Source organism: Emydura macquarii, unplaced genomic scaffold (genome assembly GCF_026122565.2).
Source record: "Emydura macquarii macquarii isolate MOO-44397 ecotype Brisbane River unplaced genomic scaffold, CSIRO-AGI_Emac_v2 contig_2768, whole genome shotgun sequence".
Classification (NCBI taxonomy): domain Eukaryota; kingdom Metazoa; phylum Chordata; order Testudines; family Chelidae; genus Emydura; species Emydura macquarii.
The window spans coordinates 31,020,054-31,300,526 of NW_027132905.1; the positions used below are offsets into that span (position 1 = coordinate 31,020,054).

At 42.2% G+C, this 280,473-nt stretch overlaps 6 protein-coding genes, 1 long non-coding RNA gene and 2 pseudogenes across 10 annotated transcripts in view; 8 read left to right on the top strand and 1 right to left on the bottom strand.

Annotated features, from left to right (window-relative positions):
- Window positions 1–5,180: 5,180 nt before the first annotated feature.
- On the top strand, window positions 5,181–14,803 carry LOC137165297 (protocadherin alpha-8-like). Its single transcript, XM_067566510.1, is given in 3 exon segments — window positions 5,181–6,270; window positions 6,273–7,534; window positions 14,608–14,803. Coding segments are annotated over 3 exon segments (2,418 nt in total). The 3' UTR covers window positions 14,674–14,803.
- A 1,306-nt stretch (window positions 14,804–16,109) lies between these two features.
- Window positions 16,110–18,536, top strand: LOC137165199 (protocadherin alpha-8-like). Its single transcript, XM_067566366.1, has one exon. It carries the CDS (start codon window positions 16,110–16,112, stop codon window positions 18,534–18,536), a length of 2,427 nt encoding a protein of 808 aa, XP_067422467.1.
- An 8,900-nt stretch (window positions 18,537–27,436) lies between these two features.
- On the top strand, window positions 27,437–29,839 carry LOC137165200 (protocadherin alpha-8 pseudogene; annotated as a pseudogene).
- A 5,775-nt stretch (window positions 29,840–35,614) lies between these two features.
- LOC137165602 (protocadherin alpha-6 pseudogene) lies at window positions 35,615–38,280 on the top strand (annotated as a pseudogene).
- On the top strand, window positions 35,798–57,722 carry LOC137165601 (protocadherin alpha-8-like). Of its 3 annotated transcripts, XM_067566914.1 has the most exons (3): window positions 48,101–48,195; window positions 49,049–51,656; window positions 57,604–57,722. In XM_067566914.1, exons 2-3 carry the CDS (start codon window positions 49,281–49,283, stop codon window positions 57,613–57,615), a joined length of 2,388 nt encoding a protein of 795 aa, XP_067423015.1. In that variant the 5' UTR covers window positions 48,101–48,195; window positions 49,049–49,280; the 3' UTR covers window positions 57,616–57,722. The 3 variants fall into 3 exon arrangements, with proteins under 3 accessions (XP_067423014.1, XP_067423015.1, XP_067423013.1); XM_067566913.1 differs by lacking the exons at window positions 48,101–48,195; window positions 57,604–57,722 and adding an exon at window positions 35,798–35,891 and having other exon boundaries at window positions 49,049–51,823; XM_067566912.1 differs by lacking the exon at window positions 57,604–57,722 and having other exon boundaries at window positions 49,049–51,823.
- Window positions 57,723–58,835: 1,113 nt separating this feature from the next.
- On the top strand, window positions 58,836–229,550 carry LOC137165603 (protocadherin alpha-2-like). 2 transcript variants are annotated; one of them, XM_067566916.1, is made up of 5 exons: window positions 58,836–61,211; window positions 165,743–165,801; window positions 168,212–168,300; window positions 227,621–227,722; window positions 228,161–229,550. In XM_067566916.1, the coding sequence occupies exons 1-5, from the start codon at window positions 58,836–58,838 to the stop codon at window positions 228,229–228,231; spliced, it is 2,697 nt and encodes an 898-aa protein (XP_067423017.1). In that variant the 3' UTR covers window positions 228,232–229,550. The 2 variants fall into 2 exon arrangements, with proteins under 2 accessions (XP_067423017.1, XP_067423016.1); XM_067566915.1 differs by having other exon boundaries at window positions 227,621–229,550.
- LOC137165841 (protocadherin alpha-C1-like) lies at window positions 104,026–150,217 on the top strand. Its single transcript, XM_067567343.1, has 2 exons — window positions 104,026–106,452; window positions 150,059–150,217. Exons 1-2 carry the CDS (start codon window positions 104,026–104,028, stop codon window positions 150,215–150,217), a joined length of 2,586 nt encoding a protein of 861 aa, XP_067423444.1.
- On the top strand, window positions 153,206–155,745 carry PCDHAC2 (protocadherin alpha subfamily C, 2). The gene has a single exon (XM_067567344.1). It carries the CDS (start codon window positions 153,206–153,208, stop codon window positions 155,699–155,701), a length of 2,496 nt encoding a protein of 831 aa, XP_067423445.1. The 3' UTR covers window positions 155,702–155,745.
- A 44,516-nt stretch (window positions 229,551–274,066) lies between the features above and the next one.
- The window catches only part of LOC137165302 (uncharacterized), a 14,681-nt gene continuing 8,274 nt past the window's right edge, over window positions 274,067–280,473 (bottom strand). Inside the window, exons 2-3 of the long non-coding RNA XR_010923324.1 lie at window positions 279,241–279,378; window positions 274,067–275,302 (exon numbers count right to left, since the gene is read on the bottom strand). This is a non-coding gene — a long non-coding RNA (uncharacterized lncRNA). The remainder of the gene's footprint in view (window positions 275,303–279,240; window positions 279,379–280,473) is intronic.

The window sequence follows — 280,473 nt, forward strand, 5'->3', positions numbered from 1 at the left end:
GCAATAGCAGCATATATTTAAATTCCTTTAAAATTAGCTGTGATTGTGAATTGTTAGATCTGCTACATTTTGTTTGTTTGTTTGTTGTGACTCGGACTTTCACTTTCGCGGAGTATTCCGATTCGATTTTTGTTATCAACCTGAAAATAGACCCTTGCCTTTCCATCCTTTAATGAAAATATTGTAGTTTTCCTTCAATCCTTAATGGGATTTCAGTCTTAGTTAAAACGAATAAATGGAAAGACTGATCCAGGATGATAGGAAAGATGAAGGCTCTTGTTAGGAATACAAATTCACATTTTTTTCAGTGTCCTACAGTCCCTTGGAGGGAAAAATAATATGTTGCTGTCTCCTATTTTCCCAATTTTGTAGCGAAATTCTCACAATGAGGAAAGTATTCCTGTTAGTTATCGGAGTTTGCAATCAATGGTGGATGGTGTTTCTATTTCTCAGCACTGAGGCCCTAGTGACAAACCTATTCATATAATATTGTATGGTGAAAAGCAGTTTCAAGGTTAGACTGAAGCACTGAATTTCAACTGTCCTCCTTGAATATAAACACGAAATATACATTCACTGTAGATGGTAGGATCTGACAAATGGACACTAAGAATGCCTATAAATTTCTGGGATTTAGATTTCAGATATTTCAGCTGTTGGTGTAGTGGGAAGAAGTGGTTGGGAAGAGAAAGAGAGGCTTTTATCTTAATGACACTAGTGTAAATCCAGTGTATTAGCCGTTCCAATGACCCCATCCTCTCCTGGGAGGAGATAATGAACTTGGCTTCAGTAGGAATAACTCATATGCTGGGAAGTACAATTTCCAAGTAGTCATTGATAAAGATAATATTATGATGATTTTTCACTTTATTCTTTAGAAGCATAGGAACTGCCTTACCGGATCACACCAATAACTGTAGCATACTAGTAGATGTGTCGAGGAAGGTGTAAAATTACAAATGATGAACACTAGGATGCATGTGGGAAGCTTCTTCTTAACCCAGGGCAGTTACTGGTTGCTTAGTTCTTGAAGTAAGAGGGTTATACACTTAATAACTTTTTTTTCTGTATAGTGCAAGAGAAGATATTCAGAAATGCAGAACTGGTGATGAAGATAACAGTAGTGGTTGTTAATTGTAGCGTAATCATAGAATCATATATGTGTAGGGCTGGAAGGATCTCCAGAAGTCATCAAGTCCAGTCCTCCTGTGCTGTTGTGGGCCAGGTAAACCTAGAACACATCCTTAACAGGTGTTTTGTCCAACCTGTTTTTAAAACTTCCAATGATGGGGATTCCACAACCTCTCTTGGAATCCTGTTCCAGAGCTTGACTACACTTATAGTTAGAAAGTTTTTCCTAATATCTAACTTGCTTCTTTCTCTCAATCCACTAGACCAGCAAACCTGTCAAAGAAGGCAATTAGATTGGTCTGGCATGATTTGTTCTTTACAAATCAATGCTGGCTATTCCTTATAACCCTATTATCCTCCAGGTGATTACAAATTAACTGTTTAAAAATTTGTTCCAGTATCTTTCCAGGTATTGAAGTTTGGCTGACTGGTCTATAATTCCCTGGTCCTCTTTTGTTCCCCCTTTTAATGAAAGGTACTATGTTTGTCCTCCAGCAATCTTCTGGGACCTCAATCGTCCTCCAAATATCTCAAAGATAGTTGCTAATGGTTCCAAGATTGCTTCAGCTGGTTCCTTAAATATCCTAGAATGAATTTCATCAGGCCCTGCCGACTTGAATTACATCCAAGCTATCTAAATATTCTTTAACTTGTTCTTTCCCTATTTTGGCTTGTATTCCTCCAATTATTTTCTGCTGGTCAGTCTTATTTTAAACACTCGATTTTAGGAATTGATCTTTGTACATTGGTCATTGATATCATGCTTGCCACCAAGAAGGAAATTGCAAGTAAGTGGAAGTTTAAATTTAACTATAGAGTCCATGGATTACAGGAGTGATCACTTTATTCTACTTTATAGTAAACAAGAAATAAAATCTGATCATAGGAATGAACAGATATTAATCTGAATGTTCTTTTCCCCCTTTATTATTTTATTTTATTTTATTTTTATTCAGCAGTTTTCCCCATCACTGTAACATGTAGGTTATTTAGAAAATATGCAGTAATTACTGAGAACCAGAATAATGTTTGTGTATACAGAAAAATCTGATATTAAAAGAAACAAAATAAATATCGTCAGTGCAAATACGTATATCAAAGAATCTATGACATATAGATTGCATTGTTTATTACTCTGCTAATGCTGCAATGGTGTAGGAAAGTTCCATAGAGAAATTCTGTTTTACAGAAATAAATAAAAGCTAATAGAAATTAGCTCTAAATGAAACTGCGGGGTTGTAAATACATTGCAACAGAAGAGTCACAACTTCTAAGAGGAGCTTGATTGAGAACACCGAAGCTTCTAGTGGAAGGAACACGCCTCAGGGAGAAATACTACAAATTTAGTTCTAGACTAATACTGGTTTCTGGGTTTTAACCACAACACAAAAACAATAGCAGAGTTAAGCCGTGATTTACTTTTAGAATATGTGCTAACTCAAAGCTAAACCAGAGAATAATGATTTCCCACGCCCGCCCTCAAATTGAGGTCTTCTGTACATGACAGCTTCTTCGACACAGTAGAATTCTTTGTATACTATGGAAGATACTTTCCCTCTCATCTTGACATGCACAATCAGCTGTCAGTTAAACAATAGTTTGAACAAACCCTTGCCCAAATGTAACGTGTTTAAGACATCCACAGCAGCAATATTAGAGAGAAATGATAATTTTAATGGTCGAGGGAATAGGAATAACCAATGCAAGAGACTGAATGAGTATTGTCCCAAAGTTACCTCCTCAGAATCTGTGTCCTGCACAAGGGCGCTGATACACAATAATAACATCACAGAAGTAATATTGAGGAACTAGAAATCAGATCAGAGCTCCAGCTGTAAGAGAAATTGGGATTCCCACAGCTAAGGACACCCCTGGCACTCTGACTGTAGCGAGCAATTCCTAAAGGATAAAAGGGTTGAGGGAAAAGGGTACTTATGCTGAACAGAGTTCTGTGTGTCAGAAAATGGGCAGAGGGACTTGGAAGGGATTCTCATTGGAGCCTTTACTGATTCCAAGAATCACGAAGGAGAATTGCAGGAAATAGTTAACTGCAAAAATAAGCACTGGTGCGCTCTGATTTGGAGTGGCAGAGGGAAGGAGATTCCGATCTTTCCAGACTCTAGGACTAGGACACAAACAGAATGGAAAGAATTAAGAAATATTTTTAAAAATAAAACTGTTTCCGGTTTAAATACTACGAGTCATTTAGAGAGAGAAAAACAAAATGAAACCATTTTTATACTTCATTTCATTAGCACACGTTTGGAAAGGGTAAAAACAAAAAGCTAATTAAGTTAATGGCCGGAGAACTTTGGAGACTGAATTCTGGTAATACACAAGCCACAGATATTATGTTGATATATATGCTATAAAATGCAGAACTATGTGATAAATAAATTTCTCTGTGAGCACTTCAGATGCTTTCTGCCCAGTAGGTCATCGCTGATGAAATTATTTTGTAACTGGGGAGTAATGAGACCATCACAAATTCTTGATGATAAAAAACCCTATACTACATCACACTATCACATACACACGTCATATGTTGAGGGAGAGGACTGACTCATTATAGAATCTGAATTTAGGTATCCGAATGTGAAAATAACCTTTCTTAATTGTACTATATGTGGGACGAATGTGTGTGTTTTTCTGTATAATTAATTTCCGGTTTGTATGCACGTCACATCTCTTGATCCGATCACTTACAGAAAATTAGAAATGGAAATGGTGCCTAAACAGTTTGCAGAGCAACTTTTAAAAACAGAGAGTAACAGAAAACAGATAAACCAGCCAGAGGAGAAAACAAAAGAAAAACAATATATGAGATATCAAAGCTGGCAGCTATAGTTCAAACTGCTTCTTCCCCCTCTACTATGTCATCCTGCTGTTCATCTCATATTATTTATGTTGTGTTTTTTCTCTTTGTACAACAAAAATAATAAAGCTAAACCACAAGGACACAGTTAAATCCCAAATAAAAGTGTGTACTAAATGCATACACATGCAGCTACTACCTACTACATAAATACTGCTTTTCTGGTTGGTTTCTAGTAGCTTGTCAAAATATAGAACAAAGTGAGGGATCACAAACTATTTAAAGTGATACTACACTATCCACGTACATGATAACGTATAAATGAAGGGATATTCTATCATTCAGAGCCACAGTGAAACACTTGACCTGCCTTCGGAGCTCCATAATATTGCCTTCCTTAGAGAAACTCTCAGGCCATTTTTTCCTGTCCCTTTCGTTGACGCATTACTAAAAAATTTCTCTTACACCTTTACATATGTTAGATGATTACACATAGCTATATATTATCTTTACATATGTCTAGTGAGCGCACTGTATCCTGATAATGAGAAGATTTTATTTTCTACGTTTTCTGAAAATTAAAGTTTTAGAAAATGGAAAACATATTCCAATAAAAATTGGTTAATTTCCTAGATGCAGTTATTAAGAAATAGCAACTTCTAATTACCACATCCTCACATTATCACCTAAAACATCAATCAATCAATGAATCAATCAATCAGTCAATCAATCAATCAATGAATCAATCAATCAATCAAACAAAGCCCAGCTATTTCTATACAGCCTTATTTTAAATAGTTATATAATATGTCTTCACATATAATTCTTCTACTTCGATATAATTTTACATAATATACGAAAAGATCACCTTATTCAAGAACCGCATTTGAAGACTGAGGCACAACTGTAACCAATACCTATGGAGAGAGAATAAAAATAACGAACAATAATGACAAGTGTCAGAGGGGTAAAGTGTGGTATTGCATTTATAACTTCAGTCACAAGGTGTCGCTGTCTACTTAAAAAAGTCTTTCCGTAAACTGAAAAAACAGAGCGCAAGCCTGATTTAGAGCAGTCTGCGTCAAGCTCAAGAAGATGGCGGAGTAATACTGGAGGAAAGCGGTTTGGATTTAAAGCATTAAATTATGATATTTTGGCCCATACTTAAAATAATGTTCTATGTTTCCGCGATATAACGCAGTAACATTTTAAAAAGACTCATCCTTCGTTAGCTATGGCTCTTTTCCGGCGAGACTCCCTGGTAACCAGGCAGCTGCTGCGTTTGGTTCTGTTACACGCGGCCTGGGAGGTGGGGAGCGGCCAGGTCCGTTATTCCGTGCCGGAGGAATCCAAACACGGCACCTTTGTGGGCCGCCTGGCCCAGGACCTGGAGCTGGAGGTCGCGGAGCTGGTGTCTCGGCTGTTCCGGATGGTCTCCGAAGGCAGGAGAGACTATTTTGAGGTAAATTTGCAGACCGGCGTTTTGTTTGTTAATTCGCGGATAGACAGGGAAGAGCTGTGCGGCCAGAGCCCCCTGTGCGCCATTGACCTAGAGGTAATCGTGGACAAACCGCTGAGGGTGTTTCATGTGGAAGTGGAGATAAAGGACATAAATGACAATGCTCCTGTGTTCTCGGTAAAGGAAGATAATTTCTTTATTGCAGAATCGAGATTTCCAGGCTCGCGTTTCCCACTAGAGGGCGCTTCTGACACAGATATTGGTACAAACTCTCTGCTAACCTACACACTCAGCTCAAGCGAACATTTCACGCTAGGTGTGCAAACGAATGACGATCAAAGTAAATCTTTAGCACTTGTATTAAAGAAACCTCTAGACAGAGAGGAAATCCCTGTGCATCGTTTATTACTCACGGCCACTGATGGGGGCAAAGCGAAACTCACCGGAACAGTTCAGCTGGTGATCACTGTGCTTGATTCGAATGATAACGCTCCTGTATTTAATCAGTCAGTTTATGAGGTGAGTTTATATGAAAATGCTGCCAATGGGACAATAGTTATCAAACTCAACGCCACAGATTTAGATGAGGGAATTAATAAGGACATTTTGTATTCATTTAATAACCGCGTACCTACCAAAATAAAAGACATTTTTAGCTTAGATATTGACACTGGAGAAATAAGAGTGAAAGGAAATATAGATTTTGAAACTCATACAATATATGAAATTCAAGTCGAGGCTACTGATAAAGGACACGCACCGTTGGCGGGACATTGCAAAGTTTCTGTGAAAATTTTAGACGTGAACGATAACGCCCCGGTGCTGGCTGTGACTTCCCTTTCTCTGCCGGTTCCGGAGGACGCTCCCCGGGGACAGTGGTGGCTCTTCTCAGCGTCTCTGACAGGGACTCGGGGGACAATGGCAAAGTCACCTGCTCCATCTCCCCGAACGTGCCCTTTAAACTCGTCTCCACCTTTAAGAATTATCACTCGCTGGTGCTGGCGGAAGCTGTGGACCGGGAGCGCGTGTCTGAATATAACATCGTGGTGACAGCCAGAGACGAAGGGGCCCCGTCTCTCTCGGCTACCAGCAGCATTTTGGTGCCGATCGCGGATGTGAACGATAACGCCCCTGCTTTCCCTCAGCCCCTTTACACGGTGTTTGTGAAGGAAAACAACCCGCCCGGGGCCCATCTCTTCACCGTGTCCGCCTCGGACCCCGACCTGAAGGAAAACGCCTTTGTGAGCTACTCGGTGCTGGAGAGCAGTGTCCGAGACAAGCCCCTTTCCAGCTACATCTCGGTGCACTCGGAGAGCGGGCACATCTATGCCCTGCAGCCCTTTGACTACGAGGAGCTACAAGTGCTCCAGTTCCAGGTGAGCGCGAGGGACGCCGGGTTTCCCTCCTTGTGCGGGAACGTGACTCTGCAGCTCTTCATCCTGGATGAAAACGACAACGCGCCCGCGGTGTCCCCGCCCCCCTCCGGCCGCGGCTCTCCCGTGACCGAGCTGGTTCCACTGTCGGCCGGCGCAGGGCACGTGGTGGGCAAGATCCGAGCCGTGGATGCGGATTCTGGCTACAACGCGTGGCTTTGCTACGAGGTGCAGGAGCCCAGGACCGCGGGGCCTTTCCGGGTGGGTCTGTACAGCGGGGAGATCAGCACCACGCGGGCCTTGGAGGAGGCGGACGGCCCCAGCCAGACACTCGTGATCGTGGTGAAGGACCATGGGGAGCCGGCGATGTCAGCGACAGCCACTGTCAGCGTGTCCCTGGTGGAGAGTCCCCGGGCTGTGAAATGGGACTCGAGGCAGACGGGCGGGAGTGAAGGGCCCTTGGTTGACATGAACGTGTCTTTAATCATCGCCATTTGCTCGGTGTCCAGTCTGTTTGTGCTGGTGATTATCGTGTATGTTGGTCTGAGATGCAATCCGGGTCCGGATGTGATGTACGGTTCTGGGAAACCCGCCGTGGTGTGCTCGAGCGAAGTGGGGAGTTGGTCCTATTGCCAACGCCAGAGCCGGAACTTGTGTTTAGGGGAAGGCACCGCCAGGAATGACCTGATGGTTTTCAGCCCCAACTTTACTTATTCTTCGAAGAAAGGAGAGCACGAGGAACTACAGGGAGCACAGGTGAGTCCGATGTAACTGGATGTGGAATTTTTCCTGCGATATAGCTTAAATAATTGTTCTTGGATTTCCATATGAATTTTTTTTGGTCTGTAGAGTAATATACATAATCTACAATCTAATGAATCATAAGAATAATTTCCTCATGTAGTGGTGGTTCATATATGTTACACTCAAGACAGGTGTATAAATGAAAACACCTCCGACTTTTTTTCCCCATATAGTCTGGCATCCAGTTGCTATGCCTCAAAATATTTAGTTATGTGGATCTCTTGGTAAAACGCCAACAGTTTACGAGCTACTGTTTGAATGCACATAGTATATAGTTTTGTAAAGTTCAAATCAGTAGGATTGAAAATTTAATTGAAATAAATACTGAGCATGGAGATCATTTATTCGAATAAATTTTTTCAGGTAAAGATATCCACTTTTTCATATTGTACTCCAATTTTCAGAGAACATGCAGGCGATCTAATATTTCGAGTGCTATGAAATAATGGGAGTAAATAAACGTTTTGTTTCTGTCACGCTCTACTCTGCTTGGAAAGAAGTAATTTAGTGCTGTTGAGTCAGCATCGTGGCATGAAGTTCCCTACATTGAAACCTGTTCAAGATGGAAATATTTGATTCCAAGGGAGAGAAATTTCATGTTTAAGTGTGCGGCAGACATTACTACAGTGATATTATAATGTGGCGTTATTTGTGTATATACTTTCAAGATTGTCTAGAATGACTGTAACTAAACGGTATTTATAGTTATAAAAGGATAAATCACGTGCAGTTAATCTTCTTTGACCAATTGATACTTTAATAATAATTTGGTGGAGCCCTCTTCTCTTAACAAAATGCTTTATCAGGATCAGGATAGTCTCAGAGTATCCATTAGCAGATATACGGTGCCACTCTTTATCTGTGTCTTTAGCTAAAGGTGTACCTCAATCTTGAAAGAGGATTTTCTTTTCCCCCTGACCGGTGACTCTTGCTACACCATTTACTGTTTTCCATTCCATTAGTCTTCTCGCTTACGTTTGCAAGAGGGGCATTTTTGCATTTCCAATAGTACAATTCTACCACATTATCAGCATAGTATTTATCAGCATCATCAGCATATTTTATATTTTTTGAGGGCTGGATTGTGATACTTTGAAAGTATCTTCCTCCGCAAGTAGTTCCATTTCCTTTAATGAGATTTGGCGCTAAGGGCTATTCAAAGTGAATAAAGTTACCACAATCTAGCCCATGTTGATGAAGCGGATACTGGAAATATAATAACTGTTGATGAACGAATAGTAACAAGAAACATTTTAATGGAAAACTCGATGGTGCTAATAAACTGTTTGGGAGTTGGAAGCCAGTTTTAAATCTCTGGTTTTGTCATCAGGAATTTAGAACTTGCTCGGGATATCTCCAAATATAGACTAAAGCCCGTGCCCCGTGGTGTTGAAATGGAAACATTACAACAGCAGAGGTTTCTGAGTGAATTTGTTTCCAGCGGTGGATACATTGAAGGGGGCTGGTAGTACTGTTTCAAGCTCCCCCAGAAAATAAATTCCGCCTTTGTGAGTAGCCAGAATGAGGCGCCTCATAGGAAATTATGCGGGTAATAAAACATTAGTTTTGTGTTGCTTGACTCCATTAGGTTCCTTGAACTCTGCCTATGTGGGCTCTGCTGGGGTCCTGAGCCTTTGCTCTTTCTTGATTGGGGATAAATAAGTGGTGGCAACTTCCAAAGGACAGCTACTTTGGCGCCAGAATGAAGGGTGACTCTCAGTAAATTGTGTAGATCTGTGATTCTCCTTCTTCTTTGTTTATAAAGAAGGAAACAGCTAACAACGTTGACATTTAAATTATCATCACTGGGCATTTGAGTTAACCCCTTATTGGACGCAGGAGGCAGGTCACATGTCTCAGAGCAATTTTCCAGGCTCTCTGCAGACTCATCTCTGCATCAGTTACATTTGGTTCATATTTTTTCATGGTTGAGGTTTTCTCCTTAACTATAACAGTGGAGATTTTTGTTTGATTTTTAGATGATGATGATTTCTTTTCAAATAAGAACAAGATAGCAGGCTGATACGGTAAATGGGATGATACCGTGGGTAGCCCTCGCTTGAAGGTTTTCTGTTAATCTCTAAAAGGAGACTGATGATAAAAGCTGCAGCGCTATTGGGAGATTGGAATAAATTTCAGGGAATAGAAGAGCTATTGGGAAGTTTTAAGGAATTTGAATTTATACAATTACAGACATCTAGGATACATAAATTATCACTGATATTAAAGAAAGAGAATATTTTCGTTTAAAAGAAATTGAGATTAATTGATTACTAAATTTAAATTTTAAATGATAAAGACAACCAGAGAGAAAATAAATTTATTGTAGCCATGTGGAAAAGACCAACGATGCCCATAATGGGGGGGAAAGAACAGTGGAATCTCTGATTGCAGAATAACCAAGAGATGAAAAATAGACTCTGAGCAGGATAGAATTTGTTTTTCTTACCAGATTTTCTGAATTATCCAGGTGTTATCAATTATCAAGACAGCTAAAATGATAACTAGCTTGCTTTCACTGATGTCTACGGGTTGTATTTTCACTTATGTTTTCTCACTTATGAAAAAACGTAGCTACTATTTCCAATAAGCAGAATTATAATTAAATTCTGCTATAAACCCCAACCGTATCAATTAATCATTAACATCCGAAGTAAATTGGTGCTATTGTTCCATTAAATTAATATAATTTTTGTTCAATTTTAACATTCTAATTTAGTGTAACTGATTTGTGTTCCACTTCTGTTATGTGATCGCATTGTTGCATTTAATAGAGTGTATGTAGTGCATAGTGTAGTGTAGTTTGTACATCTATAATATCACACAATATTATATCCCCATACAGTTTTGTCCTTTGTTTACTTGCTCTTCTACATCCCTTTAGCACTGAGCCTCATGGGCCTGGCATAGGACGTGGTATTTAATAAACTGGCGCCGAGGATGGTTTTATCAGCAAAAGTTACCATAAATTAGAATACATTATAAAGCAAGCATTTTGTTTGTTTCAAATTCTGATCTGTGATCATATGAACTTAAGTCTTTTTCATACAACCACTTGAATCACGTTATGAGATTTCACCCAATAGCACTATAATTGTTACTTTAGAGTAGAAGGAACCCAAGATTACCATTAACTATTATAACAAATTAAAGAATTTCATGGCCAATGTCCTGTGTATCCTACAACATATTTTGAGGAAGACCCTTGACAAAGCACCGTGGAAGAGTCTAGTGTGGATCATCCTGGCCCTAGTGAGATTTGGAACAAGAAAGAATGAGTTGAAGTGGAAAAGGAAATCCGACTATGATGATCTGTTTACGAAATGTAGCATATCTTGTCGTTTTTGACTTCCTTATTTTTTTGTGTTTTGATTCAGTAAGTATGTTTGAGACTGTTTTGATAAAAAATGCAAAGAGAACCCCAACGGAGGTAGAAAATAATTACATTAGTCTTCTGAAATGAAACATAATTGTGACCCTCCAATGAAATGATCCATGTGAGCACCCATATGAGCTCATTTGAAGAGCACTGGTTAGAAGAGAAGCAGTTATATGGTGGCCATTAATATTTTTCCAGCTGTACAGTGCCTATAATTTAAGATTTTAAATTTCCATTCTTGGAAAAAGACTCTTTGGGATCTGACAGACATCATGTAGTTTATGGGGAAAATATGAATATCCAAACTTTTTGAAAATGAGGAAAAGTATCTGTTTCATTCAGTTGTCCTACGAAATCCAAACTGACAACGATTTATTCTTCTGTACCTGTCAAGATATGATCCATCATCAATGTCTTTTATAAATCTTGTTAGTGCATTTGAGAGGGACCCTAAAATTTTAGAAATTGAGAAACGCTTTAGATGTTTTCATCCAAAATTTGAAGGCCAAAAATTTACCAGCAAACATGGAATGCAAGTCTCATTAATGCGACCTGGGACCGTGGAAGTTAGAAGTTAACAATATGTTGATGACTGATAAACCTGTATTTTATTTTAATCGAAGTTATTTTAATCGAAGTTACACAGTAGCTGTATTATTGTAGTTATCACAACACTTCAGCAAGACAAAAAGTGAGATAAAAAGCAACTGGCTCAAACTAATTCCGAGTAGAACAGAGGTGATGCCGCTAGGGTGAGGAGACCAGGCATAATCTCCCTCTTTGCCTTCCAATCAAAGTGTAAGTCTTCAGATCAGCAAGACAGTTGGGGGTCATTCTGGCCTGATCTCTTGTCTTCCTTGGCTATCCGATGATGTCTGCACAAAGGGTTCATTGGTGGATTTTTAGGTGACTAAGAAGCCAAATTCGTGCCCTGCAGAGGTGCCCTGCAGAGGTGACAGGTGTAATCTTGGAGGAGGCATAGTTGTTGGCTAGAATGCTGTGTTCTTTCTTTCCTCCTTTGTCACTTCTCTGTCTCATGAGCACGTCTGTTCTCATCAAAATGGAAGGCATCTTGATGTACGGTATGTCATCACTTTGTTCTGTTCCATGCCTGGTCCTCCCAGTTTGTTGGATCGATACCACCCTTTTAAAGGTGTACTTTCAGTATGTCTTTGAAGCGCTTCTGCTGCCCTCTGTCATCCCTTCTTCTCTGATTTAGCTGAGAGAAGAGGACTTGATTTAGGAGGTGAATGTATGGCATACCTACACAGTGCCCAGCGCAAGGGAGTTGGTGTTTCATGATCTGCACTTCTACACTGCTGATGTTGGCTGCAGAGAGAACATTGATGTTTTTGCATCTGTCTTCCCAACTTATCTGGGGGATTCTCCTAAGGCAACACCACTGGAACTGCTCCAGCCGCTTGAGATGTCATCTATAGGTCACCCGGGTCTCACATCCATAGAGGAGGGTGGGGGTGACAACTGCCTTGTAGACCAAGATCTTGGTGCCCGTTTGCAGATCTCTGTCACTGAAGACTCGTTTAAGTAGTCTTCCAAAGGATGTTCTGGCACAGCGGATCCTGTATTCAATTTCTGTGTCAATGATGGCTGTTTGAGAGAGGTGGCTGCCAAGGCATGGGAAATGGTCTGCATTTTCCAGGGTTTTCTGCCGATAGTGATTTGTTGAGTATGAGGAGTAGTTTGTGCAGGTGAGGGCTGGTAGAATAACTTGGTTTTTCCAATGTTTAGAGAGAGACCCAGGCTGTGATAGGTATCTGCAAAAAGATTTAGGATGCGTTGCAGGTCAGCTTTTGTGTATGCAAGGATGATGCAATGTAGTGATGCCAACTCTCCCAATCTTGGATTTTATTTGTGGATGTCGGAGATTGAAGAGTTGGCCGTCCATTTGATACTCAATCCTGATTCCATTAGGAAGACGGTCACAGATGAGAAGCAGGATCAGGGCAAGGTAAATGGAAAATAATGTTGGAGCAATGACAAAGCTCTGCTTGACACCAGTGCAAATGATGAATGGTTTGGTCTCTGAGTCATTGCACAGAATGGTGACAGTCATCCCATCACAGAATAGTTTAATGATGGAGATGAATTTCTGAGGGCAGCTCAGCCTACACAGAACCTTCCCTAGGGCATTGCGGTTGATAGAGTCAACAGCCATGGTTAGGTCAATGAATGCCATATACAGTTCCTACTGTTGCTCTCTGCACTTCTCCTGAATCTGTTGCCCCACGAAGATAATGTCAGTTGTACCTCAAGATGGCCTGAAGCCACACTGTGATTCGAGGAGAAATTCCTAGGCAAGGGGTAGTAGGATCCTGGCAAATGTCTTCCCTGTAATGGAGAGGAAGGAAATACCTCTGTACTTCTCACATAAAGATCTGCACTTTTTTTTTATATTGTAACAATGTTGGCCTTATTAGATCAGATGGAATTTCTTTGTAGGTCCAGATTTCGTCAAGGAGTTGATAATCTCTTGTACTAGGCTCTCAGATACCAGCATTTACTAGACACATTTGACCTCATTGCTGGCTAGTTAAGACTGTGTGGACTGTACTTTCAAAGGCAGACTTAGCTAGGATGATTTATGCCTTTGTCACCTATAGCTGGTGCCCAAAATAAGTGACAGGGCTGCTGCAGGTAGCAATATGTACTTCCCTAGTGTTTCAAAAGTTTATCTTATTTTTAAAAGTGAAGAGCGTGGACAATTCTATGATTCTATGAATCTATGAGGTTAGGGATTATCACGGGAAATCATTTAATGGGGGGATAAGGGAGATTGAGAAAAAGAAAAGGAACTGCCTGATAAGTGTTCAAAGTTTTCAAGAGTTTCCACGGCATCAGAGGAAGGTGTAAATCCCACAAATGCACAAATCTATGCAATACAATGCCATGCTGAGATTCTGCCCTCTATAGCAATCACGTTGTCTTGAAGTATAAAGACTGATAGCCCTTGTAATTTTATCCTAGCTAGTATTTCATAGTATTACGAAAACTGAATGTATTTAATCTCTGATTTGTAAATAATTATCGAGATTAATTACAGAAACAAAGAAGTAATTATGCCAATTAAAGGTAACCTGAGAATACGATATTAACATTTATCTTTGGTATCTCTTCACAGTCAATACCAGAGTATTTATTTACATAAATTTACATTTATTTACATATTTAAATATATATGTACAGAGTACATATATATTTAAGCAATTTAGAAAAGGCAGGTAATTTCCTGGAGAGTATAGTAAATATAATAAGGGACACTTCGAGTACAGCTGAATTAATGGCTGATGCCCGTATCAAAGAAAAAAATGTTGTTAAAGATTTAATATTTCTTGAGTTTTTAAAGTTTAGTGACGAAGCAAAACGTGTATGTCTAGATTTTTAATGTGGCCCTTGGGTGACGCTTTGGATTTACCTAAATAAACCATCATTTAGCGAATGCAGTGTTGTTGTGGACGTGTTGGTCCCAGGATATTAGAGAGAGGTGGGTGAGGTAATATCTTTTATTGGACCAACTTCTGTTGGTGTAGCGGTCAGAATGAAATAAATTCGGAAGAATTAGCATACTTTTTAATGAACCAAAGTATATAGGTCTAACTTTCTGTGAATTTCTCATTAATTCTATTAGGCGATCAAGGATGAGGAAGGATCTATCGATCTTTCTGATCAAATTGAGTCTGGGAACATGAATTAAGTAGAAATACGTCGGAGAAACGAGGACTGTGATGTAAGGGAATTCAACACGGCATGTTCTCGAGATTATTTGCTTTACAATATTTATAAAAGAAAATATTGGTTTATTTTTTGTACAACATGTGGCTTCCCCGCGAATGCAGGAAAACTATAGATACGATGCATTTCAGCACTGGTTTCTATTCAAAATAAATTATGTAACCTTCTACTAAGGGAGGCAGTGAACTAAAAGAGAAAACATTTTCAAAATCCACGACACTTTCATTTCAGCGTATCCCACTAGATGCTTCCCCCGAGTAAAAATCCAAATCACAATTTATTTAGCAGTGAAAATATAATGAATATGCGGCTCTGGAGACTGGCTAGTAAGTTTCATGGTCAAATGGTTTATAGGAAGCATCTACGAACATTTCCGGCCAAATCCCGCTCACCTTTCTTCCTCGCAATCTCAGTGAAATTAATGGGAGTTTTGCTTGCCTAGTACGAGAGAGATTTGGCCCGTGTTCAGTGCACAGATGTGAATTTTACCCACACAATGCAGATCTAACGTCTGTAGCATAACCTCCAATTCATCTAGGTACTTAAGCACATGCCCAGTTTTACACAAATTAATACAATTGATTAAGGTCAAATTCAACAGGACTATTCATAGCAAGATAAGCATAGGGCAAACCACGCCCTTCACCCTTCTCCCTAACAATAGCAAACACTCTAATTTATTTCCATCTTGGGAAAAAAAACCCAAACAAACATAAAACAAACAAAATCAACAAACGAGCCTGCCAGAAAAGAGAGAAACAGAGAGAAGTTTGCACTCCACACAAATTCAAATAATTAAAACAATTTTAGTGATAATCGTAACATTTCTCAGGTGTGAAAGAATGGTGAGTAAAACAGAAAAGTTATTTGAGAGTAATGAAAATTTTACACATATCGAATGATATACTACAACAATATATCAACAATATATATTCATGCTTTAGAATAGTATATTTATCTTTACACTAAGATTTCGATCATTCATTACAAAGATGGAGGCTAGTATATCTGGGCCAGAAACATACTTCAGTTGATCATGAAGATAACTATTTCAACAAAATAAAGCAATCCCCAGCTTCACGGTGGAGTAGTTCAATTTTCAAACAAAAAGAGCAACATTTGAAAATATTAGAAATGAAAGGTTTATTCTGAAATAAGGAAATTATCCCTGACGGTTCAGAAGCTACAACCACATTCAGACACATGGTGTCGCTGTTCACTAAAGAAACATTGTAACAGGAATTAAATTGAACCCCTCCCTCAAACTACGGAAAATTACAGTCATTCAGAGCCTGGCGTCTGGATTAAACATGGTACTCGGATATCACAGGTTTCCCCACAGTCTGTTATAATATTTGCGAAAAGAGATATTTTACAAGAAAGCAGCCAGCGTCCTCGATGGCTCTTTTTGTGATAACGAGGCAGCTGCTGCGTTTGGTTCTGTTACACGCGGCCTGGGAGGTGGGGAGCGGCCAGGTCCGTTATTCCGTGCCGGAGGAATCCAAACACGGCACCTTTGTGGGCCGCCTGGCCCAGGACCTGGGGCTGGAGGTCGCGGAGCTGGTGTCTCGGCTGTTCCGGATGGTCTCCGAAGGCAGGAGAGACTATTTTGAGGTAAATTTGCAGACCGGCGTTTTGTTTGTTAATTCGCGGATAGACAGGGAAGAGCTGTGCGGCCAGAGCCCGCTGTGCGCCATTGACCTAGAGGTGATCGTGGACAAACCGCTGAGGGTGTTTCATGTGGAAGTGGAGATAAAGGACATAAATGACAACGCTCCTGCTTTTTCAGTACATGAAAAAAATCTATTTATTTTAGAATCCAGATTGCTGGATTCACGTTTCCCACTAGAGGGCGCGTCTGACGCAGATATTGGTACAAATTCTCTGTTAACCTATAAACTCAGCCCAAATGAATATTTTAGTCTAGATTTGCAGAAAAATAACGAGCAAAAAAAATCGTTAGTCCTTCTGTTAAAAGAACCTCTGGACAGAGAGGAAACCCCCGTGCATCATTTATTACTCACGGCCACGGATGGGGGCAAACCGGAGCTCACAGGCACAGTTCAGCTGGTGATCACTGTGCTGGATGCCAATGATAACGCGCCTGTATTTAATCAGTCTGTCTATGAAGTACGTTTGCTAGAAAGTGCGGCGAATGGGACTTTAGTAATTAAACTCAATGCAACCGATTTAGATGAGGGAATTAATAAAGACATTTCATATTCATTTAGTAATCTTCTTAATCCTACTTTAAGAAAGATTTTTAGTATAGATCCAAAAACAGGTGAAGTGAGACTTAAAGGAGAATTAGATTTCGAAAACATCAGTTTATATGAAATTCAAATCGAGGCATCTGATAAAAGTGCTTTTCCCTTGGCTGGACATTGCATCGTGATGGTGCAAATTATAGATGTGAACGATAACGCCCCGGTGCTGGCTGTGACTTCCCTTTCTCTGCCGGTTCCGGAGGACGCTCCCCCGGGGACAGTGGTGGCTCTTCTCAGCGTCTCTGACAGGGACTCGGGGGACAATGGCAAAGTCACCTGTTCCATCTCCCCGAACGTGCCCTTTAAACTCGTCTCCACCTTTAAGAATTATCACTCGCTGGTGCTGGCGGAAGCCGTGGACCGGGAGCGCGTGTCTGAATATAACATCGTGGTGACAGCCAGAGACGAAGGGGCCCCGTCTCTCTCGGCTACCAGCAGCATTTTGGTGCCGATCGCGGATGTGAACGATAACGCCCCTGCTTTCCTTCAGCCCCTTTACACGGTGTTTGTGAAGGAAAACAACCCGCCCGGGGCCCATCTCTTCACCGTGTCCGCCTCGGACCCCGACCTGAAGGAAAACGCCTTTGTGAGCTACTCGGTGCTGGAGAGCAGTGTCCGAGACAAGCCCCTTTCCAGCTACATCTCGGTGCACTCGGAGAGCGGGCACATCTATGCCCTGCAGCCCTTTGACTACGAGGAGCTGCAAGTGCTCCAGTTCCAGGTGAGCGCGAGGGACGCCGGGTTTCCCTCCTTGTGCGGGAACGTGACTCTGCAGCTCTTCATCCTGGATGAAAACGACAACGCGCCCGCGGTGTCTCCGCCTCCCTCCGGCCGCGGCTCTCCCGTGACCGAGCTGGTTCCGCTGTCGGCCGGTGCAGGGCACGTGGTGGGCAAGATCCGAGCCGTGGATGCGGATTCTGGCTACAACGCGTGGCTTTGCTTCGAGGTGCAGGAGCCCAGGACCGCGGGGCCTTTCCGGGTGGGTCTGTACAGCGGGGAGATCAGCACCACGCGGGCCTTGGAGGAGGCGGACGGCCCCAGCCAGACACTCGTGATCGTGGTGAAGGACCATGGGGAGCCGGCGATGTCAGCGACAGCCACTGTCAGCGTGTCCCTGGTGGAGAGTCCCCGGGCCGTGAAATGGGACTCGAGGCAGACGGGCCGGAGCGAAGGGTCCTTGGTTGACATGAACGTGTCTTTAATCATCGCCATTTGCTCGGTGTCCAGTCTGTTTGTGCTGGTGATTATCGTGTATGTCGGTCTGAGATGCCATCCGGGTCCGGAAGTGATGTACGGGTCTGGGAAACCCACCGTGGTGTGCTCGAGCGAAGTGGGGACTTGGCCCTATTGCCAGCGCCAGAGCCGGAACTTGTGTGTAGGGGAAGGCGCCGCCAAGAATGACCTGATGGTTTTCAGCCCCAACTTCGCTAACTCTTCGGAGAGTGGGATCATAGAGAGACAGCAGGAATTTACACTAAATGCACCTGTAGAGGTGAGTGATGAGTCGAATTTTTCTGAAAAATTTAATACATCTTTTATGGGTGTATCATTTTTGTAGAAACATGTTTGAGTTCGGTTTCAAAACTTTATTTAGAAGAAGTCTAATTTTTTTTTCGAATATTGTATTTGGGCTGCAAGATAAAAATATTTCTTCCATTTTGGGTTTTGTTTTTCAGTATGTAAATAAATAGAAAAATTAGAATATAAAATGGAATTTTCAGTTTCATCAAGATTTTTTACATTTTGTTATTAATTTATTAATCTTGTATTAAATTTAAAGTAAGTTCTGTCCAGTCTGGTATTTCCCAAGAAGCCTAAGTGTATAAAAACAATTAGGATAGACTTTTAAAATACTTTGATACTTTGCTACATTGATACTTGTTTGACACGTTAGTGTTTCCGTAACCAACTAGCTTAACGTGAATACTTTTTGTGATAAGTTTTGTGAATATTTGTGATTTTTTAAGGCTTCAACTAATAAATATTAGTAGATATGGCTGTAATCTTGTACCGTAGCTCAGACTGTACTCTATACTTTCCAGATAGGCATGTAGGAAATATGTGAAAATTACTTCTACTTCCGAAATGGAAAATAGGTCTATATCTAATGTTGTGGATTTATTGCTTCCTTCAGCGGCAGCTGAAATTAAAAGTCAGAAACTTTTTACAGTTTACAGTTTCCCTCTTCTGGCCAGGAATCACATGGGCTTGTTTTTTGCTTTTTAAGGTCAGATAAGGAATGTGGTAGTTTTAAGGAGCCTAAAATATCTACTCTTAGAAGCCTTAATTCAGGAACACATTCCTGTTTAAGACAGAATTTAAATACCCACTTAATTTTAAACATGTTTTAATGCTGAAGTGCTGTTCTGAGTAAGGATGGGTTTAAACAAGTGATTAAATGTTTTTTTGAATCAGGTTCTGGAACTGACAAATAAATTTATATTTAAAAATAAAAGGGCAAATATCTCCAAGATTCTTCCCTTAATTTGTTTTTCCTTGAATTGATTTAATCATTTTGTGGAGGGTAAATCAGTTAATGACCTCTAAAATTACCAAAACCTAAGATTAATCACAAACTTCATCCTTATTTCCTCCTTTCAAAGGTTGAGAATGTAAGTATTGCTATAATGGATCTATTTAATGGTTCATCTAGTCCCGTATCATATCTTCGGTAGTGTCCAGTACCAGATGCTTCACAAAAATGTGCAAAAATCCTGAAATGGTCAATTCTAGAATAACTTGCCAACAGGGGAAATTTTTTCCTTGTTCTTATGGTTTGTGTGTTGGTTTATTACCTGAAGTATGAAAATTTATTTAATTTCCAAATAATTAAAAATAAATTCCTTACTATCATCATTCTGGATATTCTTTTTCTCAATAAATATGTTCAATCCTTTTGAAAACCTGCTAATATCCTATTGCAGTAAGATACTGAGGTTAACTGTGCCTTGTGTAAAAAAGTTTTCCCTTAATCAATTTTACATTTGCTGCCTTTCATTTTCACTGAATGTCCCATTATTGGTGTATTGTGATAAATGGTAAATAGAAATTACACAAGTTACAAAAACAAATCTCCAACATTAAATAGCGGCTTCCTCCCATCTGAACAGTAGCAGAACTCACACCTTCTCCACAAAACACAACACTCTCTTTCCCCAACAGACCCAATCTCCATCAAACTCCTCTTTCCACAGAAGCCCACAAAAATGGATGTACCTTGTAGATTCTGTGAAGAGAGATGGGCTTGCTCCAAAGCTGAGGCTCACTCACTCACTCACAAGGCTGTACTGTCAGCCCCTTTCCTTCTCTTTAATTAAAGATGGCTGGAGCTCAGATGCCACCACTAATCACAGCTGTGAAACTATGGCATAAAGAAAGAGATGGTCTGTCATGCAGGATGGCTCCAAATCATATAGGTCAAAATCAACATTGGGAATCATAAGAATATAAGCATGGCCATACTGGGGCTGACCAATGGTCCATCTACTTCAATATCCTGTTTTCTGACAGTGGCCAATGCCAGATGCTTCCAAGGAAATGAACAGACCAGGGCAATCATTGAGTGAACCATCCACTGCAGTTCAGTCCCAGCTTCTGGCAGTCAGAGACTTGGCCAGCTTGGCTAATAAGTTCATGGAGGATAGGTCCATCAATAGTTATATAATTCTTTTTTGAACCCAGTTATACTTTTGGCCTTCACAACATCCTCTAGCAACAAGTTCCACAGGTTGACTGAGTGTTGTGTGAAGAAGTATTTCCTTTTTTTTTTTTTTTTTTTTAAACTTGCAGCCTATTAATTTCATCAGGTGACCCCTGGTTTTTGTGTTATGTGAAGGAATAAATAACACTTCCTTATTCACTTGATCCACACCATTCATAATTTTATAGATATCTATCATATCAGCCCTTAGTTATCTCAGTCCCAGTCCCTTAGCTGGGCAGTCCTAGTCTTTTTAATCTCTTCTCATATGGAAGCTGTTCCATGGCCCAATGGTTTTGTTGCCCTTCCCTGTACCTTTTCTAATTCTAATATATCTTTTTGGAGATGGGGTGACCAGAACTGCATTCAGTATTCAAGGTGTGGACATACAATGGATTTATACAGTGGCATTATGATATTTATTCTTTTATTATCCATCGCTTTTCTAATGGTTCCTAATGTTCTGTTAGCTTTTTTGACTTTCACTGCATGTTGAGTGGACGTTTTCAGAGAACTATCCACACTGACTCCAAGATCTTTTTCTTGAGTGGTAACACCTAATTTTGACCCCATCATTTTGTATGTATAATTGGAATTATGTTTCCCAATGTGAATTAGTATGAATTTATGAACATTGAATTTCATCTGTCATTTTGTTGCCCCCTCTTCCACTTTTGTGAGATCTCTTTTCATTCTGCTTTGGACTTAAGTATCTTGAGTAATTTTGTATTGTCTGAAAACTTTGCCACCTTACTGTTTACCCCCTTTTCTAGATCATTTATAAATATGTTGAACACAACTGGTCCCAGTGCAGATCCTTGACCCTGCTATTTACCTCTCTCCATTCTGAAAACTGACCATTTATTTCTACCCTTTGTTTCCTATCTTGTAACCAGTTACTGACCCATGAGAGGACCTTCCTTACTTTGCTTAAGAGCCTTTGGTGTGGAACCTTGTCAAAGGCTTTCTGAAAGTTCAAGGGCACTATATACACTGAATCACCTTTGTCCACATGTTTGTTGACCCTCTCAAGAATTCTAATCGATTGGTGAGGCATGATTTCCCTTTACAAAAGGCATGTTGACTCTTCCCCAACAAATCATGTTCGTTTATGTGTCTGATAATTCTGTTCTTTACTATAACTTCAACCAATTTGCCTGGTAGTGAAATTAGGCTTGTAATTGCCAGGATCACCTCTGGAACCTTTTTAAAAAATGGGTGTTACATTAGCTATCCACCAGCCATCTGGTAAAGAGCCTGATTTAAGCCATAGGTTCCATAGCACAACTAGTAGTTTTGCAATTTCACATTTGAATTCCTTCAGCACTTGTGGGTGGATACCATCTGTTCCTGGTGACTTATTAGTACTGTTTAATTCATTGATTTGTCTCCAAACTGCCTCTATCGACACCTCAGTCTGGGACAGTTCTTCAGATTTGTCACCTAAAAAGAATGGCTTATGTTTGGGAATCTCCCTTGCATCCTCTGTGGAGAAGAGCAATACAAAGAATTTATTTAGCTTTTTCTCAATTGCCTTGTCTTCCTTGAGTTCTCCTTTAGCACCTCAATTGTCTAGTGGTCCCAATGACAGTTTGGCATGCTTCCTGCTTCAATATACTCAAAAAAATTTTGCTCTTAGTTTTTGTTTCTTCTGCTAATTGCCCTTCAAATTCTTTTTTGGCTTGCCTAATTGTATGTTTCCACTTGACTTGCCAGAGTTTATGCTCCTTTCTATTTTTCTCTGAGTTTTGCTTCCAGTTTTAAAAGGATGCCTTTTTGCCTCTAACCACCTCTTTCACTCTGTTGTTTAGCCTAGATGGCATTTTTTTGGTCCTCTTACTTTTTATTATTTGGGGTATACATTTAATTTGAGTTTATCTTATGGTGTTTAAAAACATTTCCATGCAGCTTGCAAGCATTTCACTCTTGTGACTATTTCTGTTAATTTCTGTTTAACTAGCTTCCTATAGTTCTCCTTTTTGAAGTTAAATGCTACTGTGGTGGGCTTCCTTGGTCTTCCTCCCCTCACCACACAAAGATGTTAAATATAATTACGTTATGGTCTCAATTACTGAGCAGCTCAGCTAGATTCACCTCTTGGGCCAGATTTTGTGCTCCACTCAGGACTAAATAAAAAACTGCCTCTCCCCTTGTGGGTTCCCAGAGTAGCTGCTCCAAGAAGCAGTATTAATGCAGTCTAGAGATTTTATCTCCACATTCCATCCTGAGGTGAAATGTACCCAGTCAGTATGGGAATAGTTGAAAACCCCCATTATTATTGGGTTGGAGTCTCTCTAATCTCCCTGAGCATTTCACAATCACCATCCTGATCAGGTGGTTGGTTGTATATTCCTACTGCAATACTCTTATTATTCAAGTATGGCATTTCCATCCATAGAGATCCTATGATACTGTTTGATGCAATTAAGATTTTTAGTAAGATTTGAGTCTATTATTTCTTTAACAGGTAGTGCAACTCCCCCCCCCCCCCCACCCTGCATCAGCACAACCTACTCTGTCATTCCTATATATTTTGTACTCTGGTATTACTGAATCTCACTGATTATCATCATTCCAGCAAGTTCCTGTGATGCCTATTATATCAATATAATTTAATATTAGACGCTCAAGTTCATCCATGGTAGCATTTAAACTTCTAGCATTTGTATACAAGCACTTAAAATTCGTCAATATTTAGTTGTCTGCCTTTATCTGACTGTTTTTTTTCATCTCTTACCTGTATTTTAACTTCTATCCACTCCTCTTTACTAGGATATAGGGAATCCTGTGAATAGATCCTCTTCCCTCATACTTAATCCAACACAAGTCATATGGTGACCTGTGAGAATGAAATCTATGAAAAGGGCCTCTAGATGTCACCCTATGGATGGTGGAGAATGAAAGTCTATTATACTATCTCACTAAACCCTCAACAGAGTGGTCTGTGAGGAGAGCCATAACTTCCTTCATGGCTGCCAGGAAGCACTCTGGAAACAAATTGTCTTTGAAGGGAGAACCATCAAAAAAGGTTATAATTGTCAGAAACTGGGATGGAGATGGTCAGGCCTAGTGGTCAGAGCCGGAATCAGGAGTCCATGGCAGGGTTGGAGCAGAACTAAGAGCAGGGCAGTGACAAGAACATGGATGGTGCAGGACTAGGAACAGGGTTAGAGCAAGAGAAAGGCTGGAGTAGGCTAAGGCCTGGGGAGTCTGTTGCCACTATCAGTGGACATCGGTGGACATGATATACCTTGACTTTAGCAAAGCTTTTGATACAGTCTCCCACAGTATTCTTATCAGCAAGTTACAGAAGTATGGGTTGGATGAATGGACTATAAAATGGATAGAGAACTGGCTAGATCATCGGCTTCAAAGGATAGTGATCAATGGCTCCATGTCTACCTGGCAGCTGGTCACAAGCGGAGTGCCCCAGGGGTCAGTCCTGGGGCCAGTTTTGTTCAGCATCTTCATTAATGATCTGGATGATGGGGTGGATTGCACCCTCAGCAAGTTTGCAGATGACACTAAGATAGGGGGAGTGATAGATACTCTGGAAGGTAGGGATAGGATACAGAGTGACTTAGACAAATTGGAGGATTGGGCCAAAAGAAATCTGATGAGGTTCAACAAGGACAAATGCAGAGTCCTGCACTTAGGATGGAAGAATCCCATGCACAACTACAGAATGGGGACCGACTGGCTGGCAGCAGTTCTGCAGAAAAGGACCTGGAGGTTATAGTGGATAAGATGCTGGATATGGGTCAGCAGTGTGCCCTGGTTGCCAAGAAGGCTAATAGCATATTGGGCTGCTTTAGAAGGAGCATTGCCAGCAGATCACGGGAAGTGATTATTCCCCTCTATTCGGCATCGGTGAGGCCACATTTGGAGTTTAGTGTCCAATTTTGGGCCCCCCACTACAAAAAGGATGTGGACAAGTTGGAGAGAGTCCAGTGGAGGGCAACAAAAATAATTAGGGGGCTGGAGCACAAGACTTATGAGGAAAGGCTGAGGGAACTAGGTTTGTTTAGTCTGCAAAAGAGAAGAATGTGGGGGGATTTGATAGCAGCCTTTAATTACCTGAAAGGGGGTTCCAGGGAGGAATGAGATAGGCTGTTCTAAATGATAGAAGATGAGAGAACAAGGAGAAATGGTCTCAAGTTGCAGTGGGGGAGGTCTCGGTTGGACATTAGGAAAAAGTTTTTCACTAGGAGGGTGGTGAAGCACTGGAGTGGGTTACCTAGGGAGGTGGTGGAATCTCCATCTTTAGAGGTTTTTAAGCTGTGGCTTGACAGAGCCCTGGCTGGGATGATTTAGCTGAGGTTAATCTTGCTTTGAGGAGGGAGTTGGACTAGATGACCACATGAGGTCCTTTCCAGCTCTAATATTCTATGATTCTATGATGCTATCAGGAAGGAGGAGGAGTGATGTTGAATAGATTGAGTTGCTGTTCCTCCTGTGCAGAGACATACGACCAGTTCCTGATTTGTGGATTGGCTGGAGCCTAGGTCTCATCACCCCAAAATAATCCAAAAAAGGATAGTTGTGCCTGAACTTCAATATAAGAAGCAGTGGTCAATGCTATGATAAAGACTTAGTTTCTGACTGCTGCTCTTCCAATACCATCCCAAAACCTAGATCGAAAATATGATCAGTTATGTGAATTGAGCCAGTAGCCACCTGGGATAGTCCCATGGTTTTTGTGTTGACCATGGAATCCTGCTCAATTCTAAGGATTCATCATCCTGTTAACATGGCTGTTAATTTGCAAAGCACTATCAGCCACAGCAATCCTACTACCTTATATAGGAACATCAACAGCTCAGTTAGGTATTAGTGTCAGTTTACCTCTAGTCTAGCATTCATGACACCAAACCCTAAACAAAGATTTCCACTGAGGTATTTATAATGTAGCCCGCTCTTTTTCTTGATTGGGTAAGGTTAATTTAGAACCTGTGTGTGTTTCAAACTATTCCTTCCAGTGAGTATTAACTAGAATTTGTCAACAGTGAATTTAGTCTGCCATCATGTATCCATGCACCTACCTGTTTTAGATCCCTGTGGTGCTCCTCACAGTGTTCTCTGATCTTGACTCACCTAAACAATTATATATCATCTGCAAAGTTTGCTACCTCCTTCCTCACCCCCTTTTCCAGATCATTAATAAATATATTAAACACCATTAGTCCTAATACTGAACATGGGGCACCCCATTGACAATATTTTCCATGATGCATACTGAATATTTATTGACTTTTTTTTCCTATGTCTTAGTCAGTTTCTGATCCACGGCCATACTTTGTGTTTCATCCACTGACTTGGGGGGAAATTTGTCGGAAGCTTTGGAATATCCAAATAAATCGTGTCACTCAGTTCTTCTTTACCCACTATGGTGACATGTTCAAGGAATTCGAATGATCAGTGAGGTTCAGATTTTTGTGCAAATATTATGCTGTTTAGACCTTATAATACGATTATCATCCAGGTGTTTAATAAATCTAATTCTAGTCATTGTTTCAGATAATGTCCATAGTATTGAAGGAAGTTTTACTAACATATATTTCCCAGCAACTTTTTAAAAATCAGGCATGAAATTTGTTGCCTTCCATTTCACAGGGATGAAAAAAACATATTTTTATTTGCAGATCAGTCACTTGATTATTAAGCTCCTTCAGAATTCTAGGATATACTTGGTTCTCATGACTCGTTGGTTCTTAAGGTACCAGTTTGTCTTAGGACCTCTTCTTCTGACATGTCAATCGCGAACATTTTATTACCTGAGACTAGTAAGTCCAGAGTAGGTAGCTTCCCAACATCTTATACAGTGAAGACTGATGCATAGAAATTATCCATTTTCCTCCAGTCTTTATCAACACAACAAGGGAATATGGTGGCAGTTATGAGAACTATGGAACGAATCTACACAATTAAGAGATTTAAGAGATAAAATAATACTTTAACTGATTTCGCAGGTAGAGAGCATCTGAAAAAGTGTCCATATTTTACACACATACAGACACACGCACAGGGAATCCAGTTACCAATCATTAAAAAGTACAAATTTCTGTTGCTGTGCCTTCCCAATGTGATCACATTTCTGCGAAATAAAATGGGTGTAAGATAAAAGCCCTCATCACCAATGAGGGGGCACGTTTACAAGAATTGAAGAAAAAGAAGAAGATGATATCGGTATAAGTAAATATTTCGGCATTAGACATATTTTAATTTCATGAATCTCTTGAATACAAATAAAATGGAATCAAGATAAGAAATACACATCTCAGGAGGAAAGAAAAAAAAAAGACGAGGAGATAAAAACATGCCGTCGGGTCAACAGCTAGTGTATAAGAAGAAAAATGTCCAAAGTTAATAATTGTGCAAAAATATAATTTTTTCACATTTATTTTGTAAAAAATCGTGCAAGCTAAAAATAAACCTTATTTATTCCAACTTAAAAACCCTGAAAACGGTATTATGTTATTTTGAAATGTTTGTATCTGTACTTAAACGTTCAGACACAGGGTGGCGCTGTCGATTAAAAAATACATTTGGAAAGAAAGGGGAAAAAACAGCTCCTCCCTCAGCCTGACTAAAAATCCAGCAGTGCACCGTCGTAGAACGGTAGCCTGGTATCGGACACGCCTGGATTAGAATAAAAGAAACTGTTCGGAAGGCGGGTGGGTCCAATGTTTTCGAAAAGCTATAATAATTAGATCACGATAACCGACTGATTTATAAACCGGCATCGCCCCGCCTCCGCGATGGCTCTTCTCCGGCGAGACTCCCTGGTAACCAGGCAGCTGCTGCGTTTGGTTCTGTTACACGCGGCCTGGGAGGTGGGGAGCGGCCAGGTCCGTTATTCCGTGCCGGAGGAATCCAAACACGGCACCTTTGTGGGCCGCCTGGCCCAGGACCTGGGGCTGGAGGTCGCGGAGCTGGTGTCTCGGCTGTTCCGGATGGTCTCCGAAGGCAGGAGAGACTATTTTGAGGTAAATTTGCAGACCGGCGTTTTGTTTGTTAATTCGCGGATAGACAGGGAAGAGCTGTGCGGCCAGAGCCCGCTGTGCGCCATTGACCTAGAGGTGATCGTGGACAAACCGCTGAGGGTGTTTCATGTGGAAGTGGAGATAAAGGACATAAATGACAATGCTCCTGTTTTTACTGTAAATGAAGATAACCTATTTATATCAGAATCAAGACTGCCGGATTCTCGTTTCCCACTAGAGGGCGCCTCTGACGCAGATTTTGGTACAAACGCTCTGCTAACTTACACACACAGTCCAAATGAATATTTTTTCTTAGATATACAAATAAAAAATGACCTGAGTAAATCCTTAGGGCTGGTGTTAAAGAAATCATTGGACAGAGAGGAAACCCCCGTGCATCGTTTATTACTCATCGCCACGGACGCGGGCAAACCGCCGCTCACAGGCTCAGTTCATCTGGTGATCACTGTGCTGGATGTAAATGATAACGCTCCTGTATTTAATCAGTCAATTTACGAGGTCAGAATATTGGAAGGTACAGCTAATGGGACATTAGTTATCAAACTGAACGCCACAGATCTGGATGAAGGAATTAATAAGGATATCATATATTTCTTCAACAGCCGTGTTCCCTCAAGTGTCAGAGAAATGTTTAGCATAGATCAAAATACAGGAGAATTCCGAGTTAAAGACAAACCAGACTTCGAAGATACTAATTTATATGAGATACAAATAGAAGCCATTGACAAAGGGACCCCACCTATGGTCGGACATTGTGATATTTTGGTACAAGTGTTAGACGTGAACGATAACGCCCCGGTGCTGGCGGTGACTTCCCTTTCTCTGCCGGTTCCGGAGGACGCTCCCCCGGGGACAGTGGTGGCTCTTCTCAGCGTCTCTGACAGGGACTCGGGAGACAATGGCAAAGTCACCTGCTCCATCTCCCCGAACGTGCCCTTTAAACTCGTCTCCACCTTTAAGAATTATCACTCGCTGGTGCTGGCGGAAGCCGTGGACCGGGAGCGCGTGTCTGAATATAACATCGTGATGACAGCCAGAGACGAAGGGGCCCCGTCTTTCTCGGCTACCAGCAGCATTTTGGTGCCGATCGCGGATGTGAACGATAACGCCCCTGCTTTCCCTCAGCTCCTTTACACGGTGTTTGTGAAGGAAAACAACCCGCCCGGGGCCCATCTCTTCACCGTGTCCGCCTCGGACCCCGACCTGAAGGAAAACGCCTTTGTGAGCTACTCGGTGCTGGAGAGCAGTGTCCGAGACAAGCCCCTTTCCAGCTACATCTCGGTGCACTCGGAGAGCGGGCACATCTATGCCCTGCAGCCCTTTGACTACGAGGAGCTGCAAGTGCTCCAGTTCCAGGTGAGCGCGAGGGACGCCGGGTTTCCCTCCTTGTGCGGGAACGTGACTCTGCAGCTCTTCATCCTGGATGAAAACGACAACGCGCCCGCAGTGTCCCCGCCTCCCTCCGGTCGCGGCTCTCCCGTGACCGAGCTGGTTCCGCTGTCGGCCGGTGGAGGGCACGTGGTGGGCAAGATCCGAGCCATGGATGCGGATTCTGGCTACAACGCGTGGCTTTGCTTCGAGGTGCAGGAGCCCAGGACCGCGGGGCCTTTCCGGGTGGGTCTGTACAGCGGGGAGATCAGCACCACGCGGGCCTTGGAGGAGGCGGACGGCCCCAGCCAGACACTCGTGATCGTGGTGAAGGACCATGGGGAGCCGGCGATGTCAGCGACAGCCACTGTCAGCGTGTCCCTGGTGGAGAGTCCCCGGGCTGTGAAATGGGACTCGAGGCAGACGGGCGGGAGCGAAGGGCCCTTGGTTGACATGAACGTGTCTTTAATCATCGCCATTTGCTCGGTGTCCAGTCTGTTTGTGCTGGTGATTATCGTGTATGTCGGTCTGAGATGCCATCCAGGTCCGGATGTGATGTACGGGTCTGGGAAACCCACCGTGGTGTGCTCGAGTGAAGTGGGGAGTTGGTCCTATTGCCAGCGCCAGAGCCGGAACTTGTGTGTAGGGGAAGGCACAGCCAAGAATGACCTAATGGTTTTCAGCCCCAACTTCCCTGTCTCTGCAGAGAATGGGATTAAAGAGAATCAGCCGGAATTGACGCGGAATCTCTGTGGAACGGTTAGTAACGATGTGAGGTTTTTTGTATGACATTTTCTAAGCGTTCTTTAATTTGGGAGGAAATTTAGGGCTGTTTTAAAGTTTCTAAATTAATATTTTGAAATACTTCGATTACAATTAGGACGAATTCGTTTGAAAGTCTTCCAAACGTTGCTGGCCGAGACACGAAAAATGTCTCAGGAGAGTGTTATTCTGTGTGAATAGAGTTTTGAGGTTGAATCCCCCGCTCCGATGTAATCTGATTTAGTGTAAGAACCTAAAATGGCGAAGAAAAAGGTCCTCTTTACTTTTTATATAGGGAACCCAGACGCATTCTGGATTCGGCTCAGCTCTTGTATATGTAATTTCCAAACTGAAAGGCAGAATAGCTTATCACGATTGTTCATCTGTAAACTCCCATTGATTTATGTCGAACCAATTGTCCGTAGTTTACACGAGCATCACTCTCCTCTTATTTTGCTCTTCTCAGTGATAATACGTTGAGGCGGTGTTGGCAATTTTCAGTATCTAGTCAACATTTTCTGAACAGCAGTGCTGACTATTTTATGAGTTATTCTTTTTCTTTTTCATTGATAACTTTTCCTGTGCTTAGTGTCTTTTAGACTCTATTCTAGCAAAAATAAATATAAATAAATAAAATAACAATAATCCAGTGTATTCCCTTTTGGGATTTCAAAATAACTGATTAAGTGTCTCAGCGCATCTGTAGTATTGCTCTTTCCATTTAAAAATGGGGAACTCAAACACAGACATATGCAATGATTCTCACAGAAAGAGAAGTCAGATTACTTAGCATGTGTCTTAACCACAAGGGCACCTTTCTTCCCTTACAGTAGCTGTGCTGTCCTACTGGTGCTTTATCACTTTTTTCTTTTATCTATTACATGAAATATTTTCCCCATAATGAAGTACAGGACTACTATCCAGTATAAAGTTTGTCATATATGTTTCTTAATGATAGTTCCAGAGTCCTTTATTGCAAGTAATTCACCTGAGGTGTTAGTGGAACACAGTGAACACAATCATTTAATAATATTACCTTATATTCAAGATGTATTTCTTAAATAACTCCTCTTGCTTACAGGAAAAAGGTACTAAAATATATTAGTATTATCTGTCAGCACTACAGACTTGTCACTAGAACCATAGGGACTCTACTTATAGGTCTTAGATGTTTGGTTAATAACAGATAATGTCTGCCTCCCCAGTTATCCCCCCCAATAGTATTCTTCTGTCAGATGTAATATAGACTCCCATTCCCTAGAATATTCAGCTATCCTCCCATGGTAATGAATAGTAACTAATCTTGTGAAGAGAAGCATGTACCTTTTAAGAATAGGTGTAACCATTATTTACTCCAATGGAATGATTTTTTGAAATTTATTTCAGAGTGATTAAAGAGAGCAGATTGTTTTTATTACCATATTTCTCCTGATTGTACATCCATATACCTGAGTCATTTCAGCTGTTGATGTCCAGATTTTACTTCTTGTCTGTTATTGGGTCAGGGAAAATGACATAAATCTTGGTCCTAGTTTTTAGAAATTTTATGGATATATGCTGATAAGAATAAATAATTTTGGCTTAACCCCTGCCTCCAGCAAAATATAGAAACCTTTTTTCTTATACGTTTTACAGAATTGAAAGTTGGATAAAATGTAAATTAAATTAATATAGAGGAAGAACATAGGAACATTGGAATTGCCAGACTGTATCAGACCAAAGGTCTATCTAGTCCAGTATCCTTTGTCTGACAGTAGCCAGTAGTAGATGCTACAGAGGAAGTGTAAGAACCCACAACAGGTATGGGATAATCTGCCCCACCTTTAGGTTTTATCCAGATCTCTAATAATCAGAGATTGGCTTAAATCCTGAAGCAAATGGTTTAATACTCCTTCCAGATACTTTGTGGCATTAATTATAACAACTCTGGCTATTTCTGATATCCATATAAATATTCAATCTCTTTATGAATCTTATTAAGTTCTTGTTTTCGAGGACTTTCTGTGCGGATACCTTTCCCAGTCCAATTACACTTCTGTGTGAAAAAGTATTTCCTTGTATTGGTTTTGAATTTCCTACATTTTAATTTAATCTAATATGCCCTTGTTCTTGTGTTATGAGACAGGGTAAAGAGAGGTTCCTTAGGACATTTCTTATTTTATATACTTTTATCATCTCCTTTCTAAGGTAAACAATCCCAATCTTTTCAATCTCTCTTAATATAAAAACTTTTCCTGGTCCTTGACCATTCTCTTTACCCTTCTCTGAACGTCTTTCAGTTCTGCAATGTATTTTTGAGATCAGGTGACTAGTGTTATACACAGTATCCAAATGAGGCTAAACCATTTATTTATGTAAAAGAATTACAGTATTTTCCATATTGTTCTCTATCCCATTCCTTATGCATCATAACTTCTTGTTGACTTTTTATATTAACATTAACATTACATTAACTTTTTACATTAAGCTTACTACATTAACACTCAAGTCCCTGTCTTGGGCTGATACAGTTCATTTAGAACTTTCTAAGGTGTAGGCATACTTTAATTTTTCCCCTCCAATATGCTTTACTTTGCATTTGTTGACAAATGTCATTTGCCATCTTGTTGTCCATTTGCCTAGCTTGTTGAGATATCTCTGAAGTTCCTCACAATCTTCTTTGGTCCAAAATCTACAGATTTTGATACCAATTGCTTTCATTTTCTTCCAGATCATCAAATATTAAAGAACACAAAACCTAGTTCAGAACCTTTAGGAACCCTTGTGACCTGAGGTGCCTAGGGTAGCCCACACTGAAAATGCCAAGTTCAGGAGAGGCTTCAAAAAGGAAAGCAGATTCTCACAAAACTGGTGGCTAACACTGTAGTTAGGTTCACCAATCAGTCACAAACAGTGCTTCTAATTCCCCACTCTGGTTATTAAGAAGCCCCAAAAAATCACACAGCCCCCTTTATTTCATTTTAGTCTCTAGCTCCCAATCAGCAACTAGGTCCAGTAGAGAATTCAGTTATTTAAAACTCCATTCCCTTTACATAATGTTCTTCTGATCTCTAAAGGACCAGCCAGGTTACCAGATCAATATTAGTTTGGATCTTACTGAAAACACCACGCTGCCAGTCAATCCTTTAGTATCTAAAGCTAAAAGTTTATTATAAAAGAAAAGAAACAAACAAGAAGAGAGATGTTAAATTATCAACGCTTTCAGATACATGTATATGATTTCAAAGTGCATATATATCAGATTCTTAGCAGTATTGGTGAGTTTGCTGGCTTTGAAGTTCCTCTGGAGTACATCCAGTACCTGGATGGGTCTTTCTGTCCTTTGTTTAAAGCCTCAACTGAAGAGAAGTTGATCCACAGGTCAGAACTGAAGACAAAACAGAGATGTTGCAGCTGCCTTTTAGAGCCTTTGCCACGTGGTTTGTCTCAAACACAAGTTCACAGCACATGGGCATGGAAAAGTTCTTGGAGTCCCCTGTTTACAGGCATGTCCCTCCCTACATGTCCTTCTGACGCATAGGCGTAGCCCCTAGCTTCTCTCCCTGAGTGCCTTGTATAAATGATTTCCCTGGATGGGTCATCAAGTAGGCTGAATAGTGCTGATCTTAATCTGTCTGGGGGTTTCACCCGGTAACACAACACAAGTTGGAGATGCAGATATATCACACATATTCATAACTTACAATACAAAGATGATACATAGTTATAGACGATATATAGATACAGATAAGCTTATCGTATTTAGCAAATCAAATCTTTTCCGTTGACATCTTATATGCCATTTCTTGGAATATTCATTGCAATTTTGTCACATTGGTATTACTAATATTATAAATGGTCACTCATATTTCAAACTGAGTCACACCGCTGTTAACTTTTGCTATGATGAAATTTGACCATTTAATTCAGCCCTTTATTTCTGTCTCATTGTCTGTTTTTGACCCAAGACAATACTTGGCCTTTCACCTCAAGAATACTTAGCTTCTTTAGTGGCCACCTGTATGCAACCTTGTCAAAGGTCTTTTGTAAGTGTAAATAAATTGTGTCAACTGGTTATTTTTTATCTGCTATTTTATTGACGTATTAAAAGAAGTCTAACAGATTAGCATGATTTGATTTTCCATTGCAGACTGGTTAGAACCCGACATGATTACAATTGTGCTGTTATTTGCCCCAGCAAGCAAGTAGATATTGGAAGGCAACAGCTTGCATGTGACACCATCAAGATCATGAAATGTGTGTATATATATGTATAAAAGAGTGTTCAAATACCAGCTTCCTCACATAAGAGGAAACATACAGACTTTTTCCATTGTGGAGAGAAACTACCAGGCTACTAAGTGTTTCCTGCTTGGGAGAGCAGAAGGCCAGCAGCCCAAACTTACCTGCCTACAAGAGAAGGCAGATGACGCAAGCTTTTTCCAGCTGGGGAAAACCGTATTGTTGCTCTTTAGTGTTTATGGGCATGTTCCAGCATTCTGGCTATGGCATGGAGCCTTCCTTGTTCTTGCTGGTCAATGACCTCCTGGATGAAGCGCAAGTGTCCATGTGGACTATTTTAGTTGAGTATATTAACTGCCTTTGATGTCATTGAGAGTGAGATTTTGTGGACCTTGGCAGGATTGGATGCATTTGCTCTTGGCTATCTTTACCTTTCTTTTTGAAAGGGCCCAGAAGGTATGTATTAGGTGATTTCTCGTCTTTCTAAGGGGTAGCTCACGTGAATTATTGCAGGGTTCTAATCTTTTCTCCCATCTGTTTAACTGACACGTGAAGACGTCAGATGAAAAGCTAAACATCTTGAGCTTTGGTTATGTGGGGGAACTCAGGAATCTGAGCTAATGCAAAATATGTTTTACCTGATTGTTAAGTGACGCTTCTGGCAGAGAGCGAACTACACCCCTGCGACTTTAACTGCAGTAGTGTACAGTTCGCTCCTGAATAAAACTGAAGATACCAGTTCTAACCTACAAAGTCCCAAATGGCCCTGAGTACATCGGAGATTGTCTGATTGATACCACGCCACTAGAGATCAGCTGAGGCTCCAGAACCAACAATTTTCTGGTTTGAATAGGTTACAGTTGGAAGCAGGACATTTTTACCGAAGAGTCATTAGCTCAGGAGTTTGCTCTCTTTTGACCCCCCAGGTCCTGCATATATATAGACTTCAAACATTAAGACAACTGTTCATAGTTCAGATATCCAGCAAAGTTTATTACATTTTATGTTTGAAACAACTAATATTTTAAAAGAGAGCTGACATAGCTGTTAATAGCAACTGTTATCGGGTAATTAGGAGTGTGTGTGTGTCTTTGTGAATATGTGGAGTAGGGTTGGTATATTTTTGGTGCTAATAGTAATTTAAAATAGGAATATCTTTATTGAAAATTTGAATATAGAGAAAATATAGACCAAATTTACGAAATATTCACCGTAAATAAAAATAGGACAAAATAAAAGGCATTTATTTCAGTAACTGGCTAATAATAAAAAAGACTATTACAACGTAACAGGCGCTATAGTTAGTGGGTTAGTAAAATATACGAAATATTTCCGAATGAAGAAAAAATAGTTATTTAGATTCAGAAAAATTGAAAGGCATGATTTGCAATTGTACTTACACATTTCGTCACACGATGTCGCTGTCGCCTAAAAAGATATTTCAGAAAAAAAGAAACACACAGCTCCTCCCACAGAAGCCTTGAGAATCCTGCCTGTCAACGCCTAAGGAGGGCTCCCGGATGTGACCGGTCTGGATTAAATGGAACAATTTTCAGAGGTACCGCACTCACTGGACTCTACCCTTCAGTTAAAGCGCTGATTAATAAACCAGCCCCGCCCCGCGTCGGCTATGGCTCTTCTCCGGCGAGACTCCCTGGTAACCAGGCAGCTGCTGCGTTTGGTTCTGTTACACGCGGCCTGGGAGGTGGGGAGCGGCCAGGTCCGTTATTCCGTGCCGGAGGAATCCAAACACGGCACCTTTGTGGGCCGCCTGGCCCAGGACCTGGGGCTGGAGGTCGCGGAGCTGGTGTCTCGGCTGTTCCGGATGGTCTCCGAAGGCAGGAGAGACTATTTTGAGGTAAATTTGCAGACCGGCGTTTTGTTTGTTAATTCGCGGATAGACAGGGAAGAGCTGTGCGGCCAGAGCCCGCTGTGCGCCATTGACCTAGAGGTGATCGTGGACAAACCGCTGAGGGTGTTTCATGTGGAAGTGGAGATAAAGGACATAAATGACAATGCTCCTGTTTTTCCAGTACATGAAAAAAATCTAATTGTTGCAGAATCGAGATTTCCAGACTCGCGCTTCCCACTAGAGGGCGCGTCAGACGCAGATATTGGTACAAACTCTGTGCTAATCTATAGACTCAGCTCAAGTGAATATTTCACTCTCAATGTTAAATCAAATGATGAAAATAAAAAATCTATAGTCCTGGTGCTAAAGAAACCTCTGGACAGAGAGGAAACCCCCATGCATCGTTTATTACTCACGGTCACTGATGGGGGCAAACCGGAGCTCACAGGCACAGTTCAGCTGGTGATCACTGTGCTGGATGTGAATGATAACGCGCCTGTATTTAATCGGTCAATTTATCAAATCCGATTGTTAGAAAATGCAGCTAATGGGACATTAGTCATCAAACTCAACGCCACAGATTTGGATGAAGGAAGTAATAAAGATATTTCATATTATTTTAGCAGTTTTGTTCCTCCCACTGGAGGAGATATGTTCAGTATTGTTCCAAATACAGGAGAGATCAGAGTCACAGGCCATTTGGATTTCGAAGAAATTAATATATTTGACATTCAAATTGAGGCAAAAGATAGAGGTAACCCTCCTTTGTCAGGACACTGCAATATTGAGTTAGAGGTTATAGATGTGAACGATAACGCCCCGGAGCTGGCTGTGACTTTCCTTTCTCTGCCGGTTCCGGAGGACGCTCCCCCGGGGACAGTGGTGGCTCTTCTCAGCGTCTCTGACAGGGACTCGGGGGACAATGGCAAAGTCACCTGCTCCATCTCCCCGAACGTGCCCTTTAAACTCGTCTTCACCTTTAAGAATTATCACTCGCTGGTGCTGGCGGAAGCCGTGGATCGGGAGCGCGTGTCTGAATATAACATCGTGGTGACAGCCAGAGACGAAGGGGCCCCGTCTCTCTCGGCTACCAGCAGCATTTTGGTGCCGATCGCGGATGTGAACGATAACGCCCCTGCTTTCCCTCAGCCCCTTTACACGGTGTTTGTGAAGGAAAACAACCCGCCCGGGGCCCATCTCTTCACCGTGTCCGCCTCGGACCCCGACCTGAAGGAAAACGCCTTTGTGAGCTACTCGGTGCTGGAGAGCAGTGTCCGTGACAAGCCCCTTTCCAGCTACATCTCGGTGCACTCGGAGAGCGGGCACATCTATGCCCTGCAGCCCTTTGACTACGAGGAGCTGCAAGTGCTCCAGTTCCAGGTGAGCGCGAGGGACGCCGGGTTTCCCTCCTTGTGCGGGAACGTGACTCTGCAGCTCTTCATCCTGGATGAAAACGACAACGCGCCCGCGGTGTCCCCGCCCCCCTCCGGCCGCGGCTCTCCCGTGACCGAGCTGGTTCCGCTGTCGGCCGGCGCAGGGCACGTGGTGGGCAAGATCCGAGCCGTGGATGCGGATTCTGGCTACAACGCGTGGCTTTGCTACGAGGTGCAGGAGCCCAGGACCGCGGGGCCTTTCCGGGTGGGTCTGTACAGCGGGGAGATCAGCACCACGCGGGCCTTGGAGGAGGCGGACGGCCCCAGCCAGACACTCGTGATCGTGGTGAAGGACCATGGGGAGCCGGCGATGTCAGCGACAGCCACTGTCAGCGTGTCCCTGGTGGAGAGTCCCCGGGCCGTGAAATGGGACTCGAGGCAGACGGGCGGGAGCGAAGGGCCCTTGGTTGACATGAACGTGTCTTTAATCATCGCCATTTGCTCGGTGTCCAGTCTGTTTGTGCTGGTGATTATCGTGTATGTTGGCCTGAGATGCCATTTGGGTCCGGATGTGATGTACGGGTCTGGGAAACCCGCCGTGGTGTGCTCGAGCGAAGTGGGGAGTTGGTCCTATTGCCAGCGCCAGAGCCGGAACTTGTGTGTAGGGGAAGGCGCCGCCAAGAATGACCTGATGGTTTTCAGCCCTAACTTTTCTCAGTGTGCGGAGAACGGGGGGAAGGAGAAACAGGAGGCTCTGGCGGCCAATCTCTGTGGAACGGTCAGTGACATTGTCCTGTATTTTTTTTAGAACGGCCGCAACTTCTTTTATTCTAAGAGATAGTTCAAGCTATTCTAGTGATTCGTTATCTTATTTGAAGTTTTTTAAAATAATAGTAATAACAATAGCGGTAGTTTGATGTGAATCTTCTGATTTTTAGCGATTTATTCCGCTACGGTTAAAGTTGGTGGTTGCATACACAGGAAAATATAATTGGAATATAATTATTGTCTATTTATTTCAATCTTATGTTAAATAATATTGTTCCCGATATGCTTTGAGTTATATTACGGAGTGTTAAGCGTGCAGATTTTGATGTCCAACAGAAATTGATCTGAAGATTTGTTTCTAATTGGTCGTTATCCTTATCGTTTATATTGCGCAATGGAAGGCTTGATTTCTATATATGTATTTTTCTGTTTTCATGTTTTATCTAAAAGGAAATCTGCGAAATTTACATCCTCATTTGCAGTCTGCATTATTATAGAACCTTCACCCCGGGTAAAACATTTTTCTTTTCTTGTACAATTGACATTATAAAACTAGCTAGTTTATCTTTTTAATTCTCATTAGTTATGGCCATTGATTTGCCTACTCTTTATTTTCGTACTTAATTTAATAATTAATTAATTAATTAATAATTAATAATCTTTCAGTTATATAGCGAAATCTATCTGAAGATGCCTAACCACTTCAGAAAAATGTTAACCCAGGTTCTGATCACGCTCCCGGAAGTCAAGGGCTAAACTCTCACTGACTTACGTGATGAAGCCTGCCAAAAGCCCTGTGAGTTAGATAGAAGTGTCTCCATTCGTAGATGAGGTATTCGTATAGAGAAGTGAAATGACTTGTCAAAAGTTATAGAAGAAGCGTGTGACTGGGCGGGGATAGAAACCTGACCTGCCACCTCACATCCTTCCTCACAAAGGTGCCTATCCTACTCCCTCTAAAGTCAGAGAAAAGCTTCCCTTGTCTCCCCTGTGAACAGGATGGACAAAAGACGATTTTGTCTTTGCGTCTCTTTTTGAAACTGGATTCTTTTATTGTTCCATTAATTTAATCTTTATATGGGTGTGTATTGCATTTTTTCTCAAAATGCAGCATGGAAATGGATTTACAGGATGTGGGAATTAATATTATGTTCTTTGTTTTATCATATATTGCGACTAAAGCTCTGGGAGCAATAGAATTATGTCATTTTAAAAGTAAAATTTTGCTGACAAGAAACGTTAATAGAATTTTTTTTAAATTAGGTATGAAGTATTATTCATACTTAATACTGGTTTGTAATAACTACTCTTCACTCAAGAAAGACTCAAGAACTACTTTTCACTTAAGGGATCCTGTTTCACATATGTTGGATGATTTTGTATTATTTTAAACATATTGAACTAGTAATAGCTGTAAAACAGACTGCCATTCCCTTGGAAGCAGAAATGTTAATCTATCCTTTCTAGTAATAGAAACCAGCTAACTTTATGGGGAAAAGGGAGTATCTTGTCAAAAGTAGGTAAAGATCATGTACTGCCATGGAATGTTTTTCTTGGATTTTATTTCACTCTTGAACATTCATTTATATGAGAATTGTTATTAATCAAAACTAAATTGTAGGAAAGTATTTTATTACCTTTACCTCATTTTCTCTGATGCTGCAAAATCACTTGCAGATGCTGGTTTCCAAGTTTTAACTTCGTTTTTTGGTATTGGACCATAGAATATTATAAGACAATTTTTTTATTATTTCTGAGAAAATTACCTTACGTTATAATTTTCTGGTCCCCTTTTCTATGAAAAGGCTGTGGAGAATAAAATTTTGATGTAAAACAGATACAAAATGTAAGGATTTTTATACTAAGGTTGACAGGATTGCAAACTGGAAAAAGAAAATAGATATAAAAAAATAAGGAGGATGAAAGAAAATGTGTTTAGACGTTCTCCAGGTTTGTTCACATGATAAGATAGGTCCCATTCCTTCCTTAGATAGTAAGACTACCGAACAGGATCAGAAATGTCTGTATTTGAGAACAACATGAGCATGGAACATGGACATGCTGACAGCGCTTCACACTTCTCACACTGTGGAGGAGCATTATTAGGCTATGCAGGTGTTTCCTGCTTGAGATAGAGACTGGTCAACTGTGCATCCTTTCCTCTCAGTAAAAGGAGACAGAAGTTGGCCCTGGCTTTTTCTACTTGATGGAGCCATTTTGATATAATGTAGTAGCAATAGAAAGGGCATATCCTGCATTCCTTGTGCATTAAAAACTTCCAGTAATTTTAACTGAGGATATGTCTTCACTGACAGTTGCAAATTTGCCACCATCAGATCAATCTATCCTGATTGATTGAGCAGTAAGTGAAGACGTGCATAATCGATCCAGAAGTCGATGCAATAAAACCACCCCCTCAACTGGTGTAGCACTGCATCTCCGGGAACACATTTTCCTTCGGTGCAGCACAGTGAAGACGCCATGTAGAAGAGGAGTTACAAAGTCAACGGGAGTTATGCAAACTACTCTGCATAGCTTGTGTAACTCCCATCGACTGCCGCTAAATTTCCAGGTAAGTGTAGATGTGGCGTCAGAGAAACAAGGTGAGTGAGGTGATATCTTTTATTGTACTAACTTCTGTGTGTGAAAGGGTAAGCTCGCGAGTTCCACAGAGCTCTTCTTCAGGTCTGTGGAACTCAAAAGCCTCTTTCACCAACAGAAGTTGGCTCAACAAAAGGTATTACCTCCCCCACCTATTCTCTCTCTTATCCTGGGAGCAGCACTGCTACAACAACACTGCTGACAATGATTTAAGTGGGAGTTGTAGGCACACCAGGATTGAAGTTCAATGCACTAAGATTTCATAACATAACCACCCTCCCCACATCTGCATGATAATAAAAGTGATCTCTAGTGACATCATCAATTAAAACAATGCCGTCAGGTGGATATGGTTTCTTCCGTTGTACAGGAAGGGTATATAGCATGTGTCAATGGCCTACTAGGTGATCTAAGAACTTGTAGTCCTGAACTATGGTTAATTGCTCTCATATCTCCTCTTATCTTGATTCTTGGTCACAGATCACCTAAGTATAGAGATGGCCGTGGCACTTAGATACCACAGTGATAACTTTCTTAGAAATAATAGCATAGACAGACAGACAAAGAGATAGAGCAGGAAGGTAAATAGCTAGAGCAGTGTTTCTCAAATAGTGGTGTTCCGCGGGCTGAGTTGAAGGGTTCTGCGAAAAAGTGGAACTGCGCCACCAAAATCAACACAAATCGCGCGCCGCAGAACAGCTGGCAGTGCGCCGCGGAACAGCTGTGAGCACGCCGTGGAACAGCTGATGGCGCCACCAAAAAACCATGAGCGTGCCGCCGAGCAGCAGATGGCGCTGCCGAACCAATGGGAGCGCGCTGCCGAACAGCTGATCGCACCGCTGAAAACTGCTTACAGAGCACGCTGCCAAAACCAGCCTACACCGCGCCGCTGAAAAGGAGAAGATTTCCTGGAGTTGTCGGTGGAGGGTATCGCATGGCTGCGCATGGGTGCCGCGGCGAAATATAATTGAGAAACACTGAGCTAGAGTGAAGGCAAGCATAAATAGCAATCTGAAGTGGACAAACTATGATAAAGAGTGATTTTAAAATCTTATACCATGGCTGTAGCCAATCCTATAGTAAACTAACTAAAGATTTATAAACTAGGAAAAAGAAATGAGAGAGTTATTTACCGGTTAATGCAGGCACCATATATAAATGAATTACAATCTATGGTTCCAAAAGGTGACAGAGTTGTAATAATCTGTCAGCAGTGAATATCTTTTAGGGCTAACCCAAGTTGACCCTAGGGATCTCTGCTTTTGTTTCTTAGCTCTAGCCCTGTGAGAGTCTAAACAGCAAAAAGATTAAGAATTTTCATGTCAGCTATCTTTATTTCCTTCTTCCATAACTCAAGCTGATGGGACCAGTTTTCTCACATGTAGAACCTTCATGGGTATAAGAGGACCATCAACCCAGTCTTTGTATTGTGATGTTTTATGATGGCCCGCTTAGTGTTGCTAATCCTTCTTGATGGGTTGGGGAACCACTCCTGCTTGGGTTCACAAGTTCGGAGCAGGCATTTTTATAGTTGTAAAGCAAAACTTAATATTACCTTATAGCATAGGATACAGACATTACAAGTAAGATTAATGCATTCAGCAACTTAAAAGCATTTTACAGAGTGTAAATGCTAAACAAGTCCTTATAAGTCTAACACCTATTTTGAAGAATACTAACATACAGTAAATTGGTCTGATTTCCAGGTATGAATTTGTCATTGCTCAGCTCATTTGTCATTTGTCACAGCTCAGCAATTGCTATAGCCTTGATAAGAGCTGGCACCTACTCCAACAGCGTCACACATGGAAACACTTTTTCAGTCATTCATGTGTTATTAGACTGTGGAAGTTGTTGTCACAGGATTTTGTTGTGGTAAAAAATGTTGTGAGACACAAAGAGAGATTGAACTTTTAAGCAGATGATAAAAATAATTAGAATGATAATAGTTAATGCTAAAAAGTTTTAGAAGGCACACAAAAATTCCTGTTTCAGGGTTTAAGACAATTTCTAAAGTTAGAGATTAAGATGAGAAATTTATAGAGGGCAGATTATCCCACCTCTTCCTATTGTTTGGTTTCTTTCACTTTTCTCTGAAGTATCTGGTATCGGCCCTGTTGGAGACAGGATACTGGGCTAGAGGGACCATGTGTCTGACCCAGAATGACATTTTCTGTGGTCCTATGATCCAGATATTCTTGACCTCAATCAATACAGATTTAGACTTGGGTATAGTAAAGATACTGACTGTACTTATCTTGTATATCAGTCCTCTCCTTCTGGCAATGGATCAAGATCAAGTGTCCATGCTGATTATTTTAGGCAATTCAATCAGATGCTTTTGAAAGTTTTAATAATGAGATTATTGACATCGCTGTGAACTCTGGCAGGGTTGGCGAGAGAGTTGAATTTGAGTGCTTTAGTTCCTTTTTCTATGACAGGACTTATCATTGGTGGTTTCTTATTAGCCCAAAGTGGATTTATGTGGATTACTATTCTTATCTCACCTTTTTAATGTGTACAAGAAACTCTTAGGCAACATAGTAAGGCACTTTTGCCTGTGATGTCTTCTGATGGTTCAGTTGCTAGGTCTGGCTAATGCTTAGGTAATATTCAGATTATTCTGGTTGGGTGGGATAAATAATTGGAAGAAATGGCAGAAGCAGTGTCCCTTTTCTAATATTAGAGTGTGGAATCATTTTTTGTTTCTGAGATTCACAGATTTTAGTTTCTATGAAATAGTTTAGTCCACCGTTCTGTGGAATCTTCAAGTGCATCTGGAAATCTAGATAGCAATGACTAAGAATGAGTTTTGCCATTTATCCTTGGCTAGGAAGTTGAATCCTTTTATTTTGGATGTGGTCTTCACCACAGTAATCCATGGTTTTATCATTTCCATATTGGATTACTGCAATTCATTATACAGTGGGTAACATCTGAAAGACACCCAGAAACATCAGCTATCGCAGAACATGGCTACCTGCTTGATGGTGCTTCTCAGAGTGTGTATTATACCCATTCTGTATTAATTGTATTAATTTGCAGCTCAATTCTATGTGCACTTTATGTTGTTGAATTTAACCTATAAAGACCTAAATATTTATTTCTTATGTATGTCAGGGTCTGCCACTCTCTTTGTACAATTAAAAGTGAAATCAGATTGCCTGTCTGCTCCACTGAGATCAGCTGAGGTACCTGAACTAATAAGACCCTAATTAAAACTGGGAGAGGATTGGAAGCCAAATATTTTTCACCAAGGGCCTCCTGAGTCTAGTACTTGCTCACTGTTGGTGCATTACAACATGACTGTGTTGACCTACAGGACACACTTCATAGTCTGTATATTTTTAAGGGATTTTTTGTTGAAGGAAGGCTGATGGGAGTGACTGATGGTGATGAAAGTCTTAGGCCATGTCTACACTACAATCTTATGTCAACTCAACTTACATCAATATACAGCTGCCGCAGTTAGTGCATAATTGGCATCTGTGCATACTTAGCTTCTTGTGTCAGTGGCGCACGTACTCACTAGGAATGCTTGTGTTGATACAAAGTGTGGTGCTTCATAGGTAGGCATCCCTCTTTGCAACTCACCACTGTCAAGTGCACTGATTTTGGGAAGTTTTGGAGATGCATGATGGGGCCAAATCAAGTCAACACATGGGTGACTGGGAGCCTGGGGTCAACTTCCCAGTTTGCAGCTGTCTCCATCTGATAATGATATCTGTATTCCACAATTTTTACACCTTTTTTCAAAATTCTACAAACCCAAAACAGCCCTCTTCACTGTCCACCATCTCTGATAGAAGTCTGCACAGCTCTGCACTATTGTCATGAGTGTTGCAAGCACAGCATTTGAAGAGCTGAAAAAGAACTAATTAAATGGGGAACATTATGATTCCTTGGAGGACAGATTGCTATGGGACGTAGTGAGAACCAATTACATGTTGTTGTTGGCACTCATGTAGGAGCTGCAAATGGAATGCTGCTTCTGTGCTCAAGAAACAAGCACTGGCTGGTGGGATTGCATCATAATGCAGGTTTGGGATGTTGAGAAGTGGCTGCAGAACCTTTAGAGGCACAAGGCCACATTCCTGGATGTGTGTGCTAAGCTTGCCCCAGGCCTCAAGTACAGGGACACCAAAATGAAAGGTCCACTGAGAATGGAGAAGTGAGAGGCAATCACGCTGTGGAAACTTGCAATGCCAGAATACTACTGATTATTCAGGAATCAGTTAGTACTTGGGAAAGCCATCACAGGGGCCACTGTGATGCAAGTATGCAGGGCATTAATTGTTACCTGCTATGCAGGAATGTGATTCTTAGCAATTTGGAAGACATAGTGGATGATTTTGCAACTATGAGATTCCCGAACTGCAGTGGAGTGATAGACAGCATGCATATCCCTATTTTGGTCCCAACCTCTTTGCCACTGAGTACATCAATAGAAAGGACTACTTTTCTATGGTTGTGCAAGCACTGGGGATGCTTTACCAATGTCAATGTGAACTGGTCATGGAATGTGTATGATGCTCAAATCTTTAAGTACAGAGGACTGTTCAGAAAACTGCAAGCAGGAACTCTCTTTCCTGGCCTGTGGATTACCATTGGGAATGTTGAAATGCCAGTAATTATCCTGGGGGACCCAGCCTACTTCTTGCTTCCATGGCTCATGAAGCGGTACACAGGCCATTTTGACAGCACCAAGGAATAAGTCAGCTACTGACTCAGCAGGTGCAAAATGACACTTGAATATGTTTTTGGTCATTTAAAGGGTTGTTGGTGTTGTTTACTTACAAGATTGCATCTCACTGAGAAAAATATCCCAATAGTTATAGCTGCCTGCTGTGTCCTGCATAATATCTGTGAAGCAAAGGAGGAAAGGTTTCTGCTGGGGTGTAGGGTGGAGGTAGCTGTCTGCTCAATTTGAACAGCCAGACACAAGGCTATTAGAAACAACGAGAGTCCTGTAGCACCTTAAAGTCTAACAAATTTCTGCAGGCATAAGTTTTCGTGGGCTGCAACCCACTTCGTCAGATGCATGAAATGGAAATCACAGATAGGAGGTATATATATACATCCAAAGGTAAGAAACAACAATGTGGAGGGAATATGCTAACAAAGTCAATTCAGTTAGGGTAGACGAGGCCTATTCACAACCATTGATTAGAAGGTGAGAATGTGTGAACAGTGACAATTACTTCTTGTAATGAGATAACCATTCCAAGTCCCTATTCAGATCCAGTCTGGTTGTGTCAAGTTTACATATGAGTTCCAGCTCTGCAGTTTCTCGCTGAAGTCTGTTTATGGCTATTAGAAGAGCTCAGCATGGAGCTACATGTCTCAGGGAGGTTTTGAAAGACCATTTTAACACCGAGCCAGAGTAGTGTCTGTTGTGTAGTGTACTCTACCTGACCCTGGTAGGAATTGTGTGCTGATTGCTGTACATGTAGGAATACAACATTGTCAGTGCACCTATTAATTTTGTTTGTGACCGATCCTCTAAGTTTTGTGACACTGTGTAGCAACCGGTAATTGGTTGCTTTCAAAATTGCTGAGCACTCAGCTGTATATGTTGTGAACTAATAAAGGAAAATTAATGTTCCAAATAATAGAATTTTATTCTATAACATAATTAGTGAAAAAAAACCCTGTGCAATTTTTAAACAAATACTTTAAAAAATGACAAAACAATAAATGAAGAGAACTGCACTTTTGAAAGGAAAAGAACAGATGTGTCCATTTCAGCTACACATATACCAACTATGGCTTTCACAGATTAGTGTAACTAAAGCTGGGATTGTCTTTAATATCCCTTGGAATGGAATGGTAGGGGTAGTGCTGTGGCCCCTGGTGTCTTGTGGAATCTTGAGGGTGTGTAGGAAGGTGCTGGAATGGAGTTCTCTGTGTACTGCAGAGGGAGGTGAGCCTGCGATTGTTGAACCTGTAGTCCCACAAGACTCTGCAACATCTGTGTTTGCTGTTGGAGAAGACCCATTATGTCCTGGTGTATCTCCCTCTCCTTTTCCTGCACTTTTCTCTTCTCTACTCTTTCCTTTTCCAGACTGCTCAGTATTCCTCCTCTAGGCCCTGTGCTCATGGTTCGATGCAGCACTGGCTTGCAGGATCTCACTGAACATGTCATCCTAAGTCCTCTTCTTTCTTCTCCTTATCTAGCCCAGACATTCTGCAGGTATGGATGTGAAAACCCTGAAGGGTGCAATGGCAACAACTGCAGATAAAACACACAGAAAGTGAAACTTAAGATGCCAAACTCAGTCTTTGCTACCCTAAAGTTTTAGGCACTACATTTTCACTTCTTCTTGGGATTGATTGTGCATGGCACCAGTCACAGTGTCCTGACTATGACCTGCTGGGGGTTGGGGAAATGAGGAAGGAATTGCTCAGTTGCATTAACTTAGTAGCATACCGTACAGTACAGTACTAAAACTGAATACTGGCACCATTTTCCACAGGCGATGGTGATTTTAGCTGATCTCTCACTCCTGAAGGTAACAAAGGCACAGAATGTACAGCTACTGCTGGCATCCCAAGCTTCCAGGGCCCATGTGCTGCTTGCCTGTGTTCTGCAATGGCACCTGCTGAAGTTATTGCTGAGTGGTGTGGGAAAGTGTCGTACCACGGAGGAAGGAATAAGGCAGTCCTCCCTAGAAACCTTCTGCAGAGGACTGCAGAGTACCTCCATGAAAGTTCTTTCAGGAGGATTCAAGGGACATACCTGTATACATAAACAAACTGCTCCACATTGCCCTCCCACCCCCTGTCTTTCTGCCTAATTCTGGAGGAGAATGAAAAGCAGATAACAGCCTTATCTGTTTTGGTTGTACCACTACCTCTTCCAGCACAAGTAAATTAATGAAAAGCCAAAAAATGTGTCCTGCTTGGTTGGTGTGCTATCCACATAATTGAAAATTTCCCTGCACACTTACCAGAAGTTCCTTCCCCTGCATCGGACTCACCGGGGCTTGACTGCCCAGATTGGCTGGACTACAGTGATGTTAAAATTAGGTCCTGGCTTGCTGCACAGCTGGATCCCCCTGTCACTTGTCCCCCATACTGTTCCTTCTCCTCTTACTTGTCTACCACCTCCTCCTCCTCCTCCTCACTGTTCATGGCAGGGGCCAGTGACTCAGGCTTCTCGGAGGTATCCACAGTGCTGTGGTGTTGTCTCTGCTGAGTATGGCGTGCAGCTCTTTGTAAAAGGAGCAGGTCTGCAACTTGGCAGAAGATCGATTGTTGGCCTCCCCAGCCTTCTGGTATGCCTGCCACAGCTCCTCGGACTTCACACAGCACTGCTGTTGGTCCTTGTCATACCCTTCTCCTGCATCCCTTGAACAATCTGCTCATAGATGTTGATGTTTGTACAGCTGGTTAAGATTTAGAGCTGTGCCTGCACAATCACTTCTCCCTACAATCCCAAGTGATCTAATATTTCCTGTCTTCTCCAGGCAGGAGTGTTTCTGGTGCATGTTACCGGCATGCTCAACTGGGCAGCTGCACTCAACAGTGGAGAGCTTCTAGGTGTGCTTGCCAAGCTGAGCAGTCAGGTAACAGAATTTCAAACATTTGCAGGTCTTTAAAAGGGAGTGAGGAGATTCCAATATCCATAATCCCAAGCAGTGGAGTTCAGAGAGACCAGAGCAGTCAATGTCTGGCATTGTGGGACAGCTGCTGAAAAACAGTTACGGTGAACATAACTAATGTAGCGTCTACACACTTAATTACATAACTCATGGTTCTACTTCTCTGGGGGAGGTGGTGAGAAAGAAAGGTGGTGAGGTGGGGGAGAAGAAAGAAAGAAAGAAAGAAAATCCAAAACACATATATAAATTCTCAAGAGTTTCACAAGACAAAAGAGGAAAAATAGTTACCCTTTTTATAATTCTAATCACTGAGGAATGGACAGTATTGCCCTGGTATCTATCTTTTAAATATTAAGTCGACTTTCATGGCTAATATCTCACAGAACTACGATGCGGTTAAAAGATGGGAGTGAATTTCTGGTATCCACATTTACTAACAAATATTTTTCCCATGATAAAATGTGAGTTGGTGGAATTAGTAGAGCACCGGTTCGAGTGAAATTTGCAGAAAAAATATTTTTTAAATTATAGATTCAAAATTAAGTTTAACGTTTGATTTACTTATATTTTTCACTGGGAGGTAAGAAAAAGTAAATATTATATGGATATTATAAAATTGTACACAGTAAACAATCGTCAGTCACTCTGAAAACGATGAAAAGCAAACTTACTTCCTAATGTACTGGTGTATAATAAGTGAAAATCCTGTGAAGGAACTTTATTAGCAGAGTAGTGGAAGATTGCAGAAAGTCCTGATTAAGTAGAAAAGATATTCATATTATGGGGAAAAAAATCTCTGTTTTATTTACACATTCAGTCACAAGGTGTCGCTGATGCATAGAGAGACATTTCAACAAGAAAAAAAAACACAGCTCCTCCCACAGAAACCTTGACAATTCTGCCTGTCAGCGCGTCAGAAGGGCTCCCGGATGTGACAGGACTGGATTACATTAAACTGTGTTCAGATACCGCAACCTCCTCATTCACTGGACTCCCTGTCCGCACAGTTAAAAAACTGATTTATAAATCGGCACTGCCCCGCGTCCGCGATGGCTCTTCTCCGGCGAGACTTCCTGGTAACCAGGCAGCTGCTGCGTTTGGTTCTGTTACACGCGGCCTGGGAGGTGGGGAGCGGCCAGGTCCGTTATTCCGTGTCGGAGGAATCCAAACACAGCACCTTTGTGGGCCGCCTGGCCCAGGACCTGGGGCTGGAGGTCGCGGAGCTGGTGTCTCGGCTGTTCCGGATGGTCTCCGAAGGCAGGAGAGACTATTTTGAGGTAAATTTGCAGACCGGCGTTTTGTTTGTTAATTCGCGGATAGACAGGGAAGAGCTGTGCGGCCAGAGCCCCCTGTGCGCCATTGACCTAGAGGTGATCGTGGACAAACCGCTGAGGGTGTTTCATGTGGAAGTGGAGATAAAGGACATAAATGACAATGCTCCTGTGTTCTCCGTACATGAACAAAATCTGAGTATAGCAGAATCGCTGACACTTGCAGGTTCGCGTTTCCCACTAGAGGGCGCTTCTGACGCAGATACTGGTACAAACTCTCTGCTAACCTACACACTCAGCTCAAGCGAACATTTCATTCTAGAGGAGAAAACGAACGAGGAGAAAAGTAAATCTTTAATGCTTGTGTTAAAGAAACCTCTCGATAGGGAGGAAACCCCTGTTCATCATTTATTACTCACAGCTACTGATGGAGGCAAACCGGAGCTCACGGGCACCGTTCAGCTGATTATCACCGTGCTGGATGCCAATGATAACGCCCCTGTTTTTAATCAATCCGTTTATGAAATCAGATTATTGGAAAATACAACTCAGGGGACTGTTGTCATCAAACTCAACGCCACCGACATGGATGAGGGAATTAATAAGAATATTTCCTATTCGTTTAACAACCATGTTCCCCCAAACGTAAAAAAAGTTTTCAGCATAGAACAAAATACTGGAGAAATCAGGGTTAAAGGAAATATAGATTTTGAAGGCATGAATCTGTTTGAAATTCAAATTGAGGCGAAGGATAAAGGGTATCCGCCGTTAGTGGGACACTGCAAAGTACTGATAGACATTTTAGACTTGAACGATAACGCCCCGGTGCTGGCTGTGACTTCCCTTTCTCTGCCGGTTCCGGAGGACGCTCCCCCGGGGACAGTGGTGGCTCTTCTCAGCGTCTCTGACAGGGACTCGGGGGACAATGGCAAAGTCACCTGCTCCATCTCCCCGAACGTGCCCTTTAAACTCGTCTCCACCTTTAAGAATTATCACTCGCTGGTGCTGGCGGAAGCCGTGGACCGGGAGCGCGTGTCTGAATATAACATCGTGATGACAGCCAGAGACGAAGGGGCCCCGTCTCTCTCGGCTACCAGCAGCATTTTGGTGCCGATCGCGGATGTGAACGATAACGCCCCTGCTTTCCCTCAGCCCCTTTACACGGTGTTTGTGAAGGAAAACAACCCGCCCGGGGCCCATCTCTTCACCGTGTCCGCCTCGGACCCCGACCTGAAGGAAAACGCCTTTGTGAGCTACTCGGTGCTGGAGAGCAGTGTCCGAGACAAGCCCCTTTCCAGCTACATCTCGGTGCACTCGGAGAGCGGGCACATCTATGCCCTGCAGCCCTTTGACTACGAGGAGCTACAAGTGCTCCAGTTCCAGGTGAGCGCGAGGGACGCCGGGTTTCCTTCCTTGTGCGGGAACGTGACTCTGCAGCTCTTCATCCTGGATGAAAACGACAACGCGCCCGCGGTGTCCCCGCCCCCCTCCGGCCGCGGCTCTCCCGTGACCGAGCTGGTTCCGCTGTCGGCCGGCGCAGGGCACGTGGTGGGCAAGATCCGAGCCGTGGATGCAGATTCTGGCTACAACGCGTGGCTTTGCTTCGAGGTGCAGGAGCCCAGGACCGCGGGGCCTTTCCGGGTGGGTCTGTACAGCGGGGAGATCAGCACCACGCGGGCCTTGGAGGAGGCGGACGGCCCCAGCCAGACACTCGTGATCGTGGTGAAGGACCATGGGGAGCCGGCGATGTCAGCGACAGCCACTGTCAGTGTGTCCCTGGTGGAGAGTTCCCGGGCTGTGAAATGGGACTCGAGGCAGACGGGCCGGAGCGAAGGGTCCTTGGTTGACATGAACGTGTCTTTAATCATCGGCATTTGCTCGGTGTCCAGTCTGTTTGTGCTGGTGATTATCGTGTATGTCGGTCTGAAATGCCATCCGGGTCCGGAAGTGATGTACGGGTCTGGGAAACCCACCGTGGTGTGCTCGAGCGAAGTGGGGAGTTGGTCCTATTGCCAGCGCCAGAGCCGGAACTTGTGTGTAGGGGAAGGCGCCGCCAAGAATGACCTGATGGTTTTCAGCCCTAACTTTCCTCATTCCTCGGAGAATGGGGAGAAGGAGAAACAGCAGGAGCTGACGCGCAATCTTTGTGGAACGGTTGGTTTAATAATGTTTCCCGCCTTAATACTTTGTTTCCCGTGTGTCACTGTTGATTTTTGAAAAGTAATGAGTGATGTTTCGCCTTGGAAATTGTACTTTTGTAAAATACATATTTTAATGACGATACTGATCCTACTTTCTGTATGTTGCTTTTAGAGGAGTACTTCGGATGTAGTTAGTGAAACGTAAGTGTTTTTAGTAGCATTCGAATTTAATTCGAAGGATGTCAGTTAGAATGGATACAAGCCAAAGGATAGAATACATATAAATTTGCAGTTTTATAGTCTATCGTTTGCTCTTTTTTTTTTCCCCGGTAGAACCATCTCCAGTGTTAATTCCACGAGAAACACTAAGCTTTTTATAAGGAAGAAATTACTGGGCATGATCTGTTGGTAGCAGCTGTGTTCTTTGCCTGGGGAGTATATCTCCAAGTAATTCCTTTAAGTAATTCCTCCAAGAATTATTTCCTTAGAACTTTTGTTATTAGAGATGGGTCTTTATATGCGTCTTTTCATTGATGACGAGGACACCATGAAGAGCGGTACTCGGTGTGTTGGTCACCGGTGTTTATCAGTGTAGGCTGCATGCGTGTGTCCCTGTGTAGATGCTGTCCCAGCTCTGGCCAGGAAACTGAGACGGCTCTCACGATCGAATGAGTCGACACGACCACAGATTAGCTGAGTAAGGAAGGCGCCCAAGTGAGGTTTATTGCATGCGGCACAATGAGAAATGACTTACAGAGTATCTCTGGGTCAGTTTCATATTGGCGGCGTTACAATGGTCTCGGCCCAATGGCGGGACTTTCCATTATCCCCTAGAACGGACACCGGTATTCCCTCTGACATCCTCTTTTATACACTGTTACATACACTTTCAGTCTGCCCCCTTTCACGTAGGTAGTTGCCACCCTCCTGACATAGTCTAATACCACCTTTTTCCGTTGATTGGCTGATTTGGGCACCGCCACTCCATGTATCATTTCTACCCATCAAAGTGTCATTTCAGAGAGTTAGTATCTTGGTACCTCTTATACCTACCACATATTTTAATAATATTTTGGCAGTCTTACAGCCTTGCAGAATCAGCACTTTCCTATACCAGTCTCAGTTAACTTGAGTGACCCCTTATACTCCTGTTCACTCGGCTTTTTCCATTTAGGCCTTAGCCTGTTTTACAGGCCTTAAGCTCTCACTTCTTACTACATTTTCCATCTGAAGAAGCCAAAACATTTTGAAGCATTGGGTTAAGATGGACTGCACAAGGCCTATGCAACACTTTATTCCCACTAAAAACCTATTATAAGTAAGTTTTAAGATTTCAAAATTGGGTTGATGTGGGGAATGACTGGTGAACAGTGCTGGCTCTGAATTACTTCTCATCATGGCACTGCCAAGTATTTGTAATTATTCCCTTACTTCTGTGGGGAAACTGAGAACCGGAGCAGTGAAGTGATTTGTCCAAAGTTACAGAAAGTTTGCAAGAGATCCATAAACACAGTGTAGAACTCTTGATTGCCAGTCTTGTGTAATACCTACAAGAGCATTTTTCCTTTTCTTGGATCTCCCCAGAATGTTGGTGATTCCATTTGTCTTTTGCCTTTTTCTCTCTTGCTTATAACGTGGTATATGTTTTTGTTTTTTTTTAACTGCAGTTCAAAAGTGTTTTAGGAAAAATTTGAATTTTTGTGATATTCCTTTCTAGACTATCAACCTAAAGCACTTTGGTATATGAAATCTTATACAAGATTCCATAGAATCTAGGCAAGAATCGAAATTAATGTAATTATATACCATATTTTTAAAATGTGTATTTCTAAAATATTATTTCTGGCTGTATTCCTAGTAGAAACATCTTAGTGAGGAATACCTGGGTGTGCCTATTGCTTGTATACCAAAAATTTATAGGCTTTTCTTTTATTACAGATTTTATAGTAGATCAGTTTTTCATTTATCAATCTGTTATTAGCTTTTAAATGGATTTTATTACCTGGAAGTTCTCCTTTTCCTGATAATGCACAAGTAAATAACTTAATGAGAGTGTGTATCTGTTGGAGAATCATACGAAATAGTGGTAGTAGTCATCCATCAGTCTCCAGAGACCATGGGTATGCACCCCTGAGAGGTAAAAAAATGTGCTCAGTTGGTTTTATGGCAGCCATAGCTGCCACTGAAGAGACCCACTTGAAAGAAACAATCTCCACTGTACCTGTTACATTTAAAGGTGGCGTTTCTACCTGTTGGGCACAGCCTTCTGCAAGCTCTTTTCTTCTCTTACAAGCTGGACTGCTTCTTCTCCTAGCTTTGGAGATCTTTACTGAGTTCTTGTTTCCAAAGGCTCTGGTCCTGAATGTGATCTTCCCAGTTATCCATATTCATTTATTTGAAGTCTCGCTTGTACATATCCTTGAAACGCAATTTTGGACTTCCTTTAGGTCATTTTCCAGATGCCAAGTCACTATAGGGGATATCCTTTGGGTGCTCCCATCATTCATTCGGCGCACAAGTCCAAGTCAGCAGAGGTGCCTCTGTTTAAGGAGTATTTTCATGCTGGGTATACTGAGCTGCTTGAGCACCTCTGTGTTAGTGACTCTGTCCCTCCATGAGATTCCAAAAATTCGACATAGACAATGCATATGAAAGCTGTTGAGCCTTTTTTCTGGTGAGAGTAGAAGGTCCATGTCTCGCTTCCATACAGAAGTGTACTGATAACACATGCAGGATACACACACATCTTTGTGTGTTCCGTCAGTTTATTGATATACCCTCTTGTTCAGTCTAGATATTATTGTGGCAGCTTTTCTTATATGGATGTTGAGTTCTGTTTCAAGTGAATGGTTGACTGTGATAGTGGACCCCAGGTATGTGAACTCATTCACCGCTTCAGGTTCATAATTCTTGATGTTGATGGAGGCTGCTTCTTCAACTGTTTGGCATGTTATGTTAATCTTTTCTAAGCTTATAGTAAGCCCGAAGTCTTGGCAGGTGTTAGAAAAACTGTCTGTGAGATTTTGGAGAGAGGGTTGCCACTGCTGCATCATCAGCGAAGAGGTGGTGTTGGGTAAGGGTCTCACAAATCTAGGTTTTAGATCTAAGTCTTTCACGATTGAACAACTTTCCATCAGATCTCGTGTGCAAGTAGATTTCCTCAACTGAGGAACCAAAAGCTTGTTTCAGTAGCGAGGAAAAGACCCTGAGCAAAGCTGGGGCAAGTACACAGCCTTGCTTGATCCTGCTACGAATCTGGAAAGCTTCAGAGACTGAGCCATCAAATTGGACTGTACTGAAGGACCAAATCATGCTTAAGAGCTTTGGGGGACATCCAATCTTTTCTAGAAGCACAGATAGTCTGCTTCTACTCACAATGTCAGAAACCTTTGAGAGATTGATAAAGGCTATGTAAAGGAGCTTTTTTTGTTCTGTGCATTTCTCTTGCAATTGTCTCAGTGAGAAGATCATGTTGATATAGACCTTTAGGTTCTGAAGCCACACTGTGATTCGGGATAAATTCTGTCTGCTAGGTTCTGAGGTCTATTCCGGACAATTGAGACAAAGGCTTTTGCTATGATAATAAGAAGGGAAATGCAACGACTGTTGTTATATTTGCTCCTGTAGTCCTTGTTTTTACAGAGTGATGGTGTTGGTGTCTCTCATTTTTTGTGGCACTTGCCTCCTTTCCAGCACAGACAGATCAGCTCATAAAGGTGTTGCTGTAGGACAGGTCTCCCACATTTGATGACCTCTGATGGTAAGCAGTCTTTTCTGGGGGCCTTTCCATTGGGGAGGCCATCTACGGCAAGGCTAAACTCCTCCACAGTTGGTTCATGGTCGAGTTGGTTCATAACAGGCAGGCTTTCGATGGCATTGATGGCTGCATCCGTAGCAATATTTTCAGGGGGTAAAGCTCAGAATAGTGTTCTACCTAGCGATCCATCTGCTTGGTGTGTCTTTGATTGTCTCCCCTGTTGTTGATTTCAATTAATCTGTTTTCTTTGAAGTCGGAAGCTTTCTTGATCCCATCATACATGTTTCTGATGTTGCCTGTATTCGCTGCTATTGGATGCTTTCACATACAAAATACCATTCATTCTAATGAACTCCTTCTTTTGGATTTTGTTTAAAAATTAACAATGGTTTATTTAGAACTGTGATGCATTATAACTCTTATAAGTACTTCCTTTCCAGGAGTCATTTCCAGCTTTTGGTTTCCAGATTAATGGATTCACTATTAATGGATTCTGGAACGTGCAAAATAATGAAGTCGTTTTAGAACGTTTAAAAAGAATGATCATAACTTATTTTTATACCTCCAGTTCTGCGGAAAGTCAGCTAATAACTACTATGAGTGTGAGATCCTTTGCTCAGGGATCTAAAAGTTGTTTTAGGAAACAGCTACATAATTTATCTAGTTCTTTCTAGTGAATGTAACAGGAGTACAAAGTGGAGAAGATATTACATTAGGAAATAAATGAATATAGTAAAGAGAACATCTTAATATATTTATCCTGTTATTTTTTCCTTTGGATGGAGGGAACAGTTTTTTGGGTTGTGTATTGCTAGCCACCTGTCACTTTGAAAGTTTTTTTGATATACAATTTGACTGATTTAATTTGTGCTGTTACCAAGCATAGTATACACTGGAAGATAATCTTGTATTTGTGATAACATTATTGGCATATGATTGGGACAACCAGAAAAGATTTACTGATATAGTGGCTATATAAATGTTCGCCAGGAGAAGACAGGCAGCTGTACAAACTTCTTCCATTGGGGAGAGGAGTTATCAGTCTCCTCAGGTGTCTCCTAATAGCAAGAGGCGTTGGTCCCTCTTCCCTGTCACGAAGAGTAGATGAAAGTTGGTGCCAATACCTTACATTTGGGGAAGCTGTTCTAACGTGTTGAATTATTTGAACATTTAATGGGTCTGTTCCCACCTTCTTCGTACATCCCAAGCTTCTAGTAGACTAATTAAAAGCAAAAAGTCACACATGGATGCCCAAGATTACCGTGGATACAAGAATGCAAAAGGGGGTGGGGGTGGGGAAGAGAGCAACTGCCTCAAATATCAGGTTTAAAAAATGGTGTCATATACAATAGGTTTATGTATTCTCTGGTTCTAGTAACATAGCACAATTAGAAGAATAGTTTGGCGTTGAGCTATATTTTATCAGTATTTTACTGATCTTGCCCTAGAATATATATATATACACAGAGAGAAAGTATTTACACTTATAGTTAAGTTGCCTAAACATTTACATTCTCAAGGACCTTTTGTAGTTGCTCATAACCTGTTTAAACTTTTATTTTTAGCGGAAATTGCAGGTCTAGTTTCAGTAGAGAGCAGCTTTTGAGAAATGGTTAAAATGGATTAATTATTTTTAAATGAAAGCAAAAAAAATGTATTATTTTCCTTTAAAAATGTAACATTTCTGAAAACAGCTCTAGTGCTTAAATACATGTAAAATCTTTAATCTTAACTGGGGGGGGAGCGGGCGGGAATCAGATGTGTTCTTGGGTGGTCTGGTGAAATACTATTGAGATTTGCTGATTTTAAAAAGGATTGTGAGACATTGCCCAGAGCATTGGTTCTTGTTTTCTTTCTAAAGATCTCCTGATGTTCCATTGGCATTGTGTGTGTGTACATGTACCTGATACATTCTGTTTTAGTATCTGTATCGCTTATGTTTTACTGGCTCTCCATGCAAGTGTTTATGTGATGTGATCTGCGAAAGTGTGTAACCATAAAGGTCAGGCTGTATAGGAGCCATAGGTATTTCCATGAATGCGGAAGGCAACCCCATTATATATGTTCTGTTAAACTCTGTATTGTGTGAGGCAGGATCCAGATAAGTCCTAGTTTTACAGCCTTCATATTGTACATCCCAAGGCATTTAATTGCCTAAAAATAGAATGGAATTTGTTTGATCAATTTTATTTTTGAAAAACAGGAAATTCCATGAAAAAACAACGTTGACGAACACTCAGGTTGCAAAAGGAAGCACTCAGATGCCAACGTTCAAGTTTCTTACACACCAATAACTGTGCTCATCTATGTGTAGTCATTAAAATACAGTCTTTAATTAAATAATTAGATTGGTTTCTTCTCCAATTTAAAAGGGTGTAAAGTCAATGAGGAAGAAGTCTAGAACAAATCGACTTCACTCTTTGTGTAGAATAGTAATCTGCAGGTAAGGCAGAGGGAAACTTGCAAAACATTAAGAATAAAAATTAAAATTAAACAGCTCCAGTATGAATGCCATGTAACTCCTGCACTGATATAAACATTTAGGCACTTGCAGAAGACCAGCACAAAGGCAATGCACAATATAAGTAATGTAAGCCCTCAAAATAAAACTATGCTTCTATACACAGAATTTCACCCTGAATGAGGTAGTTAAAAAAGCCATCCCAACCAATCAACCAACCATGTAATAAAGTAATAACGATAGTATCTATATGAGTATTCACAAGGGAAAAGTGTTTCGTATTTCCTGAGTTTTTAATGCTTTGTTTCTTTCAAATGTTCTTTCAACATTTTTTTTGGTGTCGGGGTAACTTATCTGCGTACCTCTGTAAGATAAATATAAGATATAGAGCTATTAAAATGTAGACGTGTGTGTCAATGGAAGAGCATCAGAAGGTAGTGCAGAATCAAGTTATGACACCTTTAAGAGCTGAAAGGGAAAATATAAAAACATCTTTCTATAGGTAAGAAATCCCAGACTTCTTTTGGTGGTTCAACTATAGAGGCAAGTTTAGAAAATTTCTGTATGTTGCCAAATATTATCTCCTATCATAAGCACGACAGAACGATATAAAGTTCTAAAGGATATCTTCTGTGATCTCTCGGGGGGCAGAGAAAAAGGGGAAGGAAGAGAAGGAGAGAAAATTATGTTTTAACCCTGCGGATTAAAAAGGACAGTTTGGAAGATAAAAACTACAGAAACGTCTGAGACACAAGGTGTCGCTGTCGCCTAAAAAGACGTTTAAACAGGAAAAAAAATATACAGCTCCTCCCTCAGAAGCCTTGAAAATCCTGCCTGTCAGCGCCTAAGGAGGGCTTCCGGATGTAACAGGATTGCATTTACTTTAACTGTTTTCAACCCTGCATCACATCCTCCTCATTCCCCGGACTCTGCGCGTTCGTTCAGTTACAACACTAATTTCTAAACAGTTCGCGATGGCTCTTCTCCGGCGAGACTCCCTGGTAACGAGGCAGCTGCTGCATTTGGTTCTGTTACACACGGCCTGGGAGGTGGGGAGCGGCCAGGTCCGTTATTCCGTGCCGGAGGAATCCAAACACGGCACCTTTGTGGGCCGCCTGGCCCAGGACCTGGGGCTGGAGGTCGCGGAGCTGGTGTCTCGGCTGTTCCGGATGGTCTCCGAAGGCAGGAGAGACTATTTTGAGGTAAATTTGCAGACCGGCGTTTTGTTTGTTAATTCGCGGATAGACAGGGAAGAGCTGTGCGGCCAGAGCCCCCTGTGCGCCATTGACCTAGAGGTGATCGTGGACAAACCGCTGAGGGTGTTTCATGTGGAAGTGGAGATAAAGGACATAAATGACAACGCTCCTGTGTTCTTGGTAAATGAAAAAAACCTGAGTATAGCAGAATCGCTGACACTTGCAGGTTCGCGTTTCCCACTAGAGGGCGCTTCTGACGCAGATACTGGTACAAACTCTCTGCTAACCTATAAACTGAGCCGAAATGAACATTTCACTTTAGATTTGCAAAAGAATGAAGAACACAGTGAGTCTGTAGTCCTTCTGTTAAAGAAATCCCTGGACAGAGAGGAAACCCCTGTGCATCGTTTACTGCTCACGGCCACTGATGGCGGCAAACCGGAGCTCACAGGCACAGTTCAGCTGGTGATCTCTGTGCTGGATGTGAATGACAACGCTCCTGTATTCAATCAGTCAGTTTATAAAATCCGATTGTTCGAAAATGCAGCTAATGGAACATTAGTCATCAAACTAAACGCCACAGATTTCGATGAAGGAATTAATAAGGATATATTTTACTCCTTCAGCAGTTTTTTTCCTCTAAGTGGAAGAGCCGCCTTCGCAATAGATCAGAATACCGGTGAGATCCGAATTCAAGGAGAATTAGATTTCGAAAAAAATAAAGTATATGATCTCCAAATTCAGGCTGAAGATAAAGGTATCCCTCCTTTGTCAGGACACTGCAAAGTACTGATAGATATTTTAGACGTGAACGATAATACCCCGGAACTGGCTGTGACTTCCCTTTCTCTGCCGGTTCCGGAGGACGCTCCCCCGGGGACAGTGGTGGCTCTTCTCAGCGTCTCTGACAGGGACTCGGGAGACAATGGCAAAGTCACCTGCTCCATCTCCCCGAACGTGCCCTTTAAACTCGTCTCCACCTTTAAGAATTATCACTCGCTGGTGCTGGCGGAAGCCGTGGATCGGGAGCGCGTGTCTGAATATAACATCGTGGTGACAGCCAGAGACGAAGGGGCCCCGTCTCTCTCGGCTACCAGCAGCATTTTGGTGCCGATCGCGGATGTGAACGATAACGCCCCTGCTTTCCCTCAGCCCCTTTACACGGTGTTTGTGAAGGAAAACAACCCGCCCGGGGCCCATCTCTTCACCGTGTCCGCCTCGGACCCCGACCTGAAGGAAAACGCCTTTGTGAGCTACTCGGTGCTGGAGAGCAGTGTCCGAGACAAGCCCCTTTCCAGCTACATCTCGGTGCACTCGGAGAGCGGGCACATCTATGCCCTGCAGCCCTTTGACTACGAGGAGCTACAAGTGCTCCAGTTCCAGGTGAGCGCGAGGGACGCCGGGTTTCCCTCCTTGTGCGGGAACGTGACTCTGCAGCTCTTCATCCTGGATGAAAACGACAACGCGCCCGCGGTGTCCCCGCCGCCCTTTGGTCGCGGCTCTCCTGTGACCGAGCTGGTTCCGCTGTCTGCCGGCGCAGGGCACGTGGTGGGCAAGATCCGAGCCGTGGATGCGGATTCTGGCTACAACGCGTGGCTTTGCTTCGAGGTGCAGGAGCCCAGGACCGCGGGGCCTTTCCGGGTGGGTCTGTACAGCGGGGAGATCAGCACCACGCGGGCCTTGGAGGAAGCGGACGGCCCCAGCCAGACACTCGTGATCGTGGTGAAGGACCATGGGGAGCCGGCGATGTCAGCGACAGCCACTGTCAGCGTGTCCCTGGTGGAGAGTCCCCGGGCCGTGAAATGGGACTCGAGGCAGACGGGCGGGAGCGAAGGGCCCTTGGTTGACATGAACGTGTCTTTAATCATCGCCATTTGCTCGGTGTCCAGTCTGTTTGTGCTGGTGATTATCGTGTATGTTGGCCTGAGATGCCATCCGGGTCCGGAAGTGATGTACGGGTCTGGGAAACCCACCGTGGTGTGCTCGAGCGAAGTGGGGAGCTGGTCCTATTGCCAGCGCCAGAGCCGGAACTTGTGTGTAGGGGAAGGCGCCGCCAAGAATGACCTGATGGTTTTCAGCCCTAACTTTTCTCAGTCCTTGGAGAATGGGGAGAAGCAGAAACAGCAGGAGATGGCGCCCAGCCTATGTGGAACGGTTAGTGAAAGATTGTTTCTTCACCTGAATGCAGAACATGTGTAACTTTGTCAAACTGAACACAATTTTTCTAAAATTGTTAGTAGTGGCTAGGAATGGAGTTTGCAGTTTTATATAATTTTGTTAATATAAAACGATATGTGTTTCCCAGTTAAATATGGTATCTATGTAGCGAATGTCCTGCAGATGGTATTATTCACTCTTACTGAGCGGCTTTGAATAAGTAATCTTAGCAACGATTTCAGTTTCTATTAAAAAAGAATGTAGGGAATGTTTGTTTAAACTTTATTTTATCTGGGAATTCTCTTATGTTTCTCAATCCCTTCTCAGTTTTCCACTGGTAATTTTAATGCACAACTGGAACATTTGCATTTGAAATAAAAATCTTCTGACTTCATTCACAGGCGTTAATAATGTTCACATTTCTGGAAACCCATGTTCGTGGGGGATGCTTAATGTGAATGTTTTGACCCTTGAATACAGTATTAAAAGTTACTTTCCCCCCATAAGATTAACAGTTCAGATAATGAATAGTATTGATAGTGCGGATGCTATGATTTAGAGTGATCTTTTCAGATTTTTCAGTGGCGAGTGACATCAATGCTGTAAACTTTATCTTATTGAGGTATGATTAAATTCCTCTTTGTCTATTAACTATGACTACAAGGGGTACAAAGAGCAGACTGGAATAGTATAGCTATAAGCTATTTATTTTTAAAAATGTTGAATGAGCTCCACGGTTGACCCCGTTATCAATAATGTCTCATTTAAATATTCGGATCAAAATATCCGTAATATGGAGCCATATATTTTCTTTGCGTGGGAATAAGCACCTCCGAAAATTAATCAGGCAATCTCTCTCACTGATGGCTCTTGATATGTCGATTGTGTGGCATTTTCCATTCCATCCCTCATAACATTGATCGCTGACTAGAATGATGATTGCAATTATTATAGCAACTTCTTCAATAATAAAACTTTTTACTTTCCGAGAACCTTCCATCAAAGGATGTCAATGCGTTTGCATTAGGGTGAATTTCATCCTACTACAAAGAGACTTCGTGAGACCCTGAGTAAAAATTAACCTTCAATTAAATACCGCTTTAAAGGTGAAATTCACCCCCATAGAGGGAAAGCACAAAGCCCTTGCATGCTTAAATCCGGTTAAGCCGCCCAATAGCTTTTAAATGATGCATATGACTTTGCGCTGGCCTTCTGAACTAAGGTGAATTTCACCAGTTAATTAATTTAGCTCCTTAAAGTCCCTGTGAAGTATATATTACGAATTGCGTTTCTTGATGGGGCAAATGGGAACTCGAGCGGTGAAGTAACTTGTCCAAGATTACAGAAAATCTGTGGTAGATCTAGGAACACAGTGCACATCTTCTTCCAGTCGTGTGCCTTATCCAGAAGTTTGTCCTTCTTCTCCTTGGATTTCCTCCCAAACATAAGTGGTGTCATTGGCCCTTTCTCATTTTCTCTCTCCTGTTATATGGCATATGTTTCTTCTTTTTATAATGCAGTACAGAAGTGTTTTACAGAAAATGAGAATTTTTAATATTTCCGTTTTTGAACTATCAAAAAATTGCAAAGTGGATTTAAAAGTTAAAATAAAAATAAGTAAACATAGTAAAGAGAACATTTTAACATGTTTGTTCAATTTTTCCTGTAGGGAGGAGGCAACAATTTTTTTATGGTTAACGATGTGTGGTGCCAGTTTCTCCATAGATGTTTTTGATTCGTGTTGTTATACATTGTCACTTGTGAGGATAACCCTCCAATGTTATTGACACGCAGTGTAGAATTCCAGAGAAATTGCCTCACATTGTGGCTGGATCCCCTCATTATTCCACTAGAGGAGACAGACAGTTATCCATACTTCTTGAGAGTAGTTATTAAGCTGCCTGAATACCTCCTTTTGGAACTGACCAGATGGTTTTCTAGCACCAAGAGAGGATAGCAATTGGTCCTAATAACTTTTGTTTGGAGAGTCATTTTAATGTGCTGAATTCCTTATACATGTGGGCCTGGGATCAGCAAAACACTAAACTCTTGAGTAGTTTCATTGACATGCTTAAAGTTAAGCGGGTATTTAAGTGATTTGCTGGAGCAAAGTCTTAATGGGGTCTGCTCATGCATTTCTTCTGCACTCCCAAACATCTAATAATTTCATTTGTAGCAAATAATCTTAGAATTAAGTGCAAACATTCCAATGCATTTTTAAAAAGAATAGTGGCTCCCTTTAAATAAATGCCCCATCAGTTAAAATGCCCTCAGAATGCCTTCACCATATATAGCACTTTCTTTACTTATTATATACATATATGAATTTATGGAGGTAGATGTACATGTAATAGATGGAATATATAACAACATCTATATATAAATTAACCTAATATATTTCTTTTCAGTCTAAAAGATCTTTTCTGGATGCTTGTATTTTCCCCAATCTCTACTTCAGGGACTGAAATTCTGGAAGTTTGGTCTCAGCCAGACAGCATATTTTCTTCTTTGAAAGATCAAAAGTGGTTCAGCTATTTTCAAATAAAATGGGGATGAAAAATACATTTTTGCCATAATTAAGAAAACTGTTTTGGCAATTTTGAACCACTGTAGTGCCTAAGCAGGAGGTGATAGAAACTTAAAATCTGGCAAAGAGGTAAGCCTTATGCATCAAATATCTCTTTCAGTGGTGTGGTAAAAGTCTTTTTAGATTTGATCTGTTAAAATGGATTTAAAACACACTTTGCACATGTGCAGTGTTTGAATTTGTTTGGGTTTTGTTTTGTTGTAGGATAATTATTTTAATGGTCTTTATTGTCACTCTGTATGAGGTCATATAGGGCTAAACAGAAATTCACATTTAATATAAAGATTCACTATCCACTGACTCTGAACATGCGTCTGTTAGACAGTAGAGAGGAATTTCAGATTTTACCTGCAGATGGTATGTGAAATATGATCTGTGAAATAACACCCAAGGAAGCAAAGATCTAAAGGAGCCTTGTCTCATTCCATGTCACAAGGCTTCAGCCCTGTTTTATTTTATGTGATCTATTTATCTTCATTTAATGAGTCAGGACTTCTTCGGCAACTTTGCACTCATGAAGGCTGGGTTTCAGAGGAGCCCTTACCTTACTGAGTGCATGTATTTTGAAAGACAGAGCATTCTACTACTGCCTAACAAATAGTTCCATATGATTGTATTTCTTTACTTTATTATTTGTCTTTTAGAAACCTAGGGATTTCTACAAGAATGCTCAGGAATGTAACATTGGCAAATGAATTCCTGAAAAGTCAGAAAATGTGGAAGCTAAGGTTTTCCACACATCCTTAGCTCTGAGCCCTGTGTGTAACTGTTACAATACAGTTTTTGGTTACATTATAACATAATGTTTTTCTTCAGGCCATTGTCTCATTCTTTGTGCAAGTTGGACGGAGAAAGAGTCAGAGTTGTGAAATGAATGAGGCAGAGGTTCAGGAAGCGTCTGTCTCCTTTGTTGCACGGGTTGGTCAATGAGCACTGAGGATAAAAGTAAATATTGAACAATTGCTTCATTCATAGCACACCAAATAACCAAAAACGAAGTCCAGATTGCATGGGGTTTTGAGTGTTTCATTACTTTTAAACATATTTTCACATATTTTTATTGATTGATTGTATATGTAAATATAAATATAGATAAACATTGTATCTGTAAATATGGGGGAGGCAACCTAGTGACAGATGATGTGGAAAAAGCTGAAGTACTCAATGCTTCTTTTGCCTCTGTCTTCACAGACAAGGTCAGCTCCCAGATTACTCCACTGGGCAGCACAGAATGGAGAGGAAGTTAGCAGCCCTCAGGGCTGAAAGAACATGTTCAGGACTATTTAGAAAGGCTGGACATACACAAGTCCACAGGGACAGATACAATGCATCTGAAGATGCGGAGGGAGTTGGCTGATGTGATTGCAGTGCCATTGGCCATTATCTTTGAAAACTCATGGTGATTGGGGGAGATGCTGGAGACTGGAAAAATGCATCTTCAAAAAAGGGAAGAAGGAGGATCTGGGGAACTACAGACAGGTCAGCCTCACCTCAGTGTCCAGAACAATCATGGAGCAGGTCCTCAAATAATCCATTTTGAGCACTTGCAAGAGAGGAAGGTGATCACAAACAGTCAGCATGGATTCACCAAGGGCAAGTCATGCCTGACCACCTGATTGCCTTCTATGATGAGATGACTGGCTTTGTGGATGCGAGGAAAGTGGTGGACATGATATACCGTTATTTTAGCAAAGCTTTTGATATGATCTCCCACAGTATTCTTATCAGCAAAATAAAGAAGTATGAGTTGGATGAATGGAATATAAGATGGATAGAAAGCTGTCTAGATCATCAGGCTCAATGAAATAGTGATCAATGGCTCGATATCTAGTTTGCAGCCAGTAACAAGTGGAGTGCTGCAGGGGTCAGTGCTAGGGCCAGTTTTGTTCAACATCTTCATTATTGATCTAGAGGATGGGGTGGATTGCACCCTCAGCAAGTTTGCAGATGACACTAAGGTGGGGAGGGGGAGTGGTAGATATGCTGGAAGGTAGGGATAGAATACAGAGTGACCTAGACAAATTGGAGTAATGGGCCAAAAATATCTGATGGGGTTAAACAAGGACAAGTGCAGAGTTCTGCACTTAGGATGGAAGAATCCCATGCACTGCTACAGACTGGGGATCAGCTGGCTAGGCAGCAGTTCTGCAGAAAAGGATATGGGGGTTACAGTCGGCAAGAAGCTGGATATCATTCAACAGTGTGGCCTTACTGCGAAGAAGGCTAATGGCATACTGGGCTGCATTAGTAGGAGCATTGCCAGCAGATCGCGGGAAGTGATTATTCCCTTCTATTGGACACTGGAGAGGCCTCATTTGGAGTATTATGTCCAATTTTGAGCCCCCCACTAAGAAACGACGTGGACAAATTGGAGAGAGTCTAAAGTAGGAGAAAAAATGATTAGGGGGCTGGAGCACATGACTTATGGGGAGAGGCTGGGGGAACTAGGCTTGTTTATGAAGAGAAGAATGAGGAGGGATTTGATATCAGTCTTTAACTACATGAAAAGGGGTTCAAGGAAGGATGGAGCTAGGCTGTTCTCAGTGGTAGTAGATGACAGAACAAGGAGAAATGGTCTCAAGTTGCAGTGGGGGAGGTCTAGGTTGGATATTAGGAAAAACGTTTTCACTAGGAGGGTGGTGAAGTGCTGGAATGCTTTACCTAGTGAGGTGTTGGAATCTCCAACCTTAGAGGTTTTTAAGGGCTGGCTTGTCGGGATTTATCCTGCTTTGAGCAGGGGGTTGGAATAGATGACCTCCTGAAGTCCCTTCCAACTCTAATATTCTATGATTCTATATGTAGAGGTGTAAAGTTTATGGGTGTATAGATCACTAGAAAAGGATCTTATGATAGCATTTTAAAATTAAAGAACCAGGTTATGAAATGTTATTCAAAGAATTAAAGGAAACAACAGCTGATAACTATATAAAGATAAAAACTCTACTCTGTTTCACATTATTTGACTATAGGAAAAATATTATTATATGTTAATTTTTATGTTAATATTATATGTTATTTTGGTCAGTGCTTGACTCTTTCTTGTTGCACAGTAATAAAAATGTGCAATGTTATACCAGAGGTCTGTGTTTTACACATTAAGACAATTTCCCAAGGTTAAGGTATCACATATTTATTTTGTCCCTTCGGTTATACAAAGAAGACCAGGATATATCCATATTATACCAATTAATTATTTTCAAACTAATAATGTTAAGTCATAGAGATAATAGTAGCTTGTAAAGAAAAACAACTTCAGAAAACTGTAAGGGTTACCTACATTATTATATTAAACTGTATATTTAAAAGAAGGAAAGGTTTCAGACACAGAGTGTCGCTGTCGCCTAAAAAGGCTTTTTAACAGGAAAGAAACACACAGCTCCTCCCTCAGAAGCACTGAAAATCCTGCTTGTCAGCGCGTCAGAACCGGAGGTCTTCTGACACGGGATGTTAAAGGACTGGATTTAAATGAAATCTTTTCAGAGATCTAGCAACCCCCCCCATTCATAGGAAAAAAGGCGTTTCCAGTCACTGATTCATACCTCAGCACGGCCCGGCCTCCGCGATGGCTCTTCTCCGGCGAGACTCCCTGGTAACCGGGCAGCTGCTGCGTTTGGTTCTGTTACACGCGGCCTGGGAGGTGGGGAGCGGCCAGGTCCGTTATTCCGTGCCGGAGGAATCCAAACACGGCACCTTTGTGGGCCGCCTGGCCCAGGACCTGGGGCTGGAGGTCGCGGAGCTGGTGTCTCGGCTGTTCCGGATGGTCTCCGAAGGCAGGAGAGACTATTTTGAGGTAAATTTGCAGACCGGCATTTTGTTTGTTAATTCGCGGATAGACAGGGAAGAGCTGTGCGGCCAGAGCCCGCTGTGCGCCATTGACCTAGAGGTGATCGTGGACAAACCGCTGAGGGTGTTTCATGTGGAAGTGGAGATAAAGGACATAAATGACAATGCTCCTGTGTTCTCCGTACATGAACAAAATCTGAGTATAGCAGAATCGCTGACACTTGCAGGTTCGCGTTTCCCACTAGAGGGCGCGTCAGACGCAGATATTGGTACAAACTCTCTGGTAACCTACACACTCAGCTCAAGCGAACATTTCACACTAGGTTTGCAAAGGAACGACGAACACAGTGATGCTTTACTCCTTGTATTAAAGAAATCCCTGGACAGAGAGGAAACCTCCGTCCATCGTTTATTACTCACAGCCACTGATGGGGGCAAACCCGAGCTCACGGGCACAGTTCAGCTGGTGATCACTGTTTTGGATGTGAATGACAACGCGCCCGTATTTAATCAGTCAGTTTATAAGATTCAGTTGTTAGAAAATACACCAAATGGGAGCTTAGCCATTACACTCAACGCCACAGATATGGATGACGGAATTAATAAAGACATTATATATTCGATGCGCAACTCTATAACACCCAGCGAAAGTGCTGCGTTTAGCTTAGTTCCACACACAGGAGAGATCAGAGTGAACGGAGAATTGGACTTTGAAGATACTCATTTACATGAAATTCGGGTTCAAGCTACGGACAGAGGTAATCCTCCAATGGTCGGACAATGCACCATTGTGGTACAAGTGTTAGACGTGAACGATAACGCACCGGAGCTGGCGGTGACTTCCCTTTCTCTGCCGGTTCCGGAGGACGCTCCCCCGGGGACAGTGGTGGCTCTTCTCAGCGTCTCTGACAGGGACTCGGGGGACAATGGCAAAGTCACCTGCTCCATCTCCCCGAACGTGCCCTTTAAACTCGTCTCCACCTTTAAGAATTATCACTCGCTGGTGCTGGCGGAAGCCGTGGACCGGGAGCGCGTGTCTGAATATAACATCGTGGTGACAGCCAGAGACGAAGGGGCCCCGTCTCTCTCGGCTACCAGCAGCATTTTGGTGCCGATCGCGGATGTGAACGATAACGCCCCTGCTTTCCCTCAGCCCCTTTACACGGTGTTTGTGAAGGAAAACAACCCGCCCGGGGCCCATCTCTTCACCGTGTCCGCCTCGGACCCCGACCTGAAGGAAAACGCCTTTGTGAGCTACTCGGTGCTGGAGAGCAGTGTCCGAGACAAGCCCCTTTCCAGCTACATCTCGGTGCACTCGGAGAGCGGGCACATCTATGCCCTGCAGCCCTTTGACTACGAGGAGCTGCAAGTGCTCCAGTTCCAGGTGAGCGCGAGGGACGCCGGGTTTCCCTCCTTGTGCGGGAAAGTGACTCTGCAGCTCTTCATCCTGGATGAAAACGACAACGCGCCCGCGGTGTCCCCGCCCCCCTCCGGCCGCGGCTCTCCCGTGACCGAGCTGGTTCCACTGTCGGCCGGCGCAGGGCACGTGGTGGGCAAGATCCGAGCCGTGGATGCGGATTCTGGCTACAACGCGTGGCTTTGCTACGAGGTGCAGGAGCCCAGGACCGCGGGGCCTTTCCGGGTGGGTCTGTACAGCGGGGAGATCAGCACCACGCGGGCCTTGGGAGAGGCGGACGGCCCCAGCCAGACACTCGTGATCGTGGTGAAGGACCATGGGGAGCCGGCGATGTCAGCGACAGCCACTGTCAGCGTGTCCCTGGTGGAGAGTCCCCGGGCCGTGAAATGGGACTCGAGGCAGACGGGCGGGAGCGAAGGGCCCTTGGTTGACATGAACGTGTCTTTAATCATCGCCATTTGCTCGGTGTCCAGTCTGTTTGTGCTGGTGATTATCGTGTATGTTGGCCTGAGATGCCATCCGGGTCCGGAAGTGATGTACGGGTCTGGGAAACCCACCGTGGTGTGCTCGAGTGAAGTGGGGAGCTGGTCCTATTGCCAGCGCCAGAGCCGGAACTTGTGTGTAGGGGAAAGCATCGCCAAGAATGACCTGATGGTTTTCAGCCCCAACTTTTCTCACTCCTCGGAGAACAGGGAGATAGGAAAAGAGCAAATACCTACACCAGGTGCATCAGGAACGGTGAGTCAGTGGAGTCAATTTTGAAGTATTAGGAAGGTTTATTCCTTTATTTCCTATTTGAATATGTTCTCGTGCATTTCTTTAATGCCTCGTAGTAGGCAAAATTCTAGAAAGTCAATGGGCTAAATTCATTCCTAGTATAGTATCAAGGAGTGATATGAAACACGATTCACTGAATGAATTTTGCTTGTAAAAATACTCAAGTACTACGGAACATGGTCCTTAATTTCCGATCTTTAATAAGTCCTAGTCAAATCCATTATTGTTTCTATGTCATAAATCACATATTTTGTGATCAATAAAGAGGATACCTATATGCTATTTGTCATTGCATGATTTAACCAATGTGACTTATTCAAGCTCTGCATGTTTCATTGATAGAATGTAAATACTTTTTCGGAGGTGATTAAATTGCTGAAATTGTTGATTAGCGTTGGAAGTATCTTTACTTGATGAATGGGTTATCGTTTAAACTGAGAGTAGTTTGAGCTCAGATTTAATTGTTATCCGTCAGAAAATAAGTCTGTTGACTTAATTTTGTTCAAGTATAGTTGCTATCAAAACATTAACTAAAAATAATCAAGGGAATCCCCATTTTAGACTATTCACATAGCCACAGCACCTGTACCTCACATGCATCTTCATTCTCAAATGTATTCACAACCTCCCTAGCTCTACTACTGACACTTTCAGGTGTAGCACAGAGCCACTCATAATTCATATATCCAGTTTCTCAGTCACACTTCAGCACAAAACGTTAGTTCTGATTTCAGCAAAAATTAAAATTTCTTATTGATGGGCATACCGGTAATGTTAAAGTCTCTAATGTGTTATTTGTACATGAGATTAGCTCTAAATCAGTGAGGATTTTGTGATGAAAATTCCTTTATTATATTTTAAGTATTGTGCATGTGTTGTCTTTGGGCCAGGAGAGGTTGGAGACAATAGGGGCTTTGGGCAGGGAAACTTGGAATAGGTGAGGAAGACAGAAGGGATTGGTTGGTGGGAGAAGAGGTATTGGTTAGGAGACGCTGGAGACTCAAAACAGTGAGTTGCCAGTAGGGGAGGACAGTGAGTTGGTAGGAGTCAAGGGGAGAGCAAAGCTTTATATGTCGTGGTGGGAGAAGGGCTTGGTTGTAGGGTCCCTCTGAGCACCCCTTTCCATACCACTAGCCCAGTTGGCTACCCCCATATCTCACTCAATCTATCCGAGTTCCGTACCCTATTCTATAATACAATATTTTTGTTGATGTTTCTTTTTTAGTGTTAAAACAACCAAATGAACAAAATATTACAATTCAGAATGGTTAAGGGACCTTGAGAAACAGAGCAGGGAGCTTAGAATTAATTGGAGTCTGTGCTGGGGATTGAAAATACGGAGTTGGGCGAGGAACCTATGGCATGTGAGACAGCACAGGAGGTTTGTCAGCAGCAGCACCTGCCTCTTGAAGGTGCTTTCTTTCCCCCTCCCTCCAACCGGGGTAGAAGGTGAATTCTGCAGCTTAGGGTCTGCCCTAAGGATAACACCTATGACTGGGGCGCTGTGAAGGGAGGGGCGCATTAAAGGAACTTCCTATTGCTGGACTTAAGAACCTGAGGCAAAAGGAAACTGCCCAACTTACTCTGGGGTGGGTATTTTGTTCATGCTTTTATGGGTGTGAATCCTGCTTGTGGTGTTTTCTCAAGTTAATTTCAGGTTACTTTCCCCCTTTTTATTAAAAGTCTCCTTTCTACACTTAGTCTCTGTGCTTGTGAAAGGGCAAGTATTGTCTCTAGAGGTGCCCAAGGAGTGGTATATGATTGTCCCAGGTTACTTGATGGGGGAGCTCAAGCTGGTTTTGTGATGTATTGTTGAAAGAAACCCCTAGATATTGAATTAGGCCCTTGTTGCTGCTGACTCCCCCTGGCAGAAGTGTTACATATAAGAAAAGGAAACCAGAGTTATTTTCAAGATTAAAGCAGGTAAACATATATAGGGTAGGTCATCACTTAAAATGCTGCATCCTGTGCCACTGTAGTGCTTAGGTAAAGATGGTCCTATGCTCATAGGAGAGAGCTCTCCCACTAGTTAATCCACCTCTGGGAGAGGCGGTAGCTATGTCGATGGAGAAGCTCTCCTGTTGACATAGTGCTGTCTATAGGAGGGTGAAGGTCGGTATAACTACATTGCTCAGGGGTGTAGATTTTTTGCACCTCTGAGCAAGGTAGTTATACCAACATAAGTCTGTAGTATACATTTCAAAAAGTAATGAAAGCTTCTAGAATAAGCAAGCTCTATATGTCCTTTAGGGCTAACCCAGGCTAAGCACTGCAGATCTTTTGCTTATGCTTAGTAATCCTTGCCCTTCAGAGTCCAAACAGCATAAAGATACAATTTCTCCATGTCAGGGCTTTTTATTGACTCCCCCCTCCCCTTTGTGCTTTGCTGCAAACTCAGCTGATGGAAGGAATTAACTTGCATGACTTCTCTCCATGGGGGTGGGGAGAGCAATCAACAAAGACATGCTGCATTGTTACCTAGTTTTTGCTGGCGTGTGTGTGTGTGTGTGTGTGTGTGTGTGTGTGTGATCTGGGGTCAGGCAAAGAGATAGATATGGGTGTCAGTTAGCTATTTGGGCTTTAATCCCCATATCAGTGGAGCACCTGAGAAGACAATGACAAATCCAATTGCCAGAAATTGATACCTAGCAACCAAAGATTCAAATAGATATAAACTTCTACACCTGTAAGCCTGGGGGTTGAGCCTTGTCTCCACAGCTCGGGAACAAAGGACTGGAGAGGACTGGAGAGGTGTGATGTGGGGGTTAAGTGTTGGCTGTGGTAGGAAGTTGGGGCACTCATCCGGAGTTTAACCAAGGAGATCAGGCTGAGAAACAGCCAGACTCTGAATAACGGGGTTCTCTACAGTGTGGCTGTGCTCTGCACTAACCAGAATAGACTATGCTTTAACCTTCATTTCTCTATGCTAACCCAAGGACTTCCTGTGCTGTGTTCCAGTTGACTAAGTATCCTTGCTGTTTTGACAATGCTATGTGTGTGTCACTGCTAAGGTTTAGAGGTCTGTTTCAGTGGGACTTGCTGAATGGAGCTCACGGTATGAAACAGGAGTGTTGCAGGCCCAGAGTTCCAGTCTAAGGAAAAGCCATGTGGTTTACCCTGGAGGAAGTGTGAGACCCTTATAGGGTCTGCCACACTGAAGGGGTCCCTCATAGAAACTGTTGCAAAGCTGGGGCCCTAGTCCCAATCCTGTGGCTCTGTGACACCTCCATAGTAAGAATGTTAAATTTTTTTATGCAGACTATTTTAGTATTACACAATATTTATTGATACTGAGGATTAATCAGGTACAATGTAGACATGGTAAAAGTTTTAATTTTAAAAATGTTTCTAACAGAATTGTTTTTGTAAGTAGTACTTTTTGGAGTTAAGTTCTGCAGTCCTATATGGAAAAAAAGAAGGAATCTCCACTGCCAAAATGACATTCCTTACCTTCGCATTCTTTATGAACCAGATTTCTCCTCCCCTCCTCACACTAATGAGCAGTTACTCCCAGTAGTCCTCTCACTGTCTTTGTTTTAACTACCCGTGGGAGTTTCTTTCTTTCTTTCTTTCTTTCATCAATCATAAGAAATTTCCTAAAACAGCAGGCTCTATTTTCAGAATTATGTTGACATAGAAGTTACCAATACACATGAAGGCAATGAATGCTAGAAACATAGGAGAAACAGTGTTTCCTAATAGAGATTGCCGTGTTTTGTAGGAAAAGAAATTCTATTTTAAAGCGTCTAAGAGGGTGTTAGAAACTCTGTGGATTTTTTTAAAAGCAAGATAGTAGTCAACAATAAGTATCTAACTGGCACTAAAAGGCAAAGGAGTCAAAATCAGGTGGTGTTTGGTGACATACTCTACCAGCGTTTCTTTGTGGACTCAGTCAGCTTCTGCAGAATTTAAGGTTTTGTTTAAAAAAAATTCTTGTCCTTAAAAATATGAAGCACACATTTCCAGTATGATTACTACATTTGTACAAGAGACAGGAACAATGGGAGTAAATTAATTGCTGTGTCACTCCACCGGTGTCAAGTGGTATCGTGGTTGAATAAAGCCAGTGAAGTTATTACATTGATGAACGTGGCCCAGTATCAAAGAGATGGCGCATTCACTATTCATCTAAAGGGTTGTTGAGTCTGAAGCCTGTTGATGACAATTAAAATGTGACCAGATAGCTACGTCACTGGCAAACGTTCTGGGCGGATTGGGGAGGTATTTGCATAGTTACACAAGTTTCTCCTTTCCTTACTCTGACCCTTAGTATGAACTGAGCAATGTAGAGAATATTGGTCAGATGTACACTTTTAGAAAACATGTTTGTATGTGTGTTTAAGAATCGACTAGCTTGATTTCTGTTTTGAATTATTAACTGAGATCGTTTATTATTGACTTACTTTAATAGAATATGCTGAAAACACCCATTCCTGTTTACTTAAAATGCTAATGTAACTTCCTTTGAACATGGATACAATTTTGTATACATTCCAAAGAAAAAGTGACTGGATCATCAATCTATTTCAGCTCCTAGTTGTCCTTAGTCCTGTGGTGTGTTTCATTGCCCCAATTGCTTTGCGAGTAAGGAATGTGCCAAAGCTTTCTATTCGGAAATTAACATATTATACATAGGTTGGTGTACTTGCGGTTTTGTCAGGCAGGTACATATTTAATATAAAAGGCAATAGTGATGTTTAAACTTCAAGTATTAGCATTTCTCTAGCTAAAGAAACATTTGAGGTACCGCCTTTCATTTGTGCAGCTGTGCCTTTGGACGGTGGGTGGCGCTGTTAACCGGAAGATGTAAACAGGGAGTCAGGCTACAATTCCAACGTTCAGCGCCGGCTGCTGCGCTCTGTTGCAGTAACTGGATCGGAGGGTATTTCCCGGCACCTGTATTTGAGGCGAGTGCCTCAGACACTAGGGATGGCAGAATGGTGTTACGGAAGCTAAGAGGGAGACGTGGTTCCGGCATTTAGTTCAGAGGAGAATTCTCAGCTCCAAAGGGGAAATACTCAGTTTCAGCAGGAAGCCTTTGAGTCTATTCATTATTTCACTTCTTAGCTGCCTTGGTCTGGGAGATGCTTGCGTACAAATTGCATACAAGGTGCCAGAAGAATCAGAATCAGAAGCTGGATTCAATATAGCAGGTCTCTCCAGAGATATGGGACTGGATATTCCGCAAGTGGCATCTCGCAGCGCTCGGCTGGCGTCTGACTCCAGTAAGCATTGTCTGGATCCGAATGTAAGCAACGGGCGTGTGCTGGTGAAGGAGCGCTAAGACCGAGAGCAGCTCTGAGAGCAGCGGTTTTATTAACCTAAAGCTGGTGATAGAGAATCCCTTAGAACTGCGCAGGGTAGACATAGGAATACTGGATGTAAACGAGAATCCTCCGAGGTTCCCCTTAAATAACGACAGTTTCCACACCCCGGAATTCGCAGCTGCCGACTCTCGCTTTTTGCTAGAGGGCTCGCTGACATAGTACCAATTCTGTCAGCAGTGACAAGCTTAGCCTCAGCCTCCACGGCCATTTAGACACGCAGAGTTCCAGCGACTGCATCAACTCAGACAGGCTTTGGCTGGAGCAGCCCCTAGACGGCGAGCAGCAGCCGGTTTACTCGCTGGTCCTGACACCTCTGGATGGTGGGATTCCCCCTGCTTCCGGGGACACCCACATCACGGTTCATATTGTAGATGCAATGATAAGGTGCCTCAGTTTGAGGGGTCAGTGGACAGGCCCTGTCTGCTGGAGAACGAGCTCCGAGGTTCACTGATGTTGCGAGTTCACGCCACCGATTTAGACGAAACCACAAACGTGCGTAGGGATGTGAACTCCTCCTCCTCCTCCACCTCCGGCAAAAGCTCCAGCAAAGCCAGACGGTTCTTCGCCTGGTGCTCACAGAGAGGATATCACTGAAGGGAGCAGCACCCGATAGAACCATTTACCAACTGTAAAAGCCACAGACAGCGGGGCCTACGCGCTTTCCCCCCAATACAGCCGTCTTGGCGATAACAACGCGCCCCAAGTGCAAGTGGCTTCGCTTTTCAGCCAGTGCCGGAGGATGCTTTGCCCGGCACAGTGGTTGCGTTGATTACTGCCAGTTACAGAGATTCAGGAGCGAATGGGAAAGTTCACTGTCAGATCCTTCCGCATCTTCCATTTACGCGTAAATCTTCGGCGGATAGCTATTACTACCTGCTCACAGCTTTGCTCCTGGACAGCGAGGCTCAGTCTGACCATGAGATCTATTTGTCTGCTCTTGGCTCGGGTTTTCCTCCTCAGTCTGCCAATAAATCTGTCCTGGTTCAGGTTTCTGATGTCAATGACAATGCACCGAGCTTCCTGCAGCCATTCTACGTGATGCATATGACGGAGGACAGTGCTCCAGTGGTCTCTATCTATCAAATGACTGCTTTGGATCCCGACGCTGAGCAGAATGGCCCGGTCACCTATTCCGTACTGGAGAGTCTGATCGAAGGAGTCTCTATTTTCAGGTGCTTCTCCATTAATTCCGGAAGTGGAGTTAGCTACACCCAGCAACCTTCCGCTACGAGAAGTTAAAAGACTTTAGCGTCCAAGCTCAGGATGGAGGCTCTCTGGAAAAGTAAACGTGGTGGATCAGACTGAAAATGTGCCTGAAATCCTACACCCTTCTCCCCTCACAGGGATCGGTGATAGTGAAAATGGCGCTTCGAAGTGCAGGTCTGGGGTTCTTGATTACAAAAGATGTGGCGGATGACAAAGATGCAGGACAAAATGCTTGGATGTCTTTCCATCTGCTTTCCTCTGCCTACTCCAGCCTTTTCACTATTTCACCACAGTCCGGGGGAATGAGAAGTAAGCGCATTATTAAAGACACAGAGGCACTCCTTGTAAAAGACCAGGGAGCCCCTTCCCTTTCCTCATCAGTGGCTTTTGGGAAGGTGCAGACAGACACTCTACCTCGAGTTCTCTTAAACTTCAGGGATGACGAGCCTCTTTCAGATTTAAATTTTTATTTAATAATTTTTTTTCATGAGCCATTTCCTTTCTTTGTTTGATATTCATACTAATTGCTGTGAAATTCCGCTCTTGCAGAGAAATCGGATACCACAACTGACCTTTCTTCTTCCGTGTCTGTTGATATAACAGTTATATATGGGGTATTTCCCCAGGAAACCTTTTTCCTAATTTATCAGATGGCTCTGCAAACCCCTTACATGGTGTCACTTAGTTCAGTGGCTCTCAACCTTTCCAGACTACTGTACTCCTTTCAGGAGTCTGATTTATCTTGCATATCCCCAAATTTCAACTCACTTAAAACTAACTTATTACAGAATCATACATAAAAATACAAAAGTGTCACAGCACACTATTACTGAAATATTGCTTACTTTCCCATTTGTAGCATATAATTACAAAATAAATCAACTGGAATATAAATATTGTATTTACATTTCAGTGTATAGTATATAGAGCAGTATAAATAAGTCATAGTATGAAAACATAGTTTGTACCGACTACACCTGTGGATGTAGGGAAGGCGGTGGACGTGATATACCTTGACTTTAGCAAAGCTTTTGTTACGGTCTCTCACAGTATTCTTATCAGCAAGTTAAAGAAGTATGGGTTGGATGAATGGACTATAAAATGGATAGAGAACTGGCTAGAGCATAGGGCTCAACGATTAGTGATCAATGGCTCCATGTCTAGCTGGCAACCGATCACAAGCGGAGTTCCCCAAGGGTCGGTCCTGGGGCCGGTTTTGTTCAACATCTTTATTAATGATCTGGAGGATGGGGTAGATTGCACCCTCAGCAAGTTTGCGGACGACACTAAGCTGGGGGGAGTGGTAGATACCCTGCAAGGTAGGGATAGGATACAGAGTGACCTAAACAAACTGGAGGATTGGGCCAAAAGAAATCTAATGAGGTTCAACAAAGAAAAGTGCAGAGTCCTCCACTTAGGAAGGAAGAATCCCATGCACAGCTATAGACTGGGGACTGACGAGCTGGGCAGCAGCTCTGCAGAAAAGGACCTGGGGGTAACAGTGGATAAAAAACTGGATATATGAGTCAGCAGTGTGCCCTGGTTGTCAAGAAGGCTAATGGCATATTGGGCTGCATTAGGAGGGGCATTGCCAGCAGGTCACGGGAAGTGATTATTCCCCTCTATTCGGCTTTGGTGAGGCCGCATTTAGAATACTGTGTCCAGTTTTGGGCCCCCCACTACAAAAAGGATGTGGACAAGTTGGAGAGAGTGCAGCGGAGGGCAACAAAAATGATTAGGGGGATGGAGCACAGGACTTATGAGGAGAGGCTGATGGAACTGGGCTTGTTTAGTCTGCAAAAGAGAAGAGTGAGGGGGGATTTGATAGCGGCCTTTAACTACCTGAAAGGGGGTTCCAGGGAGGATGGGGCTAGGCTGTTCTTGGTGGTGGCAGATGACAGAACAAGGAGCAATGGTCTCAAGTTGCAGGGCGGGAGGTCTAGGTTGGACATTAGGAAAAAGTTTTTTACTAGGAGGGTGGTGAAGCACTGGAATGGGTTACCTAGGGAGGTGGTGGAATCTCCATCCTTAGAGGTTTTTAAGCTGAGGCTTGACAAAGCCCTGGTTGGGATGATATAGCTGAGGTTAGTCCTGCTTTGAGCAGGGGGTTGGACTAGATGACCTCCTGAGGTCCCTTCCAACTCTAATATTCTATGATTCTATGATTCATGAGTGCTTTTTATGTAGCCTGTTGTAAAACTGGGCAAATACCTAGATGAGTTGATGTACCCCCTGGAAGACCTCTGCATATCCCCAGGAGTACAGGTACCCCTGGTTGAGAATCACTGAGTTAGTCCACTGCCTACAATGAATGGCCCCAAGGTTAATGATGAAGAGATTAAAATATCCTTTGAGATAAGATCAATATTAATATGAATGAGGATGCACACTCACACACACACACACTTAACTATTACTGAGGAGGTGATTTCCATGTGACCTGCTGCAGTGTCAAGTGATAAGTTGCTTTTATATGCACATTTGATTGTATTCCCTGCACTCTGCTCACTAATTCATTTCTGATGGAATTAATATTCCAACCAACCAATCAGGAACATTTAAAAAAAATCATCATGCTAGACAATATTTACTTCTTTTCTTCTCTTGAAATAAAATAAAAATGACCACCCCAATAATCAGAACAGGGGATATTCAGTTCAGCACCAGTGGCAAATATAAAATCTGGTAACTTGTGACTTAGCAAAGTCTAGAAACTGAAGCTTTGTATTATTCAGAAAGAGAATTGTCTAGTTTTCCAATGGGACACAGCTCCTAGCAGCCCTGGAAGGGCCCAAGATATCAGTCTTTCAAATAGGACATGTTATGTCTAGAAAATCTATTTTACATCTTTTTATATATGATTTAAATTTATCACCTGTATTTTTCCTTTTCCACTGAGTCCTACAAAGTTGAAATCTTGGTACTAAACCTTATCCTATATATGAAACTTGTGTATACTTTTTTTTATCAAAGCCTGAAGAAATGCCTTTTTTAGGGCAAATGAGTTGAATGTTGGAGTGAGCCTGCCCTTGTCTAAACATAGAAGACATATTTCTTGCCTTAGTTAGGTATAGACTGTACATCTGTCTGCCTGGCTATGCATTTTAGTGAACTCTTCAAAATAGTATGTAGGTGTCCCAAACCTAAATGAAGAATAGCATAGAAAATACAAATGAAGTAAAGACAAAACATAGCACAATAGCTGGAGAAATGGAAGGTTATGGAGATTTGTTGACCAAATGATGAAAATAGGAAGGATTTATTGACGAAATGGGGAAGAAGGGAGGGAAAAGACAGTCCTTGGTGCACAAATAGTGGGAGACTATTCAAAGCATAGTGACAGCATGAATGGAGGTGAAAAAAGTCTTAGGGAGAGCAGTAAGAAAGGCGATTTGAGAAGCGTGCAGTGGAAAAGTTGGGGAGAAGGAACATAATGTGGGTGAGATTAGGTGTGGCCTGGAAATAGGGATGAGGATCTTGAATTTGATTTAATATGAGGTAGGAAAAATAATGAAGACAAGGACTGATATAGCTGGAGAGTGGAAGATAATGTAAACAGCAGCATTTTGAAGGAGAAATGCAAGGTCAGTGTTGCAGGACATTCTTTATGATCAGTGTGAAGTTACTACTGAGAAATGGTGTGTCCGATTTACAGATTGGTAAGGTTTTATGTGTTAGGATTTCTTAGACAGTTAGTTCAATACAAAGACACAAATTAGCAACAACATATACTTACTAGACCCAAAGAGTGATATATTTACTTAAGAGTCTGTATACAGGAACGGTTTGCTTCAGGAGCCCTGCCAAGGGATCAGGTCGACAGCATCCCCTGTGGTAATTAGGCAGTGATGAAAAAGCACCCTGTTGCCTGCGTGGTGGCTTTTTATACTTTTTTGTACACATTGTTTTTAAATTTGCTTATTTTGGGTGATCTTATATTCTTTACTTTTTTATATACTTTATTATAATTAATACTAACTACATATTTATATTTTACCATGATAATTGGAGCAAAACATTTGGTAGTGGGGGAAGCAGTGGGAAAGAATGTGCCTTAATGTGACTTGACTTTACCTTGACTTTACTATACCTTGACTTTAGCAAAGCTTTTGATACTGTCTCTCACAGTATTCTTATCAGCAAGTTAAAGAAGTATGGGTTGGATGAATGGACTATAAAATGGCTAGAGAACTGACTAGAGCATAGGGCTCAGCGAGTAGTGATCAATGGCTCCATGTCTAGCTGGCAACCGGTCACAAGCGGAGTTCCCCAGGGGTCGGTCCTGGGGCCGGTTTTGTTCAACATCTTTATTAATGATCTGGAGGATGGGGTAGATTGCACCCTCAGCAAGTTTGCGGACGACACTAAGCTGGGGGGAGTGGTAGATACCCTGGAAGGTAGGAATAGGATACAGAGTGACCTAAACAAACTGGAGGATTGGGCCAAAAGAAATCTAATGAGGTTCAACAAAGAAAAGTGCAGAGTCCTCCACTTAGGAAGGAAGAATCCCATGCACAGTTATAGACTGGGGACCGACGAGCTAGGCAGCAGCTCTGCAGAAAAGGACCTGGGGGTAACAGTGGATAAAAAGCTGGATATGAGTCAGCAGTGTGCCCTGGTTGTCAAGAAGGCTAATAGCATATTGGGCTGCATTAGGAGGGGCATTGCCAGCAGGTCACGGGAAGTGATTATTCCCCTCTATTCGGCTTTGGTGAGGCCGCATTTAGAATATTGTGTCCAGTTTTGGGCCCCCCACTACAAAAAGGATGTGGACAAGTTGGAGAGAGTGCAGCGGAGGGCAACAAAAATGATTAGGGGGCTGGAGCACAGGACTTATGAGGAGAGGCTGTTGGAACTGGGCTTGTTTAGTCTGCAAAAGAGAAGAATGAGGGGGGATTTGATAGCGGCCTTTAACTACCTGAAGGGGGTTCCAGGGAGGATGGGGCTAGGCTGTTCTTGGTGGTGGGAGATGACACAACAAGGAGCAATGGTCTCAAGTTGCAGTGGGGGAGGTCTAGGTTGGACATTAGGAAAAAGTTTTTCACTAGGAGGGTGGTGAAGCACTGGAATGGGTTACCTAGGGAGGTGGTGGAATCTCCATCTTTAGAGGTTTTTAAGCTGAGGCTTGACAAAGCCCTGGCTGGGATGATATAGCTGAAGTTAGTCCTGCTTTGAGTAGGGGGTTGGACTAGATGACCTCCTGAGGTCCCTTCCAACTCTAATATTCTATGATTCTATGTATAAACTTTTGTCCTTGTTCATTTTTATTTATATGCAACTATAAACTAACAAGCTATTTGCTGTGTTGTACAAAACCCACACTATTTACTCTCTGCTGTGATGCACAGAAACTGAGATACCCAAGGTTACTCAGCACTCTATTGGTCTCTGCCAATTCTAAAGAGCAGTCAGGCTGCTGAGGCTAGGCCTCAAACAGTAGTCAAGGAACTCATCAGCGGTCAGGCAACTTGGTCAAGCAAGTCAGGCCAAGTTAGACCTCCAACAATCATGCTATTAAGCTAGGCTTCCAATAGTTAGAGGTAAGGATGTTGAAGAGGAAAAGGTTACATTAATCAAGGTGAAAAATTGCCAAGGCCTGAACAAGTGCTTTGCAAGTAAAAATAGCGATGAAAAGTAAGATATTGATTATATTAATGGGAAAGAAATCACAAGAATTAGTGGGGGGGGCTGGAAAGGGAAGGAGAAGAGAGTAAAAAATTGCCTTGAAGTTGTGAGTCTGGAAGGTGGGGAGGATAATGGAATTATCAGTTTTGTAGTTTGAGACAGTGACATGAAATCCTCTGACAGACTGCTGGATATGCAAAACTGAATATGGAAGAGAGTTTGGTGACAGAGGAGTAGATCTCTGTGTTATCTAGGGAATGCAATCACTTCGCACAGAAGATTATGGACTTGATTCATCATTCATTTACCCCTATTTTATACTAAATAATTCCATTTACTTCAGTGCTGGAGTAACACAGTGGTGAACCCGGTCCTTAATATTTTAAAAGTTGTTAACACTTTGGATTGTAATTTGGAGAAGACTACAGAGAGTAGCCCCACCCTGGCAAAGTTGCCGCTGTTCTTGCCTCTCAAAAATAAATAACCAGTTGAAGCATGAAAAGGTTTACAATTAATTACCCTTCTTCCAGAAATATTTTAATTCACTTACTTCCTCATACCTATGAATAAAATATTTTTAAAGATACTCTGCATGTCTCTCTGCAATATTAAAGAGACAGGAAGGGTGAGGTTTTATTGGACCAACTTTTGTTGGTGAGAGAGACAAGCTTTCCAGCTTACACAGAGATCATCTTCAGGTCCTGAAAGCTCAAAAGCTTGTCTCTCTCATCAATAGAAGTTGGTCCTTGTCTCTCTAATACCCTGGGGCCAATATGACTACAACAACATGTCTAGAATATTGTAATTAGTTATACACATTCAATCACAAATAGATGAACCAACAATCCTTGTTGTAGTCAATTTTCAACCTCATGATTAGCAGTGCAGCCTTTCATATTTTGCCTGGAATATACATGTTCATGCAAAACTCAATAAGATATGGTTATTTGTAGTATTTTCATGTGGTATACTCTCTTTCAGGAAGTTACTAACACTTTTCACATTAGTAAACTAAGAACAGGGTCCCTAGGCTGAGACCTGGAGTGGAGGGTGGGCCCAGGTCTCCCCCCACCAGCCACTGATGAAGTGGCCTGGACATTGAATGGTGTATACCCCCAGAAGGGGAACAGAACTGTTTAGTGGCCCAGCTGAAGAGCTGGGGGCCACAAAGGCCCAGAGAGGCCAAGAGTCTCTGGGCAGGGAGCCCTGTGGGAGGTGGCCCCACACTAGGGCTGGCACGGCTTGAAGAGCAGGGATAATTTGATAAGAGAACTCAGCAGAGGTTCAGAAACAGTCCAAACCAGGGCACTGAAATAGGCCCTCTGTTGGATTTGTACCCCAAAGGAGTTTTATTTCACCTCACATACAGTCTGTGTGTGACTCAGCCGGAGGGTCACTCAGTTGAGTTACTGAAGACCCATCACAAACTGAGTGATGAAGTGTAGGCACATGCTGTCAGGGGTGCTCATGAGAGATGAGTGTGACTCCATTACATGGAGATGTACAGAAATGACGTAAAGTAATATTAAAAGATTTTCCATGCAAAGTGTAGGCAAGGTAGAAGAATGATTTCAAATACATTTTTGCCACTTTAAATTAAAAACAGAGAACTTAGGGAAAGGAAAAAAGAATGAGAAATGTTGTTAAAAATTGCCATGGGTAGGGTTGGATAGAATTTTCCCACATGTCAGGTTGGCAGTGACCTTGGGTTCTCTCTTCGAGTGATTGCTCATATGCATCCCAACATAGGTGAGTGCGCGCCCCGTGCACGAACCTCCAGAAGCTTTTCTGCCCCTAGCAACCCCCTGCGGGTCGGCTCCTGCGCCCCCTGGAGTGCTGCGCTCATGTCGCGGTATATAGGGACACTGCCGACCCCGTGGCCCCCAGTTCCTTCTTTCCGCCCGTGACGGTCTTTGGAACGCTGCCCCTTGCTCTTCGCAAGTAGCAATCTCCTCTTTAGTATTTAGTAGTTAGTCTAGTTAATAGTTAGTGAAGTTTATATTGTTTAAAGTTAATAGTTTTAAGGCTCCACGGGGTTCAAAGCCAGCGCCGAGTGCTCAAAGGCTTTCCCGGTCAGCGACCCGCATGATCGCTGCCTCCGCTGCCTGGGGGAGCTTCATCGGAAGGACAAATGCCGAATTTGTAAGTCCTTCAAACCCAGGACTCAAAAGGAGCGCGATGCCCGCCTCAGAACTATCTTGATGGAGTCGGCGCTTCGTCCAGTCTCCGAGCCCTCAGGGTCACCGTCGGCACCGAGTGTCTCATCGGCGCACAGCGCTCCCCCAGCACCGGCAGCGGCACCGATGCGCAAGGTGCCGAAGAAAAAGAAGCGGCCGGAGGCCGTGTCTATGGACTCCCCCCTGCGACCGGTACAGCAGGGGGTACAGCAAGAGCCGACACCGGCATCTCCGCGCAGGGAGCCTCCCCCGACCCCGGAGGGTGGGGGAACTCTCCTGCAAGGGCCGTTGATGCCGGAGGCGTTTGTAGCGGCACGAGCCCTCATGGCCATGCCCACGCCTCTGTCCCCCCTTCGGCCGAGGGAGTCAGGGACGGCGTCTCGAGGTAGACCCGTGCTGGGTTACCCCGGTGGGCAGAGGAGACACGGATCATCGTCTCCCCCCAGACGGTCGAGGACGGGGGAAGCGGGAACTCCCCCTCCTCGCTCCGACCTTAGGTCGTTGAGCACCTCAGCACCGCAACGCCGGGAGCGGTCTAAAGGTTCCGAGAGCAGCCCCTCCACCTCAGGTAACAGGTCTTCGGTGTCCCAACACCGTCCTACCAGCCATGCGGCACCGAGGGAGGCTGAATACCTTCTTCGACCTTCGGTGCGCAGCTCTCGGCACCGGTCGTTGTCAAAGGACTCCCGGCACCGCTCCCGTTCTCGGCACCGATCTGGCTCGCCTGCAGAGCCGAGACACGTAGAGCGCACACGCGAGCACCGCTCTCGATTCTCGGTGCGCAGCTCCCGGCACCGGTCACCGTCTCCTAGGGATGCCCGGCACCGATCCCGCTCTCGGCACCGATCCCGCTCTCGGCACCGATCCCGTTCACCGGAGCCTAGATCTTCGGTGCGTTCGCGTGAGCACCGCTCTCAATCTTCGGTGCACAGCGCAGCGCGAATCCCGGTGCCGCAAGCGACCAAGACACCTCGGCACCGGTCTAGATCCCCGGTCCGTACCCGTGCCGATTCCCGGGACATTAGACATCATTCCCAGTCCACTAGCAGCCGTCGGGTTCCAGCTGCTTCTGAGCCTCACCATCGCCACTCAACATCGGCAAAGACCAGCCCTACACACAGTCCGGTAGGGCCCTCGGCACCGCACGCTTCGGCACCGAGGGATTCTCTGGCGCATCGTAGAGGGCGTAGTCGCAGACGGGACCGCTCCAGGTCGCTGGCAGTTGACCGCTGTAGGACCAAGAGGCCCCGGGGGCACTCGTCCACCAGTTCCAGCCGCTCCCCCCCCCCCCGCTGTCATCATAGACACCGCCGCAGCCGCTCCCGATCATCCCGGAGCAGATCACTGCGTGGCCGAGACAGGGACCGTACAAAGCGCCCTAGATCGCGCAGCCCGGCACCTCGTGGGCCTGGATCGTATACGGCACCGGGACCGGTACCGACGTGGGTGCAGGGGCCCTGAGAATGGCCCTATTGGGGGCCATGGCCTCAACAAACCACCCAGGGCACAGCGTCAGCTCCCTCAGTGGCAGTCCAACCGCCACCCCCGCCTCCCAGCCAGGACAAACCAGAGACCTCAGACGAAGAGTCTGACCCTATGGAGGGTCCTTCCACGGGTCCCCTTCACCAGTCCTCCTCCTCTTCCCCTCCGGACACTACATCCAGGGACCAAAGAACCCCCTTCCTGATTTTAAAACACATCAGGAATTATTAAAGAGGTTAGCTGATAACCTACAAATTGACTTAAAAGAGCTTTCGGAGGAGGAGGATCCTCTCTTTGGGGTCTCAGGCTCAGCGGGACCCTCCCGGGTCGCGCTTCCAGTCCATGACCGGGTGCTTAAGGTGGTCAAGCCCCTCTGGGAGACTCCGGCATCAGTATCTGCCACCTCTAAAACTGCCGAGCGCAAATACTATGTCCCCTCCCAAGGCTTTGAATATCTTTACAATCACCCCCCCTGGGGTCGTTGGTTGTAGATGCCGTAAACCAAAGGGACAGACAAGGGGCCCAGTCGAGCACTCCCAAAAACAAGGAAAACAAAAAATTAGATCTTTTTGGGAGGAAAGTTTATTCGACTGCAGCTTTACAATTGCGTATAGCGAACCACCAAGCGCTCCTTGGCAGATACAATTTAAATCTCTGGACTTCCCTCCAGAGATTCCTCCGCGCGCTACCACCAGATATGGTGGAGGATTATAACACCATTCTCCAAGAGGGAGCGACGGTTGCTGGAGCTGCTCTCCAATCCGCGAGCGATGCCACCGATGCGGCAGGGAGGGCCATGGCATCTGGTATAGTCATGCGCCGATCTGCGTGGCTACAATCCTCCGGGCTGTCGTTGGAAGTACAGCAGGCCATCCAAGATCTGCCCTTTGATGGTGTAGGCCTGTTTTCAGACAGAACAGACACCAAGCTCCACGCTTTAAAAGACTCTAGGGCCACTCTAAAATCGTTAGGCCTGTATGTGCCGCAGGCCACAAGGCGTCAGGGCAAACAGCGCCCTCAAAGGCAGCAGCAGCAACAGCCTGTCCCTACACTGCCTCCTCGACCCGCCCCGCCAAGGAGGGGCCGAGACCGCTTTAGGCAGACAAACCGCCAAGACCGCCAATGTTGTGCAAAATTAAGCACTCGGGACTTTTTCAAGGGGAAAAGGCAGTATGCCGCATTTATTGACAGAAACTAAAGTAATAACTAACTTAAACCTACACATATACACACACACACACACACACACACACACGCCCAAACATACCAGAAAGCGTTCTATAGTTATATATAGCTACCAGTCCTGGTTGTGGCTTGAGATCGTAGCTAGGGTCCGTTGCTGGAGTTCGTGGCTCGTGGCAGCTACCTGGCCAGGGAAGCTGGGCACGAGGAGAGCAGGGTCCTTGTCGGGCGCGCACCGACGCTCTTCTTTAGATGATGTGTAGAACGCTGTTTTTCCCCCAAAGCCTTGAAATCTCACCCAGTCTTTTATAGGTTTTTCAGTTCTGCTGTGTCACGTCGCTTCTCTGTGACCCTTGATTGCTGGTACAACAGCAGACGTGACTTTCAGCTTGTTCTTTGATGTCTTTGATTAAGTTTGATTAAGTTTTTCTGGGGTGGATCCTTCTTTGCTTTTTGAGGCTATGTTCACACTCTTCAGCCTAGGATGGACTTCACACTTCATCAGGACAACTTCATCAAGACAAGCTGGCAGTTTGGGTCTGACTCACACACACATACACTCTCCATTCATACCTTGTTCAGATAACTATCTTATTCATCTAAAGGTTTAGAAAGGGTTTGACACAAGATGGAGTACATAGAGTCAAAATGGGGTTTTACATTCACAATATGGAGTATGACTGAGAGAAATTCAAATGTTACATGATATCAATAATAACCATATAGAGGTTGACACAAATAAGGGTATGAATTAAAAGATATGAATTAATCTACAGGGTCACAATTACAATTAAAAGCTATGAATTAAGCTACAGGGTTACAATTACAATTTTATTCCTACATTATCCCCCTTTTGACCCTTCACCTCACATGTGGTGAATGGGTCACATTTTACTGAAACAATATTTGTTAGCCAGGAGGGTGGCCACTGGAAGGGAGAAGACGTTCATTACAATTTATGTAATTGTTTTAAGGCAATATATTGAGATAGAATATGAGCTTGTGGTTTTAACCTTGAATACATTCTTTTCATCCAGCAACACATGAAACACATTACAATTAACATTACCACTATTAAAGCAAAGAGAATAACAATAGGATGTAACATAATTTTTAAAAATGATGACCAGGAGGGGTCAATATAGCTATACTGCGGGTTTCTACTTGGTTGCGGGTAGTTGTGGTCAGGTGGCTAATTTATTCATTCTTTTGCATTAATTTGTACAGGGTTGTCCAATTAATTCCCAATGAAAAATTAAAACATAGAACATTACTTGCTTCTAACCCATCGATCGTTTTATCTTCATGAGATGGAAAGTAATATGTTAGTCTTGGAGTTGTTAACATAGTTACATTGCACATACATTGTTGCACAGGGGGCTCTGAGATATATTTGTCTTGCCAAACAATTTTTTCTAACCCAATTACACAAACACAAGTTTTTTCATCATAGTACACCTTTGCAGTATCATTATTTAACTCGTCCCAATAACAAGTTGCCAAACTCTTATGTTGTAATGAACAGGGTTCTTCTAATATTGATAAGGTAGGGCATATCCATTGTTGTGGGGTCCACCTTAAACATGAACGATGATCTATAATGTCTCCTTGGTTATTTAGATAGGTCCCTGCCAATCGAGGGACCCAGATATGTTTGCCCTGGAGAATTGGGAGGGCTTTGAATGGCCACAGGATAGCCCTGTGACTGTGGGGCTGTGCCCTGATTACTTGTATAGATATATGCCCTGTAAGAGTGGATGTATATACTTTGGAGTTTAGCACATTATACCATCCAGGAACATAGGATGACACCCACGGTTGTAATCTGTTACAGGTCCAATGTGGGTGCTTACTTCAAATACACAATCATGATCACTGGGTGTAATATTTACCCATACTTGTAATGTGATTAGCTGAATTGGTCCATGCAGTATGTTATTATATACAGGTATTATTTCAATTTGGTTCCATGTGGTGAAATTAAACCACTGGATTCCCCAATGCGCATTGGTTGTTTTTATAATGATTAATTGCACTAGTAGCCCCAGAAATGGTGTCCACATCTCTGCTGCTGACGTCCACCTAAAGAGAAAGAAACGCTTGCGCTGGAGAAATGTCTTTGTTAGTAGGTTACTGTACCGAGACTGTCCATAAGGGTGTGTGGAGGGTGATCCAGGTATGAATGCTTAGCTTCCTGTAGCTACTGGACACTTTATGAGGCTCAGCTTCTTATGGGGATACCTGAAACATGCTCAAGTAAACATTGTATCTGACATGACGTATCTGACACGCATTATCATGATTCTGCCATACTGATGTCACCCAATATACAAAATGCCCCCCCACTCAAGCCAGCCTGCGTGACACCCCCAACGTGAGACTGGTGTAGAAAGGAGCAATCGGAGCTCCTGAATAAACCTCAGGTTCCCTCTTTATCCAGACAGCGTGACACCCCACCACGCAAAACTGATGCAGAAAGGGGTGCATCATAGGAACTTTCCCTCTTCAGTTTTTAACATGTTTCAAGGCTTTTACATAATATCAGGCACACGGCACATTTTTACATTTCTCGCACTAACAACAAACTAACTACAAGACTTAACAATGGCACACATATCATTAGCAAAATCATGTTTAGCTAAAACAGGCTTTTTCCTTGCAAGGTTCATCATGGAGGTAACAATGTTTTGTTTTGTTTTTGTTGTTTTTTTTTTTTTCCAAACAGTTATAATAGTTTAGTTAGCTCAATGGTGACACATACTTCACCACTGGTTGTTCTGTTACCTTTACATTACCCTCCTGCTCGGACTAGGCTTTGGGCCCCCACTCTGGCCCTCTCCAAAGAAACATTTTTTTTTTTGTTGAGCCCTAAGAGATTCATTCCACATGTGGCTCCAATGCAGAGCCATCCAGGCACACCCAACTTACTTTCAGCTGGCCACACCCGAGAGGAATTCTTCTTGTAAACAGCTATGGGTGGATCTTTCCCCCCTGTCAGGCAGGTAGTATGCATCAACACTCCCACTAGTTAGTTCACTAGTTCCCAGATGCTTAACTGCTATCCCTTTCCAGTCTGGACTAGGTTTTAAAGAGATATCAACCATTTTCACTAGCATCTCATAAACAGGGTTCTCATGTTCTTCCATTGCTAATATCTGACTCCACATAGCATCAGATGTACCTGAGTCCATTAAGAGACTACAAGATACATCCAAAGCATTCAGAGGTGAGAGTTTGTCTGCCACCCCCTGTTTTTCCCAGAGATCAACAGCACATCTGTTCTGCTGTGTAGCTTTAGGTGCCCAGTCTTTTTTCTGAAACTGAGGCACTATCTGTTCACCTACAGAGCTAACAGCCTGGAGACATTCAGGTTCCAACACCATTGTTTCCCCACTATAATGATCAAGCACAGCCACTTGGTTACAGGGCTGTTTAAGCTTTCTAATAATCTTCACCCCATCTGGAACCTTTTCCAAGGTATCCAAACTGGACTTTTTTATAACAGAGTCAGTGAATCCATCCACATTTGGAAAACTTTGGCAGTTAGAAACTGAACCACTTTTCCCAGCATCTAAGCTGTTGCTTGCTACAGGCAATGACTCATCCTGAGCTGGCTTAATCAATTCACTTTCACACCCTTTAGTTGCAGAAAACTGCTTGCAAAAGCCAGCAGGAGGTTTTATTCCCTCAGGAGCAGTTTTAGACAACAAATTATTTTTCACAGAAATTCCTCCCCTACCCTTTTCATCCAGGGCCTGCTCCAAAGAAACATTTCCCTGATCCCCAACAGACTCTTTCTGGGTTTCTGTTAAGTCCAGGACCAGATCTGATACCACTGGCACCCCGTTAACTTGCATAAACTGAGAAGCACACCCTGTCTGCTCTTTAGACAGATGATTGCAGCTAAACTCTCTCTCTGCAGACAAACTGCTATTCTTAACCTTCCAACTATTTGAAATTTCCCCCTTTTTGTCCCAGTCCATATGGCTGTTCCCAGCCAAACTTTTGGAGACCGGGGTGGCTTTCCCCATGGGCAAGCTATTGCCCTCAACAGACACGGGCTTAGGAACCTTTCCTTCCTGGATCTCAGTTGAATCCAGACCCACAACTGATAAATCTTTCACCAGCATAAGTTGAACAGTACTTTCTGCCTCCTCCACAGACAGTACTCTGGGGATTACTTCCCCCCAGCAGATACACTGCTACTTGTAACACTCAAACAATTTGAGGTTTCTTTTTCTAAATGCTCATTTTCCTCTGAGAGGTTATTTTTCTCTTTTCCTTGAGTTCTAGATTCTCTCAACATATCTTTAAGAATTTCCAATTGGTTCTGTAAGCCTGCAGCCAAGGCTTTCCATTTTTCAGTTTCCTGGCCAGATTTCTGGACTTCTTTTTGGAGGGAAGCAATATCTTCCTGACAATCAGTCAGGCGAATGTAGGCATCATTACAGGCTTCCCATAAAAGCCAGATTGCTGCTGCATCTTTTTTTGTGGGACTTGTGGGTTTATATACTAGGAGGTATTTAGCCAATTTATCCTCCAGATCAGCTATAGTATGGACATCAGACAAAACTTGCTGAGTCCAGGGACTGTGTCCAAATTTTTCTAAAGTAGTGTGGAACGGGGTTATTTCTTTTACAAAGTTTAATTTCTGGATCTCTTCTTTAGAAGAGTCCTTAGGGGTTTGCTTACGCTTAAACATAAACATAGTGCTATCACTAAATATAATGCTCTCAATAGAACCGGGATCCTAAACCTGGTCCTAAATCCGGCTATTCTACAACCGGTGGTGTGTAAACCAATATTTTATTTCACAACTTTCTGCCCAGTGGCAATAAATTTTTCAATAAAGCTGGTATACTAAACCAGGCTTTAATTCCGGCTATTCTACAACCGGTGGTAACACACCAAATATCAAATAGTTATTTTCTCAATAGAGCAGGTATTCTAAACCTGGCTCTAACTCCGGCTATCCCTACAACCGGTGGTGGCACACCAAGTATCAAGCGCTTATCTTATACTTTTATAACTGCAGCAATACTTCACTCACTCTCAATCTCTCTCACTTTCCCCCCTTCGCATTCTCCACCAATAATGTTGTGCAAAATTAAGCACTCGGGACTTTTTCAAGGGGAAAAGGCAGTATGCCGCATTTATTGACAGAAACTAAAGTAATAACTAACTTAAACCTACACATACACACACACACACACACACACACACGCGCGCCCAAACATACCAGAAAGCGTTCTATAGTTATATATAGCTACCAGTCCTGGTTGTGGCTTGAGATCGTAGCTAGGGTCCGTTGCTGGAGTTCGTGGCTCGTGGCAGCTACCTGGCCAGGGAAGCTGGGCACGAGGAGAGCAGGGTCCTTGTCGGGCGCGCACCGACGCTCTTCTTTAGATGATGTGTAGAACGCTGTTTTTCCCCCAAAGCCTTGAAATCTCACCCAGTCTTTTATAGGTTTTTCAGTTCTGCTGTGTCACGTCGCTTCTCTGTGACCCTTGATTGCTGGTACAACAGCAGACGTGACTTTCAGCTTGTTCTTTGATGTCTTTGATTAAGTTTGATTAAGTTTTTCTGGGGTGGATCCTTCTTTGCTTTTTGAGGCTATGTTCACACTCTTCAGCCTAGGATGGACTTCACACTTCATCAGGACAACTTCATCAAGACAAGCTGGCAGTTTGGGTCTGACTCACACACACATACACTCTCCATTCATACCTTGTTCAGATAACTATCTTATTCATCTAAAGGTTTAGAAAGGGTTTGACACAAGATGGAGTACATAGAGTCAAAATGGGGTTTTACATTCACAATATGGAGTATGACTGAGAGAAATTCAAATGTTACATGATATCAATAATAACCATATAGAGGTTGACACAAATAAGGGTATGAATTAAAAGATATGAATTAATCTACAGGGTCACAATTACAATTAAAAGCTATGAATTAAGCTACAGGGTTACAATTACAATTTTATTCCTACACCAAGGCCCTGCAGGGGGCTCCCAGCAAGGCCAGCAGAAGAACAACAAGCGGTCCTTTTGATGGGACGCTCGAGGGCAGCTCTCTCTCCATCCCATTGGATTCCACTCTACCCTTTACAGACAGACTGCATCCCTTCCTCCAAGAGTGGCAGAGGATAACCTCGGACCGCTGGGTGCTCAGCGTGGTGAAACGAGGTTATGCCCTCCAACTCTCAACGTTCCCACTGGACTCTCCCCCTACCCCGTCCCTCTTCAGGGACCCATCTCACAAGCTACTCCTCGTCCAGGAGGTGTACTCTCTTCTCCGTCTAGGGGCGGTAGAGGAAGTTCCTCGTACGGAGAGGGGCAGGGGGTTCTATTCCCGGTATTTCCTTATTCCCAAGGCAAAGGGAGGCCTGAGGCCTATTCTAGACCTTCGCCTTCTGAACAGGTTTATCAAGCGCCTCAAATTCCGTATGCTCTCCCTAGCCTCTATTATTCCCACTCTGGATCCAGGGGATTGGTATGCTGCCCTCGACTTAAAGGACGCCTACTTCCATATTTCTATCTTCCCTGGGCACAGGCGTTTCCTCCGCTTTACGGTAGCAGGTGCCCACTACCAATTTTCGGCCCTACCCTTTGGCCTCTCCTCAGCGCCCAGGGTCTTCACAAAATGCATGGCGGTGGTAGCTGCCCACCTCCGGCGCAGAGGCGTCCAGATCTTCCCCTACCTCGACGATTGGTTAATATGGGGAAGACCCAGGGTCCATGTACAGAACAGCCTAGCCCTAACCTGCGCAACATGCACCAGATTGGGTCTGCTCATCAACGAGCAGAAGTCCACACTCACCCCGGTGCAGCGCATAGACTTTATCGGGGCCACCCTAGATGCAGTTCAAGCCAGGGCCTTCCTCCCTCTGGCTCGATTCCAGACCATGACCGCCATCATTTCGGAGTTATTCAGTTCCCCCACGATGACAGCCAGGCGTTGCCTTCAGCTGTTGGGACACATGGCGGCATGTACATATGTGGTGAGGTTAGCTCGCCTCAAACTCAGGCCTCTCCAAGGTTGGCTGACCTCTGTGTACACCCCATCCAGACATTCACTCTCCAAGGTGGTCACCATCCCAGCCCAGGTACTAACGTCCCTCAATTGGTGGACAGACCCGAGAGAGGTGCTACGGGGGGTTCCCTTTGCAGAATTGACCCCATCTGTAATGCTAATAACGGACGCTTCAGACGTGGGCTGGGGAGCCCACATGAGCCGAGACCTCAGCACGCAAGGTTTATGGTCGCCTCACGAATTACACCTCCACATCAATGTCAGAGAGCTCCGGGCGGTCCGTCTAGCCTGCAAGGTCTTCCTCAAGTTCCTAACGGGCAGAGTAGTGCATGTCCTCACGGACAATACAGCAGCCATGTTTTATATAAACAGGCAAGGGGGGGCACGCTCCTCCGCTCTGTGCCAGGAAGCCATACAACTATGGGACCTTGCGGTGAGGCACGATTTTCACCTATCTGCCTCTCACCTCCCAGGGGTCAGGAACGACGAGGCGGACCGCCTCAGCAGGTCGTTCTTACCCCGCCACGATTGGTCGCTCCACTGGGAGGTGGCAACTTTTCTCTTCCACAAGTGGGGTACTCCCCAACTAGACCTGTTTGCCTCAGCGTGGAACAAGAAGTGCCCGAGGTTCTGCTCACTCCGGGGACGCGAGCAGGGCTCCCTCTTGGACGCCTTCTTAATAGACTGGACGGGGCCCCTGATGTATGCATTTCCCCCCGTCCCACTACTCCCCAAGGTACTCTTGAAGGTCAAGAGAGACAAAGCGGATGTTATCCTCATTGCACCAGCCTGGCCCCGGCAACACTGGTTCAGTATGCTGTTGGACATGTCCATAGCCGAGTCAATACCGCTTCCGAGACGCTACGACCTCCTCTCCCAGGACCGGGGTCGTCTTCTGCACCCGGACCTGGACTCCCTCCACCTGACTGCATGGAGGCTCTGTGGTTAACGGAGGGAGAGAGAGCCTGCTCAACACAAGTTCAGCAGGTCCTGCTGGGGAGCAGGAAGCCTTCCACTCAGGTGCTGTATAAGGCTAAATGGAAGCGCTTTACCTTTTGGGCGGAGTCCCGGGGGATCTTACCCAACTCTTCGCCCATCCAGGCAATCCTAGAGTACCTCCTACACTTAAAGATGCAGGGCCTTGCACTAGCCTCCCTGAGGGTACACCTGGCGGCCATCTTGGCCTTTCACCGGCCGATGGAAGGGAGGTCTATCTTCTCTCACCCTATGTCCTGTAGGTTCCTGAAGGGGATAGAGAGATTATATCCGCAGGTCCGTGACCCGGTACCTCTCTGGGACTTGAACTTGGTTCTTTCTATATTAACAGGACCCCCTTTGAGCCCATGGCTACATGCCCTTTGCTAGTCCTTTCCTGGAAGGTGGCTTTCCTAGTAGCCATTACATCGGCTAGACGGGTCTCCGAGTTGAGAGCTTTGACCTCGGAATCCCCTTATACTGTCTTCTATAAAGACAAAGTGAGGCTGAGACCCCACCCAGCATTCTTACCTAAGGTGGTGTCTCAGTTTCACTGTAACCAAGACATTTTCCTCCCCGTGTTCTTTCCCAAACCACACGGATTGGAGGCAGAGCAGAGATGGCATTCCCTGGACGTCAGGAGGGCCCTGGCCTATTATATCGATCGTACAAGGCCACTCAGGAGGTCAACCCAACTGTTCGTCGCAGTCGCGGACAGAATGAAAGGCTTACCTGTCTCTTCGCAACGCATCTCCGCATGGATCACCGCCTGCATACGTACCTGTTACGATCAGGCGAAGGTGCCACTTCCGGGAACAGTGATGGCACACTCGACCAGAGCCCAGGCCTCATCAGCGGCCTTCCTGGAGCGTGTGCCACTGATGGACATCTGCAGGGCAGCGACCTGGTCATCAGTCCATACCTTCTCATCTCATTACGCCATCGTGCAACAGGCAAGAGAGGACGCGGTTGTCGGCAGAGCCGTACTAAGAAGGGCTACTCGACAGTGACTCCTACCCGCCTCCAAGGTATGGCTATTTAATCACCTATGTTGGAATGCATATGAGCAATCACTCGAAGAGAGAAAACAAGTTTACTTACCAGTAACTGTTGTTCTTCGAGATGTGTTGCTCATATCCATTCCAAACCCACCCTCCGTCCCCGCTGTCGGAGTCGGCAGAAAGAAGGGACTGGGGACCACGGGGTTGGCAGTGTCCCTATATACCGCGACATGAGCGCGGCACTCCAGGGGGCGCAGGAGCCGACCCGCAGGGGGTTGCTAGGGGCAGAAAAGCTTCCGGAGGCTCGTGCACGGGGCGCGCACTCACCTATGTTGGAATGGATATGAGCAACACATCTCGAAGAACAGCAGTTACTGGTAAGTAACCTTGTTTTTTTTTCTCTTTCCTCTGCAGTGTATGGGTGTGCTTCAGTATGTCTCATTTAATTATTTACCACCATAACAGGAACCTACAGCACTGGTGCACCTTGGTACATTCTATTCTTTGCCCGTGGCACATAATAGTCTAGTCCCCTGTGGGTCTCATTTAGTTTGGTCTCATTTCCCTTGTTGGGTTTAGTGCGCCAGTGGTGATGGTGGCCTGTGATATACAGGAGGTCAGACTAGATGATCTAGTGGTTCCGTCTGGCCTTAAACTCTGACTCAGTAAGCACTTCATTGCCATCTTTAGAGAGAAAAAGATTAGTGAACTGAGAAAGCAGGGATAAGTTTTCCAAAAAGGAGCTAACACATATCTGATATAAATAGCTATTATAGCTGATATAAATTGCTAAACTAAGAGCAGGTCTACAATACACAGTTACTACTACATGGGTCAGGGGTGTGAAAAATTATGACAACCTAAGCACAAGTGGGCAGAGAGCTTCTCCTATCCACATAGCTAGTGCCTCTGATGGAGGTGGATTAACTTCACCAATGAGAGAGCTCAGCTACAGCATTTTTATTAAAACACTACAGTGGCGCAGCAGCATTGGTGCAGTTGCACCCCTGTTTGGGGCCAAAGTTGCACATATACGAGAGTGTTGAGGAAAACCAGCAAGTAAATTAGTGATTTTTTCCGAAAAATAATGTACTTTCAAAAATGTATTTAAGAGGTGTTTAAAGACTGGAATGTGGCAAACACAACTATTTTATTTTATTAAAGTCTTAGGATAAAATCTCCCTTTGAATTAGGTCCAGTGGTCAAGACAGGGGACCCAGAACTACTGGGTTCTGTTTTGAATTCTATCATAAAATCATAAAAGATTAGGGTTGGAAGGGACCTCAGGAGGTCATCTAGTCCAACCCTCTGCTGAAAGCAGGACTAACCCCAACTAAATCATCCCAGCCAGGGCTTTGTCAAGCTGGGCTTCAACAATCTCTAAGGATGGAGATTTCACCACCTCCCTAGATAACCCATTCCAGCACTTCACCACCCTCCTATTGAAAAAGCTTTTCCTCATATCTAACCTAGACCTCTCCCACTGCTCCTTGTTTTGTCATCTGCCACCACTAAGAACAGCCTAGTTCTATCTTCTCTCGAACTTCCCTTCAGGTAGTTGAAGGCCGCTATCAAATCCCCCTCACTCTTCTCTTCTGCAGACTAAAGAAGCCCTGTTCCCTCAGCCTCTCCTCATAAATCATGTGCTCCAGCCCCCTAATAATTTTTGTTGTCCTACTCTGGACTCTCTCCAATTTGTCCACATCCTTTCTGTAGTGGGGGGCCCAGAATTGGAGGGACCTCACCAGTGCTGAATAGAGGGGAATAATCACTTCCTTGATCTGCTGGCAATGATCCCACTAATGCAGCCCTATATCTGATTCATTACAAGTGATGACAGCTGTCTTGTCTCAACTATATGTACATTTAGGTTACTAATACTCATTTTCACAAGAATCTTTGAGGATTAATTAATTTATCGTTGCGTATCATTTTGGGCTGATTGTAAACCAAGTGAAATCAGCAGGAGTCTTTCCATCCACTTCATTAGGCTTTGGGTCAGTCCTTTTGAGATCATTGGTGAAAGATGTTATAAGATGTGAAAAGTATTATTAAGAGGAAAGTCAAACCAGGAACTGATTGAGGAGTAATTTTTTTCCGAACATTGTGGGGGAAATTCTTTAAAACTTGAAAAGGGGCAAGTCAGGGCTGTGTATTCTGGTGAGGATTAGGTAAGAACTCAATCCTTTTACAGGAAACTAAGACAAGTTAAATAGTGTGCTCTAAATAAATAAATTCAATTAAATAAAAATACAGCATACTGTTCAGGAAGTGATTTATGGGTTATTCTGGAAAAAAAATCGATTACTCTCATGCACAGAGGCATTGAGAAGGCCAACAATATATGTATAGTAATATCAGTGCAACATAATGAAGAAAATACACAAGACATACAATTTCACACCCAAACTCAGGTAATGTTTGTGTTTGAAATTAAGGAATTTGTTACATTATTTTATATGAAACATTGGTGATACATTGGTTAGTATAGGAGGAAAAATATCATTGCCTTAGAGATAGTGTGGAAGGGAATGAGGAAGCTGATATAAAATCTGAGATTGTTTGTTTCTAAATTGTAAGGAAATATTAAGGATATATTGTCATTACAAAAGTACAGATTTTAACATTACATAACAGATTTTCAAAGGGATTGATAAAATCAACAGACAGCATAGTTTCACCAAGGTAACTTCGAAAGACCGCTAGATGTATTTATTTCTAAATTTTTAGGTAGGGAATTTCAGTGTAAATGAAGAGTGTTCATATTGACAGTTTAGGGGATTTAAGTCTTCTTCCCATAGATCGGGTAGACTATGGGATACAATACAGTAAGCCACCGCACAGGACCCAGCCTTGTTCTTTAACTCTAAACTGGGAGGAAAATTTCATTTGGAGAAGGGAGATTGGTCCGTTTCCTTTCAGATCTTGGCTTTTCTGCTGATACTAACAACTCGTGCTGCTTGTTTGGTTGGTTTGTTTGAATACCTGTCAACTGCGGACGGGATTGGGAAAAGGAATGATTTCACAGAAGCCTTTGAATAATCATCAGATGGCAACACCTTTTTTGTTTTTTGTTAAGTCATTGGTGATCAAATCTTTAGAAGTGTGGATGCGGGAAATCAGAAAGGGGGGAGGATTAAAATACAGTTTTAAAAGACAGGTATTTTAGGTCAGGTGTACTTTACTAGTTGCCAAAGATTTTTTTACTCTCTTCGTTGATAGCCCTCATTATATGCCAGTGAATGTAGATTCATTGCGACATGTGGGCTCAAGTTGAAAGCCGTCTCTGGCTGTGCCATTGTTCATTACATTTTTGTAAAGGCTGTCCTGTTTAGTTCGAAAGCTCATTCCTACTGTACTGTGGGATTCACTGACATATAAAATAAATGTCTCGAAAGGGCACGGGTAGAAGTGCATAAAAAGTGTTAAAATCAGTCCTTACAGCATATTTATCAACTCTTGCTTTTGATTTATTATTGTAATTAAAATCCTTGTATGAAGGTCGCTAGAAATGCAAGAGAGAGGTAGATTGCTGGCCACTAAAGTCAGACGATATAAATAGCTGTGAAAATTGGATGACCTTTGTACTGTTTGATAGATATCACTGGATAGGGGTCTTCTGAAATGACTATGTTATAAATTATGTTCCACCGTCTTGCAAAGTAATATGAATAACGTAATACTCATTGAAACTTGATTGTATTTTCCCATTTGACATTTCTACATAACTAGCTCACTATGTCATATTCTAATCATACTCGTTTTCTCTGATCAAACCAAAAGGGTGATAAATGCTAACCGTATCGCTGCAGTTTCCTCGTTTCGCTTTCAGTCAGGAAATCTCAGGCACACGTCTTTTTCTTTTAATGTGGTGAGCTTCACTTGTTGCCTGGGAAAGTACAGATACTAAATTACTGGGTGAATTTCCCTCTTTAGAAACAACACCAAAGAATGTTAAGTTGTCTTTTCCATTTTTAAAGGTTGTGAAGTTTCACGGATGCATGCTGCTGAATCGATCGCTACCATTAAAGAAATGCTACACCACTCTGATACAGTAAGGGACTCCTTTTCGGCCTCTGTGCCCTATGGGAAGTTTCTCCTGGCAGAATCTGTGTTTCTCTGTCCGCTAATGTGGTGCAACAGTTCTCCGTGATCTGGTCCGGCTGCTCCTTAGCTCTGCCTGTCTCTGGGCAGGTTCTGCAGTTGCAGCGCTCAGGGACAGTCACACAAGAGTTCTGCTGTCGCTTGGGCTGGTTCTTCACACTGGAGCCTATCTTTAATGTTTAATGCCTTCTCAGTGAGCAAAATGCTTTGTTCCAACCATTTACCAGCCCCAATGCGGCTGTTCTACCGTATTTCCCCTTGTTGCAGGTTGGCCGGGATAATGTGAGGCCGGCTTTCACATGGTTCCTGAAGCTCTGGAGCTGCGATCCGACTGTTTCGGACAATTTTTCTAAGGATTTAGGGATTGCAGATTCCGGGACCTCCATCTCATAAATCCAGCATAAATCAGTGCTGCTCACATCTAATTTCAGACAGGAGACGTTATATGTACCATAGCCCGATAAGCCATGTGTGACTCCAAACTAATCTGCTTTTTACACCTGAAAACGATGATGGAAAATCCCTTACAAGTCTTGTCCATTCAAATCCGAACGACCCAGACAAGGTCCCGATTTTTCACGCAGACAATTCGAGTAGATATATGGAGGTTGGTTGTGACTCTAGGGTCGCGTGTCCCGCTGGAGAGAACACAGGACCCAACCATTGCCAGTAAATTCCGGACAACCTAACAGATCAATTAAAACGAGCTATTCGTATGGGATCTGCAGACCCGAAGCGACGGCAAGCTAAACACTGCTGCAAAAGACGGAGGCTCCCCGGCAATCTTGACCGTTACTGTCCAAGGTGCTGGTGACAACGCCTCGGTGCGTGTCGGTCGGTTACTGTCGGGGCAAAGTTCGTGAAGGCATTTCACTGCCCTCAGTCACAGCAGTTGCCTTATGCCGGATCCACTGGTGGAAATGGTGCAGAAACTTCTGACCGCCTGCATCTTTATACAGTTTTCATGTCTGCTCTAAAGTGACGGATGCCAGCGAGGTGCGGGCATTGTAGAGTGTCGGTAGAGATAACTGAGGGGAACTGGAGCTCTCCGCAAATTGTCCTCCCTGTCTTTTTAGCCCAGTGCCTACAACGGGTCGCCTGGGACAATGGTGGCATTGATTACTATGATGGGTAAAGATTCAGGAGTCAAAGGGAGAGTTTGTTATCGGATTCCGGACGTCTTTCGGAACAGGACAGTCTGTGAAGAACTGTCCCTATCTAGTTACGGATGCGGTTCTGGACCATGAGACAGTGTCCGAGTATAACATCACTGCCGCAGGGACTAGCTGGGCATCCCCCCGTGCTACTAAAATCATCACTGGGTGTGTCTGTCTCTCTTGGACAATGGAGGTGCGGGTTTATCTGCCTCTCCTGAACTGTTCATTCGCTCCCAGAGTCGCTATTTCATTCTGAGCATCTTCAGGTTTCCCAAATCCAAGTTGAAACCCAAAGCAACGGCCTAAATCTTCTCTGGGGCTCCATAAATGTGATCGTTATTTGGTGAATCCGAATTACAACGCACCAGTCACACTCCCTCCCTGAGCATAAGACACCTGGGTAGCTCTGCGTGGCTTCTCAGTGAGCACAGGAAGGTTACCTGGTGATCATAACTGGCACGCGATGAACGGTCAGCCAAATATCTGAGCCAGTTGCCATGTATTCGTCAACTCAGCCCAACCCTGCCACTCTTTCTTCTGACTCCGGAGTACCCAGAACGACCAATAGTAATGGCCAACTCTCTATTGGTCACTATTGCCTTGTTGTTCCCTGACCCCCTGGATTTAGTGAGGTGGCAGGAAATCAAATGACTGCAGTCACTGTCAGCTTTTGTTTACTTGGCAATGTGGTTTCCATTTCCGAGTTGGTTTCGTGGGGTTTTTTTTCAGTCCTACCTGCAGCGAAGCGTCAGTCTTAGAAGAAGGAAAGCCTTGTACACAAGAAGCTGTGTTAATTAGGACAAAAAGGACTCCAGTGTCTGTAAATACTTCATTGATCCCCCCTTAAAAATATTATTTACCACTGAATTCCTGCAGGGAAGAAGTGAAGTTTTCTCTGATATCGGTGGCTCTATGGCCTGCTAGGAATCCATTTTCCGTACATTGTTTCTAATCTAGAGGAAGTTGAATGCAATGTTAATGTGGACAGCAAATATGTATCTAGAAAGGAAAAAAACAGCAACAGTGAATGAAACCGGGGTAAGAGATTACATTAAATAGTGAAACTCAGAGTTACATTTCTGGCTGAAATGATTTTATCGTCAGCTTTTCTGTTGTGAAGACAGTTTAACTCTTAAGGAGGAGAATATTTTTGCTAATGTTCCGTTGAAATTTAATGTTGCTCTCTGTTTGGACCAGCTCAATTATATTGTTGCTGTTTTCAGTTAAGAGAGGGTTAGTTTTCCAATTTTAAGCCCCAGATAGTGAGCCCGTTCGCTACTCATGCTGGTGAACAGTTACTCACACGAGTGGTCCCATTAACTAAAGTGAAGCTACTCGGGTGAGGAGGAGTTCACCAATGTGAGCAAGGAGCTCATAATCTGAATCGAACGGATTGGAGACAAAGTAGTCACAGCCATGGAGCTCTTCAAGTCATCCATGTTAAATACATCAAGATCGAGTCACTGGATCCAAAAGCTGCAGCTTTTCCATAAAGTCAGCTCTCAAAACAAAAAAATGTAAAAAGATCACTGAATCCCATTGATGTCAGAAATCATGGGGAGCGAGGGTTTTTCCCTTTAGCCTGGTGAGTTAAACTGGCAGCCCAGTCACGAAATATTATAGAATTTCAGCTGTCTCCTCGCAGAACAATGGGATGACAAAACAGTTTACGAAAGTGATCCTCTAGTCTTGCTAAAGGTGATCTCCCTCACACCCCACCTTGTATCCAGACACTGCCCTGTGTTCTTAGAACCCGGTGTCTTTCTGGCTCCCCCACTGGACTAACATCCTAAGGAAGGCACGTGGGTGGATAACTTCTTCCTATGCTTGTGAAGTAATAAATAGTCTGCGCCACCCGCGAATCGGTTTTAATCAGTATCTCCTTTTATTTACAGAGCAAAGTGCAAGGTCTTTGAGATCTGCAACACTTTTAATAAACACATAAATATTGAAGGGGCACCTACTCCCCTGCACTCAGTTAAGTGAAGCAAAGCCCAGTGCAAACAGCAACGGGTGTGCAGCTAGAAATTCAGGGTCTGATCCTGCGTCCGTTGCCTGATCCTACGTCAAGAGGCGCTTTGCCTTGATTTCAGTGGCTCAGAATCTTAGATAATTCTCCTTTCTCCCTAATAATCCAAGTTCACTTACACTACCCAGAGCTCAGAAGCAAGCAAAAAGCAGAGGGAGCTCATAATAAAATCTCTCCAGTGAAGTTAGTTAGAGGCAAAGATGATTTTTTCGTTCTTCAAATGGCATCTGAAGAAGCTGAATAATTTTGTGCTAAGCCAGGAGCTTTCTATAGCGGTGGTGACCTCGGTTAAATGAGAGCTGTCACTTCTGCACACAGATGTACTGACAGCATGTCTTGGGCGTTTTCCCTTGCTAGTGCTGGCTGTTGATTTGCAGATGCGTAAAGGATCTCAGGCAAGGAGAATTTTCCACTTCTTCTCCGAGTTTGTCATTCGTGGAAATACATCCAGTTTTCAGAAACGGTTCCCAAGTGCTCTCTCAGGGCATTGACAAAGAAACGATCTATTTATTCTGTAACATTTTAACGCTTTTCTCTAGTCTAGTGCTGTAGTGAAGACTGTTCTTTACTAGCTGGCATGACAGCTGTTAGGCCTCTAAGTGGCGCTGTCCACCAGTAAGGTATCCAAGTGTAATAGGAGATCTTTTCCATCCACATGATCGCAATATAGAGAGCAAAACTAGCTGCAATATCAAGAACTGGCAGTGGCTGGCTCAGCAGCAGATAACCCAGTGATGATTTCAGGGAGCATAAGGAAGAGCATACGCTCTTTCCCCACATTTTAGCAAACTATTTTGTGGGGGTTTATTTTTGTTCGTTTGTTTTTTGGGTTTTTTTACGATTTTTCCATTTTGCTTTGGTATGGTAACTTCAGCTCTTTGCTGAGATACTGGATTATGTTACTGTTGAAACGGTCTGCAGGGAGCTGAGCCAGGGAAGGAAGAATGCGGGTCCATTTAATGGTGTTCTGCCTTATTTCCTACACCGTGAATGGGCAAATAGAGTATTCCATCTCCGAAGAAACTAAACGTGGTGTGTCTGTTGGGAATATAGCAAAGGATTTAGGAATAGATGCAACTACCTTTTCAGTCCGGAAATTTCGCATGATCAGCAGTTCAAGTAAGCAATATTTTAATATAGATGTAAGCACGGGGGCTTTGTCTGTTAATGAGCCCATAGACAGAGAGCAGGTTTGTGAATTTAAAACTACCTGTTTTCTGAATTACGAACTTGTTCTAGAAAACCCTCTAGAGCTTTATAAAATGGAATTTAAAATATTGGACATAAATGACAACTCCCCCAGGTTCCCTTTAAATGAATATCACTTAAATGTAGCCGAGTTTTTATCTCCTGGGGCTCGGTTTACACTCCCCAATGCCCAAGATTTTGATGAAGGCACCAACAGCGTCCAGACCTATTCTCTGAGCCCTAACGAATATTTCCGACTGGAAATGCAAACACACGGGGATGGGAGTAAGTATCCTGAACTAGTGCTGGAGAAACCTTTAGACAGGGAACAGCAATCCACCCACAGACTTGTAATTACAGCCAAAGACAGTGGGAATCCCGAGAGGTCCGGTGACGCCCAGGTGATTGTGACTGTTCTTGATACCAATGACAACGCTCCAGCGTTTGAACATTCACTGTACAGGGCAAGTATCTTGGAAAACTCCCCCAACGGCACCTTGGTAACCAAAGTACATGCCACTGACTTAGACGAAGGTCAAAATGGAGAGATCAGATACTCATTTAGCAACAGCACTTCTGCTGATCTACAGAAACTGTTCCGAATTAATCCCCAAACCGGGGAGGTAACAGTGAATGGCGTTCTAGATGTTCAGAGACCCCTTCTAGAGATGTTCATCGAGGCAAGGGATAAAGGTGCGTTTGGAATGTCCAGTACAGCTAAACTGCTGGTGGAAGTCACTGATGTAAATAATAATGCCCCAGAGGTTACAATCACATCTCTTTCCAGTCCCATGCCCGAAGATGCTTTGCCCGGCACTGTGATCGCTCTTTTGAGTGTTATGGATAAAGACCCTGGAGAGAACGGGAAGGTAACTTGCCAGATCCTTGCTCACATTCCTTTCCAACTGAAATTCTCTTTCGACAACTACTATAGTTTGGTCACTGATGGACTTCTGGATCGAGAATTGGTCAGTGAATATAACATCACCATCACGGCTAAAGACCTTGGTTCCCCTCCAATCGTCACCCAAAAGACAGTATTGGTGCAAATCTCAGACGTGAATGATAACCCTCCCAAGTTTGCCAGCCAGTCATGTGACATCTCTGTGACAGAGAATAATCACCCTGGAGCATCTTTGTTCCAGGTATCAGCATCTGATCCCGACATAGGGGGAAATGGCCAGATTTCGTATGCACTCAGGGACATGGACATTGAAGGTCGCTCTTTGTCCAGCTTTTTATCTGTTAACTCAGAGAACGGAAACATCTATGCAAAAAGCACTTTTGACTATGAACAACTCAGGAGCTTCCATTTTCAAGTGGAAGCCACGGACAATGGCTCCCCGGCCCTGAGTGCGGCCTTAACTGTGAATCTATTCATTGCGGATCAGAATGACAACGCCCCTGTCATCTTGTATCCCGGGGCAAGGAATGGCTCGGTCGCGGTGGAAATAGTCCCTAGGTTAGCTGATGCCGGATACCTAGTGACTAAAGTGGTGGCGGATGACGCGGACAGCGGACAGAACGCCTGGCTTTCCTACCATCTGCAGCAGTCTTCCGACTCCGGTCTGTTTAGGGTATTGCCCAACACAGGAGAACTCAGGACTACTCGCTCCATGAGGTCCACCGATTCCATCAAACACAAAGTGGTCATTCTAGTGAAGGACAATGGGGAGCCGTCCCTCTCCTCCACGGTAGCCCTGGGCATCCTGTTGGCTGACTCCCTCCCACAAGTCCTGCCGGACTTCGGTGACGGGATGGAGGGACAAGAGCAACTCTCTAGCTTGAACCTTTACTTGATCATCTCTCTCGCTTGCATTTCCTTCGTGTTCCTTGGGTTTTTACTCTTCCTTCTTCTCACAAGGTTTTTCCATTGCAGAACTAACCCTTATCGCAACGGCTGTTGGCCAGGGTGCTGCTCCAGGGATGAGCATAAGTATCACTTCGACGTACGCATGCTCCCAAGATCTCATTTAACACCTGACATGGTGGAGGTCACAGGAGTGGGCAAACTTACCCATACCTATTTGTACAGGGCATCTTTGGGTGTTGGTCCTAGCAATAACAATTTACTGCTGAATGGAGACGCTGGAAATCTTTCCAATGACGCAGGATTACAAGTGCCAGCTTCCTGTGTTCAAGTCCGGAAGGTGAAGAGCGATCATTTTAATGCTATTCTAGTGGTAAGTAGTTTTTGTTTAAATTATCCCCATTTAACTTAAAGGTATGTGGACTGTTTGTTTTTAAATTCACTTATCCAGCGGTTACAGTGCTATTCATGTACAAAAGGGAAGCTTAGGGAAATGATTTAATCGCAGCTGTCATTATGTTAACATGAGCAAAATGAAATCTCCTGATCTAATTCTAATTAGAATCGCCTAATTCCGTTTTAAACCGAAGAAGTACACCAGTAAAAAAAAACAACTTTTCAAATGTAGCATGGGCTTTGTATGCCATATAAAGTCAGATGGTGCTGAGGCCGAGTGAACTATGTACAATATCATCAAACAATTACAGGAAAGAGGTTATGAAATAAGTGAAAGGTAAATTGACTTATGAGTTCAAATATCTAACTAATACTAGTCTAACCTAAAAAGAGTTGCCACCCGAACTTTCAAGATTTGAAATTTTTCTACTTATTGAGATTTTCCCTTTAGGGAGGGAAACGGTGAGAGAGGAAATAATTTCACATGAAAAGGTGACATTTTGAAGTCCCAATGCTGGACTTCTCCAAGGAGCCTAAGGGATAGTTGCCCAATTCCTTTAGGCTCCTTTGAAAATCCCACCCTAAAAGCTTTGGATCTGTAATTCAATTATATATTTTAAAAATAATATAAGGATTTTGTTAGACTCAAAATAACCTTAGGTCCTGTCACATTACTAGTGACTTCCCTCTGAGGAGGAAGCATCTTGTCATGATTGCAGCATAGGACTGTGAGTCAAGAAACCTGAATTGTGTCCTAGGATGTCACTGACTTGCTAAGTGATCTTTGGCCATTTGCTTAAGCTTCAGTTTCACTATCTGTAAAATAGTGTTGCTAACTTTTTGCCAGATGTCTAATGAGTCTTAGTTAATGCTCCTGCATAACTTTGAGACCATATGAGGATGGTAAAAGTTCAAAAGGTTTATCTATAATCAGAACTAACCTGCAGTTTGCAATTATGCATCATGGAAGCACCATCTTCAGTCTGAACTTTACGCATTTTATTATCTGCTCTCCATTAATTTGACTGGGATTATAGACCAAGATTTTGTGCATGTTTAGAATACCAGCAATCACTGGAAAGGAATGGTATCTTTAGTTAGATTTTATGGTTTATAGCTAAGAATTTCAAATGTGATTTTAGATGCCTCATTTTTTGACTGTCCCACCTGAGACAACTTGAAAGGGCCTGATTTTTAAAGTTTGACTACCCGATATCTTAAAATCAGATACATTTAAGGTGTTTCAAATTGGACATTCTAAGACCGAGGGGACCAAAATTACTAGTCACTTTTAGAAACATAGAAATGATCATATTGGACCAGTCCAGAGACCTATCTACTTCACTATCCTGTCTCTGACAGTGACATGTACCACTCCAGATGCTTTTGAGAGAGGTATAAGAGCCCACACTAGTCAGATGTGGAATAATCTTCCCCCCACATTAGGTCTCATCCTGGTCTCTAAAAGTATGTCTACACAGTAACCCCCCTGCTGTGCCAGCAAGTCTCAGAGCCTGAGTCAACTGACCTGGGCTTGTGCTGTGAGGCTAAAAATAGCAGTGTCGACATTCCTAATAGGCTGAGGCCTGGATTCTGAAACCCTTGGAGAAGGATGAGAGTCTCAGAGCCCAGGCTCCAGCCCCAGCCTGAACGTCTGCACTACTGTTTTTAGCCTTGCAGTCTGAGCCCTTGGACCTGAGTCAGTTGACCTGTGCCCTGAGACTAGCTGCCACCATTTTTTTTTTTTTTTGCTGCGTAGACATTGGCTAGAGCCCTGAAGCTTGAGGGTTAATATCATTTCCAAAATTGTTGTTGTTATTAAAGATGATAACAGGAAATTGTTGTTATCCATATAACTTTCTGGTCCCTTTTTGAATTTTGCTAAATTCCTGGCCTAAATGACTTCCTTTTCCAATGAGTTTCATAGTCACATATTGTGTGAAACATTAATTTCCTTTTATGAGTTTTGAATTTCCACCTTTTAACTGAGTTGAGTTCTTGTGTTATGGTACAGGCAGAACAGAAACCCTATATCTACCTTCTCTAGACCATTCAATTTTAATATTTTGATATCGTGTCTTTTACTCATCTAAGGTAAACAATTCCAATATTTTCAATCACTTTTCACATGAAAGATTTTTTTTATGCTCCTAATCATTCTCATTGCCTTTCTCTGAACACTGTCTAATCCTTCAGTAAAATATTGGCCTGCATTATGCATAAATATGACAGTTACAGGTTTAAATGTTTGTCATTGCTTTGGTTTACTCACAATTACCCCACTAGTGTGTGTGTGTGTGTGTGTTTTATCAAAGTGGTAGCATATTTAAAGTCCTCTTACTGCTTACCACTGTGCTTGCAAATGGTCACTCATTTCGCAGCTCTACCACCAGGCAATGAAGGTATACAATCAATGGATTTTACAAAACCCAGAATTTTCAAAATCTTTTGGTAAAAACTTGTGTGGTCCAAGAAAATAGTAGGTAGGAGCATCAAGAGGATGTTTTGAATACTTTGATTTGGTGAGCTTTGACTGGAAACATCACTGACAATTCAGTTTTAGGATTTGCAAAACAACCCAGCTTAGAATTAGTTTAAAGAAAGCTATCGAAAGTTTTCTGGAACTTCCCTAGCCCATGGGGTTACTGCAAGAATAACCTCATTCATGTTTTAAGGTGCTTAGATGGAAAACAGTACATATGTGCAAAGGAGCTATAGTATCACAGATAATTGTACTAAGGTGCCTGACTGACACAATTAACTTCCATGTTCCCTTTGAACTAGAGTCTGGAAATTTGGTTCACTAATTCAGTGTAGCACTGAATAGTAGGAAACCACATATTGACTGTTGAGCTTTCCATCAGGTCATGAAAAGGTTACCAGTCTTTCTTATTGGATTTCAACCTTTCATGTGCATTTTAAAACTAGAATCTTGAAATGTGATACACTCATTCTTATGGACCCCTGAAAACAGTCAAAACAAATCCCAGATTTGTCCTTTGGCTATTTTCTTTGCTAAAATCCACTAAACAGAAATGGTAATATCAGACATAACCCAAAGAAAGGTCCCATCTGGGATGAGTTGAGTGAAATAGAGCAAATGAACAGAAGACACCAACACAAATAGCAGTATCAACTCTTAAGAATGGAGTGTTGTCAGTTAATTATTACTGTTGAGTTTGTTGTTGCTGAAAATGAGGCATAGTTAGTTCTTAGGTAAACTAATCATATAGTATAAATTACCCATTTTTACAGTCTTGCAGTCCATTCAAATGATGTGCTAATTCTAAAAGTAACTGGGAATATACACAATAGTTTGTTTTTATGTATTCTAAAGAGATTTAGAATAAAATCAAGCCTAACCAAGATAAAGATATACTAGATTATAAAGTTTCCTGTGATCTGATATGGTACATAAGACTTTGGGCTTCCAGATTTGCACTAATTCTGGAAAACTGATCTGCACTCAACTCCTATTGATTTAGGTGTGATTTATGTGCATAGAAAAATTACAGGATCATCTTAGTAGTAAAGAACAACTCTGTTCTTATCTTTTCGTATTGGAGTTAAAGTTAGAAGTTTAAATTCTACCTTTAGATGCATGCACACTGACTTTTTGGTCGCTACAAATGTGTACCGAGGGGCATAATTTGACCCTATGTGTTTCTGAGGGGCATTGTATTATTACTCTTGTTTACTATATATGTACCTAACATAAAACATTAAATATTGAGGCACTGGTAGCAACTCCATAATTAAGGTAATTCCATCTTTCAAATATATTGTCTTCATATTGTCATTAGAATTTTCACTTCCCTAAAGATGTCTAAATATTTAGATATACCAGGAGATAATTAAATGGGATACATATATAAAAAACAAGGTTTAGTTTGGTTTCTTTGTTAGTACTTTTTTACTGTTGGGTTAGGTGAAAGTCTTTGATGTTCTTTACACGTGCAGACATGACCCTTCTGTGTTTTTACATCTGATATTTAGGTTACATCTAAAATTAGAACTACATAAAGCCGAGCAATATAGTAACTGTTAACTATGTGTCTTTCAAGACCTTGCTGCATTTTGTGCAATGTGGCATGCATAACAGCGAAGTGAAGAAAGTATTACACTCTACTTTTAAAATGTGCCATGTTACAGACAGATGCTTCAGCTGGATTACTCACAAAAGTAAGGACTGTTTATCTGAGTGAAAGTCTCCAGGATCAGGATCTAAGCATGGTTTGCCATAGCCATTTAAAAAAAAAATCTGTTGGGCTAGGTGAAAGGCTCGTATGTTGTATGCATATACAGAGGGTAGTGACCTTTTAGTGTTACATCTGATATTTAGGTTACATCTAAAAATAGAACCACATAAACCTAATGATATAAACTATTTTAACGGTTTCATGCAAGACTTTCAATTGAGGTGGCAATATTTTATGCTATGTGGCATTCATGCCAGTGAAGCGACAAAGTTGAAATACAATTGCATTTTGACTATGTGGCGTGCCATTGAGGCTGAGCCATGCCCCAAGCTCTGGTTTCAATAAGATTACTCACAGGAATAATAGCTATTCATATGAGTAAAGGTGTCCAGGATGAGAGTCTTACAATGGTATGCCGCAGCAATAGTTGTGTAGGCATCCCAGGATGACATTAGTTCTTTTGGCCACAGCATTACACTGGGAACTCATGTTCAGCTGTTTAACTACCATGACCCCCAAATCATTTTCAGAGTCATTGTTTCCCAGGATAGAAACTCTCATTCTGTAAGAATGGCCTACATTCTTTGCTCCTAGAAGTATACATTTACATTTAGCTATATTAAAACACACATTGTTTGCTTGAGCCCAGCTTACCAAGGGATCCTGATCGCTCTGCATCAGTGATCTGTCCTCTGCATTATTTTCCTCTCCCCCAATTTTTGTGTCATATGTGAACTCTGTCAATGGTGACTTTATGTTTTCTTTCAGATCATTAATAAAAATTTTAAACACCGTAGTGCCAAGAACTGGTCCATGTGGGACCCCACTAGAAACACGTGTTCAATGATAATTCCCCATTTAGAACTACATTTTGAGACATACCAGTTAGCCATCTTTTAATCCATTTAATGTATGCCACGTTAATTTTATAACTAAAGTGTTATGCAGTATCAAGTCACATGCCTTACAGAAGTCTATCAACACTATTACCTTTATCAACCAGACTTGTAATCTCAGCCAACAAAGATATCAAGTTAGTTTGACAGTATCCATTTTCCATAAACCCATGTTGACTGGCATTAATTATATTTCCTTCCTTTAATTCTCTATTAATCAAATCCCGTATCAGCTGCTCCATTATTTTTGCCTAGATAATTATAGGCCTGTCAGGGTTATCCCTTTTACCCTTTTTTAAATATTAGCACATCATTAGCTTTCTTCCAGTCTTCTGGAAACTTCCCCTGTGTTCCAAGACTTATTTAAAATCGACATTAATGGTCCAGTGAGCTCCTCAGCCTGCTCTTTTAAAACTCTTTGTACAAGTTATCCAGAGCTGCTGATTTCAAAATGTCTAATTTCAGTAGCCACTTTTTAACATCCTCCTGACATACTAGTAGAATGGAAAGAGTGTTACCATATGATATAATTACTTCATCTGTTTTTTCCCAAATACAGAATAGAATATTTATTGAACAATTCTGCCTTTTCTGTATTATTATTATTGATAATTCTACCATTTCCATTTAGAAATGGCCCCATACCATTGTAAGGATTCATTTAATTCCTAATACACTTAAAAATCTCCTTGTTATTGTCCTTAACACTGTTGGCCATAAATTTTGCCCTGTGTCCCTTTGCTTCCCTTATCAATTTTCTACAATTCCTATTTTCTGATTTAAATTAATTACTATCAACTTCTCCTTTCTTCTATTTGTCGTATATATGCCTTCACTTACCTTCTAATCCAAGTCATTTTTTAAAATGCATATGGCCTTCGTCTTTGATTGTGGTGTAACTATTGGACCCTCATGGCAAAATGGAGTTTGCTCCACAGGCAGTGCTGGCCAAAAAAAAGTGCATGCAGGAAGCAGCAGGGAAAATTCCTTCCACTCCAAGGGCACCTGTTCCACCCCCTCTCCTCCTTCCCCCCTCCCCCCCGGAGTAAACACACACAGTGGGAATAATGCAATGAATATAAGAAAGGGAAATATTTATGTACAGAGGGATGAATGGAGAAAACAACAGGGGGGAAGGCAGGGAGAGTGGTAAAACAGGGTTACATCCAACACAAGGACCCACAGGCCCAGTGGTAAGACAATATGAAAGGGCAGACACCAAGCAATGTGTCTACACTCAGGATTCCTGGGAGGAGTTCCAGACCAGCAGTGAGTCTTGGGTGCTCCTGGTCATCTTTGGCACCAGTAAACTTCCCCAGCAAATCCCTCTGGTGCCTGTTGCAGGGTCGGTTGAAGAAAGAGAGAGATTGAGCCAGGTGGAGTGATGAGCGTTTATTCGGTTACAGCTGCTAGTCCACTCGTTCCCCTTTGTCACGCGCGTCCAAGAAAGTAAGCCCCGAGTTCACTACTTTACAACCTTTTATCTAAAACAATATGGAAATACACACACTTCTACAATCCCCCATAAAATCCCTATTTCGTAATATAAAAGATTATAAAATGAATATTAATGGATATGGGAGGCATATAATTATACCCGCCCCTTTTTGTTATTTCCCATGAAACATGCGTATCATATACATTTATCTTAACAGCAGGAATGACTATGAAGTCCCTTAACAAACTAGCAACTAGGGAAGAACTAGGGGGAGAGATCCCGAGCCTTTCCTAACAGACATGCTGCCTGGGAAAGAAGAGATAACACCCTTTTACCACATTCTTTGTCCAGTTGGTGAGGGGAGGAATAGTCGGGAGAACATAGCCCACTCATATTACACCCTGTTACCATGGTACCTATCGGGTAGGTCTGCCCTGCTCCAGCTACTGCTAGAAAGTTGCTCTGATATGCTCCCTCCTTCCCTAACTTCAAGGCCAGAAACTTGCTTCCCCCCACCTCTCCCTAACTCCAAGGCTGGAAAAGTGCTGTGGTTTGCACATGATTATTGCATGTGTAGTATATGTCCTTTTCAGTCCAAGTCAGGGGTCCCGCGGAGGACAACTTGTGTCCAAAGCCTGGGCCCAACTCCCAGCCCCCCAGGAATGTGGCCCAGTGCTGACATCCTTTATTGCCGTGCCCACAGTGCCCTCTTCTGCCACTCTTTGCAGACTCACACTGAGCAAAAACCTCCCCACTTAGCTAGCTACAGCCTCCCTTCTTATTCCCAATGCAAAGTCCCAAGCCCTAGCACTCACAGCCCCATACAGCTCTGGGTGGCAGTGATAGTAGGCCTAGCTCCAGTTTGTCCTTTTCATGCACTTCCTCCCTGGCACAGTACTCCTCCTAGCTTCTGTCCTGGGGCCACATCGTTTCCAGGCTCTGGACTGGTTCCTGGCTGCTTCCCTGTGTGAGGCCCTGCTCACTGTAGGCCTCTTGTCTGGAGCTACAGACACACACACCCTGTCACTTTCCTTCTCTCCACTCCCCTGGAACAACCAGCACTCCCTCTTCCTGGAACTAGCAGCACTTCCTCTGACTCAGGACCAGGTTTTAATGGGGCCATGATCTCTGTACCCCAAGGGGGTTACAAGGGGATTGTGGCTTTTTGGGTGTCTAGTGAAGTGGACTCAGAGTCCCTGTCTATTGAAATGTCTTTTAATACTACTAAGCGTTTAGCCTCAGTGATATCTTGTGTCAGAAAGTTCAAAATATTAATTAAGTATCTTAAAAAAATTCCTTTTATCCATTTTAAATGTGCTGTCTTTCAGTTTCATTGACTATCCCCTTGTTTGTATATTATAAGAGAGACTAAATAGGATGACTTGATTTACCGTGTTATTTCTATTTGTTACTTTGTATAGCTCTATCATGTCCCCTCATGGGGGAAGGGCAGGGTGGAAGCTCCCTGTGAATGAGGGGGATGGAGGAATAGGATGGGGAGTGAGGGGAGGTCTTGAGACACGGTGAGGGGGGGAGTTACAGGCTGGGAAGGAGGGTACCCCCTTATCTTTAAACCAGTGGTACTCAGACTGAGGCTTGCGAGCCACAAGTTGCTCTTTAATCTTGTCTCCTGCGGCTTTTGGCAGTACATGATATTAAAACACAGTATGGTTTAATTATTAACCAATCTACGTTATTAACTAATCAGGATGCTTTTACTATGTTATTAACCAATTATAGATGATAAAATAATATTTGGTCAGTCATTTTGCTGTGAGAATAATACAAACTAAATATTTCCCTGACGTACTGTTCAAATATGAACATATAGCACTATAGTAAATGAAACAATGAATTCACATGATTGTGGCTCTTTTGGGTAATGTTGATCACTAATTTGGCTCCTGAACCATTGAGATCTGAATATCACTGCTCTAAACTAAACGGTCTAGACTTTTCATTGTCGCCTGAAAACAGAAGTCTTTTCAAGCCTCTAATCTTTTTCTTCACCCAACTTTGGACTCCTTCCATTTCTGCTACATCTTTGCTGAAATGAGGTAACCAGAAATGAACACCATATTCCAGGTGAGGATGTACCATCAATTTATATAATGGAAGTGTGAAAATAAAAGAATGTGTGAGCAGTAAATATGGGGTACTTAGATTCAGTAGAGTAAGGAATAGGCTCACAGAACAGAGCAGTACAAAGACATTAGATTTCAGAGAATTACAGAATCTAGTAAGAAAATGAAAATGAGAAAAAATATTAAAATCCACTAGGACTGAAAAATGCTGGGAAATAGTAAAAGGCACTGAGTTTGATTCTCTTCTCATTACACTAGTTTAGTATCAGTGGAACTGACTTTTGGTGCCTTATTCCTGATTCACAGTGGTGTAAAGGCCCAGTGAATTGCAAGGAACACTAAAACTGCAAAATAAGAATGGAAGGAACAAGAAATGATCAGTGTGGTTCACTGAAGAATGGTTCAAGGTCTGTGAAATCAATACAACAGCAAAAAACCCAGAGCTAGAAATGGAAAAGGGGGAAACAGGCAAAGAGGAATAAGAAGAGTCAATTGAGATTTTCAAGGAAAAGAAAAGGGCAGCAGAACAACAGAATGGTTTAATATTAGCAGAGGGTTAGGAGCATAAGAATGGATGTTATAAATATATCAGAGGGAAAATAAATACCAGAGAGAAAAAGAATCATTAAGAAATGAAGAGCAGGATTTTATCCTTCAATCATTAAATAGTCAGCGACTAAGTCACATTAGCAGCTTCTTGTCCCTTGAATTCTTTTTTTCTCAAGAGGAATTATTGTGTATTTTATTCTACCATCTCTTTTAGCAATCTACAGGCTCTCTGATGGATTTAAACATTTCCTGCATTTGCACCTTGTTCAGTAGTTTTCTTATGCCTTCCAGAAATCTAATATTCTTATACCATTCTTTCTGTGGACCCAAGTTTTTCTATTCAAGAAGCTTGTGGTAATTGGTATTAAGCTTTCCTGTTGTTTTCCTATTGGTAAGAAGCAGAGCAAGGTGGCTTCTCCTCTATCTGGATTCTATGCCTTTTGGATAATAAATATGTCTTCTATGTAATTTAGGAACCTCTTAATTGATGAGTGTTGGGCTGTAGTTTTGATCTCCTTCCTCTAAAACGTGGGGGATTGCCACAGCTGGAGATGGCAGATTAGACGGGGTGGGGCCAGGGCTCTGAGGTGGCACCATCCATTTTCTTTTACATGTTTAGCTAGCTGGTTCTTACTCACACGCTCAGGGTCTGATAGGCAGCTACATTGGGTTTGGGTTTTTTTAATGCTATTCTGTGCAGTGAGTGGGTGTGAGTCACTTGCCAGGATTATTTGGGTATGCATTACTTAATCATTTCAGTGTCATTACAGGGGCCTCAGGCACTGCTGTACCTCAGTGACTCCTATTTTCTGTCTTTGGCGCATAATAGTCTCGTCTCTTGTGGGTTATAATACTTTGGTCTAATTTTGGTTGTTGGGGTTTGTGTGTGGGTGCTGGGTGGTGTTGGTGGCCTGTGATAAAAAACAGGAGGCCAAACTAGATGATCTAACGGTCCCTTCATCCCTATGACTCTATATTTGTTATGCAATAGCTATATGGATACTGCCAGTATCCTCTGTGTTGCAGAAATTTTAAGGTCCTTACCATACAACATTGAACTCAATGGGAGTGTTCCCCTGGACTTCACTGGGAACACGAGTAGGCACAATATAGCTAAGGTTGTGAGACCATTTCATAGAATCATAGAATCATAGAATATTAGAGTTGGAAGGGACCTCAGGAGGTCATCTAGTCCAACCCCCTGCTCAAAGCAGGACTAACCTCTGCTATATCATCCCAACCAGGGCTTTGTCAAGCCGCAGCTTAAAAACCTCTAAGGATGGAGATTCCACCACCTCCCTAGGTAACCCATTCCAGTGCTTCACCACCCTCCTAGTAAAAAACTTTTTCCTAATGTCCAACCTAGACCTCCCTCCCTGCAACTTGAGACCATTGCTCCTTGTTCTGTCATCTGCCACCACCGAGAACAGCCTAGCCCCATCCTCCCTAGAACCCCCTTTCAGGTAGTTAAAGGCCGCTATCAAATCCCCCCTCACTCTTCTCTTTTGCAGACTAAACAAGCCCAGTTCCCTCAGCCTCTCCTCATAAGTCCTGTGCTCCAGCCCCCTAATCATTTTTGTTGCCCTCCGCTGGACTCTCTCCAACTTGTCCACATCCTTTTTGTATTGGGGGGCCCAAAACTGGACACAATATTCTAAATGCGGCCTCACCAATGCCGAATAGAGGGGAATAATCACTTCCCGTGACCTGCTAGCAATGCCCCTCCTAATGCAGCCCAATATGCCATTGGCCTTCTTGCCAACCAGGGCACACTGCTGACTCATATCCAGCTTTTTATCCACCGTTACCCCCAGGTCCTTTTCTGCAGAGCTGCTGCCCAGCTCGTCAGTCCCCAGTCTATAGCTGTGCATGGGATTCTTTCTTCCTAAGTGGAGGACTCTGCACTTTTCTTTGTTGAACCTCATTAGATTTCTTTTGGCCCAATCCTCCAGTTTGTTTAGGTCACTCTGTATCCTATCCCTACCTTGCAGGGTATCTACCACTCCCCCCAGCTTAGTGTCGTCCGCAAACTTGCTGAGGGTGCAATCTACCCCATCCTCCAGATCATTAATAAAGATGTTGAACAAAACCGGCCCCAGGACCGACCCCTGGGGAACTCCGCTTGTGACCGGTTGCCAGCTAGACATGGAGCCATTGATCACTACTCGTTGAGCCCTATGCTCTAGCCAGTTCTCTATCCATTTTATAGTCCATTCATCCAACCCATACTTCTTTAACTTGCTGATAAGAATACTGTGAGAAACCGTATCAAAAGCTTTGCTAAAGTCAAGGTATATCACATCCACCGCCTTCCCCACATCCACAGAGCCAGTCACCTCATCATAGAAAGCAATCAGGTTGGTCAGGCATGACTTTCCCTTGGTGAATCCGTGTTGACTGTTCCTGATCACCTTCCTCTCTTCCAAGTGCCTTAAAATGGATTCCTTAAGGACCTGCTCCATGATCTTTCCAGGGATTGAGGTGAGGCTGACCGGTCTGTAGTTCCCCGGATCCTCTTTCCTCCCTTTTTTGAAGATGGGCACTATATTTGCTTTTTTCCAGTCCTCAGGGACCTCCCCCTGTTGCCATGAGCTTTCAAAGTGTAGGTCTGCTTTTGACTTACCCTGTCTAACTTTCTGGAGAGAACTCCTTTCTTGTTATTATTGTTAATCAAGAAAATAATGTCTGGGAAAGTTTGAAGTTAATGAGACAAACATTATTTTGAATTATGGGTTTTAGAAAATTAATGGCTTTTCATTTTTGAAAAATGTCTTTTTTTTCTAATTGTAGCTAAAACATGGCTTAAAATGAATGGGTCTACAAACCTCAAATTTGTATTTGTGCATTGTTCTTTAATGATAATTAGTACACTGGATCTGTTTTAGTAAGGTTGGATTGGAAAATACGATTTATTCAACACAACTTCTGAATCACTGGGAGTTCCATGAAGGAAATACGTTTTCTATTATTAAGGTCAATATTAATTCCCATTAATTTCCACAGAAAATTACTTTTTGCCTAAAGTTTTACATATGTGGACTTCTGCCAGAGAAGAGTTTTGTTTTTCCAAGTTCAGGGGTGCACTGGGACAATCATTTATGAGCTACATGTCTTGACAGGTTATGGATTCCCCAGAGTCAATAATCAGTCAGTTGGATAATACAACAAAATTTTATTAAGGAATATGGGGTACACGCTGTAATACTTAATACGTAGCTTAAATGATTATCATATAAAGCAGGCAGAGAAACAGGCAAAGCAGTTACTTTTTATATCTCACCACTAGGAACAGAGAAGGAGTCGCAGTATATCATTCGGTACGGGCCGGCTTTCACGATTCGCGTTCAGAGTACGGGAACGGGAGAAGCGGGGCGGTCCAGGTGATCAGGCTGGTGAACGCTTTCTCAATTTGGGCATGGGGCGTACCCCTTTTTATACTAGAGAATGCGTTGCAAGTTTGGTAGCTCTGGATTGGGGGAGGGATATATATTAGTACGTGCCAGACTATGACGAGGCCTGTGGCCTTGGGTAGAGCTGTTATGGCACGGGATACATAGCCCGTTCTCGGTGGGCAAGAAAGCTATTTGAGAACAACATAGGCACTGGGGTGCGTAGGCGATTTTCTTATGGGGGGGGGGGGGGTAGCAGCATAACAACTAAATGCTGACAACAACAGCTGCAGCCTAATAAGGTCAGGTCACGGTTTTACTGTTAGCACCGAGTGGGTGGGGGTGCGAGGGTGGGCATATGCTGGGAATTATGCAGTAACACTACACAGTTTCAAAAAATGACTGGTATTTCATTTTGGAAAAATCTTCTAACAATTTTTTTGCCAATGGATATTTTTAAAATAACTTGGCATAGGAACTCCAATTCCATTGCATTAACTAGGCTTCATGAAGGCTGGGGTACAGAGGTATACTAAAGTATGCTGCGTAGATAATTGAACATTTTATTAACAATGAAAGGAAGCAACCAAAATACGGGTTGCTGTCAATATCTCTGGGAAGATTATATATCTTCAGTGAGAAGTCTTGTGTTGTTTGTAAGATCCATGCCACATAACAAAGATGTTACAAATACTGTGCCAGGACTACTTCTCAGTTTATATGATAAGTTCCACAGACTCCTCTAACAATGTAGACTGGGATTTTCAAAGGAACCTCTGAGATTTAGGAGCCCAAATCTTGGCTAGAAAATGAGTAAATTATAGCTAAGGTTCTGCAAACTGTCTTAATTCTGTGCCATATTCCTGTATACTATTCAACTAATGAGTCTGCTTATATCAGACAATAATTATTGCAATGCTGGAAATCATTAATTATAAATGAAAATATAATTATTTATGCAGACCTGCTGACTGCCTTCTGCTGACTGTTTAATCTTCATAGTAAGTAAGTAATATCCTAGCCTCATGTGGTGAATGTTGTGCTTTGAGGTCTGTAGTCTATATATGTACAGTGGACTGGTTAAAGCGATAATTTAATTTTTAGAGGACTCATTTATGTATTAAAGATCAAACTCCTAAGGTCTTCAAGGTCTCTTTAAGAGTAAGGATGATGGGAATGGACCTGATTATAAAAGTATAGTGGTTTCTTTTCTAAAGTCATTCAGAAAGTTGTCTGAGAACATTTAACTAGAACTGAGCTAATAAGTGACTTTTCCTGTTTGGTGGCGAAACCAAAAAATCTGGAAAAAAAATTGGTTCATTTTGAACTGTAATGGAATATTTTTTGTTTTGCAACTGAAATAAAACAAAATAATAATTATTATTGTTTGGTCAATTCAAAACAACATTTTGAAATTAAATGAAATGAAAAATCAGGGTTCCTGATTTTTTTTCCCCAAGGTTTTTTCTTTTGGCCAAAACTATTTGCTGAATTTGACCCAAATTCATGAATACTTCTGGTGCCCCCCAAAATGCATTTTTCAGTGAATTTACTATTTGCTGAAATTTTTTTGCCCAGCTCTACATATGAATGCATTCCTGTCTCACTTTCTTGGGCTACCAAGATCAAAGGACACGTAAATGTAGAAATGGTATAATCTGAGTGGAACTCCTGCAAAGAAATCTAGGTTATTGGTTTGAACCTGTTACTTACTCTTCTGTGTGGTTTTTTTGAATTTTATTTATATTTTTGTCAAAAGAATTAGTGACTTCTTGCCTTGTTAATGACTTCACAAGACAAATTGACTTGAGCTAATGCAAATATGGGAAGTTGCGAACTTGATCATGGTCAGAATGTAGCTGTAGAATAGAAATCACTACTGAAGTATATAATCATTCAGGAGCCTTTAATGAAGTGATGCTTTCTCTACTAATGGAATAATATATAAAAAAATGAAATTCTTTTTCTCACTTGTGCTGTTTATAAAGGAAGCAGACTGTTTTGGGTAATATCTCTTTAACAGGAGAAGTTTGAAGCATTGAACTAGAAGGTCCCATTGCATAAATGTATGGTTGACCATGGGTGGTTTCTGTTCTGTTCATTACATATAAATATGTTGCAGATGAGGCCATCAGTTTTTCTCTTGATATTCTAAAACTGCAGAGAATGCATTTAATAATGGAGTTAAGCTTAATAACTAGGAATAAAAATTGTAAAGTGCAACAAAATATTAATTGCTAATGTTGCTCTAGTTGTATTGAAAGAGGTGATTTGTTCTCTTCTTCAAAATTCTGTTGAACTTTTTGTAACAAATATATAATTCAAACTCTAAAATTCCCTAGTTTTATGTGAAAAGTTAACTCCTTGGTATCTGAAGTGAATTTGTACAAGTTGCTTGTAAACTTCAATTTAATTACTTTCAAAATCCATGTTTAAAGGTTTTGCCCCAATTCTAGTTTTCTGACCCTCCACTAAAAGCTAATATTTCTCCTTTGTCTTCAATCAGTGTATAACTGAATATATAGACAAAATTTTAAATTTCCTTCATTCCTTCTAGTAGGCTGGAATGATCCTTAGATCATCCATATATAGACGTTGATGCTGATCATAGTTATTTTCATTCAAGTTGGAGCTGTCCCTTATTGTTTTCACTAGGGGCCCCAGAATTATCAGAAACAGGAAAAGGGAGAGAAGGACCACAGTCTAGTTTCCCTGATCAATGGGAACTCGTGGGAAGTAGTTTTATTCATATGAATTCTAACTATCCACACTTTAAAAAGAGGATGTCAGCAAGCCCCACTCCACCTTTTCAAATGCTTTCTCTGCATCTAAATTCATAGGGCTTGATTCACTGTTGTCCTGCCCCAGGTATAGTCATTTACACCTATGCAAAGTGAATGCACAGGGCATGTAAAACTTAACTGTTCTGATTTTACAACATCCTACACTCACTTGGAAAGGCACTGGAGAATCTGGCCAAAAATTCATGTAATTGATAAAAATAAATTATTAAACGGATTATTCAGTGTATATTATCTGCCAAACTTCTTCCTTTTATGAATTGAGCCTGATTTGAATGCTTACATTTGTTTTCTTTTCTGGGTGATATTTTAAAATGTAGCCATTACATACAAGAGGGACACTGGTCAATGTGATATAGATTCTTGCCTGATTAGAAGTACTGATAATGTAGCTAGATTGAAGCACTGAGAGGAGATTTTTAGTTTAATTTAGATTAAATATAATTTTAATTTAGTGTAAAGGATCACAGTTGTTTGGAAAGCTCTGATAACATTCCAGTGTGAGTCCCTCTGTGCCCAGTGTGTGACAGATACGTCAATTGCTCGCAATATCATTGAAAAACCTTGTTGAATTAAATTTAAGTAACTTTGGAGGTCACTGTAATAAAAATGCAAAGTTTACATGTTACTGTGTGATAATATGTAACTTCTCCAGGGGTAAGATATGACTAACATAAACTTAAGGAAGTGTTATGTGCTTCAAAAGGATGAAGTTTGGGACAAATAGAGTTTAGTGGGACTCTCTAGAGGGAGATGAAAGCAAAGTTATTCCTCTCTAATTATGCAAAAACTCAGTTTTTTGAAGCTGTGCCATGAGGACCTTTGTCAGTTGATCACCTGTTCAGTGAGGACAAGATCAAGAGCACAAGCTGTATAAAGGAAAGAATGAACTATTCATGGTTATGAACTTGTAACCACAGAAATACCCCTTTGGTGGGTGTGAAGGACTGATCACCTCCCAGAGCCTTTGTTGGGGGTGTGTTGAACTCTGGTAGGCTTATTTGCATGTACATAGGTTCTTTTATTGTTTTAAATGTTTTCTATGTAATGTTTGCACCTTAAGAATAAATGTGATGGCTTAGAAAGGGCTGTGTGGCAACTTATAACTGTGGACAAGTATGCTGTTTATAGCCTCTGGAGCAGATGCTGGCCTGTTTATGCAGCCTGGTTTGCTGGGGAACTCACAGTATAGGCAGGGAACTGTGACGCTTGGAAAAACCCCAATCAGGAAGGAGAGAGAGAGAGAGAGACATGGGTCTCCACCCAAGAGAAGTGATGGCTAAGGAACCAGGAGTCTAGAGTGGGTGCCCTTGCTGGACTGCTGTGGGGAAATACAGGTGCAGTTGCCCTGAATAACTGAACAACACAGAGTTATAGCTACGTTTAAGTGTGTTACTGACTGTGAGAGAACTTTATTTGATTGTGGCATTTTGGATAATGCTTAAAATTTTCTAAAATATATTTGCTATAATGTTCTTGTCCCTACATAGCTGATCTCATACTATTAAAGCAACTGTAAGACATAATCAGCAGAAGAATATGAACAATGCATTTGTGGAAAAACTCTAACATATTTATTTATTTATTTATTATTAAAATATGTGGGATATTCTATATGATGGTGTATGATTAAGGTATTTTTGACACTCATTTTGGAAGACCTCAATAATTCACTTTGAGTAAGGTGGTCATCCTAAACACATGCCAAAAATTGTATATCATCCACCCGCCCATCACAGATTTGTATAAGTATTGCCCACTGCCCTCCACAGAACTGGGTGAATTATCCTTTTCATCAGCTGTGGTGCTTTACCAGTTGACCCCTCCAGGAAGACATTTAGCTGCTACTAAGTCACATAGTCTGGCTTACTTCCCATATGGCAGGGAGAATTTCATACATTAATTAAAATCCTCCCCAAAGGCCTGCTATTACAAACTTGAATAAATATTGCCCAATCACTTCATACAGCACAATATTTAATGTATTTTAAGATTCTTTAGGAGGGAGTGTCTTTCAAAACTGTTTCACACAGAGAAGCTGGACAGTAATCGTCATTGTGGATAATAGTACCTTGTGTTCCTCATGAGTTTCTTCCAGTACTATACCAATATTGTGTATGTGGTGGACACTTTTCTTTGAGCAGAGTGTTGAGTTCTCCTGGGACACCACTTAAGTGGTAGAAGCCTTGCAATAACAGATGGAAGGTGTTGATATTGGACACTCTGTGATCAGTGTGGATACCAGGGAGACACGGTACACCCGATTTGCTGATCAATAATGTTTAATGTGCAAGGTTTTCTATAAACATACTAGTTAAATACAAAGCCTAAAATTAACTACAATATATCATGCTCACTAAGTCTAGAGAGCTAAGCAGACACTCAGAAGGCTGTATACAGGAACGGCTTTCTTCAGGGGCCCTACTAGGGAGTCAGTGGCTTCTAGTCCGACCGGCAGCACCTCCCGCAGAGTCAGGTGTTGATGGAGCACCCCCCTTTGTCTAAGTGGTGACTTCTTATATTCTTCCATAAACAACCTTCACCTAATTATCTCTCTCATTATCATATATGCTAATTAATTACATTCCATTCTTACCATAATAATTGGGGTTGTCAAAACAATATCTGGTGATAGGAGGGGTGGAGTAAAAATATGCCTCTTGGCAATGAAAGAGTGTACCCCCAGACATTCAAGGATAACTTCTTGTTCCCATCACCATCTATGTGCAACTGCAAGCATACAGTATCTGTATTTTGTCTTATTATGTGCCGTAGTATGCAGAAACTGAGGCATCTATAAGGTTAGTCAATAGTCCTATTCATCTCTGCCAACTGGAAGATGTCATGCTAGGGGGTCAGAATAGCCAAGCAAGCAACTGAAGCTATGCTAGGCCTGTAGGACAGTGGTCAAGCAACTCAAATTGTACTGGGCCTCCAACAGAAGGAAGTTCAGAAATGTGAACATCTTTTCATTTGCTGTTTTTTGCTAAAAGAAAATAATTATGTGTGGTTAATTGAAATATACAAACTTTTTAAAGTACCCAGCTCCATCCGTTATTTTTGTAGTCTGCAACATATGTATGCTTTGCGTCTGTGTTTCTCCTACCCTTAACTGAAAGATGGTGATGTGCTTATAGCACAGCACTGGGAGTTAAGACACCTGAATTCTATTACTAGTTATAACACAGAATTTGTTTATAACTTCAGGTAATTCACATAATGGTGCCTCAGTTTCCCTTTCTATAAGTGTTATTACATTTAAATAACTAGCATTCTAGAAATTCTTTTTCATCTTACTGAATGGGAACTTCCATTTTATTTTCTCAGATGTTGGTGAAAATGTACTTTTTTTTTCTTTCTGTTCATGTATTTAACTGAGAATGCAGCTCTCCTTAGGCCACTATGACTTTTTTTTTTTAGTCATTCATTTGTACTATAGGCTTTTTCTATCTCGGTACTTATGTGGCTCCACTTACCATAGTATCTGAGCATCCTTTCTTTTCATCTCTGCTGTAATATAGTACTTATCTATCTTCAAATTACTGTTGGGAAGTTGAGGCACAGATTTGAATAAATCACAGAGGAGGTATTTCACAGAGCCAGGAATTGAACCCATTTTTTCTGAGTCTCAATTCACAACCCTAACCACAAAAGCATGCTTCCTCCCTTTCTTTTAGCTGTTTTTGTACCACATATTTCAGAGTCAAAATAGTACAAAATTCTTATTAAAGTAACAGGCTTCTTAAAATATTACAGAAAGAATAATATTCAAAATTCAGCAAAATTATAAGTTCCCACACCCTTTGTGTGAACATAAAGCGCTGCTAGGAGATATAACTGGATATTTTACAATCTAACTTGCAGCCATTTATGTTTGGTTGATCTCTCCTAGATATCGTAAAGTTTTATCTCAAACTGAGCATGATTTATTTGAATACATTATGCAGATTTTATTTTCTTACCAGGAGTGTTGACTTGTGGAAACTGTGTTTAAGTTTGATAGAATAGATAAGAAGAATATAAGGGAAGGAAAAGGTGAAAACTTCAACATGAACAGTTTCCTCCACAGTGTCTCTGGGGCTATAAAATTCTAGAGATGAGCATTGCAGGGTGAAAATTCAAAACTCAATGATAACCAATTAGCTATACTCCATAAGAATGAATGAGGTGGTTATAAGAATGCTTGGTACTAAAATGAAAGGCTTCATAAGGGACATTCCAAGCAACAGTCCTGGAAAAAGGAAAAAAGAAAAAACCCTGGAAAATGTCCTTCACCAACATATGCCTTGTAGAAGCCAGACATAGCTGTGAATTAGTGCTAAGAAATTTAGCAAATAAATGAAAGCTTGTAAAGACAAAGAAAAGTATCATAGTATAGGTGGAATGGAAATCTGGTTGGAAGACAATACTAAGGTTATTGAGAAGAGGTGGTGGTGTTATCTGGAGTCCTCAGATTTTCTGGACCCCTTCAGTCAATTTTCATCCTGGCTACGGCAAGGACGCTGCTCTGCTTTTGCTGAGGTGATGAAGGCAGGGTATTTTCATTTATAGCTGAGATGAGCTTTTAGATTTTAGCTGATACAAGACAACTGGACCTTGTATTTTGAAAATAAATGTACAGTACATGTAATTATTTTTCTTAGCTTACTGTAATAATCAAGGACACATTTTAAAAACTCTAAAAATAAATAAAATAAAAACATGGTGTGAATATAGAAAGATGTTGGACTAAGTCAGGCTGTTTGGAGAAATCCACACTGTTATTGCCTAGATCAGATGTAACACTGAGTTTTCTATGTCCAAGGTCTGATTCTCAGCTGGTGTAAATCAGTCTTGTTCCAATGAAGTCAACAGAACTATGTTGATTGACACCTACTGAGGATCTGCCCCCTCATGTGCGATGCCACCATTTACAGAGCTGATATTTACATTATGAGATCTGACTGTGAGGGGGTGCTGAATGGCTGAAGGAGATTTGCACTGTCCCTACATATTGTAGTCAGAAGCATATAGATATGCAGTAAGAATGTATTTATATTTATGGGGTTTTTAAATGTTTCCTGTTTAGGGTTATTGCAGTTATAGATTGTTGACTTGGTAGGTTTAATGTCTAGAAATTAAAAAAGAATCTGCCCAAATCTGGCCAATTTATAAGCCTTTGAAAAATTGCAGTTTGCATATGTTCAGTAGACAGAAATACCACAGAATCTTCAGGGAAATCAGCTGTAAAGTCTCCCCCTTTGTACTCTCTATCCTAGTCTCCCTCCACTCTCAGTCTCAGTTCTTGCCCAGCCATTCCCAGTTTCCTCAAGTCTCCCAGCTCCTAGCCTCAGTCTCCTTGCCCAGCCAGTCCTGGTCTTTCCCACTGGACTTCTCAGGGTATGTCTACACTGCAGACTGAAGTTGATTTACTTTACATCGACTTTCACCTGCCGAATTTTAGAAGTCTCAAGAGTGTGATCACACCACGCTCCTTGCGCTGGGCTTTTGTGTCCCCACTCACCACACTTGCATTGACATTCAAAGCAGTGCACCGTGGGTAGCTATCCCACAGTGCAACTAGCCGCAGAGGCTTTTGGGAAGCTTGTCGTCCTCTCATGATGTAACATGCTCCCTTCCCCTCCTTTCTTGTGCCAAACAAACTGCAAACGCTTTTTCGTGCTGTTTTTCAATGCCGCGTGCATACCGTTGCCGGAGAGACATGGAGCCCACTCACCTCTGCACTATCATAGTGAGCATCACAAATACCTCATGGCTTATCCTGCAGTATTTTGAAAGGCGAGAGAGGAGCTGCAGCATGGAAAATAGCGATGTTACTGAGGCGGCCCTGCTACAAGCCATAGAGCGGATCAATTCCCGTTTGCTGCAGGCTGTCACGCATCATTTTCAGTCCGCGGAGCACCGGTTCTGGTCCTTGGAAACAAACACAGATTGGTGGGATTGCATCATTATGAAGGTGTGGGATGATGAGCAGTGGCTTCAGAACTTTCATATGTGAAAGGCCACTTTCTTTGAACTTTGCACAGAGCTGTCCCCAGCCCTGAAGCGCGTGGATACTCACTTAAGACAGCTCTGACAGTGGAGAAGCAAGTGGCCATTGCTCTGTGGAAGCGAGCAACCCTAGACTGCTACCAGTCAGTTCTGCTATGAAGGGTAGTGACTTTGGGAAACGTGCAGGACATAGTGGACATAGTTTCCAAACTGTGGGGGGGGGGCAACAAATGGCATGCATATTCCTATCCTAGCACCTAACCACCTTGCCACAGTGTATATAAACTGGAAGGGATACTTCTCAATGGTGTTGCAGGCCCTTGTGGATTACAGGGGACATTTCACCGACATCAGTGTGGGGGTGTTCGGGAAAGATGCATGACGCGCACATATTTAGGAACTCAGATCTGTTCAACAAGATGCAGGTGGGCACTTTCTTCCCTGACCAGAAAATAAACATTGGGGATGTGGAAATGCCAATAGTGATCCTGCGGGATCCTGCCTACCCCTTGCTCCCTTGGTTAATGAAGTCCTACACTGGGCACCTGGACAGCGAGAAGGAGCTTTTCAATAACAGACTCAGCAAATGTAAAATGGTGGTGGAATGTGCATTTGGTCATTTAAAAGCCAGGTGGAGATGTCTGCTTACTAGACTTGACATCAGTGAAAAGAACATCCCATCAGTTATATCTGCATGCTGTGTGCTCCATAATTTGTGTGAAATGAAGGGGGAAAAGTTCCCCCAGGACTGGGCCATGGAGGCTGATAGGCTGGCTGCAAATTTTGAGCAGCCAGATTCCAGCGCTATGCTCAGAGCCAACCATGGAGCGCTTCGGCTTCGGGAAGCATTGAAAAACCAGTTTTGCAATGAACTGCAGCAATGTATGTCTGTGCTCTGCCGTGCCTTTATTTCCCATCCTCCACGCTTGCTCCAGCAGCCCCTTCCCCTTCTCTCCCCACCCAAGCTCTGAATGAATAAAGACAGGTGTTTTTTAATGCTTCAAAGTTTTATTGTGACCCATTTTAATGGGTGGAGAGGAGGATAACAACATTGTAAAGTGTCACTGTGCAAGCAATTGGTTACATGCAGTTTTTAAAGGGGCCGTCGTGTCCTTCTGTTCCCCTCCACGGTGTGGAGTGAAACATGTACTGCACCCTACTCAGTCTCCTCCTAGACTGCGTGGGGGTGAGGGCTGATAACAAAGTGGTAGGTGGTGGAGCGTTTTGGAGGGGCTGCAGAGGGAGTCTGTCCTGCCACTGCTCTTACTGGAGCTCTACCAGATGTCTCAGCGTGTCGGACTGATCCCTCATAATACGCAACATCTCCTACTAATGCAGAAGGGACAAACAATGGACCTGGGTTCTGGATGGGGTAGGTGTAGGTTATGTCCTATTGACTAGGGAACTGAACTAGGACTAAGGAGACCTGGGTTCTATTCCCAGATATCACTGGTCTGCTGGGTTACCCTGGGCAAATCACTTTCTGTGCCTCAGTTTTCCCATCTGTTAAATGGTAATAATGATATTGACCTCCTTTGTAAAGCACTTTGGGATCTACTGATGAATAGTACTATATAAGACTTAGGTGTTGTTATAGATTAGGACAAGGAGTCAGGTGGGAGGTGAGAGAAACTGGGATTGAGGCAGATAATGGAACTGACTGGGACTGGGAACTAGTGAGGTGGGGGAAGAAAAAACATATCTACTGAGGAGCCAGGATGCCAGGGGAGAATTAAGACTGTCTCTACAAAGGGAGGAAAAGCATTGGGAGTGGATGAGGAACCTAGGGAGGGAGAATGGTACTGGGCACCAGTGGGGATGGGGGCGGGGGAATGTGGGTGGGGTTGGGGGTGAATGGAGACCAGGGGAAAAGTAGACAGATCAGATGAGGAGCTGGGAGAGGATGAACTGGGACTGTTTGGGCAAGGACACTGGGACTAAAAATGGTGGGAAGACTAGGATTGGCTGGGCAAGGAGACTGGGAGATTTGGGGAAACTGGGAATGGCTGGGCAAGGAGGCTGAGAGTGGTGGGAGACTGGGACAGAGAATACAGAGGGGGAGACTTGAACTGTCTGGGCAATGAGGCTGGGACTGGTATGGGAAGCCTGAGGAGTGGAGACTGGGACTGGTTAGTTGAGAAGAATAGGACTGGGATGAGAAGAGGCAGGACTGGGACAGGGAGAGGTTAGAAGGCAGAAAGCAGAGGAGATCAAGCTGGTGGTGATGGGGAAATGGGCAGAGGAGTCTGTGGCTATTGGACACATTCCCCTCCAGAACCTGGAATGTGAACCAACATTCCTGAGTCTCATCATTCCTCTGCTATCAGCAAATATCTGTGAATCTCACTGGCAAAACGTCTTATTCCCTTCTAGTATTGGTCCACACAGAGGATGACAACCTACTACAGCTATCATTTACTCCCTTAGCTTAAATGGCAGAAGTCTGTGTAATGGATCTAAAGGTTCCAATGTTGCTGATGACCCATGTGACTGTCAACATGATGCCACATGATGGAATTTGTTTTTCAGTTTGCTTTTTTAAAAATCTAGGAAATTACACACAAAAAACTGTTAAAAGAACATTTTTAAGGTTGCAAAGTCAAACAGGCAAAAGATAGGAAATGCTAGAATTAGGTTGCCTGTGCAACTTTAATTCAGTCCCATTATGATCACACACTATTTTTTCCACAGGACTGCTCTGAATCTATCAGGATTGTTGGTAAGGAGATTGTTGCTGTAGGACTCTTTCATTTGTTGCAGAAGTTGGGAGGTGTGTAGTGAGTGAGGCCAGGAATTCTAGGAAGAGAAAAGATGGTCTTGTGATTAAGGTAGTTGAATGCAGCCCTAGATTCTATTCCTATCAATCTGCCAGACAGCTTCTAAGTGATGTCAGGCAAGTAACTTAGGCCATGTCTACATTACAAAATTAAGTAAAACTAATTTGCGTCGGCATACAGCCGCTGCAGTAATCACATCACTTGTGTGTGTCTACACTTTGCTCCTTTTGTCGGCGGTGTACGTCCTCACCAGGAGTACTTGTATTGACTGTATTGTCAGTGTGGGGCATTGTGGGAAAGCTCCTGAAAGCCAGTAACAGTTGACATAAGCAACATGTCTACCCTGAAACTGTTGACCAAACAACATCGAGCTTGGCTCTACAAAGCTCATGGAGGTGGAATTATGAAGTTGGAGTAGCAGGGCAGTTATGTCAGCAGGAATGAAATTTAAGTGTAGATGCTTCCATAGTATGCCAGCATAAGCTGCTTTGCATCAACCAAACTCTGCAGTATAGACCAGGCCTTACATCAAATTTTCCACAGGTGGCCAATCATTCTGTGTTCTTCATTTTATGGTTCCTGATTTGTGACCCTGAGGTCTGATTTGCAGAACTGCTGAACATTCTCAGCTGCATCTGAAGTCATTGGGAATTGCGCTTTGAACATAAAAAGTGCTATGTAATGTTATATACTCTCAAAAATCAGACCTTAAGCAATCTCAAATTGAGGACCCAAAATTAGTGGATGCTTTTTACTCTAATCTGTTTGGATCATCTTCCCATCTGTAAAATGGGGATAAAAATGCTCCCTCATCTCACAAGGGTATCATAAAATTAGATAAATTAATGTCTGTGAAGCACTCAGCTTCTATAGTGATGAGGACCATATAAAAGCAAATAAGGAAATTAATCATTCTGTCTTCAGGTTTAAATAGGGTGCAGTAAATAAACCATGGACCAGCCATTTAACTATAAGGAGAAAACAAAATATTGAATAGCTGTTCATTCAGTGATCACCGTCCAAGCTGTGCAGTGTATGAGGCAGGGGTCTTGTGGAAAAAATTGTATGCAAGCATATAGTTAAGACTATATCATATGCCAAATGGAGTCTGTGACAGGGTATACCAGGCCCTTCAAGGCCCCTTGCTGGAGGCCCTATGGTCCTACTACACCCCACCCCAGAAAGGAGCAGCAGAGGTGGGTCCTCCAGGCCTGCTTAGAGAGGCGTGGTGGAAGCAGCCAATCAGAGTCCAGCATGCTCAGCTATAAGGAGCTGCAGGCCCTGAGCGCATCAGTTCCTGGCTGGGGCCAGAGGGGTAAGGAAGATTGGTCTGCGCTGCCTAAAGGAGCTTGAGGGGTTGCATTTGCTAAAACCTAGAAGCAAGAGGACCTGAGAGATGTAGCCCTAAAGTAATGGACAGAGGTGAAGAAAGCAGGTGGGACGAGGCCCAGAGAATGTAACAGCAACCAATGAAAGGAAGCAGTCTGTGGCTGCTTTTGTTTATAATGTCCCTGAGTTGGGACTGGAGTAGTGGGTGGGCCTGGATTCCGCACTGGCTAAGTGGCCTAAGCCCTGAGAAGGGTACAAGGCTTCTTTAGAAGCCTGAGCAAAGGGCTGGATTTAAAGGGCCCAGAGATGGGGCTGAAGACTGTGGTTGAGGGCAGACAGTTTGGTGAACTCTTTGCTACCCTGGGAGAGATTCACTGGCTCAAACCTCCAACCAAATCACACAGTCATAAGTAAAGACTCACCAAACAAGGTTGACAACCTGCAGGAGGTGCCAGGAGCAGGAAAAGGCCCTACAGTAACACATGAGGCACTCAAGAGGTGTGTTTCCTGTCAAAGGGGCAAATTAAGGTTGCATAGGCAACCTTAATTCTGGCATTTCCTAACTTTTGAGTGCTTGACTTCGCAACCTTAATGATCTTTAAATGCATGTCTTTTGTCTAATTTTTATAGAAGATACACAAGTATATTAAATATACATGGTCAGTTCAACATTTCAGACAGTCTCAACTCAGATTTTAGTCTCAATTTTCTGTGAGCAGTTAAATGTGTAATTGATGCTCTCCCCATTTGTGTGCATATGCAAATTAAATATGTCTGATTTTGGTTGCACAAATACAGAGTTTTTACCAGTAGTTTATTGCTTGAGTAAAATTTCAATCACCATTTTAGAGGCCCATAAATATTTTGGGCTAACTGCAACTCAGGGGAGTTTGGCCAAATTCTATATTGGCATTATGTTTTTGATACTGAGCCTAGAAAACTTCAAGAAGGAAGATGATGCAAAAAAATGTCACTGAAGATATGTTAAATGAGTGTAATAAATTAAGAACAAAGGAAAAGTAAGGAAATTACAAATATCAAAGACAGAAGGATAAATGATACACATAGTTCAGTTAGCAGCAGGATGGCTCAGTTAGGGTACTGTAAATAGACAGAAGGCAGGGTGGCAACTTAGTGACAAAAGCTTTGATAGTTCAAAAACCCAATAATTTATTTCCTTCTATACTTACACCAGAAGTAGAGGATAACTTCTGAGACTGAGCTATTGTTTGGGAGTGAACAGGACAAGGTAGAAATGCTTAAAAGTTTTTACACTTCACCAATGCTGAGAAAAGAAAATTAAAAGTCCTATCATTTGGCAGAGTACTAGGCCCTGATAGCTTTCGTGCCAGAATTCTTGAATAGAGCACTTAAAATGAGCTAAAGCCCTTTGGTGGTCACAATACAAATTTAAAGATTCCTTCCCCATCTATACACAGTATTTAAAAAAATGTTAAACTGCTAAGGTTGAAAAGTCAAGCACTGAAAAGCTAGGGAATGCTAGAATTAAGGTTGTCTGTACTCTTCAGTCCCTATCCTACCAATCATCTGTCTCTGTCCCCTTCTGCTGCTTTACCCACTGCCCAACTCCTGCCACTGTCTTCCCACCTTCGTGGCTCCTACCCCCTCTCTGTTCGTGCCTGTGTCCCCTGCTTCTGCTTATTTCCTCCCTATCCCGTGGCTCTGCCCTTTCCCCTGCTCCTACCCTCCCCCATCCATGGCTCTTTTTCTTTTTCCCATCCCTTCTACTCCTGCCCCTCCTCCATTTTATTCCTATCATCCTCTATCCCCATCATCTGCCCCCTCTGTTCCGTTCCCCCCTGCTGGCTTCTGCTCCTATCCACCGTCCAAGGCTCCTGTTCTCCCTCTCCCCATTCTTAACCTCCCTCTTCAAATCAGGATGCTTCCACTTCCTCCATACTTCATAGGCATCAGCAAGGCAAAGCATTGAGATCATAGGAGACAGTGTTCCTGCTCTCAGTCCCAGTATGATAGTGGCCCCCAACAGCTATGAGAATTGCAGGGAAAGTCCTGGGAGGGAGCATACACACTTGCTTGGTGGGGAAAGGCATATGTAGTTTGGTTGGCACGTAGGAGTTGTGAAGGGATGGAGAAGACTGCTCAATATAGAAAAACTCCTCAGAATCTTTAGCTGCCAAATTCTTAATTTTCTACTGAATATGCATAACTGAGATTTTTTTAGAGGCTTATAAATTGGCTATTTTTGGGCATATTTTCATAGGCAGCAAACACTAGGGTTTGACACTAGGGTGACTCCCCTGCCAAATTTCAGGTACCTTGTCCAAAGCCTGGATGTGCTAGAGCTTCTCAACAAAACAAGTATAAGAATGTTTTTTAACATGAGCAAAACAACCTATCTTCCCTAACATTCTTCTCAGAAACAACTGGACCATTTTAGCTGAGAGCTTAAAAAAAATTGAGTCTGAGCCAAACATGGTGGTATTGAAAATTGTCTGCAAGAACAGTTGTTTGGCAAAATTATGAACAACTGAAAACAGGGTCTTACAATGGAAATCATTGGGAAACTTTAACTATAGGCACTGCTACCTGCTCTACCTAGAATAAACACTCAACTTCCCAAAGAATATGTAAAACTATATATGATTCTCCCCCCAACTATATAAGAATTTATACAGTACTCTCCAAAATTATCCCGAGGATTTGTGATAGCACATATAAAAACCCTCCCCCAAGTATACACAAAGCAACCAAAATTCCCAAAGTATCTGGGCCTGACTTTAAAACAGTGTCCTCATTTTATCTAAGCACATCTTTGCTGGTGCAAACACTATCAACTGTGATTGAAAGTGATAGATTCTAACACCTCTCTTTGTAGGTAGTAGGGCTTTGATGGGGTTTGAGCTATAAATTGTGTCACCTGCATGTCCTGTTAATAAATTTATATCAACTGCATGCAGGGGCATTGCATCTTAAAAATGCACACACTGGAATTTTTGTCTGTATAAAAGGATGTTGGGTTCAAATCTCTTTAAAAATCACACCTCATGTCTTCCAGTTAAGAAGCTATACCCTTTTGATCACTGATATAGATTTCTTCAAGAGTTGTTAATGTAATTATGTATTTTTCAACACCCATGAAGTATGTAAAATACCAGCTATTCTTAAAATGTTCAAAATATTTATGAAATAAAGGCCCTTCTGGAAAGCATATCTACCTTATAAAAGTCTGTGGACAGGTGAAGCATGACTAGGTATTCTGTGATTCCAAGCAAGACTTATAAATTTCTTATGAAAAAGGTACGAAGGCAGAGGGCTCTCTGTCTAAGGTATTTATATAATGCCAGTTATCATAGAATCTAAGCACTATAGCAGAACTAAAGATTGTGACTCCTCTTGGTTCTTCCCAAACCCTGAAATTTCTGCTTTTTACTACCCTTCAATGGATTATGAGGCAGGGGATTGCTACTCCTAAGGGTCCTCCTGAACTGCATCTTCCCAGGGGTTTCAGGCTTTGGCTGTTAGCATGGGAGGGGCTGAACTGACAGTCTATAGCAAGCAGTTTTTGTAATCAATGGATCACTCAGTCAACTTTTACTCTAGCAAAAAATGAGGGATGACTGAAGGGAATATAGTCAGCAAAACACAGTTAAAAATTCAAATTAAAAAAAGGAAAATCCAACCATGGAATCACCCATAAAAATAATCACACTGAGACATTGCAGGCCTGTAGGAATGATGAGGACAACATTGTGTCCTCATCATTGAAATCCAAGTTTTCTGGTTCCATCGGGTGTAGTGGTTATAAAAATCTCTGTAGACTCCTCTGAAGCTAGCATGCCCTACTCTGGTATCTCTGTTTGTTGATGGAAGAGAATCCTATGTCCTGGCAAAATCTTGCTCACAAAATCACAGTTTGTTTGTGGCTATAACCAATACATGCCATATGGAGTTTGACTGAGTACTAAAAAAGATGGTTCATCACATACCTAATAAATATGGATTCATAGTACATCTGGCAAATTTGCCTGAAATCTTTGCACACGTTACTGTACTGGAACAGTAAAATACTGGACATAGTCTAGGTTTAAAGGAATGTTTTATTATTATGTCAATCACTTTGACTTATGAAATCAGAAAACATAAGCTAGGGAAAGAAATACTGAAGTATTTTTAAAATCCAGAATGAGGTGAATATTCTGTTTGGGTTTGGTTTGTATACAAATCCAACACTTAGATTCATTGACATGGATAGAAGCTAGTAAAATATCACATTCAATATTGACAATATTTCTTGGGAGAGGTTCAAATACCAAAGAACAAATTAAGAACATTCACAAGGATTTGAATACATTAGTTTTGTGTATTAATTTGCCAGTGGACTTCATTGTATAGAAGCTAGGCTAATGTGTAGAAGTAAAAACAGGTAATTATAGTGGCCAAAACCTACTAATAAACAACAAACTATTAAATTATAGAGGTAAAATAACAGGCTGTACAGAGAAAAGATGTGGGGGTGGTTAAGGATAATGCACTTAAACCACTTGTACAATATTTGTAAATAATGAGAAAGCAAAACTGCTCCGGGGATAAAGTGTATAAAGTAAGAAGTACAAGCTGACCAGGTACTATTTCAAAGTGCATATTTAGAATACAATTCTTTGCAGTTCTGTTAACCTTTTTAAAAGGAAAAGCATTGCTGAGATTGTAAGGGTGAAGTGAAGGGCACAAAAATGGTTTAGGAATATAAATTATGAGGGAGGGATAAAAATAACAACAGATGAACAAGACCTGACATCTACTGTATATTTTAAAGAAAGGAAACCTGGGATCTCAAAGGTACAGGACCTTTAGAAGAAATGTTAATGTACAACAGACTAATTGAAAGTGTGTGTTAATCAGATAGGGTCAGATTCTAATATCTGTCTTCTTGAGTAATGAAATCAAAAGGACTACTCGTGAAGTAAGATACTCCTCAACTGGAGCAAGGATGGCAGAATTTGGCCAATAGTACTCAATGTAATATGCTTAAAATAATCAATTCCAGACAGAACATATTCAGTTTTAGCAGATGGATTTTGTTGTAAGGATTTGAGGAGAAATCTTCTAAGCTCAGAAATGCTGGCTGAGAATTAGCAAACAAAATAAAATATTTTCTGCCCCAGTTTCTCTGCTCAGCCTTTCCTATGCAGTCACATGACCCAAAGAAAGCTGTGAAGCATCAACCATTATATTATGGTGTCATAAAAATTCTCTCAGGATTGATTATATGTTTTATGGTGACTGCATTCTCATCTATACCAGCCTGTTTTAAACAGCAACTGAAGAACACTATAAAGTAATATAAGACTTCATTTTCTACCCATGTATTTGGGTCTGTGGTATGTGTTAGCATTGTATACAAAGATCTAAATTTGAATGTACAACCAGAGGGACTATAAGAAACTGATAGTTTAATTATTTGGGAATAACAGAGGTCTAAATCCATCCTTCTATGTTAAAAGCTGTGAAAGTTCCCTTGTGGAAATTCCTCCAAATCATTTGGTTGGGGGATTGGGTTACGCCCACTTCATTCAAGGAAGGAGCTGTGAGGTTGGCTCTGGAACCTGGAGGGATCTATAGCAGGCCAGAGCCATGTGTGGCAACTCCCTGTGCTGCCACGTGACCTGTGGTCCCCCTGGCTGCACAGGTCTGCTGGAGGGACTCTTCTGTCTCCTCCCACCTCCCAGCTGCAGTGGTGCCAGGCACTCCAGATTGGTTACACAGGCTGTATTACTGTTTCCATGTCTGAGATAAATTCTGCAGATCCAGAGAGGGAACAGTTTTTTAATCCCCTTGACCAAACTCGGCTCACGTACATACCACTCCATTGGCCCAACCCAATCTCTGATTTCTCCCCCAGTGAAGAGCCTGTATCCTGCAGAGAGAGCTCTGCCAGGTCTGGGAGGGGGCACAGACGGAAACTGTGTTACAGAAGTGGCTGAGCCCTCTTTCCACAAGGAACTGTGAGACCCCCTAGGCATGAAGGCATCCTCCACTTCTAGAGGGGGATGATGTAGCTCATTTATGCTACAAAGCACTATTTAAACTATATCCTTGTACAGCTTAACAAACATGATATTGAATTTCCTGCGCACACAGTCAATAGCAATAAAATAATCATAAAATGCCACCCTGAAAAGGCAAGTTATTACTCCAGTCCGAAACTCTGCCCCACTTATAATCTTTTAAAATGGGTTAGGAGATTGCTATTGTTTAGGGCCTCTCTGTAAAACTTAGCACCATAGCAGGTGGGGCCAGATCCTGACCACCATTAAATCTGCTTTTCACCACTCCCACACAGTTTAGTATGCTTAAACTTGACCTAGGTGGCCATCTGAGGATTCCCTATGAGTAGAAGAATCTTCTGGTGGGGCAGAGCTACAATAGCCAGTCCTATGCAACCCTCCATTATAACCCTCTGTTGCAGGGGATTTTGCTGGGAGGAAGGGGGAATGGAATGCTGCTGGGATCCAGTGATCCTCAATAGCTGGAAGTGATTTTGAGCTGCCCTAAGTCTGCTTTGAATTACAGCATGGGTCAAGTTGGCCATCTGTGTATGTGTGTGTTTGTGAGTAAAGGTGGTGTACAGTACCTTTGCCCTTCCCTTAGGCTGTGCACTCAGGCTTCTAATTTTTTATCCTAAGATGATCTTTTGATGGCTGCAGAATGTATGCTGTTAAACAGGGTAAGTGAAATTCTCTCTTGCACAGAGGGCCAACTCAAGACCTGTGCTTGTCCTAAATCCCATTTAAGCCATGAAAATGGGATTGAAATTGCACGTAGGCTTTGTGGTGGTCCTCTGTGTGTGGGCAAGAAATTCACTGGATGTTAGCAGCGTGGTTGAATGGTCCAGTGCAGGGCCCTAAACGGACTTGAAATAAGTTTTTTAAAAAATCAGTCGTGAAATGAACTGACAGCCAAAGTGAGAAAACTGAGAGGTGACTATGCTCATTTTTAGAGGGGGCCGGGTAGGTTTAGTCAGCAGAGGGACTGCTGCATTTTGGGTAGACTGAAGATGCATTAAGAAATGATTAGGCAGCCCAGTGACCTATTCTCAAGTAATAAAAGCATGAATTAAACGATCTCTGTAAGGGGCATTGTCCCATAATTCAAAAACTTAGCACTGCTGCTTAGGTGAAGAAAGGGGACCTTTCCAACATCTTTTTATGCAGTTTCCTGGGCAGCTCTGAATCAAATATAATTGCCTACATATAGGCCTCACTAAATTAAGTGCTGAGACTAGGGCCTCGTATGGGATCACTTGCTAATTTAGTATAATTATTGCTAATGAAGATAAATAGATCTTGAGAAATACAGAGAACTTGGGAAAGTTGTAGGATCTGCAATAGATCAAGGATGGAAAAATACAAAGGATGAAAGGGAAAATATTGAAATTCCAAAAAGCAAAATCTGATCAAATCCAAAAAGTACTGTCTACACTTAGATAAGTAAGCTAGTTAACATTACAATGAAGTATGGGAGGTGGGCATGGGAGAGACTATTAAATAACTACATATTTTTAGGAATATGACGGTGAATATATGCAGCCACTGGGAAGGATGGACTGCCTTACAGTGCAACTCTAAACCCTTTGGCTGATTAATAAGAGTCACTGATAGGTTTGAAGAAAATCCTTAGTTCTTCTCAGCTGAAAGGAATGTGACTGTTCCTTATATTACTACCTGCTTGTATTTTTGATTGAGTGATGTATTTTTATACCCTGGTCTGGAGACATTTTGATTGAGTGATGTATTTTTATACCCTGGTCTGGAGACACCCTGGAGGACATATTTGTGGTTTTGTGTAGGTGGGATGGGGTGGTGGTAATTGGGTGTGCACCCATGGTGGGCAGACCCTGTTCATTGCACTCCCAAAACACAGTTTTGCTTGGTTTAGAGCTTCTGCTTGGTGCTCAGCTTCCTACTTTGCCTGAGATACATGGACAGAATGAAGAACAAAGCACAGATCAGATACACTTAACCAGCATCTCCCTGGGACAGAATAAACATCTCTATCACACAGGGGGGCATTTGTAGAAATCCTAAATCATCATAAGACATATGAGTGGGAGAAAAAGAAATGTGGGAAACAAAGGTAGAAGAGAGAGGTCACTTGGGATTCATCAAAGAGGAAGAAACTTTCTTTTGAGGCCTAGATGAAGAAGAAAGGAAGTAAAAGGATAGGTGGAAGGATTAGAGTTAGCAGATGGAAGGGGAAAGATGGGAGAACTGTGGAAGAGAAGGAGGAGGGATGGAGAGAGTTGTGCAAGGAAAAAGGGACAGAGGAACAAGGAGAGTGGTAAAAGGGGAGGAGAGGAGGAGGAGGACAGGAACATAGGGAAGAAGAATAGGCAGTGGGAGGAAACCTGATGGAGAAAGAGAGAGAGACTAAATTAAAGCAAAGGGGGCAGAGCAAGCTAAAGCAGGAGTGGAGCTGAGAGTTCTGATGGAGAGAAGAAATATGGGAAATGAGAGAACAGACAAATATGCAGGGGAAGAGGAAAAGGGAGACAGAAAAACATGCAGCTAAGAGGAGCTACGTTCAGTGAGCAAGCCCATAAGGAGATATCATCAGGTATTTAAGAAAAGCCAGCTGCCAGAAAGCCATCCAATCAGAAGAGTCCAACAGTCATCAATAAAAGTACATTGACTGATAGGACAGGCCAGTGACTGCTCAAGGCCAGCAGAAGAACCTGTTTAATTGGATAAAAAGCCTTGATTGTACCTGATGCCAAAATGTGTCTTTTCCTCAGGAATAGGGCTAGGTAGAGGAGATAAGGGCGGGGTTTGAGCTACAGCCTCCCAACTAATAAGATAGTAAACTTATCAATAAAACTGGACTTCAAAGGAATGCGATAAAAAATGGAGAAACTCAGGCGCTCTTAGATTTTAGAAAGATGCAAAGAGCCCACCCAACAAGATAGAAATACAGACAATGTAAATTTTGTGTATATGAGCATGATAGTAATCAATGTAAAATAGCTCATGTATATAGATGAATGAGATTCCGGAAAGGGTGGAGGGGAAAAAAAGCAGCTGATTATAGTTACAGAATTGTAAAGAAGGAATAAGAAGAAAAGTCAAATTATAAATAAAATAAAAACAATAAAACATAGGATGAAATGTTTATTTAAATATATGAAAAATTAACAACATAGCAAAGAATAAAAGGCATTAATAGAAGGGTAGGGAAGCTAGTTAGACATTGTCTGTGACATGGGGTCACCAGAATACTAGTGCTCTGAGCATGAAATATGTGGGATCACTCAGTGGAAATAAACATTCCAGTCTCTTAATGATAATGAACAAATAATGTAGGAGAGAAAGAAATCATGCAGAAACCATACATCCTCAGAGCTTGGTTCTCCTAACTAAACATTAGATACCTTCAGTTACAGATCTTACCATATCTTCACTGGAGTAGGTGTCTTCTGGTAAGCCTCTGTTTTATACCCTGGAGAGTGTTTCCGTCATGCTCTGCTCTTACAGGGGTATTCTTTCTCTTATAGAATTACATTAGTTTTTCTCTCTGCCATATCTCATAAAATAAGGAGTATAGAAGAGAGTGTTATGGTCCTGAGGGTGGTATAAGAACCTTAACAGAACAGAATAGTAGAACAAATTAAAAATACATTGGCTAATATTCTGATAAAGGAAAGAAATAGAGCTGCAACATGGTCATAAAAATACCTTAAACAAGGATAGCCTGTCACATAATTCAGCTTTTGAATGTATTCTTTTCCTCAATATTCATTTATAAAATTGAAGAGCACATCCCAGAGTGGCATAACTGCAGGAGTGAAGAACACTGGGGTAGGGAAATATTAAGATGTAGGAAAAAGAAAAAGGTAACTGATCTGAAATGAATCTGTTATGAACTAGTATGTTTCACGTTCAGTTTGCTGCATTGAAATTCACTGATGATGGTTTGGGCTAAAGAATTACAATCTGCAAAAGACCATGACAAAGATGAGTTCTGTAAAGAGACATCATGGTGACTAGGGGGAATAGACTAACTAAAGCCATCAGCAACATTTGGCAGTAAAATAGGCCCTGAAAGGCTTTGTGGTGAATTTAAAAAGGTGAAAGTTATTTTGGCAATCTAAGGCTTTAATTTCTTCTCATTTACAATGTTACAGCATGTGAAATTGCAGTCACTAAATTACTGGAAGGACTTTGCAGTCATTAGAAAAGTACAACAGAAGAGAAACAGAATAAGTCAGAGATCTTTAGTGCTAAATATTGAGGAAAAAGTGAGAAACATTTGAGTGTGCCCCAGACACAGAGAGACAAAGAAATATCATTCCTGTGTACCTGTATTATACATATTATGTCTGTCTGAATCCACCTTTACAATACATCTCTATCTTTTGCTGTCTGTCTTTGCACACCATTGTCTTAAACAACAGCAAGTGCACTACCAGACAGAAGGAAATAGTTTGTGACCTAAATACAGGCAATATTTAGATTACATTTTGTCTGGTTGGCTAGCAGCACCACTTCCAGTAACAGCAGAGTTTAAAATAGTTTGGTTGGAGCTGTCGTAGAGATACAAAGGAGATTCTGAACCGATTAGATTCATATCAAAGAGAAGAGCAGATACACACTGATATATATGAAAGAACAGATTCAGACCAATGAGCAATTTGGCACAATATTTCAAAGAAAGAGGACATGAGTTACAAATGAGAGCACTTGTCAACAAGCAAGTCAGGCACAAAAAAATGATTGAAATATGGAAATAAATGTCTAAGGCAGTACCAAAAACAAGAAATTCACACCAGCTCAGGAAGAATCTAAGAATATATTTAGGGTAGAGGAGAATCACAGCTACAAGAGCAGATCATGCTCTCAGGAAAATCCCATGGAATGTGAGGAAAATGCAGAATGTGCACTAGAAAAAGACTAGGTATTTTATTTTAAGAACCACCACTCTGTCCCCATTCTTACTCCAATGAAGTGCCTCACAGATATTTTGAGCTCAACACATGGGAGCATGGCTGGGCAGAGAAGGGTAGAAACTTATCAGAGAGCTGGTCACAATCTGTGACATTATTCCCCTTCAAAAACCCCTTCTTAACTAGCCATACAATCCACAAGTGGTATTTCCCTCTGTAAGATAATACTGATTTCTGAGAGTTCCTTTTCCACACTATAAGCCCACTTCCCTTCACAAACATCACACTACAGGAGAGAGGGATTTGAAGGCAATGAGGAAACCAGTGGATGCAGGGATCCTAAGGGAGCCATGCTTCAGGTAAGAAGGAGATTGGGGAAGTAGTATGGGCCTCTGTTCAAATACCTTGGACCTCTGGTGATTCCCCAGGAATCTCAGAATATCTGTGAGGTTAAAGGATCGTGTTCCATCCCACTCTACAGTAGGACAAATTATCTGTAGGCAACTCTGCAAGTTCAAACTCAGGAAGTTTCCTGACCCTACAAAGGTTTTTCCAGCATAGAACATAATCTTGCCCATGGCTAATGGCAGTCCTTTTCATAGAATCATAGAATATTAGAGTTGGAAGGGACCTCAGGAGGTCATCTAGTCCAACCCCCTGCTCAAAGCAGGACTAACCTCAGCTATATCATCCCAGCCAGGGCTTTGTCAAGCCTCAGCTTAAAAACCTCTAAAGATGGAGATTCCACCACTTCTCTAGGTAACCCATTCCAGTGCTTCACCACCCTCCTAGTGAAAAACTTTTTCCTAATGTCCAACCTAGACCTCCCGCCCTGCAACTTGAGACCGTTGCTTCTTGTTATGTCATCTGCCACCACTGAGAACAGCCTAGCCCCATCCTCCCTGGAACCCCCTTTCAGGTAGTTAAAGGCCACTGTCAAATCCCCCCTCATTCTTCTCTTTTGCAGACTAAACAAGCCCAGTTCCCTCAGTCTCTCCTCATAAGTCCTGTGCTCCAGCCCCCTAATCATTTTTGTTGCCCTCCACTGTACTCTCTCCAACTTGTCCACATCCTTTTTGTAGTGGGGGGCCCAAAACTGGACACAATATTCTAAATGCGGCCTCACCAATGCCGAATACAGGGGAATAATCACTTCCCATGACCTGCTGGCAATGCCCCTCCTAATGCAGCCCAATATGCTATTAGCCTTCTTGACAACCAGGGCACACTGCTGACTCATATCTAGCTTTTTATCCACTGTTACTCCCAGGTCCTTTTCTGCAGAGCTGCTGCCCAGCTCGTCGGTCCCCAGTCTATAGCTGTGCATGGGATTCTTCCTTCCTAAGTGGAGGACTCTGCACTTTTCTTTGTTGAACCTCATTAGATTTCTTTTGGCCCAATCCTCCAGTTTGTGTAGGTCCTTCTGTATCCTATCCCTACCTTCCAGGGTATCTACCACTCCCCCCAGCTTAGTGTCATCCGCAAACTTGCTGAGGGTGCAATCTACCCCATCCTCCAGATCATTAATAAAGATGTTGAACAAAATCGGCCCCAGGACCGACCCCTGGGGAACTCCGCTTGTGACCGGTTGCCAGCTAGACATGGAGCCATTGATCACTACTCGTTGAGCCCTATGCTCTAGCCAGTTCTCTATCCATTTTATAGTCCATTCATCCAACCCATACTTCTTTAATTTGCTGATAAGAATACTGTGAGAGACAGTATCAAAAGCTTTGCTAAAGTCAAGGTATATCACATCCACCGCCTTCCCTACATCCACAGAGCCAGTCACCTCATCATAGAAAGCAATCAGGTTGGTCAGGCATGACTTTCCTTTGGTGAATCCGTGTTGACTGTTCCTGATCACCTTCCTCTCTTCCAAGTGCCTTAAAATGGATTCCTTAAGGACCTGCTCCATGATTTTTCCAGGGATTGAAGTGAGGCTGACCGGTCTGTAGTTCCCTAGATTCTCTTTCCTCCCTTTTTTGAAGATGGGCACTATATTTGCTTTTTTCCAGTCCTCAGGGACCTCCCCCTGTTGCCACGAGCTTTCAAAGATAATAGCCAACGGCTCTGAAATCACCTCAGCCAACTCCCTCAGCACCCTCAGGTGCATTGCATCCGGCCCCATGGACTTGTGTATGTCTAATCCTTCTAAATAGTCTTGGACCTGTTTCTTCAGCACTGCGGGATGTTCGCGGCCTTCCCGTTCTGTGCCACCAGTACAGCAGTCTGGGAGCTGATCTTGTCTGTGAAGACAGAAGCAAAAAAGGCATTGAGTACCTCAGCTTTCTCCACATCCTCCGTCACTAGGTTGCCTCCCTCATTCTCTAAGGGGCCCACACTTTCTGTAATCTTCCTCTTGTTGGCTACATGCCTGTAGAAACCCTTCTTGTTCCCCTTCACGTCCCTTGCTAGCTGCAACTCCAATTGCACTTTGGCCTTCCTGATTTCATTCCTGCATGTTCGAGCAGTGTTTTTATAATCCTCCCTAGTCATCTGACCAAGCTTCCACTTCTTGTCGTAGTTTCTTGACTGTGCCAGGACTTCCAGTTCCTCCTGCTTGTTTCCCAGGCTGCTTGCATTTGTGTACTGGCACTTGAGATAAGTAGCCGATTGGCCTACTTTCACAGTATGAATCGGGAGACCTCCCCTGCTGTACCCTCCTCCTTCTGCTTCTTTGTGGTGTCCCTCTTCCCCACTTACTTTCGGGCTTAGGTCCCCGTCCCCCATCAAAACTAGTTTAAAGCCCTCCTCACTAGATTAGCCAGCCTGTCTGCGAAGATACTCTTCCCTTTCTTCGTTAGATGAATCCCATCTCTTCCTAGTAATCCTTCTTCCTGGAGCAACATTCCATGATCGAGGAATCCAAAGCCCTTTCTTTGACATCACCTGCGTAACCACGCATTTACTTCCACAATGCGACGGTCCCTACCCGGGCCTTTTCCCTGAACAGGGAGGATGGATGAGAACACCACTTGCGCTTCAAACTTCTTTATCTCTTTTCCCAGAGCCACATAGTCCACAGTGATCCGCTCAAGATCATTCTTGGCAGTGTCATTGGTGCCCACGTGGAGAAGTAGGAAGGGGTAGCGGTCTGAGGACTTGATAAGTTTTGGCAGTCTCTCCGTCACATCTGTAATCCTAGCTCCAGGCAAGCAGCACACTTCTCTAGTTTCCCGGTCCGGACGGCAGATGGATGACTCCGTCCCCCATGTTCTAATTGTGTGTGCATTGACTTGATTTAATACTGAGTGAGGCAAATCAAGTTGTAGACAACAAAATCCAGGCTATATTGAGAGAATGACATTGTTGGATGTAATGCTGTTGCCTTTTAATGACCACATTTTCTAGAATCTCCAAGTTAGCACCTATCATTTCATACACATTATATTTTACATCTACAAAAGATAGAATTTGTGCATGCCAACAACACCTACATGATACACAAAAGATCTTTTTGCTGGTGCAAAATGTCTATGAAATTGCAGATGCAAATTTAGGGCCTGATCCTGAGCGTTATTGTCCTCACAAAACTTCCAGTGACTAAAAGAGGAGTGGTGTGTGCTCAGTACCTCTCAATCTTGAGCACTTGCAGGTCATGTCAAAGGACACAGTTTACTTGAAATCATGTCAGTGTAAAACAATGAGTTAAAGGTATTTTCAGGTCTTATACCTGCCCCAGAATTCCTCTGCCCAATATATGGTTTTACAATCACATTTTCCTATTTTCTAAAAGGTTTTTCTTTCCTCAGTTGCTCAGTTGGGAAAGACCAATATAAACAATAGGAGAAACTGACTAACAGACTATACAGGGGAAATTGTGAAACTGACTATATACAAAATGCTGTCAAAACACAAAGTAAACAATCTGGAATCATAGTAACCCCCCTTACCTCCATCTCTTTCAGTTATAACAATCTTAGATGTTATTTATAACAATAGAAGGTAAAAAATTTCAGACATAGGTGTGATATTAAGTGGATGGAGTCTCTTTAAGGACCCTTTGTAAATTTGGCCCTAAACATCTGAAAAATATGTAATAGAGTTTAAGGCCACAAGTGACCATCAGATCAGCTAGTCTGGACTCCTATATACTACAGGCTACCAACACTACCCAGCACCCAGACACTAAATCCAACAACCAAAATTAGACCAAAGTTTTACAGCCCACAAAAGGCTAAAACTATTATGTCCAACAAACAGAGCATAGGAGGGACTGAGGTGCACCAGTGTGCGAGGCCCCCAAAATAGCAGGTAATTGAGTTGGTGACATCAAATGATCTCAGCAAGTGACATGTATCCCATGTTTGAAGAGGAAGGCAAAACCCCACAAAGTCTCTGCCTATCTGACTTGGAGGAAAATTCCTCCCCAACACCGCCTGTGGCAATCAGTTAGACACTAAGCATGTGAGCAAGAACCAGCTAGCTGAGCATATGAGAGAGAGACAATGGTTGGTGCTACCTCTGAGCGCTGGCCCACCCTTTCCAATGTCCCATCTCCAGCTGTGGCCATCCCTGATGCTTTAGAGGAAGGGGGGATCAAAACTACAGCCTCGCATTAATCAATTAAGAGGTCTTATCAGTTTCTTGTACAATGGCAATAATACTTCTCTATCTCTACTGGAAATACCTCACCTAGTATATCCTAGGATTTCATTTGCCTTTTGCAGCAGCCACATGACACTAGTAGCTCATAGTTAAGGCTAAGATTTTGTCATGGGTATTTTTAGTAAAAGAACTGGACACAGTATTCCAGGTGAGTAGAATGGAAGAATTACTTCTTGTGTCTTGTTTACTACATTCCAGCTAATATATCCCAGGATGATGTTCACTTTTTTTGCTACAGGATTACATTGTTGACCCATACTTACTTTGTGATCCACTATAACCCTTTTCTGCAGTACTACTTCCTAGGCAGTCATTTCCCATTTTGCATTTGTGCAATTGATTGTTCCTTCCTAAGGGTAGTACTTTGCATTTGCCCCTATTGAATTTCCTCCTGTTTAATTCAGACCATGTCTCCAGTTTGTCAAGATAATTTTGAATTCTAATTTTGTCCTCCAAAGCACTTGCAACCTCTCTCAGCTTGGTATCATCTGTAAACTTTATAAGTGTATCCAAATCATTTATGAAGATATTCAATAGAACTGGACCAGGACAGATCCCTGCAGGACCCCACTTGATATGTCCTTCCAGATCGATTGTGAATCATTGATGACAACTCTGAGTGTGGTTTTCCAGCCAGTTGTGCACCTACCTTCCAGTAGGTTCATCTAGGCTGTATTTCTCTGGTTTGTTTATGAGAAGGTCATGTGAGACAGTATCTAAAGCCTTACTAAAGTCAAGATATATCACACCTACTGCTTCCCCCTGTCTACAAGACTTGTTACCTTGTCAAAGAAGAATATTAGCTTGTTTTGACATGATTTGTTCTTCACAAATCCATGTTGATTGTTACTTATTACCTTGTCTTCTAGGTAATCACAAATTGATGGTTTGATTATTTACTTCATTATCTTTCTGGATATCAAAGTTAAGCTGACTGGGTATAGTTCCCTGGGTTGTCCTTATTCCCCTTTTTATAGATAGGTACTGTATTTACCCTTTTCCAGTCCTCAGGTATCCCTCCCATCCTCCATGGGTTCTCAAATATAATTGCTAATGGCTCAGAGATCTCTTCAGTCAGTTCCTCAAGTATTCTAGGATGTGTTTCATCAGGCCCTGATGACCTGAAGACATGTAACTTGTCTAAGTAAATCTTAACTTGATCTTTTCCTATTTTAGCCTCAGATCCAGCCCCATTTACACTCTTGTTCTCTATGTTAGTCGTCTGATCACTGCTAACTTTTTTGGTGAAAACAAAAAGAGACATTTAACACTTTGACTATTGCTGCTTTTTCAGTTACTGTCTTTCTCTCCTCATTTAGTAATAGGCCTACCTTGTCCCTAGTCTTCCTCTTGCTTCCCACATATTTGTAAAATGCTTTCTCATTACCATTTATAAACCTAGCTAGTTTAATCTTGTTTTGTGCCTTGGCCTTTCTAATTTTGCCCCAATGTACTTGTGTTGTTTTTTTATATGAACCCTTTGTAATTTGACCTACTTTCCACTTCTTGTATGACTCTTTTTTGAATTTCAGGTCATTGAAGATCTCCTGGTTAAGCAGGCATGATCTCTTGCCATGCTTCCTATTTTTCTTACACAGTGAGATAGTTCGCTCTAGAATATCTCTCAAAATCTCTCTCTCAAACTGTTTTCTCCTTTAGACTTGCTTCGCATGGGATTTCTTACCTACCAATTCTCTGAGTTTGTTAAAGTCTGCTTTCTTGAAAACCATTGTCTTGATTCTGTTGTTTTCCCTTCTACTATTCCTTAGACTCATGAACTCTGTCATTTCATGATCACTTTCACTCAAGCTGCCTTCCACCTTCAGATTCTCAACTAGTTTCTCCCTGTTTTACTGAATCAAATCCAGAATAGCCTCTCCCCTAGTTGCTTTCTTCACTGTCTGTCTCCAATGCATTTCAATAACTTGTTAGATAATCTGTGCCCTGCTGTATTATTTTCCCAACAAATGCCTGGGTATTTGAAGTCCCACATCACCACCAAGTCCTGTATTTTGGATATTTTTGTTAGTTGTTTAAAAAAAGTCTCATCCACCTCTTCCTGGTTAGGAGGTCTCGAGTAGATCCCTACCATAACATCATTCATGTTTTTTACTGCTTTTATCCTTACCCAGAGAATTTCAACAGGTCTGTTTCCCACTTCTATCTGAACCTTAGTGCAAGTGTATATATCTTTGATATAAAAGAGAACACCTCCTCCCTTTTTCCCCTGCTTGTCCTTCCTGAACAAGCTGGACTCTTCTATGCCACTATTCCAGACATGTGAATTATTCCACCAAGTTTATGCAATGCCAATTATGCCATATTTGTGATATTCACTATTTCTAGTTCTTCCTGTTTATTCCCCATACTTCTTGCATTAATATACAGACATCTAAGATGTTTATTAGATATTCCCTCTATTTCCCTCTCATCTCTCTTTGTCCATGCTGCAATTTCCCATGTTCCCCCCAGATTCTGACCCTTCACCCATGTTTTGAATTTACCTGTGGGCTTTTGTCTCCTGTCCCTGTGAAGCCTAATTTAAAGCCTCACTAGATTAGCCAGTCTGTATCCAAAGATACTCTTCCCATTCCTTGACAGGTGGACTTCATCTCTGCTCAACAGTCCTTCTTCTTGGCACAAGATATGATGGTCAAGGCAGTTGAAGCCTTCCTGGCGATGCTATCCATGCAGCCATGTATTTACTTCCAGGATGTGTCTGTCTTTGCCTGGACCCCTACTCTTCACTGGAAGAATTGATGAGAACACCTGTGCCCCCAACTCCTTCACCCTCACTCCCAGAGCCCTGTAATCATGTCTGATATGCTCAGGGTCATACCTTGCAGTATCATTAGTGCCCACTTGACTGAGGAGCATGGGGTAGTAGTCAGAGGGCTGGATGATCCTTGGCAATTTTTCTGTAATGTCTCGGATATGGGCCCCTGGCAGGCATCACACCTCCTGGAATGCCAGGTCAGACCTGCAGATGGATACCTCTGTCCCCCTTAGAAGGGAGTCCCCCATAGGCACCACCCTTCATTTCCTCTTGTGAGTGGTGGCCACAATCCTCCCAGTCTTGGCTATGACTTCTCCTTTCCACCCTGGGGAGAGATTCCTCATCCCTTGTTGCCAGGATAGCATACTGGTTTTTTATATCTCTGTGGATGGTTAAGTTGCAAAATCCATAATTAGGTGCCTAAAAAAAAAAATCTAGAGTCAGATTTTCAAAATAGCTTTGCTCCCATTTAGGCACACACATGAAATGGCTAGATTTTCAGGCATGCTGAGCACCCAGAAGCTCCCACTGGTCTTCCTGGTCTGACTAAGCCTAAATTTGTCTAACTTTCAAAGATAAGCAGGTTTGGGTGCCTCCCAGCAGTGACTGAAGTCATTGGAATCTGTTAGTTGCTCAGCATGTTTGAAAATCAGGCCACTTATTTACATCCTTATATATGGATGTAGGAACCTGGCTTAGGTGCCCATTTAAAATTTGTTTTGACCCTAATATTCTTCTGTGTTGCTGCTTTTCTCTGATAGCAATGACTATTCTTAATCATTTTATTTTTTCCTGGTGGGCTAGTGGTATTTCTCCACAATGTTATGCAAGAGACCTGGGGTGATTCTCTTTTTTGTTATCAGACTCCAATATTTCACTGTTTTTGTGTGTCTTGTACACACTGGTCAAATACAAAGCCCCACTTCTGCATGACATCCCACATAGTAGACTCTTGCACTGGTGTAGTGCATAGGGTCCACCTGCCTGGAATGACTTGCAGGATCGGTGCCCAGTTCAAAGAATACAACAAAAATGACAAAACATCATGGTGTGGAGCAGTAGGTAAGAGGAGAGGGAGAGACATATTTTGGGAAGGGTATTTATTCCCATGGTCATTGGAATTGATTAATTAAATATATTTCTTGTTGGTTCTGTAGTTATTTTTTATTTAATATTTAAGCTTAATAATCATTGTTATCTATCTATCTATCTATCTATCTATCCTAAACTAGCTTACAACCATTACACCACTGGCATTTCATAAACTACGTAAACTTGGGCCTTGCTGGTACTTGAATATGAGACTTAAAAGGGGAGGAAAAGGAATCTGTGGAAAACAGATCAGACTTCAACTCTTATTTCTTCTTCTAAACTTTCCCTACAGTTCTGGTTACATTTGTCTCACCTTTTGCCTGTATATTATTATGCAAAATAAGATAAAGTCCGTGTTCAACAATCTCATATTTCATGGGTGTGACATGCAAAATTCAATCAGTGGGGCTAGTGTCAGGGCAAGTTCGTTACAGCAGTGGTTAAATAAGGGACCTTGAGGGAATCAGGGAAGGAGAGGCAGCAATGAGAGGAAATAATCTCGAAAAAGAGTGGGGAGGGTAATGCAGCAGGAATGAGTTAAAGGGGGCAGAGATGCAGGTCTTCAAGAAAGAAGGCAACATATGAACTGCAGAAGTACTCTGACAGCACGAGTTGTAAGCAAAAACTGTCTGCAGCGGGAGGAGGGGAAGGACATGCTTTTCGGAGGTCTGTGCCGATTTACCACTCATAGGCTGATGCACTCTAGCTGCAGCAGCAGCAGGACCAGAAGTCTAGGCAACTCAGCACTCCGATTGGACAGGAAGGCAGTTCATTCCCTGATTTCCATTCTAGCACCTAGAATGAGGAGAGGGAAAGAGGTCAACTAACAACTCTCTATCCCTTTCCTATGACAAGGTGCTGCATCGCTTTTGTTTCGGGCTTGCACTGTCGGCCCTGTCTGAGGAAAGACAGCCAGGAATATATATCTGTAAATATGGGAAGGCCTCCCTCGCCTCCCCCCATATCACAAGAGATGGGAGTTAGACTAGACCACAAAGTCTGGCCTCTGCAGTGGCAGGATGCGATCCCGGGTAGAAGAGTTATCCTGTTTGTGTAGACATAAAGCGTGTGTAAACACACACATGGGCATCACGCTCACTCTTTCCAGGGATTGGAGTGTGGGCTGGAAGGAAGGGCTCCTAGGAAGTGAAAGGTCCCTGGCTGTATCCCTGAAGAGGAAGAGGAGAGGTATCTCTGTAAGGTGGCCTTGTGGAGGAGTGATTGGCTCTAAGCTCTCAGAGGCTGATGGATGGTTGGGGGGGCGGTCCTCCTGTGTGTGTGTTGGGTGGTGGGGGAGTTGTGCTGCGGTTGGCTCCGCTGAGAGCTCCCTGAGGAAGGGGGCTCCTTCATGTGCTGGCTATACGCTGTGTCTGGCGAGGCGCTCTTGCCCTCTGCGGGCTGGGTGGGTGGCTGCCGGCCGGCCGCTCACCCCTCCTGTCCTGTCCGGCTGCTGCTCTTGGCTGCCTGCCTCGGTGTCGCTGTTCCCTGCCCAGGTGCTGAATTGGAGCCAGCCGGAGCTTAGCGCCCCTCCCCCGCACACTCCCAGCCGCAGCCGGAGAAGGAGGAAGTGGAGCTGCTGCGAGTCCCTGGAGCTGCCGGAGGAGGAGAGGCCGGATCCGCCGCCGCAGGGCCTGGCAGCAGCCGAGCCGGGGAGCAATGGATTTGCTGGGGAAGCGGCCGACTGGGAAGCCGCCAGCCGTGGCGGATGCAGGGGCGGCGGCAGCGTTGGGTGCAGCTGGCGGCGCCTGCTAACCGGTCGCATGAACCCGCTGCTGGGTGTGGGTGGCGGCGGCGGCTCGGGATGTGAGGCCCGGCAGCGCTGCGAGCGCGTCGGGTGAAAGCTGCGCTTGGCTTCCCCACCCCTCCCTCCGCCCTCGGCCATGGCGGCGCTCCGGATCCCGGCTCTCCTGCTCCTGCTGTGCCTGGGCCCGGCGGGTGGGCAGCTCCGTTATTCGGTGCAGGAGGAGCTGCAGCGCGGCGCCTTCGTGGGGAACGTGGCGAGCGACTTGGGCGTGGATCCGCAGCGGCTGTCGGCCCGGGGCGCACGGCTGACCTCGGACAGCGGGCGGCAGTACCTGGAGCTGGAGCTGGGCCGCGGGACGCTGGTGGTGAAGGAGCGCATGGATCGGGAGGCGCTGTGCGAGTTTAACCCCTCCTGCTTCCTGAGCCTGGAGCTGGTAATCGAGCAGCCCATCGAGGTGCACAACGTGGAGGTGGAGGTGCTGGACATCAATGACAACGCGCCCAGTTTCCCGCGGCAGGACTACCGGCTGGAGATCAGCGAGTCCGCTGTGCCCGGCGCCCGCTTCCACATCCAGAGCGCGCAGGACCCCGACGTAGGCACCAACTCCGTGCAGAGCTACCGGCTCAGCCCCAACCACCACTTCGCCTTGGACCTCAAAGGCTTCCAACGCGGCAGCAAACTCCTGGAGCTGGTGCTACAGCAGCCTCTGGACCGGGAACAAAGCGCCCTGCAGCAGCTGGTGCTCACCGCTGTGGACGGGGGCAGCCCCGCCAGGTCGGGCACTGCCCAGATCTCCATACGGGTCATGGACACAAACGACAACTCGCCCGTCTTCGACCGATCCACCTACGCGGTGAACCTGCTGGAGAACGCGGCCCCGGGCACGCTGGTGGTGAAGCTAAACGCTTCTGACCCGGACGAGGGCTCCAACGGGGAGGTGCGGTACTCCTTCAGCAGCTACACCCCCCAGAAGGTGCGGCAGCTCTTCAGCATCGATCCGGTCTCCGGGGAGGTGAGGGTCAATGGCACGCTGGACTATGAGGAGGCCTCCTCCTATGAGATTTACGTGCAGGCCACCGACCGGGGCCCTGTCTCCATGGTCGGGCACTGCAAGGTGCTGGTCAACATCGTGGATGCCAACGATAATGCCCCCGAAGTGCTGCTGACCTCCCTGTACAGCCCGGTGCCAGAGAACGCCCGGTCCGAGACCGTGGTGGCTTTAATGAGTGTCACTGACCAGGACTCCGGGCTGAACAAGCAGGTCAGTCTGAGCATCCCTCCCAACATCCCCTTCAAACTCAACTCCTTCAAAAACTCCTACACGCTGGTCACGCAGGGGCACCTGGACCGCGAAAGGGCTTCCTCCTACAACATCACGGTCACGGCTACGGACTCCGGGATCCCTCCCCTCTCCTCCCACAAAGTGATTCAAGTGGACATCTCCGATATCAACGACAACCCTCCGCGGTTCGAAGAACCGGTGTACTCAGTTTACATCCCCGAGAACAACGCGCTCGGGGTTTCACTGTGCACTGTCAAAGCCACCGATCCAGATGCCAATGAAAACGCCTATGTGTCCTATTCTCTACTGAGCGGGGAAATTCAAGGGCTGCCCGTCACATCCTATGTCTCCATTAAATCCGACAATGGGAATATATATGCTGTCAACTCCTTTGACTATGAGAAGTTAAGGGAGTTTCAGGTTGTTGTTCAGGCTCAGGATGCTGGGTCCCCACCACTTAGCAGCACTGTCACTGTCCACGTGTACGTGGTGGATCAGAATGATCATGCACCTCAGATTCTGTACCCTACCTCAACCAACGCTTCCGCAGCCATGGAGATGATCCCTCGCTCGGCAAACGCAGGTTATTTGGTTACCAAAGTAATAGCCATTGATGCAGACTCTGGACAAAATGCATGGTTATTCTATCATCTGGCTCAAGCCTCAGACCCAGATCTGTTCAGAGTGGAGCTACACAGCGGGGAAATTAGGACTACTCGCAAACTGGGGGATGACAGTATTACTACTTTCAACCTGACAGTTGTTGTGAGAGACAACGGAGAGCCATCCCTGTCCTCATCAGTAGCCATAACCATCGCTGTTGTGGACAGAGTTTCCAAAATCATCCCTGACACAAGAAGGCATATCAAAAGTACTAGAAATTACTCAGAGATAACACTGTATCTCATTGTTGCTTTGAGCTCAATTTCATTCATATTTCTTTTGACAATCATTGTCCTAACTGTTATCAAGTGCTACAGACACAGTGTGTATGGTGACTCCTGTTGTGGAGGTTTCTGTGGGGTCAGAGAACGGTGTCCTGCCGAAATGTACAAGCAGGCTAACAACAACATTGATGCTAGGATACCACATGGTTTAAAAGTACAGCCACATTTTATTGAAGTGCGGGGGAATGGGTCTCTCACTAAGACCTACTGCTATAAGGCATGTCTAACTGCAGGATCAGGAAGTGACACTTTCATGTTTTACAATACTGGTGGCCCAACAGGAACTGGTCCCCATGCAGTGATGGCTGAAAGACATCTGACAGGACAGAGTGGGCAGAGTGCACAAAACCTGATCATACTTAAAAATGAGTCCATTTCGCCTAATGAGGTGAGGATGAATTGATAAATGACTAGAACTACATTCTGAACTTAAAAAAATGTACTTATCTGAAGGTTAGAAGTTGAATGTCAGTTTTTTTCAGTTTATTCCCTATTGTGATTGCTGAATCACAGTAACAAAAATGCGTGTGAAGAATTCTATTCCATGAAACTCATTTTGTTTCTAGGTAAATAGTGGGGCTTTCAGGTTCATTTGGTAAGTTAGTGGCTCAGTATATGAGCACATTGCTTGAGACTCACTTCATTTCTGCATAGGTGGTATAGAAAAGGTTTCCTCCTTCTCAGCCCACTCCCTTTTTCTTTACAGGTATGCCCACTCCATCAAACAAATGAGGAATGAGACATGTCATCTTAAAATTTTAATGTTAGAAGAAATAAAATAGATGATCCCGAGAATCAATATGACACTTTATAGTGATTAGAAATATTTGACAATTTATTGCTTCAGAACCCAGACAAAATTACCATGGCCAGGTCACTAATAATATATATTTTGCTTTATTAGTACATGTGCTTTAGTTGTCTGAGAACATATGATCCATACTTTGATGTTTGCACTGCATGAGGCTGCTTTTTTCTGTTCTGCCTGGCAATACAGTGACACATTTCTAGGCTGTTGACCCAATTTACCAGTGATTATATTGCAGTGTAACAACCTGTAACCTGCTGGTTTGCTATTGAAAATTGTTTAATACCTATGGTTTGACCAGCAGTATATTAACCTCTTTGATATTTTCCCACAGTGATGAATTAGTGACTGCTTTCTATTAACACATACCAGCTTGGTCATAGTATACAGTTTGTAGTGTTCTGTTCAGTTCCCCTGTTATGGATTTTGGAAATGAACACAGAAACACTTTACTATGGGTGAAAAGATGGTGATTTCACTGCCGGACAGCCTGTGTTTTAATTAAGAACATAAAAAGGGATACTGGGTCAGACCAATGTTCCATCTAACCCAGCATCCTGTCTTCTGACAGTGGTCAATGCCAGGTGCTTCAGAGGGAATGAACAGAACAAGTAATCATCAAGTGATGTATAAGGAAACTATTGCATTTACTATACATTATTTGTGCACTGCATATGGCAGGCACATGGCTTGTACATTAACATGAAGAATGTATACAGGCATGGGGGGAAATGTAGTATCCTTGTGCTTGAATGGAATGTTGCTTGGCTTCTTTGTATCTACATAGAAATATGAATCAAAGCTTTATGCTTATTAGCCCTTTCAAATCAGCCAGAATGTTTTTCATTTGAAAACAAGAACATGTCTTATCAAGCCATGTTTTCTTATTCTCCTAATTAAGATACCACCATCTTGTCTCACTCAGTTTAAAATATATACGGTGCTGGATTTAATAACAAGGTTTCTCTAAAAATAATGTTGATACCAAATGATGTTTCTCCATTTAAAATTGATGTAGCTATTTCACTCTTTCCCAGACTCTCAATAGTATGATTTTGGTGCCTACGTGATTTTCACAATCTAAGTTCATAATGGATGTCAAATATATAGTGTAGTGGGGCAAATGAACCATTAGTTAACTGATCCTTAATATGTATTACAAATATTTTTATCAGAAATATCTAGAATCTGTTGATCCTAAGATGATATGCTCGACATGGTGCAGAGAAGGGAAAAATCAAAAGATTCCAAATATTCTGTAGATCAGAGCTTCTGTGAAAACAGATGAATGATAATTGAAAATGACATAGTTTTAGATGTAGAAGCATCAGAAATTTGTTGAGCAGATTCCCATAATGTCTTTAGGGGATAGGTCCTATTGCATGTAGTCAATTAGCAATTTCTGAGGAACTGTGCAGGTCAAGCAAAGACAGCTTTACTAACCCAACCTTGGTGTAAAAGCAGAGAGACATAATACACATTTATTAACTCTTGTTTTTAATGTCAGAATGAAACAATATCTAGAACATATTCAGTTGTGTGAAGAACCAAAATCCAGATGCTCAAGCAATTACTTACTAGTTTTGCAAGACATAAGTAGAGAAGAAATTCTGTCAGATACTACTTACCACAAGTTCAGTGAAATTTCTTGAGGCCTTGTGTTACAAAAATTGCCCATGGTGCTGTAATGCATTGAACCTGTGTCATTGTCAGATGCACATGATACAATGAATGCATTTAACTGAATTCTTATGTTAAGAATTTTAGCAGATTATCTCTTTCAAATTCACATATTTTGCCCATTATTCATAGTCACCACATACACATGTTAAAAGCAATCCACTGATTAACAATGTCAATATATGCTGGTTTTAATGAATATTGTTAGTCTTACTAGACCTGCCAAACACTGTATTTTGCTTATTTCTATAGCAATAGTGCGTTTGTATACTTCCTTAAGGCCCATCTCATCACTGTAAAGCATACTAGCAAGGATCACTGCATCTTGTGGCATCTTACAAAGTTGATATATGATGTATCTGTTACCACGGGACAATCTGTCCAGACATTTTTTTCTACTAAGGCTTGGGGACAGATGTTACCATTCATTACTATAATATGATAAGAAACTGTACCAGTTACTCAGGCTTTCTGTGGAATATACCGCAAGTGAAAATATTTCTTGAATTTCACATATATTAAAATGTTGTAAACATTAATTTTGCAGAGGGATTAAAAAAAATCCTGTCCCCAGGATATGTGTGTGGGGGTGTCAGGAACCTCATTCTTTTTATATTTAAAATTAGAGCCAGATTTTTCTTTCACTTATTCTGAGGAAAATCAGGAGTAACTTCATTAACTTCGGTGGAGTTACATTGGTGTAAAAAAGACGAGGATCTGGCCTATTAAGTTTAGGGATTTCTTTGCATCAGAAATCTGCATCTATGCTTCCTATATGGTTTACCTGCACTGTTCTACTAATGTGTTAGTTGTGGTATGGTAAATTATGTTCCTTTTCTTCAAGACAACTTATGCTTCTGCTAATGTTCAGCTCACTGTCTCCTAGGCCCCTTTTCAGGCCTATGTGGTTATTTCAAATGGAATCTCAGTCAAGTTTGAGTGTTGTAAAAATCAATCATATTAGCATTTGCATGAGTAGTCTTTAAATTAGCAGGCAGTGGAGTGATTGTTGGCAGCACTGTTCAGGGACAAGGATCAAAATACTGGGTTTAATGAATGTCTGATGCTATATCACCACTATAACCAGAACAGTCAGCATAGGATAATTACATAAGTACAAAATTAGCTTGTGCAAAATAATTTGGTTTCATTATTGGAACTCTGTGAAGTTAAAGCCAGCATGTATAGCTGTCTGCTGGGATGGACTGTAAGTGTGTGGTGGGGAACAATGCTATTCTACCACCGGGCTCCTGGCATAGCTGCCTGTCTGTCTTTTTCAGAAATGATTTATCCTCACAGTTCTGAAACTAATCATCTGTTCCAGTGTCCATTTCTCTCACATGCCCACTGAATTGCTGAGTGACACTTGGTAATATCTGTTCCCTGCTCTGTCTTTTTATCTGTGCCATCTTGTTCATCCCCTCTGTGTAGCTAAACCTGTTCGATATGACTTGGATACCATGGCAGCCTTTTCACTTCGATGCAGGGATGAGCAATCAGACTGGCATCTGGTCTAACTCAGTATCTTAGCAAAAATGCACTGTGACACATTATTAATTGTCCACTGGCATACTGAATCCTTGATGGAAAAAATATACAATCAGTTCTGGGCACAGGTCTCCCTCTGCTGCCATTTGTGCACTCATAGGATGATCAATAAAATGTAGGTTCATTTGATGTTAACAAATAAAGCATTGTGCCCCTTCTGCAGGAAAAATTGAAGCTGCATATTAGTAATGATAAATCCCAGTGGTTCATTCATTTTGTGGTTGTTTGTACATGTTGAAGTACTACTGCCCCCTTGTACCCTCAATTGAGTGCTTCAAAGACAGAGTGCTATCCATGCAAAGTAAATCAAACAGAAATGTGTTACACACATCTTGGTAGTTCTTAGATTTAAGTGTGCTTTGATGTGTCTAAATCTAGCATTGTGCAAAGTCTTCCCAAGAGATTTCTCACAAGGGCTTTAAAGGTATTAATGTTGGAATATCTTGCAATCTCAGTTCAAGGACTTAAGTCTTTAAGAAATTCTCTGGGCTCTCTGACATTGGAAAGGTTAAATAGAAATGTTTGTTCTTTTGGTTAGAAGCAGCACCAGATCTTTTTCTGCTATGCAGGGTCAGTGCTCTGTGCTTCAGGGAAGTCAAACTGTTAGGCTGAGGGTAACTGTTGTGCTGGCAGAAACTTGCATCTAGCATTAAGCAGACAAAGCAGTTTTCACTGTACCAGAACTCATTAAATATATTTTAAGGAAGCATTGACCTGTTAATTTCATTTTCGTTTCCTTAGGGTTAGGAAAGCAAATGGTCATTGTCGGGGGAAACATTCTGTACTGAATTTTGTTTTGTTAGCTTTTCATTCTAATTTCCTGAATGATAAACATATGCTAGACTATAAATAGTTTATTCTCTATGTTGAATTTAGTGTGAGCATTTTTGTATAATCACTCAGATTTTATAGTAGGAAATCTGAAATAGCCCTATGAATCCAACAACAGTTAACATATTCTCAGTAAAAAGGAAAGGGAGCTGTATGTGGTCTAGGATTTTAAAATACTTTTTATTTATTGCTTCAAAATTTGATTAGTAGATGGTATGTTATCCTACTGAGTATTTGTGTGACTATAGGAATAGAGTGGGATGTGTTTAGCACTCTCATCATTTGATAACTATTTGTAAATGTTTGATTCATACTTCTCTACCTCAAACCGGGCGTGAGCCAACAGCCATTGTAGTCAATGGGGATCCTTTTACTGATTTCAATGAACACTGGATCAGGCCCATAGTAAATAAGACTCTCATAATTCAAGCAACAAATCCTTGAGATGTCAACATATCAGAACCGAGCAAAATGAATTTTCATTAAAATTTGTCTGTTTGTAATTCAACTAAAACATTTGTGAAATTAAATCAACATTATGCTATTTTAAAATATTGTAGTGAAATGTTGCATAAACATTTTTTGTTTTTAGGATGACTGCAAACCTTTTGGAGCATATATTCACATTCATGATCTGAATTTCAACTTGGATTGGTTGATTATGACTGGACACTTTAATCCCTTTGCGTTGTTTCTGGTTTCCTGACTGGTTTCCTGACATACCCCATACGCTCAGTAGGGTTATAAGTCGCAAGATACTACCGTGAAAAGTTGTTAGTCTGTATACAGCAAAAACAATGAGAGTCCTGTAGCACTTTCAAGACTAACAAATTTCTGCAGGCATAAGCTTTTGTGTGCTGCAACCCACCTCGTCAGATGCATGAAATGGTAATCACAAATAGGAGGTATATATATACATCCGAGGGTAAGAAACAGCAATGGGGAGGGTAAGTGTTAACAAAGTCAATTCAGGTAGAGTAGATGAGGCCTATTCACAACCGTTGATTAGAAAGTGAGAATGTGTGAACAGTGACAATTACTTCTTGTAATGAGATAACCATTCCAAGTCCCTATTCAGACCTAGTCTGATTGTATCAAGTTTGCATATGAGTTCCAGCTCTGCAGTTTCTTACTGAAGTCTGTTTTTGAAGTTTTTTTGTTGAAGTATGGCAACTTTCAAGTCAGCTACAGAGTGTCCTGGGCGATTGAAGTGCTCTCCTACTGGTTTATGTGAGGCACTCAGATACTATGGTGATGTCCACCATTATAAACACCTGGATAGATATTAATTCAATTTTTCAGAAGGAGTCATTGCATTTTATGTGCTCTCCCCAAGCCAGTCAGGAAAAGATGATGGTGGCAGAAACAGGGAATGGCTTTGTGCTGCTTCCTGCTACTGCATGTGTGATGGAAGCTTCCCATCACATCCTTCTTCTTGAAGACCACGGAGGAGGAAACAGGATTGTGCCCAGTGACCCTGTCTTGTGGGCTTGCAAAAACACTGGATTGGAGTGCAGTCTAAGATCATATTTAAGATGGCAGACTGGGATAGCAGGCCACCAATCATTTCTTGCAATGAGACAATACCAAGTAGGAGTGACTGTCACCACATAGTCTCCCTCCACTCAACAGGGCCTGTGACAAGTCCTGCAAAAGATACCAATTAACAATTGATTTTTTTGTAACCTGTCCACTGGGAATTGTGCTAAGACCACCAAACTCATGCCACATTGGCCATGAAGCAGCACTGAGATGTTGACAACTGTCGCTATTTATAGAGCTGGGGCAGATTTGAATTTGTGATCTATAAATTAAAAGATCCATGTCACATTAACAAACTCTGATCATTTCAATCACCCCAGTGGGCTTGAAAGTGGTGCTCGTCTGTTACAGGGCCTTTTTGGTGAAGTGGGATTGTGCATGGACAGAGATATGGGACAGTCTGAAAATCCAAACTGTGAACCATATAATGTTACTCATCACTATATTTATATTTATATGTAGCTTTGTTACCGTGATGCTGGTTTTCAATCTGTTGTTACATATAGTTTGACTGTGTTAATGTTGGGTTTGATTTTTTTTTTAACATTCAGTTCCTCTTTTAGTGATATACAGAGCATAAGAATCCATAAAGCTGTGGGTACATTGTGGAATGCAGATAGGAAACAGGCTGGCTTATTTGTTGCCACACTTTAACAACTAACATTAACCATTATGCCATATGCCTCAAACTCACTTCCCTTACCCTCGCTGTCCAAAATTCTGCTCTAAAGTCACATGCCTCCTCAACTGGCTTCTCTGTCTAAACCAAAGGCGAAGAGTGCTTATGGAGGCAGGACCAACAGTGGGACCAGAGGAGAAGCCTATTACTGTTGATGCAGCAAAGAAGATGTTGGCATTGATTTCTTTTGCTCCCACCAGCATTGCCAGCTATAGGATATTGGCTTATGATGGCATAAAAGCAGGATGGACCTATGTCTCCTGTAGATCACTGACAGCTCCCAGTCATCCAGTGTTCAAACACAGTCCTTCAGTGTCTAGTAAAACTGAGTCAGAGCAGCCCCAAAGAAATGGAAGGCTGTTCTCATGTGAGCTACTGCTTGCTCCCATGCAGTAGAAAAAAAGTTATAACAACTAAGGGCTAGATTCTGCCACCCATTCCCATACTGAGTCAGACTTGTGAAGGTCCTTAAAAAAGTAAAGAAATTCTCAGACAAATAAATTAATTAAAACAACAGCTTTATAGTTAAAAAACAAAAAACTCAACAACCCATATATATTTGAAAGTCAGAACAACTGCAGTTCAGGTTCCAGTACCAGCTTGATTGGTGCCCCCTTTTCCATCCCTACTCTCCTATATAGGCCAAAGACAATTCCCCCTTCTGCCTTTCTAGTACGGGCCGTAGAGCTCTACTATTGCCTACTCTGATATGTTACTGTACCCTGTGAAATGCCAAACTATTACCATATCTGGACCAGAAACCTGGCCCTCCATCAGTCCTTCTCACTAAAGGCAGAGATTACAACATTTTGCATTTTAATCTCCATGCAAGGGCCAAATACAACATCTTCCCCATTCCACTGTAGGCTGGAGACCTTATGATGCACACCACATCTATCTATGTGGATGTATATAATATAGATATCCACAGTATCCCGGTTCACTCTGGCAGCAGGGGTCAAATGCCATGCACTCCAAATATATGGCAGATCAATCTCTAGTCTGTTCAACCTACATACTGAGAAAATAGAGGGCTTATGACAGATGCAAACTCTTCCACCACATCTGGTGGAGCTAATAACCCTTATGAATGCCACACTGACCTCATGGCTGTAATTTATGTTATCAAATGTTATGTAAATCAAAGGTGTCAAACACCCTGCTTGTGGATCAGATACAGCCTACTTGATGAATTTATCCTGCCTCCATGACAGATTCATAGTCTGCAGAATGAAAGCTTTCATTTAAATGAAGTAAGTTTCTAGCTCTTATTGTTGGGAAGGAAACCATCCAAGTGTTGTGAACCTATGTAGCATATGATAGACAGTCTCTCCCTTTTTGCCTTTCTTTCCTTCTCTGTTTTTTTGAGAATTCCCCAATTTTTAGCCACAACTCTAACTTAATATGGTTTTTGGCTGCTTCTATTGGAAGAATTCTATTCCTCATGCTGATTATCTCTCTCTTTGTACAATCAGACACTCTAAGGACCAGATTCTTTTACCACTCCACTCCTGGTGCAGAAAGAGTGGAAATTGGCTCTGTCTTCTGAGCTGGGAATTCCCTTGGTGTATGGGAATCCCCAACAGAAAAAAAAAAGTCAGGCTAGCCAGCTCCTGTATCTGCCCACCAGTGGTCTTGGTGTAGGAGGCATATGGGGATGGGGAAAAGGTGTGATCAGAGTGTGTTATTTTCTGGTAGTTCTTAGTAGGTTGAAATTTCCTTTAGGACTACCAGCTGGCCAAGTTTAGAACAGTTCTAATTTTTTTCTTTAAAGTCAAGTGGAGCTGTGGCCAGACCCAGAACAGAAACAGTCAGAGAATCTTAGAGCCATAACTGGCTTCTTTAGACCTAAGCCCAGCAGAAAATGGGCACAGATAATCTAGGTTTAAATGTGAAGTTAATTACTAGCACTGATGTTTAATATTTTGTTGTAGTGGGTGGATTTTCTCTTTTATGTAAATCAGGCTGTGAAGAATGTTATAATGCAGGTAATCAGATAGCTCCTCAAACTAAGATGGTGATGGGGCCCATATAAATATTGAGAAAAAAAAGAAAGAAAGAAAGAAAGATAGACAGTGCATATCATTATTGCTAAGTCTTTATTTTATAAAAGTTATTGATGTAGAGAAAAGCATATCGTGAATCCCAAGGGCAAAGACAAAGCTGGCTTTAAATAATTGAGAGTACTCAACACATTTTTAAAAGTAATGGGGCAAATTCATTTCTGATCTGTCTACAAAGACTTCAGTAGAATTACACCATTTTGATGTGTATTTGGCACTGTACAAGACACATCAAGTATGAATGTAATCCATTATGTCTATACTCTAAAATTTTCAAACTTGGTTACCTACAGTTAGACACCTACATGCACAATTAGCCACCTAAAAAGTGACACGATATTTAGATGTGCTGAGCACCTGCAGCTAAAATTGAAATCAATGCTCAGCAACTCTGAAAATTAAGCTACTTAGCTGCTTAAATATTTAGGTGCCTAACTTAGGCACCCTAGTTTGAAAATGTTAGCTATAATTTAAAATTATTATGAATGTTCCTATTGTATGCAGTGCACAGAAAGAAAATTGACTTTCACATTTTCTGGAGCAACTTATAGTCAGGAATATCCCAGGAAACACTTACATAGAAAGTCAGGTTGCAGCAGGTCAATGAGAACGGTAGAACGTTATTATTCTCTATTTTTTCCCTCCTGTTTTTATGCCTTTTTAATCAATGTGGAAAATGTAGCAGCTCTTGGTCTTATGAAAGAACATGTCTGCCTTCAATAAAAACCTGCTGCAATCTGCAAGTCTGATACAATCTAGTGCAGTTCTCTGCAGTCCACTAAGCCACAGCAGAAAACTCACAGCAAGCAGACAGGCCCTAATGCATTCTTCACAGGGGGCTGCCTTTTGTATGTGTGCAGATGAATACATTGCAGGGTAAGAGCATAAGTGGCCTAGTTTTATTGGGTAAGCCAGCAAAGTATTTATTTTCTTTTCCAGTAATAATCATTTTCTCCTATGGCCAGTATTTTTCGGAATACAGGCAAAATAACAGCCCACCAATTTACAAAAATAAACTCCTTCCCCACATTCACCCTCATAGTCCCAAACCTCGTTATATAAACATTGAATTCCATATTTAGCGACCTAAGATCACTCATACAAAAGTTTCTCTAGATTTATAGGGTGGATTAGCAGCCATGAATGCATAAAAAATGTAAATAGCTCTATGGTGGCACAATAGATGTGAAAATGTTCAGAAACTCTGGAGAAGAGCCTGTATTCAGTTGCATAGATTTTAAAATATGTTTTAACACAAATTAATATAGATGTTTTTCTCTTTTGTTTCTGCAGCCAAAACAACCCAATCCTGACTGGAGATATTCTGCATCCTTAAGAGCAGGAATACAAAAGTATGTACTTTGCTTTCCCTTCTTTAGGGCTTATATCGTTGTCCTTTTGTGAAGGAGACTATCTTCCTTCAATCTGATACCTCTGATGACATAGACTAATGAGATCTGCATGAGGGAAGCACCCAAGTTCTGCTCCTAAGGCACTATATCTACCAGTTCTACTGATTCATTGTAATTGCCTCTTACACTGTTCATTACTATATTAATGTTTGGTCTATGTATTCAATTTGTTTACCCCATGCTTCTTTATACATTTACTATCAATGCCTGATTGCTATAATTACTGAATTATTTAACTGATTATACACTCTTCATTCACATTAAAGCTTCCTGTTAGCATCCACTATGATACATTTCAATAGATTGTATGCAGCATCCATAGTTTTCCATCTCACTACCTTTCATTACCTTGAAAGTGTACGGCTCCTGCAGGCAGTTTTTTAACCACATGGTGCACTCAAGGTGATTAACAAAGTTAAAAGGGCATTGGCAAGGATACCAAGCAAGGATTTCCAGGGAAACCTTTATGAGTTAGATGCCCACCTTAGGCTCCTTTAGTAATCTCAGGTTTAGATCCAAAATTTGCTTGACTATAATTTGCAGTCCAATACATTTAAAAAAAGAGTAAAACAATGTTGTTTGTGTAGGACCTAGATAAAATAATACCTTTGCTCTCTGTGTCTTAGCAAATTAATTAACTAGTTTTATTCTCAGATATATGCTGATATAACCATTAAGACTGGATTACAAATTTAGAAAGAAAATTAAAAGGCTGGGATAATTTCAAATGGCATTAAAAACTCAGAGGGGAAATCATTGCTGAATGCAAAAATTTGAGGGAATTAAAATGTATTTTCATATTTCTCTGGAAAATAAAATAACCAGGCACATAGTATTTAAAATACCCTTTTAACTAAAAATTACCGTTAGTCAATATGAATGTTGATTTTCCATCGTTAAACCAACTTTAAATATCATACAGATTAAAAATCATTTGGAAAGTGACAAGATGAATTACGATGTGTATAGTGGAGATTTTTTTGTTGTTGTATAAAATCAAGTCTTTAGATACCTGAAAATTTCACCCCATAATCCAGGATTTGGTGCCTTGAAAAGTTGCTGAGCATCCAGCAGCTCCCAATGATCCACTGATGTCAGTGGGAACTTCTGAATCATGCCACTTATTTGAGTGCTTAAATATGGATGAAGGAGCCCAATTTTAGGCACCCAAGGCTTGATCATGCAAGGTACTGAACACTCTGGCCCCAATCCAGCAAGGAATTTATATACATGTTTAGCTTTATGAACATGAGTAGCCCCTTGATTTTAATCAGATTATTTACATGGTTAAAATTAAGCATGTGCTCAAGTTCTTTGCTGGATTGGGGCCAGCCTGCTCAGCGGCTTGCAGTATTGAGGTCCCAGTTTTAAAAATCTTGCCCATTAACACTGAGAAATAAATTGGCCACGTTTTAGAAACTTCTCTCAGTTCAAACTGAAACAGAACTCTTCTTGGATTGGTAGCTTTATCTGCATACAGATTGAACAGGGGGTTCTTCAGGATTTTGCCAGAAGAAACTTGTATGATAGGTGAAGAGGGTGAGCTCATTTTAAAAAATGGTTATTTATTTTTTTCATTTTAAGACATCAGGCATCTACTTTCCCCCTCCCTGCCCCCCATCATCTCCTTATGCATTCCCAGCTAGATAATGTGCAACAATTAGATTTGCTGGTCTCATGGCAGACTGTCCATCATTTGACACTGTATACGATTTGATATTACATAGTTCCTGTAGCTTGTGACACCTAATTTCTCCCTTCTGAAGTGCTTCCCAAAAACATAAGGTAATCAGCATCAGGTACTATAAAGTGCAGTGGGATATTTGCTGTACAATAGTGGTTGATAATAGCATGCTGAGAGAAGCCCAGGACTGACGGAAACAATCTTTCATTATTTACTTCACTACTAAAACAACATAAACACAATAGGGATTAGGTTCTCTGTGGTATTTAGGCACCTAACTTCTATTTCAATGGACATTAGGAGTCTAAAATACCTTTGAGAATCTGGGCCTACGTGACTTCACTGCCATGTTAGTGACTTCACATCATATTAGTGAAAACAAACCATCCTCTAGAGAAATGTTTGTGTCTGATATGAACTGCACAAGAATTATGTTGTAATATTCAAATGACAACCAAAGATCATTTTTGCAGTTCTTGCAGGATTGACATGATAGATGCTTTAATAATGCATTAGCAGAATCTGCTAGCATGATGCAATATTGCATTAGCCCTGGTGCAGCAATGAAGAATTGTGACTTTGGAGAAAGAGCCCAAAAAGAGAATTTTGAACAAAAACAGGTCAAAAGGGAACTGTGTAATGTAATCAGTATGTTTGTTTATTCAGTGCTGTGCACATGGAGGAGGCAGGAGTCTTACAAGGAGAGCCAAGAGGACCTGAGCAGCTGTGGCCAACAGTATCCAGTGCAACACCAGGTTAGGATCTGAGAATACTGTCATCTATTAATGGGATAGTGGGAGGTGGGATGGCTGTATCCCTTTAAAGAGAGGAAAGATTGTTATTTGAAACATACTTCCCACTGGATCATTCTTAAATTCTTTCTGCTTTGCATCTGTGAATCAAGTCCCTATGAAACACTCTCTCGAATATAAATAAGATGGTAATAAATAAAGCAAAGAAAGCTTTTCTCCTTTACTTAGTAGCAGGTGCATACTAGAGATGGAATCAAGCCTCAAAATTTGGATCCACACCTGAACTTATTCAATGTTTTGGGGTGGTCAGATCCAGGAATTTGGTATGGTTATCTAGAGAAGGAGGCTCAGTTGTGAGGTGTGGATCCAGATCCACATCCCCAAAGTTTGGGAGTATTTGGGTTTAGGGTTTTAATTTATCCCCAGTTTGTAGTGGACATCAAAACTACCAACCTTGCAAAGAGAGCTGCTCAGTTGGGGACAGAGTAGGTAATACAGAATCTCACCAATTCTCACTTCACTATTTTGCAAACTCAGTAATTGTTTTTAAATACCCAGAGATCTCATCTTGCTGTGAGGCAGCAAGGTTTCTTATTACAAAGAGTTCACTCCTTTTATAAAATATACTGCAGTACATTTGCTACTATGCTGTGAAGGGTTATCAAAAAAGATTTAAACTAAACTGCTATTCATTTGTGAAAATAAATGACCAAACCACCTTTTATGATGAAGTATCCTTGATTTTTTTTTCATTATTTACTTGCTGACTCACTAATTCAAAATTCAGTAAGAATCAGCAAATGGTCTCATTGATTTCTGCAGATTAGCAAATTCACTCCGTTGTTTTGCAGTGAAAGCAACAGAAGTATTCTCACATTACATTTTGGGATAGGAAGCATTTCGTAATTTAAAATGCCTGCAAAGTATTAGTAAATGGTATTTGGTGCTGATCAGAAGTTCAGATGCCAACACTGTATTAAGGAAAAATGTAATAACGTGGTATGGGAGCTAAAGCTCTTTCAAAAATAATTGGATAGCTTTCATATTTCTTTGTGGGTAGAGAAGCAGAGGCAGAGTGATAGAAATAGAAATATTATGTATATATTAAACATTGATAGGGTTTCTTTTTTATGGTTCAGTTTAATAAATATGCACAAGATTGCATTGCTATGTTACAAATATTTTACTGAACAATTAAGCTAAACATTGTATTTGAGAATAAAAATACATACAATTTATCCAGATGACAAGCAATGGAACTGGAAATAAAATTCACAGAAAAACCTTTTAACCTTCTGACTGATTAAATATGGGAGGCTCCCTAGGGCTCCAGCAGGGGCAGGAGGAACCTTCAGGAAAAAATGAAATTAATTCCTGTGGACTAGACTATTGCTTTATGATCTGACTCAAATAAGGGGCAAAACATAGATGCACCACCTCAGGAGCAGACCAAGAGATGAATTGTGACCAGAGTCCCAATTCATTCACAGCTCCATGGATGGAGTAAGTAACTTCCCTCTTTTTTGTGAGGAAGTACACTATGTGCCCTCTCTCTCTCTGCTCCCTCCCTACCCACTTCCTTATATTGGGCAAGTAGCCCTTGCTCTTCTGACCACAGCCAGAGTCACAGTTTGGGCAGGCAAGTGAGTAAAGAGGTAGTAAGAACTTGTATCTCCAGCCCAAGGAAGTCTTTCTGTTCTCTAAGGCTACGTCTTCACTGATGGCAGCAAATTCGCCGCCGTCAGATGGATTTCTCTGGATCAACTGAGCGGTCAGTGAAGACCTGCTCAGTCTATCGAGAAATGGATGTATTAAGACCACCTTCTCAATGCTACCTCTTCACTGATGGCGGCAAATTCACCACCATCAGATCGATTTCTCTGGATTGACTGAGCAGTCAGTGAAGACCTGCTCAGTCAATCCAGAAATCAACGTATTAAGACTACCTTCTCAAGTGCCATAGTGCTGCGTTGATGGGAACGTGGTTCCCATCAGCGCAGTACAGTGAAGATGGTGCACAGAAGAGAAGCAGAGAAGTCGACGGGAGTTACACAAATTTTTTGTGTAGCTTGTGTAACTCCGGTCGACGGCCGCCGAACTTGGAGGTAAGTGTAGACAAGCCCTAAGAGAACCAGCCTCTTAGAAAGTTCAAAGTAGTTAAAAGTGGTTTGAAATCCAGTTTGTGTGGATCAAGTTTCTTCATCCTTCCCAATGACTGCTTTTCCTGTGCAAGAAAGGATCTTTTGTTTCCTTTCTGTCTGGCCTTAAGGATTTAATGACCACTAAAATAATATTAATGAGACCAATCTTCCTTCCAACTATTTATAAACAAAAGATGTGGATTTCATTAGCCCTCAATAAAAAATAGGTTATGCATATAGAAGTATCACTTAGAATAAAAGGTAAAATTAACTCATAACTTCAATACATCACACATCACATTTTCAAATATAGCTGTTTATCACAATGGTTTATAGTTACAGCTTTGAGTTCCCACACATATTTCCTCTTTCAATTGTTCTATCTCCTTTCTGAAAATCACGTTCATGACTTGTGCCATTTTTCATCAGGTTAAGACACAAAATTATGCTTTTCATTAGATATTTGACCCATTTCAGCTAATTACACTGAATAGAGACAACATATGCAGTTGCTCCTAACAGGGTATTTACATCTGATCAGGGCTACACCTGTGTCCAGTTAAACTCAGAAATTAGCTGCTCATTATCTCTATTTCCATCAACATATGCCGCAGCTGCAGCTCTCCACTTCTGATTAGTATAAAGTGCCTCAAATCCCGCCTCACATGCACATGCTTCATGCACTTGTTTTATTCAGTTGATTAATTGCAATCGGTTTGTCACTAAACCTTTCATTTAATTTAACACTTCACAAAAGCCTCCGGTAAAATGCTTCAGATTGAAGGAATCAGAGAGTTAATCAATGAGAGCCTCCAAAGATGATGTCATAGGAATGTTCTAAGAAGAATGAATAAGTCAAGTGTTAAGTCAATAAATCCTTAATTCCTAGTGCATAGCTGCACTAAGACATTACTATCACCAGTTCTATCCCTTTCAGGATAAATTCTGCTGTCAGTTACATGGATAAAGTTCCCACTGACTTCAGTAGGAGTTTCATTCATGTAGCTGAGAGCAAAATTTGGCCCATTGTTTTTTGTTCCTTTCACAGGTTCTTACACAAAGTGATGAAATCCAAATGTAAGGCTTATGCTCTGTCCTGAACCCAGTTTGAGGTGAACAAAAGGCCCAGTGGTCTAAATTAAGGATAGACAATCAGAGTCACTTTGAAATTTCTTATTTTTCTCTACCTGTGTCATAATTTTAATGCTGTTTAAAAAGAGGTTATTTTTAAAATTTGATTTCCTTGTTTGAAAAACAAATTATGAAGGTTATAAGAAGTATATTATATTCCTGTCAAAGAGCTCTTCCAGCCTCTCAGGTAAGGAGCTATCCTGTGTGTTTGGTAAATATTTTATTTCAGTGGTTTTCCTGTTTATTATGGTTGAGATTTTCAGAGAAGACTAAAGGAGTTAGGGATGCAACTCCCATTTCAATAAGACTACATGTAGACTTATTTTAATTATTAGACAGTCTATATGTAGATTTGTTATAATATTATCTACCTGAATGTTGCAGATCGTTTGCTTTAATCAGTGCTTCTGGATATTTAAAATTACATAATGGAGGTCCATTCACATCCAAAAAATGTTACTTAAAAGAATGAAAGGTTGCCAAGTCAAGTACTCAAAAGTTAGGAAATGGCAGAGTTAAATTTGCCTGTGCGACCTTAATTCAGCCCTTTTGAGCATATGTATTTTATGATACAGAGTGAAATCCTGGCTCCACTGAAGTCAATGGGAAATGTGCCATTAGTTTGAACAAGGACAGTATTTTCACCCACAGTCTTATGGCTATTTTTCCACAGGAACTCCATCTCATTCACAGCACAGGATGGACCTTGCCCAGGGAATGAATCAGAGCTGTGTAGTCAGTGAGGCTGTTGTCTGTAGGGTGGTTGTTTCATTTGCTACAGCTGTTGGAAGATGTGTAGTGAATGAGGCAGGAAACTACTGAAGGGAAAGGATAGTTATGTGGTTAAAGGAACTGAATGCCATGCTGAAGAACTGCCTTCTATTCCTGCCTTTGCCATGGAGTTCCCATGTGCTGCTGGGCAAGCTGCTTAAACCAAACTTCTCAGAGGGGACCACTAATGGTGTACTGCTTATTTTCTGAGTGTCCAACTTGAAACACCTTATTTTCAGGGTGACAAGTTCTCCCAACTGGAACTGAAGTTGACTGGAGTTGTGCTTTGAACATATCTAGTGCTATAAAAATGCTAGGTACTTTGAAAAATTAGGCCTTAGGGGCTAGATTCACAAAAGGAGTTAGATGCCTAAATCCCTGAATTAGGCCCCACTGGGATTCACAAATTCCCTGCTCAGCTGTCCCCAAACCCTGTTCATGCTAAACTCACTTGGTACCTACATTTTTGCAGTAAAAGTTCCCTAAGTGCCTATGTTTCTGCCTCTGAGCATGCACACTGCCACCCCACACCAGGCCTACAGATGCCAAAGTCCCAGAATGAGTCATGAACTGGGGAAAGATAGGCATTTCTCTGCCTTACTTGCCTTTGGAGCCCAATCAGGTAGGCAAGCTCTGAGCTCGCCTACTGGATCTGACCCCTCTCTGTCGTCTAATGATTCTTTCCTTATTTATCCAGTGGAACAGCTTCAACAGACTGATTGAGGGAGCTATGCATCATAATGTCTCATAGCTCCATGGTTAGGGCACTCACCTGAAAGGTGGCAGAGTCCAGTTCAGCTCCCTTCTCACCCTCAGCTGCAGGTGGGGACTTGAACCAGTGGGCTCCCATGCCCCAAGTAAGTACTCTAACCACTGGGCTAAGAATAATGAGGGAGTGCCTTCTGCTGCCACTTCTTGCTACAATGGAGTATCGCCTAATGCTAAGAGAGGGTTTTACAGATGAAAATCCCAAGCAGGGATCCCAAGTGCTTGCAGGCTGGACTTAGGTGCCTGTCTCCAAGACAGGGGGCTTGCCACATACCCCTCAGTTTGGCTTCTCCTACTGGCTATCTTAGATGAGGAGCCACCTAGCGTGCTGGCTTTTGTGAATCCCATTCTAAGGCCCCCATCTCTCCCTGTACAAGGCGGCTAGGCACCAAACTGAGGCTTTGTGAATCCCAGTGATATTTTTAGGCACCTAAAAGTTAGGGGTGACCACACTCAATGTCTTTGTGAGTCTTATCCCCAGGTGTCTTAAATTGGATGCCCAACACTGGTGGATAATAGACAAATATGTCCTTAATTGCTCTGTGCTTCAGTTTCCCATATGTAAAATGGGGATGATAATAACCAGTGTACCTCACAGGGGTGTTTTAAAGATAAATTCATCAATATTTGTGAATCAGAGAATCATAGAATATTAGGGTTGGAAGAGACTCAGGAGATCATCTAGTCCAACCCCCTGCTCAAAGCACTCAGATGCTATCGTGATGAATGTCCATGATGAGAAAGCCTATGAGGATATTAATTCTATATTCAACACAGGATTTAAATGGAGTGCAGTAAATAAAGTATGGGGCCATACACTGAAATAACTATGAACATAAATATTGAATGGCTTCCTGTTTAGTGAGCACAGTTCATCCTATGCATTGAATGAGGCAGGGATCCCTATGGAAAAAATAGCATGTGATCATGTAATTAAAGACTGTGGATGAAATATTGGCCCTATTGAAGTCAATTGCAAAGCTCAAATTGACTTCAGTGGATCCAGGATTTCATTCTATATAATAATAGATATGCACAAGGTGCACATGAATTAAAGTTGCACATGAGATTAATCCTGATATTTCCTAATTATTGAATGTTTGACTTTGCAACTTTAATGTTCTTTTAACATTGGCTTCTTAATGTGATTTTTCAAGTTTTTTTTTTTAAGACAGCAAATTGAAAACAAATAGCAATTCTATAATGTGGAACCATATTGACCCCAACATGGGTCATCAGCAGGACTGGGACATTTAGATCCACAGCACAGACCTCTGCTACCATTTGATTTAGCTGAGTAACTAGTAGCAATAATACATTGTTATCCCCTAAATGGAGTAACCTGTAGAGGGGAAAGAGAGGCACAATTTACCAGTGAGTTTCACAGCTATTTACTGACAGCAGATGAATGCTAAGACTCAGGAATCTGGGTTCAGTTTCAGATTCTGGAGGGAATTGTGACCTACTGATTATAACCCTTCTCTCCAGTCCCCACTATCCTGACCCCTTCTACTCTTGTCCCCTCCAGTCTGTCCCTGTCTCAGTCTTCTCCACTTCAGTTCCTGTCCCATTCTTCCTCACTGCTTACTCTCACTGGCTTCTGTCTCAGTCTCTTTCCCTCTGTCTCTCTCTTCTCCCCACTGGTTCTTGTTTCAATCCTCCCCCTCTTCCTCCCTGCATTCCTGGCAGGCAATTTCCTTCTCCATGTTGTCTGGGCACCAGCAGGAGGAGCATGGGAGCTCAGGAGAGACAGTCTCCTGGTTCTCATTTCTGGTGCATGGTGTCACAGTAGTTTCCAGTTGCAACAAGGATCAGTTACAGAGAACATCCTGCTCAGCCCCTGCGGCACTTTGGTGGAGATGATGCATGCACAATCCAGTTGGAACAGAGGAGCTATGTGGGGCTAGAACATGCTTAGTGCAGATGGAATTGTCAGAGAATTTAGCTACCAGCCTCTAACAACTGAGCATGTGTGAACTGCAATTTTCAGAAGCTTATAGCTTTGCCAGATTTGGATAGGTTTACACAAGGATAGCAAAGGACACATCCCTGATACCAGGGTGGTTCCCCTGCCAAATTTCAAGTCCCTACTCCAAAGCATGGAGGCACTAGAGCTTCACAAGGAAAGGGTTGTAAACATTTTTAACATGGGCAAAACAATGTATTTTTACCTAATTTTATTCTCAGAAAGGTCTGGACCAATTTTACTGAAATGTTCCAATACATGTGCCCAGCATGGAAAATTTTAGTTAAAATATGGCAAAGTTATAACCAACTGAAAATAGGGTAATATGATGGAAAGTATTATGCAACCTTAAATATCAGGGTTGCTATCAGCTGTGCCTGTAATAGACCATACTGGTTTTAAAGAATTAAGTCCAATACAGTATACTGTGCACATACACAGTAAAGCTATTCTATGACTAAAGAGAAAAGAAGTTATAAGGCACCATGGAAGATATGAACAGCAACTGGAATAGAGAAAGAGATCTCTGAAAAGAGCAATCAGAAAGCCTAGGAGAGGATACATACCCCTATTAAATTAATCTATTTCTGCATAAAATGTTTATACTAAGTAGATCAGTTTAGGAGATGTTGGCTAGTTTATAAGAAAGTCTTGCATGCTAAATATGACTGATAGAGATATTCACCCTACTGATAAATGTTACAGAACTAGACTGAGTCATAAATACTGGAACAAAAATTAACAATTAGAAATATCTGCAAACATGACAAATAAGTTTTAAGATGATCTAATCTGAAAAGCAATGGAAGCCTTTGTATGATATTTGTACTGGTGGTACTGGATGGGAGACAGAGTGCTGAGAATGCGATGATTGCCTGGGAAATTGTGAAGAGAGAAATGAAGACGTGAAGAGTATAAGAGGCTTGGGAAAAGTGGCAGAGAGCAGGGAGATAGAATTGAGCCCTTAATAGGTTTTCAGACCAGGAGGAACCATTATGAACATCTGGTCTTATCTTTTGCGTAACACAGGCCATGAGATTTCACCCAGTGATTCTTGCATCAAGCTCATACATTTGGGTTGAACAAGAGCAAATCTTTTAGAAAGACATCCGATCTTGGTTTAAAGACTTCAAGAGATGGAATGAGATGAGAGGGGACAAGGAAAAGAGGCATGGGGTAATGAGGAAGGGTTGATAGAGGATGTAAAAAAGAGTTGAGAGCACTGAGAATGGGATTATAGAAACCCTGGGAGAAGAGAACAGAAACCATGGAGAATGGGATGACTGAGTGTCTTAGAAATGGGGGATTGAGCACTCAGAATGGGATCAGAGAGGCCCTCTATTGGATATGGATATGGCTATGGGATAATAGAAGCCCTAGGATAGGGGACAGTGGACACTGAAAATGGGATTATGGAGACTTTGGAGAGAGCCCTGAGAATAGGTTATTAGAGATCCTGGGAAAGGAGGGTTGAAAGCCCTGATAATAGTTAATGAACTTCTGGGAAAGAGGACATAAAGCCCTGCTGAGGATGGCTCCAGGTAATACAATTTCCATTTGAAAAATATGATTTGATCTGTCCAAATGTTTTAATCCATTTAGCATCTCTACAGAAGAAGATGGATGATTTTTTTTTCAGTTTGATCCTTTTACTATTACATCAGATACAGCTCTTGAAATTGATAAGGCATAACACTCTAATAACTGCTCACTGGGATGTCATGATATTGTCATGGGAGCATGAGATTTCTTTTTTTTAATTTCATTTTAAAGCGCAAGAGTCAAAAGAGATGGTTTGTGGGACTGGGAGAGGACCTTGCCTTTCATGTACCTTGTTCCCATGGATATGTATTGTGATTCTAAATAGTGGACATTTTCTTCCCAGTTGCCAGTAATGGGCTTCCCCTCTCTTCCCTCAAGTGATCTTCCTTAGCTGAGGAAGGAAGGCTGGATAGGATTCCCATTGGACTCCATCAGTATCATGCCTAGGTCAACCTGGACCTGGCTGTGCTGCCTCTGCAGTGCTCCTGCTGGCCCACAAAAGACTAGAGATGGAATGGAAATCAAATCTGGGTCCCATATGGTAGTACAGCACATTACATCTCTATTTTAATATAAATAAATTGCTGTGAATCCCATCCTCAAATCCCATTTTTGAGTCCCATCACTAGCTCCTTAAATCAAATTCAAGCTAGTTACCCTGACTTTCAAGGTCATGCAGGCTTACTCCTGATTTTATGCCTGTCCTCATTACTGTGTACACTTTCTCACTCCTGGTGCATCTCTCAGTTTTCTCTGCATACTACTTCTTTTTGCATTTTTGCCTTCTTTCATGCTAATCTGTACACTTTGAATAGCCTCCCACCTTTGGGTCTGCCAAGTGTGCATTCTTCTCTTCCTGTTCTTTCTTAAAACCCATTTCTCTCATGAACTCTCCCTACTCCGGTCTCCTCTCTGTAGGACTTTCCACTACCTTCTCTATCTGAATTGTTGTCTCAGAAAAGTTGGAAAGGAGGTCACCAGTATGGCCACACATGACCTTTGCAATATTTCACATTGAACTAAGAGTTTGCTATGATAAATGCTTTCCATTTCTGACAGCCCTATGGAAGATAGAGAAGGCTAAGAATTTCAGGTTGTCTTTGCTCTGAAGTAAAACATTTTGAAATCAAAATCGTTTAAAAAACTATGTTAGAAACAATTAAATATTTATACTGTAGATGTGACATGACATCCCAGCTATTATTTTTTTTAAATGCCAGTGATCTTTCTGACCAGAAGCACATGTCTAGTTCACAAGATGGAAACAGCTGCTGAACTTTTTGGTGCAGTTCTCAGTATCTGCAGCTAGTACTCAATAACTGATTGCAATAATTTATGCTTTTTCAGCAGAATGGTGACCTGTGCCTTCCTCACATTCAGTGAAGTGGAGGAAAGACAGACTATATTATTCAGAGATTGTAGTCATCACATATTTAATCCTGAAGGGTAGTATACGTTTGATTTTGGACCCACCCTCAACCTCAGCAAAACTGAACAAATCTACCCCAAATTACATGTGTGATTTTATAGTCCTTTTTTTTTTTTCATGAAAAAGGTAAATCGGAAAATGTATTTGGGAGATATTGAGGTTCAAAAAATGAGATCGTCACACTTCTTGAACATATACAAGGATCCTGGAGGGTGGGGGTTAGGTGGAGAAGAGGCTCATCATAACTCAGATTTGTTTTAATCTGACTTGATGAGGACTGGTGTGATTGAGTGGTTTTTTTTAGTTGTTTTTTGATGAGGGAGAATGTTCTTGGAAAAGTTATGTTGTTATTTATAGCTATGTTATGCATTCCTAGGCTCTAGGAAATTCTTAATTCCACATGCTAGAAGTTCTGGCATCTGTTTGTGGGCGTTCCAAACTATGCAAAAGGCCCATGTGCATTTTATGATCTCCACATAGGGCATCTGTTCTGACGCAAGTTTCCCTAAGGCCCACATTCAAGCAATTGCTTTATGCTGAGATGCTAACTACACATAACACTGGAGGCCTGCACACTTCTTAAATCCCATAAAAGCCTAGAGGAGGAAGAGATGGTGGCTTTCTAGAGGCTATTGAAGAACAAGCAAGGGCTGTGAGCTTATTCTAGTTCTAGACCCATCCTTGCTACTGAGCGGGCAGAACAGTAAATAGCATTTTACAAATATTAGTGAGATCTCACAGCACCTCTATCAGTCAGGCAGACATCATTTTCCTCATTTACTGAAAGAGAAAAAGACTCAGGAAAGTTTGTGACTTGGCCATGGTCATATGAAATTAGAGCCCAGATTTCTTTACTACCACTCCTGTGTTAATTCACTAGTCCATAGAATGTGACCCCTTCCCCTCTCAAGTCCTTCCAATCTATTTAAACTCTCCATGCATCATTTTTATTATTTCACATATAGGGAGCACTGTGGTGATACACTTACCTATCTCTCAGAGGTACCCATCTTATGGTCCTTATGATTAATACTAAGCTAGCGCTCAGTTCACAGGTATTTACTGTCTTAAGGAGGCGGGGAGAATGATTTGCTTCACTACAGCATGTGGCCCACCTGTCAGACCACTGCCATAATTTGTGTGAGTGAACCCTTTTGGTCACTTCTGAGGGAGGAAACTTGGATAGGGAAAGCGGGTTGATAGTACAACATGTTCCAGAAAGATGTGCAGGCTATGTGCAGTTTCCAGAAATCGCATAGTGTGTGTATGCGACCCTGCTTTAAAAAGGCAGTAAATCAAAGTGCAATAAAAACTGTTAGTGTGAAGCAGCAGGTTCACACAGACACTCTGCGGCAGGCTGGCATGGGATAGCAATACACCCAGCTTGTCATGAACTAATTATTCATCTAGACAAGCCCTAAGTGTGCCACAAACTGAGGCAGATAATGGAGTGGCTGAAAAGCTTCCATGTGTCCCTGGAGCTCATGGCCTCAGAAAATGGGCCCAATCTGATGTGTAAAGTCCAGGGTTGCCTTGGAATAAGTTGAGGGTGTGTCTACACCGCAATCACTGGGTATGATTGCAATTTGTGTAGACATACCTGAACTAGTAGCTTGGGTACCAGAGCAGTGAATCAGTGTCCGTGCACATTTCAGCATGGCCTAACCATGGATGGAATTACCCAGTGTTCCTTGCTCCAGTACCCAAGCTCACTAGATTGAAGCTCTATGATTGTGGTGTAGATGTATCCCAAGACTCCAAAGACCAAATTTGGAATGGAGAGTAAGTGAGTCTATACAAGATTAAGAAAGTTTAGAGGGTATCTAAACCACTTTCTTCAGGCCTGGTAGCATATATGTTTCAACAACTTATCCTTCTCCTAGATTTACTAAGACTCCCTTAGATCTACTTGCTTATTCAGAACCCCTTATACTCAAAGAACCAATTTCAGAGGTGATGTTCAATTCAGATCCCTTACATTAAACACCCACTATGCCAGTGTCTAAGAGAGCCTAAGATGCTGTAATTTACACACTGAGGGGCTAGGACAAGGTATAATCTAATGTAACTCCTACCATCCTTTAACTTACACTTTCTTATAACTTCTCCTGGCTCCTCAGTATGTTAATTACAGTGGTTGCACTTAAAAAGTTTTTCTGCTTTGAGATATATTACCAACTCTATTACTCATTATAAGTATAAGGAATCTCCCTCAAACTGGTGGAATAACAGCCTTATTGATCTGAAAGTGCCTGACTTTAATATTTGTTTATTATTATTATTTTATTATTATTTTATTACACGCAAACATTTGCAGGGCATCTCAAAAAACAAATAGTCAATCAAGGAACCCATGCTGAAGAACTTGAAATCAGGCATTTGGATATGACACAATTGAGGGAGAGAACAAACAAGAAGAGGGCAGGGTAGGGAAGGACAGCTCTTACCAAAAGATTATCCAATGACTCAGTTGGTTCACTTACATTTCTTAGTGGGTAATTTTGTTACAAATCTGGTCTAATTTTCAAAGCTAAGCAGGTTTGTACTTGGCTGGGTGACCTCTGCTAAGTATCTAGGTTTATTGCTTCTCTGTGACACCTAATGATTTATGTATTTGATGTTTTGCATGTCTAGTGGTATTATTCTGCAGTTATGCAGAATACATTAATTTGATTCCTGTGCCTGTTGTTTCCCAAAGGCTTCAGTAAGTAAAAGGAACAATCTCTGTCCTGCAGCTATACTACTTTGGGTTGTGATCATGTCAGATCTTATAAGCTAAGCAAGGATTTGCCTGGTCAGTCCTTGGATAGAGCATGTGGAATTTTCATCTCTTTTGCAGGAGATTGCAGCTGCTATTTTGTCTCTGACTGTGCCTCCTTCTTTCTTTCTGGTTACATTTCTGCTTTCACCAAGTTACTTATTTATTTACTCCTTAACAGTCTTTAGAGATTGTTTTTTGAAAAGGAAATTATATTAAAATAAATGTTAATTCAACATTTTGTTGTTCAGATTCCCAAAGCAACCTAAACTCTGTGGCTTCCTGTGTGTATATACATACATGTCATTCATTACATGATCATATAATGCACCAATGTGGCATGTCTTTCAGCAAATAAAATAATATAATGGAAAAATATTGGGACACTTTCTATAACTGTATATGCACATATGTAGCCTTTTGTATTACTGCATATACTGTGTGATCATATAATGCAAAACTGTATTGTAATGTGTACACATGAGGGGACAGAACTAAGGTATTATTTTGGCAGTGGTTGTTATTGTAAGATAGTGATTTCTAGTAGCTCAGACTATGGTTGGGTCCCATTGTGCTCAGCAGTGTACATACAAAGATACAGCCCTGGCCAAGATTAAGTGACTTGCTCAAGAACACAAAGTGATTCTCTGGTAAAGCTGGGAGATGAACTCACATCCCTTCTATCCCAGCTCAGTGCTTTTAAACACAAGACCAGACTTCCTTTCTAAGAAATGCCAAGTACCCCTTGAATGGCACTGAAAGCCTTAACTCTCATTGAATTGCATGAGATGTACAAAGGGAACTCAGCACCTCCCAGGGTTGAGTGTCTAAATTTGTTCTGGGAACTTTGCAGCAGATTGACTGCCCTATTCCATCTCTTCTGTACTCAGTGTGGCCTCATCGCTTCTGCTAAGGAGTATCTATCAGTAGTAGAACCAGTGTAACTGGCTCTTACATCACTTATCTTCAAAGTCCCTAGAGCCAGGACCTGTTAGAAGCAGCAAGGAGGCATGGCTGGAGCCACAGGCAAATGGATGTTTGGGGATTGTTTCTAGATGGCACATGTAAAAACAGCTATGAGGATGCTCTAGCTTGTACCAGTGTCAGGGATGGGCGGGCAGAGAATCAGAGATCTGAAATGTTCTCCTTGATGTTCTTCCTCCCCACGATCCCTCTGCGGCCAGCAGAAAGTTGGTGCTTTAGAGAACCTGGCCCTTTAATTCAGAATTTGATGAGCATTGTGTGATTAAAATCTCAGCCTCTGTGTTTCATTGTGCTATTCTGCGGACACTACATAAACAACAACAGATCAGGCCTTCAGCAGTACAGAAGCGCTTATGTAAAGAGAAGGGCAAAGGCTCCTTCACGTCCCTGTTGTTCATTATGTTTCCCCATTTAACAACCTTCCTAAGCCTCTTAACATCCTTTCATTCAAGCTGGACTGTGCAGGGCAGAGCAGAGCAAGGAGTGCTGCTGCAGTGCTCTTACTGTTTATCTAGCACATAACCTGATTATTTACATAACAGTGCCCTAGTGATGCAGCATTGACTGTGAAGTTTTTAAACTCTGAGCCATTTGGTCATTACTTGTGTGCACTCAGAGGGTGGAATGAAGGATGTAGAACAGTAATAACCACTCTCGAAGGCATCCCCTTCATTATGGGGATTTAATTCTGAGAAAATCAAGGCTCTGGCTGTGGAAGGAATAAGAGTCTGAGTACAGCTTTTCTTTTGTTGTCTTATATAATTATATTCATCCATCCCTAAAAGCATTCCCTTATAGCATGCACACACAGCCAAGAAGGAAAATGGATTGGGGTAGGGAAATAAAAGCCCTCATGGCTGTTGTAGAGATTGTCTCTCTATGTTTATATCGAGAAAAATTGTGAGCTATTTCTACAAGTGCAGGTAGGTAGAATAATCCTTGAAGAGGCAGGGGAGAATTGGCATGACCTCTGGTGGTTATTGCTCAGCCTCTTTTCCCTAGCTCGGTATGCAAACTTTTCCAGATTCAGAACCTGATAGGAACAGCTTCATCTTATCCCACATCTAACGCTGCCAGGGAGGTTGCAGCTAAAACTGCATTCATTGGCTAAGGTTTTGAACAATATAAAATTTTATTGCTTGTATTTTGATCCAGTTTGTTGCTAGGGAAAGATGAAGCGCTTCATTAGTTATCACTAGCAGCCTACTTCTGTCTTGTGGCTGCTTTGCATGGTTTGATTTTTCATCTTTGAGAAAGGAGCTGGGTTGATTTTCACAAGGTAAAACAAAACTGTATTCCTTAGGGGGCAAATCCTGCATCTCTGACTGCACAGGCTTTCCTGGCAGCAGAACCCATTGCTATTCTGTTGCAAAAAGAGAAGCAGGATCTGAGGGGGCTGGGAAGGGGTTCAAATCCCATGTAGTGTGCAGAGCTCCACTCCATGGGGGTGCCCCTATACTAGAGCATAAAGAGCTTGGTTGCATGAAAGTCTGGGAGTGAGGGCAGATGATTCATTGCTATGTGGATGTTCCCATCCTCCTCCCATTGGAACTACTGCGGTGTCTTTCCCTCTGTGAATCTTCCCAGTTCAGCCACTAGTGCTGGATGCTGGGCTGGGGCTTTGTTTATAAATTGCACATTGTTGTCTCATAATTGCACCCTGAGTGCTCAGATCAGATGTATAAAAGCTGGTTTGCTTTTAATCTTTGAAAAAGAAATACCCAAGAAGCTCCTTATATATTATTCACAAGTGGTGGATTAGGGTCTCTAAACAAGCTCAGCAAGTTTCTGAGCTCCGGGCCTTCACACATGAAAAGAGTCCACTGAAGCTGTCTGCGACTTCTCCCTTCAAGCATGCACCCTGCCTGCATGGCTTTCAGTGTTATATTTAAAACTGGGTTCCTTTTTAAATAGCCAGATATTAACCAGTTTTTTTTTTCGAAGATGAAAAATAAATCATCTGAGACAGCCACACCATTTAGTAATCTTCACATGATAAAGAGCAAAACATTTCAACTTGTCTTATTGCAGTATTGCCAACACCAACCATTCAAAAATCATGTCAGGCCCCAAAAGTCATGAGATTGGTTTAAAAATTAAGAGATTTAAAAAAAATGATAATGTCTGGATTATTTTCATTTACCTTCTGGTACGGTGGTCTTTAGATTTCATGTTTTCAAGATTTTCTTTGCAACCATGAGGGTTAGAAATATGCTTTTTTAAGAATGAAAGCTGAGAGTCTCACATAATCAATTGAAACTAGCTTTAATACAAGCACCAAGTATCACAAGATTCACAAAAAAATTACAAGAATTAGTAACAGTGTTGAGTGAAAAATATATGGATATACCTATATATATATTTTTAAAACTCACATTATATTATTTGAAAAATGAGTAATGAAATGACCCCTCCGCAGCCTTCATTTGAGACACTGTCTCCAAACTTTAATATAATAAATTTATTAACAAAATATCCAAACCGGAACTAACAAGAAGTATGCATAATAATCACATCTCATGATCTTTCCTTGTTGTAATTTATCTTCCCTTGTCTCCTGCCCCCTTTGTTTACATGTATCTCTTTCTGTGTTAATTTTAACTTATACTGTAAGCTCCTTGATGCTTGGACCTGTCATTTTATTTGTAAATCAACATGCACACCTATGGTGCTATATAAATGTTAGCAATTAATAACAATAGAAATGTCTTCAGCTTCCCACAGTACCAATCCCCAACACCCTGTATCCAGCAGACTCATAAATTCATAGGCTTTAAGGCCAGAAGGGACCATCATGATCATCATGATCCTGCACATTGCGGGCCACAGAACCTCATCCACCTACTCTTGCAATAGACCCCTAACCTCTGGCTGAGTTACTGAAGTCCTCAAATCATGATTTAAAGACTTCAAATTACAGAGAATCCACCATTTACACTAGTTTAAACATACAAGCAACCTGTGCCCCAGGCTGCAGAGGAAGGTGAAAAAACACCAGGGTCTCTGCAAATATGACCCAGGGTAAAATTCCTTATGAACCCCAAATATGGCAATCAGACCAGAAGCATGTAGGCAAGACCCAACAGTCAGACACCCGGGAAATAATTTTTTGCAGTAACTCAGAGCCCTCCCCATATAATGTCCCATCACTGGCCATTGGAGATATTTGCTGTTAACAGTCGCAGAACGGCTACTTGCTATTGTAGGCAGTCTCAGCATATCATCCCCTCCATAAATTTATCAAGCTCAGTCTTGAAGCCAGTTAAGTATTTTGTTCCCACTGCTCCCCTTGGAAGGCTGTTCCAGAACTTCACTCTTCTGATGGTTAGAAACCTTTGTCTAATTTCAAGCATAAATTTGTTGATGGTCACTTTATATCCATCTCCGATGAAGTGAACAGAGATTCACTACCAGAACATATCTTCCATTCACATTAAATGGGTAACAGAGAGACAAGAATAATGGACCATAGAAAACTATTTTAAATGTGGTGTTTTTATATTCTAAGCTCCAGATGCACAGTCTAACTCAGTTCTGTGTCTTTACCTGTTTGAAGGATAAAAGTTATCAGCACTGTGACTGTGTAGTAAAAGTGACAGCAATTATGTTCAGAAACAGAACCCTGCTCCTGCTGTTACAAACTGTAAATCTCTACATCTTTCTTCGTGCACAGACTTTCAAGTTACATCTAAACATTTCAGGGATACCGAATGCCCCAGGGGATTGGTAATGGGAAAGGGAACCTCTGGATCTGCACACAAAACGATTTGGTGATCTCAGTCCATTCCACACTAGACATGCATCACAGAAAACACCATCAGGATTGACACTAATTGGCAACCTTGGCAGGGAGGCCAATAGGTCGTAGGGCTTGAATCCCTGAGGTCAATTTCAGGTCATGTTTGAGGCATATTGGCTAGGCAGTGTGATGGGAAGGCTTTCAGTGCCTCTTCCTGTGTTGATTCTGTTATGTGGGTAAATTGTCTTCACCTTTCATTAGCACTAATTTCAATTTAATTACTTTCTCTTTGTTTCTTAAAGTTTTCTTTGGGGATTTTCAAAATGTAACATCTATGGAATTAAAATGAAGTAAATTTATGAAGGGTAACAATTAACTTCAGAATATCTGTCTGTCTTATTTCTTCTCATGCAGTTCCCAGATGACAAGCAGTTGTAACAGACATTATGGAAGCTGCATCTGGGGCCTTTGTAGATAGAGAGCAGGGGTCGATCTTGACTGGAGGTCTCCTTTGATGATAACCTCAGTCTGAATCTGGGAATTCTTCTCATTCTTTTGAATTACAGATTCGTTTGACTTACATCTGATTCTGAGAGCTCTGGACAATTGCTTCCTGTAGGGTAAATTCATCAAAGGCTGGATTACAAGTGGAAGTGAGGTGTTTCTGCCCAGGGCAGTGTTTATTTGATAATAGCCTGTATGCAGGTTTTGGAACAGCATGACATGGTGGGATGCATCCCACTAGTGTAATAAAAACAGGCAGTTAAAGATTGGGTATGTCTACACAGAAGCTGGGAGGTGTGATACCCAGCTTCATAGACATGCCAGCTCTGCACCTAGCTTGCCAAAAATAGCAGGGTGATTGTGGCAGTTTGATCTAGCCACCTGTGGTTTGATCTAGCCACCCAGCTGGTTGGACAGCACTGTATTTGGATGGCTAACCTCTGCTATCACAGCTACATTGCTATTTTTAGCATGCTAGTTCAAGTAGAGCTAACACGTGTATACCTGGCCGAGCAGGGAATTTCACTTCCCAACTGCTGTGTAGACATACCCCATGAGTCGCATTGAAAAGAGCTGTGATAAGCCTGTGGTAGGCTATTGTTCAGCAGAAAATGGCTGACAATTTTGCCTGCAGAGACCCTGAGTTATCAGAATCTAAATCAATGTTTTATAAAGCATGTTGGGATATCTTGAGCATGATGGATGCTCAGAATTGCTTCTGCACATTTTTGTATGATGAATGTAGCAATCTGTATGGAACTTGGATGGAGGCGCACAGGTTGCCAGAGGGAAAAATTTGGAGGAGGCACCAGGAGGACAATCTGTGTTCACATGTCTAGAAAGTTAGCTGCAGTTACAGCATTTCTGTGCATAGTAGAGCAGGGCAGGAAACAGTTTTCCTGTCCTGTGAAAAATTTTGAGATTTTTGAAAAATTTTCCCATATGGAGTTGGGACAAAGAGTGAAAGTCTCAAACCAAATATCTGAAAAAAGAATGGGTTCAGGTCAATCAAAAAGTTTCATTTTGATAATTTTGAAATATTTTGTTTTTATTTAGATCATGTTTTTGTTTGTAAAGGTTTTACTCTAATTAGCTTAAATTTAAATATGAAAAGTTGCTTTGAAACAGGAAACCAGAATTTTTCATTTAGAAAATGTCAAAACAGGACATCTCAACAATCAAAATAGGTTTATTTTCCAAATTTTTTCTAGTTGAGAAATTTTATGAAAGTGACCCTTTCCCATAAAAAGTTTTGATTTTGACAAATTAGCATTTTTTTGATTGAAAAAGAGTTTTGTCTAAAAATTCCCTACCAGCTCTAGTAAATAGCTCTCTTAAGAAAGACCCAGTTTAGTTTTAGAAACATGGAATTCTCTCAAGCCATTACCTAGCACATGATACATGAAGCAACAGTCTAGTGACACCTACAGTATGGAAGAGGGTGTGATTAGCAGGAAAACAAGGAACACCTAAAAACAGAGAAAACAGGCAGGCATAGAGAGGATTCAGGCCACCAGGAGTGCTAGATTTCCAGACAATACATTTTGCACAAACATGGAAGTAAGAATTGAATCTGTATACTGAGCTGACCATGGGGGCTGAAAATGAAGGTAAATGTTTTTATTATCTCAATGGGAAAAGAAGATGAGAAGTAAGTGTTGCCGGGAATAATACCCAAAACATTGTAACAGCTGATAAAGATGTTTGATGAGTACTATGACTGCAGACAGAGTGAGACTGCAGAGAAATACTGTTTTTTACCCAAAACCAAGAAGCAAGAAGAGGGACTAGATACTGTCCTTGCAGAGATGGGAACTTGGGAATCCATGTATAACTTTGGAGACATCAAAGATTCTCTAATTAGAGGCAGGGACAAGATTGTTTGTGGGACACATGATTCCAATATACAGGAGAGACTGTTGAGAGAAACGGTCTAACTCCAGGAATAGAAGCATGCTGAGACAAACCAGGGAGTGTATCTACTGGCTGGGCATGAATGCCCAATTGAGAACATATATGGAACACTGCAAGGTATGCAAACAGTATAGTGGTCAATAATAGGAAACTCTACAGCCTAATGAAATCCTAACTCAACCCTAGGAAGAGGTCAGAACAAACCCGTACACTTCCAATGAAGGAACTACATGGTCACAGTAGGTTACTACTCCAATTTCTGAGAGTTGGACTCAGGCAAGAACTGTGATCAGGAAACTGAAGGTGCATTTTGCAAGGTGTGGCATGCCTGACATGCTGTGCTCAGACAATGGGTCCCAGCACACTGCAGCAGAAGTCAAATGTTTCAGTTGCCCAATGGGAATCTGAACACAAGATGTCTTGCCCTGGGTACCCGCAAAGCAATAGGAAGGCAAAGTCGGAAGTAAAGACAGCCAAGAGACTGATGGCAAAGGCAAAATCAGCAAGAGGGGATCCCTACCTATCAACGTTGGGCCATCAAAATACATCCTCCCATGGATTAGATAATACCCTAGCACAGAGATTGATGGATTAGAGAACCAAGATTCTGCTTCCTGTCAGGAATAGCCTGCTGCAGCTGAACAGAGGAATGACAGACAGAATATAGAAGCAATTAAGAGAATACCAAGGTAGGTGGACAGTCCCCCACAACAAAGGAGCCAAAGACCTCAGGCCACTATGCATTGGTGAGCAGGTCTGAGAGTATGTCTTCATTACCTCAGGTCTGAGGGTGTATCTTCACTAACTTGGCGGCAGGGATCCATGCAGCAGCATCGACTGAGTGGGGCTGTGTAGATCCACTCAGTCAATCGATGAGCACTCTCTGGTTGACTCAATTAATCCATCTCCTTGAAAGGAGTAAAGCTGCATCAACAGGAGGGCATCTCCTATCGATGCAGTGCCATGAAGATGCCATACTACATGAATGTAAGTACATCGATGGGAGATACGCAAGCTACATTACATAGCTTGTGTATCTCCCATCAACTGCCACCACCAGTGTAGATCTGCCCTGAATATCAAATAGCCACACAAAGCAATGGCAAAAAACTACAGTCCAAGCTGCAAGGGGATGCAGGTTACACAAGATAGCTACGTACTCAGGACAGCAGTGGAAAGGAAACCGAAGATAACTGCAGAGTAACGGCAAATGGAAAGCACACCCAGACAGATGGGTCCATGACCAGGACCAGGAGGGCTAAGAGCCTCAGCCATCAGCTGGCCTCACCTAGGAGTGTCAGAAGAAACAAGGCACATGAGTGATACAAAGGACCAATAGGACACCACCCAGCAAAATGAAGGCAGAAGCAGGATGGAAGCAAGTCCCTCACCAACAGCAATAGCACAAGCAAGAAGTGGGAGACTGGTTCGAAGACCAGCATTCTTGAAGGAAGATGAGGCCTAACAAGTCACAATGGGTGGGTAGTAAAGGCCATGTCCATAGGGTGGGCTATGAATTAGTAACCTTTGGCCCCAGCAAGTGAGCAAAAGCTTGCACAAAAGACAAAATAACAATAATTGTTAAAAGGAAAGGTGTTGCAAGCTGCATGGAACTTGGAGGGAGGAGCATAGTTGCAGGAGGGAAGAGTTTGGAGGAGGCACCCAGGAAACTAATCTGTGTGCATATGGCTAGAATACTAGCTGGAGTTACAGTACCTCTGAAAATTGTTCACTTAATTAAGAGCCAATTTAGTTTTAGAAACATGGAGTTCTCTCATGTTATTACCCAGCATGTGGTACATGAAACAATGAGCAAGAATTGTTTTGGGGGGACACCAGTTTCCCAGAATGCCTGATTCTGCTTCCAATCAACCACCTGCCCCACACCATTAACTCTTCCTGGTCCAAACTTGCCCATCACTCATCCCTGCTCTCTCAGTTATTCATTCCTGACCCCTCACATATAGATCCCTCATGTCGGGCCAGCCATTCAATATATGTCCCCCAATTCCTGTTCTCCCTTTACACGCACATACATTTCTCCCTCCCTCTGGCTATGCTCCTCCCCATATACACTGTCCCACTCATGCAGTCCTCCCATTCTACTGCATTTCCACGTATATACATTCCATTTCCAGTTGATCAACGCTACTTTCACACACCGCTCCTGTTCCTGGCTTCCCTGTCCTATACTGGAGGAGAAGATAGAGACTTAGCAGATGGAAGTGGGGGAAAGTTAGTGGAATCTTCATTCTTCATCCTGCAAGAGGCTCAGGGAAGGGAACACTGCCACAGCCTGCTGCTGACAGGACAATCTTCACACCTTATCCTTCTTGAAATGCAGGATATGGGGAGCTGCCTGGGGGATCTTCATTCTTTTCCAGGGCCCAATGGAAGGGGGCTGCTGGGAACTGTTGCTGCTTGGGATTCATCACTCCTCCTCCTTCCCAAAGACCAAGATTTTAACTCCCTCTGGAAGAAATAAGAAGGTCATTGAGGTGCAGAGGGCCTGGCTAGGCCTCTGGAGTTGCAGGCACTGACAGCCTCTGCCTGGCAGTCACTCCCTCCCTTGCTGCCTCCTTGAGGAACTGTGGTCATGTGACAAGTTCTGAGTGCACCACATGTAACTGCATGTGTCATGCCCCAATACCAGCCTAGCTGCTTGCTGTATAAAATTACATTATTTTCTGTATGTACTGAAACACCCAGGTTATTCGGTCATTATTGTAATAGATCGTAGGGTTCCTTCTTTGCCGAATGTTTGAGATGAATGAGGGTCTGACCATGCCTCCCTAAGGAAGGCTAGGATGCCAGCTTCACTCAAGTGAGTGGTGGCTCCGTCCTTACTCAGGAAACCATTGGCAACTCAGGACATTGGCTATCATCTTCAACTTTTCACTTTTCGAAAAAGTGTATGAAGACAGTTGTGGTGAGGCAACTTTGGTGTCATTTAGAGACCCTAGATTTCCTGGATCCCTTTCAGCTGTATTTTTGACTTGGTTATGGTATAGAGATTACATTGGCCTTGTTGGTTTTCTCCTTCTAATGATAGACAATGGTTATATTCAAGCTAATTCTCTTAGATCTCTCAGCAGCCTATTGTCTGAGACTTTGGTAACTTGCTGGCAGCCTCTGGCTGAGGTAGATGGAATTTCATTGCAATGGTTCTGTTTTTACCTCTCTGAGAGGACCCAGAGGCTGGTTTTGGAGAACTAAAATAATAATTTGTTTTGAAATTTGGGCCTTAGAACAATGATCTATCCTTTGTGGCTTCCAGACTAGGTTACTGCAACATACTCTAGTTGAGACAACAACATATGAAGACCTCTTACGTATCACCAACCTCAAAAATCATGAGTCAAGCCCTCCAAAACATGAGATTTTAAATATAATAAATGTGGGTTCTTTTTATTTGCCTTCTGGTATTTGAATGATTAAGATTAATGTTCTCAAGCTTTTGTCTGCAGCCATGAGGGCTAGAAACTTACTTTTTGAAACAAAGGCTAAGATTTTCAGTTAATAACCCGATTGCACTAACTGGGGCTCTAAGAAGGCCACCGAATACTTTGAGACTCAATAAAATTGCAAGAGTTGGAAATATCGCACTTGGAAATCAGAACTGGTGGGGAATGGGGCTGTCTGTTAAGTGGTGTTAATCACTGGGAACATATAAAATCTATTTTTCCACAACTGTATTGGCTTTCTATTGAAACAAGAATTCAGTTCAAGGTGTTAATGTTGAAGTATGAAGTCCTAGATGGCTTGGATCTTGGCTATCAGATGGATCACCTTACTTCTTATGTACATGGGAGTAGTGGGGGTCAGCCTAGGTAATCAATCTAGTAGTTTTTAGCTGATGGCCAGGCAGTCTTAGTAGAGAGCTTCAATTCTGAAGTTTGCATCCTGCTCTGGTCTGACAGAGGCTGAGTTTGCTGACCTTGAAGGCACAGTACAAGGCTAATCTCTTTTCACAGGGGGATTGAGGAGGAGAGTGGGGTTGTTTTTGTTTTAGGGAGTGTCCTTCGTTTGTTCTGAAAAAGAGCGAATGTGTATTTTCTTACATGTTGTAAGTGTGCTCTGAGCCAAGATAATTGGGTGCATTTCTATAAATCTAAAAATAAAATGTGCATATGGTGAAATGAACTTGAGTTTATAGAAATGAATTTAATGCTAGTGAAAGATGGTAGATTGATGAACCTGTAAATTAGGTCTCCTGTTTCCCAACAGAACAGGCATAGCACACTGTAAGTTTCTGCTTCCTACTAGTGCCATTATGCCTCATCTTTGACCTGGAGGAACCATATTTAGGGGCTAGTGAGCAGATTGCTGTTCATGGGCTAGCAAATCTTTGGTTTCTGTGCTACAACTGTCAATAAAGGGACATATCCATGTTATTTGTTATGGTGGTCTTTGTGATGTGGAGATTTGTCCCACCAGGAACTGGCCAGAGATCCATCAACTCATTTCACATAGGGCACCAAACAAGCATGAGATGGTAACATCTTTAAGTTATGTTCAAACCAGTAATCTAGAGGTGAAGGACTCCATATCACATTAGTCATCTAAATCTTGAAGTATAAGATATATGGAGTAAACTCTAGGAGATGTTCCTTCAGTATTTCAGAATAACTGGAGTGTGCCCTCTATGTGGAGATAACAGTTTGCAATGTACAACTGAGCTTCCAGATGAGAATGTCACTGCCTAATCGGTAGAAACATATTCAGGTCAAGTGCCAGATGCAGTTATGCTGGAGAACAGTGTAGGTCCTTGCAGCCTTTAGGGAAAGGGAATAATAATGGAATACTGAAAAAGAATCCAGAGAGCAGTGCACAAATCTGAAGGAAATCATCGGAAGACATTTTTCTATTTTACAGACTATGATTATCAATTACCAAGTCCTCTGATTCTGAGATGCGAGCTTTTCATACACTGATTACATTCAGCAAGGCTGCTGCTGTACAGCAGTAGCACATGGCATGTTCTGTTTATCACAGAAGCCTATGTAGAGAAGAACATCTCTTATTAATGCATGATTGTGTAGGAAAGAGAGTACATAAATAGTCCATGAAATTGTATTGAGTCTCCTATTTACCTGTGCAGTATTGCCAAACCCAAGCATTCAAAAATCACAACTCAGGCCTCCAAAATATTGAGACTGGCTTAAAGATGGTGAGATTTTAAAAATAAATAAATGGAAACTTATTTTTATTTGTTTTCTGGTGTGTGAGTCTTTAGGGGTCAAAATTTTAAGCTTTGCCCTGCAACCATGAGGACTAGAAACATTTTTTTTTTAAAATAAAAGCTGAGAGTCTCACATAATCACATAACTCCAGCATCCAGGTCTTTAAGAAAAGCAACAAATATTGTGACAGCTGGCAACACAGCCTTTGAGTAAAAGGTAGAGAATGGGTGGGCATGAACTTCTGGTCAGAAGGAACGAGGGAGAAAGAAATGGAGACTCCTGCAGGAAACCCCAGGAGCAGAAAGAGAAGGGGAGAAAGATTAAGCTGAAGTTTATGTTGTGTTCTTGTTATTTGAGTTGCCATTAAATCAAAATACCAGGAAGGGGTAAGTTTGAGCTTATGGAGTTTGGGTAGACTTTATTGGAGTGGTGTGGGAATGCTACCTCCTCATAGATTGTCTCTGTCAATACTGATTTTGTATTGAGACTAAAGCAGAATTATCTGGGCAAACAGCTGGAAGGTTACACTTGTTAACTCACAGCTGGAGAGTAGAAGAGGGAAAGCTGACAGTTTAATTTGACTTCCAAAGACAAGCAATAAGGTGTCACAAATTTTCAGATCAGAATATCAGCTTAGATATGCTGAAGAAATCTGTAAACCAGATCCATATTACTGACACTAGGAAAAATATAACCTTTATTTTCTAAAGAAAAACAACTGAGTTACTCTTTAAGTTTAAGTATAAATCTGAGAACCAGTTACATCTGGTGCCTCACCCTTTCTGCATGAGAAGGGAGGTGAATGACTGTTCTGTAGGTGCCTGCCCCATTTTCTTGACTGAGGGGATAAAATGCTGTTCTGTTTCTCATCCCTGATACTCTCAGCTGAGTGAGTTGGGCTCTGGAGCAGAATGGGGCTGTACAGTTACACAGATCCCATTTTCAGTATTCATAAACTAATTTTACTCCCTCCCCCCCCTGCCCATCCTTCCTCTCTCTTGCCTCGTCTTCTCTTAGTTCCGTTTGTGTCCCTGAGAAATGTTGCTGGGCCATTCTGCCATCTTTGTTTTCAAGGGACAGTTTCTCTATAAGTATGGATCATGCATAAAACCTTGAGGACAGCTTGGTTTAAGTTTAGCGTGTGCTCCAGTGGCAAGGAGTTCTCTAACTGAGGGTTTTCCACCAAGAACACCCAAACTCCCAAAAGTTTGACACTGGACTTTGTCTGTCAAAATGTCTCATATAATTTCAGGTGAGATGGTATGCCTTGGAGAAAGAGGCAATATCTAAAGAAAACCAGGTACTGTCTAGCTTTCTGGGCCTTAAATATTAGGACCAGGATCTTAAAGGAGATCTGGTATTGAAAGCTGCTGCAGTTTCCATATGGCTTTCAGAATCAGCTCTAGACACAGTGCTTTGCAGTAGCAAACCTGGAGGTGACAAAAGCATAAATGGCTAGATCCTCTTCTGAGGAAAAACAGATGCAATCTCCTGGCTAGCTGATAGTGAAAAAGGCATTTCTTATCACTGTGTACCTAAGAGCAGCAATAAGCCCAATTGAAACCCAAGACCACAGACCATCTTGACTATTGGAAGGCAGATGTCCTCAACAGAGGGTGAAATCTGATATTCACTTAGGGGTATTGCTCTTCTTATCAATATTATGTCTGTCTTACATGGGTTGAACATGAGGTTGCTGCTTTTTACCTACACAGTAATTGCTCTCAGTTATTGAGATGTCTTGTTAGCAGCACAGGCTGTGTCTTCTGAGAAAGTGAGATATAATTAGATGTGATCAGCATAATGGTGTCAGTGGGGCCAGTAATATCTCACTATCTCCCCTTGGCCAACACAGCAGAAGAAAATAGATTGAGAATTGAGTTGTGGGATTCAATCCCCATGAGAAAGCACTTTAGGGAAAGGGAACATTTGCCCATCACTATTCATTAGAACCCGTTAAAAAATATAGAATGAATCCATCTTTATGTTATTGTATCTGCCAGTATGGCTGATGTGATTAACTGCTGTTGATAGGTATCTGTCCTCTGTTTTTGGCCACCAGGAGTTAATCTACTAATGCCACCAGAGCTGTCTGTGGAATATCCTGGTCTGAAGGCTGATTGGAAGTTATGGGCAGAGATAATGTATTTGATGCATATAAAAATATGATTCTCCTTGCACATTCATTGAATTGAGTCATTTGAGGTACAGATTGAGTAACTGCTGGTGCAAAAAGGTAGAGGTGTGCTAAATATACATTTGGATGCACAAATACCCAATTTGCACATGCAGTGGAAGTAAATGTTAGTGTAATTGTGGGTACACATGGGTATGCATTTTTTGCACACACATCTTCACCTTCAGGTTTTGAGACTATAATCCTGAATGTACATCTGTCTGACTAGCACAGTGAAATAGTGATACATGCAGCATTCTTAACTATCCTTTAGCTGCCTTCTTTTTTCTGTATAAAATGTGTATTCTTTGATTGCACTTCCTGAGCCCTCGATGAAATCTCAGCTGCTGAGCAGCTGTTTATGTGCTCCACTTTAGCTGAAGTGTTCATAATTCCATGTGTCTACAGGAAGAGATATAAACAGAGCTTTCATCCCCCCCTGTTGTAGTGGTGCTGTGTATGGTTCTGCTGGTTACCTGAAGCCACAGATTGCCATTACTTCTTCAAGTCTGGTATAAAGTGAACACATTTAGCCTGGGCCAAGTGCCACCACTGTGAATCAAAAGAAGAACGTGAAGAAATGTTCCAATTGTGGCCTCTTGCTCCTGATGCTTATTAGGATGAGCAGCGTTACAAGATGAATGAACAGCCAATCCTGCTGCTGTCCAGTTTGTCATTCTCTGGTAACTGGCCTTTTGCTGCAGAAGTCACCAGGTTGAAAAATATTTTGTAAATATCTCCAAAGAACTGCTACAATCCCCCTTTTATTCGAGTGTGTTTACTCATGACGCTCATCAATCTAATACTCTACATACGGAGTTCATATTGTAATGGGCCTCCATTCTCCTGCTATCTGAGTTGGAAATGGGTGTGATTTAAGAGACATGTTGGGAAAAAGAGAATTGAAACAAGTGTTCTTTTGTGGTGGATGATGCCTCCTGTTACCAGTGCTAAGGGAGTCAGGCACTTCCATGTAAGGGCTCTGGCTGCATGGAAGTTTGCTGGATTTTTTGATAATGTAGTCTCATCTCATTCCTTCTGATACTTCATGTGCTACAATATTTTTATGGCAAGACTCACTACATGGTGCTGTTACTCATGATTTTTCAGTTTTATTTTGAGGGATTTTTTGCATATGAGCAATGTTCAGTCTTTGAAGAAATGTTTTTCTTGGTTTGGTAATACAGATCTTGTGGGGAAAGCTGTGGTGAACAGAAAGATTGTTTTCTCTCTTCCTTAATCTCTCTAACTGCAGGAAATTCTTAGGGCAGTGCTGCTCCCTGAGCATTTTTGGGCATTTGGGCTGAGATTCCTGAAAGAGGGGTTTGTCTGCATGCCATTTGTGTGCACCTCCATTCAAGGATTGGTGTATATACTGTAAATAAAACAAATTATGGTATGCATCAATCTGCCAGGATGTGATGGTGCCTTGCTGATGACAGGATGCTTCACTGAATTTGTGTCTGCACTTTTCGTGTAGGACTCTCTGTGGCCACACATACATGCAGAAATTACAGTATCCCTCTTCTGTACAACCATTAACTAGTTAGTCAGCCACCTCCTTAATAGTTAAAACCCAATTCATAGCAAATAAACTAACTATATATTTATTTTAAGACTATTGTAAGACAACAGAAATTAAAGGGATAGTTAAAATCTTAAACATTTAACAGGGATTCCACATATACATCCTACCAGCTAGTACAATACACTTCAATTACATAAGAAGGAAGGTAGAAACAATAATATCACCACCCAGGCCCCTTAACTGTTAAGTTCTTTGACACTTGACTATTATCTATTGACCTGTCTGAGCTATCTTGGCACATGACAATTTGGGAAGGCAAGTAATTGTAAAGATCAGTTCTGATACAGTCTCCCCCAGTTCTCCCCCTGCTTTTAATGCAAAGGTGGTATGCAGTGTTGTTGTAGCTATGTTGGCCCCAGGATATTAGAGAGACAAGATGGGTGAGGTAATAGCTTTTATTGGACCAACTTCGGTTACTTCAATAAAAGATATTACCTCACTCACCTTGTCTCGGTAATGCAAAGATATCACAATTGCAAAATATGTTAATTTCTTAAATTTGAGTCAGTGTAAGATATTCCTTTTTACTAAGACATCCTCCCATTTGAAATTAGTAATATGCACACAAAATGTATTTTCCTTCTTCTTCTGACATCAGACATGTGTTGTATAATTATTATGCATTCTGGTTAATAATTTTCCTCCTAATTTTGATCACTATCTTTGTCTATTTCGGATGAGTTCTTCCACTGTTACTATTCACTAGGGACCAAATGTTGTGCGTATTCTTCAATTAGCTTTTTGATGTGTTACTAAATAGTGTTTGGGTAACACCTTATTTGAAGCTGACTTTATTAACACGCAAATGAGCAATTCATTTGTACAATGCAAAATATAATTCTCTGTGCAATGCAAAGCCTGGTCCATTTCTGTAATGAAGAAATAGTTCTTTGTTTATTGTATGGCAAAGACTGCACAATTAAAATCTAAACAATTAAAATACAGAACAGGTTGCTTATTAATTGTTACACAGATATTATGGGGAAATGGCTAATCAGTTGCATTATAGGTATTGTTCCGGGAAGTTCAATTGAATTAGTAAGCAATAGGGATGGCTCTAACAACATTTGTTGTATTTGTTCAATATTGAGTAGTCTGTGTTCAATATTTGGCAAATACTAAAATCTGCATAGGAAGCAAGGTTGTGGGAGGAGAGTTCTGGACTGGAGGCAGGGTGACAGAAAGGAGCTGAAGCATACTTAAAATATCTGATGCCATATGATGACAGCCAGTTTAAGCATCTGCTTATTGCAAATTTGGTTTACTGGAATAATAATACCTTGAAAAGTGCGGGATTTGTGTGTTTTTCCACTTCAGGTGTTCTATTTTGTTACAGGAGCTGTAGTTGTATGGTTCCCACTGTGGGCAGAACTGCATAGTTAAAGTGTTAGTCATTTTAATTTGTGTTTTTGTATGTTGTGGGAATAAGCACTGAACAAATGAATAAATAAATGTAAACTGGCTCTCAGTAGAGGGCCAGATCCTGAAGGAGTGTAAGTCATCATAGCTCTACTGAAGTCAGTGAGGCTATGCAAATTTACACCAGCTGAGGATGTAGCCGAGAAAAAAGAACGTGGTATTATGTAGGTACCATCCCATTAATCAGGAGATGGGCTCTCCACTTTAAGAGTAGAGGGATACCTTAGTGCAGTGGTGCCCAACCTTATTACATCAGAGGGCCACACAAACCTAAGCACAATCTTGTGTGGGCCAAAACGATTCTACATCTTTTAATAAGATTTAAAGTTACCTGTATCAATTTATATTTTAAGTTCCGCTTGTTTCATATGTATTTAGATAGGTTGTTTCAATGTACAGTATTGTTTATTGACACACTGGTGTAAACTAAAATGATGTAAATATGATGACAAAACCATAATTAATCATCTGTTAGTATGTTGAAGCAGCTGCAGGCCTTATGAAATGATCTGGTGGGCCATGTATGTGTATGGCCCATGGGCTGTAGGTTGGGCACCCCTGCATTAGTGGAAAGTTGGGGAAAATGTTGCCCGCGCAATATTGCTCTGTGAATTCTAGACTTCAGGCTCCAGGGACTCAAATCTGGCTCTTCTCATCAACACAAAATTCTTATTTTAAAAAATAGTGGAAGACACAGTGTAATGTAAATAAACACAATACATGCCTTTATATAAGGTTACAAGAGGGACCAAGATGGAGCATTTAGACTTGAAGGTGGGCCCTGAGAGCATTCAGAACAACAGAACATTTGGAAGTGGTTGGAGGAAGTCCAGATTTCTTTTCAAGTCACTTTCCTTATTTCCCTTAGAATAGGTTTAAAGGAGTCTGGAAAAGTGGAGAAAATGTATAGTGTGCTTATCTAGGGGGCTTATCATATTTTATTAGCAGTTACCCATCAGATTTAATTAAGATTCCTTTTTATCTAATGTGAAATATTACAGTATTAGCCCCATTCGTAATGTATTAGTAAAAAGGAATAATAGTGGGCTGTGATCCTAACAGAAGATGATAGAGAGCTGTTAATGTGAGATAACTTGCATATTGTGCAGGAATAGGAATGCTTTTGCTGATAGTTTGTGCTTTGTATAAACAGTCTCTGGTTTTACGTGAAAGGTGCAAATTTCAGTGGTGTGAATTAAAACAGTGTACCTGTTTTAGAACAGCCCTCATGCCCACAGCAGTATCTGTGAACATTAAAATACATGTAGGTTAATATTTAGTTAACCTATATTGTATTCAATAATTAATTGGCTTTAAGAGGAAGTTATCATTTATGGTGATGCTGCCAGAATGATGGTAAGTCAAGTAACAGGTTTTCTATGTCTGTGTTGATTCACGCACCTGTGTGGTGCAGTTTATTTTAAAAGAGAAGAAATTGCTGAAAAAAAATCCACACACAAACAGCTTCTTGCCCCACTGTTCCCAAACACAAAGAGAAAAGGCTGGTATCAGCCCTAGTCCCTGAAGTGCTAGTAAAATTAAACCTTTGCTTGCACCTAGAAGCAAGCAGGTAACCAGTGCACAGCATAGAACTCTGATGTAATATACTTTCCTCATACCACTGCATTCTTCATCAGAGGAAACTCTGGCCTGGTCTACACTGGTGACGGAGGTTGATGGAATGTCACTTAGGTCGATCTCCTAAAGCCTGCATCTACACTGGCATGTTAGTTCCATCGACTTAAAGCACAGCAAAAGTCGACATAATAAAACCACCTCTGCAAGTGGTGTAGCACGTAATTCGAATGTCATGGGTCAATTTTGCATCAGCGTAGACAGAGCGTAATGTAATTCGACGTTAATGGCCTCTGGGAGGTATCCCATTATGCCCTGTTGTGACCACTCTGGACATTTGCACTCTGCTGTTATGTGGCCAAGAAAACAGGAAATGGACTCTCCTTCATGCCCCAGGAAAATTTGAATGTTCATTTCCTGTGCAGCCAGCGTGGAGAGAGCTTTGTAGCTGAACTTGTCATGGTGACCGCAAGGCCCAGACACACTCTGGAGTCAACCAGAGGTCTTGGATCTCATTGGTCTGTGGAGCAAGGAGTCCGTTATGGCTCAGCTCAGAGCCAGCAAAAGAAATTTGGACATTTACAGGAAGATATCCCAGGGCATGTTGGAGAAGGGGCACAACAGGGACATGCAGCAGTACCGCGTGAAGATCAAGGAGCTACAGCAGGCATATCAAAAAGCTTGGGAAGCTAACAGCCGTCCTCACCCAAAACATGCTGCTTCTATGAGGAGCTGCCTGCAATTCTCAGCGGCGACCCCACCACGGTACCACCACACGGCATCGATACCTCCACTGCATCCCAGTCCAGGGAGGATGATGGGGACTCCATGGACGAGGGGGAGAAGGAGGATGAGGAAAGCAGGGTGCAGGAGAGCGGGGTGTCCATTCTCCCAGACAGCCAGGATCTATTCCTGACCCCAGAGCAATACAGCAACATACAGGACAGCAATAATGATCCCGGGGAAGGCACATCTGGTGAGTTTTTTCTTCTTCTTAGCAGTTATGTCCTTGATACAATATCTGAAATGGCCTTCTTAATGGGGGCTGGAAGGGGATTTCAGGGTCTTAGCAGACTTTACTGGAGGGTTACTCCCGGAACAGATTATTTATGTGCAGTGGTATGCTCTGAGAATCATCCGTTGATATCTCAAGGAAACTCTCATGTAGATAATCTCTTACCCTTTGCACAAGGTTTCAGGGGAGGGCAGCCTTGTTTCTTCTGCCACGGTAGGATACTTTAACATGCCACGCTGCAATCAAGTGAGCCGGAATCATGGCGGAACACAGCATAGCAGCATAAGGGCCAGACCGGTACTCCGCTGCAGGCAGCAAATCTTCCCTTTCCTCCTGCGTTACCCTGAGGAGACTGATATCGCTCATGGTCACCTAGGGAAGACGGCGCATGTTTAAAGTACCCGAGCTATACAATCGATACCCTGTACCCCTCTTGTCTGCTTTGTATTGTCCTAATGAGTCAGTTAAATAATTTTCCAAAGGTATCTGACGAGACTATTAACCTGCGGTGTCCTCAGATACGGTGTGGCCACCTCGTCCCAAAACGGTCATCTTAATTAAACCGTGGCTTCTGGTCACCCCTCTCATACAAGACATTTTAAATGAGCGTTTTAGAAATAATTAATCCTTTCTATAGCAGAGTAAAGTGCCCCTGGTTTACCATCTCTGTAACAACAGAGCGAGCTGACCCTTCTCAGATGCACGGAATGGAATGCGGATCTGGCTTAGCCTTGTGCACACTAAGGGGAGTATTTTTTACATTGTTGCAGTTGCTTCATTTTTTTGGGTCTGCTAACAATGGCAATGTTGTGCATTTCTTTTCGTTCTGTAGACATCTCAGCCTTGGCTCCCCCCACAGAACTGCTGCAGAAAGACTATCACAGATCAGAAAGAGGAAAAAAAAATCACAGGACGACATGTTTGGCGAGCTCATGAACGCCTCCGTGGTCGCTGAGACAGAACTCTGAGCATGGAAGTTGTCCTGGACATGGATATGGATATGGATATGGATATGGATATGAGCAGCGTGATCACAGTGTGCAGTAGGAGATGCTGAGAATCATGAGTGAGCAGGCAAACATGCTCAGGTGCTTTGTGGAGCTACAGGAGGAGCGGCAGCTGGACAGAGTCCCACTGCAGTCCCTTCAGAACACTCCTCCGCCTATGGCTTTGCTGCCCTCCCGCACCCCCATCCCCAAGTGGTCTCAGAGGAGACTGGCCAGGCTGCAGTATGTGGTGCACTCCACCCTGGTGGAGGCAAGCAGAAAGCTGTGGCAGCCCTGCTGACAACTGTCCTGCAATCAACCACGCTACCCTTTGAGACTGAATACTCACCCCCTGCCCCCACTGACTTGAATGTTCATAAATAAAAGTTTGCATCATTTCTATACACGTCTCTTTATTAATTCATAGCTTGTTTGGGGAGGACTTTGGAGGGTACTGATATCGATGGTAGGGGGGATGGTATGCAAAAATACAAAACATACAGAAAACATTACTGCATCTCATTGCAGAACCTATTTTTCAATGCTTCCCGAAGGCGAAGTGCTCCGCGGTTAGCTCTGAACGTATTGCTGCCATCTGGCTGCTCAAAATTGGCAGCCAGTCTTTCTGCCTCCACAGCCCAACCCTGGGGGAACCTTTCCCCCTTTGCTTCACACACATTATGAAGAACACAGCACACAGATATAACTGATGGGATGTTTGTTTTCACTCATGTCCAGCCTAGGAAGGAGACATCTCCATCTGGCCTTTAGACACTCAGATGCACATTCCACCATCATTCTGCAAGTGCTTAACCTGTTATTAAAATGCTCCTTGTCACTCTCAAGGTGCCCGGTATAACGCTTCATTAGCCAAGGGAGCAAGGGGTAAGCAGGATCCCCCAGGATCACTACTGGCATTTCCACATTCCCAATGATAATTTTTTGGTCTGGGAAGAAAGTGCCCATCTGCATGAGCAGCCCTGCGTTCCTAAATACGCGCGCGTCATGCACCTTTCCAGACCACCCCACATAGATGTCGGTGAAACGACCCCTGTGATCAACAGCAGCCTGCAACGCCATGGAAAAGTACTCCTTGCAGTTTATGTACTCTGTTGCTAGGTGGTCAGGCGCTAAGATAGAGATGTACATGTCATTAATGATCGCCCCACAGTTTGGGAACCTCATCGTGGCAAACCTGTCCACTATGTCCTGCACGTTTCCCAAAGTCACTACCCTTCGTAGAAGAAATCTATTGATGGCCTTGCACACTTGAATCACGGCAGCTCTCACTGTAGATTCACCGACTCTGAACTGATTCCCAGCCGAGTGGTAACAGTCGGAGGTTCCAGCTTCCACAGAGCAATGGCCACTTGCTTTTCCACTGTCAGAGCTTGTCTCAAGTGAGTATTCACGCGCTTCGGGGACGGGGATATCTCCGAGCAAAGTTCAAGGAAAGTGGCCTTTCGCATATGAAAGTTCTGCACCCACTTGTCATCATCCTATAGCTAGATAACGATGAGGTCCCACCAGTCTGTGCTTGTTACCCGGGACCAGAACCGGTGCTCCACAGACTGCAGATGATGCATAACAGACTGCAGCAACTGGGAATTGTTCCGCTCATATCTTGTAGCAGGGCAGCCTCGGGGACATCACTGTTGTCTGTGCTTCAGGTTCTCGTTCGCCTTTGAAAATAATCCAGGATAAGGTGTGATGTATTTGTGATACTCACAATAATAGTGCAGAGTTGAGCTGGCTCCATGTCTCTGCAGCAATGGCAAACACGCGGCATAAACAAACGGCGCGAAAACTGGTTTCCTGTTTGTTTGGGGCAAGAAGGGAGGGGGAAGGAGTGTTGCATCATGGGATGATGAAACTTGTCCCAACGGCTGGTTGCACTGTGGAATAGCTACACACAGTGCACTGCTTTGAATGTCGACACAAGTGTGGTGAGAGTGGATGCACGAGCCCGGCACAAGGAGTGTGGTGTGGACACACTCCAGTGACTTCTAAAAATTCGCAGGTGAAAGTCGATTTTAAGTAAGTCAACTTCACTCTGCAGTGTAGATATACCCTCTGTTTACTCTTTAAGGGTAGTCCCAAGTAGACAGGAGCACATTACCATAATCTATTCTTGAGGTTAGGAAGGCAGGGGCTGCTATGGTGAGATCCACATCAGAGAGGAATGGTTGCAGCCTCTAGGCCAAACATAGATGCAAAAAGGCATTGTTTGCTAACACTGTTGCTTGGCAATCTATAAGCAATGTTGAATCCACTACAACATTAGCATTATTGGCAAACTTTGGACATAAGCTTTTAACAGAAAGTACTGCCACAACCCTGGCATACACCTTTAAATGTGTCCCATTGCCTGCAATTATTACTTCTGGTTTCCAGGTTGTGTGTATGACAAAGAATCCTGTGCCAAGCATGCCCCCTCATGGCATGGCATGGCCATGCCATTCCCTCCTCATTCTCCCAGTAATGTGTGCACAGCCCAGAGTACTTAAAGCTCCCCTGTGATGTCTCCCCACCTGCAGTCTGGACTGGTGTGTAGCTGTGTCACCCTAATCCTTCACTCCTGGGCCCCGACTTACTCTGCTTTGCTGTGTGGACCACCTACTCCTGGGTTGGCTCACGCCAGCCTCCTGCAAATAACCAGTATCTGGCCCAGAGAAGGAGCGCTTCTGGCCAGCCGCTTATGGGATTGACTCCCATCAAACACTCCCAGTCCCAGATGCAACCCTGGGAACTGCTGTTTTACAGGGTTCAGTGCTGTACACTCCACCCTGCAAGCTCATTTACATTTGTCCATCAATTTATCAAATAAATTGATATGTACAGCTCTGTCACTGTAAGTGAAGTCTCTACACACACTCAATCACATGCACTGTTTTAGATAAAACAAACAAATAAGTTTATTGACTACAGCAAGATTTTAAATGATTATAAATCAGATTAATATGAATCAAGGATTGGACCACATTTAACTAAAAGGCAACTTGCATCCTAAACTAAACTTCATATTCCAGTAGCTTTCCAGTCCTTGATGTTAGTTTACCCACAAGCTGGCTGAGATGACTCTTGCAGCCAGATCTTCCCCTCCCCCCGTGGGCAGTCAGTCAGTGTCCTTGATATTGCTTAGAAGATGGATTCCAAGGGAGAGCTCCTGAGACAAAGATGCCTTTCTCTTTTTACAAGTTTTCTCGACATCCCCTGGGGTCAGGTGATTGGCCATGTCCAGCCATGGGAGTGATTTCCTTCACTTGAGTCAAATGAGCGTCACCTTATCAGGTGCTCAGGCCAATCCATTGTTCCTGTATGCATGCCTTTGCAAGACATGAACCCTCACTTTGCTTGGTGTTTGCTTGGATCTATTCAAACCATGTGACACACATCTTTGGGGATATTACATAGCAGAGTTTCATATCTGTACATATATGACATTGCAGGAAATACTACCATAACAATAATGTGCAGTATGTCATGAGCATTCCAAAAACATCTTACATGACATACATTGCATTAGACAATACACAGTTACACTATAAGGGTGAACATGAATAACATACAAATGACACCATAAGGGTATAATTGGGGTACAGAGTGTCACATCCCCTTCCTGGGGTTCAATGTAGTAAGTCTTTTGGAAATTCGGTCTATTTTGGGCCTTTCAGATACAAACCCTTCCTTCCTGAGGTTTCCAATTTCACCTGCAATCCAGGGTTTCAGGTTCCTGGTTCACCTCCAGTTACTCTTGAACCAGGGAGCTCTGTCAATCCCACTGTGACTTCTGGTCCCTTTTTCCCCAAGTCTCCTCCTGTCCAAGTCCCTGTCCTCACAACTTTGGTTAAGGGATTCCACTGTCCTCCTTTCTGGGCTGTGCGCTGGAAGGATTTTCACAGCCTTCCTGCTGGGCTCTGCTGTCAGGCAGGCATTCTCTTCTCCAAGCTGTCCACCCTCTCTCTTCCCCCTGTTAGTTAACAGCTGAATTTTTATTCTGTTCAGGAGGTAGCTCCCTGATTACCATCTGGCCCCCATTCACCAGCTTGTTAGCTGTTCCCTTAAATCCCTGTTCTTTAAAAGAGCCATGTCACAGAACAGAGCTGGCTAGCCCCAAGCTTCCTTCCTCCTTACAGACCACCTTGTTGTACACCTCCTCTAACAGACCAAAGGGAGGTTCTGTGGTGGCTATCCCTCATTCATGTTCTCCAGCAAGGGAGGAACTTCCTGTTTCCCTGTAACAAGTAAGTCGATCAGATTCTGGGCAACATCCTTCTCCTTGTCAATAAAATATGATGACACAGGCCCTTGGGTTCCTCTATGCTGTATGTAATTCATGTGGTGAATACAATTCTCCAGAATCTTTCAGCATATCATTGTTTATAACACCTATACCCAGAATGTCTAGATCTCCTCTACAATGTGGTAATCAAAAAAGGTTTATACCAAGGTTAAACTGATTTAAGGATGCCTCTTAGTCTCTTGAGGGGAGCCTCCCTGTATACATATGGAAGCACACTCTTAGGAGTTAAAACTGTCTCTGTCCAAGTTCACAGTCCTTTCAGGGTTCCCAAACACTGAGAACTACACCATATGCCTGTGGCTTTTAGTAACTCATTCAGAAGAGCCCATTTCTGTTCCTCCTGCACCCAGGCTGTTTTTAAACAATGTTCTGCACCCTGTAATCACTCTTGTCTTCCTCTCTCTTTGGACTGGACCTCTTCATTTTAGTTGTGCCCCAACTGGGACGTTGCTTTGCACTATATAACTCTCTGATCCACTAGAGGGCTTTTGTTACCTTCTCCTTTTTAACTTCTGCTGCTTCTGGGACTTGTGTTTCTACATCCACAGCAGGGCAGCTCTTGTCTTCAGCCAGCTGGTACACCTTGTTAGCACAGCTAATCTTTGTTTTAAAGTAGGTTCACTTTCTCTTCCCTGCATAATTCCAGCTCTTTTTTCAAGGAAGCCACTTCAGCCTCTAGGCTATCCAGCTTTTTATCCTTCTCAGAATTAAACTTCGATCCATGCTTGGTCTTAAGTTGGTTCTGGACTTTAGTCAGCTCCTTCTGCAACAACAAACACTGCAGTTCTCTGGTATCCTTCTGAACTCTGAGGCAGGTCTGCTCCTGTTCCCGCTTTATGGCTTTTGTTAAGACCCTTTCTTGTGAAGAGTGTATCTCTTCCAACTTCCATAGGTTCTCAGTCATCTTCGTCTGTAGGATGACTTCAGCCTGGCTCCTATGAGAAGTAGTAGTGCTTTCCTCTGGCTCTCTCCACTCTATTATTGCATGGGTGTGTTGGGTAGCTCTAGGGGCTACTGCCATTACCTTCTTTTCTATCTTGCACACAAACTAGTGTTTGTGCCATTGAATATCCAGTGCCTTGACAGGTAGCCAACTGCCCTTCTCAAAAAGTCTTCCTGGAGGCACAAACTGTTAATAACTCTGTGTTGACACAAGCCTCCTAATAGATTCATAGAATCATAGAATATTAGAGTTGGAAGGGACCTCAGGAGGTCATCTAGTCCAACCCCCTGCTCAAAGCAGGACTAACCCCTGCTATATCATCCCAACCAGGGCTTTGTCAAGCCGCAGCTTAAAAACCTCTAAGGATGGAGATTCCACCACCTCCTGAGGTACCCATTCCAGTGCTTCACCACCCTCCTAGTGAAAAACTTTTTCCTAATGTCCAACCTAGACCTCCCTCACTGCAACTTGAGACCGTTGCTCCTTGTTCTGTCATCTGCCACCACTGAGAACAGCCTATCTCATTCCTCCCTAGAACCCCCTTTCAGGTAGTTAAAGGCTGCTATCAAATCCCACCTCATTCTTCTCTTCTGCAGACTAAACAAGCCCAGTTCCCTCAGCCTCTCCTCATAAGTCTTGTGCTCCAGCCCCCTAATCATTTTTGTTGCCCTCCGCTGTACTCTCTCCAACTTCTCCACATCCTTTTTTATAGAGGGTGGCCCAAAACTGGACACAATACTCCAAATGCGGCCTCACCAATGCCGAATAGAGGGGAATAATCACTTCCCGCGATCTGCTGGCAATGCTTCTACTAATGCAGCCCAATATGCTATTAGCCTTCTTGGCAACCAGGGCACATACTGACTTGTATCCAGCTTCTTAACCACTGTAACCCCCAGGTCCTTTTCTGCAGAACTGCTGCCTAGCTCATTGGTCCCCAGTCTGTAGCTGTGCATGGGATTTTTCCTTCCTAAGTTCAGGACTCTGCATTTGTCCTTGTTGAACCTCATCAGATTTCTTTTGGCCCAATCCTCCAGTTTGTCTAGGTCACTCTGTATCCTATCCCTACCTTCCAGGGTATCTACCACTCCCCCTAGCTTAGTGTCATCTGCAAACTTGCTGAGGGTGCAATCTACCCCATCCTCCAGATCATTGATGAAGATGTTGAATAAAACTGGCCCCAGCACCGACCCCTGGGGCACTCTGCTTGTGACCGGCTGCCAGCTAGACATGGAGCCATTGATCACTACTCGTTGAGCCCTATGCTTTAGCCAGTTCTCTATCCATTTTATAGTCCATTCATCCAACCCATACTTCTTTAACTTGCTGATAAGAATACTGTGAGAGACCGTATCAAAAGCTTTGCTAAAGTCAAGGTATATCACGTCCACCGCTTTCCCCACATTCACAGAGGCAGTCACCTCTTCATAGAAAGCAATTAGTTGGTCAGGCATGACTTTCCCATGTTGACTGTTCCTGATCACCTTCCTCTCTCCTATTGGTTCACCTGCCCTGAGCTCTTATCCGATCTGACTTCCCATTCTGTCATTTCCTTCCATGCATGCTAAGTGTTTCCTTTGCCATGCAGGAATGTTTTAACCTCATTTGACATCTTAGCACATGCACTTTTCCATGCTTGCGTTGCCATTTTGGTATCTGCATCTATTCACTTGGAGATAATTGCATGAAAGTAAGTAGATGCCTAAGTCCTTATTTTGCACTGCTAAATCCAAGTTTTGGCTTTACTTTGATGCACAAAACTCCCACCTAACCCCTCTAGACACCTAAACTCACTCAGTGCCTACATTTTCAGGGGAAAAGTTCCCTAGGCACCTATGTTTCTGCTTCTGGGCATGTGCACTCCTGCCTCCCTCTGGGCATCTGGATGCCTATCTCCCATCTAAGCCCCAGAGCAATTCAGAGGACGTTAGGCATTCAGTTAGCTAAGCCACGTATGGAACTGATCTGGTAGGCAAGCTCAGAGGCCACCTACCTGAAAGAGTGATTAGCGCAGAGGGATTGGACCCATGGTCTCCCACCTCCCAGTGGATGCCCTAACCACTGAACTACAGTACCTCTCTCTCTCATTGTCTGACACAATGATGATTAAGTATTGTTCCACAGTGGAACAGTCATTGGGCCAGAGAGATCAAGAGTGACTCTGTAGTCCAGTGGTAAGGGCACCCACTTAGGAGGTGGGAGACCCTGGGTCTAATCCCCCTGCTCTAGTCATGCTTTCATTGTTTATCCACAGTGGAATAGCTTCAACAGGAGAGAATAAAGGACTCATGCATCAGAATATCCCATAGCTCAGTGGTTAGAGCTCTGTTCCTGAGAGGTTTGCAAGACCCCTGTTCAAAGCCTTTTTCCCTAGCTGCCTGAGGGAGGGATTGAACCTGGGACTCACAAATTCCAGGTGAGTGCGCTAACCATTGGCCTAAAAGTTAGAAGGTTGGTGCTGCCACCATCTCCTCCATCTAGCTTCTCACAAAACAGTGTACGCACCTAGCTGGGTGTGACTCACTAACCAGGGATAGGTGTCTCCCTGCAGTCTCGACTCAGGCACCTATCTCTGAGAGAGGGGTGGGGCTTAGTATGCACCCCTGTTGTGGCATCTAACTTAGGAAGGGAGCCTCCAAGCAGGCTGGGTTTTGTGACTCACAGTGTCAGTATCTCTCTCCATTCATTTTATAGGGAGTCTAAGCACCTAACTGAGGCTTTTGGAATGCAGTGTTCCTGTGATTTTTAGGCACCTAAAAGTTAGGCACTGTATCATAATGTGTAACTCCTTTTTTGCATTGTTTTTGGTTCATTTCTGCTGGGTGATCAGCCCTTCACCCCCACCCCAGCGTAGGAATGTTCCCACCTTGTTCCTTGGATCTGTGAATAAGAACCTTTGAGTGGTCATCCAATTCCTGACAGAAATTCCTTTGTCTGGGCCTGCTATTTGTTGAACTGTTTGACAGCAACATCAGTTGCCATTATATCCCTGGCCCTGTAGCTCCTTTGAGCCAAGTTCTATCTTTTTCCTTGCCCATTATTGGATGGAAAGGGGAGAATTATTAATAATAATGCAGAAAAGTGTTCAATAAAGTATTTCTAATCTGTGTTTGGAGAAAAAACAGATAGTATAGTCTTATCATATGGTAATGGTAACATTGTTTCCATTCCACTGGTATCTCTGGAAGATGTTAAACAGAAGCTACTAAAGTTAGACTTTTTAAAATCAGCTGGTCCAAATAACTTGCATCCAAGAATTTTAAAAGAGCAGGCTGAGGTGCTTACTGGACCATTAATGTTGATTTTCAATAAGTTTTGGAGCCTGGGGAAGACTGGAAGAAAGCTAATGTCCCACTTTTTAAAAAGTGTAAATGGGATGACCCCAGTAACTATAGGCCTGTCAGCTTGACGTTGATCCCAGGTAAGATAGTGAAGTAGCTGATATGGGACTTGATTAAGAAAGAATTAAAGGATGGTAGTGTAATTAATAAAAATCAGCATGGGTTTATGGAAAATAGATCCTATCAAACTAACCTGATTTTTTTTATCAGATAACAAGTTTGTTTGATAAAGCAATGGTATTGATACTTAGGCTTCTCTAAGGTGTTTAACTTGGTACTGCATGATGTTTTAATTAGAAAGCTAGAAAGATATAAAATTAACATGGAACATATTAAATGGATTAAAAACCAGCTAAAAAACCAGGCCTCAAAATGTAACTGTAAATGAGGAATTGTCATCAAATGGGAGTGTTTTCAGTTGGGTCTCTCAGGGATTGGTTGTTGGTCCTACACTATTTTACATTTTTATCAGTTAGCTGGAAGAAAACATAAAATCATCACTGATAAAATTTGCAGATGATACAAAAATTGGGGGAGTGATAAATAATGAGGAGGACAGGTCACAAGCTAACAATATGCATTTTAATATGGCTAAATGTAAATGTACACATCTGGGACCAAAAAATGTAAGCCTTATTTACAGAATGGGGAGGGGGCTCTATCCTGGGAAGCAGTGACTTTGAAAAAAAAGATTTGGGGGTCATGGTGGATAATAGCAGAACATGAGCTCCCAGTGTGGCGCTGTGGCTGAAAGAGCTAATGTGATCCTGAGATGCATAAGCAGAGGAATCTTGAGTAGGCATTGAGAGGTTATTTTCTCTCTATATATGGCACTGGTACAACCACAGCTGGAATACTGTTTCCAGTTCTGGTGCCCTCACTTCAAGAAGGATGTTGATAAATTGGAGAGGGTTCAGAGGAAAGCCATGAGAATGATAAAAGGATTAGAAAACATGCCTTATAATGACAGACTACTTAAAGATCTGTCTATTTAGCTTAACAAAGAGAAGGTTAATGGGTGACTTGATTACAGTCTGTAGGTACCTACAAGGGAAACAAATATTTAATAATGGCCTCCTCAGTCTATCAGAGAAGGGTATACATGATCCAATGCATGGAAGTTGAAGCAAGACACATTCAGACTGGAAATGAGGCTTAAATTTTTAACAGTGAAAGTAATTAACCATTGGAACGATTCATGGTGGATTCTTCATCACTGACAATTTTAAAATCAAGATTGGATGTTTTTCTGAAAGATATGTTCTAGGAATTATATTAGGGAAATTTTATGTCTTATGTTATACAGAGGTCAGACTAGATGATCACAAAGGGTCCATTCTGGCCTTGTAATCTATGAATCTATTAAAAGGTAAACAAGTATTTTTTAACTGTCACCTCTGCAAACTCAATTTGGACTTTGGGAGTCAAACTGGGCACTTTCCTTCTTGCACATTATCACCAGTGATAAAGACTCTGCAAACTAAGTGAGTCCCTTATTGTCTGTAGTGGGTTTACACAGTTGTAAATGATGGGAATTTAATAAATAATTTTGTTGATCGTGACCATGAAGGAATAAAATCCAGCTTACTCCCTTTTAACTCTGTTTGCTCTGCAGGGCTAACAGGAGTAAAAAGCAGTGAAAACTTATGCTACTCACTAAAGTCAGCAGATATGATTCTGAATACACACAGGAAGCAGGCCTGTGGAGTTAGATGGCCTTTTTACAGCTCCTCTTTGTGTCCCTAATCTTGTCTCTGCCTTCACTGCAGCACTTTTATCCCTGTCCTAAGATTCCCATGAACCTGAACCCATCTTTCTGCCTAAGTGGAGGAGGAACATTGGCTTCTGTTGCTGTAGGAGGCAGCTGAGAGATTCCTGTCCCTGGTGGCTTGGCTCACTCCCTGATAACATAGGCTGTTTTCTCTGGTACTGCTGTGCAGTGAGTCGCTCAGAGCCAGCTATGCAGATAGAGACCCAGGGAGGGAGTGGTTTGCACTGGCTGAAGACAGGATTCTCAGTTTCTGGTCCCCTGACCACACAGTAGAAGGAAAGAGTGGCCCCCAGTGGCAGGAGGAAACTAAAATTTAGATAATGCTTCTGTGTTGCTGGACTCAGCTCAACAGCCAATCTGCACTCATATGTTAGTGTTCCTGTAACCACAGAGCCAGGGCACTAATACTGTGCCTAGGTGACAATAAATCTGGCCGACTGCCTTTGTTACCAAACCATGTCTGTGGTGTTAATGAATAACAATGAAGTCTGCTGAACGAGCAGGCTGCCTTATCTGCTGTTAATAATAACCAAGGATGGAAACACTGGCAGTCTGAACACTACTACTAGGGCAGCGACATTCCAGCCTTCAGCAACTAACAACACTTGGTAGCATTATTAAGGTCTGCTGAACCAGCTAGCTGTGCGGAGCTGAACAGCACACTGAAAGAACACACACAAGCCAGCTGCCAACAGCATTAAGTGTACTTATGCACTGTCACTGTTATATTTGACCTCCCGTATCCCCATCTTTTGTTTATGATCAACTATCGATGTGCTGAATTTAATATAGATTATAACCCCCTTCGGACAGAGAAAGACCTGTTATTTGGGTTTTCTGTAATGCACTATGCACATATATCATACTGACTAAATAAATACAGGGTAATAGTAACAAACACCAAAAACAATATTTAAAAAAGAGTGTCCTAGAAAGCAGCAGAGAATATGGTCCCCATGGGGCTTCATTACCACTTCTAATGATGCTTTTATTTGGTGCCTACATAGAACGATCCTGGTGTTGCCATTTCTTAGAGGATTTGGTGTTTTCCTTAAAGCCCAGCTCATGGATTAAGGTGAATATGTAAGAATCTGAGCTGTCTTATTTTTAAAAAAAAGAAGTAAGTTTCCAGCCCTTGTGTTGGCAGAGAAAAGCTTGAAAATGGGACTCAAGTGCACTCTAAAGGTTCAAAAGCCAGAAGGCAAGTATAAAAGAAAGCCAAATGAATTATTTTTTTAAAAAATCTCATGATTTTTAGGCCATTCTCACGATTTGGGGGGCTCTTACTCATAATTGTTGTTGGACTCATGTTTTGTCAGTAATGATGATATATGCAAAAGGAATGGATAGATAGATTAGGCAGAATAAGAAAATAAATTATTAGAAACTGTGCAGTAACTTGTACATTTAAATATTTTGGGCCTGATTCTCCATTCTTGTGCAGTCATTTTCACCAGTGTGAAGTGAGTTTAAAACATTAACAGATCAGGATGGTTGCATTTTATACCATTTTCTACTGGTATAAATGACAGCACAAGGTGCAGGGGAATAAAGAACCAGGCTCTGGGTGAGCTAGGTGTACAGGTCAATTCAAGGCTGAAAAGGGATATACAGAATCTGAACCTGGGAAGCCATTTTGCTTCCAATTGCAAAGAAAAACTGTCTGTCTATTTAAATTGTCAAAGAGAGCACAGGAAATAGAAATGAGTTAGATGATTGGTTTTGATACGTGAAACTGAAAACCGTATATGTTTTGAAATACATTTGTGTAATCACAGCCAGTATGCAAAATACTTGGCAAAAATAAATTTGATAAACAAGATATGCTATTCTGGATTAAAACGTAGACACTTTTCCTGTGCATTACGTTTTCGCCTCGCAAGTTCTGTAAAAGCATTTTAATGTATGGGTTTGGTTCTTATTCTTATTTAGGCACCTAAACAGACCTGGTTCATATTTGTAAGTAACAGAATGACATATTTCTCCTCAGTGACTTTGAAGAAGCTATTTTAATATACAGTGCTAATAATCTATGAACTATGGAAGATTTAAAGGATGAATTGTAATGGATCTGAAGTGTGATTATAATCACTTGCAAGGGTCACTGTTTTGTAACTCGTAAAGAAAAGGCTGTTCAAAATACATATTATATAACAAAATACATATAATGCACTAGTTTAATATGGAATCTGAAATACATAAAATTAAGACTGGATTTTTATCATAAGGGATATCACGAAATCGCTGATTAGCTTTAAAAAATCAAGCAACTTCTGACAGTTCGAAATATTTGCACGAGTGAGCGGATGTGATTATCAGGAACAACAGAGCAAATGTCCCTGAGACAGTGAAACCTTGGGCTGTGTGAGGAATTGTTAACACTGATGTTTTCAAACCTGGATACATAAAGTTGGACTCTTATATGCACATTTAGGCTCCTAAACAGAACCAGCCTGATTTTCAGAGGTGCAAAGGAACACCAACTGTTATTGAAATCAACTGGGTAACTGGTATTCAGCTCCTTTAGAAATCAGAGAAGTTCTGTTTAGGTGCCTAAATAAGAATTTAAGGGGGCTGGAAGAAGGATTTTCAAAGTCACAAAATAGCAAATAGTCACCTAACTCCTATTCAAAGTCAGTGGAAGTTAGGTGCCTAAGTGCTATTTGAGCCTTTGAAAATCTCCCCATCAGAGCCTAGTTTTAGGCACCCAGATTAAAAAATGTTTGCCATTGTGTCTACATTAGAATTTTTAGCCATTCTGGATAACGGATATAAAATATTTTCATCCACCCATCAGCCAGTGTTGAATTTGGTTGTCCCACTGGTTTGGACAAGTTTAACGGAGTTCAGTGTCCATTTTTAAAGCAGTCCTGACCCTTCATTCTAATAGGGGTTAAACATGCTTTGTTCAAATCAGTGTTAAACTCAGTTGATACTATCCACACCAAAGTGACAGCCAAGTTCAGCACTGTTTGAGGAAGGGACAGGAAGTTCTGGGATTGACAACCATTGTCAAACTCAGCTGGAAAGCAGGAGTTCAGCAACAAGAATGCAGTCACATAATGGGTCAGACCAGTGGGCTCTCAAAGAGTGCTTAATTGACCCCTCTGCAGTACAGTTGGAAGCCATCATTTTCTTTATCAGACATCATTAATCAGGAGAAGCTTTCACAACCCCATTGGAGGGGAAAACCACAAGGGCTTTGGGGAATCTGCAGAGCCATTAGGGAAAGATCTGGATGAGCATGGTGTGATGTGGGCAGTAGTGAAAGAGAAAAGAGTAGGAAAAAGAAGAAGAAAGTGTGGTAAGAAAAGGAGAAGAGGAAAAGGGAGAATTGGCAATGGAGTAACATGAGAAAAGAAGGAGGAGGAGGTTGAGCCCAATAGAATAGGGGGAAAAAGTGAGAGAGTAGAGAGAAAAAGGAATGGGGAAGGAGGGTTTGTGTGTTTGTTTTAAAGGAGAACAGTTTCATTAAATAAGAAAGGGACAGAAATGGGTGAAACAGAGGGAAAATAACATGACTGGGAGCAGGTTTTGAGAGGCAAAAACCATCTCAAGGAGAAAGATGTGATGAGGAAGAGGGGTGAGATGAAAGCTTAACTGCTTTAGATACAATATACATTAATGTTAAAATTGGTAAACACTAGTAAAATTAGGGGAAATTGGCGCTGAATTTTACTGATGAAAGGGCACATCAGGGTATATGGTGCAAGAAAAGAAAAAAGTAAAGTGAAGGGAGAACAAAGAAAAGAAGGAAGAAAAGAAGCAAGGAAGATGGCATAGTAATTTATTTTTAAAATTGTATATAAAAGTTTGATGTTGAAATGTGGCAGTATAATAATAGAATGCACTCCACCCATCTGCCCACTCCCAGAGTCAGTATACATATTTGTATTTGACTGCAAATGTTAGTTTGTTGTCCTGGCTGGACACTGCATTCAGTGATTTATTTGAGTCTTCAAAGGCTTCAGGGGGAAAGGCTACTAGCAGTCACAGTAACAGATGAGTTCATTCCCTAGGAAGTCCCGATTCCTGAGATTGCTCATATGCCACCATCACCAGGGGTAAGAAAGAAAGCTTTCTCTGTAATGCTGAGCTGGTGGGCTCTGGCATAAGTGCAATCACTGGGGGTGTGGGAAGGACATATCATCCCCTCAAACCTCTCCATTCCCTGCTGAATTCCCACCCAACTTTGCTTGTGCTACAGCTAGGGAGGAAAGAATAAAAAGGTTTCTCTCCCTCCTCCTAGACATGGCCACATCCTGCTGTTAATCTCTGTTTAACGTCCCTTGGATCAAAATATCTGCCTTTCCCCCACCCTAGCACCTGTCCATGCTGATCAGCACCTGGTGGTTGCATTTGAAAAGCCAGCAGGGGGAGGAGGCTGAGCAGAGGTTATTTCTCTCCTTCCTGCCCTGAAAGAAACAGGGTCTCCTAGTCTGACCCCCATGGTGAAGAGACTGCTCTGAAGGGAATGTTGAGGGCCATAGTCCCACAGAGCATGAGGAGGACGTAGAAAAGCGGGGGAGGTGGGCACACAAAGCATGGGGGACACAGAAGCCTGGAGAGGAAACATAGTTGGGGGGGTGGGGGGTAGCCCTTTCTATAGATTGTGTTTTAATTATATTGATTACTTAAGAATTCACAGTTATCACTCTGAGGATTGACAGATTCCTGTCCCAAGATCAGTCCCACTATTATCAAAAGTACTGTTCAGTTGGGAGCCTGTTGTGCACTGTCACAGCACTCACATTTCAGGAACCCTTCTGTATTTATAATAGTTTATCAATACATTTAGCAAAGTCACAAACACTCTAAGCCAGCAAGGTAGATAGAGATAATGCAGAATGTACATAAGAACAGCCATTTACTCACACCATCCCTTACAGAACAATCTAAAATGTTAGCCATTATCTTTGTTGTCACCATCACCTTCCTCATCATCACCAGTGGCCATCATCCTGGCACCTCCAGAGTGTTACATCTGTCTCTCATCTTGCACACAAGCGGGGATACAACTTTTATAATGTTATGCTGATGCCACTATGCCTAGTGCATATTCAGTAGAGAGTTCTCGGCTCTTCCTTATTTGTATTTCCTCCCCCTACTAATATTGGGGTGCCTTTTTCCTATAGGTTAGTATATTCATTATCTCAAATTATTATCATATACATCAATTCGTTGCCATAGCACTCTTGTGGTCAGACATCTGCAGATGTTCTATCCTAAAATATCGAAAAGCTTTTGCTAGCTCATGTTCCTGTGGTTTGCTGCTGTAGTTATGGACACACTCCTCCCCTTAAACACTTCCCAGTTCCCCAAAATTTAGGGGTGACTGTTAGGCTATTTATCTGTATCAATGTTCATACGGCTCAAGCCTTATGTTAACTGCTGAAGGCAATGTCTTACAGGATACAGGCCTGTAGCTTCCTTGCGTTACTACTAAATAAAATGAAGGCTAAAGCTAGCTGCATGGGATACAGAGCACATGAGTTGAGGGGACACCGAGGGGACACAGAGCATGAGGTTGGGAACACAAGAAGTACTGAGCCCTAGGAGTGGACACAGTGCTAGGGCACATTACTCGTGGGGACACTTGGTGGGGTGAAACGAAACACAAGGTGGGACAATGGGACACAGAGCATGGGGTGGACACAATCCAGGGGAACAGAGAGCACAATGGGGAAAATGGGGATCCAGCACTACACTATAACCCTATTTCATGAACTAATTGGGGACTGAGGAGTTCATAAACTAAAAAAGCTCATAAAATTGAACATATCCAAATTATAATAAGTGTGGTGCATAAGTTGCAGTATGATGTGCTGCATTGCTTTCTTCTTGTCCTTCAAACCACAGCAAAACCATTTCCAATGTATTAAAGGCATCAGAATGTGAAGGGAGCTTGACTTGTTCTTCATCAACATCACTTTTATTATGTGATTTATTTTTCTATTGGGAAAAATGGTTTGTATGACTGGTTGTCTGTAAGATTGGTGTGCATAAAATCAAGGGTCTACTGCATTCACAAACGCACATGCACACAGATGCATGTGCAAACACATACATTCATGGTAGAATTGTAGGACAGGATGCTATGGCAAGGTAGGAAGGTGAAGGGGTTGGGGGCTTTTGGTAGGAAGAGAAAAAGCTCATCTATGGAGACTGTGACCCTTCCGTGCCTAGGGCAGCCAGCTGAGAATGTCACGGTCAGGGCAGGCTGTAAAAGGAGAGCTGATTCTCCCAGCACTGGTGGGTGGCACTGAAACCAGAGTTCCCAACCAGCCACAAACTGTGCTTTTGACTTCCCACACTGGTTATCAAGAAGCCAGTACACAAATACACACAGCCCCCTTTAGAGCATTCCAGTCTCCAGCTCCCAATCAGCCACTAGGTCAGTAAAGAGACCAGTTATTTAAACTCTATGCTCTTTACTAAAAAGGTTCCTTCTGACCCCAAAAGATCAGCCACAATACCAGATCAATATAAGTTTGGATCTTACCCAAAATACCACGCTGCCAGCCAATCCTTTAGTAACTAAAACTAAAGGTTTATTATAAAAAGAAAAAAACAAACCATAAGATAAATGTTAAAGGATTAAAGCAATCAGACACGTACAATGATTTGAAAGACCATATATGTCAGGTTTCTAGAAGAATTGTGGAGTTTGCAGGCTTGTAAAGTTCCTCTGGTATACGTCCAGTAATTAGATGGGCCTCAGTCCTTTGTTTCACAGCTTCAGTTGCAGATGACTTGATCCAGAGGTAGGTTGGTAGCTGAAGCTGAATCCTGACTGGAGCACAAAATGGATTCCAAAGCCTTGCCTTATGTAGCCTCTGGCCCCTTACATGCTGCTTGTGGAATTTTACCAGAACCAAACTGGAGTCCAAAGTCACCTGAGCCAGTCCTGGTGACTCCTCAGGTCTTTCTTTGGTTTCTTCCCTGGGCCCCTGGCCTCTGTGAGTGTTTTAATGGGCCATTGAGCAGGCTATTGTCCTGCTGCCATCCTGTTTAGGGTGTGTCTCAGGCATTACAATTTGAAATACAGGTATATCAAATATATCCATAACTTCCATTACATATATCGCACATGAACATAAGTATTATCATCTTACCTAATACATTTTAACCTTTCTAACAGTACCTGATATGGCATATCTCACATGAATTATTATGATTTTGACATATTGATGTTAAACCATATACTAAACCACCACCCCCCCCCCCACCCCCATCTAACCAGCATGACACCCCCTACACGAGACTGGTGTAGAAGGGAATAATCCGAGCTCCTGAATATATCTTAAGGGCCCCCCTGATCCAGCCAACGTGACAGAGACAGTTCAGTGTCCCTCACAAATTTTGGATAAAAACACATGGGCTCTAGTTTGGCATCTCTCAAAGCAGATTTGCTTAAGGCATCAGGAAGTGGTGGCAATGCAATCTGAATTCATTGGGGGTTATTTATGTTCCAGAAACTCAGTTCATAAAAGGTTCTTTAAAATGTGCTCAGATTCCAGCTCTCAAGACTGCTGGTCTCTCCTTCCTCATAACAGCTATTCCTGTGGTCCAGAAGCCCAATCCTTGGATTAAAAGAACAGCAGATCCTTCTGTCCAGGGAAGTCCAAGAGCCAGGCAGGCAAAAGTGGAGAGAATCCCCCTCCTGGGGGCCCCCAATCCCTGAGAAGATGGTAAAGACCTCAGATCAGAGTGCAAACACCTGTATGTGGGTAAAGACACATACCTGGGGCATATAACCTCTGATCATGGGGAATAGAGGGAAGAACTCCACTTAAGCAAGGGAAAGAGACAGACCCTGTCTGGAGCCCTGCAACTGTATGTGAGGAAAGAAGAGATTATTATCAGTGAAGCTCCATCTCTCTCCTTTCCCTAGTTGGGAGTTTGGACCTGTATGGAGACACCATTCCTTTTCCTTAGTTGAGGATTGGGCTCCTGGGGTCTGTCTCCTTTTTGGAGGGAGATGGAGGTGGGATGAGGAAAGGCCTGAGTGGAGAGTAGGTTTAGGGAAAAAGGGAGCACCTGCAAGGGGAAAAGGTTTGTGGGGTTAGCTCTTGAGGGATTGGGTTTATTGAGCCTAGTGACATGTACTAGCTGCTTCTTGTGAGGTTTGTAGAATTTAATTTCTCACTGCACATTATTTCATTGTGTATACAAAAATAGGCAAATGATGTCCATTGTTTTCAACATTGAAATCATATTTTAAATGTGTATCTAAAATTATACTAAAATGTGTTTCCATGGTTTCTCCATCTATAATCACAATCTCCTAAAAATTGCCACAACCAAACTGCAGACATAGTGCATTATTAAGATTGTGTTTTAGCTGGGACAGTCCTCTTTTTAAGCTCTGTCCCAGACATCATGATTTTTTTTGGCAAAATTGGGCATTTGTCCCATTTCAGTTGCCTGGGGGGAGGAGGCGGTTGAAGGAATGTTCAGGCACGAGCAAATGGGACAAATGCCCAGTTTTGCAAAAAAGTTGGACATTGGCTCAGACGAGCGGTGGTGGCAGGCAGCTCGAGGTGTCAGCCCTATGCGATGGGGCTTGAGTTGTCAGCCCTGTGCGGCAAGGCTCAGGTTGGCGGGGGTGCCAGGTGGCTTGGGAAGCAGTGATGCCAGGTGGCTCGGGCCAGCTGTATGCGGGGCTGACCCGAGCCACCTAGCATTGTGGTTTTCAGTTTAGGGAAATCATAGAATCATAGAATATTAGAGTTGGAAGGGACCTCAGGAGGTCATCTAGTCCAACCCCCTGCTCAAAGCAGGACTAACCTCAGCTATATCATCCCAGCCAGGGCTTTGTCAAGCCTCAGCTTAAAAACCTCTAAGGATGGAGATTCCACCACCTCCCTAGGTAACCCATTCCAGTGCTTCACCACCCTCCTGGTGAAAAACTTTTTCCTAATGTCCAACCTAGACCTCCTCCCCTGTAACTTGAGACCATTGCTTCTTGTTCTGTCATCTGCCACCACCGAGAACAGCCTAGCCCCATCCCCCCTGGAATTCCCTTTCAGGTAGTTAAAGGCCGCTATCAAATCCCCCCTCATTCTTCTCTTTTGCAGACTAAAGAAGCCCAGTTCCCTTAGCCTCTCCTCATAAGTCCTGTGCTCCAGCCCCCTAATCATTTTTGTTGCCCTTCGCTGCACTCTCTCCAACTTGTCCACATCCTTTTTGTAGTGGGGGGCCCAAAACTGGACACAATATTCTAAATGTGGCCTCACCAATGCCGAATAGAGGGGAATAATCACTTCCCGCGACCTGCTGGCAATGCCCCTTCTAATGCAGCCCAATATGCTATTAGCCTTCTTGGCAACCAGGGCACACTGCTGACTCATATCCAGCTTCTTATCCACTGTTACCCCCAGGTCCTTTTCTGCAGAACTGCTGCCTAGCTCGTCGGTCCCCAGTCTATAGCTGTGCATGGGATTCTTCCTTCCTAAGTGGAGGACTCTGCACTTGTCCTTGTTGAACCTCATCAGATTTCTTTTGGCCCAATCCTCCAATTTGTTTAGGTCCTTCTGTATCCTATCCCTACCTTCCAGAGTATCTACCACTCCCCCCAGCTTAGTGTCATCTCTATGCAAATCAGTTCCTGCTGTAGTAGCAGCCCAGAACACAGTAGAAGAGCTACTTCAATACCTAAGATAAATAGTTCTTTAAAAACCATTCCCTGTAAGAATATCTCTTTAAATATTTTTTTAATTTAATTTAAAGTGCAACTGTGTCACGACACTAACAACTACCAAAAAATAAAACTAGAAAATGCAGTAAGTCTTTGTTGCCTTTCTCCTGTAGTGTGCCTACGTGTTAGAGCAGTGGGGATCTGACACACCATATGCGCTATAATTACCTAGTTTAATGTTACTGTATTTAAACACAGGCACAGATTAAGGCAGCAGACGCTCCGGTAGGGAGGAGCTTTTATTTTGCCCATTCCACCTCTACATCATTATGGCGAAACAGGTCAAACAGATGGAACTGCAAAGAGCGAGAGTTATTTATTTGCTTGATTTTTTTAAATTCCAAATTGTTGTGATCCTTTGAAAAAACTGTGATCATTTGCAGATGCCAGGGTTAGGCTGTTTGAGGTTTAACTTTTTTCTGTCTGCATTACTTCCCTATCTCGAAATTCAATATCTACCACTTTTCTTGATTAAAAAAAAAAAAAGATTAAATGGGCATTTTAACCCAGAAAAGGCTTAGGGAAGATCAGTGCAGCCAGAATGTCTGCAGAGATTCCCTGAATGACACAGAAAGAGTTTTTTCCAGTGCACATAATGCTTGCACTTGGCGTGCTGTTTCAGAATAAGTGTGCTGAATGTGAGACTCTTTATAGTAGTGAATATTCATCATGCCAGCCAGACACAGTCTGTGCAGCATCAGCAAAGGAGGCAGGGAGGAGAAAAATCAGGTTAATGACTGGCTTTCTCTGTGATTTGCTTCTTGCTTGTCGCCTGATCTCCATTTTAAATAAATGCATTTAATTAATAACAACGTTGTTATACTGACCTGAGGATGAAGGGGGGTCTGTCCATAAGGACTGGGTTAGTCCTAGTCTCACAATGTCTATAGTGTGCGTTTTCTGTTGGCTGGAAAAATCAGACAATTCAAAAAGATTTCCTTTGAAACTACTAAGAATAGATTGTTTGGCTGAAAGCTTTTATATGAATGACCTGTTGGATCCATGAGCCACTGAAATTGTTACAGATAGGGACAAAATGGTGAATGGGAAGGGGAGGCACAGAATAGAAGCAAGCTGCTGTTGGTTGAGCATGTCACATAGTCACAAATGTGTCTGCATAGAGATAGAGCTGCACAGAAATGCCTCTGCCTCCCTTTGGCAGGGGCACATATGCTCTCACACTAAACTCAGCCTTCTTCTGATAAAGGTTCTTTAAGAAAGCAGCAGAGATATAGGAGGCAGAGACAAAGCACTACACTCATAATATATGGAGAGTTCTCATTATGTAAAGTGAGCACCACCTGTTCCTGGCAATCACCAGATTTTAGCTTTGGCATGATGCAGAGGCTGCAACCCAAAAAAGAGAAAATGAACTGTCAATGAGAAAAAAAACCCTGCATCCCTGGTTCAGTCTTGATAGGAGTATTGATTTGCCGGCTGAGTGACACTGAGTTTTGTGTTCTGTGAGCAGGCATCGTGCCCTGCATTTAAAAGACATCTCAATTCCAGACTATTTTTACCTGTCACTCTGCATGTCAGCTTTGTTCTGCTTACACATCATTTGGAATAGAGTACAAGCCAGTGAAACCTAACCCCTAAATTGCGTGAATTCACAAATATAGTCTTCCAAAAGAGAGCTTGTAAATCTGGGTGACTGATGTTTATTTTAGAGTCTTTCATCAAAAGATTATCAAAGCCACAAACTACACAGGTGTCACACTTCACTCAGAATTGAAATGCAGCCTCTCTGGGGTGGAATGAAGCTGCTTTTTCAACAATACAACCCTGAGCATCAAGGGCTGCAGAAAATTATCCACGCTGGAATTTCTAACAAATACTTCATGCAAATAGTAGCCTAGAATTTTTCATGACTGCTCTTGTTCATGATTTTAGTTTTATATTTCATCTTTTTTAAAAATCTGGCATATTCAGTTGTGCAGCATCTCCTAAAGTCATAGCGGGGTGTGGTTCATCATTTTGTCTGCTGAGATGCTTGCATTTTGTATATGAGCTTGCGGGTGATGGCTGATGAGGTCAAAAAGGCATCTTCCATTTTAGAACACAGACACAAACATATCTTTAGTGCCACAGAGCTGCAGCTGCAGGCTGGGTTTAGTTTCTGTTTTATGCCTATGTTTTAAAAATAAATCATTTGGTCATTGAACACAAGGGCTCCTGGATTCATTGAGAACAAGACAAAGAGGAGAGCACTGTCCAGTAGTCAAATCCACTTCAGGAAATGCCTAGATGTTGGTAAGAAGGGGCCGGTCCTGTTTTTCTTTGTGATGACCTCTGAGAAGAATATACATAGATATAGGGTGCAGAAAAAGGGTGTGTAACACTTTAAATGAAGTGTGATACATATAGTTAGGGGGTTTAGCTTTATTTAGACAGTTTTTGTAAATTCAATAAACAGCTTAAAAGCATTTATTAAGCTCCAGAAAATATTCAAGAAAAGCACAACTAATCCTATTAAGTGTAAAGTTACATCTAAGTGCAGAGCTTTTGTGTGTTAAACGCTCGATCAGACAGTAAATAACTCTTTATACAGGCTTTAGAAACTGAGGGCTAGGTGACATTTATCCCTGATCTGAAATGCCTGAACATGCAGTGATAGTACAACTGAACTGTGACCTCCCTGCCTGACATTCCACATATAAATACAATGTTGTCAGGTGAATGGAGCAGAAGTGAAATTTCCTGAAAAGGCTGCTGCTACTAGGAAATGATGGTTATTAGCTCATTCAATTCTGGCTGTATCTTTCTCCCTGTTTGTGAGTTCCTCAGCCTGCTGTAAGGCTAAATAGTTTCCTTTGGCTTAGTGAGTATTAAGGAGTATTAATATGCTTAGTTTATAAGGGCAATAAACATATGCAAGGGCTGTGATAAAGACAGGCAAGTGAAAGCAAACTCTTTAGTCTTGGTGCTCACAGAAGCCTGATTTCAAGGCAGATATTATGGGTTTTCTAAATTTGGTTCCACTATATCAAAAGGATTTGTGATGTATATGACTCACTTAATCTGGTGAGTAAATTTTTGTAAGAAGAACCAGATTAAAGGGACAGCATCCTGTTTTGCATTAGATTTCAGTGACACAGACAGACTTTGTAATATTGTTTAATGTTTTCACGCAACACAGGGACCCCCACTTTGTGCCTTAGGATATACCCCTTTACACTGCAGCAAGGGATCTCAAATGGCCCCTGCAGAATACCCTAATCATAAAGCCAGGTCTCTGGCCAACATAAAGCCAGTGTAATGGCGCCTTCCCTCCCCCCGTATAAGGGATGTATTGAGGACAGGAGGGGCATGGTCAGAGTGCACTGTGCTCCTATTTTTCTGCTGGCATAGTGGTCCATAGAGGGGCGTAACAAGTCAATACCCTTTAAAGAAGCCTTGGGGCTATTCTTTATTGCACTGGTGCAGGCCCTTGACACAGCCCAGAATTAGAGAGGTGCAAAAGTGGTTTAAGATCACCTCTGCCTCTTCCTGCCCCATTTATGTGCCAAACACAGAAATAGAGGCAAAGAGAAGCTGTGCCAGGGTTGTTTGGAAGGAGTGCTGGATGGCGATTGTTGGGAAGGAGAAAATATTTATTTGTCAAATAAAGCTTGATATAAAGTGTGGATCATAAGAGGTCCCATTTTCTGTATACATGAAGAGAGAGGATCAATTTCTAATTTGGAACTAGGCCAAGACACACACAGTTCAGTTCTGTAATTTATTATTTCAAGGAAATGAGGAATACCAAATGTACACACCTCCCCAGGCAAAAAACTTAATTAAGCTGGAGTGAAGGCTGAAAGTACATATTAGGATCTTGAGTATTAAACAAATTGCAGGAACACTGGTATAGGCAAAAACAAACATTAAAAAAGTCAGATGTTCAAAGTTAATGTTACAAGAAACGATGTAATTTTGTAAAACGAAAGGACATGAAGTTCTAAATTAACGTTAGCATTACCGAAAAAAATGAAGACATTTGAAAAAAGGAAAATTCAGTTAAACTCACCAAAACAATCTCCTCAGAACAAGCAAAAATGCGGAGACAGCTTTATCTAGTCGTATTAATAAATGTATGTATTTATTGTAAGTTCCAATACGTAACAAAGGTTTCTTTAATCATTGACCATATAGCTAATGTCTCCTAATTATGTAGGGGACAACCTTTCTTTATGATCACACCATTCCCAGGAGAAGACGTTATTATTTCCTGATTATATGTCCCATTCTGAAAACAATCATTTTACTTTGCTCACAAAGATTCCATGGGCCACCTATTACACAAATGTCTTCAAATATTGTGCTAATGTATCATGTAAACAACCTTTGTAGGGTCTAGAACATGAAAGTACAACATCGGCATGAAAAGCAAAGATCAAGAAGCATCACACATATCAGAGATGTGCAACCAGTTTTAAGGAGAGATTGTAAACTTAAAAATGTATTCTTTATTTTTGAAACAAGGGAACTCTTTAGTGTGCATACATAACATCTTTTAACACAGAAAATGCCTATGCAAAAAATTGCAGAAGCTGCAGGATTGCATAATGAGAGTCAGAAGTACAGGAGATATTATATATTTTACAGTGATTTCAGAAGGGAATGTGGGAGCATTGTGGGGCTTCTGAGAGGACAAGTGCTATGGTCCAGCTACAATGCTGGTGCTTTTGGTCTACTCTACCACTGCAATGGTGCATGCAGAGTGGCTTAGTGCAGAATATGGTGGTGAGATTTGTTCAGAGCAAATGTAATTACAATGATGCTTGCAATGTTCATGCGCTATTGCAAGCACTTGTGTGTGGACACAAGGTGTGTTACAACCATGCCAAGTGTTTGCTATGGACTTTTTTAAACCTTTGAAGTCTGATGAAAACCTTGTTCTTGTGTACACTACAGAAATGCAAACAACTCCAAACATCAGCATAAAATCTTCCCCAAAATACGCACTCTCCACCGAATACTCAGGAGAGAGAAATTAATATAAATGTGAAGTTTCTGTCCAAAATTGGAAGTTTGTAAAAGTGTTGAAGACTATTCAAATAGTAAAAGAACAAAACAAACAAAAAATAGTGTATTTTTCAAGCTCCCTAGAAATGTGATCCACATCATATTTGGCCAGAATGTTGTTATTGTCGGAAGACCACACATGAGAAATTTAAAGTAAACTGGTTTCATTTTGGTAAAGTTTGGCAGTGGGATTCAAAACTGGGTTTACACTGTACTGGATAGTCTGTGAGGACTTTCGCTTTTCCTGAGCATTTGAGAAGAATAGCCATATTTGTTGTTAAAAGGGAAAAAGGCTATTGAGAAAACTCAACAATTATGAGGCCAGATTCTGAGCCTTGTTTGAAAGAGTCCTTTAAGGGCCATAGTTTGCAAAGTGTATGCTATATTACAGGGGTGGCCAAACGTACTGACTCCCCACAATCACCCTCTCTGCTGGGCAGAATCTTCTAGCCCCATCACCCTGCCACAGGGCAGAAGCTCTGAGCTCCCCACCCCAGTCTGGTAGGCAGAGAATGAGGGGGGCATAGGAAGCTCCGCGAGCTGCACTTTACCTGTAAAATTGCTGTCTGTGGCTCACGAGCCACAGTTTGGCCATCCCTGCACTATTAGCTGATTAGTTGTATTTGATGCTGCTGTAAGATTTTAATGGTGTTTTGACTTTTTCAGAACCTGAGGCAGGAGAGGTGTCCCCCCCAGTGGGAGCTGGTGTGAACAGCAACAGCTGGACCTTTAAATATGGACCTGGCAATCCCAAACAAGCTGGTCCCGGTGAGTTGCCAGACAAATTCATTATCCCGGGATCTCCTGCGATCATCTCCATTCGGCAGGAACCGCCAAACAGCCAAACTGACAAAAGTGACTTCATAACCTTTGGCAAGAAGGAGGAGACCAAGAAAAAGAAGAAAAAGAAGAAGGGAAACAAGACTCAGGAGAAAAAAGAAAAGGGGAACAGCACCACTGACAACAGTGACCAGTGAGGGGTTTATACTGTCAGAACCCACTTAGCCAGTTTTTTTAATATTGGCAGATCTCTCCTATGTAGCAACTCCCAACTTCTTCCTATTCTTAACAAATTTCCTTTGTGTATAGACTTCAAAAATCAGCAGGAAGTTCACAGTGTCTGTCTAGATTGCTTAACAGGTTTTGTCTTGAAAGCTTTATTAAGTCTGGTGTTAACTCTTTTTCTCCACTCTGGCTTGTTTTCAGACTCTAAAAAGCAGACACAAGTTTCCTTTCTCCTACGCCGAAAAGGAGAATCTTCACAGTACAGCCAGTGAGAGGTTGGACTCTCTGCATTGTGATTCCTGTGATCCTGTCTTGATGACACTTACAGGACAAGTTTAAAAGTTTTGATATTGTGCACCCTGTATCATTTGTGTGCAGATGTCAGCTAGGTGATACAAGTTCAGATTATAAAATGCAAGAAGAGCTGGTAAAATATGAACAACAAAAGAAACACCTAATGAACGTAGTGTTCAAAGATGTTCAGGCTGGGGAGGAAATGTCTCAAAGGAGATGACCAGACTTTTTGAATCTAGAGACTAGCTGTGTGGAATACTGAGTCTTTTGCATGATGTATTGTACACACTCCAGCAAAGAAAAGCTCACATTTACAACTCTTTAAGATACCACAAAGTATAACTCTCACCAAGCCATTGGCTATGTTGTCATTATAAGTCCTGCATTATCCTAGCAAGGATGTCCCTCAGAGAGGGACAAAAAGGGATGGGCTGACATCTTGGGAATGTAAATGATTGTGGTGTTTATTCTACATCCCTGTTTCCAGTCTATTTAGCATTCTTTTGCACTTAATGTCTCTGAAAAGGTCAGAGTATTTTCCACAACACATATGCAAAAGTGAGAAAAAAGAAACACATTATCTATGCTATTTGATATATTTATTTATAAAGAAAATATAGCTGTAAATGTTAAAGAAATATGATGCCCTTTAACCCAAACAGAAGTCAATCTACAGCCATTAGAAATTATAATTGCTGCTATTAAAGTGCTTTAGAGAAATTGCCTGAAACATCTGTATTATATCGGCCACTTGCCAATCACAGCTTTATTCTGTCGGGTCACTCGGGCACTGCCTCTTGCATGTATTAATAAATACACAGATATCATTTTTTTTGCATTAATCTGCACTTTGAATACACAACATTTGCAAAGAAACTGTCCTAATATAAAGAAGCCGAAGCAAACTGTTTCTCACACAAGCAGATCTACTAACCTGCTAGCTCTGTGCAGTGTCTTGGTGTTATTTCCCACACAACCTTTTTTGGTTTTAGTTTTACTTTTCTATGAGGTTATGAATTGCTGACTGTACTAACACTCATTATGTAAAATTCAAGTACTGTATGTATGCTGTATGCTCTTATAAGAATCCTGAAATATTTATTCTGTGCTTGTGTATGTGAATGTCAATGGAACTATTACCTAGACTGGACTTTAAGCTTTACCGTTGAATGTAAATCCATTCTTTCTTTTTTGTACACTTGTGGAAAAGTGGAGTAGTGTTAATTTTTTAAGCCACTATTGGTTATCAGTTTTTGTGTATGAAACACAAGTAAAATATCTTTCTTAAATCAAGAAATCAGTGACTCGAGGGATTTTATTTATGGATGGTTATAAAGCAAGAGCACTTAGCTAAAAGCTAAGACTACAACTGGTATATTGATTGTATCATTTGGTATCAGTGTTTGGGGCTATTGGCATAAGACCAATATATGTATTTTTAAACAGAACATAGCACTAGAAGGAATTCTAAAGAGATTCCTAGAGTATTTTACATTCACAAAGTAAAGCGCATGGTGTCCTGGGAACCTGAGCTCTATGAGATACCACACTGTTCTTTTAATTTCTAATGCTCACTGTAATATAGGATCAAAGAGAACAACTTTGATTCTTGTGACATGTCTGATATGTTTTAAATTTCTAAACTGTGGAGAGTTCAGAACTGGTCAATTATTTCTGAGTTAAAAAACCTGCCAGTCTTGAAAACGATAGAAGGTAAAAAGCTGATTCAAAAGATTTTATAGCTCAAAGAATGAATTTTCTAAAGCACCAAAGGTACCCTCAAGTCCAAGAAATAAGGGTCTGTTTAGCTCTTTAATTTGTGGCTATCAGTCTTGTGTTGTTGGCAAAGAACTGCTCACGAAAGAAACTCATCATTGATGTATCTCTATAGAAGACCAGATGCAAAACGAACTGCTTACATGGTTGTCATAACACACTAGTTTTTCCTTTATTTTTCCAATATTATATATGAAATTTTATATCTTCTGGTGTAAGTGAGATGAGACCCATTTTTCGCTTGATCACTAATCCAGCAATTCCAAAATACTGATTAACGTGAACAGCAGCAATAATAACACTTTATAGGAGTGCTGGCTGCTGTACTGCTGGTCATAAACGCTTCATTCCACAAGCTATGGCATGGCTTTAAATCATTACATGAATCTTTAACCTTTAATATTTGTTATCTCTTTTTTAATTGAACAAATCCTTCAACTCTTGAAAACAGCAGAGGAAAGGTAATAAGCATTTCTGTATTTTTTAAAATACATTTTGGTTACTATCTTCTTGTTTCTCTGCTGTCTTCCTTTGTGTTTCCTCTTTCCTCATTTGCCTATATGATTGGCTAAACTACTTTATTTCTCATCAGTGTTCTTATCCAGAGAGTTTTCAAAGCCTTTATTAATCAAGGAATAAATCAAGAGCTGCATAATGTTTCTGATTCGATAGTTTAATACAAAATGTTGGCACTCTGGGGTACGTGCAGTGGCTTATTACAAGAGGGTTAAATAGGAGCACTCGGATAGAGTTGTGGAAGAAAACAGGATAAATGAGGAAAAGCATCCTAATGTTGAGATATGTTAGAATGTAGAACGTAGAATAGTCTCTCAGGGACGAGGAGGAAGGCCTGGAAAAAAGCACAGGAGAGTATACTTTATGGATTAATTTTGCATTGGCAGAAGAATGAATAAAATATTATAGAATTTAAGATTTGATAATACATTTAATTTTTCACCTCTGAATCCTTAGCTTCATATTATAATATCAAAAAGACATCTCAAAAGTGAAATGTGGTAACCCAATATATATCGTCGCACAACTGGCATTCGTGGTTCAAGGAAATGTCCAGGATTTAAATAGCAGTGGAAACACAGAATTAGGATGATTTTGCAGAACTGTGGGTTGGGGGTCTAGGACTAGGATAACACATAGTTTTTGTGGAGCAGGGTTGAGGACTTTTATTTAAACACTATAGAACCAACAGACCCATGGGTCAAAGAAGACTAAGAACCATGGAAATCAAAGAACAAGCAAATGTCCTTCTTTCCCCTCCTATTAACAGTTTCTCAAACAAAACACAACTGACCTTCCAAGGCCCTGCAATATATTTTAAGACACGGAGACTTGAAAGAAATCTCACAACTGGAGCAGTTTATTTTTCTCTGTCCCCACAGCTCTAAACTGCAAGCATTGTCTCTGTGGAAATTTGCTTTCCATGCTGCCTGTATGATTTTATAGGAACAATCGATCAAAGGTGAAACATATCCACCATAAGATGGTGTATGTTTACATCACGTCATTATAAAGAGCTATCGCTATTACAGCATTTTACATTACATTTCCAAGACAGCCTGGCATAATTTCTTCCTGATTTGCATTTGGGCCATATTGGGAATATCAAACAATAGTGGCCAATGTCAAAGAATTCTGTGGAGCATGAGCAAAAGGAAGACCTGCAACTCAGTGTCTCAACTCTCATACATGATGTGCCATTACTGAATTAACTGTAGTTAGATGTGACATGTTGGTATCTCTCTAAAGAATCTTTTCCCACTCCCTTGGTGTGTCTGAATAAATATCTCCATTTTTGAAAGTTTACTAAAAGTTAATAGACTCTTCCCCCTCCCTGGAGATTATATGCTACCACCTGTGAATAATGCCTAACACTGACTACAATTAATGTAGGCTATATAATTCAGATTGGATAGAAGGCTTAGACCACTGGTCACATTCTGGGATTTAACCATCTTAAGGTGCAGTAAATACTGTGTTAGCCAGGAAACAAACTTATTATAACAACCCAATGTGTAGGTAAAAAATGTATCTGGGATTCTTCCTTATCTCAGTTCACCAATTAGAGGGTTGTATTTGATACATTATTTAGAAGTGATCCAAGGTACTGGCCTGTATTTCCTCCCACCTTCCAAATCCAACTACTGTCTTTCCCTTATGTAACTAGCACTTCCCATCATCATGACCCAACTTGGGTCATGGCCACCACAATGTTGTCTTCTGTGTAGCTCAAGACCTTGGGAAAACTGGTTTCCCACCTGTTATGGCTGAGATAAACTCTGAACAACATTCCTTCCTTCATCCCATTCCCTCTTACCAACAGTTTTCTGAGTGTACGACAAAGCTATGTAGGTGAAGACTCAATGGCGTCTGAGCCTTAATAAGTTAATAGCTAGTTTCTGCTGCCATTCACTCATTGAAGAAATAGTGGCTACGCCTAGAGTCATACCCCTTACCTATTTTAAGAAAGCGCCAAGAATCCCATATTTTTATAACATTGCCACAAGTAATTATGTGCAGCTTGGTCAAAAGTATTACTTTGATCAAACGCTTTGCTTTCACCAGAAAGAATATATGAAACTTCCCCAATCTCCTGTTAGTCCATGTTTAATAAACTCTCTGAAAAGAAAATGAAACAAGAATAAACAGACAATTGAGTGGCATTGTGGTTTCATCACCTCGCATAGAATCACCTACACAATCCTAGTTATCAACACTACTGGGCAGCGTATGCTTCAACAGCCATAGTATGAGGGACCATAAATATAGAGCTGTTGATTCTATCTGTCATGTAGTAAATACATTATGTTGCTGGAATATCTATGGAGTAAAGTATCTGGTAATGGTGGCTGGTAAAGATAAGACATGATACAGTGATTGTTTAGACATTCAGTGGCTAGCATCTCACAGTGCAAAAACAGTAGCTATCACACACAACACTACATCTTTGCTAGGGCTACATATAGTAGCTGTGACAAAATGAGCTCTGTGAGCCAAGCTAGTGTCCTTGTGCTCCATAAAGCAGCATTCTGGGAAACCAATATGCACCATATGTAAAATAATAGTCCATTAGCTACTATTCTGTCTGCCAGTGGATGGCCTCTCTGGTTGGTTTTCCACTTGGTCAGGGGAAACAACATAATTGACACAACTCGCTCACAGAAATATATCTACAGGATCTTCCACATCGTTATACAGCACACAGCAGCACCTACAGCCAGTTGTAGAGCTCACAAGGAGCCATCTATCATGCAATCTCAGTCTCATTTTCAAGATACTGGAGATGTTTTATGTTGTGTGCCTAGTTCTGGAGCATGCATCATTGTATTTCATCTCTGGCTGTCTTTGAGGCTTAATGAAAGGCGTCATTAAATATGAGGCAAGAAAGTGGTCATCTTTCCCTACAGGGAAAAGTGCATAGAGGCTACAATGGACTACTGATGCCTTTTCACATTCCTTGGTTATGCTGTTTAGTCACTCTCATGTACATCACCATAGTACATTGAAGGCACTTAACATCAGACTACAGAGAGATGGTAAACTAAAGAAGCAATCGTATAATCCATTCAGTGAGCAATTTTGCTGCTATTAGAAATGAACCCAAAACTACAAAAATAATTTCAATGCATGTGCAAGTGTGTTGAATAAAAATACCAAATAACCAATCAACAGTTAAGGCCTGACCTCTAGCCTGTGCTTCATCATGGACATATTGGGGCTATACACCAGACCAGGAGATGATGCACTGGAGGAGGGGGTACAGGGTGGAGTCATAAGGTGGCTTAATGCCATTTTTTTTCCATCCCTCAACGGTGTTTGCTGAAAGTGGAACTGCCATAAGTTAGAGCAGCCTCAGAACTGTTCTTAGTTGTGGCACCAGATAGAAGCCTTCAAAGAATTGCTCCACTGGCCAGAATCACAAATGGGCATCATGTTCACACACCACCCTGATATGATGCCACTCCTCAAATTGGAATGTTCTCCAAATTGGGGGGATGGTGGGGCAGAAGTGTCTGGTTTAGAGATGGCTATGGCAGCCCCTATTCAGTTGAGGATTCCCTTATGCTAGAAGAATCCTTAGCCAATACCTTACGGTAGCTTCAGATTCCCTTTGCACTGCTGAAGTGACAGAAAGAAGAATGAACAGATATTATGATCTGTCTCATTAATTATAAGAGCCATCCAAGGAAACCTGGACATGACATTACAGTACAAAAAATCCTAAGCACCCTGTATTTTAATATTGTAGTAGGTCATAGAATCATAGCTGATTAGGGTTGGAAGGGAACCTCAGGAGGGCATCAAGTCCAACCTCCTGCTCAAAGCAGGACCAACCCCAACTTAATTATCCCAGCCAGGGCTTTGTCAAGCCACACCTTAAACACCTCTATGGATGGAGATTCCACTATATCCCTAGGTAACCCATTCCAGTGTTTTGCCACCCTCCTAGTGAAAATATTTTTCCTAATATCCAATCTAGACCTCCCCCACTGCAACTTGAATACTATTGCTCCTAGTTCTGTCATCTAGTACCACTGAGAACTGTCTAGCTCTATCCTCCCTGGAACCCCCTTTCAGGTAATTGAAGGCTGCTATCAAATCCCCCCTCATTCTTCTCTTCTGCAGACTAAACAAGCCTAGTTCCCTCAGCCTTTCCTCATAAGTCATGTGCTCCAACCCTTTAATAATTTCTGTTGCCCTCCACTGGACTCTCTCCAATTTTTCCACATCCTTTCTGTAGTGGGGGGCCCAAAACTAGACACAATACTCCAAATGTGGCCTCAACAGTGCCGAATAGAGGGGAATAATCACTTCTCTCGTTCTGCTGGCAATACTACTACTAATGCAGCCCAATATGCCATTAACCTTCTTGACAATAAGGGCACAGTGTAGACTAATATCCAGCTTCTTGTCCACTGTAATTCCCAAGTCATTTTCTACAGAACTGCTACCTAGACAGTCAGTCCCCATTCTGTAGCAGTACATGGGATTCTTCCTTCCTTAGTGCAGGACTCTGCATTTGTCCTTGTTGAACCTCATCAGATTTCTTTTGGCGCAACCCTCCAATTTGTGTAGGTCACTCTGTATCCTAGCCCTGCCCTCCAGCATATTTACCACTCCCCCAGATTAGTGTCATCTGCAAACTTGCTGAGGGTGCAATCCACCCCATCTTCCAGATCATTAATGAAGATGTTGAACAAAACTAGCCCCAGCACTGACCCTTGGGGCATTCTGCTTGTTACCAGTTGCCAACTAGACATCGAGCTGCTGATCACTACCCATTGAGCCTGATGATCTAGCCAGCTTTCTATCCATCTTATAGTCCATTCATCCAATTCATACGTCTTTAACTTGCTGATAAGAATAATGTGGGAGACAGTATCAAGTTTTGCTAAAGTCAAGATAGATCACGTCCACTGCTTTTCCCACATCCACAGAGCCAGTCATCTCATCATAGAAGGCAATCAGGTTGGTCAGACATGACTTGCCCTCGGTGAATCCATGCTGACTTCCTGATCACCTTCTTCTCTTCCAAGTGCCTCAAAATGGATTCCTTGAGGACCTGCTCCATGATTTTTCTGGGGACTGAGGTGTGGCTGACTGCGCTGTAGTTACCCGGATCCTCCTTCTTCCCTTTTCTCAAGATGGTCACTGTATTTGTCTTTTCCCAAACATCTGGACCCTCCCCCAATTGACATGAGTTTTCAGACCAATGGCTCTGCAATCATATCAGCCAATTCCCCCAGCACCCTTGAATGCATTGCATCTGGCCCCATAGACATGTGTTTGTAAAGCCTTTTTAAATAATCCTGAACCTGTTCTTTCAGCACTGAGGACTGCTCACCTCCTCCCCATTCTGTGCTGCCCAGTGTAGCCTGGGGGCTGACCTTGACTGTGAAGACAGAGGCAAAACAAAGCATTGAGTACTTCAGCTTTTTCCACATCATCTGTCACTAGATTGCCTCCCCCATTCTGTAAGGGGCCCATACTTTCCCTTGATCTTCTTGTTGCTAAAACCCTTCTTGTTACCGTTCACATCCCTTGCTAGCTGCAACTCCAGTTGTGCTTTGGCCTTCCTGATTTCACTCCTTCATGCTCAAGCAATATTTTTATACTCCACCCTAGTCATCTGATCAAGCTTCCACTTCTTGTAAGCTTCCTTTTTGTGTTTAATCTCACCGAAGACTTCTTTGTTAAGCCAAATTGGTCGCCTGCTATAGTTGCTATTCTTTCTGTACATCGGGATGGTTTGTTCCTGTGCTTTCAATAAGGTTTCTTTAAAATACAGCTGTCTTGGACTCCTTTCCCCCCTCATATTAGCCTCCCAGGGGATCCTGCGCATCAGCTCCTTGAGAGAGTCAAAGTCTGCTTTTCTGAAGTCCAGGGTCCATATGCTGCTGTTCTCCTTTCTTCCTTTTGCCAGGATCCTGAACTCTACCATCTTATGGTCACTGCTGCCAAGGTTACCATCCATTATAGGTCTTCCTATAATGATACAAATTCTCCTAATTTTCTGGGCCTCTGACTCCCACAAGTGCAAACTCTATGGTCACAATGTTGGGAAAATCAGCTACATTAAAAAAAATATTCAAAAGCCTGCTGTCTGTGGTCTGTATCAGAAGATGGAATACAGCCATCCATACGAGCGATGACAGAAGCTAAAACTCCTAGACACTGAGAACTGTTCTTTTTCACAGACATTACCTGCCACTCTTTGAAATGAGAATTGGCAAGGAACAGGAGAGTCCCTGAAATGCCCCTATGCCGGAGTTGGGGGCAATTAGCGTAAGAACTGGCAATTCCAAATGTATGTAATCTGAGAGCTCCCACACAGAAGGGGAATTCTCAGCTGGCCGCATTCTGGCCACATTTGTGCCATATGAATAATGCAAAATGGGGGGGATAGAAGGAGGGTTCTGGCCCCTGCTCTTTTATTAGCAAGGAGGAGCATGCAGGTGCTGTGTGACTAGGTCCATCTGTAGTGTTAGAAGATCACATAGTTTTAAAAGGCTTCACAGGTCAAGCTGAAAGCACAGAATGCTCTCATTTTTCAGAGAGAGAGCTGGGCTGCTCTGCATACAGATCCTCTGCCTAATGGACCCCAGACAAGCTCCCAGAAATAAGCAGCCTGTATTGTCTGCTAGCCTGTCAGATACACTGTAACCCAGAGCTGAAGAAGCACTCTGTGTAAATTCAAAAGCTTGTCTCTTTCATCAACAGACAGTGCTTCAATAAAAGATATTTCCTCGCCCACCTGGTCTCTGAGGTATAGTGAGGCTGATTGCAGCAGTTGCTAACTTATTATATTGGTTACGCTGTTTATATCCAAACAAAGCTACAGCATTATCAGGTGTCTCTACTTAATCCCCTACTGTGAACTGTGCTGGACTCCCACAGTGAACATGCCACACAAAATTACATAGACCACAGTGTTCATTAGTGTTTTACTGTACATAGGCTAACACAAAACCTACTCTAAATAAATCAACAGATAAGTAAATGAATACTGCAATTACCAATTCATCAGTTTATTCTACTAAGGCATGTGGTGTTACAATCTGAGCAGTGTTGATGCTGCAGTTAGCGGTGCACTGATTAATTTGCAAAATAAAACTGCTGAAGCAAGCAAGTTCACTTTAAAAAGCTTGGTGCCACAAGGTCTACATGAACCATACATTGTATAAAACAATAATGAGCACACAAAGTCAAAGTAACTGCCTGAAAACTATTAACTATATAATACAAACATTTACAGTCACCCTGTAGAAACAATGTAGAAACAATTCAGTTCTCTGTACTGCATTTAAAGCCTTGTTGACACTAAAGATTAGGCTTGGAGGAATCGCAGTAAAATCACTGAAACCCAACAATTCCTAAATCTTCAGGGGGAATGAGCTAAGGGCACAGAAGGCAAAACTCTGTTCCCTTCTCCTCCTTCTCTGCCCTGAAGCATCTGATTCCTCTCTCCCCTCCCACTATTGCAAGTGCTGTTTCAGGGACACACCATTTAAAGTGGTGAACAGCCAGCTGTCTTAATCCCAGGAACCCATAGCACCAATTCAGATATTGCAGTGTCCATCCCCTCATAAGAACCCCATTCTGATCCCCACTCATCCACCCGCAGGGACCCCTCTCTTTTACGCACACAGACATTTTAGGTATGCTCTGGTTTACCATCCATGACCCAGACATTCATTGGCAGAAGGAGATCCTACACTTTAGCTCCTGGTATTGCCAGATATCCTGCCTCCCAGGATCTGTTAACTGAACCAGAACACTCTGTGGTTTCTTTCACCTGCTGGAAAGGCCCTGACGTTCAGAGAGCAAGATTGCCAGAACTTTCAGCACCCTCCTCAGTACCATTTGCTGTGGTCCCCTACAAATGCCATGACTTCCCTGACGTTTTTGCCAAGGGAAGGTGGACATCCCCCTGCTGCATCAGCCTTAGTATTGCCCTAGTGATCTCCAGTCCAAAGCTAAGATTCCATTTGGTTGGATATAGGCCTTTGTGGAACCCAAACTTCAGGCTCTACACATATAGTTGCAGGAGACTCTTCAGAAGGGTTTCATCCATCTGTCTATATCCCTGGCAGGTGCTCCAATATTTTTTGTCAAGAACAATGACACTTTGTGACTGTGTATTGACTATCAGGATCTCAACAAGGTAACTGTATGAAACAGTTCTCTGCTCCTCCTTATCAGCAAGCTCTTAGATGGCTATGCATGGCCTGTATTTTCATGAGGTGAGATCTGCATGGGACCTATAACCTGGTATATGTGCATAAGGGAGATGAGTGGAAGACTACCTTTTATACTCAGTATGGCCCCTCCAAATGTCTAATCATGCTGCTTGGCCTATGTAATGCTCCAGCAACCTTTCATCATTTTATAAATGCTATATTCTTGGATATACTGGCCCATTTTCTCATTATCTATCTTGATGACATTCTGATTTGCTCCAAGGACCTAGATCTTCATGACCAGCATGTGCGTAGCATTCTCAAAAAAGAGTATGCCAGAATCATCTATGGGCCAAACCAGAGAAACAAGAGTTTTACTGAGAAACTCTTAACTTCCTTGGATATATTATCTCATGCAAGGGATGGGCAATGGACCCCCGCAAGGTGATGGCCGTTATTTATTGAGTGGTACTGAAAGATGTCTGCAGAATCCAATACTTCTTGGGTTTTGCTAGTATTTAAATATTATTACTTCCAGGATTCTCCACTTTGGTCAGTCCTCTCACAGCTCTGTTGCTGAATAGAGTCAGTTTACATGGTTCCCAGAAGCACAGGCTGTCTTCGGTCATTTGAAACAGAGATTTCTCACAGAGCCTATCTTGATCCATCTAGACCCTGCCAGACCATTTGTGGTGGAGGTGGATGCTTCAAACTTGTGCTGGGGCAGTCCTTTTCACTACTCCTAATTATCAGCTTCAACCATGTGCTTTTTACTTGTGAAAAATCACTCTCACTAACGGGAATTATGACATCCTGGCCAAAAAACTGCTGGCTACCAAAGCAGTCTTCGAAGAATGGCATCACTTCCTGGAGGGGACTAGGTTCCTGGTCCAAGTTCTGCCAGATGATAAAAACTTGCAGTACTTAAAGACAGCAAAGGCACCTGAACAAGCAGCGTGTGTGCTGCTCCCTCTTTTTCATGTGATTTGAGTTTGTGGGCACCTGGGACAATGAACAGGAAGGTGGATGCATTGTTGCAGAAGGATGAGTACTACAGACATAATGAGGTGACTATGTCCATGATTCTCATGCCCTCATATTTCATTTCTGGAACCATGTCCTCTGACCTGTTATTCTCCATCCACTTTGTAATTTACTAATCCCTTTGCCATCCAAATCCATCAAGCCTTAGGACCAGACCTGTGCAGTATTCACAACACAATACAGTAATTCCTTAGCACATACTACAATGCAGCAAAACAAACATACAATGCAGCAGCAGATAACAAATAAATCCTGCATACATATGTATAAAGCCCTAATACAATGTAATACCAAACTTATTGCAACGTAATACACAGTTCCCTTATACATATGTATACAATAACATTATATTACAATAATATACTGAACAATACTACTAATACTACTATAAACTAACTGACATAGATTCTATGAATGTTGGTCAAGCAGTCATAGCATGGGAGGGGTTAGAGATCATGCAAGCACAGGCATACAGCTTTATTTACTGTCATACGTATGCATTCTTTATTTTAAGGAAAAATCATACTTACTTCTCCTTGATTTAACCCTCTGTATCATCTTTCTGGTCCTTCTGATCTGTCAAAAAGGCTTGTCCTGTTCTATTTTTACTGCTACTGCTGTTGCTGCTGTTGCTGGTAATGTTGCTGCTGTTAATAAAGTTCTTCTGCATCACCAGATCTTCTCCAGCAATCACAATCACCCACATTCAAGCCTGTCAGCTCTCTGCCATCTATAATACCAGGGAGGGGAGGTTGGCTGGGGAGGCGCCCTGCGACTGTGGGGCCTATTTCCGTTCCCTTCTCCGTTCACGTCTCCGGGCAGAGTTCTCCTGGGCGGTGTCCGCCGGCTCCATGGATACCTTCTGGGAGCGGTGGGCGCTGTCCGGGGTTCTCTGCTCAGTGTCCCCTTCCGGTTCCCTTCTTTTATACCTTTGACCTTCACGCCCTTTCTTGTTTTTGCATTTGTTGTCCCCCGGAATTAGTTACCTCCTAGGTCCGGTGGCTCCTCCCCGCCCACCTCCCTAGGTTGTAAATAGGAGCTCTCTGCCTTATATACAATTTTTTCTGACCTTTTCAGTCCCTTTCTGATTGGTTGTTTTCTTAATGTCAATCAACAGCTGCTTCCCACCCAGGAGTGAGACCTTTTTTGACCAACATGCTAATTAGCTTTTTCTTATTTACCTCAAACTCAGACCTTCCCCTGATCCTCTTCCCAGATGATATCATTTTCAACCAATCAGCTATCTGATATGCTAATTAGTTTTGCTTGTTTACTTCAAACTTGAACCTCCTTCTGATCCTCCTACTCACCAACTAACCCCTCCCTTCAGGTACTAGCAGTGACCTTTATCTCACCCCAGTCTACTTTTCTGCTATTGATCAGTCTCTTAATACCTCCATTTTGTTTCTTTTCCCTCTCTGACTGATAACATCATTGGTCACCATTTTGGATTTCTAATTAAAATTGTCTCTAAACTATCATTAATTTCTACTTATCAGAAGCCTTAAACTTAAAACTAAGTATATTGCTGTTCATGCTTAAACATCATGATACTGTCACCACTTTTGTTTTTCTGATCAAAGCAGATAAAATCTTTGCTGTTTTTATCTCTCTATGCCTCTATTTCACTTGTGTGGCTAAATGCTGTCTCTGGTGCTGGTCTCCTTATGTGGGCTAGAGTAGCTTTGAAAATTTCTTGTATCACTTTTTTTGATAACTATGGTTTCCATCTTTGTGCTCATCCAGAGATTTCCTCCAAATCATCAATGCCATCATTACTGACTTCATGACCCACACCCAGCAGATACACCAAGAATGCCAGAGGCAGTTAGAAGTTGCCACAAACATTTACAAATGGTATGCCAACCAGTCCCACCAGCCAACACCTGGCGTTGAGGTAGGAGATAAAGAGTAGCTGTCCACACAGAATCTGCAATTGATTCACCTCTTTGTGAAGCTTGACCATCAATACCTGTGGCCTTTAGAATCATAGAATCATAAAAGATTAGAGTTGGAAGGGACCTCAGGAGGTCATCTAGTCCAACCCCCTGCTCAAAGCAGGACTAACCTCAGCTATATCATCCCAGCCAGGGCTTTGTCAAGCCCCAGCTTAAAAACCTCTAAAGATGGAGATTCCACCACCTCCCGAGGTAACCCATTCCAGTGCTTCACCACCCTCCTAGTGAAAAACTTTTTCCTAATATCTAATCTAGACCTCCCCCACTGCAACTTGAGACCATTGTTCCTTGTTCTGTCATCTACCACCATTGAGAACAGCCTAGCTCCATCCTCCCTGGAACCTCTTTCAGGTAGTTGAAGGCTGCTATCAAATCCTCCCTCATTCTTCTCTTTTGCAGACTAAACAAGCCTAGTTCCCTCAGCCTCTCCTCATAAATCTTATTCTTCAGCCCCCTAATCATTTTTGTTGTCCTCTGCTGGACTCTCTCCAACTTGTCCACATCCTTTTTCTAATGGGGGGCCCAGAACTAGACACAATACTCCAAATGCGGCCTCACCAATGTCAAATAGAGGGGAATAATCACGTCCCTCGATCTGCTGGCAATGCTTCTACTAATGCAGCCCAATATGCTATTAGCCTTCTTGGCAACCAGGGCACATACTGACTTGTATCCAGCTTCTTAACCACTGTAACCCCCAGGTCCTTTTCTGCAGAACTGCTGCCTAGCCCATCGGTTCCATTCTGTAGCTGTGCATGGGATTCTTCCGTCCGAAGTGCAGGACTCTGCACTTGTCCTTGTTGAACCTCATCAGATTTCTTTTGGCCCAATCCTCCAATTTTTCTAGGTCACTTTGTATCCTATCCCTATCTTCTAGGGTATCTACCACTCCCCCAGCTTAATGTTATCTGCAAATTTGCTGAGGGTGCAATCTACCCCATCATCCATACCATTAATAAAGATGTTTAAAAAAACTGGCCCCAGGACCGACCCCTGGGGCACTCCGCTTGTTACCGGCTGCCAGCTAGACATGGAGCCATTGATCACTACCCATTGACCTCGATGATCTAGCCTGCTCTCTATGCATTTTATAGTCCATTCATCCAACCCATACTTCTTTAACTTGCTGATAAGAATACTGTGGGAGACAGTATCAAAAGCTTTGCTAAACTCAAAGTATATCATGTCCACCGCTTTCCCCACATCCACAGAGCCAGTCACCTCTTCATAGAAAGCAATCAGGTTGGTCAGGCATGACTTTCCCTTGGTGAATCCATGTTGACTGTTCCTGATCACCTTTCTCTCTTCCAAGTGCCTTAAAATGGATTCCTTGAGGACCTGATCCATGATTTCTCCAGGGACTGAGGTGAGGCTGACCAGATCTCTGGATCCTCGTTCTTCCCTTTCTTGAAGATGAGCACTTTATTTGCCTTTTTCCAATCATCTGGGACCTCCCACAATTGCCACGAGCTTTCAAAGATAATAGCCAATGACTCTGAAATCACATCAGCCAACTCCCTCAGCACTCTCGGATTAATTGCATCTGGCCCCATGGACCATATGTCCAATCTTTCTAAATAGTCCTGAACCTGTTCCTTCAGCACTGAGGGATGTTTCCAGATCAAGAAACAGATTAACTCTGTTACATTCAAGTTACAGCTACCAGATTCCCTCAAGGTTCATCCATCACCATCTTCCATATCTCTGTTCTAAAACTGTTAATCTAGAATCCTTTCCCATTGTATACTACTCTCCCTTCCTTGCCAATAAATGCTTGGGGCTAGAAAGAATATTTGATTCAGCAGATTCTAGACTCTTATTGGGTCCAGAGAAAGCTACAAGATCTAATTGACTGGGATGGATATGTCTCAGATGAATGATCATGGGAACCTGCAGAACATGTCATGCCCTAGCTCTCCTGAGCACCTTTCACCACACTTTCCACCAAAATACTCAAGGCTCCTAGATGGTGCCCCCGGGGAGACAAGGCTGTTAGGAATCAGGGCCTGCAACAGAGCTAATCTCCAGGCAGTTTTTTCAGTACATCTAGCCTGCAGCAGGCTGCCTGACTGACCACACTACCTGAGTGGCTGGAGGGGCCAACAGGCCAGTTCATAAGCCAGTAGCAGCAGCAGCTTGTTAAGTGCTCAGTGCTCATGCCTATCTTTGTGTATGCTCCTGTGTTACCTTATTCCTGCCTTGCACCCAGCCTTGCATCAATCCTGCTTTGAATCACTCCTTGCCTACTACCCTGCTTGCTCCAGTTCCTGGTCTCCAGCTTAGCCCATGGCTCTACTTTCTCATTATTGACTCTGGCTTGACCCTGAGATCTGGTATCCAGTTCCTGACCTTTGACTTGACTCTTGTCTCCAACTGCTGACTCCAGCCTTGACTATAGACCCTGGTTCTGATGCTTGGTTCTCAATGCCTGCTCCAACCACTAGGCATGAACCTGCTTTGACTCCTAAGCTAAATCACATGTGTCCTGGTTGCCTGTCACCCTCATAACTAAAAATGTGTGTGAAATCTAGTATGAATTTCTCTAACTTCACCTCAACACAAGAAATGAAAATGAACCTCTCCAAAACAAAATGTATGTGGTCTGATGCCCTGCCAAAAGCCCAAATAAACAGTTAAGGGACAACAAATAGAAGAAGTTGAACAATATGTCTATTTGGGCCAAGAAAGTAATATGTGCCACAATCAGGAAGATGAACTGTCACAAAGAAAGAAATCTGGTTGGTGAGTTATTGAGGTCTTCAATAACTCAGTCATAGGTTAGGGGTCTATTACAGGAGGGGGTAGGTAAGGTTCTGTGGCCTGAAATGTGCAGGAAATCAAACTAGACGATCAAGGATGTCCTTCAAGGAAAAATCCAATAAGGCAATACGTGACACCCTCTTCGACTCAACAGTACTGCCAGCAATGTTGTACGGCAGTGAAACATGGGCACTGATGAAGATAGCGGAGCAATAACTGACCGACACAGAGAAGGTGATGGAGAGAAGAATTCTGGGGATTTCAATCTATGACTGAATCCCCAATTAAGTGATCAGATTGCAGAGTGGAGTGCAGTATGTAGTTGCTGAAAGCAGGTACAATAAAATTTGATGTGCCAGGCGTATAGCTAAGCTCACTGACAATCGATGGACTGTAGCTGTCACTGAGTGCTACCCACTGGAATGTAAGTGATCACTCAGCCAACCTCCAAAGCGATGGGAAGATTTTGTCATGAAAAGGCACGTCTGCACATGGAAAAGGAAGGCCAGGGTAAGAGAAGAATGGAGGACATGTTGTGATCGGTGCAATCTATACGAGGGCTGAAGAACCGATTGATCAAGGTGATAAAGGTTTAAAACAAAGAGAGGAGAATACTTCACACAACTCACAATCAAGCTGGGAGTGGATGACAGAGGATGGATCACTCAATGATTCTCTGTTCTGTTAATTTCCTCTGAATCACCTGGCATTGGCCACAATTGGAACACAGAATACTGGCTTGATGGACCATTGATTTGATCCAATATGGCCATTTTTATGTTCTTATGGTAATAGAACATGAGCTCCCAATGTAGTGCTGTAGCTAAGATGGCAAATATGATTCTTGAATGTATAAGCAAAGGACTATCAAGTATGGAAAGAAGGTGTTATTACCTTTGTATATGTCATTAGTAAAACCATTAAAGGAATATTGTGTCCATTTCTGCAGTACACACTTGAAAAATAATTTTGAAAAATTAGAAAGGGTTAAGAAAGCTACAAGTGTGATCTGAGATATGGAAAACGTGCCTTAGAGTGAGAGACTGAAGAAGATCAATCTATTTAGTTGATCCAAGATAAAGTTAAGAGGTGACTTAATCATGGTCTATAAATATCAAATGGGGAAAAAGTTTCTGTTAGTGAATGGGTCTTTAATCTAGTAGAAAACAGTATAAGGAAATCCGGTGTTTGGAAGCTCATAAACTCATAGACTTTAAGGTCAGAAGGGACCAATATGATCGTCTAGTTTGATTTCCTGCACATTTCAGGCCACAGAACCTTACCTACCCCCTCCTGTAATAGACCCCTAACCTATGACTGAGTTATTGAAGACCGCAAATTATAGTTTAAAAACTTCAAGGTACAGAGAATCTACCAGCAAGTGACTGATGCCCCATGCTACAGAAGAAGGTGAAAATCCCCCAGGGCCTCTGCCAGTCTGCCCTAGGGGAAAATTCCTTCCCAACCCCAACTCAATCAGCTAACCCTGAGCATGTGGGCAAGATTCACCAGCCAGAAACTCAAGAAAGAACTTTCTGTAGTAACTCAGAACCCATCCCATCTAACATCCCATCACAGGCAACTGGGCATATTTAGTGTTAGCGATAAAATTGCCAAATTAGGCTGTCTGATCATACCATCCCCTCCATTATCAAGGTCAGTCTTGAAGCCAGCTAGGTTTTGAATGCAATTTGTGGATATAATTTGTGTCGATGCCCTGCTCTGCAAGAGCTCTCAGCACTGCATTAATCTCAATGCTGTTAAACACTTTTTCATAGTTGATGAATGCATAAAGGGAATCAGTATTCCTTTGAGCACTCCAATAGCCCGTTTATAGTGAAGATATGGTCCATTGTACTAAAATTTGAAAAAGCTTAAAAAAGCTGCCTCCTCTCTCAACTGCTGCTTGTCCAGACTCCGTGACAGTAGGTTTGTTGTTATTTTAATGAATAGCTTATGGATATGTGAAAGCAAGCATATTGGATGATAGTTCTTTAGAACTTCACCCTTCTTGTGCAGCAAAATGGTGTTAGACCCCTTCCAGCTAGATAGTATCTTTGACATTTCCAAGTAGTGGCTAAACTTCTGAGCAAGGGTTTCCTAGAGGTCTTGGTCTTCAGCTCTTATCATTTCAGTTGTCAACCTGTCTTTTCTGGAGCTTTTCCTTCCTTCATTTGGTAAACTTCACTGACAAGGACTGGGAGTACATGCTTGTTTGTCTGTTGAAGTGTTGATAATAGGACATTTATTTGAGACACAAATAATTCAGCGTAAAAATCTTATTTTAAACCTGCTGCCTATTAAGTTCATTGAGTGACCCCTGGTTTCTTCTGTGTTGTGAAAGAGTAAATAACACTTCATTATTCACTTTATCCACAACAATCATGATTTTATAGACCTCTATCACATCCCCGCTTAATTATCTCTTTTTCAAACTGAATAGTCCAAGTCTTTTTAATCTCTCCTCATATGGAGGTTTTCTATACTTCTAATCATTTTCTGTACCTTTTTCAATGCTAATACATCAATTTTGAGATGGGGTTACCAGAACTGCACACAATGTTCAGTGTGGGCAAACCATGGATTTATATAGTGGTATTATGATATTTTCTGTCTTATTAGCTATCCCTTTCCTAATGGTTCCTAACATTCAGGTAGCTTTTTTGACTGCCTCTGCACATTGAGCAGATGTTAGGGAACTATACACTATGATTCCAAAATCTCTTTCTTGAATGGTAACAGGTAATTTAGACCCCCCTCATTTTATATGTATAGTTGGGATCATGTTTTCCAATGTGCATTACTTTGCATTTGCCAATATTGAATTTCATCTGCCATCTTGTTGTCTAGTCACCCAATTTTAGAGATCCCTTTGTAACTCTTTGCAGTCTGCTTTGGATTTAACTATCTTGAGTAATTTTGCATCATCTGCAAATTTTGCCACCTCACTATTTACCCCCCTCTTTTTAGATCAATTATGAATGTATTGAACAGCACTGGTTACAGTACAGACCCCCTTGGGGACACCACTATTTACCTCTCTCCATTCTGAAAATTGATCATTTATTCCTACCATTTATTTCCTGTCTTTTAACCATTTACTGATCCAGGAGAGGACATTCCCTCTTTTCCCATGACAACTTACTTTGCTTAAGAGCCTTTGGTGAGGGACCTTGTCAAAGGCTATCTGAAAGTTCAAGTGCATTTTATCTACTGGATCACCTCCTTGTCCACATATTTGTTGACCCTCCTCAAAGAATTCTAATTTATTGGTGAGGCATTATTTCCCTTTACAAAAGCTGTGTTGACTCTTCCCCAACAAATCATGCTCATCTCTATGTCTGATAATTCTGTTCTTTACTATAGTTTCAACCAATTTGGCTGCTACAGCCTGTAATTGCCAGGATCACCTCTGGAGCCCTTTAAAAAAGTTGATATCACATTAGTTGTCCTCCAGTCATTTGGTACAGAGGCTGATTTAAACCACAGGTTACAGACCACAGTTAGTAGAGCTGCAGTTTCATATCTGAGTTGCTTCAGAACTCTTGGGTGAATATTATCTGGTCCTGGTCACCTATCATTGTTTAATTTATCAATTTGTTCCAAACTCTCCTCTAGTGACTCCTCCTCTAGTGACACCTCAATCTGGGACAGTTCCTCAGATTTTCTCACCTAAAAAGAGTGGCCCAGGTGTGGGAATCTCCCTCACATCCTGTGCAGTGAAGACTGATACAAAGAATTCATTTAGCTTCTGCGCAATAGCCTTATCTCCTCTGAGTACTCCTTTAGCACCTCAAGTGTCCAGTGGCCCCACTGATTCCTTGGCAGGATTCCTGCTTCTGATGTATTTAGAAATTTTTTTGCTGATAGTTTTTGGTCTTTGGCTAATGGCTCTTTAAATTCTTTTTGGCCTGCCTAATTATACTTTTACACTTGACTTGCCAGAGTTTATGCTCCTTTCTATTTTCCTCAGTAGATTTAACTTCTAATTTTTAAAGGATGCCTCTTAGCCTCTAGCCACTTCTTTTACTTTGTTGTTTAGCCAAAGTGGCACTTTTTTGGTCCTCTTACTATGTTTTTTAATTTCGGGAATACATTTAATGTGAACCTCTATTATGGTGGTTTTTAAAAGTTTCCATACAGCTTCGAGGCTTTTCTCTTTGTAGACTGTAGCTTTTAATTTCTATTTAACTAGCTTCCTCAGTTTGTGTAGTTCTCCTTTTTGAAGTTAAATGCTACTTTGGTGGACTTATTTGGTGTTTTCCCTCCCACAGGGATGTTAAATTTAATTATAATATATTGTAGTCAAGCAGTTCAGCTATATTCACCTCTTAGACCAGATCCTGTGCTCCACTTAGGACTAAATCAAGAATTGTCTCTCCTCTTGTGGGTTCCATGACTAGCTGCTCCAAGAAGAAGTAATTTATTGTGTCAAGAAATTTTATCTCTGCATCCCATCTTGAGGCTACATGTACCCAGTCAGTATGGGGACAATTGAAATCCCCTATTATTATTATTGAGTTTTCTATTTTTATAGCCTCTCTAGTCTCCCAGGCCATTTTACAATCACTATCACCATCCTGATTAGGTGGTCAGTAGTATCCCTACTGCTATATTCTTATTATTCAAGCATGGCATATCTATCCATAATAATTCTATGGTACAGTTTGATTCATTTAAGATTTTTACTATATTTGACACTATGCTTTCTTTCACATATAGTACCACTCCCTTGCCAGCATGACCTACTCTATCATTTTATATATACATTTTAACCTGGTATTACCAGGTCCCATTGATTATCATTGTTCCAAGTTTCTGTGATGCCTATTATATCAATATCCTCATTTAATATCAGTACTCAAGTTCACTCATCTTTGTATTTAGACTTCTAACATTTGTATACAAGGACTTATAAAATTTCTCACTTTTTAGCTGTCTGCCATTATGCGATGTGATGTCTGAGCCTAAATCAAGTCAGGATCCAGGTGTGATGCTGGCTGGCTGAATTAGGAGGACCATTTATGATATTATTTAACATCAATATTACAATATTCATATGAGATATGCCATGTCAGGTACTATTAGAAAGGTTAAAATTTGCTAAGTATGGTGATATTGTTTAGGTGCACGTGTCATATTTGTATTGGAAGTTCTGGATATATTTGATGTATCTATATTTCAACTTGTGTTGTGTTGCTGGGTGACACCCCAGACAGAATGGCTGCAGCAATAAGCTGCTTAATGGCCCATTAAGGAAACTCACAGGTACAATGGGCCCAGGGAGAGAACCCAGGGGTTGCACCTGATAAGTCACCAGGACTTACTCATGTGTTCCTGGCCTCCATCTTATATCTGTAAATTTCCACAAGCAACATGGAAAAGGCCAAGAGACATAAAAGGCAGTTGCACCACATTGATTTTGTCTTCAGTCAGTCTTTTTCAACCTCTACCTCTACAACAGAAGCTGTGAAACAAAGGACTCCCATCCAGGTACTGGATGTAAACCAGAGGGACTATATAAGCCTGCAAACTCCACAATTTTACTGAAAACCTGATATATATGGACTTTCAAATCATTTGTATGTATCTGATTGCTTTAGTCATTTAACATTTCTCTTATAGTTTGTTTCTGTCCTTTTATACTAAACCTTTAGTTTTAGTTACTAAAGGATTGGCTGGCAGTGTGTGGTATTTTGGGTAATATCAAAACTTATATTGTTCTGGTAATGTGGCTGACCCTTTGGACTCAGGAGAACCTTTTTGGTAAAGAGCATAGAGTTTTAAATAACATCTCTTTACTGGACCTAGTGGCTGATTGGGAGCCTGAAGCTGTAATGCAGTAAAGGGTGCTGTGTATATTTTGTTTTAGCTTCTTGGTAACCAGTGTAGGGAATCAGAAGCATTGTTTGTGGCTGGTTGGGAATTTTGATGTCAGTGTCACCCACCAGTGCTGGAATAATCTGCTCTCCTTTTGCAGTCTGCCCTGACCTTGGCATTTTTCAGGTGGTCTACCCTAGGCACAGATGGGTCATACCAGGTTTCAAGCCCTATTGCTTTGCAGTATAGATGCAGCCTTGTCTGACTCAGGTCCTGGCAGTTCACCAAAAGCATCCCACAAACTGATGGGCCAACTTCCTTTGTCCTCTCTATCCCAATAGTCTTCGAATGACACTAGTGAAAATGGAAGCATCCCCCTTCAGTGTACTGAAGCAGCTCAGTAAATCAGTGTTAACCTGTCCATTATCTTTTGACCATCAAGCTGCAAACACATCATCAAAGAGCCTTCTGTGTTTGCAATGGAGACTGAACAGAAGAAGCCTTTTGCAAAGCTTGCTGCTTCATGGTCATGGGAGTACTACCAGATTTTGGTAAATCATTGATGTGAGGCCAGCAACACACTAGACTTTAGTAAGAGGACCAGGAATGACCACACATACCAGCAAATAGTGCAGAAGCTGGCAGCACTGCAAATTTACCAGACTGGTGACCAGTACAAGGGAGCAGATTAAGTGACTCAAAACTGAGTACAGGAAAATCAGGGACAAGAACCACACCTCAGGCAACTTGCCAGCATCCTGCACATTTTATGAGGGGTTTGACCAAGTGCTGGGCATTGGACCAAGCATGGAGCCAATGATTGTGCATGAAGATCTGGACAGCCCATATGGCACCCTCCTGGCCCCAAAATACGGCATGAGACTGATGGGAGCCAGCAGCAGCTGCAGAGTGAGGACATTGAAGTCACTCTGTTGCTGAAACTGGTCCCAGAGAAGGCTTTGGAGCAGGAGCAGTAGCAGCACATCCTGGGTCCATATTTGGAGGAGCTGTTTGATGACCCCCTGAGCTTGAGGATGATGAGTTGGAACCAAACGGTACCGGGAAAAAGTTCATTTTGGATACGGGGGGTCAGAGAGGCAGTGACGAGGCTTATTTTCTTAACCAAAAGTTTTTATTTTAAACAAATGATAGAAAGGGCTTGGAGAAACTTGAGCACGAAAGTACAAAGTGCACCACCCAAAAGGGGTCTATAATAGCTAACAATTAACAAGCAACAAATGGTAACAAGTAACAAAATGTAACAACTAACAGGTAACAAATAGATTATATTTACAAATCCTAAACAGTAATACATTACGTTGGCCAGTTTCAGGTTCAGTTCTCCGTTTGCTTTAGATTCTGCAGATGGGGTTTCGCCGCCTGCCTTAGATTCTGGAAGCGGGGGAGGGTCGCTTACCGGGTGATCAGTCCGTAGCAAAGCAGGCCAGGGAGAATGCGTCAGCCCACTGAACTAACACACGTGAGATTCTTGGTGTTAGGTGATTCATTTCCTCTCCACAGACTGTTGCTTGGCTGCTTGCTTTTATAAGTTTTACCTGCAACAGTTTACTATGCCTTGGTGACCATTGGCCCTTGGCTTTTAGCCAACCAGAGGCTTCCACATCGCTGGGCACTCGCTGACCATGCACCAGCCAGGTGATGTAGTCAGGTGATATGGCCTGACATGGCCTGAGACCTATGTCATCCCCCTACAAGTTGATGTATACGTGCAGTTCCTGTTGCTGAGTCAACTCCCCTCAGGCTGCTTCTGGGTTAGCATGGGTGACAGTGGCACGGCAAACGCCATTTTATAATTCCATTCCCACAGAGGAGTAGCCCACTGCAGAGCCTACAGCAGACATAGAGAGTTTCTGGCTCCATTTTAATGTTTACTAATACAGAAATGGAAGGGAGTTCTGCTATATGAATCAATGCAAAAGTTATTAGAAGGCCCAGGTAGCAGCGTATATCAACTAATGGTAGATTGTATAGCAGCGCCTTGGTGTTCCTCTTTCCCCGTCCCCCACATCATGTGGAGTTCAGACTGATGATTGGGAAATACAAACAGTAAAAAATAGCAAAAAAGTGAATGTTTACTGAAAGGCAGAGATTTTTGCTAGGGCCATTCCTGTTTCTTAAAAATAACCATCTTACATTGCCATGCCTGTAAGTACACTGCTCCATAACCACTCAACAGTCTATCAAGCTGCCTAGAAATGGTGAACTGTGGGGTGAGGGGAAGGTGGAAATGTGTTTCATTTGCAAATCTAGTCCATTTCAGTTTAAGGTAGTCCATAAGTGACAAAATCATTTGTCCCAGATATGGCTAGGGTTTGAAATTTTCTCCAGAAATGTGCCGGAGGTGGGGATGAAGGGTGGGTAAGAAGGATGGCTGTGGAATTCTGTGTATTTGTGTCCAGCCAAACAAGCTAAGTCAGGTGGAAGCTAACCCAGAATCCTGCTGATTTCTGAATGAGTTCTGGTCCAATCCCTGATGCTTATAGTTGTAAACTTTTCCTGAAGTAGGAACTCCAGATAGTCACATTTTGTGGAAGGGTGTATTTTCCTGGGCTACCTTGGTAGCTGACCAGCCCACTCCATAGATGTACTGTTTAGTCACTCATACATTTGAATACTTTGATTGCATACACTGCAGGTTTAACCCTCCTGCCAGGTGGAGTCGGCAGCAACAAGTGCCAGGTTCAATATCTAGGGGTTCCTCTTAGTAATACAAAACAGAACCAGCTTGAGCCCCCACTGAGGAAGCTGGGAAAACTTACTATCACTGGGCATCTCTAAAAGACAGTACTTCCCCTCTTGCAATCACTGTGTATAAGAAAAGAGAACTTTTAATAAAATGGAGAGGGAACCAAGCATTAGTTTCGGAAAACACCACAGCCACATTCAAAAGCATGAAACCATAAGCAAAAACCCAATCCCAAAGTACATTGGGCAGTGTCCTTTGCCTCAGTTATTCTGATGAACAAATGTCCCTTTAACACAACATTCCCCTCTCCCTCCCCACTCACAGTTGGCTGTCCATGGTTAGCACAGAAAGAAGGTGAGAATGTTGAGCAATGTCTCTATGGTTAGTGTGAACCTCTGCAACTAGCTCTTTGTTGCAGCTTTCACTGCTTTTTTCTGCTGCTGGTCACATGCTGCCGTTGTTGGATGCTCACTGCCACTTCTGTGATGCTGCGTTCTGAGGTTCTACTGCTCAACCCAGGTCTTTAGTGATTGCAGATCTTAGTGATTTCACTAGATAGCGGGAAACCTCACAGCCAATACAGCCTCTACATTATCTTTCCTTTTACCACTGTCCTAACATCAGATCTAAAACATGGTTCCTAGACCCATTTATCAATGATTCAGCTCTGATAATCACTAAACAGAAACAATAACTCTCAATTCAGTTTAATTAGCTCTATCTTTAAATACTAAAGGGAAAAGAATCAAAAGGTGTCTAGAAATTGCTAGACTGAGTTCCTACCTACTCTCTTCTTTACTAAACTTTTGGCATCCCTACCCACTGCTTAGCGAGTAAGGTTCAGTTTAGAGTGACCCCCTCAGTCAGAGCAGGCTAAGTACAGTTCTGCTGTCCTTTATTCATACAAGAAGGATAACAACATTTCATTATCCCTGCACTCAATATACTAAAGTGTTTTGTAACCTATCACCAACCAAGGTGATCATTTTGGCAAAGCAGCTCCATCATTTTGCCTACCTAGGCAAAGTAGGCATGTCTATGCAAACACTGTGTGTTCCTGATGATTTTCCCCCAGCTCATCACTGGATGTCAGGGAAAAACTTATTCAGACCCTGCTTACACAGGTTGCTCACCAGCACCTTGGAATAACTTCCCTCTTTGCCAAGTGGGCACCACAAGAACTGTAATGTCCTCCAAAATGTGGAAGGCCTGAAATGATAGAAAAAGCTTTTGTAGCATAGCTATTTCTAGACACCCCCCTCCCCCAAACAAACCAAAGTAGTTCTGCAATTTTTAGAAATAAAAAATCAGCTTTGAATTTTTAACTTACAATTGTCCGGACTTTTCTTGCTGAGATTAACCAAGCTATGTCCAAAGCATCCCTTTCTGAATATACTGAAGTTCAGTTTGGAAAAGTATCATTTTATGTTCTTGAAATTCCACAAGGACTTTTTCTGTGCTCCTGCACTGACCTATTTGAGACAATAACCTTCTGTGTCTTACTCTGTTCCAGACCCCTCAGCTGCAGCACCTCCACAGTCTCACCCACATGGCAGTAGAAGCCTGGGCCAATATATCTTCATGGACCGTTCCAAAGGAAGCATTTCCATGACGAACTTATGGTTGAAGTTCTGGAGAGGGTCAACAAGCAGGCCCAGTATTAAAGACAGAGGGACTTATGGCTAGATGAAAGACATGCTGTGGGGCAAGAAGAAAGGATCAAGCTGCCTGCATAGCTTGAGGACAGAGGTTCAGCATGGAAGCGAGTACTTGCTTCACGCAGCTAAGGGAGGAGGACAGAGCTCAGCAGAAAGAACTGTTTGAGCAGCTGCTATCACTAATAGTAGCTGGAATACTGGCTTCTGCTGCATCACCCACACCATGTCCAGCATCCCCTGTGCAGTACCCTGTGATACAGTCCAGAAATATCTTGGAAAACTCTATGGCTGAGGGCCCAGGCAATTGGCGTCATGAGCAGCTAGGCAGGGCAACCTTGCCCCAGCAGCAGTCCATATTAACACCCACCCATATGGATGCCTCCCTCTCCCCAGTGCTAAGTTCATGGCAAATGGGGAAAGAAGGGAAAGGAGAATAGGGGGTCAGGGACCATACAACTTTAAGGGATTCTGATTAGTACATGTTTGCACATGTTCATGCACTTTTTAAATTTATTTTCTGTAAGGTTCTTTTGTTACTGATAGTTTGGAGTGGTCATGACAGCTGGCTAGTCTAGCAATGGGTTAATGCACTTTTCTTTTACATGTTTATAAATAAAGCTTTTTACTTAATCAACAAAGTTTATTGTTATCACTGCATCACATCAGACACTGTGTATTTAAAACCATAAAAGTAAACACATGATCAGGGAGAATTAGGAATTAGTGTGCAAACACTATACCTCACTACATCAATCTGTATTTCAATCACTTCCTTATATCAATCATACTGTGAATCCCCTTCCCCCCCAGTTCATAAGTGGTCATGCGATTCATAAGTACATTGCATGGTAATCAATTCTTCACCCCTTCCCACTCTCTGAAATGCCTGAGAATCCATTAGCCCCACCCTCACCCACCACAAGCACATTCAAAAAGGTACTATCCCCTTCTTTCATTGTGCTGTGCAGGTCCATAATGTAGGCGCACAAAGCATCGTTAAGTTCTGTTGCCTGGGTGCATTCAGCTCCAACTGTGGTAGGAGTACTTTCTGGCTGAATGTCCTGACTCAGCAGCCCCTCACTGTCATAAGTCCATTCAGGGGGAAATGGCTCATTTCTGGCTTCACAACAATTGTGATGAGTACAGCAAGCCAGAGTGATGCAGACAGTATTGGTGACACTGGCATCACAGGTCTGTAAACACTTCCAATGGGATTTCAAGCTGCCAAAAGCACATTCAGCAACCATTCTATACCTGCTGAGTATAACTAAACTGTCTTTTTCCAAAACTTCTGAGATCAGGGAACGGTTTCATAAGCCAAGGCAAAAGGGGGTATGTAGGGTCCCCTAGAATAATGGTAGGGACAGTAACTCCATTTATGACAATTTTATTTGGTGGGAATAATGTCCTGTCCATGAATATAGACTCCTGGTCAGTGAAAAGTGCTGGCATCATGAACATTCCCAGTGCAGCCCACACTGACATTCATAAATTGATCTCTGTGGTCCACAAGTGCCTGCATAGCAATGGAAAAATAACCTTTGCGATTTATATACTCATGTACTCCTTGAGGAGCGAAAACTATGGGCTCATGAGTCCCCTCAGTGGTCCCAGTGCAGTTTGAAAACTCCATTCTCTCAAAGCCAGCAATTACTTCAGGAATAACTTTTATGCCTGCCCTCATGTGGTAAACCACACACCTGATTGCCTCAGAAACCTCTGTCACCACTTTACCCCCAGTCAACTTTCCAACACCAAACTGGCTGGGCACCTGTAGCAGTTAGGAGTATCCAGATTATAGCAGGTTACAGCAGCTTCCAGGTTATAGCAACCTCATGCATGTGTATTTACACTATAGGGTTGGGTCAAGCTGCTCACAAAGCTCCAGAAATGTAATTTTCTTCATGTTAAAGTACTGGACCCACTGTTGGTCATCCCAGGTCAGCATGACAATGCGATCCTTAGTCTGTGCTTACAGTCCTGCACCAGAAGTGTTGGTTTTAAATAGGGGGCGTCAGTAGCTATAACAAATGTCATGAGCAGAATCAGTCAGTTAGAATCTGCCATGCCTGAGTACTCCTCCTGCTCTTGCTCCATCGTAAGCTTGTCAGGTGCATTTGATGGGTCAGAAAACACCACCAAAATGTCCACCAGAATCTCAAATACAGAACCTCTGCCCATTTCTTGGCACAGGAGTGAAAGTGCAAGCAAGTTCTTCAAAAGGTGCTTCCTCCATGTTGCTGGCTCCAGTAGCTGGGAGGAAACAGACCAAAATGACTGCTCAGCAGGATGTGTTGGTGGACTATTCAAACTCCCTGTAATGCATATGGTGGACAGTCAACTTTTCCCATAGTGCATCACAGTCCAAGGGCTCGAGCAGTCACATTTCAGGAGGGTGCCAGGGAGTTGGGAATATGGCTGGTTTGACTCAGGTCTTTGTTGTGCAGTGTGAATGCCATAGCCCCAAGTCTGAGCCTTGGTTGGAACATTCTTAGTGTAGGGTAAATAATAAAAGCTCCATCTCTGGGTTCTCTAACCTGGGGTCAGCTGACTCAAGTCCCACTAACCCTGGACTTACATTGTCATGTAGACTTACCTTAAGTCTATCCTCTTTCCCCTTTTCATTCTAAAAGAAAGCCAACTTATTTTTATTTTTTTAACTTATATTTGTTGACTTATTCCCTGATCCCACAAACTATTACACATGGAGTGACTTTATGGACATGAGCAATTCCATTGAAATCTACAGGACTACTCACATACATAAATTTACTCACATTCATGTTTGCAGATCAGGGCCTTGTCCCTCAACAAAACACATTACTAAGGGGAAACATTATTTTACTGCTGATTTCTTGCCTGTTTAAAGAAGGGAATAAAAATGAATAATATGCACATCACAAACTCTTGCAAAGGAACTGCGTGTCTTTGTCTTGTATCTTGCTTCGAGCACACGCACTTGGATTTGTAGAAAAATAGCAACCAGACAAGGAGAGAAACAAATTTAATTTAAAGTGACAGGTATCAGAATTCAAAGGCCAGGAAGGGCTCTGTGGATCTACTCTTCTAGAGGGCACACACAGGTTAAAGGCATCTTCATAACACTAAGTGGTTTACACTAACTGCATATTGTTGCCATCTTGCCCTCTATCTCAATTACCTTAGCCTTCACACAGCACCTGGCGTTAATAATTCACAGAAAAGGTAGAGGCATCTCAGGAAGAGCAGTGGGATGGAACAGGACAGTGTGCTGTAACCTACCTACCATTCTCTTATCCCAGTAGGCAACTCTTCGTTGGTTCCAGGCCAAGCTGGTTTCCACTGTGAACAGCAAGAGGAACAGAGAAGTCTTGCTTGTCTGCTAAGGCAGCTAAGGAAGAAAACACTCCCTTCCCTCTCAAGATGACTTAGGCCAGATGGGTATGCCACCTGCACTGCAAAAATACCCCCACAGCAGCAAGTCTCAGAGTGAGGGTCAACTGACTGGGGCTTGCAGGGCTTGCGCTATGGAGCTTTGCGCTAAAAAAAAGCAGTGTAGATGTTCCCGCTTGGGCTGAATCCTGGGCTCTGACACCTGGTGCATGGGAGGTGGTGTCAGAACCTGTGCAACAGCCCAAGTGGGAATGTCTACATAGGTATTTTAGCCCCATAGCATGAGTCCCACAAGCTTGAGTCAGTTGATGCAGGCTCTGAGTCTCGCTGCTGTGGGGCTATTTTTGCAATGTAGATGTACCCTGTGTAACCCAACAGAGAGAGGCAGAGAGAGAAAGGAATTATGGGTGTGACAGTTTGCACGGCTCAAAAAATAATCGGTTGCTGGGACTGTCCTACAACTGCATGCCAGATCTTCTCTTGACCTGTGGATTACATAATGATTTCCTGTTTATAGTTTGAGGTACCTAGACAGGGAGCCAGTGGACTAAGGATAAATGATTACTGATGATAATGGCCACGCATTTACTGCTGCTGTTTTTGGTTTTATTACAGTCGAGGCACCTGCTTCCACCAGCTATTGTGATGGTGCAGTACAGTTAACATGGTCTCCAGCATCAGTGTTCACAAGGCTACTAGGTGTAAGTCCATATGGGTCCAATGCACCAATGTTTATTCCTTTCTCGCCATCGAGTTTGAGCTCTGGCAATCACAGGGCCTGATTCAACACTGCTCGCTTTGCACTGATGTAAATGACTGCACAAAGTACAGGGCAACAGTAAATCTGGTCCATAGAGAACCTTTCATTAAGACTTTGGAAAGGCTTTGTGGCCTGTATTCACATAGATTTGTGGTCTCTGTATTGCCAGTTGTATAATGTGACTGAAGGTCCTTATGTAACTCTGTAACATGCCCACTAGCTGTGACTTTCCTGCATTATGTGGCTGATGACTGCAGCTGCTGCTTTCAGCTTGCTACATTCCAAAGAGCAGTTTCACACAAGCCACACCACATTAGTGTGGAAAGCGCAGATGCTAATTTGTGCTACATCGATAGTCTTTTATAGCAAAATGATCCTGATCTTGTCCTTCTTTAATGATGTTGCTTGCCTTTTGTCCAGATTTGTATGTTTACTCTCAAAAGGCAGCAAAATTCCTCTCTCCACAGGTAGTCAGGCTAAGTGCAGATGTACTTTTGTGGGAGATGAAGTCCACTGTGGATGTTGTGGATGACTGGTCCTGGCACCTAGAAGGCAGAAGGTCACACTTTTATCATTTCTGCTTATAGGGACATCTACAGATTTCATAATGTCTCAACCCTTGTATTGCCAGGTGCACAGAACACTTTTTTAGCACCATAGGCATTTCTTTTCAATGGAGTAAGATGTTTATTTTCAATACACATTATCTTTGTGGAAGTCCTTCACTTTTCCCAGCAGGCATGGTTAGTACCTGCAGACACTGGTGGGTGGTGTTTTTGTACAAGCAGTATTGTTCAATGGATGGAGAACTGGGCTTGGAGTCAAGAGACTTGGATACTTTTCCCAGCTCTGCCACCTGCTTACTGTGTGACTCTGGGTAAGTCATTTAATCTCTGTGCCTCAATTTCCCCATCCATGAAAAAGGAGTTATTTGTATCCATTTACAAAGCACTCTGAGATCTAAAAGTTTTATGTAAGTGCTATATAATAATTATATTATTTGTTATTATTACTGGCTTATAGTAATAAAACACATACATTTCTATCCTGCCCCTTGTGACTTGTCCGTGCCTAGGGTAGCCACCTGAAAATGCCAAGATCAGGGCAGGCTGTAAAAGGAGAGCAGATTCTCCCAGCACTGATGGGTGACACTGAAGTCAGGCTTCCCAAACAGCCACAAACTGCTTCTAATTTCCCCACACTGGTTATCAAGAAGCCAGTCCACAAAAGCACACAGCCCCCTTTACTGCATTCCAGTTCCTGGCTCCCAAATCAGCCACTAGGTCTAGTAAAGAGATCAGTTCTTAAAACTCTATACTCTTTACTAAAAAGGTTCCCTCTGACCCCAAAGGTCAGCCACAGCACCGGATCAATATAGGTTTGGATCTTACCCAAAATACTATGCTGCCAGCCAATCCTTTAGTAACTAAAACTAAAAGTTTATTGTAAACAGAAAGAAATAAACCATAAGAGAAATGTTAAAGGGTCAAAGCAAAGCAAATACATACAGATGATTGTAAGTCTAAATACATCAAGTTTCTGGGAGAATTGTGGAGTTGCAAGCTTGTACAGTTCCTCTGGTATACATCCAACACCTGGATGGGTCTAAGTCCTTCGGTTCAGTTACAAAATGAATTGATCCAGAGACAGGTATGTGTCTGTAGCTGAACAGGAACAAAGATTAAATGGATTCTGTGGTTTGGCCTTATATACCCTCTGGCCTTGGCCATGCTGTCTTGTGGAATGTTACAAGAACTAAAATGGAGTCCAGAGTCACATGGGCCAATCCTGGTAACTCTTCAGGTATGCCTTTAGTTTCTTCCTGGGCCCTTTGCCTCTGTAAAGGTTATGCTGGGCCATTAAGCGGGCTATTGTCCTGCCGCCTCTCTGTCTGGGTTGTGTCTTATACAGCATAGTTTGAAACACAGGTGCATCAAGTATGTCCATAACTTCCATTACAGATATAGCACATGAACGTAAGTATTGCCATCTTTCTCAGCGCATTACATCCTTTCTAACAGTACCTGACATGGCATATCTTACATGAATCATTATGATTTTGACATATTAATGTTACACAATACAGTAAACGCCCCCCCTCCCCAAGCCAGCCCGCTTAATACCCCTCATCCAAGGATCTGAAACAATAATTAAGCCTTATAGTTCCCCTGTGAGATAAAAAAAATATTATCCCCATAGAACTGAATCACACAGAAGAAAAAGAAACAAGGCTGTCATATGCCTCTCTGTATAAATTTAAAATGGTTACTTACCTGTACAGTAACTGTTATTCTTCAAGTTGTGGTGTGCACATATACATTGCATTATAGAAGTAATGTGTGCCCAGTGCACTCAAGTTGGTAGACTCAAATGCACTCAGTACACATATACCTGCAGAGGAATGTATATGTGCACGATCACTTTGAGGAGAATCATGTCATTTTCACCATGTGCTACTGCAGAGGTTTGGCATCTTGACACTCAAGTATGATCTATTACTGCATTTTGACCAGAACATGTCCTGTTGGTAATAGTAGTGTTCACTCTCACACATATGAAGGAACTGGGGTTTGAGAGTGGCACAAAGGTGGATTTCTGTGGTGGTCTTTGTGACAACACATCTGTGCTCAGATGAACTGCTCCATCTATATCACATACACAACAGACATTTAGGAATGTGCCTGGTAGGAGGAAAGGGCTTGGGATTCAGGGTGCATGGCCTTTAAAACCAGAGATGTGGGGGATGATGTTTTCAAATTCTTCAGGCGTGGTGTTGGTGGGACTTTTGAGTTATGGCATTAGAGAATATCCTTTCAAGATGTACTCCTGGTGAGGGTCGGGGAGAAAATAATTTCTCTGCAGGAAGGATTTCTGATAAATGGGCAGGTGACATATAATGTGGGAGGTTGAAAAAATTTGTCCCACTATAGCGATATAACCTATTCCAAATGCAGGGGGTTTGTCTGATTAGTGATAGGAGGGTTTTGACCATGATATTTCCATGCACAGTTACTAGAACTCTTCAAAAGTATCTTCAGATACTTTGTCATTCAGATACTTCCTTAAAACATACTTTTCTGAAGCTCACCAACTCTAACCCACATCACTAAAAACGCTATCACTCATTCATTACATTAAAATAAAATACTATACATCTATTGGATCATACAATATATTTTGTATGCTCTCTTTTTTTAGTCTATTTTGGATTGTAAGACCTATTTGTGTTCAACAGGAGCCTGAGCATAGTGTTGTTACTTAGAATCATAGAATATTAGAGTTGGAAGGGACCTCAGGAGGTCATCTAGTCCAACCCCCTGCTCAAAGCAGGACTAACTTCAGCTATATCATCCCAGCCAGGGATTTGTCAAGCTGCAGCTTAAAAACCTCTAAAGATGGAGATTCCACCACCTCCCTAGGTAACCCATTCCAGTACTTCACCACCCTCCTAGTGAAAAACTTTTTCCTAATGTCCAACCTAGACCTCCCCCACTGCAACTTGAGACCGTTGCTCCTTGTTCTGTCATCTGCCACCACCGAGAACAGTCTAGCCCCATCCTCCCTAGAACCCCCTTTCAGGTAGTTAAAGGCCGCTATCAAATCCCCCTTCATTCTTCTCTTTTGCAGACTAAACAAGCCCAGTTCCCTCAGCCTCTCCTCATAAGTCCTGTGCTCCAGCCCCCTAATCATTTTTGTTGCCCTCCGCTGGACTCTCTCCAACTTGTCCACATCCTTTTTGTAGTGGGGGGCCCAAAACTGGACACAATATTCTAAATGCGGCCTCACCAATACCGCATAGAGGGGAATAATCACTTCCCGTGACCTGCTGGCAATGCCCCTCCTAATGCAGCCCAATATGCTATTAGCCTTCTTGACAACCAGGGCATACTGCTGACTCATATCCAGCTTTTTATCCACTGTTACCCCCAGGTCCTTTTCTGCAGAGCTGCTGCCTAGCTTGTCGGTCCCCAGTCTATAGCTGTGCATGGGATTCTTCCTTCCTAAGTGGAGGACTCTGCACTTTTCTTTGTTGAACCTCATTAGATTTTTTTCCTCCAGTTTGTTTAGGTCACTCTGTATCCTATCCCTACCTTCCAGGATATCTACCACTCCCCCTAGCTTAGTGTCATCCGCAAACCTGCTGAGGGTGCAGTCTACCCCATCCTCCAGATCATTAATAAAGATGTTGAACAAAACCAGCCCCAGAACCGACCCCTGGGGAACTCCGCTTGTGACCGGTTGCCAGCTGGACATGGAGCCATTGATCACTACTCGTTGAGCCCTACACTCTAGCCAGTTCTCTATCCATTTTATAGTCCATTCATCCAACCCATACTTCTTTAATTTGCTGATAAGAATACTGTGGGAGACAGTATCAAAAGCTTTGCTAAAGTCAAGGTATATCACATCCACCGCCTTCCCTACATCCACAGAGCCAGTCACCTCATCATAGAAAGCAATCAGGTTGGTCAGGCATGACTTTCCCTTGGTGAATCCGTGTTGACTGTTCCTGATCACCCTCCTCTCTTCCAAGTGCCTTAAAATGGATTCCTTAAGGACCTGCTCCATGATTTTTCCAGGGATTGAAGTGAAGCTGACCGGTCTGTAGTTCCCTGGATCCTCCTTCCTCCCTTTTTTGAAGATGGGCACTATATTTGCTTTTTTCCAGTCCTCAGGGACCTCCCCCTGCTGCCACGAGCTTTCAAAGATAATAGCCAATGGCTCTGAAATCACCTCAGCCAACTCCCTCAGCACCCTCGGGTGCATTGCATCTGGCCCCATGGACTTGTGTATGTCTAATCCTTCTAAATAGTCTTGGACCTGTTTCTTCAGCACTGCAGGATGTTTGCCTCCTTCCCATTCTGTGCCACCCAGTATAGCAGTCTAGGAGCTGATCTTGTCTGTGAAGACAGAGGCAAAAAAGGCATTGAGTACCTCAGCTTTCTCCACATCCTCCGTCACTAGGTTGCCTCCCTCATTCTCTAAGGGGCCCACACTTTCCCGAATCTTCCTCTTGTTGGCAACATGCCTGTAGAAACCCTTCTTGTTCCCCTTCACGTCCCTTGCTAGCTGCAACTCCAATTGCGCTTTGGCCTTCCTGATTTCATTCCTGCACGTTCAAGCAGTGTTTTTATAATCCTCCCTAGTCATCTGACCAAGCTTCCACTTCTTGTAAGCTTCTTTTTTGTGTTTAAGTTCGCCAAGGACATCTTTGTTAAGCCAAGCTGGATGCCTACCATATTTGCTATTCTTTCTGCACATCGGGATGGTTTGCTCCTGTGCCCTCGATAAGGTCTCTTTAAAATACAGCCAGCTCTCTTGGGTTCCTTTCCCCCTCATATTAGCCTCCCAGGGAATCCTGCCCATCAGTTCCCTGAGGGAGTCAAAGTCCGCTTTTCTGAAGTCCATGGTCTGTATCTTGCTGTTCTCCTTTCTTCCTTTTGTCAGGATTCTGAACTCGACCATCTCATGATCACTGCTGCCTAGGTTGCCACCCACTTCTACTTCCCCTACCAAATCTTCCCTGTTTGTGAGCAGCAGATCAAGAGAAGCACGGCCCTTAGTTGGTTGCTCCAGCACTTGCACCAGGAAATTGTCTGCGACACTCTCCAAAAACTTCCTGGATTGTTTGTGCTCTGCTGTATTGCTCTTCCAGCAGATGTCAGGGTGATTGAAGTCTCCCATGAGAATCAGGCCCTGTGAACTGGAAACTTTCCCTAGTTGAGTAAAGAAAGCCTCATCTACCTCATCCTCCTGGTCTGGTGGTCTGTAACAGACACCCACTATGACATCACGCTTATTGTTCTTGCTTCTAAGCTTAACCCAGAGACACTCAACTGACTTATCTCCAGTTTCATACTGGCGCTCAGAGCAGTCATAGTGCTCTCTTACATACAGTGCAACTCCTCCCCCCTTTCGCCCCTGCCTGTCCTTCCTGAACAGTTTATACCCATCCATGACAGTGCTCCAATCGTGAGAGTTATTCCACCAAGTCTCAGTTATTCCAATCATGTCATCGTTTCTTGACTGTGCCAGGATTTCCAGTTCCTCCTGCTTGTTTCCCAGGCTTCTTGCATTTGTGTACAGGCACTTGAGATAAGTAGCCGTTTGGCCTACTTTCACAGTATGAATCGGGAGGCATCCCCTGCTGCACCCTCCTCCTTCTTAACCCTCCTTAACAAGTAATAAATAATATTTAGCACTATTTTCCTGGCCATCTTTGGCCTCTGGCGCATTGCTCTTTGTAGCTCACTTTACATCCTGCTTTACCAGTCTCCCACATTTGTGTATCATTTACCACTTGCAGACATTGTGTTGATGGTGCACTGCTCTTTCAGACACATCCAGTTTTCACTGTGTGGCTAGCACTCTTGATTTCCTTTGGTTATCCAATAACAGAGAACTAAAAGGGTTCCATGGTTTTGTGACCACCCAACTGACTTCTATAATAATGGTGTAATGTAACCAGAAGAACTTATTATGGCTCCAGCAGAAAGTCATATGGAACCTGGAAAAGCAGTATAGGGATGGAGGGGTAATGTAAAGGACTGATGGGGATAGGATTTCTCAGAGCGTCCAGTGAAAATATAGTAGTGGGCAGGGAGTGCAGCAGAGTGGAGTGGGGCAGACCAGCCTCTGTTTCTGTGGTGATGACAATGCAATCACTTTTTATATTCCAATGGCTGGGAGATCATCACTTCACTGCTTATCTTACTCTACCCAGGTAGAAGTGGTCTTTTTGAGCACCCTATTGGGATTGTGTGTTTTCTTCACATTTTGTGAGATCACTGAGCATGTGCATATGAATAAATGAGGTCCTCAGTCTTGAATTACTGCATCAATAGAACTGGTGTGTATTTGAACCTGCTTCTCTTTCTTCAGATTCATTACTGCACAATACCATTCTGACTTGCTTAGAGGTCAGGATAGATGTTTCTCTTTGTAATTTGTATACATTGTTTTTCATGCCATCCCTTTTGCTTCTGCGGGAAGCTGTGTGGCCTAGACAATCAACTTTATTTGCAGCTATGCATATGGTGGTAATGTTTGAGGTGCATTGATATCATGCCTCATATTACTTACCATTCATATTTTTGTGGATGAATGTAGACTTGGCTCTTTCACCTTCTTAGGTGTACTTTCTGCTGCCTGTTTACTTATAAAAAAGTAAGTGAGTATCTGGTGTTTTTAAAAGAAAATGTTCAAACCATTATAAATCCCAGAACAAACATGCATGTAATATATTTTAAAGCCCCATTCTTATTCTCACTGATATAATAAAAGTCCTCTATGTGATCAAGTGAAAAGAGATTATGAATATTTAAAAATATATAGATATAATTATCACAATTGAATATAAGAAGATTATTTATCAGTGCATTTTAATTTAATTTATTAAAAGCATTTATCTGGAACTCTAGGCTCATTTACAATCTCTGAAAAACACAAACGTTCAACTAGATCAGGATTCAAGAAGAGATCTTCAGAATTCCTCATTCCACTGCAAAATAAAATCCCCTATACGCTTAGCCTGGGAAAAAACAGGCTATGTGCTCTGAAAAACAAATCTGCGCTCTCTCAGACCAAGGGAACAAGTAAGTTCAGAGTCAAGACCATTCACTGAAAATGAGCTACCTCCTTTCCATATGAACCAGGTGTTACGCACCTACGCAGCTTATTAAATCAGAACTGCCATGGTATCACATGGGAAGAAGGACACAAGTATTATATGCTCACTATAAGAAGTATTACTTAACATGTAATATGCATGTAGCTTCTGAAATTTTAAAATGGCCTTCACTACAGCCTCATGTCAAAAACACTGTAGTAATCCAATGACAAAGGCATGGTCTCTTACAGCAAGGTCTGCATCAGAAATAATAGGTCTTTCTTTCCCAGTGCATATTACAAAACAAACAAAAAAACTCCACTATCAATCATTGCTAATACCTGGCCTGCTACGATCTGCATGTGTTAAAATGTTATGGTCTGTTGTATCAAAGGTTACTGACAGATCAGCAGAATGAGATAATTTACCAATACAACCATATGTTATCATTACTTACAAAACTAGTTCCATAGACATCAGTGAGACAATTCATGACTAAGCACTCATCATTGTGAGGCAGAAATGCACAGTCTAGCTCAATATAATATTACTCTTTTATATATATTTATATGTTATAATACTAAAATCTACATTAAAAATTGTTATTTTGGGGGCAAAGTTAAGCACTTGAAAGTTATGAAATGCCAGATTGAAGGTTGCCCCTGTAGGGGGGAAAGGGTGGGAGTGGAAAGGTATATTTAACATGAAGGTGATTGTTGAAGTCATGTAAACCAATAAAGAAAAGTGTGTGGATTCATAGATTCCAAGGCCAGACAGGATGATAGTGATCATCTTGTCTGACTTTCTGTATAATAGAGGTCATATAACCTCTCCAAAAATAATTCCCAAAGCAGATCTTTAAGAAAAACATCCAATCTTGATTAAAAAATTGTCAGTGATGGAGAATCCACCGCAACCCTTGGTAAATTGTTGCAATGGTTAATCACTTGCACTGTTAAAATGTACACCTTATTTCCAGTCTGAATTTGTCTAGCTTCAACTTCCATCCATTGGATTGCATTATACCTTTCTCTGCTAGACTAAAGAGCTCATTATTAAATATTTGTTCTCCAGGTAGGTATTTATAAACTGTAATGAAATCACTCCTTAACTTTCTTTTTGTTAAGCTAAGTAGATTGAGATATTTGAGTCTATAACTATAAGCATGTTTTCTAATTCTTTAATTATTCTCCTGGCTCTTCTCTGAACCCTCTCCAATTTATCAACCTTCTTTCCTGAATTGTGGACAGTGAGCTGGACAAAGTATCCCAGCAGTGGTTGCACCAGTGACAAATGCAGAGAGAAAATAACCTCTCAACTCCTGCTGGCGATTCCTCTGTTTATGCATACAAAGACTACACTAGCCCTTTTGGACAGAGTGTCATAGTGGGAGCTCATGTCAGCTGATTAATCACCATAACCCCCAAATCATTTTCAGAGTAATTTCTTCCCAGGATAGAGTCCCCCATCAGGTAAGTAGAGCCCATATTCTTTGTTCCTAGATGTATACATTTACATTTAGCTGTTTTAAAATGTGTATTTGCTTGCAAAGCAATCCGGGTCTCTCTGGATCAGTAATTTTTCCTCATCATTATTTACCAAGTCCCCAATTTTTGTGTCAATTGCAAAGTTTGTCAGTGATGATTTTATGTTTTCTTCCAGGTCATTAATAAAAATGCCAAGAACTGATCCTTGTGGGACCCCACTAGAAACGCAGCCATTCAGTGATGATTCCCTATTTAAAATTACATTTTGAGACCTCCTGAGATACTAGTGGAATGTAAATAGTGTTAACTTATGATATGACTCCATCATCTGGATTTTTTCCCCCAAACACAGAACAGAAATATTTATTGAACACTTCTGCCTTTTCTGCATTACTATTGATAATTCTACTGTTTCCATCCAGTAATGACCAATAACATTGTTAGGATTCTTTTTGTTCCTAATATATTTTTAAAACTTATTGTCCTTAACCGTGCTATCCATAAATTACTCCTTGTGTTGCTTTGCTTCCCTTATCAATTTTCTACAATTCATAGCTTCTGATTTACATTTATTACTATCTGCTTCCCCTTTCTTCCATTTGTTATATTTTTTATACATTACCTTCACTTCCCCTCTAAGCCACCTTGATTTTTTGATCAATACTGTCTTTTTCCTCAACTGAGGGTTTATGACTTTTTGGCATCAAGTAAAGTGTTCTTAAATTATTCCAAATTATAATTCACATTTTCCTGATAAAATTCTTTCTTCCAGCTAATTTGGCTCATAATTGTTTTCAGTTTTGTGAAATTGGCCCTTTTAAAGCACGAAGTATGTATATCACTGGTCTGGACCTTATGAACATTATAAATGTGACAGTCATAATCACTTGTATTTAAGTTACTATTAATTTTTAGTTCTGTGATCAGTTCCTCTTTATCTGTCAAGACGAGGTCTCATATAGAATTCTTCATTGTCGGAGGCAACACTTTTTTAGTTAGGAAATGTCATCTATAATATTTAGAAATTCCAAAGATGTTTTAGTACTGGCAGCGGCAGACCTTCAGCACATGGCACAGATTGAAGTCCCCCACGATCACTCAGGTTTTTTCCCTTGCACATTATAGATGGGTGCATAAGGAACCAGTCATCCTGGTCCCTAATGTGATTTGGTGGTCTATAGCAGACACCAACTAATATCCCATCTTGTGCTTTATCTGTTAGGACCTTTCAAGATAATTTTCTTCCAAGTTATCAGTGACTCGGAAACAGGTAATGCCTTTTTTATACAATTCCCCCTCCTCTTTTCCCATTTGATCCTTCCTAAATAGGTTATAACCATTGATTTTAACATTCAATCACAGGAATGATCCCATAAGGATTCAGTAATACCACCTAGATCATATTTATGCTAATAAATGAGCAATTCCAATTCCTCTTGTTTGTTACCAAGGTTCCTAGCACTGGTGTATAGGCAATTAAAGAATTTCTTCTTTTCATGTCCTTTCATTCCCTAATTCAATTTGTTCTCAACATCCCAATTTTATAGAGAGTGAAGACAAGGAAACAAAGAACAGAGCTCTTTAAGACCATTCTGGAGGAGTACATGAAAAAGTAGATAATTTTAGGAGAGAGTATGAGGGCAAATAACAGGGGGAAGGGGGGGGCGGGGTCAATGAGAGAGAGAAAAAGTGGTGCTGTTTTGTGAGGAACGGAGCCAAACTGAAGGGAAAATGAACTTGTAGTGGAAAAAGTCTATATGGCCAAGGGACTTTCTCCAGAGATGCTCAGCAGGACAGAAGCAGAAGCAAAAGAAGTGGGTCCTGGGAGTGAGCCAGAGTTGGGGGTTGAAGGTGTGGATTTTGTATTGGAAGATTTAATTCACGGTCCCTACCAATGTCTGATGGCATTCAGTGATAGTCTCCTCTTCACGTTTGCTGAGCCATAGCTACACTCCTAAAGTCAGAATAGTTTTTTTTTTTTTTTTTTTTTTTAAATCCAAGGGTTCTATGGGGTAGGATGGAGTTTTAGTTCTTAACATACAGAACACACTAGGTTGGATAAGCTGTCCTCCTTTTCTGGGGTCACCCCTTTATTCACACATCAGTTATGTAAATGGATTTATTCATCCTTTTTTTACTGGGCCAGAATACTGAACACAATGATTGTGTGATGTAAAGTAACTCATTAAGGTCGGACATATTATATACCATTTGGTGCATACATCTCCATGTATCCCATCCCAGAATTTAGCTCTTGAAACTTGTAATGATACGTATGAGACAGAAGGGATCAGCCTTCTAAAGGCAGCGTTCAAAATAATATGTAAACAGCTTATTACCTTTTCATTGTATTTCACATATCTGCTTCTCTGGCACCATGAAATGACCACAATATCAGCATGACAGAGATGAATGCCCTGATGTCTTGCTACCAAATTGAAAGCCCACAAATTCTGTGAGCTAAAGCGAGAGAGTTTTATTACAGTGAATCAATGCGAGTCCCTAAGTATTATCTTTAGCACTGATAACTGTCAAAGCTTACTTTTAATTTCCTCCAAAATATTAGGCTGTTTTAAAGTGACCATTGTATTGTTGTAAACATGTTTTTTGGTGAAATAAGATGACTAACTTTTTAACTTCACTCTCTTTCATTCATTTGGTTGGTGTTATCTGGACTGATTTCTTTATAGTATTTCAACCTTAGCTGTTCTTCAAACAAATTTTTGTTTGGAAATGCATTTGAGAATTAGACAAGCCAACTATAAAGATCATTGTATAAATCAAGATGAGATTTCCATGGAAGTAGTATTTGAAGGAGAAGCTGTTGTTTCCCAGGAGCAGGGAGAGGATTCTAAGCATAGGGAGAGTCTGAAAGAAGATGCAAAGACTAAAGTGGGATGATACAAAACAGGCTGTGAGGAAGAGATTCCTTGCAATAGTGCTACTCAACATGCAGTAGAATCTGCTCCCATAAGGGTGGAAATGAAGATAGTGAATTGTATTTATTTATAAAATGTGCCCATAACATTCTTCTAGACACACATACAAGCTCAAAGGTCTCTGCAGATATAAGCCATGCTGGTATTGTCTGAGGAGACAGGCACTCAGATATTAATGATCCAAATCATTTAGGGCTTTATAAATTAAACTCCTTGGATTTTCACATGGCATAGGGCCATACTGTGCCACACCACTATGCAAGTGTGGAAGTGGGGGAGGGTATAAAGAACCTCTCCCCTTCTGGCTTTAGTTATAGTCCTTGCACTCACCTGAGCCAGTGACTGCTTCCCTTGAAGGCCTACCATCCTAAAAAGAAACAGGGAGGGGTAGGGAGGCAAGGCATTCTTCCTTCTGCACCAGTCAGTAGAGCTGAAGCAGTGCAAAGGTGGGCTTTGTCCCTCTGTCTGCTAGGGTATTCCTGGAGGAATTGTCTCTCCCTGAGACATATTGCCTCCCAGTATTCTTAGTGGGATGGTGTAGCTTTGAACTGGCCCCTAAATGAAGCAGTAGCAATAGCTAAAACTGCTGGTTTGTTTTTTGTTTTCAGGCTGCAGAGGCAGGTAGTGTGCTGTGAGAAGCAAAGCCTTTGATCACAGCAGAGACCTGATGAGGTGGCGAGGCTTCCTCGATTAGGGGGCCTATAAGGGCAGCCAGCCAGCTGCAGAGGAACAAGCAAACAGAATTGAAAACAGTTTGGGGGACAGAGGGAGTGTAGTGATCGGGTTTTTTTTTTTTTGGGGGGGGAAGGGAGGGGTGTATGTGCATGTGTGTGCGCGCACGCATGTCAGCTAGCCAGGATCTTGGGAACAAAGGTTATGACAGCTACAGAAACAGCAGTGGTAGTGACCCAAGGAATGGAAGAGATTATGAAGATGAACAGATTTTGGAAGCTATGGCATATACATTATCCTGGAGCAGGTACCTGAAAGGTGCTTTGTTTGTATAAACTGGCACCAGACAGAGCTGATGGAAGAGAAGATCCAAGGTTTGGAGATGCAGGTGGAAACTATGGTTGAGTTTTGAAGGGGATGCGAGTAGATGATGGAGGGAAGACGAGGAGGCTGAAGATAAAACTCAAGACCTGCGGATGCAAGCTGGGCTGGAGGACTGTGGGGGTAGACTGCTGGATGAGGCAAGTGGAAGAATGTGACTATGAGAACCTGGCAGAGGAAAAGACAGGCTAGTAAAGGAGCAATAGAAATAGAAACAGACTTGCTGATCTGGATAATGAAAAAGGGGCCCTACAGGTAGTAAAAGAAGGTGGAAGGGCAAGGGAGAAGAGCAGCTAGTGCTACAAGAAGAGGGGAAGAGTCATTGGAGATTGTCCTGCTGGGGCTCTGAACTCTGGCTGAAGATGACTTTCAGAAGACTGCAAGTGAGAACACAAGACAAGAAGGTGCAGCCAGAAAGAACAAAAGGAGGAAGACTGGAGAATCACATCAAACACCAGGAAGAGGCAGGTCTATGTTACTGGGGGCTTCCTACTAAGAAGAACAGACAGGCCTGACACCAGAGCAGAGCTGGAGAACAGAAGGGTGTTCTGTCTGCTGTGAGCTCAGTTACAGGATGTGGACCTGAGGCTGAAGAGGATCCTAATGGGAGCAGGAAAGAATCCACTGAATGTCCTTTATGTGGGGACAAATGATCCAGTTAGATTCTTCCTGGAATGAATCAAGGTAGACTATACCAGGCTGGGAAAGATACTTAAAAAATGGAGGCTCAGATGATCTTTCAGTGAGATTCTCCCTGTCCCTAGAGGAGAAGAGCAAAGATGAAAAAAGAATATGATGAGCAACAGGTGGCTCAGGCAATGGTGCTATAAGGAGGGCTTTGGGATGTTTGACCACTGAGAGGCATTCACGGACAGAGGGCTGTTCTTATGGGATGAACGCCACCTGAGTAGGAAGGGAAATAGACCCTTGGGATGGAGATTAGCACAACAGATTGAAAGAGCTTTAAACTAGGAATTAAGAGGAGACAGTTGGGAGATATTCATCTTTCTTAAACATGACTTCAAACTGGAATAGGTGCAGAGAAAGGCTACTAGGATGATCAGAGGAATGGAAAAGCTGCCTTACAAGAGGAGACTCAATGAGCTTGGCTTGGTTAGCCAAAACAAATGGAGGCTAAGGGGAGACATGAATGCTCTCTATAAAATACATGAGAGAGATAAATAACAGGGAGGGAGAGGACTTATTTAAGTTAAGCACCAATGTTGACACAAGAACAAATGGATATAAACTATCCATCAACAAGTTTAGGCTTGAAACTATGGGTATGTCTTCACTGACAGTGGCAAATTCATCACTGTCAGATCGATTTATCCAGATCGATTGAGCAGAAGTGAAGATCCACTCAATCGATCCAGAAATCAATTCAATAAAACCACCTTCAAAAAAAAGCGTAGTGCTGTGTTGACAGGTACACATTTCCCATTGGTGCAGCGTAGTGGAGACGGCATACAGAAGAGGAATTAGGAAGTCAATGTAAGTCAACTGCAGCCGAATTTCCCGGTAAGCATAGACCAGGCCTATATGAAAGTTTCTAACCATCAGAGCAGTAAAGGTCTGAAACAGCCTCTTGCACTGGGGGCAAAAAACTAACTGGCTTCAAGACCAAGCTTGATAAATTTATGGAGGGAATGATATGATGAGATGGACCACATGCCATGGTAGGCAATCCTCAACAGCCAGAGTTGACACACTAGATGGGGAGAGGTCTGAGCTACTACAGAGAATTCTTTCCCAGGTGTCCAGCTGGTGGGTCTTTCTGATCATGGTCAGGGTCCAACTAATCACCATATTTGAGTTGGGAAGGAATTTTCCCCCAGTCAGATTCTCAGAGACCCTGTGGGTTTTTCACCTTCCTCTCCAGCATGGGGCACAGGTCACTTGCACGTTTAAGCAAAAATAAATGGTGGATTCTCTGTAACTTGAAGCCTTTAAGTCATGATTTGAGAACTTCAGTAACTCAGCCAGAGTTCTATTACAGGAATGGGTGAGAGGTTTGTGGCCTGTGATGTGCAGGAGGTCAGACAAGATGATCATGATTGTCCTTTCCGGCCTTAAAGTCTATGAGTATAATTCCATAATAAGGATCAATGGCCTAAACAGGAACTTTTAGGCTCAGTATTAGGAAAACTTATCAGTAAAATAGCTGGATAGTGGAGGAATCCCTTTCTCATGGATGTATGGTTTTCAATTTCCTGTATTTTCCTTGATATAATATATAGGTGGGACACTTGGCTCTCTAAATATTTCTCCTATTTCCCCAAGGGAAAAAGTCAGGGCACCAAAATGGCAATTGTTCAAATTAAGGTTAAAAGAAGTCCGAGAATAGCAAAGGTATTAGTCATGCAAACTGCAAGAGGTCAAACTGGATGAGTTACTGTGGTCTACTTTCTGTTGGCCAAACTGAAACTTGGTGTAAGTGGGTGCACTAAATTCAGTGGAGTTGAACCCTCCAACATTTTATCTGAATTTAGTCTTTTCATTCTACGTATTTCAGAATTAAGCTAATTCTCTCCTTTTGCAAGTATTTTGCACTGTACTCTGTAATTATTAACTTTCTAAATAAACAATATGTGGAACTGTGTCAAGTCAGTCTGAAATTCTGGGTAAGGATAGCCAGAATTTCCCCCTTAAAATATTTGTTATTACTTTTAAATATTCTGGCAGATTTGTTAAGAATAATCTCGGATGTGTGAATCCTACTGAGCCTAACTCTTCTTAATTAAATCAGAACACTCCAGCTGGTCCCTGTTCCATTTCTGTTAAATGTTTTTAGTCTATTTCTCATGGCTAACTTCAAATTATGGTTTTCAATATCCTGCATTTTCTTTAGTATAAAATACAGGTGCTACACTCAGCTCTTTTAAAAGTACTTCTCCTGTTTCCAAAGATGTTTTGAATACATATGCTAATATTGCCCTATTTCTTTTGGCACTTGCTTTGGGATTCTGGTTTGGAGGCTTTCTAATTTTGAATAGTTGCTTAATCTTCAACTGCTCTAATTTTTTAAGTACCCATTCTGGCAAGATTCAGATTTCCTTCAGCAGGTTTTCCTTCTCCAACATACCCATCTTTGTTTCTGGAGTAAGTGACTCATTTTTACCAATTATACTTTTACTTTGCCTTTGCCCTCTCTTGTTCCATGCAATGAAGCGTTATCCCTTCTTTAGTGATTGCTGACCCTACACTTGGTGCTGTTCAGCTGGGTTAGGCATGACCCCTATCCAAAGAGCATGCAGTGTAGTTAAGGCACAAACAAGTTTGTTTGGAAAACGAATAGATTTGTTGATGATGGTAGTCCGGTTCAGAAAGGCTTCATGGAAAAAATGCATTTGAAGGAGAGGTTGTTTGAATCACAGGAGGAGGGAGGTGATTCCACACATAAGAAGTGCCTGAAAGAAGATACAAAAGTTAAAGTGAGACGAGAATATAAAGAAGGCTGTTCCCTTCATTCTTCTGTCTGCTCTGTCATGATTTTTCATGCAGTCTCCTCATTCATCTTACAAGATTTTCCAGTTTTCCAGGCAAGGATAGATGGGGCATGCTTTCCTTTCTTGACAAAATGCACTTTTCTTTTTTGAGAAAATGCAGAGGGCAGTAGCAGGACCCAGGATACTCCCATGTGGGGTACATGAGGTTTCCAGTCAGTCCCATTTTGATCATTGTGCCCATAAGGCTGTTTGAGAGGTAGAAAGGCACTGTGGCCTGCAGTACGATCAGTATGTAGATGATATCCAGCCCTGCATCTCCTTTTCATCAGATCTGAAAGATTCTGTTGATTAAGTACTATTGTCTACATGAAATAGGGGTTTAGATAAGCGCCATCTGTCTTTGATGCAATTGAGACTAGACTGATATAATGTTGGTAGCATATGTGGCAGACGGCCGGATTCCCTCTAGTGCGTCTCAAGCTTTCCTGCTTGTAGTGGGCCAGGAAGTTGCCCGTCACCCCGTCTTCCCAGGGGAGAGGGTAGGGACCTGGGCCCACCCACTCCTCTGGGTCCCAGCCCAGGGGCCCTATGAGAAGCAGCTATGTGCTGCTGGTACTGCTTTCCAAACTGCACACTCTTCCCCCAGGCTAATTTTCCCCCTCCTTCAGTCCTTCTGACTTCTTGAGCCGGTACCTTCCTCCTGGCTGCTCCACCACAGAACTGTGCTCTCCGTAGCGTAGCGCAGCGCAGCGCAGCGCAGCGCAGCGCAGCGCAGCGCAGCGCCTTCCTCCAGCTTGTGCACTGACTGTTTGGAGCAGAGAGCTTTTATGGAGCACCTGGCTGGTCCTTAATTGGCCTCAGCTGCTCCTAATTGCCCCCTAATGGCTCTTAGTTAGTCAGCAGGGAACAAAGCCCTGAGTATTCTGGGGCTCAGGACTGGCAGATGACAGCGATAGGAGAAGTCCTGTTGTTAGGTCTCACTCTTCTTCAAATAGTTCACCATCTTTGAAAAGTTTTAAAACTTTATCCAATAGCCAAGCCAAGCATATTACTACTCCAACCGAAGGACTTCTGTCCCCAGGATCTCATAGCCCTAAATTTAAGAGCTCAAAGAAGTGTTTAATCACTGAAATGGCCAAGGAATCGCTGCTGTGTCCTACAGTGTGTGTGTACCCTGCATTAGTGGGCTGTAAAGCTCCCGCTGACATAATTTTACCTCAGATTACATCGAACATTTGGGCAAGAGATTTGGGGCAACTCATTCGGGCAAAGAATATTAAGACAGTGGGTGACCTGAGTACTCTGACAGCAGCTGAAATCAAAACATTTCCTGTTCGTTCTTCTAAAGTTTCTTATGTTAAAAAGGCTCTTAGAGGATATCATGAGCAACAGGTGAAGGCTCGTGGATTTGATGAAATTGAAGCACTCTCCTACTGCCCTCTGCCTTCGCTATATCACACATAGTATAGGAGAATTGACTAGAGGAAACGGTAGAAATTATCAGTTTCCTTGATCAAGAAAAGTTCCAGAGGGGTAGCCATGTTAGTCTGTATACAGCAAAAACAACGAGAGTTGTTGTAAAATTTGTTAATTAATGTTGTTAGTCTTTAAAGTGCTACAGAACTCTCGTTGTTTTTGCTTGATCGAGAAAGCTTCCTTATCTTTAATTACTCAGGTTTGAAATCAATGTGACCACTCACATGATTAAAGGTAAGCACATGTTTAAATGCTTCATTGGATCAAAGCCCCAGTGCTCAGCATCTTCTATAACTGACCTCATGGTCTGGATGGATTTACAGTTCATTTTTGGGTGTAATTTCTCTCATTCATTTATAGTGTTATTTTAAAAATATTCATATTATTATGACGACGTTCCCCTGAGGGTTCACTCTGATAGACACAGAACATGCTGAATACATATTTTATAATGTTAGCTCCCCTCAGTCTCTCTTATCTTGCAAGCCTTACATGTTTTTCTTTTGTATTACAGTGCTTAAAATAATCAAGTTTACAACATATCATTAAGAGCCAAATTTCATGATGTCACAAAGGAAATAAATATGAAAAAAGTGTCTTCAAAAACCAGTTTAGTCTAATTGGGAACCACAAACACCAAAATGCATTAATAATAGTAGTTTATTTTTGCAAGATGTAGCAACTTGCACAGAAGCTGGAAGAAGGAGCATGCCTTGTAGGAACAAAGAATTTGGAGAAGACACCAAGAAGGGAGTCTGTAAGCAGATGGCTAGGAATATTAAGCTGCAGTTAGAGCTGCTTGCTAAATGAAAATAAAATGTTTAGTTTACCAAAAATGGAGCAATCTCACATTATTACCACCCAGCACATGGTACATAAGAGACAACGTCACTACAGAGCAGAGTTAAGTTTGTTTGAACGTTCTAACTATGAATTTCCAGTCTCAACTTGTTTTATTTCTTTTCAATTCCACTTCAACTCCGAATTTCCTGGGTTTGTAATTCTTGTTTTTAGAATAATTGCAACATGCTTGTACTCTTTTTACCCTTACGTTATGGATACGTACTATCCTATTTAGGAATAGACATTACAAGTTAAAATACCAAGTTTGTTATCTACCACAGTCCACTTCCCCACAGAACAAACTGAATTCTCTTATTGAACATTTGCAAGCGTCTATTATAGGCAACTTCAGAATATTTCCATACACAGAGATTTTACAAATGAACTTGCAGAAATCCAAATGTAAACAAACCACAGCCTTATCCTGATGTAGAGTCTATATTTTCCCCTAAGCCATTTTAAGCAGATGCTACTAGTTCTGCCTCCCTGCATCTCCCTTGAGATTTCTCTCACTTCACTGTTGACAACTTTGCATATTTGTAGGCTCCTATCTCACCTCTTCATCTTCTTTTCTCCCAGCTATACATATTTAACTCTCTTCCCTCACATTTCATTTCCTTCAAGCTTTTTATCTCCTGGAATTGGCTACAGTTTATCAATATACTGCATTTGAGCAGTGTGGCCATCTTATTATAAAACGGATATTATAGAAATGGAGAAAATATAAGTCAGACAGAATTACACATGGATCTAGGAACTGTAGTTAATTAAAAATATCACAGAAGCTACATCTCAGCTGTTTAGAAAATAGGAAACTTATTGATGGCTCATTGTACTGTACACGATACAGACAGATGCTACAGGTGTATCTGAATTGGTGTCTAGTGAAAAATTATAGGGGAAATGTACAAAGAAATATATAAACAAAGTGCCCCAAGGTAGACTTGAAAATTGGGGACTGAAAAGGTGATTTGTATCCTTTATTGTCCCCCAATTTAGGTCCTGCTCCAAGTGCAACCCAGATAAACCAGAAGTAAGGAGCCTGAACATCTGTTACTCTTTAGTATTTGGGTGGTGTCTGGCCAAATAGTTTCAGATGATAAAAATTTATCCAGTTAGAAGGATAAACATGAATGTTCTTTAAATTGGAATATGACTCATGGATTATAAATTGCAAGGGGGGGGGGGGGGGAAATCTGAGAATGTCAACTATTTTTAGGACCCTGCAAACTCCACTGTTGTGAATTATTAATAATTAATTAAATATGAATTAATAATAGTAGTGTTTGTATTATGATAGTGCTTAGGAGTCCCAGACAGGAACCCAGACCCCCTTGTAAACAGCAAACAGAACAAAAAAAAATGATCCCTGGTTGAAGACCTTATAATCTAGATTCTAAATAATAATTAATTAAGTTTGGCAACACTGGAACTTCCTGAGGTTTCATCTTCCCTGTGATAACAGGCCCCTTTCTGGTCTCATCCTGTCAGATCTCACTGCAGATTTTCATATCACTGTTATCTTAAAGAGCTTTGTAGAGAATCCCTTGAGGATTCTCCACTTCCCATTCAAATCCTACCTGTGGGCCCTGCTATGCACATCTGGAAAAGGGTTTCGTTTCCATCCTTCACTCATTCCTTTGTGATCTGAGGGTGTTCAAGACTCTGCTGCCTTTACCCTTTTCTCCCTTAGGTCTGCTGGGCCTGGGACTCCCTGCCTTTAAAACACAAAATATTATTCAGGTTAATTAGTTCTGGGAAGCAATACTGGAATAAAGCCCTGCCACTATCCCAGAAAAAGCCAAATGTTTGACACAGCAGCCATGAAACTGTACAGTCTGAGGCTTGCATGAAGACAGAGGCATGACATTGTGAGAGTTGTGTCACATGTTGAGTGGGCAGGTGAATGAATATGTAAGGAAGCAAGTGGGTGGCAGATGCACTATGATATGTCACACCCAGGATGGCAACAGAATAGAACAAGGAGCAGGAGGCCAGAACCCAAGGAATCATGATATATTAAATACCACCCTAAAATTAAACTATTAAAACCAACCTAATTGAGAGGGTGGATTTGGGGAAGGGAATTTGCTGCCTATAAACCCCATCTGGCCCTTTCCATCACTTTTCTGTGATTTCCAAGATTTGGCCACCAACCTTCCTCCAGAACTTTCTCCAAATTGAGCTCACGTGCAGGAGGGAATACGTAGAGATGAGAACTATTAGGGGAGGGAGTTACCAAGGATCTTTTTGGGACCAAGTCCATTAACTTATGTGGTGAATGGACCCATTGAGTGAATAATGCCAGGAAAATGCAGGTGCCCCTCTGTGACTCAAGAACCCTTCAGTGCCAACTGGCAAGGGGGTTACAAGAATATACTGATCCTGCTATGTACATTCTGGTTCACCAAGGAATGTCATGTGAGGTCTTAAATGAAAGCCAGGGTCCTGGTCATTGTTGTTGTTGTGACATGCATATACAGATATTATGTAAGGAGTTATGTATGTACTGTATACTGAATAGGTCCTTAAATTCTGTATCACAACAGAGATGGAGAAACAGATTTCTTGTCAGAGAAGTGATGTTTAATCTCCTGTCTCTCTGTTGAAATGTAAATTAAGTATTATACCAGTGACAATGAGTCTGTCATCACCCATTTAAGCTGAACGCAGATGAAGGATTGTAAAATTTCAGAAAGGAACAACAGATATAGAAACACAGGAAGGGAAGAAAACCTTATCTTCAGATCCAGCAAACTTCTGAAGTTTACTATATTTGAGGAACAAAGAGGAGAGACACCCCATCAGCCTGC

Excerpts from the sequence above, each read along its gene's own strand:
- LOC137165199 (XM_067566366.1), top strand. The coding sequence starts at position 16,110 with ATGGCTCTTTTTGTGATAACGAGGCAGCTGCTGCGTTTGGTTCTGTTA.
- LOC137165601 (XM_067566913.1), top strand. The coding sequence starts at position 49,281 with ATGGCTCTTCTCCGGCGAGACTTCCTGGTAACCAGGCAGCTGCTGCGT.
- LOC137165603 (XM_067566915.1), top strand. The coding sequence starts at position 58,836 with ATGGCTCTTCTCCGGCGAGACTCCCTGGTAACGAGGCAGCTGCTGCAT. Across the intron at positions 165,802-168,211 it reads TTAAGAGCAGGAATACAAAA|TGCTGTGCACATGGAGGAGG; the intron begins GTATGTACTTTG and ends TTGTTTATTCAG. Across the intron at positions 168,301-227,620 it reads AGTATCCAGTGCAACACCAG|AACCTGAGGCAGGAGAGGTG; the intron begins GTTAGGATCTGA and ends TGACTTTTTCAG.
- LOC137165841 (XM_067567343.1), top strand. The coding sequence starts at position 104,026 with ATGCGGGTCCATTTAATGGTGTTCTGCCTTATTTCCTACACCGTGAAT. Across the intron at positions 106,453-150,058 it reads ATTTTAATGCTATTCTAGTG|GTGGACTTCATCTCTGCTCA; the intron begins GTAAGTAGTTTT and ends ATTCCTTGACAG.
- PCDHAC2 (XM_067567344.1), top strand. The coding sequence starts at position 153,206 with ATGGCGGCGCTCCGGATCCCGGCTCTCCTGCTCCTGCTGTGCCTGGGC.